The 288,358-nt window shown below is 39.2% G+C and overlaps 1 protein-coding gene across 1 annotated transcript in view; it reads left to right on the top strand.

The window, feature by feature from the left end:
- The first annotated feature begins 266,614 nt into the window (after positions 1–266,614).
- Positions 266,615–288,358, top strand: part of TOX (thymocyte selection associated high mobility group box) — a 234,374-nt gene continuing 212,630 nt past the window's right edge. The window contains exon 1 of the mRNA XM_068396986.1: positions 266,615–266,746. Within this exon, the coding sequence (XP_068253087.1) occupies positions 266,645–266,746 (102 nt within the window). The 5' untranslated portion in view covers positions 266,615–266,644. The remainder of the gene's footprint in view (positions 266,747–288,358) is intronic.

The following is a 288,358-nucleotide window of genomic DNA, read 5'->3' as shown; positions in this document are numbered from 1 at the left end:
TGGGCGGGTGAGCATCTTTTGGATTTAAAGGTAAGAAAAACATCCTTCTAAAGAATAACTTTAACTTTTGAATCCTAAAATTGGGATGTATCCATGACAGTCAGCTGGCCAAATATAAATTAAATCAGCAGCTGGATTCCTACAAGGACATTTGTTACGGGCACTGAGGAGAGTAGAAAAGTGAATGTGAAAATTGAATTTTGACACAGCTAGAACAACCAATGAGGTAATGTTTTGTCATTTATATTTAGCCATGGTATTGCTGACATTGTTCCAAATTTTCCTTTTTTTTTCATATTTCCATCACTTAAGACAGCAAGTTTATTGTTTTTAGCTTTACTTGGTGAATATTTTTTTTTATTTTTAATTTAAAGAAAATATTTTCTTGGTGTTTTTTTTTTCTTTCTTCTGTTTGTACTCTTATGTTCTATTGTGCTATTTGTTTGTATTATTATAAAATCACCTGAGATATGTTCTTGAAGTTTAACAGTGTAAGACTACTTGCCTCAGATGACAATCACAGATAAAACTAGGATGGTAACTGCCAGAAGCTTGGCTTGGTGTTTTGACTCTTCATCAAAAATTCAAAACAAAGTTAGGAGTCCTTGCTTCATTTTTATGTATAAAAGAGGAGAGTTATGAATTTCTGGTTTTCAGACAAAAGGAAGTTACATTTTAAATGAAGGCAGACACTTTCCAAGAAAAAAAAGATTCTGTTTAATCAAAAATGTATCTTTCTGTCAAAGAAAATGTGGAGTAGAAAATTTTCAGCCAGCTCACTTCTGTTTCCCTATACATTCTCATGGGATTAAACTTCTTATTTCAAATAGAAGAAAGAGAGCTAAAATCCCCAAATCATACATTTCAACTTCCGATAATATGTCAGTCAATTTTTCCTTCAGTTTTCTTTACTGCAGTTGGCTTATATGTTTCTATTTAGACAATCAAGAATAAGAAATAGCCAGAAATTCATCATCAATCTTTATTCTGGTGGCAAAATAATTTTGAATAGTCTGTAATTCCTCACAGAGACCTCTGTTTTTTGTCAGTACTTCAGGATATCCTAAAAAGCAACCCCCCCAATATGATACCTTCTGATTTCAGTATTTTTTTTTCAGTAAAAAGCCCAAACATCCCAAAAAATGAAATGCAATCTCTTTCCAAGGGAAGGAAAAACATTTTCACATTCTTTCTCCCAGCAATATTCTCTTATATAACTTTTTTCTTAAACTCAACAGAAATGGTGAAAAGGCAATCATATTGATTATATATTCTCAGTCAATGGTCACCACAGAACACCATGATATTTGACTGTAGCTTTTGAATTACTGTCTTTGTTTTTGTATGTAGTTCTGCTAGGGTTTAATAACTAAAGGGAATAGTGGTCATGCACAAACAGATCTTTATTTTTCCAGTTCACCTTATAGTTCATCTGATCCTCTTCCTGTCTTTACTCTGCTTTTAATACGTGCAATTTCATTTTGTCGACATTATAAGAATGTTTATACTTAAAGAATTTGCCTATTTCTTTTCTCATAGCTGTAGGTACCAATTTTTATCTCGTGGACCAGAACATTGTGGAGTAAAACTTCTTGTCTATTGTGGTTGTAGCATAGTGGTATTCTGTATTTTATTAATTCAGAAGTTCAATACTTAAAGAGCTTTCATGATACTGCAACACCATGAAAAGTTTGTTAGCAAAATGGATGCAACTGAGGATTTAACTTTTTGCTACCATTGACAAAGATGTAGCCTGTAACACCATGCACTCACAATCCCCCTTTAAAGATATCAGCTGCTTCAGAAAACAATTTTCTCTAACCAAATGTCTCCTGGACTGGCTATTATTTTGCAGCCCACAGCCTCTGTCTGAATTATTAACTGTAACTGCTGAATGTGAGACCTCTGAATTAATTCCAGGAGTCTGTTTCACCCAAAGAAAGACCCAGCACCACAACCAACATAACCCCAGCATCACGAAGCCCTGTGGTAAGTTCTCTAGTGGCTGACGGATGTACAAGAAGAAAACAGCCCCAAAGTAGTTATCTGACATAAGAGCATGAGGACAGAGTAACCTTACAGCTCTGTAATTTTAAAACAAATATTTCTATGAAGCTGCATTTCCCTTACAGTCATGTTGTACTGGGTTGCTAGCATCTAAGAAGCATCAAGTTCACACCATAACCTTCCCCTCCATGGGGAGGTTCTCCCTCCTCTAGCTGACTGTTTTCACAAAATGAGTAGGAAATTACCATGTGTCAGCTGACCTCTCCCAGCTGAAATCTGTTCAGCTGAGACTGGCCAACAGGTTCAAAAGTTAGTAGGGTGAGCTCACTAAAAGTTCAACAGGGACAGGTGGCAAAGTGCTACATTTAGGAAAGAATAATCAGCTGTCCAAAGACAAGCTGATGAACTAGCTAAATAGGTAGCAAAGAAGAGCTATAGATTATCGTCGATCACAATTTATAAACAATGCCTTATTATAAGAAAAACAAATAGTACATTAGAGTGAATAAATAGGAATACTGCTTCTAAGACAGCCTGAAATACTTTCTCCACCTTATGATAATTAGGGAACATTTGAAGAAAACCCAGAGAAGAGGAAAAAGAAGGATCAGAGTCTTTACAACACAACCTTTAAGGAAAGACTCAACAGGCAGTGGTATCTGAATAAAGAAGGCAGCCTGGAGGACAGATATGATGTTTGGTGTCAAAAGGGTAAAAAGCAAAGAGGAACAGAAAAATTTTTATGTCAGATCTCAGTTAGGCAGGACAGAAAGCAATAGGCTGAAACTGCAGCAAGGAAGGTTCTAATTAGGTATTACGAAATCTTTTTTAATACTACATAAAATGGAGCACTGCAATAGATTGCTTAGAAAAATTATCATCACAGAAAGTCTTTAAGACAGAGCTAAATTCAGGTGAATGAGAAATGTTTAAGGAGAGCTGATCATGCCTTGGAAAAGTAGAATAGTCTACATGAGCTCTCGGGCTCTTTTGGCACCCACATTTTTTATTAGCTTGTTAATCTGTTACTGATGCATAGACTTGCAAACTGCAGCTGTTGAGTCTTATCTTGTTAGAGAACTGGGCTAGAAATAAAAGCTGAAGATTCGAAGAGTGTGTCATCTTCCCTCTATACTGCTCAGATCTGCTCTTGTTTACAGTCTGATGTTAGGCAAATGATTAAAATCAGATGTTAGGGAGTTTGGTATTGAACTATGGATGGCTTTTATCCAGAAACATGAATGAAACAGTAAATACGCTGGTAAACAATACAAAAAGTGATTCTGTATATCTTTATGCTTTAATGTAAGGAATTTTGTTTTGTAGTTATTAAGAGAATTGTTATTTGCTCCTAAAGGTTAAAATTCTCAGTCATGTTGTTCCAGAACATATACTAGTTCAAACCCAAATAATTTCTAATCTGATTTTTTTCTTTTTTTTTTTTTTGGTGGGATTGCATTGTTTTTAGTGTCCAATTATTATTCATTTTCTTGCCAGACATCTAGTTAGGAAGCAGGAATCATGCACTGTAGTTCATAAGACTTTGACACATGCCATGAACAAGAGCTAGCGAACAGCAAATAGCTGAAGCAATTGTTTGAATGAATCCTCTAGACTGAAATGTGTACATTACATTTGAAAATAATTAATGGCAACTACAAACACAGGAATAAGTTTACAAGTCATTCACAAACACAAAACCTATATGTCTTTTAAGTTAATTTATGTCCAATTAATCAGTGATCCAATCCTAATCATGACCAAATTGCTCAAAAAGTCTTTTGCTGAGACAGCACATGAACTCTTAAGTCTGCTTTTTGCATGTTCTATCAGCACAGTGGAACAAGATGGAGCACAGGCAGCGTTAAAGGTGTAGTAGAGGAAGGAAGATAATGTCTTCACCTATCCTGATTTGAATGTGACTGCTGCTTTGGTTTTCATCCTCCAATTATCAGAAGTGATCACACAGAAACTGAGAGCTGATGGAACATCTTTAAGCCAGGTGCTACCACTTATTCAGCTCTAGCATCTACTTTTTGCTCCCACACTAATGAAAAATGATTTCAAAGAAATGAAGATCCTGTTTCAATAAGAATGGGGAAAAGATGTAACCTAAAAGCTGTCTACAGTCTCCGGAATAAGTGAAATGTTTTGACAGGGAAAAATATGTGTTGGCAACATTGCTCGACTCAAATTTCAAAAGTAAAATTGAAACCATACTTCTACAGGGTACAGACGCTGACAACTGGAAGCCTGTTCTGCAATATATAGTAGTTCAGAATATGCCAGCCAGCTCCCTCCTCTCCCCACATTCTTTCATGTACAGGACAAATACATTTCAGGGAAAAGAACAGTCTGATTTGGTAAACTCTTGAAAACAAACAAAATCCAAATACCACTCTCATCTGACTGCAAAGGGTTCAGCGAATACACAGAGCAACTGTAACTATACAAAACTGCGAGGAAGACGATATTCTTCAGACTTCTGTGGTCAGTCCAGGCTAAACCTGGGCTGAGCCCATGTCTGTGAGTGGTGTCAGCATATGTGAGGTGCAAAACTGGACCCATGAAAGAATCACATATGAAGAATCCAAACTTCAATTTTAAGAAGGGTGTCTTCAAGCAAGGTTGTGAAGATAGGTTTTGTCAGTTCATTAGATTAGTTTGAGTAACAGCTATGGAATGTGAAGTTCCCAAATTTATATGGCCAGGGAAGTACCAACACTTAAGACTAATAAAGAAGCCCAGAAAACAAGCATTTCAAATGATAGTGTGTTGTGTTCTTAATTTCTTGGTCATGTTCACTGCAAGACAGCCATGCACTGCTTGTCATTTGTGCAATCAGTAAAATAGTTTTGTATCAGAAACTGTGAAGGACAAAGACAGTCAAGTGCTTCACTGGACCATTCAAAAATAAAATCTAAAAGAAAGGCAAATAATTCTCAATCTCTTTCTTCTGTGTTCTCATGAGGAGACCTAGGGATAAACAAAGATTCCCTTTCTTGAAACCTGTTTCAAGTAAAAACGTTAAATAAATCTAGAATATTGATTTTTCTCTTTCCTTTTGGACAGATATTAGTCGTTTCAGTGTCTTTCCCTTGATTTTTTTCATTTCCTCCTGCAACATTATACAAGCTCATATAAGGTCAAACTCCTTAAGGAATTTGTTCTACAACCTTCCTCTAAGGTTTCCAACTCTATATATAAACTTTCTGCTGACATCTGAAGCTTTGTTTCTCAGGGCACTTAGCAGAGGAGGGAGCATATGTCTGAATCATTTTCAAAGAATCCATTCTGCAGATTCTGTTCTCGAAGAAGTGTATTTATAAGAGATACTTCAGCACTTCTTGATTTGGTTTGCAACACAGATACTGTTATAATATATCTCCTGTCTACATTTTTTGGTGCTGCAGTGCACAGGGAGTTTGTATATATATATGGTTCTTCCCAAAGTATGAACTTGACATGAGAATTGAAATGATGTAGGTCCACTCGCAGGTCTGGTTAGAGACAGGCTCCCTCAGTAATGCTTGGGTGATGCTCCTCTCTATCTCACATGAAGACAGGGCGGTGCAGAGCACCCTCCTGTCTGCTCCAGTTGTGTCCAGACAGGCTTTGTCCTAGAGGAGCAGGCACGCAGGTGCTCCAACTCTGCCTCCAGCAAAGGGGGGCAAAAAGGGCTTCCTGGGAGGCCTCAATTATTCCACAGCACCTTCCTCTTCATGTGAGCCATCACAACATCAAGGAAACCCTTTAGTGTGACCCCACAGACAAAGCGGTGTTGTAGAGGCAGCACCCTGAAATGCTGAGAGATCAGTTTGTGGGTGCAGTGATGGATGTGCTTAAGATATGCACTAATGTGAAACCGCAGCCTAGGGGTGACTGTGCTGACATATTTCCCACACTCTTTCTCTTGCTTTAATTTCTCTCATAGCTTTGTGGAGTTGAGATAGGTACAGAGCATCTCACCTTCATTCTTACTCTCTGCATTCAAATTAGGTTAAGAAAGTGGATTTCAAGTGCATTATAAGTCTTATGATCATTAACCACCAAAAATGTAAATGAAAATTGTAGGGGAACTGGCAGAAAAGAAGAGAAGGATGGAAAAGTAAGAAGAAGAAAAAGAGAAAAGTCAGAGCAAATGGAAAGCAGGGAAGAGTCAGAAATGAATGAGTATTTTCTTCTCATTTAAAGGTCATTTCTTCCCTCTGGCTGGCTTCTGTAACAATAGTAATACACACACCAACACACCAACACTTCATGGGTTATTTTTTAACCTGTTGAAACCTGATGGGAACATTTTTGGTTGAAAATATTAAAACATTTCAGGTAAAAAGAAACCCACTGAAAATCATCTATCATCATGCTCTTTGCAACAGGCTCTCTCTTTCACTTTCTCACACCAAACATTCAAGACTTCTGTGGCTGAATAGGTCCCTGGATAATAAGTAGGGATGTGTGGGGGATGGTTAAGAAAACTAAAAGTAGGGATAACAGGGGAAAAAAATATGAAGGAAGGCAAGGAAGAGGGATGGAAAGGTCTGAAAGAGAGAAAGTGAATAGAGATAAAAAAGAATAAGTTGATAAATGGGAAAGAACCTGTCTTTCACTTGCCCTGACTCCTTTGTACAAACCTGACAGTGAAAAGTTGTTCTTATTCTTTTTTACCTCTATTCCAATAAATCTAAATTGCAGATAGACCTTTCTGATTCAGACCTACAAGGAAAGAGAAGGAAGAAAAAAATGGTGTTATAAAAAAGGAAGCAGAAGAAAAAGATAAATAGGGCTAAAATAAGGAAAAAATGTCTGGAAAGTTCTTATGAACTTCAGGCTTTTCCTTTTCAGTTGTTACTTACAGCTTTAATAGTTTCCAGATTTCCAAGTAATTCAATGAACATTTTGAAAATTTTCCTCCAAACTGAGCTATTGAAGAATTTCACTTATGTTTCCTAGCTTTCAGTCATTTCTACCTTAAATATAAAACAAAAATATAATGAAGGGGAGGGAGTAAGATTTAAATAAGTATCAAGCTTTAGAAGACAGAAGAGGAAAGAGAATAGTGAAGATCAAATTACATTGTTACATTGGAAAGGCTCTAACTAATAGTAATAATAACAATATTATTACTAGTACTAGCAAAGACAACCAATCATTGAATTCAACATTTCAAAAAGAGGATGGCAGCTTATGACAAAATCAAAAGCTTACAGTTCACTAGGGGAAAAATCATATGAGGGCTTTTTATAGGAAGTATGAGAAATGGTGCAGAAAAGAAGTTTAAAAGTGATGTTACAGTGAAAGCTATGAAAATAACTGCGTATTTTTCAGTTCTCTTGCTGAAATTAAGACAATATTTTGGATCCAAGTAAATATTTTGTTTGAACCCGAATGAAAAGGTTTATTTCACTTTGATGTCCTTCGTTTACTTGCAAAATAGTTCTAATGTAAGTTTAGAACAATTTTTAAGCAGAATAACATTTTTAAAAATTTTTTAAAAGTCAAAATAAGCCACTTAGAGTGTTTTGCAACTCTTTTCAAGGGTTATTTTTTCCTCATGTTGAATCAGCTCCATAAATTTGACAGTATTTACAAATAGTTACAGATGCTCTCGTTTTGCATTTCCTGGCTTGTAAAACAGACGACCTTTTCTGACAGACACTGGATACAAAGTCAGAGATTTCTTTTAGATTTCATTTCGAAGCCTTTTATTTCATTTATTTTTCATCTTCTTTATTCATCAATCTACTGGAAACATCTGGAAGCCCAAAGGTTTCCAGATTTGACCTTTTCATTCAAGAGGCCTCCCAAACCCCAGCACTTTCTCTTCTGAGCAGCCCAGCATAGGCTGGGTGCAGCAGCATGTCCTGATCTTTGGGGAGGGCACCCTCTCACCCTCTGGTCCAAGGATGTCCGCATGGTCTTCAGCCCTATCTGTTTGTTAGCTGGATCTGAAGTGGCTCTGACAAAGGTTTGTTTGATCTGGCTGAGGGCAGTACTAACCTTTGTTTCTCAGATTCGCTTTTGGAAGTAGCCAGACCACATCTGCTCCGTGCAGCGCCAAAGATAGCATGCAGCTGTCTACGGAGGATCAGGTGAACATACTTTCTTAACCCCTCCTCTGGTGAATGAGGGTGAGGGAGCAGGTACCGTTAGTAAGCTAGATTTTATTCTTCGTCTTAGAGAAAAAAAGTCCTCTGAACAGGCATAAAGAGCAGATGTGGTAATTGTGGGTGTCTTGGGTTCCAGATAGATATTCTGCCTTACTAGAGGCCTGTGCTTCCCTGGGAGCTGGCTCTGATCCTTTTGTTGTATCCCTGTCCAACTGATATAACTGATAAACAGTATTGATATAATTCCCTCTGCTCTTTGTCAGTAGATATCAAAGCTGTTAATGGTATCAATATCCTCATTTTAAGTTCATGGCGACAGAGCCTCCAAGAGGTAAAGTGACTTGTTGATACTATTTTTGCAGAACTGGAAACTGAGCTTGTGAGTCCCCTTATGGTAGCTTACCATCAGTTAGCCTGTTTAGCTCTGCCACAGACTACTGTGGTGTTATTATTGTCACACTCATTTATGGTCTTATAAAGACTATTTTGTGACCTAATGAATGGTTTGAATGCGTCTATCAGTTTTCAGGTTTCAGGGCAATGGCTGCTTTAAAATGAAGAACGTATTTCAGGTTTTTAGGCAGGATAGGCTCAAGTTTGATTTCCTACTAGTTTTATGCCAACTTGCATTGACTTTTTTAAAGCAACTCATGATTTACTATGGAGAGAATGGGAACAGTATCAAATGTACTGGGTGAATGGTTTTTAAGTTGCTTGTTTTTCTTTCCTTGTCTTTCAGTTCCTATTTTGTTAACCTCATGTTTTAAAGTAACTGTAAGTTATATTTTCTGAAATCCACTATGGGATATATTCTACTCTGAATCTATACACTTAGCTTTTCCTAATACTAGTGGAAGTCATGAGCATGTACTGAATAATATAATACAGTGTGCTTAAATCCTACGGGGAATCCAAGTCCTGACTATATGGAAAAGAAATCACAGTATTTCAAAATGCCAGTTGTAACATTGCAATGAGTTCCAGGCACATGTTTGCCAATAATGAATGGAGAGGTGCAGATACAATATTGGAACTGTCTCCTGCAGAGTGGTATCATATATAATCATACATACTGTCAGCTTGCTTGATTATGTTCAGGATTGCAACCAGCTCACTCACAAACAGAAGAGAATTTCTTATGCTCCCCAAATTTAATTTTCATGAGAGATGTATGGAAGAATTTATGTAAGCAGTGATTACAGCAAGGGAACAAAAGCTCCTGTATCTATATTTGCATATTAAACACACCTCTGTGAATTCCTTTTAGAAAGATAATCACACATTCAGATATATTCACTTCTTAACTTAGAACAAAACATTGACAGTGTTAAATCTTTATTCTATCATTTTAATTTATTGCCACAGTGTTTCATTTAATGTACAGAAGCAGCCCACATTACTAATTATCTTAATTTTGTAAAATCCATGATCATAATTCAATCATTAATCAATATATCAGAACCTCACTCCATTAGTTGTTGTTTGTAACAGGGCATCTCAATTGATTAGTCTGTAGATTTTTTGTGGGTCTTGTTTTATAAATTGAACCTAGTCAAGTAAACATAACATTTGGTAATAGTCTTCATAGCAACTGTCAAAATGACTTATAGTTTTTCCAGTCCTGTATTCCTTCAGAATTAATAATACCTTTGTGCCCTTTATAACACTTATTATTAAAGCTATAAAAGTCCTCTATGTTTAGTAAGTGGATGTTTCATTACATGTATGGTTTGCTTGACAGACTGAAAATTTTTCTAATCTGTTTCTCTTTTCCTCTTGATTGAAAGATTGTAAATATGCAATTAGCAGCTGCAGTAGAAGTAAAAGCAGAAAATGTCAACTGTCAAATAGCTCCATTGAAAGACATATGATGCTTCAAGCTAAGACAGAAAGACAAAAGCATCTACCAACAAGGATGAAGTTTGAAAAATCTCTGTTTAAACATTCTGTTAATTTCTTCCGTGAAATAAATACAGTCAATACACCCAGGAGTGAGGAATCCACTATCAAAACTACAGTTTACTTTTGTAATAAAGCTCTGAGTGGTCATGCTGCACTCCATTGCCAGTAGACATTCTGGATCCCATCTCTGTTACAATGCATAACATATAGCCCTTTATGTAACATATGGCTAGCCATATCACAGTAACGTTATCAATTTCCCAGGAATATACATGTGAAAAGAATGTAATGCATCATTGTACTCTAGAATACATTTCCCTTCTAGATCAAAATTTCTAGTTCTGCTTCCAAACAGCAGGTTTCTTTTAAGTCCTCTATATGAAAACCTGGATACTTCTTGGCTCTCGTATGCAATTGCTGACTGTACTTTAGTCCACTATTGTGGGAGAGGAATGCTGAAAGGAAGCAAGAGGGACATATAGAGATATTTGTTTTCATTGACAAGCCACGAAAAACTGCTTGCTGCAACATGTTATATTTTAAAGCCCTATAAAAGCTCTAAATAATTACAGGAGGCTGAATTCTCTAGATGCTCCTGGTTATCCATATCAGTAGGAGAGGTTCATTGTGAAGCATAATGAACAGAATAAGGCTGGTTTTAACCTACAAAATTGAAGACTTTGCCAAGCCAAGCTATGCACAGTTATGAACTCTTGCCTGGACAGCTGCCCTGTTAGACTGTCATATTAGCCTGGGATTAACCTTCATGTGTTTTCTCAGAAAGAGCCGCCATATAGGTCCTCAGGGTTTAATGCTGTGAAACAAATGGTTGTTCAATGTGTGGCTAAATAATAAAAGGTTGTAGAAATAATCTGCCTACCAACAGTTACAGAAGTTTTTGGTGGCTTTTTGGCCAAGAGACTAGTGACTCAATCCCTTTCCTCATCTTCTTCATTTATTTACTTACAACTTTTAAAAAAGCAAAAAAGTGCTTCTATTATCTCACACAGCAGATTTCCACGTTCTACTGGTCATACATATTCGAGTTTATTCCAAGTTTTCACAGTTCTTCGCATTTTAGTTTTGCCTGTCATATGCTAGCTAACATGTCTGTTATGCTTTAGGTGTATGATCTAAAAATGGCATGTATATCCTATCGTCTGATAGGATGACACCTAGAGAAATATCTCAGAAAACATCTGTACAACGTTAGACAGCTCTGATACTGATCAAAACAGAAACGGGTCCAGTGATGATGTCCCCATTATCTTAAAAATAAAATTTATTCCTGGAAATCCCACTGATGATTCTTTGGTGATTCAGCTGTTTCACACAGGTAGGACAGATGAAACTGCTAGGCAGTCTCATGTGCCACAGTCTCCCATGGGATAGGGCTCCAGCCTTCCTGAGGCATGTCTGCATGAAGCAGAAGCACACTGCGCAGGTCTGTGCGCCAGCTCTGCTCTGCTCCCAGGGTGATTCACTAGCTTGATCACAGCTTCTGACAGAGCTCCATGGTAATAGATGTGTTTTGGCTTACAGTCTGCTTCTTTTGGAACATATTATAGCTGACACAACATAGAATGGACTTTGCAAAAGGATTTTTTAAAAAAGCAAAACTCACAGCAATTAAAAGTTTCTTAACCTATGTAAAATTCAAAATACCTGTCAGAAAGTGTCTTACCTTTCTCAGTACTTATTTCCCTCATATTATTCAACCTTGAGTAGCAGGGAAGTGATCGTCCCTCCATACTCGGCACTGGTGGGGCCGCACCTTGAATACTGTGTTCAGTTCTGGGCCCCGCACTTCAAGAAAGATGTTGAGGTGTTGGAGCGAGTCCAGAGGAGGGCGACCAAGCTGGTGAAGGGTATGGAGGGTCTGACCTACGAGGAAGGGCTGAGGGAGCTGGGGTTGTTTAGCCTGGAGAAGAGGAGGCTCCGAGGTGACCTTATTGCAGTCTACAACTACCTGAAGGGAGGTTGTAGTGGAGTGGGAGTCAGCCTCTTCTCCCAGGCAACTAGCGATAGGACAAGAGGACATAGCCTCAAGCTTCGCCAGGGGAGGTTCAGGTTGGACATTAGGAAGAATTTCTTCTCAGAAGGGGTTACTAGACATTGGAATGGGCTGCCCAGGGAAGTGGTGGAGTCACCGTCTCTGGATGTGTTTAAGAAAAGACTGGACGTGGCACTTAGTGCCATGGTCTAGTTGACAGGGTGGTGTCAGGGCAACGGTTGGACTCGATGATCCCAGAGGTCTCTTCCAACCTGGCTGATTCTGTGATTCTGTGTGAATCTGGTTTGGTGTACTAGTTGCCACTAATCAAAACACAGTCTTACGGTTAATTATATGACACACTGTAAAGAAATAAAATGGGACAGAATTGTAATCTGGTTGGGTTGAAATTATCCAGGGAAGAACATTAAAAGAGAATTAAGCAGGAACACCTTGTCAGGGGTGGCGAGGGACGACCAGGAGCAGGAGCCAGGCGCTGGCAACCGAGTACCATGACAAGGCTGGCCGAGGCAGTGGCCTCACCAACAGGGACACTGTCCCACTGCCCTGAGTGGGACAGGTCTGGAGACAGCAGCCAGGGTCCCCTCAGCAGAGACAAGAGGTCAAAGCTAGGGCCCGGGCAATCCTGCTTCCTTCACCAGGTGGCCATTGAACCAGAAAGAGGAAAGACTGCTGGCTCCACACCTTGCATGAGCTAACCAGAAGTTAACCTGGTTTATATTAAACAGATGAATGAACGAAGACAGGCCTACAAGGGCAGTTCTAGGTGTCAGCAGGGAAAACTTTTGTGAATTAGTTAATGAAGTCTGCGGGACTGAGGAGTCCAGGCATGTGCATGCAGAGAGAGACTGGTATTTCTTGAGGACAAGGTGCTAAATTATTAGGCTGTGCTGGTTTTTGTTGGGATAGAGTTAATTTTCTTCATAGTAGCTGGTATGGGCTATGTTTTGGATTTGTGCTGGAAACAGTGTTGATAATATAGGGATGTTTTCATTATTGCTGAGCAGTGCTTACACAGAGTCAAGGCCTTTTCTGCTTCTCACACCACCCCACCAGCGAGTGCACAAGAAGTTGGGAGGTGACACAGCTGGGACAGCTGACCCCAGCTGACCAGAGGGATATTCTACACCATATGATGTCATGCTCAGCATATAAAGCTGGGGGAAGAAGAAGGAAGCGGGGGACATTCGGAGTGATGGCATTTGTCTTCCCAAGTAACTGTTACACGTGATGGAACCCTGCTTTCCTGGAGATGACTGAACACCTGCCTGCCAATGGGAAGCAGTGAGGGAGTTCCTTGTTTTGTTCTGCTTGCGTGTGTGGCTTTTGCTTTACCTCTAAAATTGTCTTTATCTCAAACCATGAATTGTCTCATTTTTACTCTACCAATTCTCTCCTCCATCCCACTGTGGGGGAGTGAGTGAGCAGCTGTGTGGGGCTTAGTTTCTGTCTGGGGTTAAACCATGACATAGGGTTTGTACCCAAGTGATGGAGGAAACAGGAGGGATTACTGAGCTGATTTGGTAAATGATCACCTGGGAAGGTTATTAGTAATAAAGAGAAATCATGCAAGAAATGAAAAAGGCCTGAAACAAAGGTCAAATCAGAGGTCAAAAAATATAGGCTTTTAGTGAGAAATCATAGAATCATAGAATCATAGAATTGTTTGGGTTGGAAGGGACCTTAAAGATCATCTAGTTTCAAGCCCCCTGCCATTGGTAGGGACACCTTCCACTAGATCAGGTTGCTCAAAGCCCTGTGCAACCTGGCCTTGAACACTTCCAGGGAGGAAGTTCCAGGTTCCACAGCTTCTCTGGGCAACCTGTTCCAGTGTCTCACCACTCTCACAGTAAAGAATTTCTTTCTAATATCTAATCTAAACATACCCTCTTTCAGTTTAAAACCATTCCCCCACGTCCTATCTCTACATGCCCTTCTAAAAAGTCCCTCTCCAGATTTTCTGTAGGCCCCCTTCAGGTACTGGAAGGCTGCTAGAAGGTCTCCCTGGAGCCTTCTCTTCTCCATGCTGAACAGCCCCCACTCGCTCAGACTGTCTTCATTGGACCAATGCTCCAGCCCTCTGATGAACTTCATGGCCCACAAATTAAGCTGACTTATTTTCCAAAGAAATAGAAAAGTTCTGTATATGTACAGATAAAACTCCCAAAGAAAACAGACAAAGGACCACTACTTTGCAAGAGTGGGCTAAAGATTAAAGAACATCTAACTATACCCTGAAAACTAACTGAATAGCTCAAACTGGTCCTCAGTAAGAATGATGCCATTTCCATTTACCATAAGGATATAGGTACCAATAGCCAACACTAGAGGCAATGTAGGCCCACTGATGAATGAGGTGGGGGCCCTGGAGACGGAGGATAAAAAGAAGGCGGAGTTACTGAATGCCTTCTTTGCCTCTGTCTATACTGTTGGAGGCTGTCCTGAGGAGCCCCGGACCCCTGAGGCCCAGAAGAAGTCAGGATAGAGGAGGAATCTGTCTTGGTTGATGAGGGCTGGGTCAGGGACCAATTAAGCAATCTGGACATCCATAAATCCATGGGCCCTGATGGGATGCACCCACGGGTGCTGAGGGAGCTGGCGGAAGTCATTGCTAGGCCACTCTCCATCATCTTTGCTAAGTGGTGGGCAACGGGAGAGGTGCCTGAGGACTGGAGGAAAGCAAATGTCACTCCAGTCTTCAAAAAGGGCAAGAAGGAGGACCCGGGGAACTATAGACCAGTCAGCCTCACCTCCATCCCCGGAAAGGTGATGGAGCAACTTGTCCTTGGTGCTGTCTCTAGGCACATCAAGGATAGGGGGATCATTAGGGGCACTCAGCATGGCTTCACCAAGGGGAAGTCATGCTTAACCAACTTGATAGCCTTTTATGAGGACATAACCTGGTGGATAGATGATGGTAAAGCTGTGGATGTGGTCTATCTTGATTTCAGTAAAGCGTTTGACACGGTCTCCCACAGCATCCTCGCAGCTAAACTGAGGAAGTGTGGTCTGGATGATCGGGTAGTGAGGTGGATTGTGAACTGGCTGAAGGAAAGAAGCCAGAGAGTGGTGGTCAATGGGACAGAGTCCAGTTGGAGGTCTGTGTCTAGCGGAGTCCCTCAAGGGTCGGTACTGGGACCAGTTCTATTCAATATATTCATTAATGACTTGGATGAGGGAATAGAGTGCACTGTCTGCAAGTTTGCTGATGACACAAAACTGGGAGGAGTGGCTGACACAACGGAAGGCTGCGCAGCCATTCAGAGAGACCTGGACAGGCTGGAGAGTTGGGCGGGGAGAAATTTAATGAAATATAACAAGGGCAAGTGTAGAGTCCTGCATCTGGGCAAGAACAACCCCATGTACCAGTACAAGTTGGGGGCAGAGCTGTTGGAGAGCAGCGTAGGGGAAAGGGACCTGGGGGTCCTAGTGGACAACAGGATGACCATGAGCCAGCAGTGTGCCCTTGTGGCCAAGAAGGCCAATGGCATCCTGGGGTGTATTAGAAGGGGTGTGGTTAGTAGGTCAAGAGAGGTTCTCCTCCCCCTCTACTCTGCCCTGGTGAGGCCGCATCTGGAGTATTGTGTCCAGTTCTGGTCCCCTCAGTTCAAGAAGGACAGGGAACTGCTAGAGAGAGTCCAGCGCAGAGCCACGAAGATGATTAAGGGAGTGGAACATCTCCCTTATGAGGAGAGGCTGAGGGAGCTGGGTCTCTTTAGCTTAGAGAAGAGGAGACTGAGGGGTGACCTCATTAATGTTTATAAATATGGAAAGGGCAAGTGTCAAGAGGATGGAGCCAGGCTCTTCTCAGTGACATCCCTTGACAGGACAAGGGGCAATGGGTGCAAGCTGGAACACAGGAGGTTCCACTTAAATATGAGGAAAAACTTCTTTACGGTGAGGGTGACCGAACACTGGAACAGGCTGCCCAGAGAGGTTGTGGAGTCTCCTTCTCTGGAGACATTCAAAACGCGCCTGGACGCGTTCCTGTGTGATATGGTCTAGGCAATCCTGCTGCGGCAGGGGGATTGGACTAGATGATCTTTCGAGGTCCCTTCCAATCCCTAACATTCTGTGATTCTGTGATTCTGTGATAATAAGTATCTCCCAAGCTGTCACAGTTTCAAATCTGGAAGTGACACTAATTTCTGTGCTTCAAGGTGTAAGTCTATTGTTAGTTATTAAGGGTTAGTAGGAAATCCAGTGCTGATAGGTAGACTACTCCCCATTTGCTTCTTGCTTTTGCTGCTTGTTGCAAAATGTCAGACACTGGCCCTTCTCAAAGTCAAACCCAGATATGTTTCACATTAGTGCATCAAATCCTACATATCATTTAATTACTTTGTTTAGTGTTATTTAAATACACCTTTTAAGCACTTAAGGAAAAACTATCCTGTCTGAGAAGCAATAGCAAATTTGACATACTCTATAGACAGATTGGATGCTGTTTGTGTGTAGAGTTATTATCTTTGTGGTCCAGGGCTTTTATTTTTAAAGAAAGATTTTTGTTCCTGAATGGAAGACTGGATTGGAAAGTTCTCCGCTTTGCACAGTTCATATTGTCTTTTCCCTTAAAGAAAAGAGAAAAGTCTGCAGAGGAATCCAAGTTTCACCAAATCCTCTGAAGACTGTATTCTCCATCAATCCGTCTCTTGCATATGACACATGACTTTGATAACCTATTTTGGGATTTTTTCTAGAATCTCATTTTAAAACACCAAGTGAACAAATAGGAAAGTGGGCCAAAAAGAATGAGAAATGGTCTAAAATTATACCAGATAGGATAATACTTTTCCTTTCAATGTCGTTTTTCTTCTCAGGATCCCAGGGAAGGGGCATCGTCAGCTGCACGTCTGAGCAGATGTCAGAGGCCTAGCTTTGCCTGTGACTGCCACGCTGGGGATCAGCAGGCTGGGCAGTGGATCACTCTCTTCTCCAGAGCACCATCTCCTCCAACCCTGCTCCCTCTGTGCTACTGTCCTGGTTTGGACTAGGATGAACTTTTCAGTTAAGTTTCTTTTAAGTTTCTTTTAAGTGACTCCACTTTCTGAAGTTGACTGCATGGCCTGTTGCTGTGGAAACCAGGGTCCCTGTTGGGTTTCTTTGTCCCACAGAGAAAGGGACTGTAACGTGTGGCACCTGCGGGGAGGGGCGGACAGGACAGGTGACCTGAACCTGACCAACAGGGTATTCCCTCCCACCCACGTGATATACTCAGTTAAAAGCTGAGGGACCACAAGGGTCGTGCTCTCTGCTTTTATGGCCGACACCCTGGGAGGACTCTGCCCATGCTCCTGCCGTCGCTCCTGGACCCGGTTCCCTCCTGCTGCCGCATGTGCTCCAGGACTGCCTAGTGCCTGCCCTGCAGCGTCAGCGGTGATGAGGTCATCATCGGGGGGAGCTCAGAAGCAGTTTTGGTTTTAGTTCATTATTTATTATACTCTTTTTCATTGTTATTGTTTATTAAAACTGTTTTAACTTTCCAACCTGTAAGTCTCTCTCCCTTTTCTCTTTTCCTTCTCCCCTCTGGGGAAGGAGAAAGTTAACAGAGAGTGTCTGCCATCCATTTAACGCCCGTCCAGCCTTAAATGGTAACAGCTATTCAGACATTTGCACCATGTCTCTCCTTCTCCCCTTTTGCCAGGATACAGACAAGCAGGGAAGAACTGGTAAGGAAAGGGGTTCAGAAGAAGAGATATCACTTCCATTCCACAGAGAATTCGTTCAAGAATTGAAGGATTTTGAGGTCAGATTTCAAAATTCTGGAGTCATTCTCCAGAAGAAGAGATATTGAATTTGGCCAAAAGATTAGATTTTTTTTTTTTAAAAAAACACCCATTTTTTTTCAATCTACTGAATTTGCACCACTTTATCAGCACAATGTAGGGATAGAAGATAATCCTCGTCTCCACTTCAGATAAAACATTTGTGCAAAAATTCCTTCTAGACAGCTTTCCTCTCCATCTTTTTTTCCTTTTCATCTTCATTCCTTTTCTCTTTTTTTCCCCCAGAAGATGGAGCCAGTTTTGCCCACCTAATCAATCACATTTGAATGAGTAATTTTAACTGCATTTAATTTAAAACTCTGTTAGATAATCTTCCTTAAACCAGGTGAAACAAATGTACAGGACTGGAAGAAAGACCTACTTGAAACTAGAAAAGGAAAACACTGTGGTTATAGGATTCCAAAATGCCTGACTACTAAAGATATGAACGTGAAACAAAATGTCCTTTGTTTGACTCTCCATTGAGTGTTACCGCCAACATTGCCAGAACCTCCATTATTATTCATAAACAGAATTCTCCAGAACACCATATAACTGTCATACAAGCAATACAGATTGTATTGTGTCACAAGTAATTTTATTTTTTTCTATAACAGCTTGGCATAATGTTTCTTTATCCCTGGCACTGATGCTCATTTTCCTACAAATATATGTGGAGAAAAAAAAAAAGCCAACACCTGTAGCCACTCATATGCTGAGCTTTCACAGCTGCAATACCCACATGCCAACCTCCAGAAAAGGTCTTTCCCAGGAGTGGCTGTGAGTTTGGGACTGACTGGTTCCCAACTGCCTCCTTTGTTTTTGGTTAATCCAGTGCTCATGAGACACCACCATCAAAGGCAAATGTTACTTATGTATTGATAACCTTAATACTCAATTATCCAAACTCTTCAAGCTGCGTACTTTGTAAAGGGGAGAGAGGAAAGCCATTATTTAACTATTTAAAAATGATTGAAATAAATTCCTGCCCACCTTTCTGAAAAGACTTCAAAAGCTTTAGGAAATGAATGACAGTTAGTGACAAGACCAAAACCATATGAATCTTCTGTCTGACAGTTACTGAAGTGTTGACAGCCCAAGCCAGATGAAGTTGTATTATATTTAATGCAGATGTGTCTTTCACTTTAAAAGAAACAGCTGCTTTTAATTTAAATTTAATTTACAATGGAGTCAGAGATTATCAAATGCCATTCCCCATTCACATCCAGCCCCCATAGGAAGCAGTGTTAGATAAAATCTATGCAAGGTGGTATTTTTTGCTAATGCTGGCTACACATGGTGGAACGTCAGGAAAAGCGAGAATGGTAGACAAGGAATCAGGACACAGTGAGAACAGGCAATATTTGAAGCTAAACTTTCATAAGATGATAATCAAAGACTATACAAGCTCATAGAGCATAAGATCAGAGATCTATCTAGCCTAGTATCATGTCTCTAGTGGAGGGACTGATCCTGCAAAATGACTGTGAAAACCAGAGTTTGTGGGGAGGGATCATTCACCTTCCAAGTTTGCAACACTTATGATTTATGGTTTTCTTGAGCCAAAGAACCATCCAGGCCAGTGTGTTTAATCCTGTCATTAACTGATGGTAGAAATACTATCGGATTTGTTATATGAGTAGATCTGTGATAAAGCACTCAGACCTATGGTCTACAATTTTAAGCTTCCTTTAAATCTCGAGGTTTTTCCCTGTGACCTGCAACTCTAGGCCCTTCCACAAAGAGCTGTTAAAAATAATGCAATAAGAACAACAGCTACAAGTCATTACTCTGTATATTACCCTACAAAAGTGGCTGAATGTTACTCTGTCATATTCTTGTCTTCTTTTCCCTGAGTATTTTTTACTGAGATTACAAATGCTTAGCACCAAAGCCATTTTATTTTCTGTTATGTCCCTAACCTACTTCTGTTAATATAAATAAAATAATAACTGAAAAGCATAAGGAGCCCAAATTCCACTCCAGTTCTTTGTTCAAAGACTAAAAAGAGATCAGTTAAAAACCATGACTGATCTCTCTGATATACCAAAGCAGACATATCTAGATCCAGAGTTTAAATTCTAAATAACTTCATCTGCTTTCTTTTTTTCATGTTTCAGGATGCAGCCTCATTCTGACTTATATTTACACACTGGAAAATAATAATTAAATGCTTGTTGAAGTAACACTTGATATTTACAGAGCATGTTTTATCAAGACAGTCTTAAAAATATGCCACAAATTTTTTTTAATTGATGATGTATGCTAAATAAATAAAACTCTGCTCATCTGAGTAAATAAAGGAGAAATACTAAATTTTTTGAAATAGTGGGTGTTGTGAGTGAAAATATATGTAGTCAATCAAAAAGGAAAACAAAACCATTTGGTTTGGCATTAATAGAATGCAGACGTAGTAAAACAAGTGAAACAATAAATTCACTCACTGCTTCTTACTGATGAACACTGAACAAAAATGAACATAAAGTTACACAAATAGTCTAATCGTAAACACTTTGCTTTATGACAGAATTCCGTTAATATAGGAAAAATATTTTGATTTTAACCTTTGTTGTTCCTGTGTCCACCTTATGTGGTAAAACTGATGATAAAAGGAGCAGTATTACTGAGAGTATGGAAAAATATTTTCAGTTCACTGCTAGCAAGAGTGAAAGTAGAATTGTCAATAAAGACTAGAAGCTTTAAGCTTAAAGATTTCAGAGAAGCCTGATAGTCTTTGGCCTATGCAACTAATTTCTGTTGAATTTCAGTGGAAGCTGTGCATTATTTAAAAAGTCACTCACTGTTTTGCATTGACAAAATATTTTATTTTTTTGCTGATAGGATCTTATTCTACTGTTAAAATATTGATGCTTCTGAATGCAAATTTTTGAGTAGAGAAGTTAGCTTTTACATTTGCCTCAAAACCTGTGTTTTCTCGGAGAAATTATTACATTTTATCTTGGAACAAACCTAGAAAATACATGCCAAAAACATTAGAAACTGTATATAAATATTTGCAGAGTAAAAAGAAGTTATTGTCATAGTAACTTGGGCCCCAAATTTGCAGACCTACTTATACTGATATAAGCCAGAGACACACTGTTCTCTGCCAGGTAATCCTTGACATTGGTGAAATGCGAGATCAGAATTTAGCCCAGGGACCTCAAATTAATTTTTAATCGTGAATCAACCTTTAAAAATCTCATGCAGAGGAGGAGTATAGCTCAACAGAAGTTACATTTTACATTTCATACAAACTTGCTTTAAAAAAATCAGAATGAGTAATGTGTCTGTTGAATAAGTTATTTTAAATTTTGGTACATCTTAAGACAGACTAATATGCAGGGGAGAAGTTTTGGCACTTTGGTGAAAGCTTATTCAATATATAAGATGAGCAGCATTCAAGTGCAGAATACACTATTCATCTATTGTACTCCCAAACCCAGGAAGTAGCTGCTGATAATGATTTTAGATGAGGTTTTATCAGCCTCATTTTATAACAGTTCTTCATTCATAAACAACAACCACAGACTGAACAACAGTGAAAGCTGGGAGAAAAGAAAATATTGCTGAATCCTCAAATTCTCTAATAGTTGGAAGGGGAAAAAAATTGAAAAAGTGGTTCTGCCTTGACAGCACTAGAATAATTTCTTTTGAAAAGAGCAAAACCCTTCAGAAATAATAAAAACAAACCCACAAACAAAGCACAGGTTCTTTGTGACCTGATTATGAAACAGCCCTGTACTTGCACTCCAGCTTTCACAGAGATAAGAGTTTCAGCCTTCATGGACTGACAAAGACTGATGGTCCAGAAAGGAGCCTGAACAAGTTGTATATAGAATCTGGAATGCAGCAAGTTTAACATTAATAAAATGAAATTCTTTTCACTGAATATACAATTTACCCTTTGAACTCATTGTTGCATATTTTTTAGCAAGGCTTGCTAACACCTACATAAGGCTGAGCGTGTAACAACCTTATAGGAGTACTCAGCTACCAAAGCCAAGATTTTAAAAGATAAAGTTATCCAAACCCTTAATCATTCGTTGAAGATTAGTTAAGAACCTCTCCTTGCTACCTAATTATTTCCCAACAATTTAGTTCAGGATTTCATGTGTTTATCTAAGAATCAGCTGAAGGATCTAATCTGGTTACTGCTGGAAATAGAAAATTGGATAGATGGGTTAGTGATATGTTTCTGTGTGGCAGTCCCTGTATTTCTGGGTTCTTATTTCACATCTGAGCAGCTTTCACAATGCAGTTAATGCAGGCTCTTCACTTGGGTGTTTTGAATGATCATCTGGAGCCGCTGTAGATTCAAATCAGATGTCTAGAGCTGGGCATTCCACTCTACACTCATGTTAAAAATTTCTGTATTTCATGCTGCAAAAGGGCAATGGGCATACATTTTTCCCCCCTCCTTAAGCATTTCATTTCTGAAATGAAAATAAAGAAGGCAAAGCTGACTAGTTTCCTGCCTTGCTTTCTGGTGAGAAAATTTTGGATCAGGCTGAAAGTGAGACATGAATTTTAAATTAGACACAGAGACACCAGAGCTAGAAAAATCCAGTAACTACAGTCATCATTTGACTTGATATAATGTGTTTTCAAGTTTACAGCCATGGGATTTCCACTTCAAAATAATGAGAAAGGAAGTGGATGCAAAAAAATTTGACTGTAGAAAGCTGCCAGAAGAGCTACAGTTTGATGGTGTTTTCCCCAGAGAGAGTGTTCATATCATAGTGAAAATATAGAGCAGCAGTCCTGTAAATGTCAGCAAAGCCAGATAGCATTAGAGATTTATACTGAGAGACAAAGCCGTTTTCCATTTAATTCGGAATTGAATTTAAAAGCAGCCAATTTAGATCTTTGATTTGAAGTGTTCTTGAAATGTGAAATGCCATTAGAAAATTAGGACCTGATTCTCATTTGTATGAGAATATAAATGAAAATGTACATTTGCAAAGGAGAAACTATATCTGTGACAACGTTAAGGTTTGGGATTCTGTTTTCTTTACTGTTCTAGAGAAATCTGAACTGGACTTCACAGAGATGAGAATCATACCCCTGAAAAGCCTGAAAACTTCAGGAGCAGGAGCATAGATATATGCTATGGAGTTAAAGCAAACTGAGCAGAGAGATAATGTTGTTACCTCAGGCTGTACTAGAAACAAGTACTAGATATAAACATGCATCCATGTCTTACACTTTCTAGTAAGAAAACTCACAGAATCACAGAATCAATCAGGTTGGAAGAGACCTCTGGGATCATCGAGTCCAACCGTTGCCCTGACACCGCCCTGTCAACTAGACCATGGCACTAAGTGCCATGTCCAGTCTTTGCTTAAACACATCCAGAGATGGTGACTCCACCACTTCCCTGGGCAGCCCATTCCAATGTCTAATAACCCTTTCTGAAAAGAAATTCTTCCTAATGTCCAACCTGAACCTCCCCTGGCGAAGCTTGAGGCTATGTCCTCTTGTCCTATCGCTAGTTGCCTGGGAGAAGAGGCTGACTCCCACTCCACTACAACCTCCCTTCAGGTACTTGTAGACTGCAATAAGGTCACCTCTGAGCCTCCTCTTCTCCAGGCTAAACAACCCCAGCTCCCTCAGCCCTTCCTCGTAGGTCAGACCCTCCATACCCTTCACCAGCTTGGTCACCCTCCTCTGGACTCGCTCCAACACCTCAACATCTTTCTTGAAGTGCGGGGCCCAGAACTGGACACAGTATTGAAGATCTCCAGTAGAAACCATAAGAGACATAATTTTGTGAAGAACCTCAGCTATATTCCTACAAAATGTATGGATATGAACTTGGACTGGAGATGGGGTCAAAACTATATAGGAAAAAAAAGTATTCTTTTTTGTTCAGTGATAAAATGTGGACAGCTGTGATTTGGCCTAATATAATGGCATCCAGGCTTGAAGAAACCTTTTGAAGCTAGTACACACAATAGCATGCTTTCTCCACACTAAATGTAACTATCAGACCTGTAAAGTTTCTCAGTGGTACAAAAAACAGGAATCATCAACCTGAACAGGCCACATGCAAACTGGCCAAGGGACTGACCCCTGTTTGAAAGAATTTTCCCATTTTACTATGAAGAAGGTGGGGGGGGGGGTGAGGGCCAGGATTTAAAATAGAAGAGCAGAAACACTGCAGAAGAATACAGAGCAATCAACAGGAAGCCTCACAGACACTTATAGCAGAAACCGGAGGAACAGCTAAGAGTGAAAGAGCTTCTGGGCAGAGACTTCTTCAATAGAGGCTTGGAATGAGGAAGGAATAAATTGGCTTCCCTTGCTTCATCCCTGCCATCTGCAGAGAACTTGAACCTGAATGAGCAGGTGGCACCATAGAAATGCAAGTCCTAATCTGAACTGGAAACAAATTGCAAACCACTTACTTCCCTTCCCAGCTCCAGTGGCTACCCTTGGGTCAAAAGGGATACCAGTGATGAAAACAGATGAAGGGAAATTCAACTGTATGAAAAATTTATGTTCTGCTTGTGTTGTATTAATTGTTTTGGGTGGCATTTATCCCTCTTTGAAAGGGATAAATCTCCCACTACAATTATGTTGCACATACACATGAAGTAAAGCAGCTGGGAAATGCAAAAAGTATACTGTCTCTGGTAGCTGGTACTGTGTGTATAATTATTTACAATGAGTAAGCAATTTCCTTCAGGTTAGACATGCAGAAAGCTTCTTAAATTTGTGAAGATAAAGGCAGTGATCTTTGTTACTAGTATGAGTAGCAGCTTCTTTTACCTAGAGTAAAAAATAACAGCAGCAGTGGAGAACTAAACAGAATTAAATAAAGGAATACATTCTGTATTAATATTTTTCTAGGGTTTTTAGAGGTGAGAAATGCAACCTTTTTATTTATGTGTGGTTTCTTTTGTCTCTGCTTATGCACTCAGTGAATAGAGTTTCAGAACTCATCTTTTCATAGGAAATACCATTTAGTGATTAGGCTAAAACTACTTTGTCAGAACCAGGAGATCCATGATGGGGTACCTCTGCAGAACTGGGCTTTGTGATTTGCTTCTTGTCTATAGCAGGCCAAACTGTAATCATGAATCTGAGACCTCCCAAACTCCTAGAAAACTGTTCTGAAGATTGAAGTCACTATCAGAGAAAGCTGTCTGTAACTAACAGCCAAATTCATCCCAGTTGTAACTTGGTTGGAGTCATTCAGTCACAGCCGATTGTTTACATGAAGCAGATGGTGTAGCTGAATGAGATTTAAGGGCATAGAGAACAGCTGGAGAAGCTGAATAGAAGCTGTTTTTTTCTGGATGATAGCTTCTCCTCAAGCAAAAAAAAAAAGTAGTAGTATTATACTATATACCCAAGTCAATACTGTCTAGTATTTTAGTTCATTTCAACACAAAATAAAAGTTATTAGCTAAAAGGTATTACAAAGCAAACTGATATTATGTGCGTCTGATGCTGCCCCAGCCTTCTCACTTCTTATGCCTCCATCTATATTTGTAGAGCTGTTAGAGTTCATAGTCATCAAAAGAACATGATGAAAGGTGGTAGATGAACTGTTTTGCAGGGTTATAACAAAACTGGCTTATTAGGAGCTATTATTTTCTATACTGAAAACAAACCCCAATGTTTTTCAGTCCTCAGAGGATCTAATTGATGTCTTCATAAATTGTGTTGCAACCATAGTAAGTTGCAGGGGGAAATTGTGACCTCACTGAGGCCTAGCGGAAACTCTGAAGAATTCGATGGGGTCATGATTTAATGCGTTGTGGCTATCCTAAGGCTGTCTGCACTATACAAAGCTAGGCCATTAATGTAAGACTGCCTCAGACTTTGTAAGTTCTTGTGCCTCACTTTGCTAACAGATCCATACAGAAACAATCATGCTATTGTAAAGAGTACCTTGTGTGTTTACCATAGAAGGACACTATTTGCTTATTCACTGATGTCCGTGAGTGTGAACAGGACCTCAAATCAGATGATGACTGTGTGAAGTCAGCCAACACAGAAAGAATAATAATATATATCTGTTATCAGTCGTAGCAGATGTTTTATGCTTATAACTTTTTTAAGTGTGCCAAGCAAACTCCCCTATAGCAATGCGTTACTATATGGCTGCTACTCCTCAACGATGTTCTGCTTTGAAGGATCTGTCCTTTGAATAAGGACAGAAGTCAAGAAGAGGTGAAATTGCAGGCAGAGGAAAATAATTTACACCGGTATGAAGCAGTATTCCATTTTGCCACAGCAAGTACTATGCACTTCATGCTAACAGGAAGTATGTTAAGAGAAAGACAAACAATAAAAATGCTTCTAATGCATTTATTATTGTAAACATACATGTATTATATTCAAACACTCAGTGTAACTTACTTACTGCCATAGGCCAATTAGATCATCTCCAATCACATGTGGAAAGAGCTCAAGCTAATCTAATTTGCCCAAGAATGCTCCGTTTATTTCTGGGTTTCTGGTGTTTTTATACCATTACAAAATGATCACTAAACATGCCCTCCAGTACGGAGCCTCTGTGCACTCAGAAATGCAAGTTCAGAGGACCAACCTTCTAGCAAAACGGTGATAACTGACTGTACTTCTAAATTATGTTGCTTAATGGTCAATAGACATCTGATACTAAATAGGGAACGCTTGGCTCTACATCTGCAAAGACTGCTACTAACATTCAATCACAAGTAGTCAACTGCTTACTGTTTATCAGAGGAAGAAAAAAAACCACAACAGCCGTAATTTTCTTAGTTCTGTGGCTTTTCACCTGTGGCAGTGTTAATCATCTTTGTAGTGGATTGGATGACTCAGGAATTTTAGTTCTCAGGATCTTTTAGTTCTAATTTATTTGTTATGCACTCAAACTCCAAACTGTATGACAAATAATCAGAAGCTATAGTACTGTAAAACTTTGCATGAAAAAAAAAGAGAAAACCAGAAAAGAGTGCACGAAAAAAAAAAGAGAAAAATCAGAAAACAGTGCATGAAAAAAACTCTGCAGTGATATTTGGTGTCTTTGCTTATTTTGTTATAAGAAGGGTTGGCTCCATAGTGAAAATGGCAATGGAGAAGACATTGATGCCATGTTACTATACTGTCCTTAAACGCACGGATATTTTATAGTTGAAAATTTTGTTATACTTTAGGAAAAATCTGGAGAGTGCTCACAATTTGACAGACACTTCTAACTCATAGGCAAGGGGTGCACATCACTGTGTAACAAGTTGAAGGCTTGGGTCTTACGACAGGAAACATTTTGTTTCTTCATGTTTCAGATGGGTTACATTATCTCATTGTTTCTGTCTAGTGACATCACAGTTTATCACATGGATCAAGTTAGCCCTAATAGTCTGTTTTCCTTGTCATCTTCACTAGAAGCATTCAATCAGTATACTTGCACAGTCTGAACCACTAAGTTATATTTGGATTCTGTTTTTTTCTTTCCATCGCATTTCTCTTAATGCATGTAATACATTGTATTTCACTGTCGTTGGGGAGTGTCATAAACATCTAGAAGACTCCTACACAAGTTTGTCTAAATATTTTCTCCATAAAACCAAGACTGGGACTGTATCCATCAAAACCCAGCAATATTCACTGCCATGTGGGCCTCATTCAGGCAGTGTTCTGCAGCTGTAGTTGTAACTGCATTAAATGTCTTCAATAAAACTGTACTTTTCCCTGGAGTGACTGAAGTAAAACATAATATTTTAGTTATACACTGTATCTTACACAAAATGTAATGATCTGAACTTACAGTATTTTAAAACCCTTCGTCACAGCACAAATTGAACAGTAGGCAAGGTCTAGTGTATGTTACAGGACATTAAAATGAGCATTCAACCAAAAGAGAATCATAAGCTGACTTTGCCATAAATCTTGTGCACCCCTGGTGGCTATTAAAATTCCAACAAAATTCACATGCTAATGATGTGATTCCAATCAATCCAATTTATCAACCTTACGGGCTGATTAAAGCTATCACACCATTATGATTAACTCATTGCTGCTGGAAGTAGGGTTTTGCAAAGTGCAACACAAAGCGGAAGCTTTGGCTTGCTTAACACTGAGAAATTAATAGGAAACTATAAACTTTAAGAAAAACGTTAGGCCAGTTCATAAAAATCTCTGTGTTCAGTAAGGACTGATCCCTCTTCTTCTACATTTTTAAGTATTCGGCTGCTCAAACAGCCAAATAATTTACACTGTAACCATTTTCAAACACCATTCATATATACTGTTTAAAGCTATGAGTTTCTTATCCATTCCACTCCCACTTCTTCTGCTTTGGACTGCAGTCTCCTCTTTGACAAAGCAGGGAGGTGTCCATTTACAGACAGGGGGAAATAGCTCCATTAATCACAGAAAAGGATTCTTTATGTAGAATAAAAGCATGCTCCACACTTTTTCCACATAAAGACGTGATATTCATGTGGAAATGGCCTGAATTAGTTTTTATGAATAGGGCCCTTGGTGACTAATTCTTTTCTGAGGAGGGTAACAGGCAAATGTTATCCAGATGCATTCCTCTGGAATTATTCCCAGTTTCTGGAAGTGAAAACTACTGTACCTGTAGTACAATACAGGGCAGTCAGTGAAACTTGATATCAGCATAAATAGTGCAACAGTGTTCCCCTCACTTCTCGCCATTGCTATAAAAATCTGAGCTGTTTTAAACATCTACCAAATGACCTTCCAGTAATTCAGTAATACCTGTACCTATTCACACACAGATCTGTGTATGGGAGGGGAAAGTAACTCTGGGAGATTGTAATCCACCTCCACAACCGAGTCAAAGAAAGCTCTTCCAGCTTTGAAAAATTTCTGATTCTGACCAACAAAGGGAAAGATGAGAAAATGAATGTTTACTTATTCTATATAAAGTGTTTTTTAGGATGGAATTACTATACTCATCCTCCTTAGGTAAGGTGAGTGCAGTAATTTAGGAATCCAACTCTACAAATAATAACAATGATACTAACAAAAATGCTCCTGCAACACCCTTTTTATAGTTTATTCACTGTGTACTACCTTTCAGACATAAAGGTCAAAATACTTTATAGAAACAGTAACCACTGTTATGTTCAAGGCACGGACATGGGGCAAGAGGATGTGAAATGACTTGCACAAGCCATTCAGCAAACATCTCCAGTGGCAGCGTCAAGGATTAACAAAGTTAAGCATTAGTAAATCCTTAACAAAGAGTTCTAAGCAAAGGCCAGCCTCTCAGTTTGTCTCCAGTGCAGAGATAAGTGGCTTCTTGTGACTGCTGGAATAGTTTGAGAATACTCCTTCAGAAGTGAGAACAAACACTGTGGTCGTAATGCAGTGTCCATCTGTTTGCCAAATGAAATAAGAAAAAAATCACATTCCTGGTATAACAAAGCCTATTTTTAACCCTACAAGTTTTATTTGTTCATATATATTTTGATACTTCTTTGTAACTACAAAGCAAGAGGAGACACTCTGTATGTATTTTATATCCTATCAGTCCAACGGAGACTATGCTTCAATAGTATGTTTTATGGTCTACATGATATACACTACAATATTATATAAGATACAAAGATGAAGGAAAAGTGGATTCAGTGTGAGTTACTGATAAAGATGGTAAGATTTTTGCATCAGTTGTTTTCTGAAGCATAATCAAGGCTAGAAACCAACTATGAACGTTTCAGTGTCCAGCTGGGAAGATGGCCTGATTTGGATCCCTCATGGGTCATTTCTGACTATTGTGATATTAAGTATTTCTAGACATTTGGAAAAGAGTGTTGACTAGCTACCCAATATCTCTAGATTGAAAAAGGTTGCTGCTTAACCTTGAAATATAGCTTAAAATAGTGTTGACCGATTCAAAACACTAAATGAGTGAAGACACCTGTGCCAACATTCTTTCCTGTGGATTTCTGCAATAAATGATTGGGAAAGTGGACAAAGCAAAAGGAGGTATTACCAATGCAAGGGTAATGGCAGTACTTGAGTACCCATACATTATATTCCTTCTATTTTTTTAACAGAAGGCAGCACACACTGAGAACAGTCCCATTACAGATGATCTGCACTCCTACTGACAAATATGATCATACTTCCCTATTTTTGCACTATCTTAAAATTAAGAGGCCATCTGTAGACTACGGTATTTTGGTGTCATCTATCATCTCCATTTCTATCACTATCACGTAGGTATCCACACGACTATTTGAAAGCATCTAGCTGCATTTATTACTACCTCCAGGCATCCCCTCATGCCTCCACTACACACACTGATCACTCCCTGGAAGAACTAATACTTTTGTCTTTCAATATTATCCAAACTGCAAAGCAGCTTTTAAACATTCATTGTCGTGTATATATGCTTTCACCAGAGAGCTGTCTTCTTGTCTTACTGCAAAGTGTAGGTTTTCCTTCACAAATTATAATTAAGTTAAGGCCCATCATTAGTAATATTAAGCCTCTTCTTTCTGTCATATTTAAGACCCCACATTCCAGCCACTATTATCAGGTACCTTTAGAAAGCCAGTGCCTGTACTTTTTTAACAGCTTATAATTGGTTCTAGTAATTCCTGAGATACTGGATGGCAATTTCTACACGTGAGTAGTTATTAGGGTTAAGAAACTCTTTTAGTCACTTTTTAGAAGTTTTTAAAATGTATCAGTGGCTCTCCTAATTGTAGCCATTAAAAATTCTTGTCTACCTCCATAACTAGCAGAGAGGTATAGGGATTTCCAGGGGCTGTTTCACTGCATTTGTGACAGGTATCTAAGATAAATCCTTTTTTTTTGAGATACTGAGCTTTCTCCACTGCCCATGGAAAGAAAATAGGCAACTATATTATAGTGGAGGCTTACCTTTTAGACTGCTGCAGTTAGGGGAAACCTGCCATTAGGGTCCACCTTGCTCTCTCTCAGACTTCTTGGTGAGTCATATAGAGGGGGAGACACATTTAACTGACTCACGGTCAGAAAATAAGGCATTCATACACATTTTAAAACTCCAGGATACAAGTCAATAGTTCAAGAGGAAGCCCCAACACGACATTTTCATTAGGAAATTGTGTGAGAAGTGCTGTATTTGTGGTTGCACAATGAGATACAGAGTTTATTGGCACTACTGTGAGAAAAGATATGCAATCCTGACTCCTCATTGCACCAGCACTCAACAGCATGTAACCATCAGATCTTTGCAGGAGATCACCATTCTCTGAACGTTGCATATTCCAAAGCGAATCAGCAAACCTCAACTGCCATGGAGTATGCACTCTGATTTGCAAAGATTCTCTACCCTCTCTGTGGATAGGCATCTACTCTGACTATGTAATTTAGATGATAAATATGTAAATATTTGTGATGTGAAAAATAAATCACAGCAAACTTACCTTTTCTTCTTCTCTGCCAGGTACTCTTTGACTAGAAATTACCTTCAGATGTTAATAATTTTGATGTTCTTCTCTATTACAAGAATACTTGTTTCTTAAACAAAGAACAGTCCAGGATAGTGGTCAGAGCTCCTGTGCTATAATGTGAAAGGATGATTTAAAAGCTTCTCATTATATCAGCTTCTCTGGAAGCTAATTGATCTAATGAATTTAACCATAAAGCAATTTATTATGCAGGTTCCAAAAGCTTCCTTCTTTAACAAGCCAAAGAGTTGGTCCTCTGTTAATACACAAACTGAAGATGTTTAACAGCCCATATGAGAAATAGTTCTTGTATTCAGGCACTGTTAAATGGACATTTTTTTTTTTTTGGTGCAATATAAAAAGTGGGGATTGATCTGCATATCATATTTTCATTCACCACAGCAAATAGATGTTCTATATTTTGCAGGGAAAGTAAGTATAAAGCACCATGGTGAAAATAGTGTATGTACAAAGATGGCTAATCCTGCAAAACACTTAAATAGAGGTGTGGTTTTACTCAAGAAATTCCTGTTTATCATGTGCCTAAGTATTTGCAAAAGTTAGATCTTCAGATAGCAAAGGTTAGATTTTCAGTACTTAACAAATGTGGGAACTCACGCTTGTATGTTTTTTGAAATCTGTAGCCCAGTTCCCACAAATATTGTCTCCTACTATTGGAACAAGGCACTAAGGCAGGACGTTTTCCCAAATGTTCTTATTTGCTGGAGTACTGAAGAAAGTCCCAATGCTAAATGCCACACTGGACATCTTGAAGGATGTCATAACTTTTGTAATACCAACAGAAAAAGATCGTAATACCTTGGGATGACTGGAGGAAAAGCTTTCTGCTGATGTTTTCTTCAGTTCTCTCTCTTTTGCTTTGTTCGTTTGTTTTATTTATTCTGTTTTAAATAACTAGAAACCAATGGACTGATTTCCCTGATAAGGTGATGCTCCTGCAACCATAGTCATCTGGGCTGGAGAAAATCAGCTGTTATATATGCTGTGAAATGAAGCAAGGGTTTAAAAATGCCTTATAAATGGATCCACTCCTCACTAACGTTGAAATGGATTCACAGAATCACAGAATCACAGAATCACAGAATGTTAGGGATTGGAAGGGACCTCGAAAGATCATCTAGTCCAATCCCCCTGCCGCAGCAGGATTGCCTAGACCATATCACACAGGAACGCGTCCAGGCGCGTTTTGAATGTCTCCAGAGAAGGAGACTCCACAACCTCTCTGGGCAGCCTGTTCCAGTGTTCGGTCACCCTCACCGTAAAGAAGTTTTTCCTCATATTTAAGTGGAACCTCCTGTGTTCCAGCTTGCACCCATTGCCCCTTGTCCTGTCAAGGGATGTCACTGAGAAGAGCCTGGCTCCATCCTCATGACACTTGCCCTTTCCATATTTATAAACATTAATGAGGTCACCCCTCAGTCTCCTCTTCTCCAAGCTACAGAGACCCAGCTCCCTCAGCCTCTCCTCATAAGGGAGATGTTCCACTCCCTTAATCATCTTCGTGGCTCTGTGCTGGACTCTCTCTAGCAGTTCCCTGTCCTTCTTGAACTGAGGGGCCCAGAACTGGACACAATACTCCAGATGCGGCCTCACCAGGGCAGAGTAGAGGGGGAGGAGAACCTCTCTCGACCTGCTGACCACACCCCTTCTAATACACCCCAGGATGCCATTGGCCTTCTTGGCCACAAAGGCACACTGCTGGCTCATGGTCATCCTGTTGTCCACTAGGACCCCCAGGTCCCTTTCCCCTACGCTGCTCTCCAACAGCTCTGCCCCCAACTTGTACTGGTACATGGGGTTGTTCTTGCCCAGATGCAGGACTCTACACTTGCCCTTGTTATATTTCATTAAATTTCTCCCCGCCCAACTCTCCAGCCTGTCCAGGTCTCTCTGAATGGCTGCGCAGCCTTCCGGCGCATCAGCCACTCCTCCCAGTTTTGTGTCATCATCGAACTTGCTGACAGCGCACTCTATTCCCTCATCCAAGTCATTAATGAATATATTGAATAGAACTGGTCCCAGAACCGACCCTTGCGGGACTCCGCTAGACACAGGCCTCCAACTGGACTCTGTCCCATTGACCACTACTCTCTGGCTTCTTTCCTTCAGCCAGTTCACAATCCACCTCACTACCCGATCATCCAGACCACACTTCCTCAGTTTAGCTGCGAGGATGCTGTGGGAGACCGTGTCAAACGCTTTACTGAAATCGAGATAGACCACATCCACAGCTTTACCATCATCTATCCACCGGGTAACATCCTCATAAAAGGCTATCAAGTTGGTTAAGCATGACTTCCCCTTGGTGAAGCCATGCTGAGTGCCCCTAATGATCCCCCTATCCTTGATGTGCCTAGAGACAGCACCAAGGACAAGTTGCTCCATCACCTTTCCGGGGATGGAGGTGAGGCTGACCGGTCTATAGTTACCCGGGTCCTCCTTCTTGCCCTTTTTGAAGACTGGAGTGACATTCGCTTTCCTCCAGTCCTCAGGCACCTCTCCCGTTGCCCACCACTTAGCAAAGATGATGGAGAGTGGCCTAGCAATGACTTCCGCCAGCTCCCTCAGCACCCGCGGGTGCATCCCATCAGGGCCCATGGATTTATGGACGTCCAGGTTGCTTAATTGGTCCCTGACCCAGCCCTCATCAACCAAGACAGATTCCTCCTCTATCCTGACTTCTTCTGAGGCCTCAGGGGTCCGGGGCTCCTCAGGACAGCCTCCAACAGTATAGACAGAGGCAAAGAAGGCATTCAGTAACTCCGCCTTCTTTTTATCCTCTGTCTCCAGGACCCCCACCTCATTCATCAGTGGGCCTACATTGCCTCTAGTGTTGGCTTTACCTGCAATGTATTTGAAGAAGCCCTTTCTGTTGTCCTTGACCTCTCTTGCATTTCTTGATTTCTCCCCTTCTCTGACTTAATATAACCTGAGTTTGACCTGCAGGGTGCATTGCAAGGCTCATCTTTTTTCACTCTATTTGAAAATGGGGTTATAAAATAGTATTGTAGAAGCAGGGCATTGATCGAGCAGGGAGGGAGGATCAGTGTGTGAAGAGATGCTTCTTAAATTGCTGTATCAGGAGATATTTTCAGATTACGTAAATGGCATTTAGGCCATATGGAGAAGTTACTTTTTCACATTTGCAGAAATCTAAATAAATAAATAATCCTGTTGCATGAGCTACAAGCTATGAGCTATGAGTATTATTTTTTCATGCTGCCTGTTACTAGCCTCTACAATCTTCCTGCTACAGCTGAGATTTCTGGGGTCAGGCAGTGATCCTGGCAGGGAGGGTAAAATGCTCAGTTTGCCAAGGAATATAAAGAGGACTAATTTACCAGTTTACTGTTCTTACTTACAACTAAACCTTACAACTAAACCTATTTCTCGTTTTTCTTTCTGAGCTGTCAGAGAGCATATCCGTCTACAACAGTGAGTTTCTCTACACTGTGTGTTGCACACATCTTATGAGTGCTATTTGCATGGCTCTGCCTGTTAGGTGCATCAGGCAAGGCTCTCACTGTCCACCCTGGAACTGGCAGTGGCATCCCAGCACCATCCTAATGATGCTAAGTTGTAGCATCACCCCTGTTGTTTTATTCTTGCGAAACAATCACGATAAGCTGCTAATTAATGAGGGGTTGATGCTGATCGCATAGTCAGCTTCAGAGTGCCATGCACAAGGTTTAATAATGCCTGGGCCATAAGTCACTATGGCATATCCCACGAACAAATCTGGCAGCCCTTTCCCCTCAAAAATCAAGATGTTCCATCATTTGCATTGAACTGAAGTATGAATGCTCAGGTGCTGCATGTGCCAGCAATAGTACTAATCATTCTCATTTCAATGTTGGTATTAAAGATTCTATTCATGCCCAAAGGACTGTTATGCAGCTGCTCAGTGCTTTCTTTTAGAACATGCATGCGGGAGGTAGGTTGCATAATGAGACACAGCCCTATATTATGTCCTCATCTGTATGTGGGAGGGTTTGAGCAAGCAGAAGCACATCTCAGTTTAAAAAAGGGTTTTGAAGAAACACCTCTTTTGGATCGTAGAACAGATCACATGATCATTTCAAGATGTTTCTACAGCACCTCCAGAATAGCAACCCCCTTGATTTTCTTTCTGACAAAATGGAAGAAAGTTGCTGCCTGGAATTCTGTGCCACTGAAGCAGAGATCTTACTGGCAACACACATTGCTGCTGTTTATTGGTAGCCATTTGTCATCTGGGCTTCTGCTGATAATTTACCAATGATTTTGGTGAGATCAGTACATCTAAGGAAAAAACTGGGCCTAGTGTCTGTAAGAGTGTATCTGCTGGCTCCAAATTGTAGAGCTAATAAGATATCAGTGGGCATCAGAACTGAATTTTTGAATAGAAATAAATTCTTATGGTGGACCAAATGCACAAAAGCTGCTCTTTCATTCCTTGCAGAGTGCCTTTTTGAGTGTCTTGTTCCTAGCCACCTCTTAGGCAATGTCCTTGCCTGAATCCTGCAGTTTCAGTGCATTTGCTCTGTTTCTCAGATTCTTTTTTTTTCAGTTTGTCAGATCTTTTTCCCTTTGGACTCAGAAATCAAACAGCTCTATTCGTTATGCTAAGAACCAAGCACCATGCTTAAAGCAGCTCTTGCAGGGTGATCACCTTGAAAGTCCAGGATCAGTATGGAGCTGTACTCACCATCTTTTTGCTCACCATCACTATTGTGCTAGCTCCTGCCTAGTTCTCAAAAATAGCCAGCAAAATTTTATAAAAACCTGAGAGAATTTTTAGAAGCATTTCAAGAAACTTTTACTCACTCTTCCTCATAGTACTTCTATTCTTATTATCTCAGTCCAGGTATCTTTGTGGGACATACACCTGACATATTAAGTATGTTAAAAGAGGATTTTTGAAAGTGTTAAAGATTAAGTTTATGAACACTGAGACTACCAAATAGCTTAATTTAAAAAAATTTATGGGGGTTTTTCACTAACATTAGGAGAAGAAATAAGCCAAAACCATTTCTGATTTTGATAAACATACTTCCACTGAGTTTAATATGGTGTATTCTATTTAATTTGGGACCAGATTTGTATCTCATAGTTTCTGAGAGTTTTCCACAGCAATGGTAGGGGCTTTATGCAGTGAAAAGTGAAGTTTCAGAAAAATTAAAGTTTCTGAATGTGAATTTTTGTTTCTCTGACAATTACTATTTTCACCTTTGAAAAAATCAATCTTTTTCACCTTCTGAATCTGATGGGCTTTATGACCAAAGTCAAAAAACATGAACTGATCTTGTTAAAAATGTTTAGGTTCAGTATTATGAAGACATGTTTGTTGTTACCTTGCCCCAAGAAGTTTGGAATTCCAGAAAAAGGTGCTTCTCAGAAAGAGGAAGAAAGGGAGAAACTGATGATTTTTGTGAGGTTTCAATGCCTTCTTTATTCGTCTCCGAGGCTGTACTAAGCACAGGATTTGGACACACCTTCATGATTTTGGGTGATAATTTTTGATACTCCCTCTCATTAGTTTCCTTGAGACCATCATGCTGTCCCAAGAAATGCCTTTCCATATGGACTGAACATCTACACCTTCCCTCACACAAAGCATGCTGCTACGTGCCCATCACCTTGGCAGTGGGCATAAAGATATGCCGTGCTTCAAGGTCCCCTGATGAAGGACGATTCATGTCTACAAAATACGGCATCCAGGGCAGAGCCGTGGCGGCAACACCACACACCGGTGTGCAATTTCAGAGCCAAAGTCTGTGACTGAGGCTTCTGGCTACTGTCTGGTAAGTAGATAAAAAACACTCAGTGGATATATAGCTCTATTATCTGTTTTTATAATATTTTGAGTCAATTTCTGAATTAGTAAAAATGTCATCAGTATTTATATATTTTCCATGCTGATAGTTTTACATATAGTTGGCATAGACTGACTAGATAATTTTAATTATCACAGAATCACAGAATCACAGAATCACAGAATGTTAGGGATTGGAAGGGACCTCGAAAGATCATCTAGTCCAATCCCCCTGCCGCAGCAGGATTGCCTAGACCATATCACACAGGAACGCGTCCAGGCGCGTTTTGAATGTCTCCAGAGAAGGAGACTCCACAACCTCTCTGGGCAGCCTGTTCCAGTGTTCGGTCACCCTCACCGTAAAGAAGTTTTTCCTCAAATTTAAGTGGAACCTCCTGTGTTCCAGCTTGCACCCATTGCCCCTTGTCCTGTCAAGGGATGTCACTGAGAAGAGCCTGGCTCCATCCTCTTGACACTTGCCCTTTCCATATTTATAAACATTAATGAGGTCACCCCTCAGTCTCCTCTTCTCCAAGCTAAAGAGACCCAGCTCCCTCAGCCTCTCCTCATAAGGGAGATGTTCCACTCCCTTAATCATCTTCGTGGCTCTGTGCTGGACTCTCTCTAGCAGTTCCCTGTCCTTCTTGAACTGAGGGGCCCAGAACTGGACACAATACTCCAGATGCGGCCTCACCAGGGCAGAGTAGAGGGGGAGGAGAACCTCTCTCGACCTGCTGACCACACCCCTTCTAATACACCCCAGGATGCCATTGGCCTTCTTGGCCACAAGGGCACACTGCTGGCTCATGGTCATCCTGTTGTCCACTAGGACCCCCAGGTCCCTTTCCCCTACGCTGCTCTCCAACAGCTCTGCCCCCAACTTGTACTGGTACATGGGGTTGTTCTTGCCCAGATGCAGGACTCTACACTTGCCCTTGTTATATTTCATTAAATTTCTCCCCGCCCAACTCTCCAGCCTGTCCAGGTCTCTCTGAATGGCTGCGCAGCCTTCCGTTGTGTCAGCCACTCCTCCCAGTTTTGTGTCATCAGCGAACTTGCTGACAGCGCACTCTATTCCCTCATCCAAGTCATTAATGAATATATTGAATAGAACTGGTTCCAGTACTGACCCTTGCGGGACTCCGCTAGACACAGACCTCCAACTGGACTCTGTCCCATTGACCACCACTCTCTGGCTTCTTTCCTTCAGCCAGTTCACAATCCACCTCACTACCTGATCATCCAGACCACACTTCCTCAGTTTAGCTGCGAGGATGCTGTGGGAGACCGTGTCAAACGCTTTACTGAAATCGAGACAGACCACATCCACAGTTTTACCATCATCTATCCACCAGGTTATGTCCTCATAAAAGGCTATCAAGTTGGTTAAGCATGACTTCCCCTTGGTGAAGCCATGCTGAGTGCCCCTAATGATCCCCCTATCCTTGATGTGCCTAGAGACAGCACCAAGGACAAGTTGCTCCATCACCTTTCCAGGGATGGAGGTGAGGCTGACTGGTCTATAGTTACCCGGGTCCTCCTTCTTGCCCTTTTTGAAGACTGGAGTGACATTCGCTTTCCTCCAGTCCTCAGGCACCTCTCCCGTTGCCCACCACTTAGCAAAGATGATGGAGAGTGGCCTAGCAATGACTTCCGCCAGCTCCCTCAGCACCTGCGGGTGCATCCCATCAGGGCCCATGGATTTATGGACGTCCAGGTTGCTTAATTGGTCCCTGACCCAGCCCTCATCAACCAAGACAGATTCCTCCTCTATCCTGACTTCTTCTGAGGCCTCAGGGGTCCGGGGCTCCTCAGGACAGCCTCCAACAGTATAGACAGAGGCAAAGAAGGCATTCAGTAACTCCGCCTTCTTTTTATCCTCTGTCTCCAGGACCCCCACCTCATTCATCAGTGGGCCTACATTGCCTCTAGTGTTGGCTTTACCTGCAACGTATTTGAAGAAGCCCTTTCTGTTGTCCTTGACCTCTCTTGCAAGGTTTAATTCCAAGGAGGCCTTAGCTTTCCTAGTTGCCTCCCTACATCCTCTGACAACAGACTTATATTCCTCCCAAGTGGCCAGCCCCTCCTTCCACGATCTGTACACCCTCTTCTTCCACTTGAGTTTGCCCAGCAGTTCCTTGTTCAACCATGCAGGTCTCCTGGTACCCTTCCTTGACTTCCTACCTGTTGGGATGTTCTGATCTTGAGCTCGGAAGAAGCAGTCCTTGAACGCTAACCAACTATCTTGGGCCCCCTTACCTTCTAGTACCCTGTCCCATGGGATTTCCCCTAGCAATTGCTTGAAAAGGCCAAAGTTGGCCCTCCTGAAGTTCAGGGTTGCGATTCTGCTAGCTATTCTGTTCCTGCCACATGAGATCCTGAACTCTACCATCTCATGGTCACTACAACCAAGGTTGCCCTCAACCTTCACCTCTTCAACCAGACCCTCCTTGTTAGTGAGGATAAGATCCAGCAGCGCTCCTCTCCTAGTTGGCTCATCCACCATTTGCATCAGAAAGTTATCATCAATGCACTGGAGGAACCTCCTGGACTGAGGATGGCTGGCTGAGTAGGCCTCCCAGCAAATATCAGGATAGTTGAAATCCCCCACAACAACCAGGCCCTGTAATTGCGAGACTGCTCTCAGCTGCCTGTAGAAGGCCTCATCACCGTCCTCATCCTGATCAGGTGGCCTGTAATAGACACCCACAACAGTATCACCACTGCCAGCCTGCCCCTTAATTCGCACCCACAAACTCTATTATTGCTATTTAATTTCTAACAAGGCTATTTTTCCAATATACATATGCCATTAGTATAAGCTTATTTAAATATCATTGTCTGGTTTCGCAGGCATTCGTAAAATTGGAAGATGATCTACACTGAAGAGCACAACCTCTAGGCTGTCACATTATCAATACATCGAGTTCTTTATGAATAATTTTCTATTTATCTCTTCTAGAAGTAATCAGAAAGGAGCCACTTTAAATAAATTTCTCTTCACAGATGATTGATTGATTATAGAAAATGTAATTTCCTATCCTTTCCAAAGATCTAGTTTCATATATAAATAAACACTTAACTATATTGGAAACAAGTTGATTTTACTTTTGTCATGACAGAAAGGTTAAATCAATGACTTATAGCTGAACGTTGAATCCTCTCTTCAGGTAGCATTCCCTTTTGAAGGACTGAATAGAAAAGAAACCATCTGAATACAGGGCAATTTCAGTCAGAAGTATTTGAATGGAGAAAGCGTGCAAGTATGTGCATGTATGTGTCTCTACATACAAGGATTTGTCATGACTTTTCTAGCCCAAAGCTATAAAATGTTGCATAACAATAAAATATGCTTATATTGGACATAACACGCTCTCAGCTACCCTGGTGCAATCCATGGAAAACAGTGAGGCAGTACGTAAACAAATAAGCAAAGCATAGCCCATTGCTGCTTGCTCCTCTGAAAGAAAATGTAGGGGTATTCAGCAGTTTTCAACTTGTGAAACAGGGGAAAGGCACAGAGACCTGCCTGAGCTGAACGGGCTGACGAGAGGGGTGAAGCTGGCAGCTCCTCCTTGTCCCTGCCCCCGAACCGTCCCCAAAGCAGGACGTGTGGGCCTGGGGATGCCAGCCATGGACACCCTGCAGATGGTGGGCTGGGCAGCCACTGCAGCTATGGGGACAGCACATCTTATCCGGGCTTGTCTGGCCTTGTGGTTTTCCTGCTGGGACAGCAAAGACCCTACCCTGCATCCCTTTCACTGACCCACATACAGTGGTTCCTTCTGCTTTTTAAATATTTTTTGGCTTGCTGGGTACTTAAGCAATTTACAAATATTATGGTCATATCTAGATCATTGTCAAATGTGCTGAGGCATAACTTCATCTCACAGCCTAAAATGGTTACGACTGAAGGTTTCTATCCACAGAAGTTTTCCTGCCAAACCTGAGTAGATTGTAGCTTGGGTCTTTAGAGAAGGGGAAGGATAAGCCACGCCATGTGATGAAATAACCTTTCTTTGTCAAACATACTTGGTTTCAGTTATGACTCAATATGAAAAGACAGGTTCCTAAAGAAAGTTTCCACATTTTAGTGCCATTCATAAATATTTTAACTTGCTTTTACTTAATGCACTAATGAAAAAACCATAAAGAGGATTTGACCTTAAACCCTTAATTGACAAAGACTAGGCTAAATTCTCTGAAATAGCCGACTAATGCAGTACCATTATGAATCATAAGGAATCTTAGCATGATGCATTCCCATTGTCACTGAACTAGTTAAAGCCAGTGAAGCATGACTAAATTGTTGTGACATTTTCCCAGCCCTACTATTACCTGTCAGATGGGAAAAAATCAAGGCGTCAGAACAAGCTTCCATATTGATGTGCTTGCTGTTGATATTAATTGATGTAAATGGATAAACTTGTCCATCAACAGTAACAAGCACATCTGCTCATTGTAAAAAAAAGTCTTCTTAACCTTCTGTTCTTTTCAGACTCCTTTGATTTGAAAAAATACTCAGTTCTATACTCAGCAAATATGATGTCTATTGTGTTTGGTTTTATATTTTTTTCTAATTTGCTGACAAAATGAAATATGAACTATCCTGGTATTTCATGTTTTTGTTCACAACGGATTGAGTTATCTAAAGTAGAACATGGACAAATTACAAAAGCCAGAACAAGCAGGGTACCTAATCGTCTTATATAACTGCAAATAGTCTGCATCTGCTTTAATCCATCATCTTCCTTACTGCTTTTTGAAAAAAAAATTTTCTTTCTTTCTTTTTTCTTTCTTTTTCTTTATATTTTTTTCTCTTTTTTCTTTCTTTCTTACTTTCTTTTTCTTTCTTTCTTTTTTTCTCTTTCTTTCTTTCTCTTTCTCCCTTCCTTTCTTCCTCCCTTTCTTCTTTCCTTCTTTCTCTTTATTCATTTTAAGTACTAAGAAGTTTTCCATAGACTAGAAGAGCAAAACTTTTCCTGAGATGTACTACAAAGATCTACAGCAAAGAATCCTTTGGATTCTTTCCTGGGTGAATTTACTAATTCCTGAGGAGTACTACATGATGTGCTACAAACAGAGCTCTCCTGAAGATCTTATTGTCAGTATAGTACTTGTGACAACAACGCCTGCTCATAGAGAGAATACATTTTTTTCAAATGTCATCCTCTGCCCTATGACTATTTTTCCTTCTGCCTGGTAAAAGAAAAGTAATAACAATTAAAAGTACAATAGAAATAATCATGCTGAATTCCATGTATTTTCATTCAGTTATGATCTGAGTTTAATTAGAAATGTGATGTCTCTTAGCAGAAATAAAATATGCACTGAGCATCGTGTTTGTTGTTTTGAAATCGTATTAATGAAGGCAGCTACTGCTGCAGACTATATTTAGCATTTCTGTTGATAGAAACAGAGAACTCTCTTCATGTTGGCAAAATATTTACTGGAAAATAAACCCAAACATACTGAGAGAAAGGTAACTGGAGGTGTAATCAAGGTAAACAGAAATATTTTCAACACAGTACATAAGAAAACGGAGATGTCTTGAAGAGAAGAAAACTTAGATGGCTTTGAATATCTAAATATTGCCTTCATCTGATAAAAACCTTTTATTTATTTTCTTATGTTTTACCTAACATAGCTATACTATGAAGTTTGACTAATCTGAAAGTAATGCTGATGTCTGAAACAGGCCTGAACACCGATGAAGGGTAAAAAGATGCCGAATTAAACCTCAACTCATATCCTGTTTGTTATAAACTATTTTGTCATATGTTTTTTTCCAGAAAAGTCTTCCAGTCCTTCTGAGGCTGTGGCTACAAATCCAGACTGTATACACCTTCTGGGAATAGTTTAAACAAAGAGAACCAGTTAGGCTATTGTGTAAATTATCTTGGTTTGTCTTTGCACCTCTGCGTGAACACTACTCCCACACCATTCCCCAGCAAATGAAATCTTGCTCTGAAGTCTGAAAGTTCCAGTTAGTCACTATTTATAACATTCACACTCAAGGGAAAATGTAGAGGATTCAGTACTGTCCAGATTACAGCCTGGCAAGCTATTGTCTTCCAAACACAGCTGATACAAGCAAGTTACTGGAAGGCTCTTTTCAGTTGTTTAAGAGTTATTTAAAATAGCCAAGAAAATGTCAGCTAACACAAACACATCACAATGCTCAATGTGATACTTATCTTCATTTGAATCATTCTTCCATTTCAGAACAGAAAAACAAAAACGTGTTGAAAATTCATATCAGTGCAATACGTCTTTTGACCGCTCATTGCGCCTGAGTCCTATGGGAGTATTTATTTGTGAGGCCAAAATTTTCTGCAGATGTAAACAAATGAAAGAACATTGAGGAACTTCATTGAGGTTTAGCCATTTACCAGAGCAGAGATTACTGCCCAGAGCCTTTTTAAGGCAGAAAGTTCATTTTCTACTATTAAACTCTTACATTTTAAACAATTATGATTGAAATAAAAACTACACATCAAACCCAAAGAGACATAACATTCACTACAGAGCTATAATTCACTTTGAAGATAAATAAATAATGTAGTATTAGTTCTACTGGTTCTAAAGGACAAAAAGTTTTCCTTATAATTTAAAACTACGTTGGTCATTAACCCTTCCCACCATTTGATCTAAAATCAAGTTTGGAAATAGTGAAAATAAATATTGATAGGAAAAAGTGGAAAAAAATGTATAACAGGAAAGGATTAAAAAGAATAAATACTTTTTATGACCAAAAGAGGAGATAACACTTTATATTATCTGTGTTTACATTTTGTACAGAGACAAAGCAAGGTATTTTGTTACGACTCATCTGTAGGATGTTAACTACCACTTCGACAAATTTCAAGAATTAGCAGCAATTGCATTAAATCCCCCACAGATACTAAATAACAGATATGATCTAATCAGAAATTATTCCTCTCAGGGTTTGTTTTTACTTAAATATAAATCAGATAAATTAAGAAATATAGGAGGAAATAGCAGGTTCAAACTCAGTAATTATTTTCAGTAATTACCTATCTCAATTGTATTGTAAGTTAAAACCTAAAATTGAATGCTACCTCATTTCCCTAGCTGTCCAAACAACTCTTTGAAAACAGGAATAACATTATGACAGTATTTAATTTCTGTCATGGAAGATATGTCATACAATACAGTACAGACAAATTGCAATAATCATTGCAGTAATTATGCAGATGTTGTCGAGCACCCAATAGGTCATGCTGAGATTTATCACAGCTTTCTCAATAACTACCAGCACAGTGGTCTAAACCCTTCATCGTTTTGGTTCTGAAGTAACTCAATTTAATGTAGAATAATTATTCAGTTCTAAACTATTGTAACTCAGAGCAGAAATTGTCCTGCTCTCAGTGTGTGTTTCCATGTATGTCTGTATGTAAGTGTCTGTGAATGTAAGTATTACTTTTTAGTGAAGTCAGATCTACTCTCAACACAACCATATGGTTCAAGTCTTTGAGATTTATGATAGCTATATATGTTAAATGTCAAACAAATTAAAAGACAAAAACTGGGGAAAAAGCCTTGGTTACTTAGACCAGAGACATGAGAAAAAAACCATGAAGGGAGCTGTAACTTTCTTTTAACTAAAATGAATATTTCAGATGATGAAAAAAATCACAAATTCATGTATAATTTATCATTTTTCAGTTAGAACATTTTAAAAAGTCAAAACACTTCACTCTGACATTTTCAAGTGGAATGTTTTGATTTTTTTTCATTTCAAAACAACTTTTCATTTAGAAAAATTTACCACTTTTTAAGATGATCCCCTGAACACTTAACATTTCATCAATCTGAAAATAAAGTCTTAGATCTTGTTTCTTTGGGAATATTAAAAATGTTCAAATTATTTTTTCCAATTGATTATTTTTGATCCACTTGATAAAAAATTCAGTTATTCACACAGCTCTCCTCTAGCACTCCTGTAAGACTACTATGATAGGCTCAATAGCCATTTCAGCTCATTAAATGCACCTGAGTGAAGTGTTTAAGCTTCCATCACTAGTGTTACTGCTCTGTAAATGTTAATGCAGCTTTGGCCAAGAAAAGGTGTCCTGTCTGAGGAGGAATGCTACATCAGCAGTAGTAGTAGGTGGAAGACTGTCTATTTGGTTCCACATTCCCAAGAAGAGATCAGCTTTGTATTTTAAGAGTGATATGTAAGCGGAGCTGAATTTGCTCAAGGAACAACCAAGTTGATACTTTCATGGGGATTCATCAGAAGGACTTAGACTTAAAGCTTATTCAAGTGTGAATTTAATATCTGCTGGTGGACAGGTAGCAGCACTGAAACTGTGGAAGTTGGTACCCTGAGATTTAATTCTTACTTTTTTTAGAGTGCATGCTGAAAGAAATTGGCAAAGCAGATCCCACAAATTTCAGCTAGCTGTGACTGCAAGTCATTGAACTAGATAAATCTGTTGTCATTCTCCAAGTCGTCGAAAGAGTCAACACCAAAGAAACAAAGAGCCTTGCTCTTGTTGTAATTGAGCCTGAAGCACCGCGTACATCATGGTGTGAACTAGATGGTTCTCCACTCTGAAATAACTCTGCAGAGAAAGACTGCTCTCCTGGACTTGGGCCTGTGGTCAAAAAGTTTAGAAGCAGCCTTGTGTGCCAGCAATATGCCTGCATCCTAAATGGTCTCCAGATTCCCCACTTTGGTTTTCTGGTAAAACTGCTGAAACTATCATAAAGTATAAAAAGCAGTAGGCAGAAACGTTTGTAGAGGGGAGATCTGCAAGAGACAATGGGTTAAATCTTGACCAAGTGAATCAAATGTATGGGGAATCATCCACCCACACAAGCTAGAAATAAGATCATTTCAAAGCTTATAAGTGAACTGGATGCTGTCCTTTAATGTGCCACTAAACAATTCATAAAGTTCATGGTTGGAGTTGACCCCTGTTACTGTGCTCCTTCTTGGCAGTGTTTCCAGGAAAAAGCTATTGCACAGCTGCAGGAAGCTCAGCACAGGAAAATGGAAGTTTATTTGAAACAAACCAAAGATCATCATGATCAGATCCCTACAGACATACTGACTGTGAGCCCAAAAATATATTACATATCAAACTGTACAGACCAGGATCTTTTAGACTGGGGGATCTTCAGACTTCTATATTGCCTATAATCAGATTCTTTACATGATTATTTTTTTAGTTTGTTATGTAAAAAAGTTTTAAAATTACTTGAAATTATACTCATTGTAGCAATCGTAAAAATGGGTTTGTCTGTAATTTGTCCTAGTGTTTTGAAACCAGATTTCTTTCATGCCAGGGAGCATATTGCTATAATACATGTGCTAGAGCAGTTAGGAGTTACCAGATTTAGTGATCAATCTGCCTTTTAATGTTCTTTATGCAGATCCCACTTGCTTATCAATCAAAGTTTGATTACTGGGGTGTTTGCAGTTGTTAAGGAAAACAGATAAGACACTTTTTCATGGTGCCCAGAATACTCGAAGCTGCAACATATAACAGCTCCCAAAGTACCATCAGATGCCTAAGCATACTGAAAAACACAAAATCAGTCAGGAGAAGGCTCTCTCTCTTACAGTGATTGAAGTACTTATGCTATGCTAATGAATAAACATGAGCAATTTCAATGGCCATTCCTGAACTTAATGGTTCAAATGATGCAGATATTTGTTTTGTACACTTAGCCAGGGCAGTATCCACCAATACAAAAACTGAAATCAGGTTTGAAATCAAAGAAGTAGCATGCCTATATGTAGCAAAAACTTTGCTCCTAACCTGCTCCTCTGGTCCGGGAGGCTGTTTGGAAGGGTCAAATAGTCTGAATAATCAATGGTCCTTTGTCAAAGTTTGCTTTTAAGACTGCTTAGCTTTAGGCATTGAACTGATGTGATTCTTCAAAATAAGAAGCTAAACATTCTAGTCTCTCTTTAGAGCGGCTGGAAGAGGTAGGTTTCTAAGAGGAGTGATTAATCTAAAAAACTCGGGACTCTAGAGTCAGGTAAAGTTAGTCAGTGGGAATATGTGCCCAAGGAACTGCGCTGATAGTAAGGATAATTAGATCTTTAAGACAATATTTTCTTAGATGTGACAAACATCCTGTTTTCGTCTGCACTTTGAAACACGCACACATATTCACATCCTTTCTTTTAAAGACTTTTCTTACCTTATAAAGTAGAATCCTTTCATAATAAATTATAAGATCAAACAACAAACAGCAACAAACATCACTAAGATCACCATGAGGACCAACAAAAATAGTAAAATGCAAACTAACAATTTCTGAATGCGAAGAGCACATAGTATCTGGAAATTTTCTCATCACTTGTGTGAGACAGGATTATCTGTTTTAAATTAACTTGTCTCTATGATCATGAAAATGCATTTCTGTTTTGTCATATAGACACAACAAGGTCTTCAAGATAGGAATAACTAAAGTTACCAGGGGCCATTAGGTACATATAATGTTCCTTTTTCAGTATAATCATATGTAGTAGTGCACTGTACCCATGGTGCTTGGCAGTATCGTGGGATTCAGTGGTGTTATTGTAAGCAGAATTGCCCAGTGAAGTCCAGCGTGGAATGATCTGTTGGAGAAAAAAACAATTCCAGAAGCTTTCCTAAGATATATTTCAACTCATGCCATTTACTTGATGAAGAACAGAACCCACTGTAATATCAATAAGAGCAGGTAAAACTGAATTTGTTGTGCCAGCAGCTCACTTTCTGACCTACCCTGCAGCAAGCAGTTGCAGTTGGATGAATGTATGGCACATGTCTGCTGGAAATTCTGTATCACAGGGCCAGGTCTGGACTGCAAATGCAACTGCAGCTCCAGCCACACCAGTCTCTCCCGGCACAGTTAGCATTACTTCAGAGCCAGTTGAAGGCAAAAATATCTATAGTGCCGTTAAAAGGAATGCTACTCTTTCTCTTCTTCCTGCTAGTTGATTGTTTTTTTCTTATTATTTTCTTCTTTTTATTGCCTTTGTTCGTACGGAAGGAGTAGCATAGTAGCAATATCAATAGTGATGCTGCTGCTATGACCAAATATACTGTAAATCTGTGAACTTTTAGATTGACTTCAAATGTTTGATCTGTTCTTTTTTGGATATGAGAATACTTGGGCAGAACCTCGTCCACTTAATTTTAGGCACTACTTAGCTGTCAGCCCCCTATAAGTTCAATAGGAAAAATAAGCACCTCCAAGAAGTCATTTAGATTTTAGGTGGCTGAATCGTTCTCTATGTGAGCTTGTCTCTTCTTACTGAGTACTGAAGAAGCCTAGGAGAGGTACTCTCTCAGCTTAGTTGCCTTGAGTAGATTGGATTAATTGAGGATTATGGGACAAATATAAGTGCTCAGCTGAGAGCAAATTACCCAGTACATAATCTCCACTGAATGTATGGCAATAATACAGAATAGCAAACCACTTGGGTGATAGAATATCACTGTCACATTTAGTTTAAACATCATAATATTTGCATATATTTGTTTATTTTTATATAATTAGTGGTATAATTCACCATCTTGTAGGGAAGTAACAAGTCATGGGCAACTAGTAAAGGTCTGTACCCTAAACTACAAAGATACTGTAAGAGGTGATAATAAAGGTGACTGAATTTGAAATGTAATGCAAATAGTGAGAATGTGGTCATATACATCACCTGTTTTCTGTCCTCTCACATCAAAAGCATTTTGGTACTAGACATTTCAGCTGCTAACTGATCTTTTTTGTTTTCCAAGAGATGGAGTTTCAGACTAGGTATAGTATTATTTAGCTAAAGCTTTTTCTGATGTCTAGACTAAAGAGAATTGTAACTCCAGCTGTCAGCTTCCAGCAGCCAATAACAAACCTATTTACATGGAAATTTTGCCAATTTTAATTAACTATTATGTATACTAGTATGTGCAAGTGCTGCACTTAACTAGTGCTATGTCTGGATATGTGTTCTTTACCTTAAAACACTGGTTCAGTCCTATGCTTTTATAATAGAAGACAGAAAATAAAGCTATTTATGTTTTTTTTCCTCCCAGTTTTCCAAGAGATCAAGATTTGTTTACTTACTTGCTTTTTCCCAAACATACATCTACTCAGGAAGATATCTAATTGAGTCTGAAAAAGCTTTTTGCAAACCTACCTGCAACGTTAATCTACTATTGTTACTTTATGTTTTTGTGTATGTGAGTTTACATACATACACATATGGCTGAACATATGCCTAGGACAATTAAAAGGCAGTATCAAGCAAAAACAAAAATCAAGATACTTCCCCCTTTTGGTTTATTTTAACATGTACCTTTGATTTGAGAAGGAGTATTTTAGGGGCATTTTGCAGGTAGGATAACCAAGTAACTTTCTAGCGAGGCAGTGTTCTTTGTCATGCCATTTTGTTTACCCATGTCAGTTCATTTGGGACATGGTTAACACTTAAAAATCCATAAAGGTCAAAGAGTGTAAGTTTATAAAAGCTTGAACATTTTGCATTTAGAGCCATCTCAGGTTAGTATTTCTACTTTGTCATTGCCTATTCTTTTTTTTTTACAGCTACAGCCGGTAAGCTGGCAGTAGGCAACTTCTATAAGTATGTCTTAACCCTGACCTATGTGAAACATATCAGAACAACGGTGGGTATTTCTAATCACACTATAGGAAACAGCTCTCTGAAAGTGGCTGTCACAGCATGTCACTTTGTCGTATTTACAGGCACACAGGTATTTGAAACACCTCAAGGTATCTGTAAGTAATTGGCATGATGATTCCAATCCATTGCTAGTTATGACTTAAATATCTAAACAGTTTTGGTTAACAAACTAATTATCCTAGTGGAAAATTGTATCTTTAGTTTACTCAGTGAGCTGGAAATAGAACAGAGGCTAGACATTGCTGTTCCTAGAGTAAACTATGATTTTTGACGTGAAAGAAGGCAAACAAGATATCTCTTACTGATGTACATCGTAGATGGTTTAAGACCTCTCACCTAATTCGAGTCTGTCAAAAGAATCTATGCATTCAATAAGTAGTTTGTAGCCAGAGGGGAGTAGTACTGAATAAAGAGGACGGTAAGAAGAGTCTGACACTTGGAAGGTCTTTGACAGCCTGTGGCCGACTGCTGATAGTGTTTATAATAGACTTATTATCAGCCCTGGCGTATCTTACCAAAACGAACAAGGTTGGTTGAAAATTAAGCAATATGAAAAAAAAAAGTCTCACACTCAGTATTTGTAATCCTTTTGCACTAAAATACACATTTCCAAAAATAAAAAGAAACCCTAACCTTTCTTCTAGTGTAATTTTTAAAATCATTTTCTGTGTAGAACAGGCACAATCAAACCACAGCATTATTTAAGTGCATTTTTATAGTACTATTTAAGCTTATACATATAAAACCAGAATAAATATTTTTATTTAAAATAAGGAGTTTTGTAAATGGAAAGAAAAATACAAACATCTTTTTTAACCTCCTTTTGTTTGTTCCTTTGTTAATATCTTGCTCTGCTAGGTTTACAAATCCTAAATAAATAGAAATTAGTGCTCCTTACTTTGCAGTCCATTTGCTTTAGATGTTTGCCTTGAGGGACATTTGTGTATTCTACTAATGGCTGTAGCAGAGTGCTGTCTCATTTTCATTCTGGCAAAAAAAGGCCGTTTCCATGGTTACAGTTTCATTTGCTAGAGAGAAACTGATGGCTGTTAGTGATCCCATCATAAGCAACTTCTGTCAGATTTCTTATCAAGTAGACATATTTTGACAAAGTGAAAGATAACACCATAATAAGAGAACTAAGTTGCTACTCTATGTAATGAACCATTTAGCATTAAATGAAATGTGAAACCACATTCTTAAGACTGAAGGTGGAGAGGAAAATGTAATATTTATAATTTACGAAAATAAAAATATTCAGTGGTGGAATAATGGTAGCCTGCTTGCTTTCTGTTTTTGAGGTAAATCTGGTAGCATAATATTGATTTATATTTTAGGGTCAGGTACAAACCTTCGCAATCATCTATTTCACAGAAAGGCTTCATGGACATATAATAACTTTCAGGTTTTCTTGTGTTAGCCCATTTGGCTATGTATGGCCCAAGGCTGAGTTAAGGGTTAAATGCATGGCTGTTAGGTCAACCCCCATCCCTGCCCCAGCTCAGCATATAAGACTCTAGCATTTTGCCCGACAAAATGCATGCCATCTCTATTCAAAAGAAATACTGCAGACTTAGAAACCTGGAAGAAACTAACCCAACCCTTTGTTCATGTGAGCTGGGGCAGGACGCTAGACCACAGACAAGATTTGCCCCAGAATATTCTGTTGTGGCAAAAGTTTGGAGCCGTACGTAACCTGAGGACTGAAGTTAAATATGGTTATTGAAGGGAAGAGAAGATAGTATACTGCTGAAATTTACAGGGTTGCCTTGTGTTTTGAGTCTTAAAGGTATCGTACGGAGACTACATCACCAGGTCTCCAGGCTTTCTTGGTTCATTATCTTAGGAAAGTCTAAAAAAATCTCCAAAACTGCCCAACAGAAGAGAAGAAGAATAGAAAGAGACAAATAAAACACATTGAAATATTATGATAAAACAAAATACCATGAAAAATACAGACCAAGACGTTGTGGAAGAGGACTAAAATAACAAAGAGAGGAATTGTCAGGTAAAATTAAATACTAATACACTGTACATAAGGTGGATACCTTGTAGTTAAGTTGAAGATTTGTAGAGAATACTTTTATTAATGCATATCAAGCTTTTTCTTCTTAGACTCCTCTATAAATCTCCATCTATATACAGATATTTGTTTAAAATTTAATCTCACTTGAAGCAGAGTATCAGTTCATTATTGCCCTTCACTTTGTGTAGTCATTCAACTTTACAAGTGATATGAAATGCTATCAGACTAAAATGATAGTGCCTGATTCTTATCTAAATTAAAATTTTTTAATATTTCTCCAGCACATTTGGAAATGGGATGTAACTCTTCAATCAGTTTTAAGTAATTCTTTATTACCTTGCTTTGGAAAGGCACTTTAAAATAGCTAAGAAAGAGGCCAGTATTGGTGTAGATCTACTTTGCACTCAAGATGCACTCTGGGCTCAGGGCTGTATGTGAATTTGAATTACCTCCAAAAAGCCTACAATCCCCCAAAGGCTTTTCTGAGGTACAAAACCAGTTGACGTCCTGTAGATTCATCTTTAATTCTTTGTTATTTTAAATGCTGTATACTCCATGGAGGTTTGAAATTGTTCACTTGCCTGCCCTGACTTGTGTTGTGCTTTAGCAGAATCTTAGCTTTAAGGTGCCCATTCAGCACTTTTTGTGGCAAAGCAGAGCTGCAGTACAAACATAGATATTAACATTCCCACAGCTTTAGAAATTTAGGTTGCTTTTGCCATTTCAAATATTACTTGCAACCACAGTGTGTAATACTGTCTGGAAACACAGGCATTAGAACTTAAAATGAATGGCACTAAGCTCATTCTTACACCCTTCAGAACTGGATCTTGCAGCAGGACTCACATGCTCCTGGAAACTGGATTGAGGAACCTATGTCAACATGTCTGGATGCATGGCTGAAGCCAAAGTCATTCTCTGAAGTCCTGTTGCTGAGCTCCTGTTTCTTTCACAAGAGCCAGCCATTACTTTCTTTCACACCCAAAAATCCCATTGACTTGAATCTAAAATGAGCCCCTCTGTAATCTTTCTTTCAATAATCATAAAGGACTGGATCTTCTACAGCAGCTGCTACTGCCCTACTTCAGGTTCCACTGAAGTTAATGACAAAACTCTTCGGTTTGAACTTGAGCAGAGTTAGGTCCATGGCACATGCTTTTGAACTCCATATGGTTTCTAAAGAGTTAGTGATGAACAAAAGGCACTAAAGTGATCTGTACCTTTCAGATGGGATTTCTAACATACATATAATAACATCAGTGACACAGGAATTGAATGTGTGGCACTCTATTAAATTCCATGAGCTGTAATACCATATTTCTAAAGCTGTGGGAATGTTAATATCTAAGTTTGAACTGCAGCTGTGCTTTGCCACAACCTTGGGATTCTATCTGTTTATGAATTAGAGTTAGACAGAGGCAGGGTGAGTGTATCCATAACATGAATAGGGGCTGAGTGAGAAATGATGTGGGATCTGCATAAGCCAAGAGCTGTAACTTCAACAGGCAGTGCTCCTTGAAAGAGATATAGTTTATTTAATGCCTCTAATAAATCTAAATTGGACTGACAGAGAGAAAACAGATAAGTTAGCATAGTAACTCCAGAAAGGCCTCCTCAGAACACCAAGTTATGGAAATTCTTTCTTCCTTTATCTTTTTCTGTAAACACAAACTTCAGATGATCGTGCTTCTGCATTTATTGAAGCTGCTGTTGTGAGGAGCCCAGATGGATTTTTCATCCTATACATGATAGTTACCACAATCCACACAAGGACTGAGATAGTCCTTTTTCTGAAAGATGACTTAACTGCGTAGCTAAGATTACCAGAAATGCAAATTTAAGATGAGCCTCTTTGGTAACATGATCAAAATACCTAAGTGACTGGGGGTCAGAGCTGCCACTGCAGTTCAGTCCTTCCTTGAGTACCTAAATAAGTGATCTAATTTTCAGCAATGCTTCACTCTTACACAGTTTCTAATTTGAACAACAGTTATGTTGTCAAGTCCCAGGAACAAGCAGTCCTAACATTTAAGTGCCTAAGAGTTTGACTTTCAGTGGGATTTGAGCACTTCATTCTCATAAGTCCCTCTAAAAATCACAGATGAGGAACTGAGCTATTACTCATTCTTTTAAAAGAAGAAAAATTCTTGTGTAGATATATTTATTTGTTAGTGCCTCAGTGAAAGATGCCATGTCACTTCTGGTGCCAAGGATCTGCTTGGGCAAACTGACAGCTGTGAGCAACAACTAGAACTGACAACTTCATAACCTTGCCAAGCATTAGGAAAAAATGGCTGTTCATTCTGCCCATGGTTCATAAAGGACTTTTCATGCCACATTGTCCAGGATGCTGCTCTGTGGGAAGAGGAAAGGTCCTGACTCAGGTTGTTTCCTCTTCAAATAAGAAATAGTAAAAGCAAACCTTGTAGCATCAGCAGTATCTTAACAAATCCTGGGTCTGACACATGTGAGTCACGAAAACAGAAGCAGAGAAGCTCCTTCAAGCTTATATGGTAAATTCCAAGGTGCAATTTGAATGTTTTCATTGGTGGCAGGGTATACCACAGACAGGTATCTCTTAAGAGGCAGGTCTCATCCTACATAAAAGAAAGAAACAAATTTTATGAAATCCATGTTTAAGTCAGTCTAGGTGTATTGATATAATGTATTTCTAAAACAATTTACCATTCAGCAAAGGCAGTGACATCAGTTTTCACAGGATATATCTCAGCATTCATATAACAAATGGAAGGGAAGAGCAAGTGTAACAAAATTCACCATTTACAATAAAGCTAAGCTCAGATAGATACTATGTAAGGTATTCTACTGAAAGGGTACTCTGCCTTTCATGATACCACCTGAATTTTCAAGGTATAAATTCCATTTTTCCATTCCAAACTGATCCCAGAACTGACATCTTCAGAAATGTTAATGGATAACTTAAAAAAATAGACAGACAAATAGACAGATATCAGTGCATACTGTTTTAATAATGTTAAGATTAAAGGCAACACATATTTTGTCCAGAAGGATGCACAGAAGATCTGTGCATGCTACATATACCACAAGTTGCAAATGTTTCCCAGCAGTAGAGAGCAGATTAGGCCAGAAGCCAGGAGTATGAAAGATTTCAAAAGGTTCTTGCAAAAGTAAGATGTGTTTCCTTTTTATTTAGCATACAGAAACCAAACTTCTGAAGCAAAAAGACTTTCCAAAATATTTTTTATTGAAAAGACCATATGTAACTTTTCCACATTGTACAAAAAAAACACTTTTTTTTTTTTTTTCTATTTAGAACCTTCAGCAAAACTGACTCTTTCCTTCAAGTAAACTGCAAGCTTCGAATTTTCCAAGGAGAAAATGAAATTTCCCAGGCAGCTTTCATGGTTTTTTTTTCCTTCTACTCAATCACTCCTGGAGTGGAAAGAAACCATTTAGCAATGTAAAGCAATACTACACAATAGTTCAGTGACAGGAAGTGAAAAATAATGTATCTTGTGGGGAAATTACACAGTTATCTAATTAGACAGGATATTGTGACATATAATTAGTTTATGTTTGCTGAGTACCTAAAAAAATGCAAAGCTCTTTATAAATGCTAACCATTAATATTTAACCTAGGCATATATAATTAACAAAAGCCTGTTCTAGGCAAAGCATTAGAGCTAATTAACAACCCTACTTTCATAAGAAGTGTTATCATATTCTACATTTTCCTAAGATGCTAGGACCTTGCTTTTAAGACTGAAATACAGAACCTCTACAGTGCTCTTAAATATTAAAATAGGAATTCAAGTTGTTATTGGGTTTGTTTGTTTGTTTGTTTGGGGTTTTTTTGATAAAACCCCAAAGATAATAATATTTTTTTGATAATAACCCCACAGAATATCATACAGTTTCTCTTTTCCTAAGCACTTGTGGGGTTGTTTTTAGAAGGATTCCACCTAACCAAGTCTTATTTGAGTTCTGGAAATTAATGAGATTACATTACAGGAAAGTTTGGCAGCAGACTGAGCAGCCATCGTTCCCATGTCACTGTCACAGATAAAAGTTGGAAGTAATTCCACAGTGTCAGCATGGTCACATCAGCATGAACAATGGCAAATGAGAATTGAATCAGACCCATCATATCCAATGGTAAGGTGAAAATTGGGATCTGAATTAGGTAGAGAAATGTGGTGGGAGTTACTAACAATCTTTGCTGATTGTGGGGAAAGTCCATTTTTTTTGCAATCAAACAACTAGAGTTCAATTCAAAAGGCAGGAAGAAACTAAATCGTGAATTGCAAAAATGAAGTAGCAAAGGTTTGATACATAGGGGCCCTACATTTAAGCCAAAACAAACTTTTATGACATATGGTGTTTATACAAAGAATAATGACTTCTGCTTTTTCCATCCAGCTACTTTATGTAGCTTTGTACCACTGTAAATTTTGCTTGTTACATGAACTTTAGCACCACACTTTAACAATAAAAATGTTGTGCACTGACATTTTTATTCTGCTTCAATTCTTCAAGCAAAGTTTAAAATTTTTGTTTTTTGTGAAGGAAATAGAATCTGATGTTCAAATACAAAACACTAGTCATAACCAAACTTTAATTTTGTGGTCTGTATGGTATGAATCTTCCACAAATGAAAAGGTATTACTGTGCTGGCCAAAATTCCCTTAGTCCACATAAGATGAGCAATACCTGCATATTTATTAAATACTGAACTGATGAAAAAACAAGCTAGAAAAGTCTTCCTAATCAGTAGGATTAAAATAGACACAGTCTCCAAGGATTTACTAGCATGTTATTTTACTGAGAGATTACACAAAACACACTTGAAGTGGGACAAAAATAGAAGGAAAAACATAAGGTGAGTAGCAAAAAAATCCAGCCATGACACATATTAGTGCAATGTGAGAAAATATAAAAGGAATAAACAAAAATAGATATTGAATGAAATCAGTGCCTGGAAAGCTAAGGGAACAAAATGTGCCTAATGACTGTCCTGAAAACCTTTACTTAGGCAAATGTTCTGTGCTCGCGCAAACAGCTCTATTTTTGTTAGCTGGACTGTCCATATAAGGATAAAATTTTGCAGCTGAGTTCCTAAAAGACTTAAGTACACTTATTTGCTTGCTCATATCTCATTAATACAACATAATCTGCTCTCTTCAGTTCCTCATCCTGGGAGACTCAAGTAAATCTTAACATTAATTTCTAAGATCCATCAGCAAAATATATTTACTATATATACACTGAGACAGAATCCTCAGCTTGTTTTGAATAAGCACTTAACCAGTGGTCTTTTTTTTCCCCCAAAGCTAGTAATTGAGGACATGACCCTTTAAATTTGTATCCATTGAGTCTAAAATTCAGAGCAATATTATAAATCGTTTCACAAAAAGAATCCAGCTAATATCAAAGAAACCCCCAATATATTCAAAGTTCCAGCTTGATCTTTACAATTTTTCTACCCCGAGCCCTGAGGATTACATACCAATGTTATTTTCAAACTACTGTTTCAGTTTTCTGGACTCACAGTAACTTTAGATAGATGCATACTTTCATTCCAGCTGATACATGATCTTCTTTTAGTCTGAAGCTGAATTATAAACTATAGAAATATGCAGAAAATGGAGACACAAACAAAGTGGTCTTAACAGATGTGATCTCCTCAGGGTTCCATTTGTTAAAGGAAATCATTGAATATTAACTAAAAGTTAATGAGACCTAATTGCCAATTAGAAAGAAAAAGTAATTTGAAACTATCCACTGCCAGTGTCTTATTACTACCTTTAAGAAGCCTAAATCTTGAAGAGGGTCCTTAAGTATGTTGCCTGTCCATATATCAGTTGTAGTATGCTAAGTCCATTGCTAAATTCTGGTTCATTAAAGGAAGTCTCACAGACCTCAAAAGATGCACAGGAAAAGACAACCAACTTGTCTTGAAATACTGGAAATACTGAAGGACTCACTAACTTGCTCTTTTTAGAAAAATGTACACTTTTCTTTTAGTTTTGTTTTCCAAAGTTCTTAATTTTCAAAAATAGGGGAAGGGACACCAAACTACTTTGGGGTGCAGAGATTATGCTGAAAGTGAAGGGACTTGCATCTGTCCAAATGACATACACTTGGTGAGAAGAGAGTGGATCACGAAGTGTAAGCGTAACACTTCCATCAGCCTTTGCATCCTAGACCGTTAGCTGTACAGTCAAGATGACTTTTACGCATCACTAGAAAACCCATGGGAATTCAGTGTACTTTGTCTAGTGAGTATCCTAGTGAAATAAAGGCCTGGAGAGACAAGAACTAGAGCTTTCCACAGATCATACTCTTTGAATATATGCAGGAAAATAAAAGAATACTATGACAGCCACTGTAGCTGAGAAAGAAGGTAAGGACAGATGGATGACAAGAATGCAAGTAAAAGCCATGAGGTGGTGAGGTCAATCAGTGACTATCATCTTCAGCATTGAGCTGTTCTGATCCCTCTTTGAAAATTAATGTGGGCAGTGGTGTGAGAGAATTACAGAAGTATTTCCACGTATTTCCTCAACATCTCTTCTCCCCATCTTAAAGGGAGCTCATGATATGATGTAGTTGGCACAGTCAGTCACAAGCAAAATAGTGCAAAATATCAGATTTAGAAACTTATTTCAGGCCTGTTTTTTTAACATCTCGACCCTTAATTTTTCAAATAAAATATTATCTCTATGAGAAGTAACTCTATACATAGCACAAGAAACTGCAACTTAGCTTTGAACTCAGCTCATAAAAAAACAGCACCTGTGCCTACCTAATCCTTCAAATTCTCAGAGGGCCATCATTATTGTTAATTAACTAGGTTGCTTCAGCTGGCCTCTAAAATGCCAGCAAGAAGAGAGAGGCAGCGTATCCAACCAATTCAAGCACTTAGGAGGATAATGCTGCAATAAAGGCAGGGAGAGTGGAACTAGATGATCTTTAAGGTCCATTCCAATCCAAGCCATTCTATGATTCTAAGCATTCGTGGTGTAGCCTTCTTCAAGAAGGTTCCCCGTCACACCAAAAAAATCACATAATAATGCCAGTCTTGCTCCTTGACACCAAAAAAGCGCCCAACACATTAACAATTTGAGCCTTTCGGCTTGAGATTTACAGGTACTATAAAGTGGGATCAGTACAAGTTGTCCTGGAGTTTCTCGATTTGCAGGGATCTGCTGTGAGTTAATATGAACTGCGCTTTATTTTGCAATTAAAATTTATATGCCAACTTCTACCTGCGAGTTGCCATATGTAGCCACTCAGCAGAGTCTACTGACACCTTTCACTGCAAAATCCACATGATCAACTGGATGCTCTTTTCCAAAACCAGTCCCAACACAACACATATGTCAACACTTCAGTGAAACATCAGTTGTTATCCCAACACACTGTGCTGATTTTGAAGATCTTTAAACAAGATAATATTACATTGTCTGAGGTAAGAATTGAAGGATGTTTCCAGGCATCTTTCACTAAGTTTATGTTCTGGATTCACATTCCAGAGTGCACTTTTATTAAAAGAATTATTAGACCCAGCCTTAAGGCTGCTATGGGAAAGTTTTGAAAGAAGGAACAGAAATTTGCATCTCAGTTCTTATTATGAAATGAAAGACCTACTGAGACAAAGGTGGCATGTAAGGTCTTTTCCATACTTCTACACATTAATAGTATTTCTGCCTTAAGGATTTGGGGAAATATTTAATATTGATTCTTAGGATCACAAAGAATTTTTTTTTTGAGCTCTCTTCTTAAGCTGACTGTCTGTAATCTGGACCTTTTCCAGTCCCACAATAAGCTTTTTGTAGCATAATGTTTATTCTTACAGACAATTATTGTCAGAGGCCTGTGCAATTCCTTAGTAACCACAAAGACATTCTGTGTCAAAGAATCTAGCCACTTCTGTATTTGTTTATAACTTCTGAGCATAAATACAAATAAAACAGCAAAGAATCAGTAAGAATGAAAGCAACAGCAGAAATAATATTTAGTGAAATTGCAGGAGAGAAGTAGGGGCAGCAAAAATTCATCTATCAATACATTGCAGGGATTGCCTTACTGAATCTGTCTGGTTCCATAAATACCAGAAATACAGAGACGTATTTGGTTTCTTCTTTTCTACTTTTGTTTCATGCTCTATGCCCTCATTCAGCACAGAATCACAGAATCACAGAATCACAGAATGTTAGGGATTGGAAGGGACCTCGAAAGATCATCTAGTCCAGTCCCCCTGCCAGAGCAGGATTGCCTAGACCATATCACACAGGAACGCGTCCAGGCGCATTTTGAATGTCTCCAGAGAAGGAGACTCCACAACCTCTCTGGGCAGCCTGTTCCAGTGTTCGGTCACCCTCACCGTAAAGAAGTTTTACGTATTTACTTATCTTAGGTTGAACAGTTATATTGCTCTGTTGATCAAAAATATCTCAAGAAATCATAAAGCATATTCTAATAAAACCTATTCATATTAGGAACATATCTTCCAATTTAATTATTTTTAATTTTTTTTTCAAATGACACATACATTCACTAAAAAGTGGTATGGAAAATGAGAAGCCAGGGTACATCTGCTTTATAACAGCAATTTTCATTGCAGAAGAAAAACTTACCTCTTTGCCTCTTGCCTTCAGGAAAGTAAGTGACAAATTTTATTGCTTAACAGATTTACACAGAGGGTGCTATTTAGAGCACAGAAAGTATACCTGAGTATTTATAATAGTAATTCTAACAGATAGCTAGCAAAGTCACCTACTAAATATCCTTATGTGGAACTCTGTAGCTTGTCTATACTAGCATTATTAAATTTTTGTTTGTATTGTGTATGTTAAACTTCACATATATTTTCCAATCTCAAAATCTTTAAGGAAATTCTTAACCTGCTGAAATTTCACAAATGCTGTTTTGTCACACTTGATGGGAAAAACTGACCTTTTTATTGTCACGGTACAAACCTCTCCCTTGTCAGCAAACAAAAATCCATTATCTGTTAGTAATATAGGGCCAATGGCACAGACACGTAACTACTACTAACCCTTCTGTCTTGGTCCTGCATCCAGCCCAAGTCAAGCTTAAAATGCAACTGTTAAATTCTTCTGCACAAAGACTACATCTTTTTTTTTTGTGTAAATAGTCATGGCAAGTTGGTTAGGACAAATCATACATAGTAGTAGAGGAGACAAGAGAAGGCAGATATGAAATATTAATTAATCAATTAATTATTTTTATTCCTTCTGGCTAAATTTCTGTTAGAAACAATTGCGTGCTCACCTGGCATTTGTTATATTGTTTAGCAGTGGAAGTTAGAAGGTTCCCACACCATCACTGTCTCACACAAAGCAGAGCAAAGGCTTAAGAAATGCCCCCCTCATCAGTTATTTTGTTTCTCAGGCTGTTGTTAATTCATAAATTAAAATTATAATGTTTGCCTTCCTTACGCTGGGGTTTCCAGTCTGTGAGGCCAAAACTGATTTTAAGTCATACGTACGTGTACCAGCAGGAGAGAGGAATGGGAGTTCTTGGGTTTGCAGAACACTGACAGCCATCGTGAGAAGCAAGAGACCACAGCTAGGCTGTGGTGCGGGTGGGGAAACTACACGCTGCATGTCACTAATGAAAGATGTGGCAGTTTCAGACAGTGGTAACCTCAATGGAGGCTCCACCTGAAGGCGCAGCTACTGAGATGAGCAGTTAAAAGGGACCAAAGGGCACCAGGCAGAGTTGTTAGTGTCTAAGGTGCAGGCAGTAGCACCCTGAATGAACATCTAGTTAAACAAAATTTAGAGCAAAGGCAGCGTTTTATGGCCTGATGCAAAGCCCATTAAAGACAATGAAAAGATGCCTGTCTGGAAGCATTTGAAAACCCTAGATGACATAAGAAATGTGAAGGCTCCAGGGTTCCTAAAAATGAAAGAGCAACATTCGTAACTTAATGGACCTTACTGTTGGCAATAAGCATGAAGAGGTTCCACTGAGAAAGTTGACGTAGAAATTAATACGGGATAAATGACAGAACCTTATCCAAGTCTGGGATGGAAATCTGAGGACAGTCACCAGAAAAAAGACATTTCACTTGAAGATCATTATGCATTTTTCCCTCTTACTTTGTCCCAATGACTCATAAGACAGTAAGTTCAACTGGGGAAGAAATTCAGTACAGGGTGAATGCTGAGCTATATTTTAGTGCTTTGGGATGTGACCCATTTTTACTGTTTCACTGACTAAATAGCCAGTGGCTTTTGTGCTTTAAAGCCTGATATTTGCATTTGGTGGACAATTTCAAATTTCTACAGTTATTTGTACAGTGGGTAAGTTTCTCTTTTGTTTTGTGGCTAGTTTTCCATTGGATTTTTGTTTGGTTTCTTTTTCCTATGGTAATGGGGCTTGACAGCATGGTTCCCTCTTGGGGAAATTGGACATATGTAGCTTTTAATTTCTTCCAGAGAAAGGAGCAGCTAAATTAAAAGTAGCAGGATGTTTCTCACAAAAGGACAAATTTTCTACCCAGCTTGAGTTGTGGCTCAACTTGAGTAATTTTGTGGGAGAAATCATGCTCCCTACTGGGGAATAATTGCCAGTGGCTCAGTACACTCCCGCTGGGCATGTCATTTTAGCGCAGTTTCCCTAAACCTTAATTCCACACTTAGTAGAGTCATCATGGAGTTGCAAGAAGATTCACATAGGATGGAAGGTCCCAGTCATTCCAATGACAATGTTGTTTGGGCGAACAGTTCACGAGTTGGCCTTCAATTTCAGGTAAGACCTCAATGAAAATCTCGGTTTGATTGCAGGATATCTCATAACCTCTTGTGTGGCCATGAATCAGGCTCCTTATTTCAGCAATAGTTCCATCTCTCATGGAAGTGTTCTGAAATGTTCATTAATATTTGTGAAGTATTTAAATGAAGCACTTACTGAAGTAGAAGTAATTCAGGGCTGGGCACCTGGGTGCACACTATTATTCCTAGAACAAAACAAAACAAAACAAATTCCTAATTGATTTGGAGTGTTGAGGAAATGTTCTTCCATGTTCCCCAGATGGCAAAAAATCCCAATGTACACAAAATATCAATAGGACAAGCAATCGTGCTTGAAGCAGAAACTTTGACACTGTGCCTCAACCTAACTAGAACCATCTGCTCGTGCATGAACAGTAGTAAAAGACTTGAAAAACCACAAAGCGGAGCACACACGCAAACCCAGGTGATACGTAAGTATCAGTAGAGTTCACTTCATTGCAAAGCAATGAGAACAAGTTTATCAGACATACTCAAGAACAGTCAAACAGGTCCAACTAAAAAAAAATCCTCAGCAAGTCTGACCTTGCAATTAATCATGATAGCTTACTGAAGTAACAATTAACTGCAGCTTAAATGGTAGTCTGAAGAGCAAGCAGCTTTCTGAGAGACAAAAGGTGTGATCTGGGAAACGAGACTTATGAATTTGATCATTTGTACCTGCAATTGGTACCTTGTAAGATAATGTTCCCAATGTATTGCAGAACCAACATGGCTGGACTGAGATCCCTTTGAAAATTTGATTTACAGTCAGTTTGAAAAGATGCACAATGCATTATGTGAGGGAAAAGCAAAAGATTTGAATTTTAATGTAATGCTCAAAATTTTGATGTGTTTATTACTATTTTCCTTTAGATTCTCTTCAGTGTTTTAAATATTCAGCCTTGAATTTACAAAAAAAAATAGTATATGTGGAGGTGAGGGAGCAGCCAATGAATATAACAAAAAAAGTCTTTTAAGTTTTAGGTGGATACTCCTGAGATGTAAGTGGCAAGCGGATTCGAATGAAATGAATACAGAATGTGAATCACATACAATTTACCTCAAGATTCTAGCAATACTGTCAATGTTCTCTAGTACATTTCATTTCAAGTAATACGTTTTATATTTCGTTATTCTATCACATTAGAACAGTTACTCTACAATTAATAAGAACTGATTACTTTCTCTAATGAGTCATTGTTTACCATCGTAGACTATTAGTTCAGCTTAGGGTCTTGAGCCTAAAAGCACAATTTTTTGCAAAACACTTAAGGCAACCGTAAGTCCATAAAAGGCTTCTGTATAACCTATTTTACTGACAAACAATTACATTTTAGATTGAAGAGGTGAAATGATTAAGAATATTTGACTTAGTTGCCATGACAGCATGCATTTTTCATCAGGCAGAGTGTAATTACTACAATTTCAATGATGTAAAATCAAGAAAGATGATAACAAACAGCAGAACCATGGAGATATTGCCATTGCAACCAGGTTGCCTTGGCAACAGTGATAATAATCTCAGTGATAGATGTTTTCTCTTGCTCTTTCCATTTTGTACGGTTATAACATTCAGAGCCAGTTTTTACCACAGCTTTTTATAGTTTATTAGACTGTCAAAATAGTTTATGAGATGTTGTTGCAAAGGAAATGACTGAGTTCCGCAGCCTAATAAAAATGCCAAATACTCTGTTTACATACTGCTCCAGCATTTAACAAACATTAAAAAATTGTATGAAAAATGATTTGATATTGTATCTGTATTAATCAATTTGCAAGGCATAAGCTCTGTCACTGAAGGTCAAATGAATACCTTCCAAGCATTACTTTGAGAGCGCCCTTTTAAAGTTTATTCTTGACACCATGCTGATAACTCCTTTTACCTGAACTGTGGCAAAACATACAGCTCACAGGAAATACTTCATAAAACTAGTAGAGAGTTAGTTAGAAAAATCGTGTTAATGATTTAAATAACATAGGAACATTTAATAACTTAACATATAAGAAGTGGTCAATGCAGATTAAAGAATACTTTATTTACTGAAAGTCTACCATAGACATGAGATAGCACAAAAAATCTAAGATAATATGTGCATGTTTTTAATATATAAGTATACATATACACAAACTATTGTATGCATATGCTGTTTTCTGCAGTATGTTTGTAGTGTATATATGAAGACAGAGAATAAATAATGTCTTCACAATATTACCTCCTGTGCTATAAGGGTATCAGAAGGTATTGATTGGTAGAGGAAGCATTGAGGTTTACCTCTGAAGCAGAAATAAAACCCTTTTTTTATATTTTTAAAGACTGACTTTCTAAATCTGAAACAATAACTCTTTAGGGAGCAATGTAATTTTAAAGTGAATTTTTAGAATAGTTTGAAACGAAATATTTAAATATCCTTTTCTATTTTTCCCTATCTTTTCCTCCCTAAGCTTAGCAACAATCACCATCCATATTAAAAAAATTTATAGATATACCCTGAGAAACAAACATATCTAAAATCTGAATATTGAAGATAAAAATTATTGTTCTTCATTGAAGTTACCCCAAATTTACTTACATAACTGAAAGAATTGCTAGAACTGCAGCTTTTCCTGCTGTTGAGTTTGGCCAGCTGCTTTATTTTGCTCATCACTGAGACTTTCAGCAGAAAACAAAACCCAGAGAGAGAAACGGAGGGACTCCTGAAATGTTGTGGTTAAACAGGTGGGTAATGGGGCAGGAAGATTCAGAAAAATCATGAATGATTATGTACTGTTTTGAAGTGTTAACGTGGATTTTAGGACCAACATGGGAGACTATTACCATAATACCAAGAAACTAGTGACTGATGGCATCAGTTTCAACTGCTCCCCAAAACAGTTGTGTCAAGGAGCACAGCTCCTTCATCATGTGGACCTGACTCTGCTCATCCCATAACACATAGAGACCAACGTACATACTGTAATTCCTCCATGAAAGTGAATAAATTTCCAGTTTAGAGAACTGTTAACAGGTCCTAAAGTTTTTTCTTAAGTGTTGTAGACAACTGTAACCCAGTTACCAGTCACTATTCAATCTAAGTTGTCTTTCTTGAAAATAAAATAAAATAAAGTGAAAGTACTGAAAAAAGCCAAACATTTAGTTTGTTAATAGAATACTGCTAAGTGTTACTGACATATTATTCCTTTGGTGTTTATACTTTTGATAAACTAGAGGTTTTTAAATTTTAACTCATGCTTGGGGGAAAATAAATTATTAGATATCTATCTATTCCAAATCAAATAAGAATTTAAAGGTATATGCCTCATTACAGTTAATGGATAACATATGTTTACATTGTCTATGTTGCTTGGAAAACTTTTCTTTGTTGTATAGTTAAATGTGTATACAGTATGTATGTGGGTGGGTGAGAGAGAGGAAGAGAAGGAAGTCTGGTCTCTGAGAAGATCCACTGTAAAAGTTGTCAAATGATACGCAGCAGCTGAGATTACATAACCATAGACAAACTCAGAGATGTTTTATGACCTAATAACTTTGTTGACACTACAGAACTGATCCTAACAGTACATTTGGTAAAATTTCTTTAATGTTATCAGATTCTGAGAGTGGAGCACTTATTCTTTTTATATCAAAATGGCTTGTGCTGTGAGAATGGGGTCCTGCTATTCAAACGTAATTTCCTTCTCTCAGTTTCACTCCATTACTCTTAATTATGCTTCCTTGCAACTAAATAGTTTGGTATAAAGTCTTTTTGTTAAAGATCAAATATGTGTAGTTCCATCTTCACTTTTATTTACAGTTTAACTAAACTATATGTACTAAGATACACTGTCAGTTTAATAGAAACGTGCTTTTCCCTGAATGTCCTTTTGCTTTGTATTTTTATTCATACCTCATATAAATTCTACAAAAAACATAATTGAAAGAAATACAAAGAAAAAAAAGAATTTGAGTGGCAGGGGGAGTCAAAGGAAAGAGTAAGAGTACTTTAAGTCTTTATTTGAAACTAAGCAGTTTTCAGGATGGTGGCATCTCTTTAAATAAGCTTTTCTTCCCAAGGGTATCCATCCCTCCAGCCAACTCACAATTTCTGTTGCTGTTCTTTAAAACTCTTTCCAGATTCGCAGTATCTTTTTTTGATAATGTGTAGCCAAAAAAACCCCCACCATGCAATAGACTAACTGGGATGACATAGGAGTCGTAGAGGTACTGTTACTTGCCTCCTCCACCATATGACGTTTTTGTACATGCAGCCTAAAATTGCACTGCCCTTTTTCTGGCAGCTGTTACACACTGCAAATTGATGAATACTTTGCTGTCCACAGTTAATCCCATGTGTTTCTTGCACCATTATTACTTCCCAGGTTTGTCTCCTTCATCAAATGAACATCCTTGCGTTATGTCTACCAAATATTATTATACATTATGCCAAATTTAATTTTTCTTTTTTGTTTATACAGTTACAGAACACAGTCCTTTTCATCTATTTCTCCTTGGCCTCTGAGGTGTTTAAACTTTTTCCAGTCTTTGAATTTCACTAATAGACCTGACTACTAATGACTTAACAAAAATTATAAATAACTTCCACCGACCATCAATCCTGCCTGCGCCTTGCTAGTCTTTCTCCAACTCAGTGAGTTTCATTTATCATTACTTTGTGTTTATTGTTTTTTTGGTCACTTTTCAGATCTCAGATCAGTCTTTCTTTTCCAGCTTAACTACATTCTCAATTCTTATTTGTATCAAATGCTAGGTACAAATGCTAGCTATCACTCATCCACCAATTTTGCAATTTGAAGGAAAGAGGGAAAGAACGAAAGCACAAAAAAAAAAGAAAAAAAAAGAAAAAGAAGTCATTCATCTGGAAAGCCATATGCTTAAGACTTACCTGTTTTTTAAAGTCCATTTTCTTATGCATTGATATTATGTTGGAGATTCTCATATCTTTTGTTTAGAATACACATAAAATTTCCACTAATTGCAATGAACATTAATTATGGCCTTTAAGGGTCCATCCCTGCTTTCTGACACAGCATTCAGTGCATACTGCCTATCATTCTACAGACAGTCTCTTGTAAGGGATGTACTTGGAGATTTTAAATAGTGAAGGGGGGCCCTTTGCTGGTTTTCCAGATGACACATGAATTGCATGTGAATAAGCAGAAGGAAATTTAAATACAAAATCAAATTACTGCTTTGCAACTTTATTTTATGCACTAATTTGAAAATCCAGAGACGTTCTGTAAGGTCTAAGAGTTTCTGAGTGCACAGATGATAGTAAATTGGATTGATAGCCTACAAAAGAAGCTGCAAGAGATTTACCAAGAATGACCTGCCTGCCAGGGAATGGGCTAACCCTCTTCCCCACCCCTCAGTTTTCGGTGTTGATTGTCAGTTTTGGAGTAGAGCTGAAACAATTCCTTTTGCTGGGTGTCTAAGCACATGTTGCTTTCAAATGGAATTATATTATATAGTATGGGATTATAAGTCCCAACTTTCCTTGAGAATGGGGGGAAGAGGAAGTGCTGAGTCTCAAGAAGCATTTCCCTTCTTCAAACCCAGAAAATTCAGGTGCCTGAAAAAACAGCATAAACCACTGAAAAAGAAGTGTATCCACACCAACGTGGTGATACAAACTGTCAAGTCTGCACTCTTCTCTGAGCTGCTGATATCCTGGGAGACTACGTCCTTGCCTGTGATAGCCCTTCAGAAATGCTGATGTCGTTTTGCAGAATATCTCCTTCCCATATAACACTGTGAAAGAGAGATGCTGTTTTGTCCAGGGCAGTAAGTGATCCCCTGGACTTGGTCCCATGCTGACAACTGATACACCTTGAGGCATTTTAATCTGCTGGCTGGGTGCCAACACTTTCCTCTATCTAAATGCAGGACACATCTGCTTATGGGTGGGTATGTGACAAAAACCTGAGTCACAGTAATTGAGTAAGATAGTGTTGCTAAAGAGCTTATAATGGAATTTCTTTTTAGAGAGAATTTAATCAATAATTAAAGTTCCCACCTGTTCACTGTCCCTTCTTTTAATTATACCTGATGTCTCTTGTCCCGCGAAACCCTGATATATGGAACCACTGCTTGTCCCTTAATTTCAAGATTAACTAACTGTTGCCATTGTGTGCAATCTCATTAGGAGCAACGTAGAGAAATATTCATAACTAAGTATGGATAGGAATTCTAAAACATTATATGCGAAGTTCTCAGCTGATGTTAAGCACAGCATTATTCAGCAACGCATGATGTCACCTACTACAACAGCAGTAATTACTTTTTAACAATATGCAGACCAAGTATATTCAGAAACAAGGATCCAGTGTGTTGTAATGTGTTCAAAGCCTGAGCAGATGCTTTGGTGTTGTTTTCCTAGATGAAATTCTTCTTCACACCTGTCTTTTCCTGCACCACTTAAAACATATGAAGGGTAGATGTTGGCATGAATGATAGAAAGACCTTGTGATGACCCTCTGCACCTGAGAGAATTTTCCTCCAAACAATATTTGGATGATTTTTAAAACAGATGTGCAAGCCTTAAAACCCTCATCCTAATTTCCTGAGATAGAGAAGAAAAACAAATTAAAATATAGATTGAAAATGTCTTTTGATATTAAAAATCATCTTCTGAGGAACATTTTAGAGCAATTTTCTGTCTTATGTATTTTATCTTGCCACTTTTTCCCTTGACTATTATTTCCCTTGCTTTCATGTGGATATACCCTGAATAACATTCTTGAGGATACTAAGCCATGCAACAGTAAGAAAGAGCTCAAGGAAACTATTGCAGCTTAGTCTGCCTCTCATTCTACTTTAGATTTGCACGGCCATAGTATTTAATTTTAAAATTTCTTCCTCCAACTTACACAAACTTCCTGTGCTTTCCATCCAGTAACCTCTGCAAAATCATGCATACCACTGCTAGTTGCCAGCATTTCTTTCCAGACACTCTGTCTTTACTTGTTAATGTTTCTGGATTTTTTTTCTTGCCCTTTGCCTTTCTACCAGAGAAAAGGAAATGCATTCAATGATACAGCCAACATAAAGTCCTCTGCTTTAGGATGAAATGCAGTCTGTTCCCTTTAGTGATCCTAAAACCCCTGAATGCTTGATCAGATCTTTCAGTTATGCAATATGTATATTTTTTGTAATGTTAAAAATCCAAATCCTAAATTCAAACAGACCTCAGTTGAACTGTTCTTTTAAAAGACTCCAAATTATTAAAACTGCTTGCTGTGAATTTTTAATGGGAAGGTTTTAAATTTTCCATTACTGCTTTTGCAAATGATACATCTTCTAAAACTCTATAATGTAGCATGATAGCTTTGGTATGATTTGATGTGCTTTTCACTATCACAGGTTACCTAGGAGAACACACATATTGCAAAGTCTAAATTACTTTTATTTCAAATGATGTAAAACAATAAAGAAAGAACAAATGGATATCATACAGGACAGAGCAATCAGCCTTTTAGCAGCACTGCATGACGTCACATTTGCATTCATTTCAATGGCTGTTTTTCCTTTTGCTGCTATACGTAACATTTAGAGATTACTTGTGCTGTGTGACCATGGACATAAGTATGCCAAGGACATCTAGGGAGTAATTTTCAGTGATCATATACCCTTTGCTTTATCTCAACAATCTAGAATTTCTATGACATCTTGTATTCTCATCCTGGATGCTTCTGTGGCAAAAAGTGAACACTTCTGTACTTCCTAACTAGGATCCACAGCTGACTGGGAAGTCATCTCTGCCCAGTTCCTACAGCAAGCTTCAGAGCAGGTACACTGAGGGAAAGGACAAAGTGAATAGCAAATAAGAAGAAAGGGAGATGAGAGGAAAGAGAAGAAAAAAATGGGCATGTGTCTCTCTGATAGAATCATTTTCAATATAGCACACACTACAGCAATACTATAGTATTAACCAGTTGGCCATGCAACCTCTGAATTGTAGGGATGCAAATTGCTGTGGCTATTACTGATCCCTGGCTTTTTTGGGGAAAAAAAAAACATTTCTAAAGTGATTCTGAACATTTCTTCTGCCTCTGAGACACTCAAAAGTCTGTACTTATGCAACTGAATTGCATACACTGAAGCACTCAAATCAGGATTTTCCTACCTTTAGGCTGTCACTAGAGAAAATGGAGTGAGATGGGTACATCCAGGAAGCAATTCAGCTCACCTCAGAATTAAACTGACATTTTAAAGGCCTTGATCTTTCTTTAGATTGGAGGTTGGACGAAACCATACCAGGTTGTTTGGTTGGTTGGGTTTTGGTTGGTTGAGGGTTTGAGTTAGGTGGTTTTTTTTTTTTTGGCTGTCTGCAGTCTGGATAAGCACTGTTACTGAAGAAACACTTTGGTACACATTTGTTTCCAGATTTTTTCGTAATTTAAAGTCTCAGACACTCTGTAGACACAAAGAAGTTAAAATATCACTGCCTAAAGAGCAAACCATTGCAATGTAATGGAGAAAGGCTAAAAAGGGGCTGTTCATAAAACGGACTTCTATTAGCATCAAACCTTGCAAAAAAATACTCTATGCAAACATTTTGCCTTGCAGTCGTATCTCCTTACCCAAGCATGATGGATAAGAAACCATCATTCCTTATCATGGTCACGGCACCTGTCTCTTCTCACAACCTGTTCCTTTGTCATTCACACTAGCTAGTGTAAGCTGTCTCTTAAATTGTGCTTAAGACTTTGCCCACAATGATCCTAAATCATTTGACCCAGAAAAGTATCAGCTGTCTTGAAAACTGCTAATGATTTTGTAAACACTGTTATGTTATTTGCTTGAAGGTGGAACTATCTGACTTCAGCTTGAAAGCCATTTACTCCTGATAAATTAAAATAATGCACATAAAGGGCCTCTTCATTAAAGCGCTGGAGAGTAAAAGCTCCATTTAAGTGACATGTTTGACTCTCCTTCTTTTTTAAAGCTTCTATTTGTTGCTGACCTCTTCCCAACTTGCACTGTTTATGCTACAAAATATGGTATAGAGATAAAACTGTATTCCACTCCATAGGTTTTTCTAAGATTTCCATATGCAGCAGGAGGTAAACAGAAGAGTCAGATAAAAAGAATTACAGTAGGGTGTTATTTATGCATTAGAGTATGTGGAAGAACAGGGGAACAACAAGAATACACTTAAATGAAAATTGAGCTTGACAAAACATACATGATTCTTTAAATACTTTTGCCAATCTAAATGTTGGAGATAAGCTCTTCTTTCAAAGAAAAACGATACTTAGAAATATTTTTCTTTCACAATAAAAGAAAATAACCTGTATGAGGTGAAAAGTTATTGTGGAAAAGCAGAACTCATAGTTTGTGAGACACTATCCCACTCAGGCAAGGAAGAAGAAAGGGATTTTATCAGACACTAGAAGCTTCATCACAAAAATATCACAGAATCATAGAATGATTTGTGTTGGAAGGAATCTTTAAAGGTCATCTAGTCCAAATATTGCAGTTTCCATAATGATCTTCCACAGCTTTCAGGATTTCATGCAAAATGCTTCTGTCCTCTTCCCAAGGTGCTATATCTCCACATTATGCCCTTACAGTCTAGTTTGCCGACCTAAGGCACTAGAAGTTATAAAACAGGATATTCAAAAGTGAAAAGCAGGAAACAGGGTCTTTATTTTATATGCTCTTGCTTTTATTTTGCTTTATTCGTTTCTAATCCCTCAGATTTTCCCAGTTAGCCAAATCCGCTCCATGGGTTCAAGGAGGGCCTTTTGCTGCCTCCCCAAGTTGCTTATAATTGTTTTCATCTTTTCTAAGCCACTCGGTACCAAGATGAAAACCACTCAGTGTTGTCTTTTTTTTTTTTTAAAAAAATGCGTTCAAAAAGTCTTATACAAAGCACAGTTTATTGGCAAAAGAACAGTTTCTGAAAATTCTACTTTGCAGAATTTTTCTAAATTTTATCAATTGTTCCATTTACAGAAAGAAAGTGCTCAGATCCTGTAAAACCCACAGTCTGACAAAAACAGAACTGTTTTTCCAACAGAACAAAATAAGATTGTTTTTCTTCTTGGATGGATTATAGAGGTTTCTGTTGGGCTTGCTAACATTCAGAATATGTTGAAGCACACATATGCTTGTTTGGAATTCAAGCTTATCTGCCTGTGTTTTTTCCACTTGCCTTTACCTACTTCATCTCTCTTTGTGGAGTTGTTGCTCTCTTTTCTCCAAGGCTGCTCAGGACTCTTCCTTGAAGAGTCCTGGTGCCACTTGCAGATTTCCTAAGAAGCTACAGAGAGCCAGGCATAGCCACGCACTTGCTTTGGGATCTTCCTGGGATCCTACAGTTCAGGTAGGGGTATGCACAGCTAGAAAAGCTTTAAGAAAAAGATCCACCTATTTGAATCTTTAAATGAGTTTGAAAACCTGATTGCACATCATAGGAGAAAAAAGGCTTGGTCTCAGATGGCATGACTCCTTCTCCAGTATCCTACTCACTGGAATAGAGCTCTTCTGATCTCAGTAACATCTCTGAGGAGATCTTAAATCTTAAGGTCTTAAATCTAGTACAGCTTTATTCTGGTTACGTATTGTTACATATTATTTTGTGCTGTTGTTATTCCTGCAAAATGGCTTTGGCACTCTGTTGACCTGACTTCAAGGATTCCTGCTGTTCATTGGAGTAGAGAAGCCAGTAGCTGTACATCTTTGTCTTGCTTGATCCATAAGAGTATGCATCATAATACCACATTAGAAGAAGAGAGGTCATAATATTTTGATAAGAGGGTAACCAAGTGAGTTTCTTCAATAAGTAATGGCTTGTGTTGTTTCCCCATTTTGCTACCCATAGTATGGGTGTTCTCTGTCATAGAAAGTGACATCTAAAAATTAGAAGTGCACGTAAATAACCAGTTATTAAGGGAGAAGCTGCTGCCCGAGCATTCAAGGAGTCACACAAACATGATCCAAGACTTTAACTGCTAGGACCAGAGTCCCTTCACAGCCGGCGACTCCAGTGAGCCGACGGGTGCCCCTTTCAACTCCTTGCTCACACACACCCTCTCACTCTCAGGCTCTTCCTTTTCCTTCAGGCTCAACCCTAGGTTTCCCATAGCAGAGTGTCAGGTATCGAATCTTATATAAAAAAATAATTTATTCAGATAGTACAGCGCAAAAACAGCTCACGCTGGAAGCCTCTGGAGAGGGACCCTGAACAAAGAAATCCCTGGGCAATTATACCCTTACAATCTGTGCACCCGCCCCTCACGCGCTCTTCACACGCCTTTCATGTGTCTTTTGGTCCAATGGTGATTTCTGGCCTGGGATCTTATAACACCTTATTGGATTCCTTCTCTGTCTCCAGGCAGGCCAGTAACTGTTCTTATCTTGTCGAGTTGCAGCTTCTTGCTGACGGTTGTAGCTTCCTTATCTGCTGGTTTGCGCTTCTTGTGCACCAGCTTGCTGGCAGAGCATGGGAAACTGAAAAGTCCTAGACTTAGGATAAATACTACTTAGCAACAACTAAAACATCAGTGTGTTATCAACATTGCTCTCATTTTAAATCCAAAACACAGCGCAGTACCAGCTACTTGGAAGAAAGTTAACTCTATCCCAGCTGAAAGCATATCTAGTTGAAAGATCACAACTTGCGGCCAAAGGCTTGAATTTAGTAGCAAATTTAGCTACTAATGCTAAGCAAGGCTATTAATACTAACAATTCTTTAACATGGTGTTATTTATCTGCCTGGAACTGCAGTTATGAGGCAGCACATAGGACTAGCACAGTTACTGAGAGAATGTGGGGCAATTAATGTCCAAGTAATCTACTGAAATTAGTTATCACACAATTTAAAAAAAAAAATTATGTGTTGATCCACTTTATGTATGAGTTGAAACGTCTTCAGAGTAAAGATGAGCTTTATAATTAAAATTCAGACACATTAAGAATCAGAGTTTCTTGTTTTATGGAACTTCTAGAGAATCCGTTTTTTTAGAACATAAGGCTGCTCTGCTTCCTCCTCTTTTTTTTTTTTCTCCTTTATTTAGCAGAGATGAGAATTTTCAAAGTCAGACATATATCTGATTTTGATACCTTCATGTCTTTCTTTAATCTAAAATTCTGGTGTGGGAATCCTGGTGTCTGTGAAGCCAATGGGGAAAAATGTCTTCATTTTCCCTGGGGTTCAGATTTCATGTGATTTCTTCTGCCTTGATGCAGCTTTTTAATATAAACAAGTAAATGCCTTGTTAAGTAAATGAAGGAGAAGTTAACCAATTATAAAAACTTGATTGCCAGCATTAACAATTTTTAAAATTTTATTTCAGTATTAGATTACATATGAGAAGCTTATTAAAAGAACATTACATTTGCAAAGTCAATTTCTGCAAAGTTGCTCAGTGCCAGGATGAGGGCTGCATAAACAGATTCAGTCATAAGTAATAATACATTTTAATACTGCTTTAACTGAGAAATGTTTATAACTGTTGGAATTCCAAGTCCAATACAAACTTGTTTTATGCAGGCCTATTTCTCTATAGAGGTAACTTTAAAATCTCAAGAATTTTTCAAGTACTTACTGTTTCTAGTCTGAATTTAAATACTTTCCTAGAGTGATGGCTATGCCTCAGTTCCTTGACAAAAAAAAATCATAATACCATTTTTTACCATAATTTTCCTTTCTCTTGTGCATAGTTTATTGAAATTGCAAACTGTGTGGCAAGGACTATATTTTATTGGGAACGTGCAGACTGTCCAGTAAAGTGGTACCGCAGTTTGGGAGACACTTCTAGGTGCTGCTATAATATAGATGAATGAATGAATAAAGAGTAACTTGTTATAGCAACACAATTTTTCAAGATAAGACAAATATGTCTTGGACCTCAAGAACTATACTCCAATTCATACAGTCATGTGGCACGTATTTAAGGATCTTATGACTTTTTAATGACTTTCCTAGAAGTCACTAGGTACACAACAAACCTGAAGGTCTATTTACTGCATTAATGGACAAGGGTGCCATTTGCTGTTAACAGTATTATAAAGTCTACTTCTGTGTGAAATCTCATAAACCAGAGATTTAATCAAAGCAAGTGTACTATGCAACTATTCATTATTTTAATTTAGTTGGAAATATCTCAAAAGCCAATAATGATCGACTACATGCCTTTTTATGCTAAAATAAATTGTTGGAAATTTTGCTGTATTTCTCTGCATTTACTTTTGATAAAAATATGATTTTCATGCAAAAGTTAGTTAAAAAAAAATTAAAATCCAGGACAGATTCAGTAAGCAATTTAATTATCAATGTTCTGTTCAACTAATTGTCTCATGGAGACAGCATTCTTGGTAAGTGGAGACTGCAAACAAATGAGTACACAAATAGAAGTGTAAATACATTCTACTAGGTCAGTGCCTTGCCCAGATTTTTGGCAATTAACTCAGATTTTGCTCAGAGTGGATCCCTTTGAAAAAATCTGAGAATTGAGAATTAAGCCTGAAACACGTCTGAAAATTCAGAAAGGGAAATATTTGTGTTTAATGGATATTTTTGAAGTGTTTGTAACACTGATTTTTCTAGAACAGTCCAGATAATGATCTGAGAGCTTGCCTAGAAATAGGGTCTTTCAAGTTCAGTTCTCTTTGCACGGTGTCTGAACGAAGATGTGAAGCACCTTAATGGGTCATGTCCCTGGTCCTTTCTGGGCACATGCCTGCAGACCCAGCTCCTGGCTGGTTTGAGCAGATAAACAAGCAAGCAAGGAGTGTGCTCAAGAGTTATGGTATCTTTCCTGAACCACTCTGAGTCTGACAGAACACAGAGTTTGACAAAACCTGTTCGAGGGCATTAGCAGATCGGAGCCTATAAGCCATCACTGGAACTGTTTGACCTAATTCTGCCACCAGAGGAAAAAAACAAAACAAAAGAACAAACTTCTTCTGAGACTGCTCCATTGGAAGAACCAGAGACATATGACAGATACACTTCTCAGGGAGAACGGGAGGCCTGATAAGGATAGGAGGACCTGTGCAACAGAGAAGGAATCATTCTACGTTTTTACAACATGAGAAGTGTTGATTTCTTAAGAGTAGTATCTCCTGAGAAAGGCTTGTCAGTAGCCAATTTTCTGCCTGGTAAAAAAAGAACAGGAAAAGTTTGAAATTGTCAAAATATTCCATCTGAATTATTTATAAAGTTGGTTTTTTTTTGTTAAAAAGCAAGCTTTAATTCACACTTCAGACAACTGAAACAAGAAAGAAAATATATAAAAATCAGAATGATTTTTTTTAAGTATACAGGAAAACACTTTCACTGATATGACCCAGTAGGGTGGGGTTTCTTTTGTTTTCATTCCCCAGAAATACTGAGTATTCTACACTCTTTTGTCCCTAATGAGCTTGGAAAAACATTTGGCCTCATGATATCTCACAGGATCAGAAAATTCCTTGTCCTAGAAACCTGCAGATTAGAAGACGGGCTCTCCTCTGTGAGAGGAGGCAGTGATATTTTTCAGTGTCAGAGTTTATTTGCAACAAGGCAGTAGATATGATAACAGTTGTATTTATTGGGCTTTCAGGCAGAGAGATAGATGTAGATAGATACAGGTAGTTATCACATTATTTCCAACTTTTACAAAAATTGGATATATTTTATAGAGCTTACTTTACAAATAGCATAGAGAAAATATGGTTCATACCCTGAAGAATTGGAACATTCATTTCAAAACACACTGAACAGGAAATTTTACATAAAGTAGCTTCGAGAGTTCAATCTCAAAGCAGCCTTGAGTGTTTTTGTTTGCTTGTTTGCACGTATTATTGGTAGGAAAGTTTTCATCATCATCTTTTTTTCTTAGGCTGGCAGTCACTGACAAAGCCTCATGGAAGGGTTTGTTAAGGGGGATTTGCCTAACAGGGGTGCATGCTGGTAAGAAAACAAGGGAATGAGTACAAACAGTGTTGCACAGCCCTAACCCCTCAATCCTAAAACTAAAAAAAAAAAAAGACTGAAACAAGTTATTTTTCTAGGAAGGGGAGAGGAGAGAAGAAGGCAGGACATGGGGGACACTGCATGGATGCTAAAGGGAGATGTTATTTAGGAGCCAGAAATCTATTTTTATTCTTCTGCTCCTCCCCCTCTCTTTACTGGAGCAGCTTTTTGTACAACTGTTTCCTTGAACTACAAAATCCCATATTCTTCTTATCCCCAAGAACATTATTTAATCAACTCTTTACAGCAACAAACGCATACATTCCTTCAGTATAATTCAAACAGACATTTTGTAATCCAAAACACACCAGAAATAACACTGCCTGTTCCCTTCCATTCAGGAGTCATCTTTTGCGTAATTATGAAGAAAAACTGCTAGAAACAAATCAAAAAATGTAATAACCAGTTTGCTGCCCATGATTTACATGAGGAGTACCCTGACAGCACAACAGCGTTACTAATGATGATGATCCAAATCAAATTCCCTTTGAGGCTGGTCTCCATCTCACTGCACCCAACTGTAAGAGAGATATCTAAGAAAATCACCTATTACTTGTCACTTCAGAGCAACTGCAGCCAGCATCCTACATTGGGCTAGTGGTATCTTTCTGACAACCTCCCAGACTACACAAATTGTTGGTGAGCACCGCGTTTATTCAGCCTGTCATCAGCTCTCCATTCTACCACTGTAATTCAAAAAGATGGAGTACCTGTGATCTCTTACAGGAAAACACTACTCTGGGAAAACATCTCTCCAGGCAGATGTTACAAACTACCATGCAGTCTCCCTTCTAGATCTGCCATAATTGACAGGTGCTGCAGAGAGCATGTGGGACCCCTCCCGACTCCAGTAAAATTGAGCCACTGTACCAACGCACACACCTGAAACGGGGCAGCAAAGCTTGCGCTGACACGGGGAAGCAACTCAAAACCTCATCAGGCCTGTTGTCAAGGCAGGGAGAGCAGTGACTGTACACTTCAGGTCCCACCTCTGACATTACCTCTCAAGACTATATGCTCCTCAGATTTCTTACTCCAGCTCATCCTCTCTGGAGTGCTGCAGAACACATTCTTTATCCATTGTCCCTCAACATACGCAATTTAGGCTCAATTCTCAGGCTTTTATTTAGAAATACTATTAATAGAATAATTTATTTTTAAAGAATAAAGGTTGCAAGATTGGGCCCAGGATGTTTGTTTCTGATCTAGGGGATTGCTAAGCACACACAACACTGCAAATACCTTTGCCAGCAGACAAATCATGGACCCAGGGTATGCTCATGCCAAAGAAGTGGCACAAAATTACCATTCTTCTAGACAAAGATATGTTTCCCAGCTTATTTCTTATCCATACATTTGTTCATATCTATGCAATGCAAAGTAACAGGATGACTAGCATTTGTGAAAAAATTCACTATTTTCAGACCAGATACCAGCTGTCAAGTTAGATAGAGAATACTGCATCAGAAATTTTACAGCCCAGTTCACAAAAATTTTACGTGTCTGTAATTCATGTTTTTGTGTGAAATAGTTGTTTGAATATGCCATACACAGCGTGCCCAATAAGTACATGCGTAAAGACCAGTCAAGGATTGTCTTGGGTCAGAGAATGGTCAAATGCATTCTAAAAAGAAGAAACACATGATGGTAAAATGCCCGTTATTGCACTCATGAAAATCTTTATGCAAGGTCTTAAATGAAATTTAACTGGATTTCTCTTATTTATTAAAAAACAAGAGGTGCACACACACATAAACGTGCTTTTTTTTTTTCGTTAAGTTCCCAAGAGAGAAGTGAAATCAATTTTAAGACTCTCAGAACTGAGGACCAGATCTTTTGTTTCTCCTGTGCTGTCTCTGGGACTCTCCAGGTCAAAGACCCTCACCTAACGAGCTTCTCTGTTAAGCCCCAAACACAGTCTAAAATCTGTGGCAAATTTTAGCAAGCTGTTGTTTAAGGTAGTGCATAGTTATTTCTTAGTCAAACTGATAAAGCAGCAGCTGGCACACACCCAAAGATGCTAACCTCAGAAAACCTCAGTCACTTTCCATTTTTTTTTGGTGAAAAGACATTCACAATATAACATACAAGTATGCAACAGGCTCTGATCCAGGAAATTATATATTACTTCCACTGACCTCCAAGGTTAGATGAGTCCTTGAATTCACATCACAAATAGGTTGAACTTAATATCACAAAGACATTTTGAATGCGATGGACAGGAAGTAAATTAATATAGAGTTTTTATGCTGAATGTGATCTTTTTACTATAACCGTAGCATACACTCAGAGCTACAATAAAAATGCTGTACCAACCTATTTTTTTCATTTGCAACTGAATAATATTAATCTCATCTGAAAAGTAATGGTTCTAACAAAACTGACTGTAGTGCAAGGAGTCAGCATTTTCAAGTCTAGCAGTTCCCAGAAGCACTGTATTTTGGAGGCAGTCTTTGTAGAATAAGATCAAAATTGCAGAGATATCTTCCGAGTACTGATAAAGGTAGGGCTAACAGATTTTGTGGGTGTTGATCACCTACCAGCTCAGCTTCACCGAAGATAAAACTATAAACTTGTATTCAAGCAAACTTGAAACTGGCATCTCAAAAAGCCAGTCAACTTCTTAGGCATCAATACGTCTATGTGCCTTTTAATTTCACTCCTTCCCACAAGCAAATATGGGTTTGCTAGGCTTGTTTAAGTCTCTGTGTCACTGCCATGGGCCAGCCTTTGTCCTCCAGTACGTTGGTTTTGGCTGGGATAGAGTTAATTTTCTTCACAGTAGCTAGTATGGGTCTATGGTTGGATTTGTGCTGAAAACAGTGTTGATAATGCAGGGATGTTTTCATTATTGCTGAGAAGTGCTTACACAGAGCCAAGGCGTTTTCTGCGTCCCACACCACCCCACCAACGAGTAGGCTGGGGGTGCACAAGGAGTTGGGAGGGGACACAGCTGGGACAGCTGACCCCAACTGACAAAGGGATATTCCACACCATATGGTATCACACTCAGCCTGTAAAGCTGGGGGAAGAAGAAAGAATGGGGGACATTCAGAGTGGTGACATTTGTCTTCCCAAGTAACGGTTACACGTGATGGAGCCCTGCTTTCCTGGAGATGGCTGAACACCTGCCTGCCAATGGGAAGTGGTGAATGAATTCCTTGTTTTGCTTTGCTTGCATGTGCGGCTCTTGCTTTACTTCATAAACTGTCTTTATCTCAACCCACGAGTTTTCTCACTTTTACTCTTTCGATTCTCTCTCCCATCCCACTGTGGGGGAGCAAGCGAGTGGCTGTGTGGAGCTTAGTTTCCAGCTGGGGTTAAACCACGACACCCGTGAACCTTGCTTTTGGCCCAATACCCTTGAATTTTCAGTCAGCTTCTCAGAAAAATCAACCTGTCATTCAGCCCTCAGTTATGCAATTAAGAAACACCAGCATAATTAGAGAATATTGTATGAAAGACTAAAGCAAACATTTTTGGGAAATATATGCTCTTTATTGTAATGCTAAGGTTGCATATCGATAGTGATTTTTTTTGCTTTTTAAAAGTTTATCTTTAATTGAGTGGCTGAACAAGACAAAGTGAGAGACCTGGCAATTTATTAACTTATTCTTGATAGAGGTAACTCAGCTCACACAGACACAACGTGTAAATGGAGGCAGCCACTCAAACCTGCTGAGCACTAAGAATTAGCAAAACACATCGTTTTACACCAGAAGAGGAGGTCTACTGACTACTGTGAGAACATGTATGTGTTTAAAGTGCTTTCCTGGAAAGCAGTCACAGTGCTTAGCATCCTACAGGAATAGCATGCTCTTCTCTTCAGGAAGAGAATGACAGAAAAAAGCTTCTTAATATGAATCTTAATATTAGCTGGTGTCAAGTCGGAGTAGCCCCACTGATATGAACAGAGTTCTCCTGATTTTTTTTTTTACCAGCTGAGGGACTAGCTCATTGCATCAGCCCACTTGATGCTAAAAATCGACCCATCTCAAAGCTCAGTTAATTGAATGCAGAATACTCCATGAATTTTCTCTCTCCTTTTTCCTTTCTTCTTTCTTTTTTTTTTTTTCTTTTTTGGCAAAGTGCCCTTATTATTTTCTATCTTAGAGCATTAGAGGCTAATAAAGAGAGCAAATGGAGAAAGAGATGGAAAAGGAGTTTGTTTGTACTTCACTCTCCATTGGCCCATTATGTTTAAATCCATTATGTAGTTTACCTGATGCTGTGTTCAGAGCAACTGAATGCTGTAGTTCTTTGTAATACTGACATTTTCTTAACACAATTTAAATTTAAACCCTTTATTAGTCCAGAGAAGGCTGAGCACGAAACAATAGTAGCTCTGGGAGAGTAATTATTTCTGTTCCATTGTCTGGGATGTTAGAGCTTTTGATTAGTTACACTATACAGTACTTAACAGCTAACCATCCTCACCATGGTTAACAATACATAAGATTTTCCCTGTCCCAGCAGCACTCCAAGTACTCCTGAAATGTTGGCTCTGTCTTTAATCTTGTTATTCACAAATACCTCTAATTTTCTGGGGTGTGTGTGAAAACTACTGTACTGCCAGCAGCATAGAACACCATGCGGCAGGCTCTGTTGGGAAGGGATTTCTGTAAAATGGATGCATGAAGCTGTGGGTTGTAAGCCATTAAGCTTTCTCAGTAAGCTTCTAATGAGCTTATGATAGCCTCACAAAATGACTGTTTTTACTGCAGCCTAGTAAATTACAGTATGTACAAACTAAATCAGTGGGACCCAATGCAAGCTGTTCCTCATCAGGTTCAACACTTCTTTTAAGTGAAAAATTATGACATACTAGAACAGCTATATATTTCAATCATGTCATATGCTGGAAGTGTAGTGTACTTAGCTAATTTCTACAATTATCTGTATAACACTTCTCATTGTGTCCTGCAGAAACCAAGTACTTCCTTGTGCTGTTCCTTCATGTTTCAAAATTGGTGTTGTAATGCATGTGAATAATAAATTTGTCTCAGCTGTTAAAATTTAAATCCCAACAAAATAGCTCTCTGAGGCCTTGATCCTTCTCCCATGGAGGCCAGTGGCAAAATCCCAACTGTTTTTTTTTTTTGATAATTTGTAGCCTTCTGCATTACATTAAAACCACTTTTCATATATTACCTCCTTGGCAGTCACAGGGCACCATTAAAAATGCTCATAGATGTTATTTCTACATCTTCACATATTGCCTCAATTCTTTCTTCCATCAGTTCTATTTTGGTGTGACCTGAGTGGATTAGCTCCTGGTGTTCATCTCTCCAAGTGACACCATTATGAAAGAAACCTTTTGGGGAACTGCTGTATAAAAAATGTGAAAACATGTCTCTATTTTTTTCTCTGGCTTTCTCTCTACTTCTCTTTTAATCCTATGGCATCTGAACAATATTAATTACAGTTTGCTAAACAGTCTGAACTGTTTTAGAATTACTACTTAAGCACCACTGGAACTGGAATTGACTTGGCCCTGCTGAACCCAGCAGAATCATGCCAATTTACCTCACCTGAAGACAGCTTTGTGTATATTTTTAACGCAGCAGTTCATGGCGTCAAGACATAAATTCCTCAGAAAGTGTCTTAAGGTAAGTGGTGACATTAATACTCTATAAACATGATATACAGTTGTTAAGACTGTGCAGAAAGCATTCTGCAAGATGACTTTTACTATAGGGGCTTGAGGCTGGGCGATAACCAGCAGCTGCCCTGCAGGAGGTGGTACAGTGCAGACAAGCTGGTGATTCAGAAAGGTTTTCCAAAAGGTGGCCCTCAGAAGCCTTTCCCTGGCCCTAGATCTGTGTCTGTGCTTCAGGTCTGTCGCAGTGTACCCAGGGAGGCAGACTGGCTGCACGTCTTCTCACTGCTCCCCACTTCAACACCATACTCTTGTTTCAGAGTCGTCTTCCATCTGATCACTCCTTGGCACTCCCAGCTCTGCTGCAGTTTAGCTGGATGGCAGCATATGGACAGGGCAGAGGGAAACAAGCTGAATTTCTAGCAGAATCCTCATCCTCAGGAAGTCCTGTGTATGTGCCTGGATTCCTACTGAAGATTACAAAAATCAGCAAATATCCCCAAAGCAAAAAGTTTTATGGATATTGATGACCATTTTTAATGAAAGCATGAGGTGATGAGGTTGTGGAACAAGGGCAGCATTAGCAACTTCAAGCATCTGGTGGGCAGTACCAGATCCCTTTACCTACCTGAAGTAATGAAATTTCAACACTCATAAAGAGAATAATGCTTTTTGCCTTCCAATTTTCAAGTCTTCTGTTTCCCATTTTCAAGCTTTCCCTAAAATCTCCAGAGTTAGAACTCGCCTTTAAAAAGCTGACGTATTCACAGTCTTCCTATTCAAGCAGCAAGAAAAACACCAAACATCACAAGTTACACAAATTATCCTTAAACCTGTCTGAAATGAAAATCAAAATAAGTTGGAAAGAGAGAGCAACTAGACTGTGAATGCTTGATTAAAGCAATACTGACTGCAATGAAAGGGAAAGATAAAATGAAAATGGTTACTGCATTGCCATGTCCTTGCAACACTCAAAATTAAAACATGCGTGCCAAGCTGGAAACCTGTTAAGAAAACCATTTAATTCCGTAAATAAAAACCCCCAAACTAATTCTAATAATATATAAAAGCTGAATTAACTAGTGAAATGAAGATGAACTTCAAGTGATTTTTATGAGCACTTAGGAAAACTTGACACAGTATGACTTCCCCCTCCTATTGGAATGACAACACTTTTGAGTAACTGTATTGCAGATGACAGCAGTATTTGGAGCAGCCTTCTAACATTCACAGTAATAAGCCAGTAGGATACATTAGGTTTGTTCATTTTTGATTTATGTATTGATCTGAATACAAGTAACAATATTGGCATATCGACTACTGCATGATTATTTTATGTATTTATGTAAATACTCATAGATATGCACTTATATGCAGAAATTAAGGTAGTTTCTTTCCTCATTTTGGTCATATATATGTCTATCTCTCCACTGCTGGGCTGTGTCTGCCGTTAATTGACCTCTGAGAGATCCTGTCCACCACTACATATAATAGGATGTTATGTAGTTATAAACAGATAATTCAGCCTGCCTGCCTGCCTTCCTGCCTTTTCCTTCCTTTTTTTCTTCTTACCTTCTTTCCTTTCCTCCTTCCTTCCTTCTTTCCTTCCTCAGTTATGTTTTAAAACCTGGCATCATATACCATGCATATGTGAAACATCAGAGATGATTAGTACAGACAGCAGATCGGAAAACCATGAAGCACTTTTGAAACCCTGATAGGAAGTGACTCTTCCTGGTTGTTGATTTATTGATGCTGACAACATTAGTTTTCTTCTCATTTTTTTAAAAAAACTGAAAGTACCTTGGTACTTGGAAAATACTGAAGCAAAGTAAATAATGGAAAATAAAAAACCTCTGTAGGATTGAATGTCCCTGCTCCTGAAAGAACCTGCATGTGCAGCTTAAAAAAAAAAAAAAAAGAAAAACAGAAAAAAGAAAAGGTTAAAAATGAAAGGCTTTCAGAGATGCTTCTTTACAAGCATCCAATATAATTTTCAGATGCTTACAAAGATCCAGCCCAGAAGCTATTTTGTTTCTTTAGAACCAGAGCCAGTATTATTCAACCTCTGTCAAGTCAAGGTCCAGGAATAACACCACCTTTTCAAAAGCTGTCTTCCAATAGCCATACACCAATAAACTGCTTAATGAGGGCATTTGACTTTAAAGTGTCCGGAGAAGGCTGAACACATGAAGTAGTAATTTTAAAGGTGAAAGTTTCTTAGATATTTTCTTTTAAAGGGCATAAGATAATTGCCTTTTTTTACTAGCCCTTTAAAAATCACTTGCAGACCTGTTTTAAGTCCACTTAACACACAAAAAGATGTAACTAATGTGTCAGTGGATTGTGAAAGCCATCAAGAAACCAAAAGATTTCCACACCCTCAGTTTACTTTGGGAACCAAGTGCATTCATGATAACAACAAAGACAGAAAAATGATGTTATTTTAGCCTATAAAAAAGACTAAGAATAAATGTTGTGCATTAAAAGATTAAAGAAAAAAAATCAAATAAAATGGACAACCTAAGCTTTCACAGTATTTAAGCCAAGCATATGTTTTTTGAGCACTTAAACTAGTTCACAGACAGAAAAGCTCAGAAGTACGCATGTTTTCAAAGGGACTTGCTCTGGCTTCATGTTGGTGACCACATATGCCTTCCCCCAACTTCACCTCTGGTGGGCTTGGAGCCTCAGGCTCTGACTAGATCAGCAGCTTAAGGAGTTCCTGAGCACTGGAGTGCAGTGAATATTGCTCAGTTTTCAGAGTCCTGGCACAGTTTTGGCCCTGGTCAACTGAGCAGTCCCCCAAACACTTCTCAGGCACCTCCTGGGAGTTAGCATGTTCAGGGCAGCTTGTGTGCACCCTGCCCTGGATAGCAAGAGATTTGCACAGTGTGGAGGTGAGCCTTTGAATAGGCAGGCCTTTGAACAGTACAGAGGCAGCCAGCTGGCCTCCTTAAGAAAAAATATTTGATTTAGTAGCACAGGCAGACACTGAATAGCTGCCATACACTCAGTCTTGAATGCAGCACCAGTTCACCAGCTCTTTGGACCTCATGTGTCTTCTTGGTAGATGAACAGTAGAGACATCATAGCAAACTATATTGTCTGTCCAGGTTTCCATGATACTCTCCATAAGGCATTTCTAATGATAATAACCACTTCACCTTTTTGTGTTCAGGTGTTTGATGAACATGTCCAGATATTTAGCATAGCCGAGGGAGTCAGCTAAGGCCATGTTTACTCAAGCACGTATATATTCTTCAAGCAGTTATTGTACTATAGCCTGATTCCGTGGACAGCTACAGCAGCAAAGCTCTACAGCTCTCCTGATTCTTCCAAAATATTTTCCCTAAAGGTGAAAGCCAAGAGAAATTCCTGGTGTGTTTTCTACCTTGCTGCTAAAGAATCCAGAAAAAATTCCACTGAAATCAGTGGCTGAATTCCAGTTGTCTCCACCGGGTTGATGATTTTGCACACGCAGCCAAAGCCACTGAGAGCCAGATTCTCGGCTGGTGTCCATCGACTTTCATGGAGACAGGCCAGGTCACATCAGCTGGGGATTTTGCCAGAGATGTTGACGAAAAGGCGCAGATGAAAAGAGTCAGTTATGCAAGGCTTATAGTTAACTTGGCACATCTAAAGGCAGCTGAAGCACCACTACAAGGGATACGTTTATTGCAAGTACAACAGGGAAAGAAAGTATGTTCAGAAGATGAATGTTTCTAACCCTCTTAGAAACCATAATGATATATCAGACCAAGATTTTGCCACGTGGAAGCCATGGTGAGATGACATAGTTGTGTCCTAAAGGCTGTCTTTAAATTGCCCCCTTTCTTACTGCTCTAAGATTAAAAACGATAGCAGCCAAATCAAGCAAATCACATGCTGTTTGAGACAAACCACACTCTCAACAGCACAGTAGACCACTTCAGTGATAAGAACTTCATGTCCCAGACTATGGCTTATGACCTCTTGTTGGCTGCTGGGGAGCAGGCCAGGGCCCTGGGGCTCCCTGCCTGCCTTTGCGTTGAGAGCTCCAGCTGCAGAGCTCCCGTGTACATGATTTCTCTGTGTTCAGGCTAACAAAAGAAGCCTTGAAATGAAGCAAGACAAAACCCATGGATGAAGTAGGTAATAGGTGGCCAGGTGAACATGCAGGTGAACAGCTCCTGTAGGACTGAATCAACTGCATTCATCCTAACTCTGATTCCTCACTGTTTTTTCTGGTGGCATGGGTAGTGGCGCTATCATGAGACCTAATCCTTCAGATCTTTTGTATCAGCTACTTACTCTTTTCCCTCTAAATTGACTGCTATACAAAACACATGAATGAATAGCGGAAAAGATCTGATAGTCTGTAATGAATTATGTCCAGGGAAAAAAATCCTATATTTTTTGAGAGAAAAAAAAATTTTACATAAGGTGACAAATTGGGTAAAAAGTGCACTAAGATTTTATATTGAATATACATATGAACCTGACTACGGTATAAACTTTCCCAAGCCAGAAGCATGCATATATCTTCTGATTTTTCATTGATCTTTTTCAAATGAAGACAAACTGAAAATTGCACAGGATAAAACCAGGCTATAGAGCATATGACAGCCTATATGTTGGGAGTAGGAAGGGAGTTTCTCTGAAAGTAAAAACTGACTGTGGCATAATTTCTGGAAGTTTCTAGTGAGATAGCTGATACTGACAACTGTTAGAAACACAGTACTGGAGAGAATGGATATTGGTCTCATCTGATGTATGCACCTTGGTCTTGAGAAGCTTAATGTAAAGAAAAAATATACGGTTGCACTGCTTTGTCTTTTGTCAGTGAAATGGTGGTTTTTAATAATTTAACCATTTAATATACTGCTCTATTTATTACTGCATATTTAATGAAGCATAAATCATTAAAATTATCCTTCAGTGCAAACAGAGAGGAGGGAAATGTCATGCCATGTGATCCATGGGACTGAGCTGAGGCATTTATTCCCCTCTCCTTTTCCACTCATTACGTATCTGATGCTGCTCATGGATAAAGTGGAGTTCCTGCTATAAACAAAAAGTAGCTGTATATAAAGGTTATTGTGCCTCTGCTACAAATTACAGTTGGAGATAGGCTAGTCATGTTAAAAGTATAAGTAGTGCTTTATCGTGTTGAACCTTCAACACCCTCAAAGAGCTAATAAACAGAATACTAGTACTAAGTCTATTTAAACTCCTTCTCCCTTCATGCCCTATGCACTATGATGTGCTACTTAGGCTTTAACGCCGGTCTTTCACAGACATTTTCCCCTTTGTGTCTACTCTTCCCAAACTTGCATTAAAGCTGTGTCATTATCATAGAATCATAGAATGGTTTTGGTTGGAAGGGACCTTAAAGATCATCTAGTTCCAACCCCCCTGCCACAGGCAGGGACACCTTTCCACTAGACCAGGTTGATCAAAGTCCCATCCAACCTGGCCTTGAACGCATCCAGGGAGGGGGCATTCACAACTTCTCTGGGCAACCTGTTCCAGTGTCTCACCACCCTCACAGTAAAGAATTTCTTCCTAATATCTAATCTAAATCTACCCGAACTATATGACAGTTCATGATACATAAAATCCATTTGCTGCTTCTCCCCACCAGACAGCCAAGAAGGAATCAGGAGCCACAAGCATGTATTTGAAGTGTACCCTTGGATAATGGTTAGGGATCATTCTTGAATTCAGCACCATGTAAATATTCAACACTTCTGAAAGTCAGTGTTCATCATTTTAGGCAGCCAAAATATAGACTCATGTGCTCGGTTTAAGGACATGTGTTTTGTTCAAGGTCACATCAGCAATTGGTTGTAGAATGTATCAGAAGTCAAAAAAGCAGTGAACTTGACTTTGTAGATTTTAATATGGGCTATATAGATTTTTTTTTGTGTTTGCTCTCCCAAGGTACTTGCATAAATCTCCACAGTGGTTTGTACAGATGAAATATTCTCTGTGTATAATATTTTCCATGGATTCACTCCCCCACCTAGCTCAGCTTGACTTTAGTTATAACCTTTCTCCATTATGTTGTTGTCTTAATTTGAAATTAATTTTTTAAAAAGTGAATATCAAAGCTCACTAGAAGAGAATGTCACTCCCCCAAAAAAATTGGTTCCACTACTGTCAAATGCCTTTGGCAAACAAAAGACTAAACAGAAATTTCGATCCTTCCAAACCTTTCTCTCTGATCTTCTTTTTTTTTTTAATTATTATAGTGAGAGGGCAAGGGGTAATGGTTTTAAAATAAAAGAAGGTAGATTTAGACTAGATATAAGGACGAAATTTTTTACAATGAGGGTGGTGAAACACTGAAACAGGTTGCCCAGAGAGGTGGTATATGCCCCATCCCTGGAAACATTCAGGGTCAGGTTGGACGGGGCTCTGAGCAACCTGATCTAGTTGAAGATGCCCCTGCTCACTGCAGGGGGGTTGGACTAGATGACCTTTAAAGGTCCCTTCCATCCCAAACTATTCTATGGTTCTATTATTACTCATGAAGAATTTAACCTATAGTTTAAATACACTGTGAAATAACCAAGCCCCCATAGTCCATGATACACATATTGCTTGTGAGTATTCTTAGTAATGCTTTATACTTTCTGAGAAATATGTAAGTAAACATACGGGCTGATGTGAACTACTGAGATCATAAAATTATTGCAGAACAACAATCCCTCTCAGCTGCAATTAAATGCCATGCTACCAATCTTAACTTCAAGACAACGCTTTGTAATGGTCAAAGTATTAGGCTAAGAAGCAAGAATCACTAATTTTTCTGCATAGCTTTGAAGCTAACTCTTTCCTTTAGGAAAGCACTTAGCCTCTTTATAACATTTTCCCCATATCTGACAACAATTTCATGTTGATTTCCCAGCAGTGTAATTCCATTCACTCCAGTAGAAGGCTTCATGATTTACGCCAGCATAAATGAAAATACAATCAGGTTCCTCATTTTAAAGATGGAAATCATAGTTATCTTTCTGCCTTTGAATAATGCAAGGATTAATTAGTATTAGTCCATGCTCATGAAATGTTTTTAAAAAATATAGTGGTAACTATGATAAATATTATTCCTTTTGTGCTGAAAGTTCATGCTGACTCGCCAAAATGTTTCTAAGTTACGTCAATGTAGGAGAAATCTGAGAAGGTGAAGGTCTAACTTCTTGATAAAGGAGATTTACAACCTTGGGATATTTTCAAACCTTGAATAATATTAATTATAATAATTTAGTTTTTATATCATACTCATTCCTTCTTCCACTTTAAGGAGTTAATAATAAATCTATTTTAAACACTTGAAATACATCTGAATGAGAAATAACCATATACTTTAATGTAACCTCCTCTTCCTGAATTCAAATGCAGTTTTTATTCCATTCTGGCAAAGTGAAGAGGCCTGAAATTGTGAATTATTAATGCCTGTATCAATTTTACAGTTTCTTCAGAAAAGAGATCAAAGAGGCCTTGTTGTAAATGACCATTAGATCTACCATCTATGTAAGATCATAACATCATCAAGTAGTAGTAATCTTATAGAGGAAAAAGAAAGCAATTAACAATTTTGGAAGGAAATAGTTAAAATAGACAGAGATGTTATAAATGAATTTGCTAAGTTCCTTTAAAGAAAGAATTGTCTGTGTACATAACTTGGATCTGGGGTGAGTTGTGAATATGAAAACCTATCAGGATGGCACACAAAATACTGAAAATAAGGGCTTTTACTGTGATGGCCCTTTATAAGCATTTTAAACCTGACTATCCCAATTTAATATAAAAGTTCCATACCGCAAGTGAATATTAGGAGTCATGAAGGACAAGACACAACAGACTTGATGGTGCTCAAACAAGTTTGCAAATAAGCCATAAACACCTGCAGATTATCTGCTCAAAATGAAACTCAACCCGGTACACAACATTCATCTGCCTACTTTAATTAACTTTTTCCTAAGCTAAACCAATCAGAGAAGCAATATGCAACTGTACATGAGGAATATACTAGAAACAATGAATATTTTAATGTAAAGCCTTGTAGGAGTCAGACAAACAGAAACGACATTTTTGCTTAAAGACACTGGAAACCATAGAACATGCTCGTAAAAAATCCAGTCCTGATATGCTGCTTTTTGTCAGCTTATGCCCTGTTATGTCCCGTGCATTTATGAAAGCCACCCCTTTCTTGAATAACCAAAATACACATCTGAAACAAATAAACTGAACTTTGATATTGTTTGGACCAATACAGAAAGTTTGTATTCAATTGTCTGGCTTTTGACCAGCAAAGTGTCAACTGATGATCAGATGGGTGCTACTTTTTTAAGTCTGCCCTCATGAAATGGGAACCTCACATAACACCGCAGCTTTATGTTAGTAAGGATTTTGCGTATGTCTCGTGAAGATTTGCATCCACAAATGGATCTCAAGCCAGGAGTCGTGCTCTGGGCTACATCCTGCAAAGTTCGCAAGTTATGAGCCAGTAATTGCCTGTCAGTGGAGAGCTATAAAGGCAATGCTGAATCCCTTCCTAGTTTCTGCCAGGTTGGATGAGGCTTTGAGCAACCTGGTCTAGTGGAAAGGTGTCCCTGCCTGTGGCAGGAGGGTTGGAACTAGATGATCTTTAAGGTCCCTTCCAACCCAAACCATTCTATGATTCTATGATTCTATGATCCTGTGTCACTGAAAGAAGCTACAGAACACATGTATAGTTTTGCTTGTTTCTCAGCTGAATGAAGCTAGAAAGCTGGACCTTGATTTTATAGTATTTAAACTGGTTTACATATCAATTATCTCATTCAGGCTAAGTTGACATTTTTGCAACATTTTTTAGTTTAAAAGGTCCTGCAGTTTTTTATATGCTTCATTATCTAAGATATATTTTAGACAAATCTGTTTTAAATTTTGCAGATGTGCCTACAAAATATGATATTGATTCAAAAACACACTCCATATATAAAGGAAATCAGTTCTCTAAAGCAACATGTATATATCTGTCGTGAGTGGGATTGAAGTTGGATTGTGATAGATTTCTTTCACATACACTGATAAGCTTGGGCACTAATGCAGCCTGAACATTTAATGGAGTGCACAGACAATGAAAATATGTGCAAAACCAGTTACTATGTGATGTCTGAACCTTGATCCAGTTCATACAAGAAACTCCTCCTCTGCATCCTGCCAATAAGAAACAAATAACTCCGCTAATATGGTACTGCATCATGAAGAAATCAAACATCATTCCCCGCACTGTGGGAACAGATCTATAGAAGACAGGCTCATGAAAGAAAGAATAAAAATTCTACCAACGCTCAGAAAAGTGAATGTAGTTGATGACCCCACTGAGGATAGGCACAGGTTTTGCATTTTTTATGCCAATTTCACAGAGTACGTCTGTTACAAAACTGATTTTTTCCTCTCCAAATTTAAAAATAAACATATATGACAGAAATAAACCACTGATATGTCTACATTTTATTATCTACACATTTTTCCCTAGAAAATGTTCAGCTGAAAAAACGTTTTTATTACAAAATATTATCATAGAGCCTCATGAGGAAGTTAATTCACAAGTTGAACGCTCTTGTTTTCTTCCATGGCCAAGTTCATCACCTGGACTATATGTCCCATGAGCCACTTTTTAGGGTTGTGAATGGAATAATGTAGGCATCAGCGCTTGTGACTACAAGTTATCCACAGCCACTAAAATCAAGCACCTGAGACACTGCAGTAGAGAGAAATCTTAAATCCTAGTGTCTCAGAGATACAACTGTACGTCAGCAGGGAGTTTTTACTGTTAGAATCTAGGTCTGTATACTTGTAATAGCAAACCACATGGATATTTCGGAAGCTATTGACAGACCCTGCGCTGTTCACAGAATCACAGAATCACAGAATGTTAGGGATTGGAAGGGACCTCGAAAGATCATCTAGTCCAATCCCCCTGCCGGAGCAGGATTACCTAGACCATATCACACAGGAACACGTCCAGGCGGGTTTTGAATGTCTCCAGAGAAGGAGACTCCACAACCTCTCTGGGCAGCCTGTTCCAGTGTTCGGTCACCCTCACCGTAAAGAAGTTTTTCCTCATATTTATGTGGAACCTCCTGTGTTCCAGCTTGCACCCATTGCCCCTTGTCCTGTCAAGGGATGTCACTGAGAAGAGCCTGGCTCCATCCTCTTGACACTTGCCCTTTCCATATTTATAAACATTAATGAGGTCACCCCTCAGTCTCCTCTTCTCCAAGCTAAAGAGACCCAGCTCCCTCAGCCTCTCCTCATAAGGGAGATGTTCCACTCCCTTAATCATCTTCGTGGCTCTGCGCTGGACTCTCTCTAGCAGTTCCCTGTCCTTCTTGAACTGAGGGGACCAGAACTGGACACAATACTCCAGATGCGGCCTCACCAGGGCAGAGTAGAGGGGGAGGAGAACCTCTCTTGACCTACTAACCACACCCCTTCTAATACACCCCAGGATGCCATTGGCCTTCTTGGCCACAAGGGCACACTGCTGGCTCATGGTCATCCTGTTGTCCACTAGGACCCCCAGGCCCCTTTCCCCTACGCTGCTCTCCAACAGCTCTGCCCCCAACTTGTACTGGTACATGGGGTTGTTCTTGCCCAGATGCAGGACTCTACACTTGCCCTTGTTATATTTCATTAAATTTCTCCCCGCCCAACTCTCCAGCCTGTCCAGGTCTCTCTGAATGGCTGCGCAGCCTTCCGTTGTGTCAGCCACTCCTCCCAGTTTTGTGTCATCAGCGAACTTGCTGACAGTGCACTCTATTCCCTCATCCAAGTCATTAATGAATATATTGAATAGAACTGGTCCCAGTACCGACCCTTGAGGGACTCCGCTAGACACAGGCCTCCAACTGGACTCTGTCCCATTGACCACCACTCTCTGGCTTCTTTCCTTCAGCCAGTTCACAATCCACCTCACTACCTGATCATCCAGACCACACTTCCTCAGTTTAGCTGCGAGGATGCTGTGGGAGACCGTGTCAAACGCTTTACTGAAATCGAGATAGACCACATCCACAGTTTTACCATCATCTATCCACCGGGTAACATCCTCATAAAAGGCTATCAAGTTGGTTAAGCATGACTTCCCCTTGGTGAAGACATGCTGAGTGCCCCTAATGATCCTCCTATCCTTGATGTGCCTAGAGACAGCACCAAGAACAAGTTGTTCCATCACCTTTCCGGGGATGGAGGTGAGGCTGACCGGTCTATAGTTACCCGGGTCCTCCTTCTTGCCCTTTTTGAAGACTGGAGTGACATTCGCTTTCCTCCAGTCCTCAGGCACCTCTCCCGTTGCCCACCACTTAGCAAAGATGATGGAGAGTGGCCTAGCAATGACTTCCGCCAGCTCCCTCAGCACCCGCGGGTGCATCCCATCAGGGCCCATGGATTTATGGGTGTCCAGATTGCTTAATTGGTCCCTGACCCAGCCCTCATCAACCAAGACAGACTCCTCCTGTTCTGTACTGTACTGTACTGTTGCCAGGGCTCTGCTTGTTGCTGGAAAGGCACTTACGTGATTAGGTAACTGCATGTTTTTCTTTCAGGGTTGTCGCATATGGATTTCATTGTGTGAGAGAGCAAATTGACCACCAACAATGGCTGATAGGAAAGGTAAGGCAGAAGACAAGCAAGAGAGAATGGCAGATCTATGAAATAAGAAAACTTCAATTGAACATTGTGCTAAATCATTTAAAAAAGTATCCTTTGGCCATAAACCTCTTCTGGGTCACTGAAGGCATTTATTCATTATTGTTGTTATTATTATCACTTAACCTGCCCTTAAGATGATAAAATTTTATTAAATAAAAACTTTATTAGTAGGTACTTAATTAGACGAATAGATTTATTGCACACATTTTTATTAATTGACCTGTGTCAGGTAGCTATAAGAAAAGGAAGATCTAACATACAATTCCTTAGCTTTTAAATGTCAGCAATAGAATGATACAGCATTACAACATTTAGCGATTTGCTTATTAAATTCTATACTGAACTCTACCCTAGCCCATAAATAAAACAGGAGTTACCTTTAACACATAAGAGAATTGAGTCGAACAGTATTATCAAAATAAGTAAGGATAAAAACTAAGAATAAGGAAAGAAAAAGAAAAAAAAGCAAACAAATTAAAATAGCATGATACACTGATTTATATGACATGTTAATCATCTATTATTTATCCTAAGTGTTTTTGGAGTTCTCGTCTAATTTCACTATAGCATCATAGATAGACTGTAGTCACCTTTTCCTGAATGTTAATAATTGATAAGCAACATTTAGCTTGCAAATAGGAAGCTGATGCGTACGCTTTGGAAAGCCATGCATTGTGACGACTTCTCCCCTTGGGTGAAATCTGCTCTATCTGCATAAAATCATTCTATAAAGCACTGGGGGCTTTGGGAAGCAGAATCCACTCCTTCCAACCAATATCTACAGTCCTCACAGCTGATCCTTACATTTTGTTCCTGGCTTACCTTCTTGTTACGGGAAGAGTCTTTTATTTCTGCACGCTTTGCTGTTTTGGCTCATCCTTTTTGCTTCCAAGGCCCTAGACAGGCACTGAACACTGCAAAGGAGCGTGTGCTGGATGTTTACACTAAGATAAATTTCACTACAAGTGCCTGTAAAAAAGGATGCCCATAGCACTGTCTACTATTCCAGGAATCACACTGGAAATTTTTTATGAGGATTCTGGATTATCTAATGAGGAGAACTTGGAGTCAGCAAAGTGCTATGCAGATTTACATCAGCTGAGAATGCACCTGGGGAGATTAGGGAATGCAGGGTGAATATTCACACTGTGTAGATGTGAGCAGTATATTTTATGCTTACATTTGTCTTTACAAACTCACAGTTCCTTGATTGAGCAGAAGGATGCAGTACATTATAACTTCTGTGTGTCTCACGAGACAAATTTTCACACTTTTAACAAACGAAATTTCAATAATTTTCACCTTTCCACTCAGAGTTGTTTTTGTTTTCTTTGCTGTCATATTATGGGCATCAAGGAGAGTATAATTGCAAATTCTTTATAATAATTTATCATGGTTATTTGCTGCTAAAGTTCTAGACAATTTTATGACTACTTCTGTCCTGGCTATATTTCAACAACTATATGGACAAAAATCAACCCCAGGAATAAAATTTGTAATGCACCAAAACTTTCTGACTTCCCAGCTGAGCTATAATGATTTATGCTACAGAATCCCATTTGTGGTACATGTATATTAGTAACTTTTTTTGCTTGAATTCCATTTGCCATATATGACAACAACTACTTAGCGTTACACTTTTGCTCTCTTCTTCTAAGTCTTTCAGTTCATCTGACTTGGCAAAAATGTATAAAGGTTTTGTTTATAACTCTCAGTGAAAAACAAACTCTTGATTATAAATCCTTCTTTTCACTGTGTGTGGATTTGTCTTTAGAACTTTCCGTGTTGCCTGAGTTTTACTTGAGTTATACATTTACTGATATTTACTGTCATACTGGCAATACACAGATTAGCTGGCAAATATATTAATACTATATATTTTTTTGCAAAGAGAGGGAATGGTTCCCTAATTCTGAAGCAGTTACTTCATTCTGGGAAGCTTATTTTGATATTTTACTGGCACCCTTAGGATGCTTATCAATTAGTCTTTCATCACAGTTGCTCCTACTAAATAGTCAGTTAGCATATTTAGTAGTCATGTGTCCAAAGCATTTGATTCAAAATGTTCATTGTTGCCTCCAAATATGAAAATAACGTAATTTCCCACCACTGAAATTGTTATCATAATGGACCAAAACCAGCTTCATTTAGTTGTATAAATATTCCCATTCAAATAATTCTATCAGTAACGGCTGCAAATGAACCATGAAATTTAGCTGTTTTCTAGTCAAGTATAATCTAGTGGAATATCTCATGTAGCTTTAGATCTTGATATAGAATTTTCTGATACTGTTTGTTATGTTGATTCAGAATGTACATGCCAACCTCACAAAAGGACTTGGAATTGTTTCCTATTAATACAGATTAAAATTAGGACAGGAAATGTCACCCAGCTCTGTGGGGACTCAGGATGGTTGCCAGAGGTCTTAAATGCTTTCCTGTTTCCACAGAGACTCTTAAAAAGTTTGAGTTTTATAAAATAATTAATTTAGAAAGTTGAAAGGTAATGGTGAGAAATAATACAGTATTCAAGGCCACATAAAAATTCTAATGACTGTTTCTGAGCAAACAGTTAATAAAAGTTATTTGTTCTTCCTTTAAACTTTACGGAGCTTAGTAAGGATGTAATTAATTGATCATGTATTTTTGGTCTCATTTATGCATCAAAATGCAATATCTGCTGTTTACAACTTTATATACACCAGCAATTACTACACATAATAACAACCAAAATATCATAATATGTACAATTTGATTATACAAATTTGATTAATTCTCATAAACAGATGGATGGTAGAGTGAGGGAAGCCAGAACTTGTCACTGTCAAAATGAGAATACAGCTTGAATCAATTTCTTCAAGAGGTATTAACTTCAATTGTGATATTAAAAGAAGTTACTTTAACGTTATTTTTATGGTCTACCATGGGATGCTTTTTCACTAGTGTCATCATGGATTATTAGCAGAACAATTCTGCATGAGGAAAACCAGCCCTCTTCATGCCATTTATACATTTCTGATATTTTACACAAAATCTATGCTAAAACAACTTTACCAAGGCTTTAAGTCGTGCCTCTTTACATTAGGAAATGCCACAGTTACAGTGGCCTGGACAGCCTCAGTTCAGTTCTCGGCATTATTAGTTGTCTTCATTAACATATCCCATATTTCATTCCATGACCAACCACTAACTGAACTTTCCATGACACCCTTGCCCCCTCCTGTACATGCGCTGGACAGTGCTCACTTAATGAGTAGGCATTCAGTATTTGTTTATTTGTCTGTTTGTTTCTTACTTTTCACTGTATGGCCCTAGGATATATATACATACTGAACAAACCAAGCACTAAGAAATAATTATAATTCCCTGGGGACCATTACTGTAGTAATCCTTCCCGTACTATTGAAATACCTTACAAATATGAATCCATTTATCTGCACAAAAGCCCTGTTCAGAAGAGAGCAGTTATGCAACAAGCAGTTTACAGATGCGAATTTGAAGCACACGAGGTTAAAGTTAACAGTTTGACTTAAATTTTGACTAATTTTTAAATGACCTGTTTTTCATAATGTGTAACAATGTATAGAACCGTACACAGCTGGTCACAGCTTCTGTCAACTTCGTTCACGGGTGTGAGTATAACTTAGATCTTGAAGCAAATATTTGCATTGTAGAGGTCAGATTTCTGACATTCACATGCAACTCCTTAGATCTCAGAAAGACTGGTCTGAAAGGGAGGTTCATACAAGGGGCAGACGATTCTCACTTCTTGGGATGGTGGCTGAGCAAAAGAAAGAGGCATAACTCTAGTGGAAGGTTTCCAAACAGCAGGGAGAGTTCAGCTCACCAAGACAGCGATCAACATGAAGATTGCCATGACAGGGTGAAGAACAGGGTAATGTCAATGAAAGCTAGCAAGGGAATGGAGGCAAACTGACAACAAATGGCTCAGCACACATATCCCTAAAAAACAGACAAAAAGTATGAGATGTGGGAGAAACAGAACTGCAGTCCTAATGCTACAGCTACTCAAGATGGAAAAGGAATAAACACGCATGTGTGTGTATGAGAGCTTTACAGCAAGGAGGAGAAAGTTTACCATATGACTTTAGGTGATCCAGACTCTCAAGACAGAAATTTCAGAAGAGTACCAGGCAATTACGTTAATTCAATTTAATTTAAACATTTTATATTGCAACAGATGGGTAGAGCTGTCTCATTTATGTATTTGTATTATATTGTGCTAAAAAGGTCATGCAGGGGATCAGGAAAGTTTTATGTTTACGTTGTCTTAGCTATTACACTTTGTGAAATGCTATTTTCTCCTAGAAAGCAGGAGAAAGAGAAAGATTACTCCCACAGTAGCCCAAATGCACATAATTCGTTCTGGAAAATTTTCTGGAGTGTAGAGTGGAGCAGGTAGTGGCAGCAAGAAAATGGGATACTCCAAAAAAGCGTCCTGTCCAGTAAGGGAAGCTGTCTCAAATTAGGTCTTAGGAGTGTCAGATGAGAGACTTTCCTGAAAAGTCTTAAGGAAAGTCTGTAGAGAGAGAGATTGGAGTTTTCCTTGAACTAAAATATGCTGAAGGTTAGACTTACAACACAGTATGGAAAAAAGGTATAAATACCGCAAAGGCACAGTGGTTAGGAAGCGTATTTCTTTCCAAACATCTTGTTTAATCTGTCTCACCCAGTGCTTCTGAGGTTTCCCCTATTTAGTGAGTTATCTTGCTGTAGTTTGGTTGTTTTTGTTGTTCTTTAAATAAAATATTAGCTGTAGAGAATGGATGTCATTACTGTCTTTTGTTATGCTCACATCAAAAATGAGAAGAGGAGAAAGTGGTTTCACTTGGCCAAAAATGTCCCCTAGGAGCCAGCTGCAATATGATCCTCCCCAGACTGATATGAGAAACAGTAGGCTGGAAAACTGCTGAAGTGCACAGTGAAGCTGTGGCAAATGCACCTTTCAAATAGATAAGCCACAAAACAACAGATAGTTCAGTTCACCATTCATGTGCGTACTGGGAATTTATTTTTTGTTGAATGTCATATTCTAGTAGAGTATTCTAAGAGAGTTTAATGTCATATAAGGAGATAGGCTAAGGAAAGGTAGAAAGGGTTTATCTTTTAATGGAGTTTATTAGGCACAATATGGATTCCCACACATCAAGCCAGTAATTGGTTAGGGTCTTGCAGTATAAGAGGGAGAAACAAAGGAGAAGACAAAATTGTGATGAATCCTTGGTATCAGTAGGATGGCAAACAAGCTAACACTAAAGAGGATAGGTGTTGGTCCATTGGGTATTTGAGATCTTTAGATGGGCTACAGCAAGACACAGAGAAATTGAGAACCAGTAAGGAAATATCAAGACCAAGAAGGAGTCTAGTAATTGTTAGTAGAGGCTGACTATCTCAGCAAATGTGCATGCCTATTACAAACTTACAAACACCAAATGACGAGGCATGGGGAAAGAGGGAACTCTAAGAATGGGCTTTGGAAAAGGAGAGAGAATCATAAGCAAGACAACAATCCTGAAGTCTTAAGACTGGGCAGAACCAACCACCGCTATGTTGCAGTAGATCAAAGTGGACACTGACTGATGTAGGCATTGAGGAGACTGTATTCAGATGGGTTGTATTGAGCGTGTAAGTGGATTTGAAAGGTTGTCCTTCACTGCTCCAAGCCTGCGTGCATAATTTGTCTGCACGTCATCATAAGCCATTGCTCTGTAAGCTAACAAATACTCCCCCAACAATAAATGAAATCATCTTTATTACAGTCAAAGCCTTTATTTGACTCTTCTACCACCTGAGTAGTTGTCAGTGCTGGGATCATGCAGAGCGGCTTCCCACTAGAGGAGAAATCCGAACTGCAGAGACTAGTATTTGCTTTATACACCTTGTTTTCTTTTAGTTATATGAAAAAGTCATTAAACAAAGTACAACACCAGTACGACACAAAAAAAGTGCTGCTACCATTTCACAGCCCAATGCCAGATGTCTAGAAAGCAACTTTGTTTCAAGAACAGGCTCTGTTTAGAGAACTGTCCGAGAAAATATTCTTATTTTTTTCCAAAAGCCCTTCTCAGAAATTACCTCAAACCCCATGCCCCCCCCCACAGCCAACCCTCAAAACCCTGAGCAATGCAGCATTTCCTCAAAGTTAATATGCTATTCACACAGAAAAAGAGTTAAGTGACTATGTATAATGATGCCATCCAGTAACGCTTGCTTTAAAAACGTATTTCCAGCAGAGACACAACTCAAAAAAAGAGACAATTTAATCACATCTCTCAGACTGAATATGCAATTTTTTCCTTACACACTGTCTTTTATTTCAAGCTTTGGTTTGAAGGTAGCAAACTGATTTAATCTGAAAGTGATTAATTTTTTGTAGAATTTCACAAATCTTGAGAAAAATCGGAAGAGGTTCTCTGGTGTTTGAATAGCTTATTACCTCACTGCAAGCTCCAGTCTCCTTCTTACCAACAAACCTCTGAAAGAGTTCCAGTCTTTCTGTATTTATAGTATTTTAGTACTCAGGTTTGGATATGGAGCACTTGCTTATCTTGATTGCCAGGCTTTTGTAACTCTTGCCCCATGTCAGCATTACCTGATTTGACTAACATAATCTTTAACTTGGAATCTCAACACTATTGTCAGGTCTCAGATGAACTCAGATTTGATCCTTTGGACTATGCGATGAGGCTTTTTTATTATGCTCAAAAATCTAATTGAACAAGTTTTGAACAAAGAGCTTCACATTGTCCAATTCTACACCTTCTATTCCAGCAAGAGTACAATGGCTTCTGTTTTCTAATTTTCCTGCTTTGTTCAACATAAAAAACCAACACTCTTTCTCAGTTCATAGATCTCTTTGTTTCAGCTTCCTTTTCTTCGGTGTTGCTTATTCCTTCCTCTGTTGCATGCACACGTTTGGTTAATTTATCCAATTTAGCATCCATTGCGTCTCCCTTTCATTTAAGCCTCTCCCATGCTGTGAAGAATGACTGTCTATGTCCATTTGATTTCTCTAAATATTGCTGCAATATCTGCAGGAGCCTCTTTTTCCCTAAAGGGCACTAAGACAAATGCTGTGTTTTCTATAACGCCTGTGAATTCTCTTGAGCAGCCTTCACTGGGCTTCTGCGGACTATATGACACTCCTAAACTGTTGTTGCTCTTAATGATCTGTTGCTCTACAGTGATCTTTTGCTCATCTTTCTCCAACGCTGGCAAAAAGTTAAGACGCAGAGAGAAAGGACTAAAAATTTGATTACTTGACCAGTTTGCAATTGGCCTAAAGCAATGGGGGACAGGCTTATGAAAGTATTTTCGCATCTCTCTCCAATGCAATTCACAACCAAGCCTACAGGGGTAGCGTATAGAGTTTGGTGGGCACCTAGACCTTTAAAGGACATTAAAAATGAGACACATTCACATTCACTCACCTTCACAGAGGTAAGGTGAATCCGTTACTTTTTTGTCAAGTCTCACTGAGCAGAAAGCAGTTGCCTACTCATGCCTTTTGCCAGGCAGCCAAGCACTGTATGCTGTATTTACAGCTGACTGGATGAGGGAGCAGGGGGATATCTCCTGAATTCCTTTGGAGACGCAGGCTAGGACAGTGGCGAAATCCAGATCAAATTTACTAGTAGTGCATGTCTGGATTGGAATTTGCCATTTTAGTAGCCTTCCATTAAAGCACACATAGTGTGTCCCTATACCTAATATTGATACTAACGGAACAGATAAAGATAGCTTATTTTATTTTAAGTTGGTAAAACCCAAACCAGAAGGAATTGAGAATTTTTGTAATCGGGAACTTTTTCCATCAGCAGCTTAAATTAAAAATACTTTAGAAGTATTTATCCCAGGCAATGGTAGTGGTTGAATATTTTTGTCACTTTGTCTTTGAGAAGTCCAACTCCCAGTGGGTCAGCTTCTACTTCAAATGTGATGCCTTTGCTGCAATTGCAAAAGAAAGTCAGAAGATGATTAAATATGTAGAGCTGCAGATAGTAATGGTCAAAGCTGAGTCTGCAAAGAGAGGAAAATGTGAAATAGTAATACTTGTCCTCACTCTGTTTTTATTACTGATTATTTGGGATTTTAGGGCATTTATCTACCACTTTTCAAGTACCAAATTTGCTTCAGGAAACATATATTATTTACTTTCTATACTCTTTTTTCTTAAAATATTCCACTGCTTATTTCTTGGACTTACGGCTTGACCTTGAACTGAGACTTCAGCAAAATAAGTAGATTATTATCAGGATTAAAAAACAAATGTTATGCTATGGTGGCCGTACAGATTTCAGGATGCCCTTTCTAAGACTTCTGAAAGAGGCTTTGAATATACTAAATATTTATCCTGTGAAATGAGGTCAGTTTTTAGCATCTTTCAAAAATGGAAACATGCAAGACCATTGGACACTGTTGTAAAGTTTGGCCATATGTGCATGTGTGTATTTATCTGCATGTATGAGTATGTTATTGTAAAAGTTTTAATTTTCTCTAACTTCCCTGAATAATTTGCTAGAAAGTCTTCCCTTGTCACATAGAGTAATGTGGACTTACCAGGTAATTAAACATAGGGTGACATATTTAGTTATACAAAATATTGTTTGTCAAACAACATATCCACTGAGTTTCAATAAATGTTTACTATATGCCTAGGTATCTAATTAAATAGGTGATAAAGTTTATTAGAGAGATTCTTGAAACAATTTGTTTTTTTCTAAAACCTGGTCACTTTTAACACTTTTAAATTAAATCCTTATTTCAGTGACTATATTTAAAGTGTGACTTGAATTCCCAGTAGTTCACCTCAGAGGTTTTTTATTTTTACTCCTGGCTAATAAACTAAGAAGCATACCAGTCATAGCAGTAAAACCCCAAGCAAGCTGCCCTGTATCATACTTCACTCTTCATTAAGATTCTTCTCTGTGTAGCAATACTATTCATAGGGTTTTATATTTGTTTGTTTTGTTTCTATGGTTATTTTTCCACTTACCTTAGGAAGTGTGATTGGTTTTTCTCAGCTTCCAATCTCCACTAGAACATTTTGAGTTGTCCAGAAAATCACTTAAAGCTCTTACTGGTCAAATAGAGCAGAGTGAACAGACACGTGATTTATCTACTTTGGCCTGACACGGGGAGAAAAATACAGAAATGTTTCACCTCCTAAAACTTTTTTTAAAATGACTTGGTTATTTCCTTTATAAATGGCATACACCTAGCATTGTAGGCACCACAACTGTCCTTAAAAATATATCATCTTGCATAATTTTCTAGAAAATAACTACATAGAAAATCTCAAATTTAACAAGTAACTTATTCTTTCTCAGCCATCCCATGTCCCAATTCAAGTTATACTTTGTTAGGAAAAAACTACAAAGCCAGAGGGGTCTCGCAGCAGTGTAAGACTGACAAATAAGCAGCAAATTGGGTTCCAAAAGCATGAACTCAGCATAATGGTTGAGAAAATGCCTTTACAGCTGTGTCTCTTTCATAGATTCACAGAGATACTGGAAACTTGAATAATTCCAATCACCACAGCATAATCTCTGTCACACAAGGATCATTACAGTTACTCAAATAACAAGGATGCATTAAGGATGAGAAGGACAAAACAACTGGATCTTGCCTCATTAAATTCTAATGAGGAATTCATGTGCCTCACAGGTAAGTTGGGATTTTCTTCAGTGTACAACCAAATAAGGCCTATATCCATAGACAGAACATGGTGAAGTCTGTTCAGTCTCAGTGAAGTAGTGGACACTGTTTCAACCACCATCTCACAGTTTTCCCAGGTGTTTAATCATTAGCATACCTCCTGGCGTGCTTTTGGACTGTGCCAACTCCTACTTCCCAAGAGAGTGTTTTGTGCAATGCCACAGGTCTGTGCTCTACCTTGGCATCTGTGCAGTCTCTTCAGATGAGGCTGCCCAGTTTGGGAAGAAAGACAACTAAGCTTGAGGGAGGATGCACTGCCACACCATGTGGCTGCAGAACAAGGGAGCAGTCATCACCTATACTACTGAGCAACAGCTATGAAGTCATGCGTACCAATATTTTCTCTTGGTTTTGCCAAGAGTCACTTCTTTTCTCAGACGTTTATTTTGTCCATTCCTGAATCGATAAAGTGTCAAATCCTTATTAAAAAATCAATTAAAATCTTCCTGCCACGTAGAGATGAAATATACTTTGAGACTGCCACCACATGGACAAACAGAAAGATACAGAGAAGTTAACGTGCTCCTCAGGAAGCAAAGAGGATGCAGATGGAGAAGATTCTTCAAATCATGGGAGAGAGATGTCCTCTGGTTTCACTACCTACTAGCTTATCAAGCCCATCTTAGGCATGAATAAAATATGTTTCAGGTAGCTCACCTAAATCCACCCTTTTCACTCAGGGTGAAAATAAATCTAGCTGTAGCACCCAGGAGATCTGAGGAAATGGTGGTAGAGGTGGTTCCATTCACAGATCTGAGAGCTGGAGTCATCTCTCTGCCTCCTCTAGTGGCCTCCTCTATATCCTGACATGTAAACAACAGCTGCAGGATGTTAAGAGCCACTAAAAGCTCAGTCTTGTGTTTCAGGTATTAAATTACTCAAACCTATGGAGACTTATTCTTGTTCTGATTTTAGACATGTTGACTAAGTAAATCTCATGTTGACAAGAATGAGACCAAATTGGAAGCTAATTTGTTGCTGCCTGATGTCAGGAACAATATAACTTGCCCACTGTTGCCACACAAAGAACTTTATTCCTAAATAAAGCACTTTGATAAAAAGCCATCCTCCTCATGTAATTAGGAAATACAAAGGGCAAAGCAAGAATTTGAATTTTAATAGTGAAATATATATAAATCCTGTTTACAACCCTCATGACAAAAAGCTTACTATAACACAAAAGAGATGGAGAATTCAGTTTCAGAAGTATTTTGAAAGCATGTCATCTCATAGCTATAAATAATGAATTGTTTCTATACACTAAAGAAGTAAAAAAATGACAACATAGTTTGGCAATTTCAAACAATGTTCAAGCCTTTATCCTTCACTGAAAATGCATAATTAATAATACCACAAAACATGATCTACTACCAGAATATATTCCAACTACAGAAAATCCCAGACTGGTGTCTTTAAAGAAAAGAACTTTATTTCTTGGGTTAAAATCTTTAAACAGGTGATAGGCTGCCCTTGGCCTCAGCACAGGGAAGCACTTACATTTCTACCTGTCTGTAAGTGTGGAAGTCACACTTTTTCTGAAAAGCTGAATTACAGTTGACACTACGGCCTATACATAATATCTTAAGGGATATTAGGACAGGTATGAGATCAGGTATTAATTGTGGAAAATTTCAATTACCCAAATACTGATTGGATCAATGCCTCATTAGGATGAGATGTAGAGATAACATTTTTGAATGTAGCAAGTGGCTACTCTCAAGAAATAGAAGTCTTAGAATCCAAGAAAAGATGCTGTTCTGAATTTGGTCATCAGTAGTGCACAGAATATAGCTCAAAAAGTACTAGTGGGATAGCCTGTAATAGCAACCACATACAATTAGCTTTAACATTGTAGGGTAGAGAGCAGGCTAAATAAATGCAGCATGTGTCTATGGAATTTCAAGAAAGACGATTATGTAAAAAAAGAGAAAATTAGTAAAAAAAACAAACACCCACCCCCCCACCACCCCCCAATTAAAAACACCCAGCAAAACCCAAAAATCCAAAAAGGAGCATTCCAAAAAGCAAGAAGCTTAGACCAGCCTGGAGTCTGCTAAAAATACTGTGGTGGAAAAGGGGTCAAATGCATGCCACCACCCAAAAAGAAACAAAACCAGCCCAAAAAACTTCCATGGGAGCAATGGAAAAGCTTAGGAGGCTATCACAGGGAAAAGCTTAGCATTTAGAAAATGGAAATCTTGCCAAAATGAGAACCCCATAAGAAAATGATAGGTTATACATAAGCAGGTGTGGGGTTCCCACGGGACAATGGTGGGAACGAGGTACTGAACGAGCTATGTCCAGGCATGTCCAGGGGGTGGTAATGGGGTGGTAATGAATTAGCCAATCATAATACAGAACAAGGGCCTTAGCTATGAGACCAACCAGATATGGGGGAAGTTGAGGACCTTGGCTATGAGAAAAATAAGATATGGGGAAGCTGAAAAATAAGAAAGAATGCTGCACCTGCAAGATATAACTTTTTAGCATAAGCCAATCAGAACTAATATAGAGGTGTGTGAACAAAGCATACTAACCAATCATAATAGAAATGACATGTACACAGAGTGTGTACAAAAATAGAATAGTATAAATGTACCCTCAATAGAATAGTATAAATGTACCCTCAGATACGTAAATAAACGAGATCTGCTTAACGATCATATTGGTCTGCGTGCGGTGTCTCCGTGCCCTCTCGCGAACACTGACAAGTGGCGCCCGGGACAGGGACTCTTCGGCCCAGAGACTGCGGAGAAGCAGCGGACAGCGGACCGAAAGGGAGATGAGAGGAAGCCAGCTGCAGAGTGCTGCCCCGGCACTGGATTTTCGCACCGGCAGGAACGGATGCGGTAAGCCCGAGTGTTGCTAGCAAAGGAAAACCTGGGTAGGGCTTCCCAGGCAGCTGGGGGAGGAATGGGGTCTACCCTGACCAAGACAGAAGTGGCAGTGGTGAAACTCCTCCAACATATACTCTCTGAGAGAGGAATTAAATATGACGAAGCTGCGTTAAAGCAGTTACTCCTTTGGGCAAAAGACAAAGGACATTTTACAACCTTTAATGATGTCTTTGAAGTGCCTTTATGGGAGAAGGTTGGTGACTTTCTCTGGAATGCGGTGTCAAGTGGTGATAAGGAAGCCTTTAAATTGTCTGCTACATGGAAGCTGGTTAGCGAAGTGTTAAAAGGAATAAAAGCAGAGAGAGAAGTTACGCATTCAGCTTTTATGGCTTTAGGACCGCAGACGTCTACTACCCCCTCACTGTTTGCGGGACCAACACCTCCCACGGCCCCGGTGGCTGTACCGGTGGCAGCTCCTTTATTGCCGTCGGTACGGACGGCTCCGAAAAAAGCTGAGGAGTGAGGAGCGAGTAAAATAGATACAGATCCATCAGGACTGATAGTGCGCCCTAAAACACGAGCTCGATTTGGACTAATTGATTCAGACGCTGAACAGGAGACTTGGCAGAAACCCCCTCCGAAACCCCCTCCCTCTCATTGATCTCTCTACGGATGAGGCTGAGCAGGAGGACAAGAAGGAGGGTAAACCTGTTTCGTATCCACCTTTACCGGATTCACCGTTTCCTGAGTCTGTTGAACAAAGTTTACATTCCGGCGCTAAACGACCACCGTTAAAGTCTCCAGTTACGGAGTCAGCAGTACCGGAGTCACAAGGACTTAAAGGACCGTTACCATCACGAAATGGACATGAAATTGACATGACAGAGCTTGGTAGACGACTGGAAGAATTAAAGACGGAACTGCAGCAGCATCGTACAGCCAACGCCTCGGGACACGTGACTATGTCTCCCCAAAACCCCCCTCTGTGTTCGGGACAAATATTAGGGCCACCTCAACCTCCTTTACAATTCCCTACTCCACCTTTAGATCAGGGCTGGGGGGGAGGTCTGCGTCCATCTGGTAATGTGGGAGGTGAGGGAGAGAATCAGCGTCCGCCCGCGTATATGGGGGAAGGGGGGGGAGGAGTAAAATGGAAAGGGGTCATTCGAGATGTGTTATTAGGAGTTATAATTCCACAAGCATATCCGGTGATTGTGGGTACGGGTCCTGAGGGAAGAAATATTTGGCAACCGTTAGATTGGAAAATTGTAAAAGAAGCATTGTTACTATAGTTGGCGAGGGACAACACAGGTGAGGACTGCAGAGGGGTTGCTGCGGGGATGGCAAATCGTAACCCCACCTTAACTGAGCTAATGGATGCTTGTGAGAAAGTAGGAACCACCACATTTCAGATGGAGCATTTAGCAAAAACTTTTGCGGCGGCAATTAAGGTAGTTCATCGTTGTTATACATGCGAACAGGAAGGTCACTTTAAGAAAAACTGCCTTAAGAAGTTGAAGCTGAGTGGGAGAGATAACTCTGTTTTGATGTGTCATTGCTGTGGGAAGTTAGGGCATTTTGTGAAGCTGTGCAGGTCTCAGTATAATGCTCAAGGTCAGCTGATAACAACCAGCTGCAGAATGAAGGGAAACTGGAGAAAGAACGCGGGGGGGTGGGAATCATATGCTGACACAAATGAATCGTCCCAACCAGTTCCAGGCCTATGCAGTTAACTCGCAGCCCAAACCGCAGGGAGCGCAGGACTGGTGTTTCCACACGGGGTTAACCTGTGCGGCTGCCAAGCCTTGGACCTGTGGCAAACAGGGATAATGCTAATGCTGATTGTCAAAAGATCATTGAAGCTTTACCTGGAAAAACAGATTTGAATGCTATGATAAAGGCATGTGCAAAAGTGGGTACTGTGGAACATAAGGCTCAAGTTATGGCTGCGGCCGTACTTGGGGCTTACGTTGTCACAATTGCAGCCTATATTCCAATTGTTAGCAGGGGACACAACTTTAATAGCACCACGACACACTACTTCAGAGGTACAGCAACTGATTACAGAAATAGAAAGCAGGCTACATTCCAAATTTGTACATCGTATTGATTTGAATCAGGAAATACAAATTATCAGTTTGTTTGATAGGCAAATTCCGTATGCAATAATTGGTCAATGGAATTCAGAATGATCAAATTCGTTACATGTATTGGAATGGTTGTTTCTACCTTTAAGAACAAAGAAAACTGTTCCCCTGATTGCAGAGCTATTGGCACAGATTATCATCAAAGGTCGGATGCGATGTCGGGAGCTGGTGGCCAGAGATCCCTGCATCACTAACCGTTCCTATTGCAGCTCAATATTTTGAGTGGTGTATGGCTAATAGCTTTGCTTTGCAAACAGCTATGGAGAATTTCTCGGGACAGGTTGTTTACCACTTGCCCTCCCATCCTGTTATAAAATTGAGTGCGGAACTTCCAATTGCCACAGGAGTGTGGTGCGCAGACACTCCTGTGGATGGAATTACCATTTTTACGGATGGATCTAGAACACAGGCAAGGCGGGCCTTGTCTGGTATTCTGACGGCAAGTGGGAATCTATGGTAGAACAACAAAAGGGTTCACCTCAGGTGATAGAATTACAAGCTGTATTAGAAGTATTTCAAAATTTTCCCATTCCCTTTAATTTGGTTACTGATTCAGCATATGTAGCTGGCATTGTAAAACAATTGGATAGATCTGTTATAGACAATATATGTAATCGGTGTGTTTTTGAATTGCTGCGAGCTCTGTGGCAAGAAATTCAAATCCGAACTGCATTGTTTTATGTTTTACATGTAAGAAATCATACTAATTTGCCTGGGTTTATTGCAGAAGGCAATGCTCGAGTGGACTCTTTGGTTTTTCATCCTAAAACAACAATTTGTACCAGAGTGGAAGCAATAGCACAATTGCTTATCAAAATACATAAAAGGATTACAGACATTACCGGACTAGACTCAGATGCTATCTATTTACCTATCAGAAAGGAACATCTACAGTGGTTAACAAATCAGTCAACTCTTTTTCAAATGGCCTTACAGGACTTTACTGGACAATTGGTAACATATTTGCCAAGAGATAAAAATCTACAGTTTATTTGCAAACAGGATTGGGAAGAAAAACCTATCAGATCAGAGATACCTGTGACTGGACTAACTGTTTTTACTGATGCAGGAAAGCGATCACATTCAGCAGTTATTACCTGACAAAAGGATGGACAATGGAAACATTGTAAATTCTCAGGAATTTACTGAGGACTCATTGCAGACACTTGAATTTTTTGCAATATATCAGGTTTTTGTAAAATGGAAGGATTTACCTGTCAATATTGTAACAGACTCTCTTTATGCAGCAGGCATTGTAAATCGAATTGAAAAAGCTTTTATACGACCAATAAGAAATATGTGACTTTACACCATTTTGCTACAGTTGCATCAAGCAATAAACCTCAGAGAGATACCTTGTTTTGTCACCCACATTCATAATCATCAATTTGATCAAGGTTTGAGCATTGGAAACAATAAAGCAGACACATTTGTGTTCTATACGCAAATATCACCAAATTTATTTGAACAAGTACACCTATCCCATCAATTCTTTCATCAATCAGCGAAAATGTTAGCGAAACAATTTCACCTCACCATGGCACAAGCATGTGAATTAGTTAGTGTTTGTCCTAATTGTCAGAAAATTGGCATGGGAATTGGGATAGGGGTAAATCCTCGAGGGTTGTGTGCGTTGCAACTGTGGCAAATGGATGTTACTCACATTACAGAATCTGGAAGACTCAAATATGTTCATGTATCTGTTAATACGTTTTCACATGTAATATGGGCAACAACACAAACTGGGGAAACAGGTCGTCATGTCAAATGACATTTACTTGCTTGCTTTGCAAGTCTTGGGGTTCCACAACAACTTAGGACTAATAATGGACCAGCATATTGTTCACAGATTTTTCATCAATTTTGTCAACTATGGGGTATTACACATGTCACTGGGATTCCTCATTCGCCTACAGGTCAGGCGATTGTGGAACGTGCTCATAGTACATTGAAACAGCTTCTGCAAAAACAAAAAGGGGGAGAGGTGACTGAACCTTCTGAGAGACTTGCAAAAGCTGTTTATGTACTTAACCATTTAACTTTAGCAGGAGATAAGGAGCGACCCCCAGTTGTAATACATTGGGAGGCAGTTCGACAGGGAGCAAGCTATGTGAAAAACAAAGGCAAAGTGTGGTATAGGGAACCAGGTACTAACGAGTGGTTAGGACCAGGGGAACTATTACTAATGGGTCGAGGTTATGCTTCTGTCTCTACAGGCACAGGAGTATGGTGGTTTCCGATCAAGTGTATTAAACCATATGTGGAGGTGGAATCTAGATCCGGAGATCCGACAGAGAGTAGCAGAAGACGGCAGGGCAATTAGGGATGCAGCAGAAAATAGTTGGCTCAACAAAACATGGGTTGTGTTAAGACAATCATTGAGAATAGTATATGGAAGTAGTGAGATAATAAATCTAACTACTTCCAAAGGGGGAAATTGATACTGGATAGTTTAGCAACGGTTTAGCAAGAGTAGGCCTCAGAGTAGGCTCTAAAAGGCCTGATCTGTGCTACCTTTAAACAGAATCAGCTTTCCTGTCAGTAATTTTCCTTTCAGCTAGAATAATAAAGAATAACAGTATGTTCTGAAGTAAACTACATGTTTTGTAGATAGAGTTTACTTACGGGAATGTTTATAATAAGCATTATCCTACTTGTGTTACCCTGTTTGTTTGCATGTTTGCAGAGAACTGTACAACGAATGGTCAATACAGCCTTTTTGGCACAACAACAGAGAGCAGGATTTATGGGTAACCAAGGCTGGGATTCTCTGACCGGGCTCTGCGAGACACAGGGAACCAGGTTTACATTAGAAACGAAGACAAAAAGGACGAGACAGGACATGGCTCGTTCAAAAACAAAAAGGGGGATTTGTGGGGTTCCCATGGGACAATGGTGGGAACGAGGTACTGAACGAGCTATGTCCAGGCATGTCCAGGGGGTGGTAATGGGGTGGTAATGAATTAGCCAATCATAATACAGAACAAGGGCCTTAGCTATGAGACCAACAAGATATGGGGGAAGTTGAGGACCTTGGCTATGAGAAAAATAAGATATGGGGAAGCTGAAAAATAAGAAAGAATGCTGCACCTGCAAGATATAACTTTTTAGCATAAGCCAATCAGAACTAATATAGAGGTGTGTGAACAAAGCATACTAACCAATCATAATAGAAATGACATGTACACAGAGTGTGTACAAAAATAGAATAGTATAAATGTACCCTCAATAGAATAGTATAAATGTACCCTCAGATACGTAAATAAACGAGATCTGCTTAACGATCATATTGGTCTGCGTGCAGTGTCTCCGTGCCCTCTCGCGAACACTGACAAGCAGGAAATTGAGAGGTCTAAAAATAATTTGAAGTATACCCTGCAAAGGATTTTCAAACTGATAACAAAAAGTTCTTTAAATACTTCAGATGCTGTGGAATTGGTGGGAATATTGATGAAAAGTGTGTAAAACCAGCACTCAGGGCTGACAAAAGCCACAGCAGAAAAGCTCAGTGAATTCGTTGATGAAGACAACCCCACATTGGAAATACTTTTTGCAGCAGATGAGTCAGAGAAGGTAGAACCATTGGAAATAAATATAACTCAAGTACAAGACCAAACGGATAAACTGCAAGTCAGCAAGATACCCAGTCCAGGTAGCATTCACTGAAGGCTGACCTCCATGTGAAACTGCGGAAGTGCCACCACACCAGTTGTGTGACCATAGGGTTACAAACAACCCCTGTGCTAGATGGTAGGTGGACTACCAATGTAAGTTCCTTATAGAATGAGGGCCCAGGAAGGGATCTTGGAAACTAGAAACTGCAGTGGTATCCACCCTAGAGAAGACGGTAGAGTATATATTAAAAATGGGATTGATGGAGTCTATATTAAAGAATAGAATCACCGAGTAGGCCAGACATGGTCAGCTGGGCAAAAATCAGTGTGGCTTCTGTGAAGGGAAATTCTGTCTCTCTGACCTGCCAGAGATCCATAAGGATGACAATAAGCACACGGATAAAGGACACCCAGGGGGAGTAATGTGCCTGGAGTTTCAAAAAAACTTTGAAAAAGTTAGTCTCCAAAGGTTATTTAAGAAAGAAGGCTACAAGAGAAAACAAAAAAAACCTTGAGACTGAAGGACAGGAAGCAAAGTGTAGGACTTACTGTCACTTTCCAGGACGTAGAATAGTCAAGTGGAGTACATTAATGATTAGTGCCACCACAGTTTTTATCTTTTAGCATTTTCCCCAAGGCACTTAAAGGTAAAGGGTTTTTGAACATGAAATCTCTTAAGCTTCCAGATGAGTTTAAGCTCTTCTGGGAAGTCAGGTGTTGTGACAATACCAAGGAAGTCCAGAAGGACTTCATAAAACTGAGTGAGCAAAAACATGTCAGATGAGCTTCAATGTAGATAAAAACACTTAGGGAAAATAATCCAAACTCAGAACTGCAAATTGGGAAAGAGATCTCATAGTCACCACTAACAGGTCCATGAAATCATTGGTTTAATGTGCAGGAGTGGCCAAAGGAGGCAACAAAGTGTTTAGCATCATCCAGAAGCATCTTGAGAAGACAGAACAAAAATTTGATGAGCTCATACCTTGAGTTCGATGTCCACTTCTGGTTCTTGCATCTCAGGAAGGAAGCAGACTTTAAGAAGGTAGAGAAGGTGGCAAATTAAAATGACTAAGGGTGCAGAGCACATCCACTTGCAAGCAGATGCCAGGGCTCTTCAGTCTGAAGACAAAATGGAGGTATATGAATGAGGTTTACAAAATCATGAAAGCAGTGGATAAGCTGAATGTGGAACTGTTCTTGAAGTCCTGCAATAGCAGATCAAGAGAACATGATTAAACTAGCAGATCTATTTAAAGCAGTTTATAAAAGAGCTTCCTTACACAGGGGGTGTGGAATTTACTGCTGGAGAACGCCGTGGAAACAGAAAATGTCAGCAGGATCAAAAGTGGATTAGGAAAAGTAATAGACAACAGCTTCAGGACTTGTTGGAGTATGCTGTGGCATGAGGACAGGGAGGAGGGAGCAATGCTGTGCACCTGTATTTCATTCCTACATGAAATCAAAATACCATCAAAGTCCACAATCACATGTATATATGCACACCTGGGAACAAGAAAATGCTCCCAGCTTCCCTTTCCCACAAGGAGCTTAAGTAACTTTCTCTTAGATATTCAAGAGCCTTGCAGCAGATTTAATCAAAAAATCTCCTGTATGTGAACACACGAAGGCTTGCTTAAATCAGTTACATTGGGCCACTCCTACATTTTCTCTGTCTTGAGAAAGGAACAAAGTTCATTTTGAAAGAAACTCTTTACCACAGTCATTTCTATACAAGTGACAGGCAGTATAATGTTAAATATAAATATTATTGCATAGAGTATGTTTCCATTACTCTTGAGCAGTACTTTTACTGATCATTATTCATTCATTGACTAATAGTATTTCCAACATGCCAGCCATTGCATCAAGAGGACATTTTTAATAAACTTTCCATTCTTTCCCTATAAACAAATTTTAAAACTTGTAATAAACCAAGAATTATGGCTACTTTGGTGTTTATAATGTGAAGCTCAGAATTTCCATAGATCTTTGATGGTGCCCAAAATAAAACCAAATTATAATGCCCACAGGGGAGTCAGACATCGAACAGTCTGTGACTCTGACAACTCTATGCCGTGTACCTATTTCATGTACCAAATTCCTTTCAAGTTCCTCTAACACAAGCTTTTTATGAAACCATCCCTAACTCTGCCTTATTGCTAGCTTCATACAAAATGGGAAACTGCCTCTATACCCATGATTATTGTCAAGACTTATTCAGCCAAAAAGCAAGTGTTTTGCTAGAGGTAAAATAAAGTAGAAAATAAAGCACCACAGAGAAGACCTGTGAGGCTTATGTTCACTTTGAGCTTGTACATAATTAGCACTGTGGACTCTTTCCAGTGGAAGACTTTGGAATGAAGGGACAGAGCATGAACTTTGGGGAAGGATTTTTGTATATTCAACCTCATCAAAAGCCTTCTTGTTGCACAGTTATTGGGTTGGGTTTTTTTTGCCTTAAGTGTTTATGTTCTTAGATAGAATGATGAATTTCATACACTCTTTATGGTGATAGAGATAATTATTATTGTCTAACCAACCCAGAGAGGACTGAGGGCTCCAGTGCACTCGATGTGCAAACACAGTATAGTCCATGCCTTGAAGAATTAGGTCATGTAGAACAGGTGGATAAAATAATTTATGCTACACAAAATTACCTAAAAGAAAGAAAGAAAATGGATAAGCACATGCTGTATAATTCAGTGTTTCCTACATATAATTACACCAATTGACAGAACAGAGTGGGCTAGTAGAGGCTTCAGAATTTCCTTGACAGCAATTTACCATTCATGGATTTGTCGGTGGACATTCATGGATATGCAAGAGGAGCTCGCCTAGAATTTCCTGCATTGGAAAACTATGATATAAGAAGTTACATCAAAATAAAGGCAGTCCACAACTGTCCTCTGTTTGCTGCTTACTCCAGGCTGCTATAGGTCTGCTGTAAATCATTCCAGTTTCAACAAAGCATCTGTTGGTGTTATGATAATGTGGAGTGGCAAAGAATGCCAACTCCACCATGTCTCACCTTCCAGAGAGCAGCATATTTGGTGGAGGGCATTTTCCATGTTGGTTGACTGACCTGGACTGAACTGTGTTGCAACAGTGGCACATGTGTAAAGGAAGTTATATGCTGACAAAGACTGAAGCAAAAAGTAACTTTTGCTATTCAGAGAGTGAACATATGGCAAGGAACTACAAGAAACGCAACAGAAGACCCTGGTAGATCTACTTTTGCTTCCTTTACAGTGCTAAACTGAGAAAAGATTTTTCATGTTTTTTTAGCCAAGCATACCAACAAATTCAGTGCCTACTCACAGGGCATTAACAGTGGGCAATGTTGAGAGCTAAGCTAGAGAGAAGTGTACTCATGCCCTAAGCATACGTCAGCAGGGATAACACATTGCCTGTTTTGTTAAGCTTTGTTAAGTTCCACCTCCCTGCCAAGTTCCTTGTGTTTCAGTGAGACAGGGAGTACTACAGCAAAATGTTTAGCCCCCCAAATTGCGCTGCTGCTTCTTCACCTGCATGTTCACAAATGTTTGCTGCCTGGGAGAAAGGTCACTCTTTAAGGAATAATGAAGAAACATCTCTCAATACACTGTAGCTGACAACATTGTTATGCTCTGTCATTATATGCTTCCATTATAACTTCACTTTCTGTAGAATTGTAGAATCATAGAATCATTTAGGTTGGAAAAGACCCTTAAGATCATTGAGTCCAACTGTAAATCTAACACTGCCAAGTCCACCACTAAACCATGTCCCTATGCACCACAACTACACGACTTTTAAATACCTTCAGGGATGGTGACTCAACCACTTCCCTGGGCAGCCTGTTCCACTGCTTGATAACTCTTTCCGTGAAAAAATTTTTCCCAGTATCCAATCTAAACCTCCCCTGGCACAACTTGAGGCCACTTCATCTTGTCCTATCACTTGTTACTTGGGAGAAGAAACTGACACCCACCCAGCTACAACCTCCTTTCAAGTAGTTGTTGAGAGCGATAAGGTCACAGAATCACAGAATCACAGAATCAACCAGGTTGGAAGAGACCTCAGGGATCATCGAGTCCAACCATTGCCCTGACACCACCCTGTCAACTAGACCATGGCACTAAGTGCCATGTTCAGTCTTTTCTTAAACACAGCCAGAGATGGTGACTCCACCACCTCCCTGGGCAGCCCATTCCAATGTCTTCAAGGTCTCCCCTGAGCCTCCTTTTCTCCAGGCTAAACAACCCCAGTTCCCTCAGCCGCTCCTCGTAAGACTTGTGCTCTAGACCCTTCACTAGCTTTGTTGCCCTTCTTTGGACTCTCTCCAGCACCTCGATGTCTTTCTTGTAGTGAGGGGCCCAAAACTGAACACAGTATTCAAGGTGCAGCCTCACCAGTGCCGAGTACAGGGGGACAATCACTTACTTGGTCCTGCTGGCTACACTATTTCTGATACAATCTAATCTATTTAGAAACAGAACCCTGCCTGAGAAAGAGGAATTTCCCTGTTGATTATGATCTTACACATCATATGTCAGCCATGTTCTGAGCCAGAAAACATGGCAGCTAGGTAAGCCTAGAAACTTCGTGCAAGTCAACTCTGTTTGTTCACTTGGGATGATTTAATTCACATATGGTATCAACAGCCATATGTGGCCTTTTGTCAGAAGATGTCGATACATTTGATGGCCAAAACTAGGCCAATACAGTGATGAGAAAAAAACTGGTTTGGTTTGATGTAGTTTAAAGGCCAGATGTTTCTGCAGCATGCTGTTTGCTTTAGAGCTATGGACAACAATGAACATGGAATATAACCAGCAATATTAGCAATGTTCTAGAATAACTGATATTTCATAGTTACACTGGTTTTTTTTGTCTTCAGAAAAACTTTTTGTTCACATATGATTGTCCACTGGAACATTAGAAATGCCAGCCAAGAAAAATACTTTTCTGAAACTAATTTGTTTTGCATATACAGTAGCGCAAGCAGACTGAAAAATACTTTCCTTCCTGGTGAACATTCATATTACAGCCTTGAGCAAACAGGGATAGTTTCCTTTTCAACTTCATTTTTGGCACAATGATGTCCTCACTTAACCAAACTGCGCTAGACTTGCAGGCTTATAAATCTTGACTACCTCTCTTAACTACACACAAGCTTATTGTACATGTATTTCAGAGACTGTGACTAGTGCACTTCAAGAAGCTCATAATTAGAGTAATTTTTCTGAGATCTCTTCTACTACTTTAGATAAATGAAAGATTGGATATTTTGCACATTCCTGGGGAACAAACTTTTTACTTTGAACTTAAAATCTTTAGAAAGTTGAGGAACAATGAAGAAAAAATAATAACAGCTAACCAAGATGAGGGAAAATAATTGAAATGCTAAACATCTGGTTCTGTCAGAAAATAGATATGTTATAACTAGAAGCAACTTCAGATATCTTATGATAATTACTATAAAAATCTGAACAGAAAAAGTCAGTGGAGTCAACTTTTCTGGCAACTTCAAACACACTTTGAAGAAAGTCTGTTTTCAGCCTTGATCTGAGCCAGAGGAAAATCTAGTAATTGAGTTTAAGATTAGAAATGAGCATCATATTTTAAAATGTTTAAATGTGTAAATTGTCTCTGGGTGATTAAACTTGTTTGGTAATACAAAATGAGATTTTTTTTTGTTAATATGGTATCTTCCTTCAACCTTGCCCATAATGATTACCGGTCAGTGTGCCCACGAGGAATTGTTATATCATCATTCATGGTTTAGCAAAAATAAAAATCAAGTTAAAATAATGCCAGATTTTTTTTCTTTTTTTTTTGTCCTGAAAGGCAAGCAATAACATTTGTAGTTGATCAGAGCGCCTTCCGTCCCCCAGTTCTGTTTCTCTTCTTTTTCCAGCATGAAGCATGTAAGCTGTAGCCATTTTAACCACTTCAAGAAGTATCTCTCCAACTCACACAAAGGGGCTTCCTCATCATTCATCCTCCAATAGCATAAGCTGTATTTTCTTTTTCCCTGAGAATTACAGATGTAAAATCTTCTCTTTTGCTGACATATAAAATTCCAGAATATGGAACTAACTTGTTGATATAAAACTGCTGATTGAGATAAAGTTTTGAACTAAAACTAGGATGAATTTTCCATCTTACCAAATATATATATATATCCTGGCAAGAACAACTGTACATCAGCAACATGTGGAAGCAAATAGAATTAATGCATAGGTAGTACACCACTAACATTATGAAAAAAAAAAAAAAGCAGAAACAAAAACAGAGAGAGAAAAATTGAGAAGAAACATCCAACAAGATCCCACGACCCCATTAACAAGGAGAGCACCTGGGCAGTGATTTGTTTGATTTGGGAGTGTCACCAGGAAATTCAGTGGGGCGGGGTGGCTTCAAGAATGCACCTGCACCACCCAGGGACACATAACTGAAAATGTATTTACTTAGCAGAACAAGTATAGCAGATACATGGCAATTTTTATTCTACAACACATACTACATGCCCACAAAAACCAGGGCTTCAGCCCCTCTGCCCAGTTTAGACCAGCACAGCAAGGACCCATGGAAGCCCTCTCCCCAGCTGGTCAACACACCAGGTCCATGGCCTACTGTTTGGCTTGTACATGTGCTAATGTCTTCTTGTCTCTAGTTTCCATATGGCCTTGGATATCAGTGTATGGCATTCCCCCAACAAGAGATATTTTTTTAAATGTTTTTCTCCTTCTAAATTAGAATGTTGTCATCGGCCACCAATGGCCTTGCTAATCATGTAGCCTTGCACCAATCCCTTTGTATTTCTCCATACCTAAGGCCAAGCAGCAGTTGCTACTGTCTTTTCTCTCACCCTCTGGCCTCCTGCCCCAAATATGATGCAAAAGCTGTGAACTCAGCAATAGTTGCCAAGTCAAATTTTGTCTACTGCTACTGTATTTCCAACTCACCTAAATCTAATCCAGTCGACTGGAGCTGGGCAGAAGTAGTCAAGGTCATGTATCTGGGGGCACCATTTTCAGGGTAGGCTTCACCCCATGACAGGATGATCCAGTGAGCAGGTGCAGTAGTGTAAGGTCTTAACCCACTTAAAGCCACCTATGCTTGCTATATCTACGTACTAAATACACATTTAGAAAAGACTCTCAGTGTCCTTGCCTCCAACCTCCACAGTCATCTTGAGCTCTCATAATAAAATGATTTCTGTTGCAATTGGAATTAGCTCTACAGTGTGGGAGAACCTCTTGTACTGGAGGGAAACTCTTCTTAAGGTGGTTTGGATCTATGGGAATTGCATATCGGCCATTTATTTGCTCAGTCCTTCAAAACGTTAGTCATAATGTACAAAGAGAGAAATGACACAGCAGGAACTAACAACAACTACTGACTCAGTTCAAAGTTGGGGTTTTTTTTAGTATATTGCATTGAATTAACAACATTCTGCTAATGTTAGCATACTTTCTAATTCTGCCAGATACCTTCTGCATAGCGCTATCTTAATCCTAAAAAAAGGAGAAGGATATGGCCATAGCAAGATGCAAATTTACCACATTACAGATACTTTTTTTCCCATCTACCTGCAATATAGAAAACTAGAGAAATTTAGAAAGCCTGAAGACTTCTCAGAGATTTGCAGAGAATGAAGAAGACTGAGGATAATCTCTGGTTTTACAACTAATAGTCTGTTATGCTTCTTTCTCCTTTCTTCTCCTCTGTTCTCTTTAGATTGCCGATATGGCAGATATTTAGAAAAAATCCTTTCTGACTAGCTATGTATATTACAAATATTTCTACATACTTTTTTGTCCACAAACACTTCTATGTCTATGTTCTCCTCATATATCCTGACTCATTCCCCTAGAGCCTTTTCTTGCTTTACATCTCATTAATTTTGATGCAGTAAGAAAAGTAAAAGGAACAGTGTTTCTGTGGTCTATAAAACTAGTGGGTTGCTGGAGATCAGAAGATGGTCTAAATACACATGGGACTGGCCAGAGCAGATCAGGTCAAAAGTCGATTCAGTCCTGCATCCTGTTTCCAATTTAGGAAAGAGAGTAAGAGTGGTGTAGGCAGTTATGATTCACTAACACACTTCAACCTTCTTAAACTTAGGGCTTTCAGAGCTCAGTGCTATTTACAACATATACCTAATAACCCTAAATTAATCCATTCCCTTCTTGAAGCCATGTAAGCTTTTAAATCAAATCAACTGAGAGAATATTTTTTTAAATGTGCTTAGACATCCTTGCATACAAAGAAGCAAGCAACCAAGTGGGAAAAATAACACTATAAATGAATATTCAAAGTTTTATTTATAAAATGAATACAACTTTCAACAATATACAAGATAAGTCATAACATTTTTTATAAAATGAGTTTACAAGATATTGATAAACTGTACCAGTGAGTTTCCTTATGTTTTATACAATATTCTTTTGGCTCTGGTACTTCCAAAGAAACTGTCCCATAATCTGAAATTAACACCGAGTGGTACTTAGAAGTAATAAACAAAACCCTAAACATTCCTTCTCCTAGCACTTTCAGAGATTTATATCTTAGAAAAATGTACATATCTAGCATATAGCATTAATGTAATAGGCAGCATTACTTTAGAAATAATTGCAAGCAGGACCCCTCCAGAGCTGATGGTGCACAGAGCTGGCACTAATGAGAAACAAGGTAAGAGCTGGTGCCTGCTCTACACGAGTAGGATGTTAGGGATTAGATGATGCCACACATAACATAAGAAAATATTTGATAATAAGAGTGCCAATTAACAACTTCTGCTAATATCTTAAAGGGTCTATTCACACATGAACTGAAAATCTCAGCTCCTTACAAACACTTGTTTCTCTCCAGTTTATAAAACTTTTGAACTTGAATGTCTCACAGCTGTCACAGGCATTTTGTTTGATTAACGTATCCTCCTTTGGGACAGCATATAAAAACATTGCAAACACAGCACAGTGTTCAGGAACACAAGGAGCTCTTCACACAGACAAAATTTACCGTACCTTCTTATTGTCTTCATGAAGTGGCAGTGTCTCTTACTGCCCATGCTGTTGTATGCAGTATACTAGCACCTAGAAAATAATTTTATGTACTTATATGCTAGTACAAATGATAGTTTTTGTTGTTGTTTTTGCAAATTACCACAGCCTGGTACCACTGGGACTCAAACTTTTCCACATGACTTTATAAATCACAATAAAGGCCCTACTACTTTATGCTGGTGACTTTCCACAAGATCTAAAAGCAAGTAGCATTAACCCTTCAGTTTAAAAACAAAACCCCTCATCTAAGGATAAAAACACTGCATGAGTGAGCTGACTAGAAATCCCAGTAGTAGCCAAAAATATCTGAATGTGATGTTAAGAAAAAGAGAACTCCATTTAGCACCTGCTAGTCATCAAGTCACTGGCAATAATAAACCACTGGTCCCATAAACTGAAGGTGTACTGTAAGAAATAAAGTAAAAATATCAGTTTAAATTTCTTTCATCTCTTTAAAGAATTGTTCTTGGTATAAAAAGTGTAAAAAAATTGCTAGATTGCAATAAATTTTATCTCAGTACAGCTGACTAGTTGTCCTGGTTTGGCCCAAACCAGGCCAATTACTCTTAGAGAAACCAAGGTCACTGCTAAATTCCTCACTGCTTATGAGTGAAGAGCCGAAGGGGACTCGCACCTGCAGGGAGGAGCAGACAGGGCAGGTGACCCAAGATTGACCAACGAGGTATTCCATCCCATACATGTCATTCTCACTTTCCTATTTATCACTAACCCACTGCCTCCTGGAGGTGGGGCCCAGGAGGGAGGGGCCCTCCTGTCTCCTACTGATTGGTACCAGCTTTGCCAATTCTCCAGTTAAAAGCCTGCAGGTGTGAGGGCAGGAGAGCTACTGCATTTTCCCCTCTGCCTGTGCTGGGGGGAGCAACTCTGCCTGAGGAGGATTTCCAAGCTCTCAATCTTGGTTTTGTATATATTTGTATATATTTGTTTATTTCTATTATTCTTATTATACTCTTTTTCATTACTATAGTTTATTAAAACTGTTTTAACTTTCCAGCCCATAAGTCTCTCTCCCTTTTCCCTTTCCCTTAGGGTGGGGGGGGAGGGTTAACAGAGAGTGTCTGCCACAGGTTTAATAGCCATCCCAGCTTTAATGGTGACAGATTTATTAGGGCGCAACGTGGGGCTCGAGAGAAACTCCAACAGGTTGCTCTGATAAGTTGAATCCTGGCTCTGGTGGGAGGAGACCCGGAAGAGCTCAGCTGAGAGAGTATCAGATTTCTTCCTTTGAGATTTACGAGGGGTTGGAAATTAAAACAGATAGTGAAGATGGTGATGTCATTTTTGAATGCTGTGTTATCTCGTCTTTTTATAGAGTTTCTTTCACAATTGAGTATTGCAATGATGCCTTACCTGTCGTGGGCACTGTGTTATTGCTTGCTTCTTATGAATGTTTACATGCAGTTTAGCAGTGGGCGCTGGTTGAAATGTATTGTTTTGGTATGGGCTTTGATACTGATTTATGCTGTGATAAACTGGGCAGTTGATATTCCGATCTTTTATCTCTATGACACAATGATGGGCAGCTTTAATCGCGAATCAGTAGCAGCAACTTCATCTGCACGCTCCAGGCGTCCTTTAGCTGATTCTGTTAATGATTACACTTCCAGTTTTAATTCGGGAAATAGTACCTACTCCTTTTCTGCCAAGCTGATTCCACTAGATTTTGTGAAATTAAGATGGTGCTGTCTAGGTGGCATGTTTTTATTTTTGGTTGTCCTGAATGTGTTTCTGATGTGGGATAAGATCAAATATCAGTGCAGGGACAGTTGTAGGTGTTATGCAGCCACCTCAGACCCTACAGCGTGTGCTGCCACTACAGCCACTAAATCCACTGAAACCTCAGCAGCCTGTACCACAGCTGCTACACCCCCCAAGATGGCCACTGCAGCTACTCAGACTCTCAGCACTCCCACGACAGCCACTGCATCTACTCAGACCCCAGCATCTATCGAATCTGTACCAATTGCTCCTGTAACCAGGAAGAAATACCAAAAGAAATCAGCTCGTGAAGAGAAGGATGATGACTCAGAGCCTTCTAAGGCAGAGCCATCATATGACCCAGGTGAGGGCCCTTCTCAGGCAGAGTTAGGGCCTGACACAGATGGGGGTTTCCTCGATCGTCCTTCTAAAGCAGACCCATCACAGAAGAAAGGTCCTTCTAAAGCAGAACTATCACAAGAGGAGGACTCGGACGTAGAGATAACCTACCACTCCTTATCCCTGAAGGACCTGAGAAATATAAGGAAAGACTTCAGCCGTTATGACCGTGAACCTATTATTACCTGGTTGCTCCGATGCTGGGATAATGGGGCAGATAGCATGCAATTAGATGGCAGAGAAGCCAGACAGTTGGGATCCCTCTCCAGAGATGGTGGTATTGATAAGGCGCTCGCAAGAAAGTCAAACACTGTCAGTCTCTGGAGGCGACTCTTGTCAGCTGTAAAGAGCAGGTAGCCCTATAAAGATGATGTTATGAGTCACCTAAGCAAATGGACCACTATAGAAAAAGGTATTAACTACCTTAGAGAACTGGCTGTGCAAGAGATCACTTATAGACACCCACGGGACATTGTAGATCCTGTAGATCCTGATGAAGTGGAATGCAACCGATCCATGTTCCGGAAGGTTGTGAAGAATGCTCCACCGACATATACCCATACATTGTCAATATTAGTATGGGGAGAAGATGCTATGGCACGTTCTACTGTGGGCGAAATGGCTAACTGTATGCGACAGTATGAAGATAGTATTTCTTCCCCACTGCAGGCACGCATCTCGGCTGTGGAAAAACTGACTAAGGAAAACAAGGACTCATTTAAACAACTGTCGGACAAACTGTCCAGGATCGAGAATAAACTTGACTCTCTACCTACACAGGTGCGCGTTGCAGCTGTTAGGAGAAAACACTCTCCTACAGGACCAGCTCAAAGGAAACGGAACACATCACGAGGTATCCTGTGGTTTGCCCTGCGTGGTTATGGGGAGGACATGAGCAGATGGCATGGACAACCTACCAGTACCCTACAGGCACGAGTATGTGAGTTGCAAGCTAAAAGAAATACCAGAGAGAATTTTTCTAGGAGGATGGCTGCTCCAGTTACCAGTGAGCAGGACCCTAGTCAGGGTAGATGGGCCTCAAATTCCTTTTTCCCAAGTGTGAATAGGAGAAATGAAGGTCCAGTCCCTGTGAGCAGCACGAATCCATTTCTTAATTAGGGGGGCCCTGCCTCCAGCCAGGTGGAGGAGAGGGACAACCGAGTTTATTGGACTGTGTGGATTCGATGGCCTGGCACATCAAAACCACAAAGGTATCGAGCCTTGGTAGACACTGGTGCACAGTGCACCCTAATGCCATTGGATCATAAAGGGGCAGAATCTATCAGTATTTCAGGAGTAACAGGAGGATCTCAAGTGTTATCTGTATTGGAAGCCGAAGTGAGCCTAGCTAAAAATGAATGGAAAAAGCACCCCATTGTGACTGGCCCAGATGCTCCGTGCATCCTTGGCATAGACTACCTTAAGAGAGGGTATTTTAAGGACCCAAAAGGGTATAGATGGGCCTTTGGTATAGCAGCTGTAGAGACTGAGGACATTAAACAGCTGTCTACCTTGCCTGGCCTCTCAGAAGATCCTTCTGTTGTGGGGTTGCTGAAGGTTGAAGAACAACAGGTGCCAATTGCTACTACCACGGTGCACCGACGACAATATCGCACCAATCGAGACTCCCTGATCCCCATTCATAAGCTGATTAGACAATTAGAAAATCAAGGAGTGATTGGCAAGACTCGCTCACCCTTTAATAGTCCTATATGGCCAGTGCGAAAGTCTGATGGAGAATGGAGATTAACTGTGGACTATCGTGGCCTAAATGAAGTTACGCCACCGCTGAGTGCTGCTGTGCCAGACATGCTAGGACTTCAATATGAACTGGAGTCAAAAGCAGCCAAGTGGTATGCCACCATAGACATAGCTAATGCATTTTTCTCTATTCCTTTGGCACCAAAGTGCAGGCCACAGTTTGCTTTTACCTGGAGAGGTATCCAGTACACCTGGAATCGACTGCCCCAGGGGTGGAAACACAGTCCTACTATTTGCCACGGACTGATCCAGACTGCACTAGAAAAGGGTGGAGCTCCAGAACATTTGCAATACATTGATGACATCATGGTGTGGGGTGATACAGCAGCAGAAGTTTTTGTCAAAGGGAAGAAAATAATCCAAATTCTTCTGAAAGCTGGTTTTGCCATAAAAAGAGGCAAGGTCAAGGGTTCCGAGGCCAATTACACCCCAACTGAAAAAGAGATACTGGCAGCATATGAAGGAGTTAGAGCTGCTTCAGAGGTAATTGGTACTGAAGCACAACTTCTCCTAGCACCTCGATTACCAGTACTAGGCTGGATGTTCAAGGGTAAGGTTCCCACTACCCATCATGCAACTGATGCTACATGGAGTAAATGGATTGCATTAATTACACAGAGGGCTCGAATAGGAAACCCTAATCGCCCAGGAATCTTAGAAGTGATCATGGACTGGCCAGAAGGCAAAGACTTCGGAATACCACCAGAAAAGGAGGTGACATGTGCTGAAGAATCCCCACCATATAATGAACTACCAGAGGATGAGAAGCAGTATGCCCTGTTCACCGATGGATCCTGCCGTCTTGTAGGAAAGCATCGGAAGTGGAAAGCTGCTGTATGGAGTCCCATACGACGAGTCACAGAAGGACAAGGTGAATCAAGTCAATTTGCAGAGGTAAAAAGCCATCCAGCTGGCTTTAGACATTGCTGAACAAGAAAAGTGGCCAAGGCTGTATCTTTATACTGACTCATGGATGGTAGCAAATGCCTTGTGGGGGTGGTTAAAGCAGTGGAAGCGAAGCAACTGGCGGCGCAAAGGTAAACCTATTTGGGCTGCTGAATTGTGGCAAGATATTGCTGCTTGGCTAGAGAAACTAGTTGTGAAGGTACGTCATGTAGATGCTCACGTACCTAAAAGTCGGGCAACTGAGGAACATCGAAACCACCAACAAGCGGATTAAACTGCTAAAGTGTTCCAAATAGATTTGGACTGGGAACATAAAGGTGAACTATTTTTAGCTCGGTGGGCTCATGACACTTCAGGTCATCAAGGGAGAGATGCAACATACAGATGGGCTCGTGACCGAGGGGTGGACTTAACCATGGACTCTATTGCACAGGTTATCTATGATTGTGAAACATGCGCCGCAATTAAGCAAGCCAAACGGTTAAAACCTTTGTGGTATGGGGGGAGGTTGTTGAAATATAAATATGGGGAGGCCTGGCAAATTGACTATATCACACTCCCTCAAACCCGCCAGGGTAAACGCTATGTGCTTACCATGGTGGAGGCGACCACCGGATGGTTGGAAACATACTCTGTGCCCTATGCCACTGCCCGGAACACTATTCTGGGCCTTGAAAAGCAAATCTTGTGGCGACACGGCACGCCAGAGAGAATTGAGTCGGACAATGGGACTCATTTCAAAAACAGTCTCATAGACAACTGGGCCAAAGAGCATGGCATCGAATGGGTATATCACATCCCCTATCATGCACCAGCCTCTGGGAAAATTGAATGGTATAATGGGCTGTTAAAAACAGGAGATAAAGAAGCAAAGTTCTGTGTATGGGCATTCAGCGTCCCATTCCTCCCCTGGTCCATTCACGCTGCTGTGTCAGCCAAGTTTTGAAGTGCTTCACATGTGCAAAACTTATTCAGGATGAGATTGCAGCACAGTCTGATCTCTTTCTCAGTATTATCCCTTGATCTCAGCCCCTGCATTGTCTCCAATTTCAGAGCAGCGTAACTTTTCTGCTGACATTTTCTTATAATTTTCGGAGAATTTTAGAACACGCATGTTCATTGCCCAAACACAAAAAGGAGAATGTTGGCCTTGCAATGCGGAAAAAGGGAAAAAGGCAAGCTATTTGTGAATTTGTCAGGGTTTTCTGGTCAGGATGGTGTGTCTTGGCTGAACAACCCTCTGTAAACTTTGTGCTCAGAAGTTGGAAGATGAGGCACTTGCAAACAGAGAGGATTTGGAGTTTTTATAAATATAAAAAATGCAGGATTTTTACTATTTGGTTGGGTACTATTTTCAAAGGCTTAGTTCTGTTGATAAGAAATGAAATCTCTCATGCAAATTTTCATGCATAAGTAAGATTATTATAGGGTGCTGAATATATTAGGACTCTGTGGAAGACAGTATTGATTTATGTTGTGTGGGCTAAACATACATTAGAAAAATGCAGTAAAGTTATGTGAGATTGTGTTGTGAAATTGTCTCATGCACACGTACAGTAAAGGTATCTTAAATGGAAGTTCGCTACAAATCATTTATGGTCAAAAACAAAAGAAGTAAATAAGGTAATATATTTGTCATATTATGCAAAATGAAGTAAAAACAAATTCAGTTTCTATCTTTTGGCTCAGTACTTTGCCATGTGTTTTCTGAAACCTGTTGAGATTTGAGATTTCATCTCTACAAGTCATATGAAGAGAACATGAATTCACCAGAGATACTGACAAGAGAGTTTGGCCCTGCATTGCTGATCTACAGTATCTGTCCCTCCCAAACTCTCCCTGAAACTATGGGTGCTCCAAAATATTACCTTAGGAAAGAGTGAACTCATCGACTTCAGTGAATTCACCTTCTTCTACTAAAAAGAAGCATAAAACACTTGTGTTAAATGTGCACTACCTATTGGAAAATCCTGCCTTTATTCATTGTGAACACAAAAAAGAGATTTTACTATGGACATGCATCAGCATTTTATGCTATATGATTGTTCAAGATACAAAGTATTCAGAATAACATCTCATCTAGCTTTTTCATTCAGTAACCTAAAGATATAATACACTTCTATTTTTAACAAATTCATAAAGCTAGGCTAGTATAAAACATTTGAAGTCCAGTGTACAGAAGCAATACGCTGTAACACAAAACCTATAATGTTCATAAATGTTTGAAGGAATCAAGAAGTCCAGAATATATGGACTGGCTGAAGCCTGTCCTCTTAGCTTTAACCGGTCTTTATTTCTCAGTAGCAATTACTCAACGTGTCTTTCTATACTGAATGAATTCCAATCAATTACAAGTGATTGCACACCACTCTGCATCAATCAGAGGATAATTCTTAATTCAATGAGATGCAATGGATGATGTCAATTACATTTTGTTGATGCTCTTTGATTGCATATTCTTTTGCAAATAATATAGCACCTGAATTGCACCACACTGACTAACCTGGCTATTCTACATTTCACAGGTTATCTCTAAAGTCATGAACATGAACAGAAATGGTAAAATATAGCCTGTAGAGTGCATAAACATTGATTAGCAATAATATCAGTGCATAGTATGACAGATTGCATTGTGACATAGAGGGATGAAAGGATCCACTGGAATATAGTCTGGGGAAAAAGGAAGGAGGTATTGTTTCGGCATTTTTTTTTCTTTTTTTCTCTTTCTTTAAACTTGAGCTATAAGTCAGTTTCTTGGCTTCTTTTTTGGTGTCATCTTGTTGCATAGCCATGCACAGGCATTAAGTTTGTACAAGCCTCTCCTAAAGGTGTGTGTGTGGTTCATTGAAGCCTCATACGTACACTTCATATCTACATCTAATACACTTAATCCTGTGATGTTCATCAGATGATCTTGTGCCAATGGAGAGTACGCTCAAGCTATGCCAGTCTTATGGGAACAGCCCAAGCATATTAGCCACAGCTCCTGACAAGGCAAGCCCTAAGTGAAGGAGGTGCTACAGTCTTCTGTAACTCAGCAACAGACTGAAGGGTGCTTGAGCTAAGCAAAGGCTACTTATCAGGCCAAGGAGTAGTACTACGATGTGGTACTTGCATAGATGTTTTTTCTTTATTTATTTTCTTCCCTGAATTCTATGTATTTTGCGAACAAGGATTAACAAGCTTAAACTAGAGAATTCCTTTGGGCTTGCCCTAAGTAGCTTCCTTTGCCTGGATGAAAAGGAACCACAGACATCACACCTTGTTATGGGTTTACTGGTTTAGTATGAATTGTGAGCAACAGAACTGCAATCCAGAAGCACAGTCAAAGAAAAGAGCGATTATTTACATTCATTCAGAGGGAAGTAAAGATAATCTGTGTGCTTGAATAGCAGTCATAGCAACCTAAATTACTATTGTCTTTCTCATCATAACTGAAGGGTAGAAGTAATGCATAGAACCCAGTGAGATCTACTTCAGTGCTTATTCAAAGAAAAAACAGCCTTGAATTGATGTTGTACACTGAGAGAGCGCTCTTATAACCAAACTGTATGGCTACCACCAAGTAATGCTCAAATGAATATAATTTCCTTCTCATAGCAGGATTTATTCAGAAATTCTTCTTTTTTTGCTGGGTTAAATTTGTGGGGTTTTTCCCATTTGAGAAAAAATAGTCACTATACAGAGAAAAGCCAAATAAAGTAGATTTTTAACTGAGGGAGAAGGAGAGGCATATAGAAAAGACTGACATATCAGATTCTGGCATAAAAATCTGTGCCTTTATATAGATTAAACATTCTATAAAGCAACGGTAAATTTAAAATGAAACAGGAGATGAGGATGATCAGCAGATGTAAAGGCTTAAGTCCAGGGTGTTCCTAGAAACACAAAACTGACACTTTCCTGCCAGCACAGTTAGTACAGTTTGTACTTCTGTCATTCTAGGACAGGGGAACATCACCATAGGCCTTTCCAGATGACTGAAACACAAACAAATTATATAACTTAATGATATAATATTAACATGATGTAAAGGTTAATACAAGCAAAGAGAAGACCTCTTCAGATGACTCTGGTTTCCAAAAAATAATCTCTTGCTGAACAATGAGAGACGACTCTAGTAGTCAGACTGATGTTCTTACTCTTGTTTCAATTGTGGAGGGATCCAATGAACCTTCAGTACCAAGGAGAAAATTTGAGACAGGTCCCACAGAACCTATGTGCACAAAATATTCCCAGCTACCAGGAGACACCTCAGTATTTAAGTCTCTAACCAATACCCTCTATGATGCACAAAAAGTCAGAAATCAAAATAGTGAAAACATCCTGAAATTTCTGACACAAGAAGCTCTGACTCAGCTTCTACAACTGTGCCTAATTGACCCCGAAGGCCTGGAATAAGCCAGACTGGGAGACCCACTGTAGCACAGCCAAGTGTAGAGTGAGTTAAGTGAAAGCAAACCAGGCCTCTTCTTAGCTATATTTTTGGAACTGCCATTTTTGGCATCTACAACTGTTAATTTATTTCTGCCAGAAATCATCCATTCAACAGATTAAAATCTCTTTGTGGGAACAGAGTCAGAACTGAGTGAGGAAAAGTTTTTGAGGGTCAGTGTGGAACCTGTACTGAAAGCAGGAGAATTAAGCACACAAAAGTAGCCAACTATCTGTTGAACCAGTGATAACCTGCAATGTCTGAGAGCTCTTAACTAAATTCTTGTCACTCTCTCAATCTATTGCTCTTTCCACTGCTGAATTATACAACATCAAAAAGTAAGAGGAAAAACAGAGACCTGCAAACAGTGAAAGAACTCTTTTGTGCCTGTGGACAATGAGTCTCAAGCTTTTTATGTGGATCAGGCAGTTCTTGTCCTGTATGTCTCATAAGTTATACAATAGTTTGATGTGGCTTGGTCTCCTTTCTCTTCATTTGGCATTTTGGTAAATATCTTCATTGTTTTTTCCTCATTTCAAGCCTTATGATAGATCTTTGACCAGGAAACACCTATGAAAGACGATTGTACAACCTTCTAAATACCACCATGTAACCTGTTTGGCCATGGAGTATGTCTGTAGACTATGCTGACTATGGTCTCTGCAAAAGGTCTAAGGAGTACTATCTGGGAAAATGCAATTAGTCCTTCTGTTCTCTAGCACAGTTTTTATCAGATCTGAATCACTTGCTATTTTGGCATTGAAGGGATGGAGAGTCCCTAGATAGAAGTGAAAGTTATTGTTATAAAATGAATTTGAAAAATCTAGCAACCACTTGGTTCATCTCCATATTTTTAAGAGACTAAAAGAGCAGGGCAGGAAAGTTTTCCTCACTTGCCAGTAGCCAAACTGTGGCCAATTTGGATTCTCTTCTTCTCTGATGGAATCTCTGCAGCCACATTTCAGGCTTAAAAATCACTTAATTTTTGTTTTGAAAATGCTTATTTGTGCCTTAAATGTGCCAAATGAAGCATTTTAAAACTAAAGAGAAGATTTACAAGCCTTAGAGATGATCACAATGACTGGTGCCTTGCCCAGGAGAGCTGGCAATTTAAAAGAGTTATTGAAACATCAGTTATTGAACGTGACCAAAGAGAGCATAGCAGACGGAGTGATTCCAAATCCTGTTGCATAATGGAAAATTTTGTACAGCAAATTCCAGCTGTGAAAAGGGTAAAAGAAGAAGTCAGACTAGGCTCACAGGCATGTTAAAACCAACCTGCTTACTTTGAGTTTTGTGTTTCAGAAATGAAATACTGACTTGTTGACTATAATAACAACTAGAGGGTAAAAATCACTGTGTTCCTTTGAAAATACTTTGAAAATAGCTCAGACTTTTTATGTGTATTTGATCTAGGGTGAAACTCTATGTTTGCATAAAGGCATGAGTACCATTTTGTCTGGAAAACAGAGAGCAAGTTCAAAACAGATTTTCTCCAGAAGAAAATGTCTCACATTTAAAAGCCAAAGTAGGATTTCCAACTCATGATGCCTGTCATTCATATAAAAACTAACTAAATCAAAATCATTAACAAAACATGACAAATTTTGCGTTTTTAAGGCAATATGATTTTCCACAGAACTCTTAGTAGTATATTAAATGTGTCATTTGTCCCTACCAGCCTCATATGCTAGAAGATGTAGTAACTGGTTCAAGCATCTGGAACATTTTGCATTTAGAGTACGAGCAGCATATAATTAAACAAGTGCCTATGTCAGCAGGGAAATCTCCATTGAAGTGAGGATCTGATCACACTAGCAGTTAATTTTGCAACTGTTTTCATGAATAGAAATGCTTCTGGTTATGCAAGCCTCAAAGCTGCTTCTATTCAAGTCGCTGGGACTATTGGAATCATTGAGACTTCAACAGAAATAGAATCTAAGTCATTATTATCTGAGCCACCAGCAATTCTTGAAATGCTAGTGACTTTTCCCTTTCTGTAAAATGAAATTTTTGGAAGAGTGGAAAGTGAGTCATTTGGACACACAAATTGGACAAAGTCTTTTGTAATACAAGGAGCTGTCCTAATGGGATTTCATGCCCTTGCTGACCCACAGAGATATAGCAGACAGTATGTTTATTTGTTCAAAAAGAACGTTGATTTTAAGAAGGCAGTACATGATATTTTACCAAACATTCACATCGGAGATTATCTTTACTTTATAAGGATCAGTTGTCCTGAGTTTATAATGCCAACTGTAAACGTTGATCTCAAATGGAAAACAACAATACTTTAAATGGCTGAGGTAGATAGTTTTTGATGCGGCACCAATGAGTTGAAAAAGCAGACTAATAATGCCCCCCCCACACTTCATCCTAAGCAAGAGAGCTAAATTTAGCCAATAAGCTGGATACAAGGTTCTCCATGCTAGTCAAAATACGATGGCAATTAAACTGGCATCTATTGCGTACCTCATTTTTTAAGGAATATATTTTTCAAGGCTTTGACAGTTAAAAACTATTTAGATTATTTATGACATTTCTGATGAGTTAGTAACTTTTTTTTATTGCTTTGCATTTTGCATAATATAATTTGTCACTACTTCTTTATTAAGCTTGTTTTATATTCATAGTTGTCCCACAACACTATATTTTCCTCTTTGTCAGCTCAGAACTTCATTATGAAGGATGAGGTTTTATCGTTTCCTAGTGATGCAAATGTCTACAGTGAATAAGTGTCATTATGCAGGAACAGGGATTTAGTTTTCCTCCATTAAGCAGCCAGGCTAATGACTCAAAAAGTTTATAGCCCACCACAAAATTTGATAGCTTGGTGTGAGTTAAACAAATTATGGTTACATATTTATATGAAAATGAAAGTGGCTTTTTGGGACTGGATGTTGTACTTCTCTCATTTAAAGCCTAGACTTCCACTTTTAATTTAAAGAAGGGACATTCTCATTTATACCTTATAACGAGCATGCCTTCTATTTCTATATGAGTGGCATGACTCCTGTATGACACCACCATCACAGGGAAACAAAAATATATATATTTCATGGTCAACTTTCAAATCCTATTGACACCCATGGCAACATCCTCATTTAATGGTTTTGAATTCTCACTATTTTTCATTATATGCAGAAAAAAGGCTATTCATAACAAGCATTAGATCCAGCTGAAGTTGATATATGCTAGGTTCTCAGCAACGGAGCTTTTCCATCTGGGTATGAAAACCACTCAACACCGTTTCAGGGACAGTGGACAACTATATAGGCAAAAACACTGCCAAGCTCTTTCTTTTCTTCATACATTCAGTTTTAAGTAATTAAAAGAATGTGTGAAAAAGACCTATTTGTCTAATTCATCTCCCCTCCAGTACAAATTTGTCCCCATGGTATATTTTGTCCCCATGGTATAATTTGTCCCCATGGTATAATTTGTCCCCATGCTAAATATTCAGGAGCAGGCTGTCCCAGTCTGTAGGAAGACAAGCCGTCGGGGAAAAAGACCGGCCTGGAACTTAAGGAAAAAAAAGAGAACCTACTTGCTCTGGAAGAAGGGTCGGGTAACTTGGGAGGTCTATAGGGACGTGGCCAGGTCGTGTAGGGAGAAGATTAGAAGGGCCAAAGCTCAATTAGAGCTTGATTTGGCTGCTACGGTCAAAGATAACAAAAAAAGCTTTTACAAATACATCAACAGCAAAAGGAGGGTCAAGGAGAGCCTCCACCACTTGCTGAATGAGGAGGGTAGTGTAGTGTCAGGGGATGAGGAAAAGGCAGAGGTGCTCAATGCCTTCTTTGCCTTCTTGTCCTCAGGAGACTCGGCCCCCAGAGCCTGAAGTTAGGGACGGGGGGCTGTGTGAACCTCCCATAATCCAGGAGGAGACGGTTAGTGACCTGCTGTGCCAGCTGGACACCCACAAGGCTATGGGCCCGGATGGGATTCACCCCAGAGTAATGAAGGAACTGGCAAATGAACTTGCCAAACCACTCTCGATTATCTACCGGCAGTCCTGGTTAACTGGAGAAGTTCCAGCTGACTGGAAATTAGCAAATGTAACGCCCATCTACAAGAAGGGTCGGAAGGACGATCCAGGGAACTATAGGCCTGTCAGCCTGACCTCGGTGCCAGGCAAGGTGATGGAACAAATCATCCTGAGTGCCTTCACACGGCACATGCAGGACAATTGGGGCATCGGGGCCAGCCAACATGGATTCATGAAAGGCAGGTCCTGCTCGACCAACCTGGTCTCTTTCTATGACCAAGTGACACGCTTAGTAGATGAGGGCAGGGCTGTGGATGTAGTCTATCTAGACTTCAGTAAGGCATTCGACACTGTCTCCCACAGCATCCTCCTAGACAAACTGGCTGCCTGGGGCTTGGATGGGTGGACTCTTCGATGGGTTAAAAACTGGCTGGATGGCCAAGCCCAGAGAGTGGTGGTGAATGGGGCAAAGTCCAACTGGCGGCCGGTCACTAGTGGTGTTCCCCAGGGCTCAGTTCTGGGGTCGGTGCTGTTCAATATCTTTATAGATGATCTAGACGTAGGGATTGAGTGCACTCTCAGTAAATTTGCAGATGACACCAAGCTGGGTGGGAGTGTCGATCTGCTGGAGGGTAGGAAGGCCCTACAGAGGGATTTGGACAGGTTAGATAGATGGGCCGAGACCAACGGCATGAGGTTCAACAAGAACAAGTGCCTGGTCTTATACTTCGGCCACAACAACCCCATGCAGCTCTACAGGCTGGGGGAAGAGTGGTTAGAAAGAGGCCCGGCAGAAAGAGACCTGGGGGTGCTGATCGACAGCCAGCTAAACATGAGCCCAGCAGTGTGCCCAGGTGGCCAAGAAGGCCAATGGCATCCTGGCCTCTATTAGGAATAGTGTAGCCAGCCGGTCTAGGGAAGTGATCGTCCCTCTGTACTCGGCACTGGTGGGGCCGCATCTTGAGTACTGTGTTCAGTTCTGGGCCCCGCACTTCAAGAAAGATGTTGAGGTGTTGGAGTGAGTCCAGAGGAGGGCGACCAAGCTGGTGAAGGGTCTGGAGGGTCTGACCTATGAGGAACGGCTGAGGGAGCTGGGGTTGTTTAGCCTGGAGAAGAGGAGGCTCAGAGGTGACCTTATTGCAGTCTACAACTACCTGAAGGGAGGTTGTAGTGAAGTGGGAGTTGGCCTCTTCTCCCGGGCAACTAGCGATAGGACAAGAGGACATAGCCTCAAGCTTCGCCAGGGGAGGTTCAGGTTGGACATTAGGAAGAATTTCTTCTCAGAAGGGGTTACTAGACATTGGAATGGGCTGCCCAGGGAGGTGGTGGAGTCACCATCTCTGGATGTGTTTAAGAAAAGACTGGACATGGCACTTAGTGCCATGGTCTAGTTGACAGGGTGGTGTCAGGGCAACGGTTGGACTCGATGATCCCTGAGGTCTCTTCCAACCTTGTTGATTCTGTGATTCTGTGATTTTTTCAAATGCTTTGCCTAATCTAATTCCAAATATGTCCAGGCTTAAAGCTTTCAGCATTTCCCTTGAGAGACTGTTTCTAAATTTAAGGGATCATGCTGTCAGGATTCTTGTTCAGATATTTACCTAAAGTTTAAATTTTTTTTCCTTAATTTAAGCTGTTTCTCCTGGGGACAGATTCCTGGCTGTCATAAACTGCCAGATCCTCCCTAATTTCCTTTAGGTTTGGACAGTGAACATCAGCTGAGAATCTAGTGAGGGTTTTCCCTTCCTACTATGCTAACAATTCTTCTCTCCTCTGATACATTGTACTATTAATCATTATGCTCACACTTAGTCGTTGCATTCTGTATTTAATAACGCTTTCAAATCCTGCTTCCTAATACCATATTGCTTGCTGTGTCAATCATTCCATCCCATAATTCACTTATTAATCCATACTTCACGTAGAGATTAAAATCAGCTCCTGAACCAGACAAAAATTCTCCATAGTGATGGCAGAACAGCTGCCATGATCATAAAAAAGGAATACTGAATGAAGTAAGCAATGAAGTAAGATCCTACTGTTGATAAATTTTGTATTTGGTATTTCTATTTTCAGAAAGCAAACAGAACAAATATTGTTATATGTTTTTGTTGAGAAGTTTTTTTAAAAAGGACAAAAACTCCTCTGCTTTACATGTCATTATTTGTAAAGGAAAGCAGGCTGTTTCAGAACAACTCCATACTTCCACTGGTGCTTCCTACCTATAATCTGCTGTGTGCCCCCAACACAGGCTCATATTACTTGCTGATATAAAATTACCACTTCTCCACTAGCTTGTAAATCCACTTGCTCCACAATTGATGGATATTTTTAAAATAGCAGGTGAATATATTGGCGCAAACAGGCTTCATGACTGAACTGTCCCTGGCTCATCACTCACATTTTCTTCTTTTGTGGGTACTTTTGTTAATTTCTGGACTAGCCTATAACTGCAGTAAGCTCCAGAAGACAAAACAAAACAAAACAAAGCAAAGCAAAACAAAACAATCATTTCCATTGGCAGAGTTCCCTGGTAATGAGTTTATGTTTAAGAGATATTTTAAAAGTAGACAATGTTTTAAATGAAATCCCAGCTCTCCTGTGCTTTTAGACATAATAAATTGAGCTCCCTGAAACCAACAGTTCTTGGGATTTCCAAATCCAATCAAAACAGTAACTAGACTTTAATCAGCTAAATTTTGCTCCACCAGTTCGCAGCTCATTTGGACCAGTAAATAAAGGCTTTTTATTTCTTTCCTTTCCAACATTTCTTAGAAAGTGACAAAACAAGAAAGCTTTCGAGTATTGTTGAGTGCATATTTACTTTTGGCAGTTTCTTGTTCAAGTCACTTAATGTTCTGCCATGGCCCAGGCCTGCTTGATCTATTATTGCTCATGAAATCTTTCTTGTTTTATAGTGGGGACATAAGAAGATGACACCTATTTATGTAGGAATGTCTATGAGGCTATCTTATCGAAGACCTCCTACTATGTTGCTAAGTGTCCACTGTCAAGTTGTGATTCATACAAGAGTCTTGAGCCCAGCACTTAGCCACTAGTAATCTGCTGAAGCCTGGCAAAGTGGGATCGCTGTTGCGATGTGATCAAACTCTTTTGAAAGTCAGAGATAGATGCACTTTTTGAACAAAGTACTGCTGCATCACAGAACAACCTGTGATGAAATTTTTTGTATGTGGTAAGTAAGGTTATCACTAGCAGAAGCTTGGTGGCTACTTATTAGAAATACTGCAAAAGCAATGTCTGTAAATGATAACACACTACAATTCAGTGGTGCTTGAATGGCCTGACCTTGCTTATCTCCAACCTAATACTTACAGAGGTTCATCTATAACAGAAGTTACTGTGACATTACCAAGGCAGTACACATTTTTGAGCTATGTTCACAGTGAGAGCACATAGAAGTTTCTCTTTGGTTCTGTGAACATCTTCAGCCACGTACCATTAGTGCTGGGATCCCAAACAGTATTTCAAGGGTTTGAACAATGTGCCCTTAATGCACACTCATGGCACTGAGAAGTACATTAGATAAAATTTCAAACTATTGCTTCACTAGCTTCTTGTGAGCAGTAGAACATTTGATCATGTTCCAGACTGTAGGCTTAGATTGGTGGCTTTCTTTTTGCTACAGTAGAAATAAATCTCACAGGTAAAACGTATAATGTTAGTTTTTATAGAAAGAGAAAAAAAGCATGAACTATTTCACAAGTTGGTTTTCAGTTAGTTCTACATATTAGCAGTCAGAGGCTTGTGGCCTCAGGCACTGAATTCAATCACTTCTGTTTTCCAAGTAGCAACCCTGTTTTTGCTTCCTTACAGGCACCCACTCACAGTGCAATCATGTTGAATTCTCAGTTCAAATATGAATGGTTAGCTAAGCTTTTCTCTCAACAAACCACATTACAGAAAATTTAGGGAAAATCAGGAAGTTATAGAAAAATCACAAAAGCTAGATTTTGGTAATGTGATAGCTCTAGGGTTTGAAATAAGAAAATCAAACAGCTGATCAAGACTAATCCATAATACAGAAGTCACGCTTGATTCCATCTTCTAATAGATGTTACAGACACTATATGAAGTGAGACAATGGTCCCAGCTCTATAGCTAAAGGTTGGGGTCCAAATAAGGAAGCTGCAAATGCAAGTAGACTTTTTTTATAGGTTTTAGCAGACAGACGATGCATATGCTAGAACTGATGATCTGGAGAAGGTACCTCCAACTCAGGTTGAAATATTAGTGAAACATTCCCACTGATGATACTGTCCTGGGCTGGCAAAGATTTCAGTGTCTTTTTAGAAGAGCTGGATTTTGTTTTCATAAGAATAAAGGCCACATATGTTATTTTGTATCACAGAGAATTATCATCTACCACTGATGCAAAATAGAAAATAAACAGTACTGTCATGTTGTGTGTCAAACAAGTAGGTAGGGACAGCATGTTCTGAGCCCCCTAAAAAACTCCTGCAAGAACCAAAAAGGTATCTTCAGCAGCTTTTCAGCCTGGGCCAGATTCACTTGAACTGTAATGTAATTCTTTTTATTTTCTAGTATTTCATTTAACCATAGTATATTGTAAGCTAAGAATAATTGTAAAACAAATCCTTGGTGTAATAATGTGAAAACAAATTATAACAGAATCACAGAATCACAGAATCACAGAGCGGTTAGGGTTGGAAGGCACCTCTAGAGATCATCTAGTCCAACTCTCTGCTAAAGCAGGTTCACCTAGAGCACATTGCACAGGGTTGTGTCCAGGTGGGTTTTGAGTATCTCCAGAGAAGAAGACTCCACAACCTCCCTGGGCAGCATGTTCCAGTGCTCTGTCACCCTCAAAGTAAAGAAGTTTTTCCTCATATTTAGATGGAACTTCCCATATTTCAGTTTGTACCTGTTGCCCCTTGTCCTGTCACTGGGTACCACTGAGAAGAGTCTGGCCCCATCCTCTTGACACCTGTCCCTAAGGTATTTGTAAGCATTGATAAGATCCCACCTCAGTCTTCTCTTCTCCAGGCTAAACAGACCCAGCTCTCTCATCCTTTCCTCAGAAGAGAGATGCTTCAGTCCTCTAATCATCTTTGTAGCCCTCTGCTGGACTCTCTCCAGTAGTTCCTTTTCTTTCTTGAACTGGGGAGCACAGAACTGGACACAGTACTCCAGGTGTGGTCTCACTAGGGCAGTGTAGAGGTGGAGGATAACCTCCCTTGACCTGCTGGCCGCGCTCTTCCTAACGGACCCCAGGATACCATTGGCGTTCTTGGCCACAAGGGCACATTGCTGGCTCATGGTGAACTTGTCCACCAGAACTCCCAGGTCTTTCTCCACGGAGCTGCTTTCCAGCAGGTCAACCCCCAACCTGTACTGGTACATGGGGTTATTCCTCCCTAGGTGCAGGACCCTACACTTGCCGTTGTTGAATTTCATGAGGTTCCTCTCTGCCTAGCTCTCTAGCTTGTCCAGGTCTCACTGAATGGCAGCACAGCCTGCTGGTGTATGGGCCACTCCTCCCAGTTTTGTATCATCAGCAAACTTGCTGAGGGTACACTCTGTCCCTTGGTCCAGGTCATTGATGAATAAGTTGAACAGGACTGGACCCAGTACTGACCCCTGGGGAACACCGCTAGCTAGACTCAGCACCACTGATCACAACCCTCTGAGCTCTGCCATTCAGCCAGTTCTCTATCCACCTCACTGTCCACTCATCTAACACACACTCTCTAAGCTTTTCTATGAGGTTGTTATGGGAGACAGTGTCAAAAGCCTTGCTGAAGTCAAGGTAGATAACATCCACTGCTCTCCCCTCATCTACCCAGCTGGTCATATCCTCATAAGAGGCCATCAGATTGGTCAGGCATGATTTCCCCTTGGTGAATCCATGTTGACTACTCCTGATAACCTTCTTTTCCTCCACATGCTTAGGGATGGCATCTAGAATGAGCTGTCCCATCACCTTTCCAGGGATGGAGGTGAGGCTGACCAGCCTGTAGTTGCCTGGGTCCTCCTTGCCCTTTTTGAAGACTGGAGTGACATTGGCCTTCCTCCAGTCCTCAGGCACCTCTCCCGTTCTCCATGACCTTTCAAAGATGATGGAGAGTGGCTTGGTAATAACATCTGCCAGCTCCCTCAGCACTCATGGGTGCATCCCATTGAAGCCCATAGATTTGTGGGTGTCCAGTTTGCCTAAATGATCCCTAATCTGATCCTGCATGACCAAGGGAAATTCTTCCTTTCCCCCAACTTTCTCTCCTACCTACAGGGCCTGGGTTTCCTGAGGGCCAGACTTAGCACTAAAGACTGAAGAAAAGAAGGCATTCAGTAGCTCCGCCTTCTCTGTATCCTCCATCACCAGGGCACCCTCCTCATTCAGCAATGGGCCCACATTTTCCCTAGTCTTCCTTTTACTGCTGATGTACTTGAAGAAGCCCTTCTTGTTGTCTTTGATGTCCCTTGCCAGATTTAATTCCAAGTGGGCCTTATCCTTCCTTGTTGCATCCCTGCGTACTCTGACAGCCTTCCCATATTCCTCCCAAGTGGCCTGTTCCTTTTTCCACACTCCATAAACTTCCTTCTTCCATTTGAGTTTTGTCAGAAGCTCCTTGCTCATCCATGCAGGTCGCCTGCCCCCTTTACTTGATTTCTTACTCATAGGGATGCACCAACCTTGAGCTTGGAGGAAGTGATGCTTGAACATTAACCAGCTCTCTTGAACCCCTCCTACCTTCTAGGGCCCTAACCCATGGAATACCCCCAAAGTAGGTCCTTGAAGAGGCCAAAGTCAGCTCTCCTGAACTCCAGGGTTGTAACCTACTTATTGCCCTGCTTCCTCCATGTAGGAACCTGAACTCCACCATCTCATAGTCACTGCAGCCAAGACTGCCTCCAACTTCACATCTCCAACCAGTCTTTCGTTATTTGTTAGCACAAGGTCTAGCGGCACACCTCCCCACGTTGGCTCTTCCACCATCTGTGTCAAAAAGTTATCATCAATGATCTGCAAGAACCTTCTGGACTGTGGGTGCCCAGCTGTGTCATCTTTCCAGCAGATATTAGGGTGACTGAAGTCCCCCATGAGAACCAGGGCCTGTGATTGTGAGGCTACTTTCAGCTGTCTGTAGAAGGCTTCATCTACTTCCTCTTTCTGATCAGGTGGCCTATAGCACAGCCCTACAACACTGTCAACCATATTAGTGATTAATTCTTACCACTTCTTACCCATAAGCTCTCGACTCCTTAATAACACATTCTGTATGTGTTATTACTTAACTTCAGTGATTTTTTTGTGTTACAGAATTATTGTTTCTGTTTTACTGATTGAGAAATCAAGGCCCAGAAAGACTATGTGATATTTTTCAGACATGCAGAGCTTCCCCATCCGAACGAATTGTTGTTGGTCCTGTTCCCATAGGTCAAGTGTTCAGCTCATTAAAATGTTCTAACATCACAATTCAGTGACCTTGTGGGCAATCTTTGAAGAGGCTAATGACTTGTTTAACCTTGGCATTGATCTGCCAGGTATGATTTCTTTGAGTTAGACGATCTATAAATACAGCTTAATCATTCAAAGGGCTTAATTAGCTCCTGCGTTACTGCAGTTTTATGTTGATGTAATGTTATTGGGTTTATATGAGATTACTGAAGAATCACACCGTGATTTAGTATTTACTAGCTAGTCTTTCAAGCACCTCAGGCTCATTAGACCCTGTTTTCAGAGGTGCTGCTATCTAGTGCCCATGGGCTGCATGAACGTTAGCTTGGGCTGGCGGCTAGTCAGAATTTCTGTATCTTGGCATGCTGTTGTGAAGACTGCATGCAAAACATGTCTAGACTAGCATATATGTACATAGATATTAACGTGCAAAAATAAATCCACACAAAAAACTTGGTATTTGCACACTCACATATCTGGAAAACTGACCTACAAAGACAACTTTTTCTTCTCAAAATCTTTAGTCAACAGTAAGTATATTAGGCACATTGCTGTTCTTTTCGTTGAAGACTGCTGTCTCCTGTGTGAATAGCCAGAAAAATGTTCTCCCATTTACCTTTGGCAAAACTAAAAATATGTGATTGCATTCATAATCCTTATACTTCAATTATATTTCATGGTAATATTTGCTACTTAAATATTATGCAAGCTGTTCCTAGTTTAATGACTATTTGCTCCTGTTCACAAAATTTCAAGGTTAACACAAGGTCAAGCTGCACTTTGCTGAAGAAGCCAGTTATAAATTTCACTGATGTATTTCTTCATGTGATGTTTTTCTGGTCATACCGTTGATTGTTTTTGTCTGAAATGTCACTCTTCCCCATGGAAGTGCCAAGCCAAAAGAAGAATAGAAGTGCAAAGTGCAGTATGCTGTCATGCCTGCATCTTGCAAAGCTAATTGTGAACTAATGGTTGCTCATACCCTCACATGGACATGATGAGGACAGAACAGAGAGAGGCAGCCAAGATGAGAGGCAGACATTCTGTGAGTGATGGATGATGGAGAGACTGACTTTTCTGCTAGATTCTCCTATTGCCCTAGATTTCAGGGAGCCCAGTCCCTAAGAGAAACAGGAAACATTAATTCACTGCGTGGCCCTTCAGCTTAGCAGTTTTCCATCCCTGATTGTTTTATAATGGTTCAGGACCAAATTGATTATTTTGGACAAATGGTTACTTTATATGCATGGTAAAATACCTTAAAACATTCTGCAGGCATTTTTGGATGCTAACGGTCTTGCATTTTGCCACTAGCAATGCTGATTCAACTGACCATAGTGATAATAAAAAGCCAAAATAGTTGACTGAGTTAATAATACACAGGTTGAAGTATTTCTAAGTAGTATTCACAAAATAATCAATGTCACATTATGACCTGTCTGGTCAATTGTCCATGAATTATGAAGAATCAAAATAAGCCTTGACAGAGTAGGCTGTACACACCAACACAGGCAGAAATGTGGCAATTGGTTTTATGATGATATCCATAGCACAAGAAACAAGTCAAGTGTGAGTGGAAGTGTCCGAAGCTTTTCTTTATATTCCTTTCTTTTAAATATTTACCTGAAATGCTGCCACCATTTTCACAAAAGGATTTGCAGGACCCTTGCATTTATAATTTGTATCAGATGTTCCAGCAGTAGGAAGAAAAAGTTGACTGAACTTGTTTAGGAAGAAGAAAGGAGCATGTAAAGTTTAAAAAAGTGGCAGTGCCTTCCAAGAAGACACATGGTAGAAGCTGCCAGGTATGAGGCCAGATTAGTGATCCCAGAGAAGAGATGCTGGAATAGCAGCATATGCCAACATACTCGCTGCCACAGCGCTATGCAGCAGGTGCCTATTTATATAATAAAAGTTCTAAACCCAATGTTCACTGGAAGAGCTCTTTGAATTTTTTTCCCCAGTCACATGCAATGTATGCTCATGATCAAATGGCATACAGTTGGCCTTGCGCCTGTGAGTGCCTGTGAACCAGTGGAGTCACGTTGTGAGAAGGTCCCCTTAGAACATTTCACTGACAAGAGCTTGCACTGCCTAAAGCAGAAAATCATTTGCCTAACTACTGGCTTTCTGTCACCATTGCTAAGCAAACCCTGAGAGAGCATTTTAGGTTTGTGTTTAAGGAAAAAAGATGTTAGCGTTGATGTGAAATGTTGAGCTGTGTTCCCTAAAACAGGGAGTAATCTTGATCTACTGGAAAAAAAATCTCAAGGTCGTAAATTCAATAGATTACAATTAGATATTGTAATCTAAGTAACTTCATCTGGAAATCACTATACATAAGAACAGAAGTACCTGAAGTATTGCTTATAGGCAGGTTGTAATCTATGCTAGTTCCTTTCCTTCATCTCTGAAAGAATATTAATCATCATTAATGGGTTGGATTCCAGGCTTCTGCCATCATTGCATTTCTGATTATTGAGGACTCAGATAAGATATATGTACTGTGAATAATGAACCTAACTAGTTTTCAGCCAAAGTTACAAAGATCTGAAGTTGTAGACTTGGGTGGTCTGCACAAGTCTCATTTATCTGAGATTTGAACGGATTATTTAAATTTTTGATATTTTTAAATTAATTGACAACAGAAATCACTACACAGTAAAATACATTTAAAAATGTATGTATGTTATGGATTGTATATATATATTTATTAACTAGTCGTTAAGACTTCAGTGTGGTTTTTTATTTTGCAGTCCAAGGCCTTCTGCAAGTGGACAGCTAGAAGCAGAGACCACAAGTTGTATTTCTATGATGTGTATCAAGATAACTTTAGCTAAATAAATAGTAATTTGTACCGAGATTTTGTTTAACCAATTCCATGGAGGATTCAGTTGTGAACCTTAGATTAGGCTTCAAAGCAAACTTTAATTCATCTCCAGGCAGAGTAATTTCCTCTAGTGCTCTAGGCTACATCTATATGCAGTTAGAAGTATACAATAACTATTGCATTTCTTATCCATGTAAACATCGCCTTTTTTTTACAGAAAACAAGAGAAGCTGATGGGCATTGACTGTTCATATTTTCTTTCCTATTACCTGAGAACTGCAAGTATTTAGTGACTTTTAAAACTAGGTTGTTAAATTTCTCTTAAGTCTAAAATAAATAAGAATTTACTATCTTCGGTATATGCGTTTTAAAGAATCAATGAGGATTTAATAAATTAATTGCATGTCATTCGCATAAAAATATACTATATATTACACATAGCTATGTTAAAAAACACTTTTTCAAAGTAATGTAGTTAAAGCTGTAAGTTAGCTGAATACAAAGCTTTAACTTAGCTCCCCTGTGTATATGACATAATATTTAATTACAAGATCACCTGTGATATTTTGCATAGAATAGATGATGCTGTCTGACTAAGGACCTATTCAGCTCTGTTTGCCTTTTTTCAGTGTGTGGCTCTGTTGCAATCCCCAGCAACATCCCAATCTCTCAGTTGCCAGAGAAAGCCTTGACAGCAGTGAAAAGCAATGTCTTTTCCCCAGTCACAGCTTCAGAAATGGAACAGTTGTTTTGGCTGTAGTTTAAGAAAAAAACATAAGAGGCTGATACCTGTCATGGAGAATATTAACCAGAATGCATAAAAGTTGGCAAATAAATAAGCAACAAGGTCTTATGACTGCATCAAATACTTTAACAACAAATAGGACTATGAGTTCTGACTGCAGTCTAGGTACACAATTTTTTGGCTCAGAACTAGAAGGGCCTGCAGCGAGGATGTGGTTTTCTGTCTTCAGAGCAGGAAGCCAGGTCATGGCTGAGATAATAAAGGGAAGATCCTGAGTGAGGTAGTAGGCCAAGTTAAAGGACAGGGGTCTTTACCTCACTCTAGTACAAGTATTTTTTCAGGTAGAGAAAAAGACTGAACCCTAAGTTTTGCCACAGAACATGCACTGGTCAATGTTTAAATGAGATCGAGAGCATTAAGCAGCCTGCACCTTTGAAAGCCAGTTGGAAATTGCAGCTGCCTGTGAACTACGGAAGGAACATCATCTACCAGGGGAATTTTCTCTGTTTGCCTTCAAGGGTATCACTGCTCAAGTGGAATGAAAATTGTGCAGAGCAAAATGCTTGGCAAATGAAGGACCTTAGTGTTGTAGCTCAGTCAATCAGAAATGCTGTTTTCTGGAGAAGAAACAGGTTTTCTTCTGATAAAGCATTCTTAGAAAGGCACTAGAACCTATGTTGATATCATAAAGACTGGGAAGCTATAAATAGAAAAAGAAGTCTTGTGTCAAAGATGCATCTACATCTAAGAAAGACAGAAATAAAAGTATCTTTTACCTCCCAAATACAACACAAATGGGCAAGCTGCTGTGTTCTAGTTGAAGAAGTGAGACCGGATCTTAGGTGATATTTGTCAGCACGGCAACATCATCTTCACATGGAGGAACATATGAACCATGTATTTCTCAATCAAAAAGCAAGAAGATTGTCTTTCTTTTGGATTTTTGGAAAAAAAAGAAAAATAGAAATGGGAAAAGTAATCAGGCAATCACTAAGAGCTATAGACGGAATCAAGAGGGAAGTTAGGCCAGCACTGCTGGGTATTACCAGCAAATCAGTCAGTAGGCCACTTGGCTTTTTAAAATGACAAATGGGGGTCATAAGCCATGGGAACAGCAGTTTGCAAGCACTGCACAAGGAGCATATGCTGATGTCTCCCAGCCCCAGCTTCAGGGTGCACACATAGATGCAGTGTTTGTACTCTGTACATATACAGGTAGGCCAAGACATGTTCAAATGTTCCACAGGCAGAAGCAAGCTCAGGTCAGATGAAATGTCCCAACAGACTTGAACCTAGTCCAGAGGCCAAAATATCCAAATTAGGCAGTTAAAAGGTAAAATTCTTGGAAAAACATGATGGGGGAAAAAATAAATAGTGGAACAAGGATGCAAAAAGTACTTACAATTCTAATTAAAAAAAAAAAAAAAAGGTAGAGGTTAAACCTTGTTTTGGTCTATATTTCTAAGCACTTTAACTTTCCCATGGTGGCAGAGCAACTCATGTATTTTCACTGTTGTATATGCATAGAATACTCTTCCCTTCCCTTCCCTTCCCTTCCCTTCCCTTCCCTTCCCTTCCCTTCCCTTCCCTTCCCTTCCCTTCCCTTCCCTTCCCTTCCCTCCCCTTCCCTTCCCTTCCCTTCCCTTCCCTGTCTACATTCTTGTTCCCCACTAACAAAAACTACTAAAAGTGATTTCTTTCCTGTGCCGGTCCTCCCTTTTTCTCTTTTCTTTCTGACAATCTTTTGTAGATTTTACAGGCTGTGGCTATATTTGTCTATATTTGTCATCTGTCTCAAAGCTTCAACACTACAGATCCTAAGTTCATCTCATAATACCAGATTCAGTCATGCTGCTTTTCAGCAAGAGAGAACTCTAATGATCCCATATGCCTTTGTGCTCTACTATCATCATCAATGAGAGCTTTTTTGGTCTTCATGCCTGTCTGTTTGAGCAAAGGAAATACCCAGGCCCTATATTTGATCTTTTACGTAACTCTTTATAACAGTCTTGACAAAAAATATTTTATTAGACAGCATTAGGATAATGCAATCTGTCCTGAGCTAACTTGCAAGTATAAGAGCTTTTGATGATCTTGAATTTGCTGAGTGATTGTTCAGGTGATGCAGCTGCGGCTGTCAATATATGAAAAAAATATTAATATCTGTATAAACTATCTTTCAAAATCCCATACAGTCTAATTACCCCCACAAAACTGTTGCATTTAATTTCCAGTTCACATATCAACTTTTGCAGACTTTCCACTTCTGCATCATCAGTTTTTCTTGAATTATTCAGTTCCTTCAGTTAATGGCTACCAGTGTGCCATACATGCAAGAGAGTATGTGTTATAGCTTCATTTACTTCATGCCATGTCTTAGTCATTTTTAAATTTAGATTTTTCTAAATGCTTTTCTAAATTTGTGTTGATGCCTGGTAAACAAGCTGTGAAGGATCAGTCACCATTAACACAATCTGTCTATCCTGCATCAGAGAGCCCTTGAAGGGAATTTCCAGAATGATGCTGCAGGGTGTCTTTGCTTTTTGGAATGCTACAAAGCAAATTGTAAACAACCTTCACTATGCCAGCACAAGCAACAGCTTTGGTACCTCTTTCTGCTGAATCTGCTTCACAAAGATTCAGTGAATGACAGTGCTTCAGGAATAGTAGGAACTGTTTACCTTCTAGCTTTAACACACTGTAGTCTTCCCCAAAACTTATATACCATATTAGCTGTGTTAATCACATTATTCTGTTTTACAACCTTATGATAAGAATCATTCAAAAAATTAAGTCTGTTTTAACTCTTGTCTTTCCATTCCAACTTCAATAGTTCAGAGAATGCTCCTAAGCAGCATACCTTTTCTAGGTACAAATGATTCATCATCACCCTCAAAGGCAACAAGCTTTATGTCTGATCCGCTTTCATTCGAATATGGTATACCATATTTCTGGTGAATTCTTTCTTGGCACATTTTCTGTTCAGAGCTGGCACTGATGACTCATCCTCACAGTCACTTCTTGGCTTCACAGATAATTATCTTAACCACCTTCAAGGAAACTGTGAACATCTGCATATCTGCTTTTCTGTTGTTCTCCATCACTGCATGTGGTATGTCTGTTGTAATGACTCTCAAGGATCAGGTGAGTCATGTTTCTGAAGACAGATTTTTCTCTAGATGCTTTCATCAGCCTTCGGACTGGTGGGAAGTTCCTAATTAAAATTGACATAGTCATAAGAGGGCCATACACCCCAAGGAAGAGGATTGTTTTCTTGGCATACATTTCGTATGGGACAACATGGGACTGTGACCATCCTGTTCCTTCATTTCATCACCATCTGAAAAGGATGATTCAATAACTGAAATCTGTTCTTCTTCACATGCCATGTTTGAACACATAATGGCTATGTCTCAGCTGCAGGACCCAGAACTGCTTTCCATGTTTTGGGTCTATGCATAAGTGAGCCTCAGCTCCACTCCTGCTCCATCTTGTGATGGAGACCTAGACATTCACCACCCTTTCCCTGAGCTTTGATTTTGTGCGGAGGGAAGCTTGGTGTTCAAGCAGCAGAAGTGTCTTGACACAATCCAATCAACCTCTCAGTCTAGATGATTGAGATGTTTAAGGTGCATATCCGGCCACCCATCTTCTGCACAGCTTAAACAGAGGCCATATGCCCTCCTCTTTTGTAGTACTAGAATATGTCACAATTCAGATGTTAAAGCTGAAGTGGCAAGTATTATTCTGCAACATGAGCACTCTTACCTTTCACAGTATTTGTTTCCTGCCGAGTTGCCAAAACAAGTTCAATACTTAACAAACAACTCCAGGATTCATTCTGTCCTTTTTTTTTACACTTGGATCTCTGTCTAGTATATTTGGCACCAAAAATCAATGTCACTTACAGGTTGTAGCAAACTTTTGTTGATTTAGAGAAGACGAGGATACTCGGGGCGGCGAGGGGGGAGGGTTTACATGAATAATTTAATCTGAATTCATCATTCTCTTAATGAGAGAATGCCTTCTCTAAGTATTTGGTAATCTAATTTATTTTATTGTCTATTATCACATGGACATTACAAATGTGTTAATCAATCTCTTAATGCCATCATATTTAGGAATTATTAATTGCTCTTTGCCTTCAGACTTCTTCAGACTTTAGAGTTTCAGCTTCCACAGAGTGATGGTGGTTTGAAATTTCCAGCTGGTACCTAGTTTTCTAAAGAACCAACTTAAACCCTTAATTCTAGCCACAGCTATTATGTACAAAATCCAGAAATGATACATTGTTCCTTTGTTGGAGAGAAAGGGAATGTCTGAAAATATTGTACAGGGTTTCCTCAGACTGTGGCTCAGTGCCACAGTTTCCATTTCATTGAGAAAATTTTTGACAAAGAATAAGAACAGGATTCCAGCAACCCACCCCGAGCCAAAGCAAAATTTTCATTCTTCATGCTCTTCAAAAGTTCAGAGTTGGAACCCAGTTTTACAGCTTTTGTTTGATGTTGCAGACAGGGATAACACCTGAACACCATGAATTTTAGGAACAGTTCTCTCTTCACCTTGGCTCCTACTCCTTTCCCTCATCTTAGCTTCAGAACACAAAGCTTTTAACACAGCCCTGAAAATATTTTGTTGTCTGTTTTCAGATAGTCAGTAAAGCACACATTAGTATTTGTCAACTTATCATCTTTCATCTAAAAACTCAAAGCAATTAAGAAAATTTATAATATTAAACATACAGAAGGAATTAATTGCTGAGAATTATTTGCATCTTTTTAATGGATAAATCGAGACACAGGTACCTTCAGTAAGCCAATGGCAAAGTTAAGCCTGGACCATTCTGCCCTCCATCCTCTGTTCTAACTGTGCAATATACATAAACTATGACATCATGAAGTATGAGAATCTTCAGACAATGAGGAGAATGCTTTTTGGGAAGAGTGAACTTCTTTCATTCTAGTATGCATGTGTTTGGCTAACAATAATTTTAAGTATAGAACAGTGAACACTAAACTTAAGCTCATATTATATTGCTTGCATTGCAATTGCATAGGTTTTTATGGTCCTATTATTCAATAGTTAGCCTAATATAAGTTTCAGATGCATAGCTTACCTGTAATTTTGCTCTAAATTAAATATAGGCATCCAATATTTGTTTCTAGATTCTCATTTTTCTTTAAATGCACGCAATTCTTTAAAATTTAATACTGTGAGCTTTTTGTAACCATTTGAGAAACTGGGTTATGCAGTTAAAACACTGTGCAAATAATTCATATGATCAGACTAATATAATTTTAGTGTTATGGTCACTTTTAAAATTTTGAGATTGTAATTCAGCTACCAGGAACCCATAACCAATTGTCTTCACATGGTCCTGGGTGACTATTCCTTATATAATGAATGACTCCAGAAACCTCTTGTTCTGGGAATACTTTATAGTATATAAAATAAAGTAAGTTGCAGTTTTACCTGACAATTTTCTTACTACGGTGTCTGTTGGAATGTGGGTTCTAGGTTACGTTTGTATTACTGCATGTGTTGTTTACACTGCAGAGAGAGGACTCAATGGCTCAGTTATGTGTGAAACATCTTCCTGAGAGATACCACTATGTGAAATTTACCTCACTGATACAGGAGTTACCTCATCACTCATTAGCAGAGCTGCCCCCAATGGGTAATGGGACCATGTTATCAAGTGAAGATTTACCCTGAGGCCAATATCCTGCCATTATTTTCAGGCGCCATTTATTGACTCCAGAGGATATTTTGTGTAATATGTTATCTTAGTCTTATACAGTCCCTACTTTAACGTACAATTGGCAATTTAGTGGTATTGTACAAAATAGTTTTCCTGTGAAAAAAATAAGTACAGTCCATTCAGTAAAGTTTTGGCTATTATCTTTCATAGGAAATTGTACCTTATACTGTGTAGTTAAAATACTCTCATATTGTTTTATGCATATATATGTTATAAACAGATAAACACAGAAGGCACCCATGGGACAACTCTGCTTTTTAAGTACTTACATAAATACATATATACACATGCAGTTGTCACCACATGTGCTTTGATGACCTGCTCATCCTAATTGAGTAGGTAATACTAAGGAACAGGAAAGAGAAAAAGAGAAGGGAAAAAAGAAGGGTGGGTTGGGATGTGGGTGTGAATAGGAAGGAAGCATCATGGTCTGACCACATAACCCTCACTGCTTTCCCAGTGAGTAAGGACATCTCTGAAGAGCCACTAGGAACCAGAAAGTCCTTTGATAAAAAGGCAGCCACATCACTGTGACAGTGTGCGGTATCATGCAACCAAGCACAATAAGATCAGAACTCCCATGACAGGTCTGCAGGTCAATTGCCCAAAATTTCCAGTGATTAGTGAGTATTGGATGGCTTAGGCTTTGAGTACAGATTTTAAGCCCTATCCTTCAAAAAAAAGTCCATTGCAGGGTGAGTTAACACCCAGATACAGTGATAATTGATGCTTTTGCTCACCCTTGAAAATCTTTGCCATAACATCTCTGCCTCATTTCCTTCTGTAAAACAGACAACAGTTATTTTGTGGGGTTACTCTGAAGATTGCCTAATTCCTTGGAGGTGCTAAAACCCTTATAAATGAGAAGTAACCCCACTTGACAACCAGTGATAGGTGGTGTGCCCACATTTTTATCTGTAACTTACTGTTGACAAGTCTGATGATCATGGGATTTTCTGAAATGCTTCCTGTTGTGGGTTAACCCTGGTAGGCAGCTAAACACCACACAGCTGCTCCCTCTCTCCCTCTGCAGTGGGACGGGAAAGAGAATTGGAAGGGCAAAAGTGAGAAAACTCATGGGTTGAGTTAAAGATCTTTTAATAAGTAAAAGAGGAAAAGAAAAAACAAAACAAAACAGAAACAGAAACAGATACAAATTATGCAAAAATCAGTTACTCACCACCAGTAGACCAACCACCAGACAGTCCCTGAGCAACAGCAACCCTGGCAAAACTCCCCCTCACCCACCACAGGAGCTACTATGAAGAAAATGAAATCTATCTCAGCCAAAACCAGTAAGCTTGTCCAAACAGAATTACAAAACACATGCCTGTATAATAACCTGAGTACAAATCCATGCAGTATTTGCAAATAAAAATAATGCATTTTCAGTTAAAGTAGACCATATGGATTATTTTATTATTAAGTTATTATTTTTTAAAAAAAAAATATTTACCTATTAAAGCATAGACTTCTGGGCATTAATTAGGTTTTTAAGGAAATCAGCCGTTAGGTAATCAGGCAAATCTTGCTTTGGCTAAAGGATATAAACCCAAAATTTAGGATAAATATTCAATTTGGAACATTTGAAATACATTTCTAAGTGAATAAGGAAAAAGAAAGGCAGAGAAAAAGATGGGGTCATGGTCCCCAAATAAACACAGAAAACTTCAGAAAAATATACTAATGTTAGGGCAGCAGGTATTAACTCATGCTAATTTTGAGAAATGCAAAATTATGTTTAGTGGAAGGAATTGTTTACCTTATTTGTACTCACTGATGGGTTCTAAAAATATCCTAAAAAAAGATGGTGAAGCTTAATGACAATCTCTTACACTTGAAAAGGAATAAAGGCTTAAGAAATGGGATGGAAGATATGTTATAATGCCAATAGCAAATAGTGTCTTCTTACTTGTCCCACTGGATGAAATCTGGCCTTAAAGATGGTATCAAGAACATATGTTGAGTTTAATGGTACCAGTATCTTGCTCATTGCATTATGTTTCTGGAGGAAATAAAAAGTATTCAAAGACAAGTGATGAAAATGGTTACAGACTACAAGCGATTTCTAAGTGGCTGAAAAAAATCGAGATGATTTGGGCTGCTTAATTTAAAAAAAAGAAGACAAATAGACACATCAGAGGGAATATATTTGATTCAGATAAAACAACAGAAGTTGCTGAGAAGGTCAATAAGGAACTCCTGTTTACCCTCTAAGAATACAAGAATAAAAACATTTGATGAAATAGGAAAGCAATATACTTTTACAGAGTTTGTAATTAACCTGTGGAACCGGCAATATCAGTGCGCTCAAGAGTTTAAGAGCTGTGAAAAAGAGATGACATTTTATCTGAGTAATTACAGCATCCACAGTTAATTTAGTAAAAAAATAATATTTTGGACAGGATGCAAACTTTCATACTTCGGGATACTAGCCTATTTCCATTCAAATGATTGAAAGAATTTTGGCTGGAAAGATCTTTTAAAAATTCTCTGTGCATTTCAGTTAATTCTGCAGTTCCCACAGCCAGACAGAGACTGTGACCACAATTTTGCACTGTTGCATAGTGACTAGAGGGTCCACTGGCAGTGTCTTGGACTCATTGTATCCAGAGATATAAGATTCCCATGCTGTGTAAGATTATACTCTTTTATATTACTGTAAAGCACACAGATTCCTTCTGGAAGACTTTCCAGGCTCTAATTTACTATTGGTTTTACATTTCTATTATTTTCTGGATTTCAGAATTTAATTAGACTTTTAAATGGTAAAATTAGTCTCCAAGAGCTGGAAGGCTCTATTCCAGAGTCTTAATACATACAAGATTTTGGTCTCAGTCTTGCTTGCTGCTTACTACAAGGAAAATAATATTTTACCTTTTCTTATCAATACAATTCACTATTTTACCTATCGTGTCTCTTACATTTTTTGATGTGACTTTCTCCTGTGACTATTCTTACTCTAAACTTTTTGTTACTGACCACAATGGAAGCTTTATTCAGTCCACTGTCTCTTTCCATGGTGTTTCATTGTCTGGTTGTTTTGTAAAGAATTGTAAATGCAAGAAACTATTCATTAAAATAATCCTTTCAGTTCCTACAGCCTTCAGTTTTACAGATACACATGCACACACAGAGTCATGCGTGGTACCTGCAGTTATCAAGCTGGAAAATAAACTTTCAGAAGTCTGCTGTATCCTTACATAGAGATGTTCAGCTTCTTGCATTTTTTTTTCTTATTAAAAACTAAGGGTAGGCAGGAGAGGTGACGAAGCGAAAAAAAAATTACTACAAAATTGCAATATTTTTCCTTGTTGAGCAGAAGGGAGAGGGTTTCAAAAGTCACTTCGGAAGGTGGAAGGCTTGAATAACCAGCCAAAATTACTGACATCCCACTGCTTTTCCTTGCTGAAACCAAAGGCTTCGCCTTCATTTCCCAAGCAACTGACTTAACTCCAACCTATTGAACTGTTCTGGAACTGGTTGTCTAACAATTTAATCCAGTAAAATAATTTGAATAACTAGGAACTGGGCACAGAATGGGACTGACCCCATAAGGGCATTTACGATACTTGCCTGTTGCACAGGATGACTGGAGGCTTCTGACTATGCCTCCAACTTTGCCTTTTTCTCTGGTTTGTTCATTATTCTGTTCTTGGGAATGAGATGCTGAGGTCTTCAAAGCACATATGCTAAGCTGTTTCTCTGACTTACCCTTTTAAAAAGTCCATCTCTAATGACATTTTATGGAGACCAGACTCCTAAGACTAAATGACTATCATCTTTGTTGTTGTTTCTTAACATCACATTTATTCTGAATGTAAATGAGAGTATCTGAGTATTTGATGAAATTATCATTGAAACAACATGTTCTGTAACCACATTAAATCTGCATTTTCAGATAAGAATATTCTGTTGGAAAATTCCCAAATGGCTTTTATAGTCAATACATCCTGTTTTCTTGTTTTCTCTTAGAACACCTAAAATAACAACAAATTGTGCTCTGTGTTTTATAGACTCAAGAACTCTATCCCAGCGTTCATAAGCCCATATATTCATGTCCTTCTCCTATTTGTAGTATACGCATTTTGGTTATTATTATACAGAATAACCTTCAAACATAGCATCCAGATAGAAAATACTGCAGTCAGATTCTGCAAGAAATTTTAGTGCATTGATGGTGTTAACACAATTAAGATGCAATGAGTTGGTTAAAAAAGCTGAATATGTGTTCATGGAAGTGATTGCTGAGGACCCAAACTCTTAACACGTCCAGGCAAATACTGTGTTAATGTGGAAGCTAGACAGTTACAGAAAGGTGTGAGCTGTCTGTGGCATAACACCTCCCCCGCACGGGATGTTCTCAACATTCAGTTACACTTTGGACAGTAAGGGAGGTACATTAATATAGGGTGATGGCAGAAATACCTCTTTCAGCAAGAGCTAGCTTTCTATTTTGCAGTCTTTTGGCTAACTGTTATCTCACTAAACACAAAATTCCACTGGTTTGCAGGAGTTTAACTCAGTACTACTGAAGGAGTTTAACTTCACTACTACCGAACATAAATAAAGTGATAAGGTTGTGTCTGCTATGAATTTTGAAAAAAAAAATAGATGTTTTGTTCTGGGCTCTGCCATTTCTTTTGGAATAAAACCGAGTTTTCATGATCATCTGTAGAACTAAGACCATGTAATTGGTCAAAAGCATCCTTCTTCAGCTTATCATCAAACCACCTATTATGTAAGCCCAACTGGGTATGGGGAGATGGACAGAGATTCTCCCCATCCCTGCTGCTGCCTCTATGGGAAGTCCATTTAGAACAAACTTCCTGGGGATGCTCCATTATCTTAAAACATATTGTATAGCTTTTATTTTGTTGTTGTTGGTTTTATTTTGTTTTCCAGCCAAAAATCTTCAAAAGCTTTTAAACAACAATGGGGCCAGGAAAGATTGTTGTCTGAATTTAAAAAGCAGAAAAATCAGCAGTCTCATGTACACATTATTTCTTTCATTCTCTATTTCTTGCATTAAGCCAATTACTTAATGGACAGAAAGTTATTTTAAAATCCTTCAGAGTGTGAGGCAGATTACAGAAAAATCTCCCTAAGCAATGGAAAACAATGTATAAATAATAAGAACCTAATCATTCCCCTTAATGAAAAACTGCTCACGAGGGAGGAAAGATATGCATGCATATGCACTAAAATTAAGTCATCCTACTTACATGCTCATGTCCCCATGAAGCATGCTCTTCAAACACCATTCTGAAGCTTAAATGCTGCTACGCTTCATGATCCAAGACATATGTAGGGAGAAGACAGTGCTGTACTTGTGTCAGCTCATTTTTGGCAGCTCTCCTGCCTACAGAAAACAAGAAGAAACCATCATGCTATTTCTGTTTTGACAAATTCTACAGAAACAAGACATTTCTCCCCACGTCACTCCCCCCTCCAAAAAAAACCCCAAACCCAAACAATCCCAAACACAAAGAAGACCCAAACCAGCTGAGGAAGCCTGATAGTCACATACTTTGGTATAGGTGTAGAGAAGGCTAAAAGAGTTTAAGTCTTCTCCATTAGCCTGAATTTGGGTCCTTTGGTATGCAGCCCTCTGTACCATTTAAGGCAGACACAGGTTCTGGCTACTCATCTTAGGTATGAAAAGTCCAGCTATAAAGCCTCTTCATATCAGATGGAGTAGATTCAAACTTTCAGCAGCTTTTCTTCATGCAGTATTAATAACCAGTTTCTGGCTGTAGGGAGACAGAAACCAAGAGAAAACACAGACTCTTTATATGCTTACCAAATGACACTTCCATCTCTCTCTCTGCGCCCCCCCGCCCCCACCACGGCATAGCGATACTTTCTACTGTTATGAAAAATCATTTAATGAAAAAAATAATCCAACACTGGCAACCAGAAGTGACAAAAACCTGGGATGGACCTGACAAATGCTAGCTGCCTATCTTCTAGCCAGAAAGTCTGGTTGCCTGTTTCAGAAGTCATTTTGTCGTTTGAAGTATTTGCTAGAAGAGTATGAGGGGGCAAAAAGTTACCTTTATGGCAAAACACTCATGTAGACCTCCACAAATATTCAGAAAGTAATGCTCAACCTCCTCGCCTCCCCATCCCTTTAAATGATCTTTTTTTATTCACATGCGATTTATAATGAATTTCAGAATATTTCAGTCAATTCTATTTCATCAACAGCTCTTGTCATTCTGCTTATGCTTTCTTGGTGTCCAACAGCAGCAGCTGTTTTCTTGGCAGAGTCATAGGTTATTCCCTAACACTTCGTTGAGCTGCAGTTCCTTCCTGCAGCAGGTACTTTCCAAAACAACTTTATGCAGATTGGTTAAATTCTGTCCATGTCTTCATTGATGAGGTGAATGCTTGACAGAAATACATTCTCAGTTACCACATTTTGAACCATTGTAACCTCTTCCAGGAACTGCATTAGTGGGTTCGCCTTAACAGTAGAAAAAGCATGACTAGTGAGACATGGAGTGCAACTAGGGCAGAATGTTTCGCTTTTAAGAGGTTTAAACCCTTTACAGAAAATATTGGCTTAAACACTTGGTCTTTTTACTACAAAAAAGTGAGGATTGTAGGAGGGGCAGAGGGACTTGAGTAGGCAAAACTGGCATCTGTAGGATGAAAGAAGAAGGTGGAAGGTAATGTTCTTGAAAAGCACGTTGTCCATGAAGCAGTGGAGGTGTGTGGGAGCTGAAGTTCATACTTCAAAAATGTTGATTAAGTGTCTACTTGAGTACTTTCAAGCAAATAGGGGAGCTCCCACTGACATCGGTAAGCTTTTACCCCACCTTCCTTCTGTATTTCTAAAATGCATAACTATTTAGTGCTGAAGATGTAAGGCAAGTAATATTTGACTCGAAACTGTTTTCAATAGTATATTTTGGGGCTATAAAATTAGTGTTTGGGTGGAAAAGGAGTTTCTGTTTCCTACCATCATACCTAGTTATGCAGTGAACTGATTTCTATGTTCAAAATACCTGTTGAACACACCAGTCCTGTCTTTATTTTGCACAGAATGTCTGGAGGTGTTTTGTTTTTCTGTCACTTAATCTGTTTGTGCTATGTAAGTATATTGCATCCTCTACCACCTTCTTTATAAGAATGTGAATACAGCACTTCATTTAGGTTTGCAACTCTCAGAAATTGTTCTTTGTGGAAGAAAGGAGAAACACTCCCAACTAATTAACTAACGTGTTATTTTGTTCCCTAAATTCTCCTTTAATAGTTAGTGTGCATAGATGAAAAGGAGTCAAAACTGCCATAAGTTTTAGTACATTTCACTTGTACACCCTCTGTGAATTTATCACATGAGAAAGAAAACTTTTCCAGTCTGAACACAGCTGTTACCATTCCCTCAGTTATAGTTGCCCAAAACACTGTTTAGCCTAAGTTTCCCCTACAATTAGAGTGGTTACTCGTTATATTCTCCTGTCTCTCTGTTTCACTAGCAAGCATCCCACTGTTGGAACCATATTCCCTGTTTGCTCATTTGATCATGTAGAGTGTGTATAACATACTGTATTTGGTTAAGGGAACTTTTTTTTTATTAGAAAAAACACAATTTATCATATCATCCTCTGCCAGACGTATTGACTACACAGTCATCTAAACCTATGTTTGCAATATATATATAATGAACATTTATGGAGCCTAGATAAGAAAACCACTACTGCATCTACTTTACAAAATAATATTAAGCGAAAAAATAAATCAAAGACAGTGCTGACATAATTCTAATTGTTATTTGATTCTCTTGGAGCATTCCCATATAAGCTGAATTTAGAAGATTTCTTCACAGCCCTTCTCAGATAGCTCTAAAAGACAGTTAAGCAGATGTTTGTACTGAAGTAAGGCAAATGCAATGTTACTCAGGAATTTATATGCTCTGTGAAGAGGGGCTTTTCCCGAGCACTGCTTTGGGTACAAGAACAGTGGTGGAGAGACAGAGAAAGCCAGAGAAGAAAGTCTTTTTCCAGGGTCATTTCTATCTGCATCAACACCAGCTTAGCAGATTCTGGTTCACTCCCCTCTTTCAGCTGCTCATTTCTGCCCCCACATGCCTCCTCAGTTGTGTCAGAACAACTATTTTTGGGGCTCTGCAGTGAACCAGACCGGAGAACTGGTACCTGTTAAAATTAACAGGGTATTTTTAACCTGTTTCAGTTTCTTGACTGGCTCACCACATGGCCTCCCAGCTATGGTCCCCGAACGGAGGGGACAGTGCAGGGACAGAAGATGAGAGGCAGGGGGACAAGCTGGGGAGGTCTAACCGGGGAGGTCCCAGGGGACTGGAAATTAGCGAATGTGACACCCATCTACAAGAAAGGCCGGAAGGAGGATCCAGGGAACTATAGGCCTGTCAGTCTGACCTCGGTGCCAGGGAAGATTACGGGGCAGATCATCTTGAGTGCCATCATGGGGCGCATACAGGACAACCAGGCGATCAGGCCCAGTCAACATGGGTTTATGAAAGGCAGGTCCTGCTTGACTAACCTGATCTCCTTCTATGACAAGATAACCCACTTACTGGATGAGGGAAAGGCTGTGGATATTGTCTACCTGGACTTTAGTAAAGCCTTTGACACAGTCTCCCACAGCATTCTCCTGGAGAAACTGGCTGCTCATGGCTTGGATGGGTGTACAATTCGGCGGGTAAAACACTGGCTGGATGGCCAGGCCCAAAGAGTTGTGGTGAATGGAGTTAAATCCAGCTGGTGGCCAGTCACAAGTGATGTTCCCCAGGGCTCAGTGTTGGGGTCAGTTCTCTAACATCTTTATCAATGATCTGGACGAGGGGATCAAGTGCACCCTCAGTAAGTTTGCAGATGAGACTAAGTTGGGTGGGAGTGTTGATCTGCTTGAGGGTAGGAAGGGTCTGCAGAGGGACCTCGGCAGGTTGGATCGATGGGCTGAGGCCAAGTGTATGAGATTCAACAAGGCTAAATGTCGGGTCCTGCACTTGGGGCACAACCACCCCATGCACCGCTACAGGCTTGTGGAAGAGTGGCTAGAAAGCTGCCTGGTGGAAAAGGACCTGGGGGTGTTGATCAATGGTCAGCTGAATATGAGCCAGCAGTGTGCCCAGGTGGCCAAGGCGGCCAACAGCATTCTGGCTTGTATCAGGAATAGTGTGGCCAGAAGGTCTAGGGAAGTGATTGTCCCCCCGTACTCGGCACTGGTGAGGCCGCACCTTGAATACCGTGTTCAGTTTTGGGCCCCTCACTACAAGAAAGACATTGAGGTGCTGGAGAGAGTCCAAAGAAGGGCAACAAAGCTGGTGCAGGGTCTAGAGAACAAGTCTTATGAGGAGCGGCTGAGGGAACAGGGGTTGTTTAGCCTGGAGAAAAGGAGGCTCAGGGAGACCTTATCGCTCTCTACAACTACCTGAAAGGAGGTTGTAGCGAGGTGGGTGTCGGTCTCCTCTTGCAGGTAACAAGCAACAGGACAAGAGGAAATGGTCTCAAGTTGCGCTAGGGAAGGTTTAGATTGGATATTAGGAAAAATTTCTTCACGGAAAGGGTTATCAAGCGTTGGAACAGGCTGCCCAGGGAAGTGGTAGAGTCACCATCCCTGGAGGTATTTAAGACAAGTAGATGTTGTTCTTAGGGATATTGTTTAGGGATAACGTTTAGTGGTTGACTTGGTAGCGTTAGGTTAATGGTTGGACACGATGATCTTAAAGGTCCTTTCCAACCAAGGAAATTCTGTGAATTCTGTGAAAGAGTGGGCCCAAACTGCTTAAGCCGGTGCTGCTGCTGAAGTCTGTGGAAGCTTGGCCTAAGCCAGCCCCAATGAAGATGCTGTAATAACCCTGAGCTTACAAGAAAAAGGGGCTATTGGCCAGAAGAGGCTTGGATCCTGAATACAAAAACTGAAACAGGACTTCTACTTTGGCAAAAGGTTCCCATCTTTGATCATTTTTGTAAAGGAGCAGAGCTGCATCAAATACATTTCTATCTGGTATAAATTTCTGCTCATTTTAATAAGTGCAAAACTAGATTGGTGAAAAATGGCTGAAAAAGAGTTCAAATAAGCACAAAGGTGAAAAGCCTGAAACATCGCTTTGTCCACCTGTACACTTTCCCTCATAAAGTAATGTGAATGAGAAAATCAGCTCAGCAAATTATGTAATTGCAAACAGTCCTCCCTACCCATCTTTTTTGGTAGGCCAGGCCACCATCGTACTTGCTGATGTGAAATCTTCCAGTAGATTCATTTAATTATACAACATATTTGGCAGTTATATTGGCCAGTCTTTCAATATTAAATTGTCCAGTTGTCGAATCCATGTAATAGGTGGCATTGATAGTAGCAAGAGTATGTTTATGGAGCTAAGCTACATGCATTTGTAGGTAGTTTCTGCTTTGTGAACTTTAGATTTTCTTCCAAAATCAAAATCAAGAGCTTTATTTCAGGTATCAGACAAAGACATAACTGCAGCTTAACACAGGGCTGTGCAGCAGATGAGTGTTGGCAATTGTTTGTTCATTTTCAACAAAAAAGCAAACGCAAAGTGGTGTAACATATTTTTGCACTATTTAATTACCTGCAAAATAACAAATCATCTGACATTTTTCATGCCCTGCCAACAACCTGATCCTGACTTCACTGGGAATCTGAGACCTCTGTATTGATCTGTTCTTTACTCCTGCCTAGTAACTCCTTCCTTTTCGGTCAAAATATTGCTTGGTTGTTCTTCTTCTTTTACACAGCTGTTACATCTATTACACAGCTTAAACAAAGGCATGTTCTGGTTCTACAAAGAGGGATGCACATGCTTAACTTTAAGTTTGCAACTAGGCCATGGAAGTCAAAGTGGTTTCAGTTTAAGGATCCACATAACTATTGAAAAGATTGTGTCCATAGCCATATAAAGATAAATATCAGAAACACAAATGAAAATACTTGAGCATATGCACAGCTTACTGTGGCATTACTAAGTCATTAGGGGTGATTGCTTGTGCCAGCAACCTAATATAAACATTAGATGATTTTGCATCTCCCTGATTGATCATACATTTGTTAGAGATGATGAGATGAATTTCATATTTCCATACAGCCTGAAAAAACTAATAAAATTGAATAGGATGGTATAAAACAGAGAAGACCTTCTTCGGAATCTTGAAGGTCATTTCTTCATGAATACAGAAATATACCATCTCTTGGTAAAATTGTACAAATATATTCTGTAACATAATGCTCTGTATTTATATTTTAAACATTTTAATGAAATATTAAACAGATTCAGTTTGAGATCCTGTTATTAAGCTATAGGAAAGGTCATGACAGTAGTGAGGCTGAAACAGCTACTCTGAACAAAGTAGCTTGTTATTCAGTAACAACATGAAGTTTTAACCTGGAGCTGAGATGCAATAACTAAAAATTATAAAACCATAACATTCTTGTTTCTTATATTTTGTAAGTAATCTTTTTCTCCAGGAGAGGTGTGTTGTTTCTTTAAACTGTATGTTCTCAGACTCAGCACTTTCTTATCCTTTCCTTTATTCTTCCTTTCTAGCCGCTGTTTTTTCCTCTGCATTCTCCCCTCCCCCCAATTCTCTTCAATTTGATCTAAATCCATATGGTCTTAGACAAATTGGCTGCAAAAGATCTGGGTAAGGTGAGCAGATGTCCTGTGAAAAAAAGTCATCAGGGTGTCCATTTTTTTCCCCATTTCTTCATATTACACTACTCAGTTGCACAGTAGGGGAAAAATAATAGGCAATTTACATAGAGGAATCCTTGGATAAACCTGTGTTAAAACACTGGAAAAGAAACTTTTGTAATAGTTTGTCAAAATTAAAAAAGAAAAACAAAAAACATTGTTCATTCTTTGCAGTTATGCCAGCAGGTTGTCTAAAACATCTGCTCTGGTAATATGTCACGAGAAATAGCCTGTGCAGGTTAGGCCAGTACATAATAGAAGGAAATGTATTTTTAAATGCCAGGTTTTAAAAGAAGACAGATCTCCTTGGTATCTCATTATAAAGGAAATGGCTTTTCATGTCACCCCATCAGTAGCTGTGCAGCTTTGGGGAAAGTTTCAAAGGTTACGATCTATACCTTTTAACTCTTAACTAGCTTACAATTTTTCCCATGAAGAAACACTGGATGGTTTTAATTCTCAAATAATAAAATTGACTCTTTTTTTTTGTCTTTAAAAAATGAAAGGGAATTTGCCTCATATCTGCATATGGCAAATATTCTTCCTATTTCTGGACAGGAAAACTCCTTAGGAACATCATGTGGGGTTCCTACTGTAGATGTTTGCTTCTCTGCATGTTCATGTGCATATAACTACATGAATCTCAAAAATCTTTTGGGGCTGATTTTGACTTAATGGCAGCATAACAATGAAGCAAACCCACTGATTTCCCTAGTAGTGCTTAGTCACATCAGTGAAGCATAAATTCAACTTTCTCTGACGACAGCAGAATAGACCTGTCTTCAGTCAAAAATCCTTGCATAAATCTGCATGTTTTGGACTCAGATTCAATAAGTCACTAAAATGTGCACTGAATTTAAGTATGCTTGCACATATTTGCACAATTTGACCAAAAGAGAGATATTTAAGCATGCATTTGCATAATTTGCTAAATCATGGATTATCCAGGGAAGCACAAAAACCTTTTAGGTGATACAAGGCTCCTGAGTGAATTCAGCATTTAAATACGTGATTCCCTTGGAACTACTTATGAACTTGCAGTTATGCAAATACTTAAAGATTTTGGTGAACAATACCTATATCATTAAGTATACAACACCATAGGCATTAATTTCCTTTTGCTTACACTGGTTGTAAGCATATAAAAAATAAAATTAAAATTACACTGACTCAAATAAGAAGGCAATATCTTTCTGGATGCACTATGATTATCTCTGAAGTCAAAGTGTTATTAAGACAAACAGTTGCTCATCAGAAAACACACAGATACATACTGGTTTTCTCTAAATATTCACTGGGAAATCAAGTATATATATTTCCGGTTAAAAGCTTAGAGAAAGCATGGCCAGAATAGAAGTAACCTTCACAATTTTTCATTTACTACAGAAAAGTCTTTGCTCTGTCCATTTTGGAGAAAGGTTTTAAAGATATCCCAGTGCATTCTTACTGACTGTTCCGGAGTGGCTCCAACTCTAGTTTTTCACAGGCAAAAATCCTATATTGTGAAAGCTTTTGAGTCTATCCCTTGTGGATATGCACAAAATGGTAAAACACAAAATACTTTTTTAGAATAAGATGGCTATTTCTTCCTTGCTTGAATTATGTTTTGTTTGAAACTGAAGAGAAAAAGCTTCCACATCTTTCCTTTGTATAGGCTAATCCCTTATATCTCATCTTTTTCTAAAAAAATAAAATACTATTTCCTACGTTGAAAAGTTGAACATATTTAAAAACCACAATTAAGAAGTGTGAGAAATAAGGAAAATGAATGATAAAGTATGAAAATGTGTCAGAAAAAAAGTACCTGATTATCTGGGGAGGGTTCTGCTTTGCATTGATATTACATAATAGTACTCTGGTCTGAACTGCTCTCAATTTCTTAACCAAATTATCCTTTAAATTACCAAGCAAGGGCCATATGCTTCCCTCATTTATGCTGCGCATATCTCAGATTTTCACTTAATTTAAACAAGAGAGACATGATAAGTGTCTCTTTAGTTTAAAGGAAACCTATGTGCACTTCTTCTGGTGCAATTTTCTGAAAGTAACCATGGTGAGAAATGCTTTTTCACAGAGTCCTCCTGATCTCTGACTCAGTCTAGAAGTTCTTCCTTTTTAACTTCTTTAAACCATCATCTTTCTGGTTAAGAACTAGTCAAGACTCTTCTTCGATGCTTCACAATGCTACTTCATTTTCCTAAGGAGAGTTATGGTCGGAGGAATAGCATTTGAGACAAGAAAAAGACTAAGATTTAGAAATGAACTTAAATTTGCTCCTATATTTAAATTCATTCATAACTCAGCAAGACCACAAAGATTAATAACGTGCCTCTAATTATGTATAATGTTTAGGTAACTCACTAAATCTGGGTTTATTTTCTTGGAAATAGAGTAACTAGACAGGTGCTAGAATGCACGAGTTAAGATATACTTATGTTCATATACCCATAATTTGATTAACTGATTTTTTTCTTGGTGGACTTGTACGCGCCTTGTGGTACTGAAGCATTTGCTCCACTGTTTCATATGGTGCTGATTTTGTTTTTCTAGTGGTGCTGTGGTGTATGATAGAACCAAAATGTGTCTAGCAGGAACCGAGGTTAGACAGTTGCATAAATAATATTAAAGTGTTGGGCAACATTAGGCTTGTTAGGCTCTGTTTTTTGCCTTCACAATATCATTTCCTACTCGCATTTCCTTAAAAGGTTAATAGATGTAGTGTAAAAGGAGCATGAATAGGCTGAATTAGGATTTAGCTGCAATGGTTTGTGGACACCTAGAAGTTGGTGGTGACTCAGTAGACTTCTTGATGAAATAATTACTGTGGATGTGGGAAGACGGAAACAACAGCATCTACTCCTTGACTTACAAAATTTATCATAGACCAATATATGAAACTTATTAAATCTTCCAAAATGGTGACAAGCAGTTCACCTATTTCCATGCCTGTAACTCCCTTATACTAGGTCAGAGACAACAGAAGGCCATTAAATCTTGATGATTTCCAGTTGAATGTGAGTGTGGGATGGTCATGTTGTAGGCGAGACCAAATTCTCCCTCTTTCTGCAGGGAGCTGACTCGTGGAAAATGGAAACTCTCTTATCAGGAGTAGTGGATCAATGCATACTAATTAATGCAGACTTTATAAGACACAAACTGTCTACAAATACATCAAGAGCAAGTCCTCACATTTTCCCTTCTAGTATGCAGATCCATCGTTCATTTGTAGCACTATACCAGATATCTCTCTTGCTCTATAACACGACATGCAACTGTGCCCTAGGGTCTGCCAACCAGCTGGACCTAGTGTCTTGGTGTAATGGTTTCACTGCTAGGATACGCTCCCTGGTAGAAACTCACACTTCAAAGGATTCCTGCCACCCAGCCAAGCACAGCAGTCTCCTCCATGGGCAGTGCTGACATGCCCATTTAGTAATGAGGAGATACAACTCTTGGCTTCTCACACACTGGGAAGGAGAATATTGCACTCAGACAGTGAGACGAGAGAGAGATGGAGAAAGATGCTTTTTGAGTTCAGTGGCTCTTTTTAATTTCACAGAATCACAGAATTGTTTAGTTGGAAAGGACCTTTAAGATCATCGAGTCCAACCATTAACCTAACACTACTAAGTCAACCACTAAACAATATCCCTAAGCACCACATCTACTTGTCTTTTAAATACCTCCAGGGAAGGTGGCTCAACCACTTCCCTGGGCAGCCTGTTCCAATGCTTGATAACCCTTTCCATGAAGAAATTTTTCCTAATATCCAATCTAAACCTCCCCTGGCACAACTTGAGGCCTTTTCCTCTCATCCTATCACTTGTTACCTGGGAAAAGAGACTAACACCCTCCTCACTACAACCTCCTCTCAGGTACTTGTAGACAGCAATAAGGTTTCCCCTGAGCCTCCTTTTCTCCAGGCTAAACAACCTCAGTTCCCTCAGCCGCTCCTCATAAGACTTGCTCTCCAGACCCTTCACCAGCTTCATTGCCCTTCTTTGGACTCTCTCCAGCACCTTGATGTCTTTCTTGTAGTAAGGGGCCCAAAACTGAACACAGTAGTCAAGGTGCTCCTCAAGAAGACCAGCTCAACAAAAAGGAAACTGTAAAATCAAGAAAGAGACACTGAGATTTGGAGGAGAAGAAGGGATTCATGTTGGTTGGCTTTGCAGGTTTCTTTTTTCTAGGTCAATGTAATTTTTCAGTTAGCTAAAGCAGAAGGATACTTTTCGATGACATTTTTAGAGCTTCTGTGTCCCTGAGTTTTAGCTATCCTTGAGAAACAGAGTGTAACTATATGGGATTGACAATAAGCCTGATGTCATGAGCAACGGTTTCAGGCTTGTGGGGTTTTGTTTCTGGGCTGGGGCAGGGGTGAGAGTGGGGGGGGTTGTGTGTGTTTTTAGGCTCTGGGCTATTAGCACTGCTTTTTGGGCCTGAAGCAGCTGGGTCCCTCATCTTATAACAGACTTCAGGAAGACAGTCTGTGCTCATGAATGTATGGCAAAGGTCAAGGGATACCAGTGTTGCATCCTGCTCAGCAAGAGCCTAAGTAAATTTTAAGAGAGCATACAGCATTTTGTTGGCACCCAAACTCAATCCATGTGAGGAAGGAGATAAGAGACTGTGGCATATCTGTGTGATGAGCAACTTAAATTCTATTAAAGCTATGGCTAGAGAGGCAAAGCAGCAGCAGAAGCTGAATTTCAATAGATTGAACAACAGTTTTTTACACACAATTTTTCTCTGCCACTTTTGTGAATTACCTGTCATTTACTATTTTTCTATTCATTCACAGTATACAGTTGCAGGAATCAATGCTTTGTGCCCACTGTGGAAATCTGATGGCAAAATGGCCAGTTCAGTGAAGCACCATAAAAATACCAGTAACAATAACTTAGTATTTTATCTTAATTTTTTTCCTTGCCCTAATTTACCAGTTTCAGTCACCTTGACACTTTGGTAGACAGCAGAGATCTCCATTACAAACCTAGAGAGATAATCAGATTGCCATTCTCATTTTTATCCTGAGCTTGCCTTCAACCTTCCTCTTTCATGATCTGTGTTCTCTGTGTATATTGATAACACTGTTTGTGGCAGTTTTTGTGTAGTGATATGCAGGTGTCTATGCTCTTCATATGACATCTGTTAAACATGGCTGCCATAGTTATCTCTACCCAATGCAGAAAAATTAGTTTAGTTGTGAACTTTGAGTTTCATGGGCTACTGGGGGACAATGGCACTGGAAGGGTTCAAAAAGTGTGAAAGGCAGTTAAAAAGGATTTATACATTTTATGTGGTTTAATTTACTAGTTGCTACACTTAGCAGGTTCATTCAGTGTGGACCTGTGGTACTGCTGCAGCTCTTCTTCAAATCACTTGGTCTGTCTTTGGGGCTTTTCACTTTATTTTCTACCATGACACAACAGTCTCCCCCTTCTGCACAGCAGGCCCCATGTTATAGTTTTGCATGTGGTCAAAAGGAGAAAAACTCCTTTCACTCTTTGTGCAAATCAATATTATGGCAGGTAAGATGTTGTTTTGTGGCTATGCTGTATTCTGTATAATATTTCTATAGTCATTCTTTTGCTGTCTTACGACTGTTTCAAGTATAGTATGGCATATATATGAACCACAGGATGGGGATCTGTGAATCTCCATCACATGCATGTCACACACACCTAGACGACAGGATTATCATCCTCTGATGGCAGAATTAATTTTGTTAACCTTATCTGTAGCGGAAGTGGAAAATATGCAGGTGGTGAATAAATAGTATGAAGAGATAATAGAATTACTCAGCCTCATTAAATGGCTACACATTGTGCTATTTAGTAATGCACTCAATAGCCAGGTGTCTTGAAGAGCAGGTACAATAGATTATTAACTGTAGGGGGACTGCACACACAAAGACATAACTGTTAAGGGGATTCAATGCATCCTACTCAGCACCATATGCATAGAGACATAAAACAGTTATTATTATGACATTATCTCAGCTTGTCTAACACAGCTATCCTATCCTTTCACTCAGTTCTCTTTTCTCTGCTGTCCTCCCTTTTCTTTTTGCAGACTCTAAATCTATAAAGGAACATAACAAAATCTTTCAAATTGAAATCTCACACCTCTCCATCCTCCTAAAGAAAGGAACGCATGCTATCAACAATACACATTAATCAGCTATAAATGAAAGTACTAATAATCTGCCATGCTCTTCTGTCTATTATCATAAGTAGCATGAAATGATAATTTAATAGTATGCAGTACTTCATCAATAAAAGTATCCAAGCAGCAAGCACAAACACTACAAGTGTGCAGAACAGTCAATTCTCATCGCATCCCCAGGACCTGATTAATTTTTCATCAGCTGTAATGCCAGCTTGGCAAGCCACAGAAGGGAAGAATGAAAGCTGCTACTTCAGCCTCACTAATGTGTGAGAGGGAAGAGGGCTGCCACTCCCTCAGCACCGCCTGCCTGAAAAGCTGTGATGATCCCGTGGTGTCGCCAGCCGGGACCCTACTATCATCTTCTGCTGCTACTGTTGGGTTTTTTTTCCAGTCCTATACAGCTGCTGAGAACAGCTGGCTCTTCCTTTTCTCATCATCTTATCTCACCTGATATGAAGAAATTGTCTCACGTTTGCCTCTTAATCTTCATGAAGAAATGAAGATTATCTCACGTTTGGCTCTTAAAATGGAAGGTACCATGGCTGCATAGTGGTGTGGTGTGCCATAGTCAGCGTCTGGCTGACACACAAGCAATGCTTTGCTGGGACCCCATTTGCAGCTTGGCTGTCTCTTTGCCAGGTTATTACCATGGTTCCCACTCACGCAGGCCTTCGTCCTTACACACTGGGTCACGAGGTGAAAACTTTCATCCTGACAAAGCTGGTTGGAAATTCTCCATCAAAATGTTCTATGGAAAATGCAGTTTCCACAACATAAATGTTCACCATGGGAAAAAATCTATTTTGTCCAAAATGAAACAAAATGGAAGTGTTTTCTCACAGGGAAGTTGTGACTTGTATCTCATCCACCTGTTTCCTCAGGGAACACTCTGTCCATCGAGGATTATTGCTGTCTTTCCTCATCCTTGACTGACAGTGCCCTTATTTGAAGTATAGCCCAGCTCATAAAGCCACAAAGGTGAAGGCAGCGCTTGGCATACAGCTTCTGTGTGGCATCCTGGCAGCTTCATTAACACTACATCAGGTGAAAATGTAAATTGCAAATGATTTTTCAGCATATTTTCATTTTTAAGGGTTGTCAATATACTTGAAACAATAATATAGGAAGACAAAAAACTTGATGTCGGAGTCCTGTCTTTATTTTACCTTTGATGAATAAAACCATGCTAACATGTCTGCTCCTGTAGCGGTTCACAAGTATGCCTATACAACACATACAGTTCCTACACATACAGTAACATTGTGGTAACCAGCTCAGAAAAGTACTGGTGTTTATTTAAGTGTCGGGATTTTGGCATATAACCTTTTTCAAATAAGGCTACACACCACCTGAGAGTGAGTTCATGTCTGCCCTGACATTTACATGTGTCTGTAATTGAGCCATCTAGGAACTTCCAGGTAGATATCTTTCTTGTAGTCCTACAAAAGGATTGCATGCCAGATGCAATAATAAAAGTAAGAAAAGTTAGGAAGACACACCCAACACCCAACAAAAGTTACAGGAAAGTGGATGAAAAAAATAAATAAAATTTCCTTCAGAAGTTCAAGGTTTGTCCTTCCCACAGAACTATAACAGGCCCATGTTAGCCATCAATCCTATTGTTAACTAAAATTTATGTTGCAGTCGTTAGAAGATGCTTTTTTCTTGCCAGCTTTTAGTGACCAAAAAATGGAAAAATTAATACAATTAAAAAAATTGAAAGCTCAAAAAGCTAAACTTTGTCCATCAGTAAAATCACAAAATTTCTCATTGGACGTAGATAATGGTATTAGTTCAGATCTGTTAGACTGAAAAATAATGTCCTCTAGACAAGTACTAACGACATTATATGTTCTCAAGTCATATTAGTCAGACAAGCTAAAGTTCCTTATGTATTTGGTTAAAAGTTGTCATGTAGAAAATTAGACACAGTTTATGCTATGTTCATATCTGATTGCACTGAGTTGTTCCATGCTTGGTTTTCGGTTCTGATGCTCAGTACAGATTTGCAACACCTAGGGCTCAATGACACTTTTTCAAAAACTCTGTTATCCTCTTCCTGCACTACTACTAATAGCTGCTAAGTGTCAAATCACCACGCTACCTAGACATTCAGCCAGTAAGTAGAGCTTATTTTGTATTTGCTGCTTGAAAGGAAATTCCCAGAGGATTTTAGTCTGTGAAAGGCTGGGCAACAGTGCTCAAAAATATAAGAATTGGTTTAATATGCTGGGAAAAGGGCAGATGTGACTATTTTACTCCAGTACACATGGAGGAAAACTAAGGCGTAAAGATATAAACTGACTTCATAAACCCAGACATGAGTACTGTGAACATTTCACTTCTGTTTGTTTATCACTCTAACCACCTGGTAATCCCAGCAGCTAACCCAAACTTTTGGCTAGATGAGGAAAAAGTATTTCTTCTGGAAAGCCATCCTTGCATTACATGCTCAATATGTAACCAAATGGTTGTGTCAGGTGGAAAAGAGCAATTGTATGACAACATTTTCTGTCTCATAGTGCTCCAAACTTTATTATATGTAATGATATATTATTGAAACACCAAACTGCTTTCAGTAGTCACTACAGTTCCTATTTTATTTCCCATCTCCATCATATGACTCTGATTTTAAAATGAGAATTTATAACAGACACTTCCTTTTTTTCATGATGTCAGTCCTACCTTGGTGACTTCAACATGAAGGAATCTTAGCTAATTATATTACCATAATCATAGCTAATAGTGGCATTGTTTCATGTTATTTTTAGGTTTCTTTACAAAGAAATTGGTTCAAACTAAAATACTTACTAGTTGCCAGATTCCACTGGGAAGAACGATTCAGCATTTAGTGCTGATTTAACACTTGGGTTCTGGATAAATCCCATCTGTGGTTTACCGAAGAAGTACCTTGCCAATAACACTGTTATCAGAGTATTATAGGAAATTACACACCAATGTGCCAACTCTACTTGATGTTGTTCTGTGACACAGTTACTACAAATAATTCCTCTAAAGCTGTCTCTTGTCCTGTTAATAACTCAGTGATTAGCCTTAGCTGTTCACCTCAAGGAAATTTTCTGCCCAAGTTAAAGCAATTCTTTTTCAAACAGATTTCAGTGCAGAAATCTACCAGTGCTATTGAACCCAATATATAACATTGAGAATTTTCTACTCGCATTGTATGCATAGATAGAGCTAATTTCTGGAGATTTTGACACCAACTGAAGAAGTTGCACAGAAACATAAGTCTGAACTAGCATGTCCATGACACATAGAAAATTAAATCTAATGATGTGTTAGTATTCAGCTGGAATCCACTCATTTTGTGTGGAATATGCTGCTGATGATAAAAATGGCACCTTAACATCGCTTTCCCTTTCCAATATGTTAAAAGAAAGCACGCATACGGTGCAAAATCTGCTAAGGAAATCTCTGCAAATTGAATTGTAACAGAGGTATTGTTATGTTTATCCAGGTTCTTGCTTTTATGAGCATTGCAATGTGCCTGTGTGTGTTATAATGTACACAAAGAAGTTGCTATGCACTCTAACAAAAGGAAAAACTACAGCACACCTCCTTTACTTTATCTTGCTATTGCCATTCTCATAAGCTAGAAGAATCATGTAAAATAGTAGTGGGTGAATTCCCTGTATTGAGATCAATGGGCAAAAAGATTGTGTAAGTCAGTTTATACAGGTCTAAGAATTTATATAGTATCTGTGTGGCTTCCAGCAGTCTTTCTGGATGAATAAGAGTGACTGATGAATCTCTCTCTGAGAATAAGCCAAGGCATATGAGCATGTACAAGTGACTGTATCTGTTCAGGTTAGATGGTGTTTGCACTAACCAAAGCTCTGCTGTTCTGCTTCCACTTCACCATCTTGCTTTGCTCTGAATGTTTGCCTTCTTCCAAGACAATCAGTTGTTTGCCCATGAAGACCCATTTGAAAAGTCTATATGCTCATGTATACCAGTTGCCTGATGCTTAAACAAAAGCATTATTTAACGCACATATACCCAGGACAGCTACTGCAAGCCATGTAGCTATTTAGTTTTTTGGGTGTTTTTAATTCATTTGTAGTCTTGCTAGCTCTTCAGAGTGGAAGGTACCCACACAGAATCACAGAATCACAGAATCAACCAGGTTGGAAGAGACCTCAGGGATCATCGAGTCCAACCGTTGCCCTGACACCACCATGTCAACTAGACCATGGCACTAAGTGCCATGTCCAGTCTTTTCTTAAACACATCCAGAGATGGTGACTCCACCACCTCCCTGGGCAGCCCATTCCAATATCTAATAACCCTTTCTGAAAAGAAATTCTTCCTGATGTCCAACGTGAACCTCCCCTGGCGAAGCTTGAGGCTATGTCCTCTTGTCCTATTGCCAGTTGCCTGGGAGAAGAGGCCGACTCCCACTTCACTACAACCTCCCTTCAGGTAGTTGTAGACTGCAATAAGGTCACCTCTGAGCCTCCTCTTCTCCAGGCTAAACAACCCTTCATGGGTTGCAATCACAGGAGTAAGTTAATACAAGTACTGAAGCAAGTGGAGTTGCCCACCATTAAATACAAAATGGGATGTTTTGGCTTCTCACTTGTGTTCCTTATGGCACATAATGCTGGCTGCTTTGCTAAGCTTTCAGTTTCAGTTTTTTAATGCTGCCCTGAAAAACATCCCATCATTTTCAGCTGGACAACAGTTTTCAGCAGAAAGGATCCCTCTGTGTCTTTCTGGGTTACTTAGACTACTTTGATTTTCTGCTTCTTTCCTTGTTTTCCTGGAGTACTATCAGGAGATGGCAGTAATAAATGTAAAGCCTGGTTCTTTCATGACTTTAACACCATTAAAAATAAGTTATTATGAACAATTCATTGCTTTCTCCCAGGGAGCCAAGTAAGTTGTGCCACAATACAGATTCTCTCAGCTCGTAAAACAATGATTTTCAGACTCTGTGCAGAACATAGAACCAATAGAAAAAGAAATCAGCAACAAAATAAAGACTTAAGCGAAATGTTGGGGGCAACAGGGACTCTCATTTGCGACTATTCTGGCATTGTAATGGGGCTTTGTTCCAAAGAAAAAAACAGGTCTATAAGTAAATGGAGAGGAGTCTTCTATAGAGTAATGCCTTTTTTTACCACTCCCAGCTGTCCTTGTTGCACCAAAAAATAAAGATAAAAATCTCCAAAGAATGAAAGCTTTACCAAGTTTGGACAGACAGCAAAAGTAGGTTCAGTGATAAGGTCACAGCTTCTGCCCTGCACTATTCTAACTGACAGAGCAGCAATAGAAAAAATAGCCACCTCTATGCTAGACTAATGGGAAGACTGATTGTGTTAAAAATCTGAGCCCAAGTGTGAGAAGAAAAATAGCTGTTAGTTTTATAAAATAAAGTCAGTGTTTTATTATTTTTTCCATAGGTCTTGCTTTTGACAGAACTACTGTCAATAAAACACTGTGAGCACTCTGAACAAAAGCTATTTCTTGAAGAATGCTGGTCAAACTTTTTTATTAAAAGGAAAATATTATATCTCCAAAGAATAAAATAAACTGTTTAAGTAATGTGATGACAGGCTGGCAAACAGTGCAAGGTTCATCATTCCCAAACAAGCTCTGTGCTATTGCTTTTTAGCTTTGAAGTCACATTTCTGCTTCTTTCTTACAAGGACTCTTTTCTATCACATGTGGACATACTGAATAGTAGGGCGGTATAAAGATGTTCAAAACGGTTTTCACCAAGGGCTAGTTCTGCCTTTCATTTTTAAATCTCACATTGAAAGCTAGTTACAGACCACCTGGCTAGCCCAAGTCATCAGCACCTTTTCTAAGAAACTTTGTCTCCAAAACAGTTCAATCTGCATTGCTGTGCACTCCTTTTTACATTTACTTATACATGTATGTCTGGGGACGTGGTTCTCAGCTCCTTACACAGAGATGCTCAAGAATTTCTAATCAATAAATTCACTGCTGCAAAGCTGCTCCCCTACCATGAGAAACACAGAAAAACTTTTGGGAGACTACCAGCACACAAGTATTTTATTCACTGTGAGGGTCATCACAGTCAGGATTAGAATGTAGTTCAGCCATGTGAGAATAAAAGCATGCTTGAAACAACTCTAAACACCTGTAGCAGTTCCTCTTTACATTTACATGGAAGTTCTTATTCACATGTATTACTAAAGATTTGTACTATAAAAATTTTTCTGCAAATTCAGATTAAAGAAAAAAATCTGCATCTGCTAGTGCAGCAGTTAGTTTTGAACCTGTGACTTTGATGGTTTATTTCAGTGATTCTCAAACTCTTTGAACTACGAATGTTTGCCATCATACTTTTAATTCAAAATTATACAAAGGTGGTATTGTTCTGCAACCCACTGAAGACCATTTGTGGCTACAGATCACAATTTGGGAACTGCTGGTTTATTCTCCTGAAAATAACTTTTTTGTACTAACATAGTCTGCTGGAATATGGAATTGGTGGCTTCGTTAATGGCTGTTGCCAGATGTTTATTCTCTGGATTTTCATACATTTTGCTTTGGACATAATTACCTATGAGATAGTTCAGTTTTACAAGACTGCTGACAACCAACAATGAAGAGCGTGCAAATGATGGTATGGCAAAAGATGCTATGCTGATTGGAGCTCAAGACCAGGCTTTTAATGACCTGGAGCACCTGGACTCTTGGAGCACCAGCCCAACACAACTGCTCATTTCCAGAAGCACTCCTCTTCAGTTCAACATAAGCTAATCCTCAAAAGTTAGATTTCTAATGAAATTCATAGTCTGTTCTAGAAAATATTTCTTCTGGAGAGAAATAGCAGAACAATTATTGAGCAAGCACTAGGAAACGTGCTTTTCGTTGTTCGTGCATTTTGTACTTGGAAACCTGAGTTTTGGTTAGGACGAGAAGGAAATGAACTCTCTTATTCATTGCCTAACCATTTAAAATGAAATGTACAGACAGTTGCACCTTTGATGTGCAACTTACTCTTTTATTTATTCTATGTTTTAAAACATTCCAAAATAAAGGACTACACATTAATTTCTTTCATCTTCATTATTTATTTTTCTAAGCTGCTAAAGCTGTGCTTTATTTATTGCAAGTCATCCATACGTAATTCTCTGTAGTTTAGAAAACTGCATCTAACATTTTCACCCCAACTTTATAAATTGCATTGATTTATTTCTGTCTCTGAGGCCTACAACCATTTATTACAACAACAAAACATCCTCCAATTCTGGTGATCAAGGAACAAAGTCTACTCATTTACCGTGTAGTGAGAATTGACAGATGGCCAAATGGGGTGATAGATTTGATTTTAATGTGTCTTAAGAGAGTAAATGAACCAAAGGCAATCTTCATCTCATGTGAAAAGTTGGATTTTTGTGTGGCTTTTCTGCAACAGTGAGGTGCAATTCTCACAGCATTTCATTGATTTTCCAATCAACCATGACCACTCAGATGGCGAAAAGCAGGGTCAAAGAATTTTTATAAAGGATTTTTTTTTTACTGTTTGGCTAGAACTGCACAAACAAGCCTGGATGTACATAACAAAAAATACTCTTCAGTGTTTTGTGGTATTTTTTCCTCTTGTAAAATCTTCACAGGTTTCACAGGTTATTAATTTTTAAGTTTGCATCAAATGAAAAGGTTTTGTCAAAAGAATCATTTACATCATAAAGATAATGAGGATAAAATTTCCTCACATCTCCCCACCTGTCATTTTAGCATATATCATTGATAACAAAGCACTTTGCATTTCTTACTTTAAACTTTGAGTAGGGATAGATTCCCTATTTCAGGGCATGAAATAAGACATGGAGCAATGTAATAAAGCCAAAATGCAGAAGATTACAGTAGATTTTCCATGCACTAGTCTCAAACAGCAATATATTTATAGGTCCTTATGCATCATTAGAGACACAAAAAGTAATTGCACAGTGTGTGTCAAATAGTGTTAGTGTGCTAGACCTCAGTGCTTTTGGGGACTGCTGAAGAGTCTCTAAGGCAGGCTTGAAAGTTATCATATGGGAGCATAAACACTTCCAGCCACAGGCAGCAATATCTCAGAACCAGTGGATATAACACCAATTCAGAATTTGAGTGTTTAGGAGAAGGGAAAATATTCACAAACTGCTCTTGAACTAATTGGTGGTTTTGTAACGTCATTGCAGGTTCAGCGAAATAGGTAAGCAAGAAGTATTGCTTTTCAGTCAGGTGACATGTCACACTCCTTGGGTGGATAATGCCACCCAAAATGGTGAATTATGAGTAGGTGGGCATGTGCCTACCCTACACTCTGTCTGAAAACTGAAACCTTCTCTTTTTTGTGTTTTGTACACAGAGTACTTCAAAGTGTCTTCATATCATGCCTTAGAGTGTGTCATACACATTCACTGCTTATGTAGTAATGGTTAGTATTTTGCTTGTGTTTACTATAATCCAGTATTTTGGCACAGCTTGAGCATCTAACATAAAATCCTCCCCTTTTGAGTGAGAAATCATGATCCTTTCACTAACTGGAGAAGTGGGCTAAGTACTTTTCTCTCAGTCTGTGGAAGGAACTTGGACATATTCTCACATTTCATATATGCAAAACTTGATTTTTAAAATTATTTCACATTTCAAAATCAAGGGCTGCAATTTGAACTTTGGAGATGAGAACTGATATTCAGAAATAAATTTGGCTCTAATTATCCACCTGCAAATCAGGTTAAGACACTTGAAGGACAGTCCATAATATTTTCTAATTACCAGTCACAAGACTATAGCTGTCAAAGTGTACTATTGGTGAATTAAAATTACTGTACCTTATTTCTTTTGATCCTCATTTTTCTCCTCACCTCTATATAATAATATGCGTTTAATTCTTCCGGATTTTTAAATGAAATTATGTGTGCAAAAAAAAAAAATTCTCTTTGCATTGAACTTCTTAGAAAAATAAACTTCAGAAGAGCTTTGGATCAGGTTCTAAGTAGTCCCAGTGAGAGACTGAAAGAAAGCATGAAAAGTTTGAGATTAAAATCCTAAGGAATGTATTATCATGGAAAATAACAGAAAGGAAGTTTGTTCTTTTCCTTAAATACAGTTTCACTATTGCAAAAGTTATAATCTCTCCAAAAATAAATATTGCTAAAATCTATTAAGTACTGTTCTTCCTAAAACAAAACTTAAATATTCCAAACCTGTCATACAACTAAAATATTTCTTATATGGATACCCTGAACACAAAGAAATGAAAGCTGGTTGAACAGGGAGCTTCTCTGTCTTCCTTTCATGTACCTTTGATGGCACAGATGATGTATTAGACATAAGTGTGTTCTTGGTTTTTTTGCAAATACCATATGAATTAGACATGGAATAGACATTTTACATGGAATGTTTATTTTATTTTATTGTACTCTAAAACTATTTAAAAAGAGAATTAAGTTTTTTTTAAAAAATGAAATACTTTATTTTTTTGAGGGGAATTTTGAGGGGAATTCACATAAGTGCAGTTCATGGGATCAGAATTCTTGCCGTGACTGCAGAGGGATCATGATCCTCACTAAGAGGTGGTACCACATGCAATTTGAGTTGAGAAAAAGGACATGGTAATTTTTTTATGATTTTGTGATAATACCTCAAATGTGCTATCAATGAAGGCCAATAGTCAAAAAAGCTGTACTTCCTGAATATGACTGATTCTCATGTCATTCAAATGCACCATATCTGTTGGTAAAAGCTCCTGAGTTACAATAGAGACATTTACTCTAACATATTGGTTCCTTGAGGACACTGTAAATAAAATCTGATGTTTTTTTCCTGAAATACCCTTCTTCCCCACTGGAAACAAAATTAAAAGTCATAAAGGAAGCAAGGAAGAAAGGCAAGCAGGGTAGAAGGCAGGAAGGCAGGAAGGTAGGGAGGAAGGGATTATGCAGCATTTGAACTAACTGAAGCTTGTGAATGACAATACTTACATTCCCAGATTCACAGAACTTGTGGTAAGTCTGGAGGCTATGAGTGCAGGACCCACTATGACCAACTTTCAATCTTAAAAGGCACAGAAAATAATGTTTCTGAGATTTCAAAGCTACAGAGTGTAGATATTGCATGTCTAGTTCCCTAAATTGTTGTCACTTTGGTCCACAGCAGAATCTAAAATCCCAGAACATGTACACTGGATCCTCATATATTCTAAAAAAAAAGGAGTACACTACCTAAACCAGTGATACGAAGTTCTCAGCTACTCATGAGCATCAATGCTTCTGCCCAAAATTTTTTTTTCTAAAATCTAGTGCCTACATCAGCCCCTTCAGGTATGGAAGCAGAGTAGCTGAGATTACCTACCAGCCCATGCTTAGAGTTCTCATTCAGGATGTAAGAGATCTGCAATCAGTTTCCTGCTCTATCTCAGGGGATTTGAGCCCACATGGCCCACAGAAAGGTTGTAGCCAGAGGCTGTTAAAGTATTAAATACTAGTAAAAGTAATCAAAGGTGGGGTTTCTCCATACGTCCTACTGAAAATTCTATTTTGTGTAGAATAAAGATCACTGAGCCAACTGAGTGCGAAAAGTGACATCATAGCCCAGTTTTTCCCACTTCTGCATTCAACTTTCTGTACTTATGAGTAATGAATAACAGACAAAAATTAATGGGAGCAGAAGCCAGAATCCAGAGCTCCATTTTCTCAAGCAAACCCTTTATTTCATCCCTAGGAAAAACTGCTTTGAGTATGCCCACCAGATCAGTCTCCCTAAGCAAGTCGGGGCCAGCAAATAGGGCAAGTTTATACAGAATTTGGGTTAGTGTTGGCATGTCAACAATATTAGATGAATAGAAATAAACCATTATAGGAATCAGGAAGAAGGTGTAGAAGGTTCTAGTCTTCAAGGATCACATGGCAACTCCTCCTGCCCCACTTGTGCCTGTTTTGTCACTGGTAAATCAGAGCAAGCAGCTCTTTGAAAGGAAAAATTGCATAAAGCTGGGTGAATTAGATGAAATAATAATGTCTCAACAAGTAAGCTGGATCATGAGAAAAGATAGTGAGGACTGGATTTAGCTGACCAAACATAGACATAATCATAGACATGGACAGTGTAGATACCTTCAGACGTTTTAGTCTTCTAGACTCCTTTTATCAACAATGGAGAAAAACAGGCTCCTCTACAAAGCAGTTTATTTCATCTTCAACTCAGTGTTTCATATAGATGAAACTAATCATGCCCTAAACCAACTTGTCTCTCTCCTACCTATGAAGATAGTTTGGGTTCACAAGCTTATGTGTGACATTAGTGGGTTGCCAAGATGGAAATCTGATCTAATCCAGTGGGGACTTCTGGGTTATAGGGCCTCAGGTAATTAATTGCACTTACTATATCTGTCTAAAGTCAGTTTTGCTTAGATTGTAAATTTTTATGGTAATTAAACAGGGATTCAATGTCTAGGCTCAGGTCAAGTCTTACTGTGCTCTACACACATCGAGACGCATAAATTTAGATATCATGCAACCTATGAAATGTCAGTATTTTTGCTATATCTACTTAGCTATGCCAGATCCATCTCCCAGTTTAAAGACTATGCTGTAATCACAGTTTGTTATCATTTTGTGAGATTGCCTTGGAGGAGGGATGATCTAGAATCATGGAGGAAATGTTTTCATTCTGCCTAACTTGTATCCACAATCATGATACTTTTCTTGAAGGTCTTTTATTTTACTATTATTACTGGCATGAAAATATGCACCAGGTTTTCAGTTAAGGTATGCAAAGTTCTCTTTCTCTCCTTGAAAAATTTCTGAGAACGTACTCATTCTTGAGGCACTGCCACAGTGAAGGTAACATGCTGTTTTGCTCTGTAGCGTACGGTATAGTTACCTGCTCTCGCCTTTCAATTTGTCTTGGAGCAAGGTTTTGTTATTCGTTTCGCACAATTCACATATTGTTTGGAACGATGCACACTAATGCCATGACATTCAGACTAAACAAATGGCAATAATTTTCAACCTCACTAGTTATTTGGATATATCCAATTATTTGCATGGGCAAATGTGTCTGCGTGTATGTGTAATAGTGACTAATAATCCCTATCCTGTTATTGACCCATCATCTACACTCTAATTGAACTCAATAGGAAATGTTTGTGCAGAATAATTGTGAAATCAGAGTAAGCATATAATTAAAAGGCAATCTGTAAAAATTAGAAATTTAAATACAGCAACACATGCACAAGTTATATTTCCTGAAATTTCTGTGCTGTTGACAGGAAGAGGAATGTTGGTTCCAGGTTCTTCATTTTGAAAACTCTCATATGTGCCCATCTTCCTCAGTTCTGTTGCTGCTTAGTGCCTTGAATCATATAAAAATAATTTTCAGATCATATTGTAAGCAATACTGTTCTTTCTAAGAACACAGTTTTTGCCACAATGCATTTGTATCCCAGATAAACTTTCCCTAAATATTATTTTGGAGACATTGACATGGTTGTTGTTAATGTTTATTTACTCAACAATAATCTTTACAAATCCTTAACAAGTTGGATGTTACCTGTATGTAATTTCTCATTTGTTAGTTAATCATCCTGATAAAATGCCCAGCCAAGAGAAGCTCCAATAAATCAGTTATTATCCACAGTAAATACTGGCTTTGAAGGAAACATCCTGATAATAAATGGAAAATAATACCATGCTATTAAACTGTAAACAACAAAATTATTCTTATTTTATAAAAAGGGAAAGGAAAAAAAGGAGCAGCCTCATGGATCTGTGATGTCTGTGTGTTGCATTCAGCAATTCTCCTGGTACAGGTTTCAAGAGAGAAGAGCCTACAAGGGGGAAACTAAACCAGAGTCACAAAATCATTTTAGACTAGTGGGATGCTACTATTCCTCTGATGGTTGATTACAGCCCATACATTCATATAAAAGGTTTTGGTTTTGCTCAACCCACATCTTCACTTTCTCTTCAAAGACAAAAAGCTATTGAAGAGTTTGCTGCTCCCAGTGCTGGAGGATTTTGATGAGCCTTACTTAGAAAAGCGAAAATTCAAGAGGTAGAGCATAACAGGCCTTAAATGACAATGAGATAATATTATGAACAAAGGAAACAGAATACTCAAATAAGAGCCAAAGGACTGACAGTAGGGAAGAAAAATATTGAATAGGAATTGAGAAAATGTTCTGATGATAAAGTCAGGAATGGGGCACATGTGCTGAAGGATTGCAACGCTGTTTAGGTAAGTCATTAGTGGCCTTACCATAATGAGCCAGTCCTGCAGAATGCAGAGGAGGAATCAGTCACATACATGCAAAATGTATTTTTTTTCCTCTTTAAGCTGATAACAATAATTCCCTGATATTTTACAGAAAAAGGAACAGCAAATATTAGTGTAAATGCTACTCCATCTACTTTTGTAAAATGGCAGTTACCAAGGCTTTCCAGCATGAGCCAATATAAATGAAGTCTACCCACCCAAAAATTACCTGGGATGCATAAACTGATGAGAGAACCACAATAAATACTGGACTCGTTATTATACCTTTGCATGAGAAGGTGATGTTATACATTTCTTAAACTGCAAGTGTTTGGAAAATTGAATTAAGTATAAGTCATAAACTAACTCTCTATGTACTTCTTTTATTCATAATATTAACTTTGCTGGAATACATAAATATATCTAGAAGGAAATAGGGTGTTTTTAGTAGTTAAATCATCTGAAAAAGCATCTGAAAAATATAGCAATGCATCAGGAACAGAGCAGCTTTTCGTTAATCTTTCTCACAAACACAAATGTATGATATAGTATGCATAAATTTGTAAGAGGACAATTTTAAATTTGCATGTTATTTATTCTACATAACCACTCCTTTGGAAACATTAAGATTTCTCTTGTATGTAAGTATTTACATTATTTTTAAAATGTGTATTATTTACCCAATAGACCATAAAGGCTACATGCAGAGCAGTTAAAAAGATCCAGAACATAACAACATCTTAGATAAATTTAGTTTGGAGTCATCTGAGTGCACTAGATGATTAAAAAATTATGTACACACGTGCATTGGTTTGGTTTTTAAATAGTAATAGGGGAAACATTTTCCTCACCCTTCATAGCTACCCCAAAAATAGCAGAACAGATTTTGTGCTATATTATCCCACCATGTGATTACAGGAGTTCTACATGCAGTGAGGCAAAAATGTTATTCTTCATTTACACTGTAGATTTATGCTCTGAAAATTAAAGACCATTTCAGTTACAGCGGCAATAAGCCTCTAGAACTCTTATCTTTCTTTTGGCCCCTGTTATTGCTCACTAGCCCTAAGTATGAATTTCTGCATAGTACGCAGTGACTGCTGAAGACTTGATGATTCACTAGGTACTGTTCAAAAGTTCCATGAGATGCAGGGCTATCTGTTCGTGACTCACTTGGGGTGAAATGTTGCTGCAGGTGACTGTTAAAGAGAGCTGAATTTCAGCTATTAAATATTCACAACAAAATACTCTCTGATAATTAAAAGAAGTAGGAATTGTCTGCAGAAATTTGGTAAATAATACACAGTTAAATTACAGTTGGTTCATGTTTTATCACAAACGAAGAATGAAATAAGAGAAAAAAAATACAAATCCAAATATGCAAATAAACCGTCAAGATTAATTTTGTCAATTCTGATTAAAGTCACTGAGGTACAAAAAAGCTCATCAATAACTGTACCCAATGCATGTTATCTTAAATGCAGAAAACTACTAAATGCATTGTATTCCCACAAACTGATGTCTTCCACCCAGTTCCCATATGATGAATTCATATGATGACTTCATGTTGTTTTTGGCAGGATGTTTTTAAGGTCTTGTGTTCTTAAGGCATGAGGTTCAAACAAACTTTTTATTTTAATATTTTGTTAGTTGTTATCCCAGAAAGGTTCGTTCTTACCACTGCAAAATACCAACGTTAGCAACACAGTGATGTGAGAGCAATTTACTTCTTTCACAGTAAGAAAGAACAGTTCAGAGCATCTTTATTAAAACACAGCTGAGATATGGGTACCTTGTTCAGTAATTTCTGTCACAGCACATGCAAGTCTACATTCAGAAAATGAATGATGATCTTATGTTCACTGGTAGAAAGACCTTCTCAGCAAATCAGAACAGACCCCATTGTGCCTCTTAAAAAAAAAAAAAAAAAAACCACCACAAAAAACAGGAAAACATCAGAAGCATAGTCTTTTAGCAGCATAGGAAGAGAAATGGGATATTGGCCCTTAAGGGAATTCTTATTCTCAAGTGGATGTAAATGTATTCATCAATGCAAAGAAATGCATAGTATATTATACACACAATACATTAATAAATAGCCATGCATTAAAAAATAATGAGATTTTCTAAGACACATCCTGTGGTGTTTAGGGTCATAAAAAAAGACAGTAAAGGAAGGTGGGGGGGGAAGATTATGTGGAAAATCTGATTAAAATACTGAAACTCCATCCTATATGTAAGATACAATAAATATTTAATTGGCTAACTGTAAACAAAAGAACAATGCAGTAAAATGTAATTAAAAATGTAAAAGTGTGGAGAGTGATTTATTTTACCACAGTGATATTAATATTAGAAACAGTATGTAAATAGGTATCAACGTTCTGCTGCAGAAAAAGTGGAAACTGGCTGTTCATTTTCTATAATGAGCTTTCATCTTTTTGACTTTCACTTTAAGTACTTCCAATGATTTATGAATAATGATGCTCTTAGCCGTTGGAAAGCTCTAGGAAAGCTTCAAATTCTGGTACTTCCTAACAGATATTACTTACATTTTTTATGATTCCTTTTAAGCCTGGTCAATAGGTTTAACACAGAGTATTTTGGCAGAAATATAGATTGTTTCACATTTCTGGCTTGTCATGTAAAGAGTATGAGGCTTTCTCATGGTTTGTGAGCCACAGGCCGCAATATGAGAAGACAGAGAGGTGTTCTGGCTCAGCAGCAGCTCGCACTCCACAGGTACAACAACTTTTAATGTGCGAAGCATGCTGCCACCACATGCACAGCTTTTCTACTTTCATTTCATCATGCTTAGGTCTATCGAACAATTTCCTAGCGAAGAATTCTCTCCATGTAGCCTTTACCTTTGAAACACATGGCACTACTAGCGAGACTGAGCTCCGTTTTTGCGCCTGGGCTGGCATTGTTGCTGCTACAAAGTACCCTGGGCCTTTCCTGACAATTAACGACAAGCTGGCTTAATGAGTCAGAGAATATCATAGGAAATTGTGGCTCACGGTAAAATAATTCCATTTCTGCCAGCCCAGGTGTCAGGCTGTAAGTTCCACTTATCCACAGCTTTGGGGTTAGATAATGCTGCAGAAATTCAGTGCTTGAGCCTTGGTTTTTGAGATGGTGCAACACAGATCCAGCAGATGGGACATGGTGGCAACGAACAAGTGCTACCTGTTTGTTTAGACATCATAGTTAGACATTACAGTTATACAAATACTGGAAAGGATTGATAATTCCTACAACTCTGCACACTAGATTTAAGTTAAAAACATATCACAAATAAAGCCTTAAGTATAGAAACGCAATTTCAGTATAACCACCACTGCTGATAACACAGGCAATTTAATAGATCAAATTCCTTCTTCTTCCAATAAGTTCTTATCCTTTCAGTTCCAACTCATTTTCAAACACCCAAGGGAAAAAAAGACTACACAGCATGACCTGGAAGGCTACAAATCTGGGCTATTTTAGAACAAAGTAAGGCGACAGCAACAGTACGTTTTCTATGAAAATGTAGTTTCATTGAAATCAAAGTGCTGGAAGGGAGAAATGTCAATGGGAAACAGCTGAACTAAATAATTTAAGCTTTCTCACTTTGTTATCTAACTCTTTGACATTACTGAAATAAAACGACCTAACATGACAAATATGCATTCTATTGATTCCTAATTGAACTGTTTTAAATTTTGTATTCCATAAGAGGGAACATATTAATTTTCTTCAAAATCATCTTATTTTGCTGTTCTAAATCTCTTCTTCCAGCTACTCCTTCCTTCTTTCAAAACATTTGTGAATTTTCTGCTCTACCTTTTTTCTTGATTCCATGTCCTAGTCAGTTGTATATTGCAGTTACCTCCTCAATCCCAAGATAAGCAGAGCCAGCCATGATCGTATCATTCTCCTAGCTGTTGTTAGGAAGGAATACAGAGTCTGACCCTCACACTTCAACACATTTACTAGAACTCCCTGGAACTCAAATGCAGAGACTTTTCAAGTTTAATAAGGCTGTACATGAAGGTCATTGGGTCACACTAACAGGTCACATATTGGGACCAGAGCTCTGAGAGGCCTAATAAAAGTGTATTCTGTTCCAGTTGAGTAAGAAAAGACTGAAATTTCAAACTCTTCAAAAGACTCTGATTACCAGAAGTCACTTTAACATTTTCTCTAAAGAACTGGGAACAGCTAATTGGTTTAAATAACTTTACAGGCTTCATAGCAGAAGTTGGTAGAGAAGCAAATTTCTATTAAAAAGACATCTTTTCGTGGTTTTGGTACTTTTAGTATGAAACATAGTAGTTACGCTGAAGTTTTAAAAATCAAGGAAAAAGAGCAAGAGCAAGAGAGAAGGAAGGAAGGAAGGAAGGAAGGAAGGAAGGAAGGAAGGAAGGAAGGAAGGAAGGAAGGAAGGAAGGAAGGAAGGTCGGACGTCGGACAGCTTGGATAACTGATAACTGCTCTGGACAGTTTGCAAAAACATTATAGATACTGTGCAAAATCTGATACTACAAATTGTTTTATCAGAACACATTTCATTGCTGAAAGCAGAAGACACCAGAATATTTTTCAAGAACAAAATACATTTCTTAGAATGAGCTCAATGCCCAGTGAAGTTTACTAGCTTGTTTCAGTTGTACCATCTAAGGTACTGATCAACCAAATGATTTATCCAATGAAAAACTCAGTGAAATCACTTTCTTCAATTGTGTTTTAATATTACAGTGCTTTATTACTTTCCAGAAGGTGCATTCCAGGGCACTGAGCTCAGTACTGTCTGCGAGGGTCATTCTCCCTCTCGTTCTCTTGCCATGACAAAATAATGCATTCAGTGTGGTATTTTGATTTGGTAAGATTCTTGTTCTTATTTTGCTTTCAATATGTACTTACTGCTATATATTTATATTAGAAAAAGTAAGACCTAACACAAGGTCCTGGCACTTATTGAGACTGATGATAATACTCAGCCTTGTGGACTTCAAATTCAATGTCAAGGGTCAGCCCCCAAGAGAGTTCTAAGGTGTCAGCCATTGTATTCCTCCTAGGCTCTAGGTCACTTTTTTCAGATTTGTAAGGCTGAGGCAACTGAATGTCTTTGAAGAAAAAAGCACAATCTCAAATGTAACTAAAATTTTTTTTAAAAAAAAGTTAGAAGCAATGAAAGTTTGGTTCCAGGATTTGGACTTAATAGTATTGAGGAGAGATGTTCAAAAGCACAAAAGATAACATTCGTAAATATGACTATTTAACTCCCCTTCAATTCTTTTCATTCTACCCTCCCACAACACCATCTTCCCAGAATTTCAAACAATTTAGATGTTTTCCCAAAACCTACTTACATGCAGAAAAGAGAATCTTATTCTAAATATATAGATTGACATGTAGGCTAGCTGAGGGAAGACTTTTTATGAGGAAAGATTATGCTTAGTTATTTCAATGAAATTGCAAAAATAAATGGACAGTAGTTAAAATAGTAAATTTACAATTGCATTTTGAATTTTTTATTGCTTCATCTCGCTCACACCACTACTAAGGCAAATCTGTTGGATGTCACCAATGATACTATATTTTTGTGCTAATATGAAAAGAATTGGTTAGTACCTTAAGATTGTACCAAATAACAAATATCTCCCTAGAGCAGAAAGTAAACATTAAAAATGTTATAGTGTAAACCAGATGTTTTGATATTATATTTCAGAGAAAGTGTTTTGGGGCAAAGAAAGAAAGGTCGTTCATGATATATTTACATTAAACTAGACAGAAAGGAAAAACAAATGGAGAAACTCCCTGCCAAAGAAGAAGAAGTCTTCCAAGTGTTATTCGTTCAGTCTTCTTACTTATCGGATGTGTGTTTTGACTTAGTACATCGTATAGCAATGTATTTCAGACTCTTTCCCAGCCATGTTGTGGTGCTTTTGCCCAATCTGCAGTATCTTCAGAATCTAATCTGAGCTACTGTTCTGTTTCTTAAGAGATTTTATATATTTACAGTATTTAAAAAGATATTCCCATTTGTAGAGATTAATATGGCAGAAAGAAATTGATAACTCTCCATTGAAGAACAAATACAATTATAAAGAATAGAGACACTGAATGTTTGATCTTTCACATATTCCTGGAATGACCCTTTTTATGCTTGAAATGCTTACGCATGTGTACAACTTTGTCCTCATAGAGTATGAACTCAGATTTACTTGCAAGGCTGCAGTAATGAGAAGCCATAAGTATTTACAGTGTCAGAGTTTAGTCATAAGGGGCTGAATTGCTAAAAAATGTCATTTTATTGTCTTTAAAGAGTGCTTCTAGTTCACTCTACCAGAAACTTTCCATTTTTTTCAAAGGAGACATAGAGTTTTCTTCCCTGAGAACTCATCAAACAAGGCATTCCTCAGCTACCACCCTCCATCAGGATGGAAAAAAGGCAAATTCTGAAGTTACTCCATCCTGATGGAGCCTCTAGACAGTTCCATTTCTTAAAAGGGAGAAGAGGTGAAATAAGTAATTATTTCTGTACTTAAGTCAGTTGTAAATCAAATTTCATATATGGACGCATTTTATAATTTCTAGCACATCCTGTTTGACAATGGACTAAGATATTTGTCCTAGCTGGGGCTTCCCAAGTGCCCGAATTGTGTACTTCTTATGAATGAAAAGATATCTGAAAGCAGCAGTGCCCTGCTAGCCATTCTCCTTGTAATTTCTCATAATTTCTACTTCAATATTCTGCAATGCTGCAATTCCTTGTAATTTCTACTGCAATAAGCAGTAAGCAACTGAGGTCATTGCTTCTGCACAGCTTTTTATTTAGAATCATAGAATCACAGAATCATAGAATTGTTTTGGTTCGAAAGGACCTTTAAGATCATCGAGTCCAACCATTAACCTAACACTACTAAGTCAACCACTAAACAATATCCCTAAGCACCACATCTACTTGTCTTTTAAATACCTCCAGGGAAGGTGGCTCAACCACTTCCCTGGGTAGCCTGTTTCAATGCTTGATAACCCTTTCCGTGAAGAAATTTTTCCTAACATCCAATCTAAACCTCTCCTGGCACAACTTGAGGCCTTTTCCTCTCATCCTATCACTTGTTACCTGGGAAAAGAGACTAACACCCTCCTCACTACAACCTCCTCTCAGGTACTTGTAGACAGCAATAAGGTTTCCCCTGAGCCTCCTTTTCTCCAGGCTAAACAACCCCAGTTCCCTCAGCTGTTCCTCATAAGACTTGTTCTCCAGACCCTATTTGGAGTATATTCTGGAATTATTATGCTATTAAGTATGTAATGTCATGAATTATAAAGCCAAAAAAACCCCAAGATGGTGGCCAAGATACCAAATCACCTTGAACTGAATTCAACAGGCAAAATTTGAGCAAAGTAGATAAGTCACAGAAGAACAGAGTTCAAAACTGTTAAATCTGGACCAGTGTCATGGATGCAGTGCAAGACTTGGAAATTGAAAGACACGGAAATTAAGTTTGCTTAGTTCGAAATCTTGGGAGTACAGAAAACAAGACATTCATGAAGCTGGCAATATTAAAAAAAAAAAGAAATTGTGAATCCTGTAGAAATAATATTTTGATAGCTTTGCTGGACAGGTTCTGCCCTGAAATATGGCATGAAAGAAGCATCACCAAGCTTATTTTATTAAAAGTAGACAATTTAAAGAGGTGCCTGAGGCTTATGATAATTTTCACTATTATCATAATTGATCTAATATCCTCATGTCCCAATACGCTTTTAGCTCTGCAACCTTTGCCTCAGTAGGCTGGAAATGTGAAAAGTCCCATACTTGCAGCAAAAGACTGCAATACATTTCACTACCTTTGCCCTTTACTGTGCTTTGTCATTTGATTATCTGGCATTCTTTGACTCTCCTGTACAGATCCAACAACTCTGAGGAAGGAGGAGGAATGCCTACCGGAATGCCTTGTCAGTCACAGTACTGAGTATGTAAAAGGTTAAAGAAGAACAACATTCAGTTGTCTTCCATGAGCAAGGGTAGCTATTCAAACTTTCATGTTTTGCTCTGTGACAGAGTCTGCAAGGAGAACATAAAATGCCACAACATGACTACATTCTCATGACAGCAACTGTAGCAAAAATAGGAAATAACAAACCAACCCATTCTAGACGGGCAATTTTTAGATGGTAATCACTTCACTGTTTTGGGATTCTGCAGTCAAGAGCTGTCTGACCTGTTCTCTTGAAAAAAAAGAATTCATGCCCTATCCTTAAAACAAAACAATCACAAGTTAAGACTGTTCTCTCAGCTTATGTGGTTTCATCAAATATGGTCTATAAAAGGTGACTGTCTTCTAAGAGAAAAAGGTACAATGCAAGTCTGTTAATTTACATTTCTCTTGGCCTACCCTGCAGATAACTAAAATAACAGTAGTTGTCCAAAAAAGGAAAGAACAAAATTTAAAATTCATGTTATCAGTTACTATTACTTATTGAGTCAGTATTGTTATGGAGAAGACTAGGAATTACTGATTTTTCAAGTGCTGCTATCCAGTAGAGTATACAGTATATAATAAAACAATACTTTTAATGGCAAAGGAAAACATTTAAAATAAAAAAAAAATGCAATGCTCAGTCAAGCCACTGAGCTTATTCTGTGCCTTTGAGATCTTTTAAGATAGACCTTCAGTCTGTATGCTAAAGATTCACCCATCTTTAGCTCTGGACATGTCTCTTACTCTTAAATCAATCATCAGTAATGGTATCCATACATTCCCAGTAGTGCATTAAGCAATGTGCCTAACACTTGTGAAAGTGAATTCATCTATCTCTCTCTTGTATTATTCTGTGTAACAGAATGTTTTACAGGTGGGTTTTAAAGATCATGTTTTAGCAAGAGACAGGGACTTTATTAGTCTGTTGTTAGTAATACTCAAATTTTCAGAAGTTCATTTTCAGGTTTGAAAGCAAAACAGAGAATTTAACTTAATCTCCATATTCAAAAAGTCTATCTTCATAAATCCATTGCCTAACATCCAAAGATATAAAATGTTACCAAATCAGTCTTATTCTGTATTATAAAGACAGTGATGTCTGCGCTTACTTTGTGGGGGATAACTGATTGTACAAAGTGCAAAGCAATGTGCAGCTACACCATAGGCAACCTAGTTACAGGGGTATACTAACATAGGGAGCAGCACTTAGGAGGCAAGGAAAAGCATACTCTCAAGGCTTCTTGAACATCCGTTAGGGTGACATCATAAAGAAAGAAGGAAAAAAAAACAAAACAGAACTGAAATGGAACTGAGTGATGTCTAGATCAGATAAATTAGTGTAATATTTATCAGGTTTGGTTGGATAACATTAATAAGATGTAGCCTTGAGAAAAGAACTCTTCAAGTTGCAGTAAACAAAAGGACTGTAAATGAAGGAACTTATGGCCCAAAGTAATATTCTTAGTATTATTTACAAGTCATTATTTGTCTTAATAGACCTAAATTTTTGTCTGTGTATGAATTCAAGCAGGTAAATACAATCACATACTCTCTCATATTAGTATAAAAGGAAGAAAGGGAAAGCAGTCGGAGATATCAAATCAGCAAGTATTTTTGAGATTAATGTTATGCATAGAAGCCTGACTCATTTGCCTGTAAGACATAAAGCAGTTACATTATGGATACATCGAGGGACAGTGTTTGACCTCTTTGACAGTATATACCATGCTTTTTGAGACCCACTGATGACACAAAAAATCTATTTGTAAAGCCTGTACCACAGAATTTGTACCCTTCCTGCTTCAGTATTGCTGGGGAAAAACTTTTCTTTGATTGGCGATATTTATTTCACTCTCTGGTATATTTGAAATGAGTCTTACTTCATGGCTTTATGCAGAGTTCAGTGAAGGAAATAAGTCTGTCCAATAAGACAACTGCACACAGAGTATACCCAGGATCACCTGCCTTCAGAGCAGCTATATATTTATAAACATTAAGTTCAGTGTTTTTCTCAAACTAGGTTGTTCTGTTGAAATACCGAGCTTTAAAATGTAGCTCAAGAAATGTGTAGAGTACTTTTGAAGTTATGGCTTTTATTAATTTGCAACATTCAAAATGAAAGTTTTGTAATTCATTAGTTTTTAAAAATTAACCTGATTTGGATAGTACTTTTATTCAAAATATGCTTTATTTATGAAAGAAAAAAGAATCTATAGAAAGGCATATATCACAGAATCACCGAATCACAGAATCAACCAGGTTGGAAGAGACCTCAGGGATCATCGAGTCCAACCATTGCCCTGACACCACCATGTCAACTAGACCATGGCACTAAGTGCCATGTCCAGTCTTTTCTTAAACACAGCCAGAGATGGTGACTCCACCACCTCCCTGGGCAGCCCATTCCAATGTCTAATAACCCTTTCTGAAAAGAAATTCTTCCTAATGTCCAACCTGAACCTCCCCTGGCAAAGCTTGAGGCTATGTCCTCTTGTCCTATCGCTAGTTGCCTGGGAGAAGAGGCCAACTCCCACTTCACTACAACCTCCCTTCAGGTAGTTGTAGACTGCAATAAGGTCACCTCTGAGCCTCCTCTTCTCCAGGCTAAACAACCCCAGCTCCCTCAGCCGTTCCTCATAAGTCAGACCCTCCAGACCCTTCACCAGCTTGGTCGCCCTCCTCTGGACTCACGCCAACACCTCAACATCTTTCTTGAAGTGCGGGGCCCAGAACTGGACACAGTACTCAAGATGCGGCCTCACCAGTGCCGAGTACAGAGGGATGATCACTTCCCTAGACCAGCTGGCTATATCACTGTGTTCTCACTGATACAAGAACATCTTTTCAGAAACTAGTGCAACATGTGGGAAGAGAGGAAATCATTATGACACAAAATGTTGGCAAATGTACAAAATAAGCAAAGACGTATTGCTAATTTATTTATGGATACACATACTTTAAGGCCAGAAGGTCAATTGTACCAGTAGCTTGACCTCATATGTAACATGAGCAATCAAATTTCATACTTACACCAAAGTGAACTCAAAAGCTTGTGTTTTCTAAAGCATTTCTTGCAGAAAGACATCTAGTTTTGATTTATAAAGACTTCAGAAGTGGAGGAACTTAAAATTTTCCTTGGTAGTTTGTTCCAATATTTAGTTATCCTTGCTGTTAAAAATGAGTACTGAATATTTTATTTGAATTTGAGTATCTTTAAGAAGTACCAATTGCTTCTTGTTATGCTGGTTCTTTTCTGTGCCAGGTTGAAGAGCCTTTAGTACCAGTTATTTTTTCTCATGTAGGTACTTATACACCATAATCAAATCACTTCTTGATCTTCTTTCTGATAATCCAAGCAAGTTGAACTTCATAAATATTATATTGCAACACATTATTTTCAACTCGCAATCATTTTAGAACATCCTTTTGGCAGTTATAGGAACCTTATGTATCATTGGGTAAAAATTTCTGAGCTATTTTACTTCAAATAGGAGAAATAGGATTTGGACAATTCAATCTGTTGACTTAGGATGATTTCAACTATGCAATCTAAAATAGGATAAGAAGGTGTCGTGTTGAATACATTCACCCAGAATTACATGCCTATTCTGAAAAATACTCTGCATGTATGCTGTTACAATGTTAAAATTCACAAGTCAAACAGGTAAATCAGAAAATGAAATTACAGCCAGACCTTTAAAGAGAATAAAATTCAGAGTGTGACAAAGGAAGAGATAATAGCTGACTGCACAAGTTAACAGGTAACCAATAAATGCTAGCTGTTTCACGTTATCTAATTCCATGATGAATTTTCAGATAATGCAATAGGTCCAAACAGATCTAATTCAGGATCATTTCGATATAGTCTGTTCCAGGATAGTGAATCAGGCATTTTATTGTGCATTCTCATCAGATACAGATTTTTTGGTGAGCTATTGGGAACAAATGGTTATCAGGAAAGTATAGTAACTTGAAATGGCTTAGCAAACTCCAAGATTGATGCTTGATTAATAAAACCATTGTCCTCACTGGTTGATGGCTACTGTGCTTCCTTACTGAATCTCACACAAGTGAGTCAGAGGTCTCTGACGGCAGGGCACTACAGCTGTAAATTGGCAAAGCACAACAAAACTGTCTCTTTTTGTTTTCTCTCTATTATTATTCTTCTCCTTAAGAGTTTCTTCTTCATTAATGATAGAGATTGGAATTTTTCCCATCAGTCATGGGCATGCCAGAGTAAAATGCCTCCCTGCCTATTGAGCTAAAAGAACACTAACTAAAAAAGTTTTGCTGATGATGTAATTCTGATTCAAGAAGAATCACAATAGATCAAGAAAGACTTTATTTTTTAAAGCAGGAGGAGGTGTGCCAATAAACTTGTGAATCCCCTAAATAATGTAGCACCTGTAATTCCATTACAGATGTGTAAGAGTTTTGAAGAAGGAAAATTTCCAAACAAAGTGGAGGAGAAAAATTACAAATTAATTGTCCACCATCTATTCACTAGAAGCAAATTATTTCAATTAACAAATGCAAGCCATGTCTTTCAATGGTTAATCTACATTCTTGATTCTTTGCTCCTATTTTCTCTCACAGGATTACTGAACCATAAGCTATTCTTGATACTGAGTTTATAACAGTTTAAGAACTCGATGATTTTCCGAGTGTGTAAGAACATGGACTGGGATGACGAAAGATGAGGATCACTCAGTCATATACCCAGAAATTATATCCAGCCATATCATTTTCTCTTAAAATGTAGTTGCTTGCACCAAAACTGATTTCTCTGACAGACTTTCAATTGATTTTGAAACGATATTAATTCTTGAGTAATTTTGTGTTTATTCTTATGTCTGAACTATCCCTTAGTTAAAATACTTCTTCCCATATTGAAAAAAACTTACAGAATCACAGAACTGCAGAATCATTCAGGTTGGAAAAGACCTCTGGGATCATCGAGTCCAACCGTTGCCCTGACTTAACCTTTCTGTAGGGCATCATAAAGTTAAAATTATTGTGTTAACACCTTTGTGCATCTCTGGACAATGACTGTTGGATTTCTCTTTTGGATTGTTTTAAGAGAAATTTGCTAATAAGATATTGTAATTTTAATTTCTGCTAGAACAGCACATACAGTACTCAAAGCCTCACAGTTCTAACCAGGCAGTACACACAAATTAAAAAACAACTTTTATTAAAATGTTTTAACCATTGCTCCAGCAATTTTACAAGGACTGTGTAAAAGTTGATGCAATTGTAGCAGAGTTAAAGATCCTCTAGCTTCTACAATGTATATTTTCTAGAAACTGTCTCATACTATATATTATTTTTCTTATACCACTAAATGTACAGTTGCACCATTTTTTACCTTTAATGGTACTTGAATAGCCTGTATATATAATGTAGCATATTGGTAATTTATAATAATATAGGATACCTTGGCTCTGGCACAAAATATATATTAGAGTGTTTAAAATTAATCCAGTACATATTTCTATATGCTTGGGATATATATCTGCTTCTACACAGCTAAGGCATCTGAGTTTCCCTTCCCCTGCCAGGAGATGAAACATAACCACCAAATTCAAGCCAGAGAGTGGTGGTCAATGGGACAGAGTCCAGTTGGAGGACTGTGTCTAGCGGAGTCCCTCAAGGGTCAGTACTGGGACCAGTTCTATTCAATATATTCATTAATGACTTGGATGAGGGAATAGAGTGCACTGTCAGCAAGTTCGCTGATGACACAAAACTGGGAGGAGTGGCTGACACACCGTAAGGCTGTGCTGCCATTCAGAGAGACCTGGACAGGCTGGAGAGTTGGGCAGGGAGAAATTTAATGAAATATAATAAGGGCAAGTGTAGAGTCCTGCATCTGGGCAAGAACAACCCCATGTATGAGTACAAGTTGGGGACAGACCTGTTGGAGACCAGCGTAGGGGAAAGGGACCTGGGGGTCCTAGTGGACAGCAGGATGTCCATGAGCCAGCAGTGTGCCCTTGTGGCCAAGAAGGCCAATGGCATCCTGGGGTGTATTAGAAGGGGTGTGGTTAGTAGGTCAAGAGAGGTTCTCCTCCCCCTCTACTCTGCCCTGGTGAGGCTGCATCTGGAATATTGTGTCCAGTTCTGGGCCCCTCAGTTCAAGAAGGACAGGGAACTGCTAGAGACAGTCCAGCGCAGAGCCACGAAGATGATTAAGGGAGTGGAACATCTCCCTTATGAGGAGAGGCTGAGGGAGCTGGGTCTCTTTAGCTTAGAGAAGAGGAGACTGAGGGGTGACCTCATTAATGTTTATAAATATGGAAAGGGCAAGTGTCATGAGGATGGAGCCAGGCTCTTCTCAGTGACATCCCTTGACAGGACAAGGGGCAATGGGTGCAAGCTGGAACACAGGAGGTTCTGCATAAATATGAGGAAAAACTTCTTTACGGTGAGGGTGACAAAACACTGGAACAGGCTGCCCAGAGAGGTTGTGGAGTCTCCTTCTCTGGAGACATTCAAAACCCGCCTGGACGCGTTCCTGTGTGATATGGTCTAGGCAATCCTGCTCCGGCAGGGGGATTGGACTAGATGATCTTTCGAGGTCCCTTCCAATCCCTAACATTCTGTGATTCTGTGATACTGTGAAATTCTGCTCTGAGTTATATCTGTGAAAATCAATTTGTTTCAATGGACATGCCTATGTCAGAGCAGAACTTAACCTAATAGGCTACCTTTTACTCACACTTACTGTCATTTTCCCAACTTTTAAAAAATGAACAAAGTCAATAAAAGCCAGAGTTAACAACATGGATTTGGGAGATAATACCCATTTCCTCAACACAAACAATAAACATTTTAACAGTGTTCATTATCTTCAAGAGGAAAGTACCCTACGCTACACATCCTAACCCAAAGGAAGAAAAAAATAATAATAAAAAAAGACTGCTATGCCATGACCAAAGAAGGCAGATATTGCAACAGCACAGGTAAGAGGTGCTTTTCTCCTCTCACACTAAGCACAATCAACAGCAGGGGATTCTGGATAATTTCTTGGTTTTAGAAAAATAGATTCTTAGTCCATTAATCTGCTGTCATCATTATCAGCAGAAAATTATTTCAGTCTCTACTTGAGAGGAAGAGGGAGAGATTACCAAGAAAATACCTCTGCATACAAGTCTTTTTCTTCTTTTTCTTAAACTGGTGATATTATGACATTTGAAATAAATAACTTGTGTGCCTTTTAGCTGAAAGGTAACATTTAATGAGTGATACTGATACTTTAGGTTCTTTAGCTCTAAATATTAGTAGTTTGGTACCTGGTGGTATTTACAAAGGGTCCCCCTTCTCATTAAAGTATTTTGCCTGGCTTTTTTTAGAAGCAGTTGCACTTGATTAAGAGTTATCAGGGTGAGCAGATCTGAAGTATTAGGTGGAAACTTGATTTCTTTTATAAGAAAAACATGGGCAACAATGGTGGTTATAGAGTTGCAAGGGTAATTACTAGAAAGATAATCTACCTGGACAGAAAAGTGCCCCAAACACATATTAAGCATAATATTCCAGTTCCTCTATTATCTGTTTCACAAATGAGTCACTGGAGCACACCCGATGTGGTTGACACCGAGGAGACTGAAGAACTCAGCAGGGGTAAGTCAGGTTTCATAAGATATCTTTTTAGACCACATAGAGGGGGAAAGAGTAAATAGCTCAGAGAGGAAAAATACAAGTAGAATTGTACATGCACAAGGTGTACATGGAGGTGTTGAAGAGAGTCCAGAGGAGGGCGACCAAGCTGGTGAAGGGTCTGGAGGGTCTGACTTATGAGGAACGGCTGAGGGAGCTGGGGTTGTTTAGCCTGGAGAAGAGGAGGCTCAGAGGTGACCTTATTGCAGTCTACAACTACCTGAAGGGAGGTTGTAGTGAAGTGGGAGTCAGCCTCTTCTCCCAGGCAACTAGCGATAGGACAAGAGGACATAGCCTCAAGCTTCGCCAGGGGAGGTTCAGGTTGGACATTAGGAAGAATTTCTTTTCAGAAAGGGTTATTAGACATTGGAATGGGCTGCCCAGGGAGGTGGTGGAGTCACCATCTCTGGATATGTTTAAGAAAAGACTGGACATGGCACTTAGTGCCATGGTCTAGTTGACATGGTGGTGTCAGGGCAATGGTTGGACTCGATGATCCCTGAGGTCTCTTCCAGCCTGACTGATTCTGTGATTCTGTGATTCAGTGAACTAGAGTTCCTGAAGGCACTTAAAAGTCTGTCACCACCAGGTCTTTTTTTCTGGCTAACATTGCAGTATATTATAACTTGTTAGTGGTATGACTTGCAATGTGTATTCTTCACAATAAACATTTTATCCTGAGGTGGCACCCTAGACTCCAAGAAGCTAGTTGAACACCAGAAAAAATACAACAGAGTGGTGAACTCAGTCAATGCAAAGAGTATTTGCTATTGTATTTAATGATGTCAAAATATTTCAGGACACAGTACTGCTTTCATCCAGTTAGTCTATAAGTGAGAAAAAAACTTCCAAATATCAATAAACTTATTAAATGAAATGGGAGTTTCTTATATTTGTATGAAGCATTTGAGGATTTACTAAGCATGTCCTCAATACATATACATAACACACACATATATATAAAAATATATATGTACTCATATATAGTATATAGTTTACTTCATGTATTGATAAATAAGTGATAGTCTAACACTTTTGTTAGATCCCTATGAATCTCATAGAGTTATTAGTATTATTTTCCTAGAAAGGTATAATAGCCAAGAAAACCAGAACTATCCAGCAGATATATTTTAATACATTTTCTCACAGAAGAAAGTAAAAAGTCTAAATAAGTCTTAGCATTAGTATCTCTCAAAAAAGAGAACTACAAATCAAACTACAAGCTGGAAGAGGGTATGTGGAAGATGAACTGCTTTTCTCAGCACTGACCTTTACATTTAGGTCATAGTTACAGCTACGATTTTGACAGGATACTTTCAAAGAATTTCATGGCAGAGGTCATAATTCTTCACCATTAACACCCAAGGCTACCAGTTCATGTAGCTTTGACTTCAACCAACAAAGAGGAGATCCTAGTAGCAAAACATACATTAGTAATGGCATCAGTACTAACAGGTATAATTAAAATAGCTGTGGAAAAGCTCTAAATTTATTTAGCAGGATTTATTTATTTAGTTTGCACATGCACTTTGGTCTGAAATTAAACTCTACTGAGGTTGTCTTTCTTGATCCTTTGGCATGTCATTCTGAAAGACATCCTTGTAAAAAAAAAATGATTACAGTGCTACTAGGCACCAATAGACTTCTCAAAGCAATAATAGTCAGCACTGGAAAACAATCTCAGTGTTTAAGTATGCCACTGGAAATCGCATTGGACCTCATCCTTATGAATAAATTGTCTTTAAAATGGGAATCACGTTCAAAAATTAATTGATGCAAAACATATTTGGCTTGGCCGTGTTCAAAGTAGTCAACATAACCTGAGTAAGTTAGCACTGGAACAACATAACATGCAGCTCATGCACAAAGGGCTTCAATTTCAGAAGGGGTTTCTCATAGCTACATACCACCCCCCACCACCCCGTCCATTTGATATTTTCTGAAAAAGCAAAACCTTCTAGAAGAGATTTAAGAGCTAGAGTCCTTTGCCAAATCTATAATTCTTTTTTCCTACCCGACTAAGATGGTGCCGTTAGGAAAGGTGTTGATGAACACAGAGGTATCAGCACTTGTGCATCAGTCTACAATACACAAAACCCATGACAGTCCCTCAAGAGTTCTTTCAAGTAATTTATGTCACAAATATCAGCAGATGTTCCCCAAAATGACTGGGGGAAAAAAAAAACTAGAAAATGCACTTATATATTTTCTGTACACATAACCACATGAAAACAAAGTACGTAATACAAGAAGTAGCATTCTAAGTTTAACTTAATTTTTATTTGATTGTACATGAGAAATCCTGGGAGAAATAGATTATCCATGTGTGGTTTTTTTTCCAAAAACGGCAAGCGGTCTTTGAACAGAAACAGTGCAGAAAGAGTTTCACGTTACTTTCAAGAAGCTTTGATAAGTATTTTTTTCCCAGCTGATCTAAACAAAGTATGGCACCAGCATAAGGTATGTTTTTCCCAAGAAGCTTTCAAGTAGCTTTTCATAGCAGGGCTGTGCAGAACATGAAATGAAACATTAGCAGTGCAAAAAGCCTCTGTTAAGTCAGTAAACTTCTATTCTATGATGTATTTGTTCTACTCACAGAAAATGGTTCATTCACCATTTTTTGTACTTTAGTTGTGTTTCCTACTGTAGATTCAACTGCTTGCAGCCTCCACTTCTGTGAATATCTCTTACAATGTTTGTCAGAGCTTGCTTTTTGTTTGAAATCAATAGTATCATTACTGCTGTACAAAATAAACAAACAAAAATAAAAAGTAACATCACTTCCATGAAATGTCCCCTCTGGATACTTTCCACTTCTCTGCTTAGCATTTGTAGATGTCACTTTGCTCACATCTGCTGAAGTAATTTTTTACCTTTTTTCCAGCTCAACAGCATTTTCCCACCTTCCCTCCTTCAAACATCATTGGCTGATTTGCCTTCCACACATGCAAGCTTCCAACAGCTCAACTCCTATGTTACCAGCTGAGAAACCTGCTGATTTGATTTGTCATGAGCACATGGCACACATTCATCTGTATTGAATGTAAATGAAATATATTCTTACACACACTGGCAAGATTTCAGTTTTAATTCAAAAGCACTGTTACTATCAGGGTAAGCCTGTAGCTTTAGTTATAAACATGTCTCTATAAAATACATTGGATTTATCCTTAACTCCTCAAGTAATGTATTAACAATTATCAATTATCCAATTAAGTGTACTGATATCTTTACCCAAACATGTCTTTTCTTTTAAGTATTCCCAATTCAGACTTCCAAATGTCAATTTTTTTTATTGACACAATTTTTAAAAATTCCAAATAGGAGGGAAAAAAAATCAACGGGTATCAACAGTGTTACACTTTATGCTATCTAGTAACCTTGACTTCATAAATTACAACTTCCCAACCTTCCTGAGCTTCATCCAGTATCAGAACTGCTTTAGGAGGTGGGTTCACGGCTCTTTTGTACATCTTACTATGAAGCAGTGACTAGCAGTCACTTCATCTCATGTTGTAAACTACAGCAGCCCTATGTTCCTCCATAGCTGCTCCAAAACATTCACTCAACTAATAAATTATCTTGCCAAGATTGCACCTCAGAGTGAGCTTCTAGGGACTTTGTAGAGGTAACCCGTCTAATCAGTTGTACTTTGTCCATGAAAGCTCGTTTTAGAAACAAATGGGAACCTTTGCAGTGTTTACATAGGCTTTTTATACTGTTAGGTATGAATATTGTACTTTTTATTTTTTGGACTGAAGAGATAAGTGTTAACATTCGTGAAAAGAGGAGGCTACTACCATGTAGGACAGTACCTCTACTTCCATGTCACTAAAATATGAAGAAGTGTAAACCTGGTATTGGTGTGCATCAGATTTGTTTCTTTTTCAGTATGATAGAAAGCCCAATTTGATTTTATGGGGATCAAAGGACGGTGTAAGAAAAAAATCAGCAAGTCTGTTTACCCCCTTTGTGAAGACATTTATACCACAAGTCTTCAAATATTCCCTGATCCTTCTGAAAAGCTTTGTGGAAAATCAGCTTGATGCAGTCACTTTATTATATCATCTGCTATAGTCTAGCTCAAAATGTCTCTTTCTAAATATTTAGAATCATAGAATCATAGAATCATAGAATCATAGAATCATAGAATGGTTTGGGTTGGAAGGGACCTTAAAGATCATCTAGTTCCAACCCCCTTGCCACAGGCAGGGACACCTTTCCTCTAGACCACGTTGCTCAAAGCCTCATCCAACCTGGCCTTAAACACTGCCAGGGAGGGGACAGCCACAGCTTCTCTGGGCAATCTGGTTCAGTGTCTCACCACCCTCATAGGAAAGAATTTCTTCCTAATATCTAATCTAAATCTACCCGCTTTCAGTTTAAAACCATTCCCCCTCGTTCTGTCACTACCTGTCCTTGTAAAAAGCCCCCCTCCAGCTTTCCTGTAGGGCCCCTTCAGATATTGGAAGGCTGCTAGAAGGTCTGCCAGGAGCCTTCTCTTCTCCAGGCTGAACAGCCCTGACTCTCTCAACCTGTCTTCATAGGAGAGGTGCTCCAGCCCTCTGATCATCTTCGTGGCCCTCCTCCGGCCTCGCTCCAAGAGCTCCATATCCTTCTTATGTTGGGAGCCCCAGAGCTGAACACAGTACTCCAGGTGGGGTCTCACGAGAGTGGAGTAAAGGGGCAGAACCACCTCCCTTCACCTGCTGGCCACGCTTCTTTTGATGCAGCCCACGATACGGTTGGCCTTCTGGGCTGCAAGCACGCACTGTCGGCTCATGTTGAGCTTCTTGTCAACCATCACCCCCAAGTCCTTCTCCTCAGGGCTGCTCTCAATCCATTCTCCACCCAGCCTGTATTTGTGCTTGGGATTGCCCCGACCCACGTGCAGGACCTTGCACTTGGCCTTGTTGAACTTCATGCGGTTTGCAAAGGCCCAGCTCTCAAGCCTGTCAAGGTCCCTCTGGATGGCATCCCTTTCCTCCAGCGTGTCGACCACACCGCATAGCTTGGTGTCGTCGGCAAACTTGCTGAGGGTGTACTCAGTCCCACTGTCCATGTCGCCGACAAAGATGTTAAACAGGACCGGTCCCAATATTGACCCCTGAGGAACGCCACTCGTCACTGGTGTCCACTTGGACATCGAGCCGTTGACCGTAACTCTTTGAGTGCAACCATCCTGCCAATTCTTTATCCACCGAGTGGTCCATCCGTCAAATCCATGTCTCTCCAATTTAGAGACAAGGATGTCATGTGGGACAGTGTCAAATGCTTTGCACAAGTCCAGGTAGATGACATCAGTTGCTCTTCCCCTATCCACCAGTTCTGTAACCCCGTCGTAGAAGGCCACCAAATTTGTCAGACATGATTTGCCCTTGGTGAAACCACGTTGGCTGTCGTCAATCACCTCCTTGATTTCCGTGTGCCTCAGTATAGTTTCCAAGCGGATCTGCTCCATGATCTTGCCAGGCACAGAGGTGAGACTGACTGGCCTGTAGTTCCCTGGGTCTTCCTTTTTCCCCTTTTTGAAGATGGGGGTTATGTTTCCCCTTTTCCAGTCAGTGGGAACTTCACCAGACTGCCATGACTTCTCAAAAATGATGGATAGTGGCTTAGCAACTTGATCCGCCAGTTCCCTCAGGACCCGTGGATGCACCTCATCAGGTCCCATGGACTTGGGCACCTTCAGGTTCCTTAGATGGTCTTGAACCTGATCTTCTCCTACAGTGGGTGGTTCTTCATCCTTCCAGTCCCTGCCTCTGCCTTCTGTGACTTGGATGGTGAGGCTAGAGCTCTTCCTGGTGTAGACTGAGGCAAAAAAGTTGTTGAGTACCTCAGCCTTCTCCATATCTTGGGTAACCAGGTCTCCTGTTTCCTTCCAGAGAGGGCCCGCATTTTCCCTAGTCTTCCTTTTATCACCGACATACCTATAGAAGCATTTCTTGTTGTCCTTGACATCCCTGGCCAGATTTAATTCTACCAGGGCTTTAGCTTTCCTAACCTGGTCCCTGGCTGCTCGGACAATTTCCCTGTATTCCTCCCAGGCTACCTGCCCTTGCTTCCACCCTCTGTAGGCTTCATTCTTGTGCCTGAGTTCATCCAGAAGCTCCTTGTTCATCCATGCAGGCCTCCTAGCATTTTTGCCTGCCTTCCTCTTTGTCGGGATGCATCACTCCTGAGCCTGGAGGAGGTGGTCCTTGAATACTAACCAGCTTTCTTGAGCCCCTCTTCCCTCCAGGGCTTTATCCCAAGGGACTTTCCCAAGCAGGTCCCTGAAGAGGCCAAAGTCTGCTCTCCTGAAGTCCAGGGTGGTGAGCTGGCTGCGCGCCCTCCTTGCTGCCCTATGGATCTTGAACTCCACCATTTCATGGTTGCTGCAGCCAAGGCTACCCTTGAGCTTCACGTCCCCCACCAGCCCCTCCTTGTTGGTGAGAACAAGGTCCAGCATGGCACCTCTCCTCGTCGGCTCCTCTATCACTTGGAGAAGGAAGCTGTCATCCACGCATTCCAGGAACCTCCTGGATTGCTTGTGCCCAGCTGTGTTGTCCTTCCAACAGATGTCAGGGTGGTTGAAGTCCCCCATGAGGACCAGGGCCTGTGAACGTGAGGCTACATCTATCTGTCTGTGGAGGGCCTCATTCGCTTGGCCATCCTGGTCAGGTGGCCTGTAGCAGATGCCCACTATAATGTCTCCCGTCCCTGCCCGCCCTTTAATCCTGACCCATAAGCTCTCCGTCAGGTCCTCCTCCAACCCCGGATTGAGCTCCATGCACTTTAACTGATCATTGCCATAGAGCGCAACACCCCCTCCTTGTCTCCCCTGCCTGTCCTTCTTAAAAAGCCTGTATCCCTCCATTCCAACACTCCAGTTGTCAGAGTCATCTCACCATGTCTCTGTGATGCCAATAAGGTCGTAGCCTTGGAGGTATGCGCATGTCTCTAGCTCCTCTTGTTTGTTCCCCATGCTCCGTGCATTTACATAGACGCATTTCAGTTGGGCCCCCGACAAAGCTGCCTTGCGGCCTGAAATTCCCATCCGTGGCTCTTCTGGCGCTCTCCTGCCAACCTGCCATCCTTCTCCAGTCTCTGGGCACCTATTACTGGCCCTGGCATAGGACTGGCTGAATTGGGATGGACTGACGACCCCCTCCCCCGGCAAATCTAGTTTAAAGCCCTCTTTACCAGCTTGGCTAATTTAGTGGGACACTTGACGTGGAAATCTTAATACAAACCAGACCATGTACACATTACAGTGTCACACATAGCAGAAGGACTAAGAATTACTATTGTCCTCTTTAAAAAGAAAAGAATAGTGAGAATTCAGTGTACATCTTCACAGTTGCACACAGCTTTGCAGTGCTTTGTTTCACTTTCATTGGTTAAGAAGGTTGAATTATTTTTATTTCTTGAGGCTTTCCTACTTTGTACATAGGCTAGAATTTACTGCTGTTTCTCATTAGACGTGTTAGACTGCTTCTTCTAAAGTGGAAGTTTTCTTTGAAAAAACAGGTCTGAGCCTTCTGCCTAGGTCGTCATTTGTGTTATCACACTTGCTAAAACCCATTACCATAGAATCACTTCTTTATCTTTCTTCCTGGGAGTTCTTTATTGGCAACTCACAACAAACTGTAAAATTGGCTACATTTACCATGAACAGTTTGTGAAACATGTCAACTTTCTCTATAATTTTCACAGGGCTTTAATTACGAATCAATGTGGTGTTATGAATAGGGGTATTCATAACTAATGCTTTCAACATGCAGTAAGCAATATTTCTATTACTTAAACATTGCTCATATCCACAGGCACTTCATTCTGGATTACTTCTTTTGTGAATACCCAGGCATATGCATTTTACTCAATCTAATGGTCAAGTTAAAAAGGAAATGATGCATTTTCCATGGAATTTTACATTGCAAATAAGGATTTTCTAACTGCAGAGTTGCAATTCTCCTGGGACTGTTTGTGACTGACACTATATTTTATCTGCACATTGAAACAACACACTTATCAAATGGAAAAGAAGAAGAAAAATTACAAGAGATTTGATCTTCTTTACAGTAAAATACACTCTATGATTAATGAACCTGTCAGCTGTAATGGGAAGAATGTGTAACAAGTAACTGTGCATTACTTGTTTGCGATTTTTATCTTTTATAAATGCAACCATGTGTAGGATGATAAGATTAACTCTTTGTGCTTTTAAGTGAACACTATATGCAAGAATAATACAATGTCCGCTGTTTCTTGTCTTTCTGTTAGTTCTCAGTCTTAAGAATTGGAGTTTTCCCTAATTCCAAAATAACTATATTATTATTTCATTTGGCATATCTACACATGTACTGCTGGATAAACTATTCACAGGGATAAAAAACAAAAAAGCCCACATAGCTCACCTGTCTTTTTCCATTTGGTTCCTTATGCTTTGTACCATCCATCTTTCTGTGTCAAACAAAAGGGTTTTTATAATTTCTTCAGGATTTTTATAGACCCTACCAGAGGAGAGCCCATGGCACATACTGGAATCTTCCTGGAATTGAGGCAGCATGGTATGAGGGATATATGTCCTACAGATCTTTGAGAGGACCTCTACGTCATTTTGTATCCTTATGTCCTATACTCTAGGAATAACATTGGGAAAAGCATCTTTCATGTCCCACTGACTCAAAACTTAAGGAATCTTAGTGTTTAAACTTCATTGCAGAGGTAGGGCCCTGGCTTAGGAGCCAAACCAGGGATTTCTGGCAGTTTTCACACCAGCTATTGGGAGTGAATAGGAAGGGCAGAGTTTTTGCATCTAAAACTCAGAAACTTCGTCATATGATGGTAGCCAGGTATCTCTAAGGAGAATATAAAATGTAAATGCTTTGTTGGGGCCCCCAACATAAGAAGGACATGGACCTGTTGGAGCGAGTCCAGAGGAGGGCCACGAAGATGATCAGAGGGCTGGAGCACCTCTCCTATGAAGGCAGGCTAAGAGAGTTGGGGTTGTTCAGCCTCAAGAAGAGAACGATCAGGGGAGACCTTCTGGCAGCCTTCCAGTACCTGAAGGGGGCCTACAGGAAAGCTGGAGAAGGACTTTTTACAAGGGCGTGTAAGGACAAGGGGGAATGGTTTTAAACTGAAAGAGGGTAGATTTAGATTAGATATTAGGAAGAAATTCTATACTGCGAGGGTGGTGAGACACTGGAACAGGCCAGGTTGTGTTCAAGTGTTCAAGGCCAGGTTGGATGGGGCTTCGAGCAACCTGGTCTAGTGGAAGGTGTCCCTGCTCATGGCAGGAGGGTTGGAACTAGATGATCTTTAAGGTCCCTTCCAACCCCAAACAATTCTACGATTCTATGATTCTGTTAAATGCTTATGAAATTTCTCTGTCCTCAGAAAAATGTCCAGTGGCATTAAAATCAGATGAAATGATTTGTTGCCCTGAATTCTGTATTTATTTCTTGACATTCAACTAGCTCATTGCCTTTAATTGCCTTGGGTAACTTGTGCCACTGAAAGTATGTCCTGGTTTGGCCCAAACCAGGCCAATTAGTCTTAGAGAAACCAAGGTCACTGCTAAATTCCTCACTGCTTACAGGTGGGGAGCCGGGGGGGGGGGGGGGGGTAATACCTGCAGGGAGGAGCAGACGGGGCAGATGACCCAGGATTGACCAACGAGGTATTCCATCCCATACATGTCATTCTCACTTTCCTATTTATCACTAACCCACTGCCTCCTGGAGGTGGGGCCCAGGAGGGAGGGGCCCTCCTGTCTCCCACTGATTGGTACCAGCTTTGCCAATTCTCCAGTTAAAAGCCTGCAGGTGTGATGGCAGAGGAGTTACTGCATTTTCCCTTCTGCCTGTGCTGGGGGGAGCAACTCTGCCTGAGGAGGATTTCCAAGCTCTCAATCTTGGTTTTGTATATATTTGTATATATTTGATTATTTCTATTATTCTTATTATACTCTTTTTCATTATTATAGTTTATTAAAACTGTTTTAACTTTCTAACCCGTAAGTCTCTCTCCCTTTTCCCTTTCCCTTAGGGTGGGGGGGAGAGGGTTAACAGAGAGCATCTGCCACCAGGTTAATAGCTGGCCCAGCTTTAAACTGTGACAGATTTATTGGTGCCCAATGTGGGGCTCAAAAGAAGCTCCAACAGGTTGCTCTGATAAGTTGAATCCTGGCTCTGGTGGGAGGAGACCCGGAAGAGCTCAGCTGAGAGAGTATCAGATTTCTTCCTTTGAGATTTACGAGGGGTTGGAAATTAAAACAGATAGTGAAGATGGTGATGTCATTTTTGAATGCTGTGTTATCTCATCTTTTTATAGAGTTTCTTTCACAATTGAGTATTGCAATGATGCCTTACCTGCCGTGGGCACTGTGTTATTGCTTGCTTCTTATGAGTGTTTACATGCAGTTTAGCAGTGGGCGCTGGTCGAAATGTATTGTTTTGGTATGGGGTTTGATACTGATTTATGCTGTGATAAACTGGGCAGTTACTATTCCGATCTCTTATCTCTGTGACACAATGATGGGCAGCTTTAATCGCGAATCAGTAGCAGCGACTTCATCTGCACGCTCCAGGCGTCCTTTAGCTGATTCTGTTAATGATTACACTTCCAGTTTTAATTTGGGAAATAGTACCTTCTCCTTTTCTGCCAAGCTGATTCCACTAGATTTTGTGAAATTAAGATGGTGCTGTCTAGGTGGCATGTTTTTATTTTTGGTTGTCCTGAATGTGTTTGTGATGTGGGATAAGATTAAATATCGGTGCAGGGACAGTTGTAGGTGTTATGCAGCCACCTCAGATCCTACAGTGTGTACCGCCGCTACAGCCACTAAACCCACTGAAACCTTGGCAGCCTGCACCACAGCTGCTACACCCCCCAAGATGGCCACTGCATCTACTCAGACCCCAGCATCTATCGAATCTGTACCAATTGCTCCTGTAACCAGGAAGAAATACCAAAAGAAATCAGCTCGTGAAGAGAAGGATGATGACTCAGAGCCTTCTAAGGCAGAGCCATCATATGACCCAGGTGAGGGCCCTTCTCAGGCAGAGTTAAGGCCTGACACAGATGGGGGTTTCCTCGATCGTCCTTCTAAAGCAGACCCATCACAGAAGAAAGGTCCTTCTAAAGCAGAACTATCACAAGAGGAGGACTCGGACGTAGAGATAACCTACCACTCCTTATCCCTGAAGGACCTGAGAAATATAAGGAAAGACTTCAGCCGTTATGACCGTGAACCTATTATTACCTGGTTGCTCCGATGCTGGGATAATGGGGCAGATAGCATGCAATTAGATGGCAGAGAAGCCAGACAGTTGGGATCCCTCTCCAGAGATGGTGGTACTGATAAGGCGCTCGCAAGAAAGTCAAACACTATCAGTCTCTGGAGGCGACTCTTGTCAGCTGTAAAGAGCAGGTATCCCTATAAAGATGATGTTATGAGTCACCTAAGCAAATGGACCACTATAGAAAAAGGTATTAACTACCTTAGAGAACTGTCTGCGCAAGAGATCATTTATAGACACCCACGGGACATTGTAGATCCTGATGAAGTGGAATGCAACCGATCCATGTTCCGGAAGGTCGTAAAGAATGCTCCACCGACATATACCCATACATTGTCAATATTAGTCTGGGGAGAAGATGCTATGGCACGATCTAGTGTGGGTGAAATGGCTAACTGTATGAGACAGTATGAAGATAGTATTTCTTCCCCACTGCAGGCCTGCATCTCGGCTGTGGAAAAACTGACTAAGGAAAACAAGGACTCATTTAAACAACTGTCAGACAAACTGTCCAGGATCGAGAATAAACTTGACTCTCTACCTACACAGGCGCGCGTTGCAGCTGTTAGGAGAAAACGCTCTCCTACAGGACCAGCTCAAAGGAAACGGAACACATCACGAGGTATCCTGTGGTTTGCCCTGCGTGGTTATGGGGAGGACATGAGCAGATGGCATGGACAACCTACCAGTACCCTACAGGCATGAGTATGTGAGTTGCAAGCTAAAAGAAATACCAGAGAGAATTTTTCTAGGAGGATGGCTGCTCCAGTTACCAGTGAGCAGGACCCCAGTCAGGGTAGATGGGCCTCAAATTCCTTTTTCCCAAGTGTGAATAGGAGAAATGAAGGTCCAGTCCCTGTGAGCAGCATGAATCCATTTCTTAATTAGGAGGGCCCTGCCTCCAGCCAGGTGGAGGAGAGGGACAACTGAGTTTATTGGACTGTGTGGATTTGATGGCCTGGCACATCAAAACCACAAAGGTATCGAGCCTTGGTAGACACTGGTGCACAGTGCACCCTAATGCCATTGGATCATAAAGGGGCAGAATCTATCAGTATTTCAGGAGTAACAGGAGGATCTCAAGTGTTATCTGTATTGGAGGCCGAAGTGAGCCTAGCTAAAAATGAATGGAAAAAGCACCCCATTGTGACTGGCCCAGATGCTCTGTGCATCCTTGGCATAGACTACCTCAAGAGAGGGTATTTTAAGGACCCAAAAGGGTATAGATGGGCCTTTGGTATAGCAGCTGTAGAGACTGAGGACATTAGACAGCTGTTTACCTTGCCTGGCCTCTCAGAAGGTCCTTCTGTTGTGGGGTTGCTGAAGGTTGAAGAACAACAGGTGCCAATTGCTACTACCACGGTGCACTGACGACAATATCACACCAATCGAGACTCCCTGATCCCCATTCATAAGCTGATTAGACCATTAGAAAATCAAGGAGTGATTACCAAGACTCGCTCACCCTTTAATAGTCCTATATGGCCAGTGCAAAAGTCCGATGGAGAATGGAGATTAACTGTGGACTATCGTGGCCTAAATGAAGTTACGCCACCGCTGAGTGCTGCTGTGCCAGACATGCTAGGACTTCAATACAAACTGGAGTCAAAGGCAGCCAAGTGGTACGCCACCATAGACATTGCTAATGCATTTTTCTCTATTCCTTTGGCACCAAAGTGCAGGCCACAGTTTGCTTTTACCTGGAGAGGTATCCAGTACACCTGGAATCGACTGCCCCAGGGGTGGAAACACAGTCCTACTATTTGCCATGGACTGATCCAGACTGCATTAAAAAAGGGTGGAGCTCCAGAACATTTGCAATATATTGATGACATCATTGTATGGGGTGATACAGCAGCAGAAGTTTTTGTCAAAGGGGAGAAAATAATCCAAATTCTTCTGAAAGCTGGTTTTGCCATAAAAAGAGGCAAGGTCAAGGGACCTGCCCGGGAGATCCAGTTTTTAGGGATTAAATGGCAAGATGGGGGTCGCCAGATCCCGATAGAGGTGATCAACAAAATAACAGCTATGTCCGCACCAACTAACAAAAAGGAAACACAAGCCTTCTTAGGCATTGTGGGTTTCTGGAGAATGCATATTCCAGATTACAGCCAGATTGTACACCCTCTTTATCAAGTGACCAGAAAGAAGAATGATTTTCAGTGGGGCCCTGAACAACGACAGGCTTTTGAACAGATTAAACAAGAGATTGTGCATGCAGTAGCCCTTGGACCAGTCCGTATGGGACAAGATGTTAAAAATGTGCTCTACACCTCAGCTGGGGACAATGGTCCTACCTGGAGCCTCTGGCAGAAAGTACCAGGGGAGACTCGAGGTCGACCCCTAGGATTTTGGAGTCGAGGATACAAGGGCTCCGAGGCCAATTACACCCCAACTGAAAAAGAGATACTGGCAGCATATGAAGGAGTTAGAGCTGCTTCAGAGGTAATTGGTACTGAAGCACAACTTCTCCTAGCACCTCGATTACCAGTACTAGGCTGGATGTTCAAGGGTAAGGTTCCCACTACCCATCATGCAACTGATGCTACATGGAGTAAATGGATTGCATTAATTACACAGAGGGCTCGAAAAGGAAATCCAAATCGCCCAGGAATCTTAGAAGTGATCATGGACTGGCCAGAAGGCAAAGACTTCGGAATGCCACCAGAAAAGGAGGTGACACGTGCTGAAGAAGCCCCACCATATAATGAACTACCAGAGGATGAGAAGCAGTATGCCCTGTTCACCGATGGATCCTGCCGTCTTGTAGGAAAGCATCGGAAGTGGAAAGCTGCTGTATGGAGTCCCATACGACAAGTCACAGAAGCCACAGAAGGACAAGGTGAATCAAGTCAATTTGCAGAGGTAAAAGCCATCCAGCTGGCTTTAGACATTGCTGAACGAGAAAAGTGGCCAAGGCTGTATCTTTATACTGACTCATGAATGGTAGCAAATGCCTTGTGGGGGTGGTTAAAGCAGTGGAAGCGAAGCAACTGGCAGCGCAAAGGTAAACCTATTTGGGCTGCTGAACTGTGGCAAGATATTGCTGCTCGGCTAGAGAAACTAGTCGTGAAGGTACGTCATGTAGATGCTCACGTACCTAAAAGTCGGGCAACTGAGGAACATCGAAACCACCAACAAGCGGATCAAGCTGCTAAAGTGTTCCAAATAGATTTGGACTGGGAACATAAAGGTGAACTATTTTTAGCTCGGTGGGCTCATGACACTTCAGGTCATCAAGGGAGAGATGCAACACACAGATGGGCTTGTGACCGAGGGGTGGACTTAACCATGGACTCTATTGCACAGGTTATCCATGATTGTGAAACATGCGCCGCAATTAAGCAAGCCAAACGGTTAAAACCTTTGTGGTATGGGGGGAGGTTGTTGAAATATAAATATGGGGAGGCCTGGCAAATTGACTATATCACACTCCCTCAAACCTGCCAGGGTAAACACTATGTGCTTACCATGGTGGAGGCGACCACCGGATGGTTGGAAACATACTCTGTGCCCCATGCCACTGCCCGGAACACTATTCTGGGCCTTGAAAAGCAAATCTTGTGGCGACACGGCACGCCAGAGAGAATTGAGTCTGACAATGGGACTCATTTCAAAAACAGTCTCATAGACAACTGGGCCAAAGAGCATGGCATTGAATGGGTATATCACATCCCCTATCATGCACCAGCCTCTGGGAAAATTGAATGGTATAATGGGCTGTTAAAAACTACCCTGAAAGCAATGGGGGGTGGAACCTTTAAAAACTGGGATAAGCATCTGGCACAAGCTACCTGGTTAGTTAACACCAGGGGATCTATCAACTGAGCTGGCCCTGCTCAGTCAGACCTTTTACATACAGTAGAAGGAGATAAAGTCCCGGTGGTGCATGAAAGGAATCTGTTGGGAAAAACTGTCTGGATTCTTCCTGCAACGGGCAAAGGTAAACCCATTCGTGGGATTGCTTTTGCTCAGGGACCCGGATGTACTTGGTGGGTGATGTTGCAAGATGGTGAAGTCCGATGTGTCCCTGAAGGTGATCTGATTCTGGGTGAGACTACTTAATTCTGAACTGTATGTTGTTGCTGCATAATACTAACAGTGTTCGTAAGTGTCTTTAAAGGTTAAGACAGTGGTGATGAGACCAGAGCTAGCTGCAAGTGGCGTCCAGTAACCTCCTCGAGACTGACATTTTGAACCTGCAACCTGTGGGCATGCACTGTGACAAAACTCATACCATCTCTCCTGCCCTGAGAGACTGCTAGCCAGATGGAAACCCACAATCCTGAACTAAATGAACTTGATGAACTTTTTGCATAAAGATGAATCATAAACTAGTGATATGTGTATATATATTTGAAAATGAAAAGGTAGTGGTGATCTGAGTATGATGTGAATGGTATGGAATAAGGGGTGGAATGTCCTGGTTTGGCCCAAACCAGGCCAATTAGTCTTAGAGAAACCAAGGTCACTGCTAAATTCCTCACTGCTTACAGGTGGGGAGCCGGGGGGGTGGGGGGGGTCATACCTGCAGGGAGGAGCAGACGGGGCAGATGACCCAGGATTGACCAACGAGGTATTCCATCCCGTACATGTCATTCTCACTTTCCTATTTATCACTAACCCACTGCCTCCTGGAGGTGGGGCCCAGGAGGGAGGGGCCCTCCTGTCTCCCACTGATTGGTACCAGCTTTGCCAGTTCTCCAGTTAAAAGCCTGCAGGTGTGATGGCAGAGGAGCTACTGCATTTTCCCTTCTGCCTGTGCTGGGGGGAGCAACTCTGCCTGAGGAGGATTTCCAAGCTCTCAATCTTGGTTTTGTATATGTTTGTATATATTTGATTATTTCTATTATTCTTATTATAGTCTTTTTCATTACTATAGTTTATTAAAACTGTTTTAACTTTCCAACCCGTAAGTCTCTCTCCCTTTTCCCTTTCCCTTAGGGTGGGGGGGAGAGGGTTAACAGAGAGCGTCTGCCACCAGGTTAATAGCTGGCCCAGCTTTAAACCGTGACAAAGTAATACACACATGTTCCACGTGTACAGAAATTCTGAATTAGCAGTTTGGGAAGTGTTTGCAATTGGAATCAAATCTCTGTCTGTCACTTTCTTATTCACAAAGCAAAATTTTCTAATTATCTGATCAGAAAGAAACAATTTAAGGCTTTAATGTACTTGAAAATGGGCACACATATGAAAACAGTCCATTTCCCTTTAGCATTTGAGAACTTGAAGTTTTAAGTTTTAAAACAAAGTTCTAAACTAATGTACATGGTGAAGTCAGATATGGGGATGGGGGGAAGCATTTCATGTTGTATGGAAATTGGAAAAATTACCTGTGATTAAATTGTATGTTATTATGAAAATAAATATGTCACAATGTACACTATTTGTTGCAGTGTGTTATTTATTGTAACGTCACTTCATCAAGTTAGCCTATTAACATTAACAGTGCAGGCTATGACATCTATATTAACTATTTAAAACATTACTTAAAATCAGTCCTTATTGTTCACTGTCTTTACATTTTATTGGGGAAAAGTCTTATAATTACATATTCAAGATACAATAATACTTACACAGAGAAAAGGTGAAATTTGTCTACTTCATCAGTACCATGATACCTCCATGACAGGTCTTTTGAAAAACTTCAGCAGTGCAAGCTAATCGTGCTATTTTCTGTACAACTATCCCACATATCTTGAATTCAGGCAAAATGTTAAACAGAAGAGAATCATCAAATATGATTTCTAATGGCTCTACTTACAATATTGCCTATCCAATAAGATTTTACAGTCCTTTAGAAGTCAAAAAAAAACCACAGGCAAATTAGGTCCATTACTTAATAGAAAATTAACCATATGATGCAGTGCAGACTCAACTATCCAATGCCATTTTGCCCAAACGAGGTTAAATACTAAAAGATGCTTAACACAGTTAGTGTCAACAAAAGACTAGCTAACAGAACAGAAAAGGAAACTAGTAGATTATAAAAAGACAAGTTTATATTAAATAAATGCAGTGAAATTCTATACCTAGAATACTAAAGAATTACAAGAAAAAAATTTTAACTATTTGAGATGCAGAGAGAATGCACAGGGGAGGAACTGTGGACAGTAAATAAAGTACTCATCTTGAGAAGGGAATAAAAGCAGTTTTAGTGTGTTGCACATGAAATAAGCTAATGTCTATAGTCATTAGAACATACTACAACCTTTGTTGCTGTCATTATTCTTAAACAATCTATCTTTAAGTGTTGAAAGGATAAGTTGACAAGAAACAATCAACACAGATTTCGAGGATATAACATGTCAAGCCTGTATAATTTTCTACTGTGAGAGAAAAATTGTTCTTTTGATTGGTGGAAAGTAATAGATCTAAATTAGTTTGACATTAGTAAATCTTTTAAACCTGTCTAAACAATATATTAATAAATGAACTAGAGAAAAGATAGTCCAAATGAAAAGACTACAAGACAGAAAGTAAAAAAAATTGGACTCAACAAATTAAACTGGGACGACAGACCAAAGATAATTCAGCAATCACATCACGCTTTTAGAAAAGAAAATTAGTAAAACATGAACACAGCAACTAAGAATTACAAGAGATTTAGAAAGCATACTGTAAAGAAAAGCTGAAAAAGGTTGCTTAGCCTGGAAAGTGACTTTTCTTGTAATACATATGAAAAAGACAATGATCAATATTCTCTGTATCCAATGAGGATAGGAGAGGAAGTAATTATCTTAATTGCAACAGGAGACATTTATGCTAGATATTAGGAAAAAATAATCCAACTAGTGTTAAAATAGTTTCCCAGTCTTTAGCAGTGAAACACAGTGATTTTAAGAGACCCCTCATTCAAAGTTTTTTTAAAAACAATATAAATAAACATCTGTCAGGGATGGTCTAGGTTTGAGTCCTCAACCTGGCAGCAGGAGAAGGAGCTACATGTTCTCTTCAAGGCAATTTCCAAGCACAGTTTTTTTACATTCTCTGTTTAAGTTCAGATTTCTCTTCTAAGGCTAGCTTTTAACAGGCTTTACATAGCTTCAAAGAAAAGGAAAGTGATCAGAGAGACTGTGAGTCCATGTACCAAAAGAGAGCATATGCCCTCTCTTGATGTTGTCTCTTATGAAGCAGCAGACGGAGGATTAGAAGAGTCTTGGACAACCTTGAACAATGACTACCCTGTGGTATGGGTACACCAAAGAAGGCAAAGTAGCATAATTCTTCCCAGAACAAAGACGAGTAATGGAAAATTGTAACTGACCTTTGCCAGTCTACTCTTATGTTCAATTCTTAATTAAAAACAGTCAAGTGCTCATCTAGCCCATAGTTTTTGTTGCAGAGTTACATTTATATACCATTCCATGCTGACACCGTGACCTCTTACATGGTACCAATTGTAGTCTGCAGTAAAGCTATTATGTACACCAGTACCACTAAAAGCAGATCCCATAGCCTAACATAAGATATGAAAAACTGTATCTGTGCCCCATGGTCTAGGTCAATAAGCAGCAGCTCCACAGGCTGCCCTTACAGCCATCCTCTGCTTTCAGCAGAACATACTGATGCCGGTTGCCGTCACAGGATGTTAAACTTGACATCAATGACATGATTTGTCTGCTGTAAATGTCCCGTAGCCAAACTGTCCTCTTCTATGTAAATACTTACTGAAAGAAATGTCTTAAACTCTAGACTAAGTGTTGATGTAGCACTTCAAAGGCTGGAGAAATCAGACATTTACTAAGTTGTCTGAGTTGGTAATAGCAGTTTATTTTTAGTGCCTTCAGAATTGGCGTGAAATGCCTTCCCTGGCTAGCATTTCTGCTCTGACTATACGAGCAGTCAGTTAATATGTTAACATATTATACTTGCCAAAATAAAACTCCTAAACCGCACCCACTGACATTAATGATAGACTGTGGAAAGGTTATTAATAATCTGAGTTCAAGTTTTGCTACCAACTGTCAAATAAAGTGATATGCTACTGAATTCATAATACAACACTGGAGTGAGGGAATTATCTGCATTTAAAAGATTTATTGACATAACTATATTAGTTTTCCATTGTGTATTTTATGTCAAACAGCATAAAGTTCTATTCTCACTTTTACCATTATTTGCTGTTCTGTCTATTATCCTTAGAGGGAAAAAAAAGGACTATGAACAACATCTAGTTATTCTTTCCACATTTACACTTCAATATGTAAAGAAATTTTTTTCCAAGGTCCTCAAATTACATGACCGTTTTTCAAGCAGTAGCATGTATAGAGCTGATGGGTTTTTTTCTGTTCTTCTTCATAATAAAATTTACCCTTCTATTCCCAAGTAAAGCTGGCTGAGATTTTTTTAATGACTGTTGTTTAGCTAGAAAATGCAATTTTATAAAAAAATGAAGAACTGGTGCAGAAATGCACCAGTTACAAAATATTTAGTCAGGAAATTCTGCAGTGGAATGCTTGACTTTTAGCTTGGTCACTGAGAGATGAATCTGAATTGTCCATGTGCACCACCAGTCCTCAGACACTAGCTTGTTCTGAAGTTGATAATTCATTCTTCTCCAACTCTCCTCTCCTTCACTTTAGAGACCAATGACCAAAGTGTTCGTCATTATAATTCAGGGGTCCCTATAGCACTGAAAATTGGTCTTCATAGTTTGGTTTCCTATGCACCAACTCTTCCATCTTTGGGACTAAGCATACAACCACTACTCTGTTGGGAACTGGTTATCCTTTTGACCACCTGACAGTGTCAGTAAATGGGTTTATTTCTAGCTAGCAAAAGGCTTCAGCATTCCTGTGATGACTTGCTATATTCCTCTCGGAATAAAGCACGATGTTTAAAGAAATAGCAAGCCATTTTGCAAGTTAGAGGAAGGTTACAACAAATATTTTAAGACTCTTGGATTCTATTGGTTCATTCTTCTGTTGCATCAAAAACTTTGTCACTGTGTGTTTGTTGTTTTATAGAAGATGTAGGCTAACTAATTAAGTAAAGGCATCCTTTTCATTTTTTTCTGCAATTTACAGCTTGCATCTCTGAGAAACTCCTTTGAGGAAGTGACAGTAGACCTTTGTTGCAATTCTAGTCACTGTGGCTATTCCAACTCTTTTTTCTCATAAACACTCTTGGAAAATCTACCACTGCCTGTTACAGACCTGAAGTGCACCAGTTCCAACAATGTCTTGGGTTTGTTTCTTACATGAAACAAAACTGAGCAGCCTATCTCATCTCCACAGTACCTGGGGACCTGCCAGCTAAAAGAAATCTGTGAAGGCACTTGTAAACCATAACAAAATTAGTAGAACATTAGCTAGAACAATGAGGATTCAAAATACTGTAATGTTGCAAAATTTTCACTACTAAATCACTTTCAGTAGTGCAGGCCAGATGAAATAGGTGAAGGAGAAACCACTGCAGGGAAATGCCAAGCTTGCTAGTTTAGAACAAACCACTATTGCAGAAGATAATCATCATTTAAAAGTCTGCCACAGCCTTCTTCACCTACTCCACTACAGACATTGTTAGTGCTTGTGGATACTGGCAATTGTTACATGCAATTACTCATATTACTCTATAAAGTGTTCTGTAACTGCACTCTAGTGATCCTGACAGTGTTTCTGTGTCCCTTGGCTGTTTGAGTGTCTCATTGTATAACCCCATGGTGTTGTTTTTGGAGTAAAGCTGTAAAGCTGCAAAATGCACCAGAAATGTTCATATACTTAAGATGATTCTGATGAGTTTGTTTAACTTTCAACATATCACTCTGAATGCAAAACTCAGGTCCCAGCCCTGAATACTTATCCACAGATGTTATAAATTAATTTATGCCCCCGATGATGGTCAAGGCTACAAATAAAAGTATCAGAAAAACAAGTTATTTAATCATTTTCTTAGGCTACTTTTCACCCCTCATTTGTACTTTTATTTTCATATTTATAAAAACATGGGATAGAGTGGATGCAACTTTATCATGGACCCATTCAAGAGCAGAACATTGACATTCAAAGGCCAAAATCATACCACTGGAAAGGAATAAACATATTGTTAATATAGAACAAGTGTTGCTTTCACACCTTCGAAGTGATAAAAACATAAAACATGAATTTGAACAAATGGGCAATAAAACACTTGTGAAAAAAATGTGTGTATAAGCTATATATTGCATATGATGAAGAGATGAGAGCATTCTGGTGGATGAAAATCTCCAGGTGTTTCCTAATTCTCTAAGTGGGCATTTTTGGAGCTTAAGAATTTCACACTTGACAGATGAAACTTGCTGAACCTTCTGGTAACACTGTAGATACATTAGGGAACCCCAAGAGGCAACACTGGCTTTCGTTTTTCTTCTTTGCACTTCATGCAGGGTCTTTCAGGTCAGCTGCCTGCTAAGTGCCTCCTCCAGACAGCCTACCAGGTCCAACATTGTGTACATACAAAATACAAAAATTATCTGGGGGTGCAAAACACTGTAAAATTGTAAAGTATCAGCAGAGTTTTGTAGACACCAACTTTGAGTGGCAGGTTTTTGGTACAAAATACTGATTAGTTTTATGGCAGTGACTTCTGACAATTGCTACCTAATTAAAACAGTATTACTATAATTTTTTTCCCTGTGATGAAGATGAACTTTTCTGGAGATTTGATGTTCCAAGAATGGGTCTCTTTGTAAGCATTATTGAGTAAAAATAAGGATCGTCACTGATTTGCAGCCCACCTAGTAGAAGCTCCTGAAAGCATCAAGCTCTTCTTTATTCCACCAATGCTGTTACTCTTTCCTGCTAATGTAAATAGATCATTTGCAGAAGAAAAAGCTGTAATTTTTTGGACTTCAGTTTTGCTGGTACAGCAAAAAGACTTACAGGTTTACATCTAAATCAGGGTTTATTTTCATCCCAAATTTGCCCCTCAGTGGCATAGACATCAGGAGATCAACAGGAGAGTAAGTTTTCCATACTTTTCAGCTGAGAGAATATATGTTCCCTACTAAAACATGAACAGAGCCCCTACTCTGCTACTATTGCTTTCTGCCTTCGAGGCCAAGATGATCACGCATTCCAGATTTGTCCCTTAAGCACATTCCTTCACCTTTTTTTTCCCAATTTTATCACCTTTTCCTTTGCTTGTATGGATCCATTTCCTCTCTTCTAGTCACTTGTTCCAGTTCTTAGCGGGGGGTTGGGGATGAGAATTAATTTTGTTTTCGGCTTAGTAAACATAGCAGTCTAGGAATTGAGCAGCAAAAAGCATTGAGTTCAGTCATAATTGAACCAAAGTCATAAAAATGTGATCTTTCCAAAACTGCGCTTGGGAATATTGAAAATGCTCACACTCTATAGTAGCTATAGCAAACACAGGGCAGCAGTTTCATGACTGTCATCCTCATAGCTTTTGACAGAATTGCATTCTAGCAATAGGCCAAACCCAGAAAACTGCTGCTTAAGTACATTGAAAATACAAATCCCTCACTCTAGTGCATAAACTTTTAATAACAAATAGAAACAGTGGCTGAATAATAAAACTTTGCACCACACCCTGTTCATTTCTGAAAGTCTTACTCATGGTAGCTGCATTAGGGAAGCAGCGAGTGTGCAGTAAGAACTACTCTTTGTAATGTAAATGTCTTTTTAAAGAGGGTGTGACTATATTCTGAATAGGTCAGCCTATTCAGAATATAATCTGTGCCTGGCATTTCTTCTCTCTTTCCTATGACCTTTTACTAAGTAAGTGGGGTTTTTGCACTCTTTTTGGAACTGTCCATCCATTCAAGGCAGTGAATATAAGAGGCACAGTTTGACCATATCAGAATTATTGTGCTGGGTTATTGCAAGGGCAGTAACCACCTACTGTGGGTGGAACTGTTTCTTCCTTATCAGCATGTCTCCAATTCAGGTTTAACTTTGCTTTGTCTTCTGTTTGTTCATCCACATTTCTAAAGATTTAAATAAATGTGCAGTCACATTTGTTCATGGAAAGTAACAAATGAATAAAACTGCACTGGACAGATTTGAGTTTCACAATGTATGCCGAAACAGATGTCTTCTTTTGAATGGCTCTGTAAAGAATTATTAATATGGACCTTCCTTGGTTATGAAAGAGACAATTAGGAGCTTTAATCCAATATCTAATATTTCAAAAATGTTATTTTTTATTAGATTTCAGCAGCAAAGAATACCATTAGATAGATCACCAGAGTAATAAGCAACATGATGCTGGGTTCCACCCCATCTGTGATATTTTAAAAATACAGTCTACCAGTGCCAACCTTCAGATTTCCCATGGGAACATTTATAAGAATACAAAGCTCAGTAGGCAGCACTGATGCTGTATTAAGGATTTGTGTCATTTTCACTACAAAATAAACATGCACTATAAAGTGGCATGTAGGATTTTATTAATAGAGAACTCAAGTTTGGCTTATATGAAGGATTTGGTTCTGTTCAACACAGCACAGAGCTATCACATTTTCAGAACTTTTTCTGCTGTACTGAGGTAGAGGAGTGGCAAACATTTAAATCTTTTGTTAATGAACCAGCTTTCAACCCATGGAGAAATAGCTTTAAATATGGTTTATAATCTGTTCAATGAATTTGATAGCTTTAGTTTGGTCCCTACTGGACACTTCTCCATATTTCAAAAACTATTCTGCTTCCCAAATTTGGCACAGATAACAATTTTTGGTGATATAAAGCCAAGAACTGAAATTATAGGGTGTTGGAGATTGGGTTTACGGACTATTGGAGAAGCTGTGAAGAGGAGAATATACAAGGTCTGTCACAGCCATCTGTCCCCACCCAAACAATTTAAGGAACAGAAATGCTAAGTGATTTGCTCAAAAGGAGCAGGCCTATGCAGGTTGCCATACAGGGATGCTAGAACTAATCCTGATCTGAGAACGAGCACTCGGATAATTCACTGTAGGACCATACTATAGCTGAAGATAATCCCATATAAACAAGATTATGCATTCTCTCATCAATAGGTCCAAATGCTTTACAGTTACTTCTTTGTGGACATATGTCATATAGCTACAGTCAAGCCTAAGGTTAGGGGCTGATAATTCAAGAGTTATATTGAAGTCTTACTCCTCAAAGCCATAGATCTAACTTCCAGCATAGTAAAACACTTCATGACATTTCTGTGGCTCCTTTGAATCATTAAGTATTAGAAAATGCTATAGCTCAGTCTGTGGTGAATACAGTGCCAAATACAATGTGGTGTGTGGACAAATCCTGAGAAATCTCAGTGCTAGGATGAGTGCTGCTCCTGATGGGAAATGTCACTTGAGAAGTTCTCTGGCAGAAGCATCTCACTCGTGGGGCTAGGATGGAATGAGGATAAGGGTTTGAGAGAGCAGAGATTACAGTCACTTTAATTACTTCCACTGTTACTTTTTAATGGTTGCATTGCAGTTACAAACATGGGCCTTAACTAAATTCTAGCAACTCTTAACAGCCCTGGCTGCAGCTCTCATCCTAGTCTCTTGACTCATGAATACATGGAGATAAATCTCTTAAATCTCTTATTTTCCTGAAAGCTAAATCTAGTACAGCTATCGACAATGACCCATACGTATCACTTATTTGAACACAGGTCCTGAGCAACGGCCACTACCAGTCAGTTTTCATGTTCAGAACACCAGACATGAAAGACTTTCATTTACTGATGGATGAATGGTCTGGGACTGGGGTTGTGGTTAGTTTTCAGGATGCCAGGGACTAAAGATCTGGGATTACCGTTATGTCTTTAAAAGACTAAAAGCTTGAATGCAGACTAGAATCACCAGACAAAATGGCTTATTGATGAGTGCTTTGACAGGTGTGGGTAACTCTAGCTTGTTAAGTAGTTAAATTAGGTGAGGGTTTGTGGCAAGATGGACTGACGAACTGAGTTTGTAGCTGGATTCTTTCAACAGAGCTACAAATATTTCTGATGAGGACTGAGGAAAATCTATTAATACAATATCTGCAGCAGGGAGGATTTTCTAAATCAAGGTAGGATTTGATTAGGATGCAAAAAGTAAAGTTGACAACCTTGGTTTTCTAGGGCTGTTGTGGGCCAGGAAGAGGGCTGAGCTTAGAAAGGCTGAATAGCTCATCTAGGATAGAGCAAGTATCATACAATATAACACTGGGATTAGGCTGGGGTTCAGGCAAGTGCCAAATAGCTCTGAAATGCATCACTGTATCTTGAAAATACACTACATTTAAGAGGATCATTCTTACTATCAAACGAAGATCATTAATTCTAAGAGGCATATAGATCACAGGGCTACACTTCTATTTAGGACAAAGTTGATATCAGGGTGAGTGTTCGGGACACCATGTGAGAAGAACTATATTTATTGATAGAAATTGATGTGAACTATGTAGAAATTCATTTGGAAGGGAATGCTTACAAAGAGGTATGAAATATTGTTTTCTTATATCACTGATTAGATCTAACTACCAAATTTGGCATCACAAGTGGCCTGGACTTATCCCAGCTGGTCAGAACTGCCCCTTTACTCCTTTTATTGTAGTATTATTATTATTATTATTATTATACTCCCAGCTTCTTGTGCACCCCCAGCCTACTCACTAGCAGGGTGGTGTGAGAAGCAGAAAAGGCCTTTGTGTCAGCACTGCTCAGCGATAACGAACACACCTCTGCATTGTCAACACTGTTTTCAGCACAAATCCAAAACATAGCTACTATGAAGAAAATTAACACTATCCCAGCCAAAACCAGTACAGCAGATATAATAAAAGACAAAATCACTTCTCACAGCTATCTGGCATGCTAATTATCCTTGAATACGTTTATTAGGCATGTTTCCATTTTGAAATCCAATTCTGTATTTGCAAGCTTCTCTCCCAATGCACAACAGAAAATTGGCTGTGTGTGCTGGGCTCATAAGGTAATTTTCTGTGTACTTAGGACAACTGTATTTTAAGTCTGCCTGCCTGTTGCTTCTCTTCTTGCTTCTATTTAGTCTACAGCCAGATTTACTGGTTGTCTTCATATGCAAGTTACAGTGCTTTCTGCACACTGCTGAATGTGTAACATCCTGCAGGGTGGCTGCCAGAATGAAGGCATTTCCCTTGAACATGTGTGGTGAAACCAGCCGGGAGCATTTGTAACAGGGAAGGGTCTAAAGACCATGGTCAGGATCAGGCTTCTGGTGGGCTTGGTCCTCTGCAAACTTGCCCTGTATCCCATTCTGCACACAAATGGAGCTAAATTCTCTTTCCTAAAGCTTGTGTAAGGATTTGTGCAAAATATTACAGACTCAGAAGAACTACCAGAGTTGAGAGGCCTCCAAAATACGAATTTCTGCCAGGACTGATCTATGGCAAAGATTATTAACTGCTCTGACCTCACCAGCCACCTCCCAAAGCTCACAAATGGACCGGAGCCATATCATGTATTTAAAACATCTCAAAAGTCAAGAGAAGAGAGGGAACTCCAGATGTAGTGAACTGCCATAAAAAGACAATTACAGCAGTTCCCTAAGGAGTTCAGGGCTCCTCTCAAAGTGCCAGTCAGATGTAGATACAGCAATAGTACCACTACCAGCCTCGGCCTCCCTTGTGCAGGGGGAATTTGTGTTATACGCTAATTTAAACACAGCTAGATGTGCATCATATACACATGATACAGCCCCGGTTTGGAAACTGTACTCGGTCTGGGCCACATGCACTTTGTGAAAAGTAGCTGCGTCTATCAGAGCAGAGCAGTATACATCAGTGCGTGCTAGAAAACAGAAAACTGGAGGACAGAGCGAAACCATTCCTCTTTCGAATCTCAGTCTAACAAGGAAACACTGTCCCTGAGCATGGGGAATTACGTGTGACCATGTGCATAGCTGCACAAAACACACAGTGAGGAACACAGGAACACACAGAAGCCACTTGTAATCCAGTCAAAAAAACAGGATTTTACTACACCAAGAAGGACTTCGACTCTTGGTCACAGTATCAAGCAGGAAAGTGGATGCAAGGACTGAGCTGTGGTTTGAAGCTAGAAGCATGCTGTTGCTTAAAGGGAAGAAGCTTCCTACATCCAAAGTGAAACTTGGCAGGTCTCAATTAAAACTAAATACATTCAATGAATCAATAACATTAGATGGAGATTTTGCTCTGTTCTCTATTTTAAACCATATACACAGTTAGTATATGGTTTAGATATAGGGAGTATAGGTAGTTTCTGGTCTCTATTTTGCTGTTATTAAATGGTTCTAAGAAGGACATTGATTTATACTAGTATGATAGATGCTACTCCTGATGAGATTTATACATATGATCCACTAGTGAAGTATATATTTTAGCCTACTCAGATTTATACCTGAAAGTTTCTCCTGAAGAGTGCATTATACTCATCACTCTACAGCAAAGTCATAGTTCAGAAGATGAAACCTTCGATGTGGAGTAAGTATTCAAAAGTAAAGTAAGCTTTAAGAACATCTTTTCAACAGTTGCAAGTAGTTTCTTGAAAATTTCCAGAATATGTATCTATGTTTACTCCTAATCTTCATTTTCCCTTGCCTGACGCTTCACTCAGAAGGGACTTGTGGGCTTTTGGTGTTCCAGGAAAGAGCAACTGACAGGCTCTTGACTTCTGTAGCAAGAAAACAAAATCGAATGAACTATTTTGAAACACTTCCATGATTATAAAGTGTCAATCTGTACAAAAAAAGCCCCCATATGTTACAGAATGTGTGTTGTGTTTCAATACTATGCACACATTTTAGATTACCTTAATAATCTACCAGTGATTTAAGTTCTCAAGAGTGACTCTCTTTTTCAGAGTCAGGCTACTCAAACTTTTCACATCAGATCCAGTAAAGCAAACAAAGCAGAAAAGGTATGAAAGGATATCCTTAGCTTGAAACTTATGTTGAAGTGCTTTCCTGAATAGAATGAACCTAAAGACATACTTGAGGTCTTTCTTGAAATAAGACTTATATCATGCCATGAAATCATAGAATCATGGTAAAAGGGTAGAGATACACAAAAAGAGGCAGATAAATTTCTACATTATTTAAATTAAAGTAATAACCATATCAGTGCTTTAGAAGCATTGAACATTTCACCATGTTTCAGACTTTCAGTCCGTGACTTTCATTTCTAAGTATACAATTGCGTCTCTTTTCTTCATGCCCATCATCTTATAAAGATTCCATGTCTTTATGAATTGAAAAAAGAAAGTAATGCACTGAAAGGAAGAAGAAGTGTGATACATTGTGATGGTTTTGGCTGAGGTAGAGTTAATTTTCTTCATAGTAGCTAGTATGGAACTGTGTTTTGGATTTGTGGTAGCAACAGCGTTGATAATACAGGGATGTTTTGGTTATTGCTGAGCAGTGCCGACACATATTTGAAGCCTTTTCTGCTTCTCATACCGCCCCACCAGTGTGCAGGCTGGAGGTGCACAAGAAGCTGGGAGGGGACACAGCTGGGACAGCTGACCCCAACTGACCAAAGGGATATTCCATACCATATGAAGTCATGCTCAGCAATAAAGCTAGGGGGAAGGTTGGTGGTGGGGCCGCTGCTCAGGGACTAGCTGGGCATTGGTGGGTTGGTGGTGAGCGATTGTTTTCATTTGCATCACTTGTCCTTCTTGGGTTTTATTTCTCTCTCTTTGCTATTTTCCTTTTCATTACAATTTTTAAAATTGTTATTATCATTACTATTTATTATTATTATTATTATTATTATATTTCCATTATTAAACTGTTCTTATCTCAACCCATGAGTTTTCTCACTTTTACCCTTGCAATTCTCTTCCCCCATCCTGCTGGGAGTTGGAGTGAGCAAGTGGCTGTGTGGGGCTTAGTTGCCGGCTGGGGTTAAATCACAACATACATTCCACACAGAATCTCATGTGTTTCCTACTATAAAACAAGTAAAAACTTTATGGTAAACTGAAAGGAAGAGAAAGTGAGGGTATAGTGGAGAACCTACAGTTGTGCCCAATGAGAAGACTGGAGCAGGGCCAGTGATGATGACTGGGATCAGGAGATCACTAGATAGATCCACGGTGATGAGGCCAGGAAGTCATGTCAGCAATTAGGGGCTGGGGTCAGATGTCCCTGGCCAGGCACAGACATGGCCACAGCACAGCTCAGGTGAGTACCATGGTCCAGGGCCTGAGTTTAAATGCAGTTAAATGCAGTTCCTGGGCCAAGTAAGGAAGGGCCACGAGGAGGTTTCTGAGGGCTGGTTCCCTGCAGACTGACGCAGGTCACAGAGCCCGGGAGTGGGAGCTGGTCCTCCCACGGGCAGCCAGACTCCTGTCTGCAGGAGAGGCTGCTGAGCCTGCGGGGCACTCAAGTTCCTTGTTGGATGGATAAGGATGGTTTGGTGCCAAGGGATGGGACTCACCTAACTACACCAGATGCCACATCTAATCTAAAGGACTCGATGAGCAACTCTGAAATCTTGCAGAGTAGGCATCTCTCTCTGCAGCTCTGAATCAAGACTGCTGTATAAAATTGGGACTCTCAGCCAGCCCGTCTTCTTTTCCTGGAAGGACCAACTTATGTTACTTTATAGCATGGTGGCAGTGGTGCAATCTATCTCATATCAAATTCTGCCTCACATCCTAATATTTCTTATTTCATCTGCTTAAAATGTAGGCTATATCCCAATGATGCCTTTATTGCTGGTTTAGCAGCACATTCTCTCTGCAGGCTAATTCTGGATTCTTGGACCTTGCAGTTTTGGCAGAAACTCTTCAATTTTGGCTGAAGGTCTTACATTTGGACTGAAGAGAGATGGTAGACTATGCTTTCACCTCTACTGCCTTTCTGATGGCCCAGGAGATAGAAATACAAGGTTTGAACTCCAGCACGACAACCTTCCCAGTGAGGAGCAAGGATAAATGAACACCAACACGTCCCCTTCTAAAGCAAGGGCTAAAACCACAAAGCAACTGTATAAAAGGTGATCACCACCATCACGAGTTGTGTTTGAAAAAATAAAGAGCAAGAAAATTTGCCTTGTCAAAAGAGAGAGTTCAGTGACAGGGGTTGGTAAATCAAAAGGAACAAAGGCACCTAACTCTGAGCCGCAGGAAATGATGATTTCCAGTTGCCAATTTAGCTGCTCTCCTTACTGAAAAAGTCCAGGAAAACAAAATCAGATGGGTGAATTCCTCAGTGACTTAAAACTTGTGCAGTGTCCCTGACCTAGTGGCTTCCCTTCAAGCATAAATCTTTCACACAACTTTTAGATTATATGTCATTATAAGAACAGTGAAAAAGAAACATCTTTATGTTACAAACAAACTGCTAGGAAAAAAGCCACAGACAAATGTTTGGCAATTAATGATTCATGATGAAGCTGATCTAATGAATGTATGAGTATACAGAGAATGAACAGGGACACTAGCAGAAAGGCTTTGGTAGGCCACTTGAAACAAAAGACCACATGCTCCCAAATGCAGGGGCTCACTGGAGAACATCCAAGATGGGCAAAACTACTGCTATCAGAAGAACAGAATGAAAGGAGTCAGGCACAGCTGGCGGAAATACACAGTAAAATTTCTCGAGGATGATTTTTAATTATATTATGATGGCCACAAGAGAGAGGCTGAACTCATGTCCTGATGGAAATTGATTACCCTCCACAAGGTGTACCTAGGAGAGCCTCCAAACTGAGCCAATGTTTCCAAAAGACAGTCTGGCTTCTAGTCATAGCAGGTTAGCAATGTCCTGTCCTTCTAGGAGTGTAAAAGCCAGTCTAATCAGGTGTGAAGCATTTGATGTATGGAAAAATTAACCAGCATCTAGAGACAAAACCTGGCACAAGATGAAGAAACCTGGCAGCTGAGACAATAGACCTGGCAAAATTTACAGGAGTTTCAGTCCAGATTTGTTGAAGGTAATTCTTTTCTGCTTTCTATTCAACATAGCTTTTCTTCTATTTTCATTCCAGGCTGTAAATTCAAATACGTAAGCAAGCTAGTCTACTGTGTGCCATGACACCAATCTGCAGGAAAGCACAAAAAGAACTTTCCATTTATTTCTCTCTAAACTCTTTGTTTTAAAACATTCTCCTAAAACTAACTTTACAAGCACCTTTTTTATAGAACACAAATCATATGAGTTAAAATATCCGATAGTATATGAATTACAGAGTAAAGGCAAAGTAAAGTCTTACTATAATCAGTAAGTGATCTCACAAACTAATGGAAAATAGTATTATTTTTTAATAAAGCACTTAGCTAAAATCAGTGCCTTGCAGATTGGAGGCAAATTGCTGATGGAGTCTGGCAGCTCTTTCATAGAATTATTTGTCTAGACAAAGAATGTATGCAATGTTTTGTTTCAAAACAAAAACAAAAACGAGTATCCACACTTAAGCTTTATCTACCACAGTGTTTCACCCAAAGACACTCTCTCTTAGCTCTTTCTGAAGATCACCCTTTTCTATCTGTTCTTGGATTTCTTCTGCCTTCTTACTTGAAATGTCTGTTGCTTTTTTTTTTTTTTCCTGTGTGCACACAACTCCCTCAGGAAAAAGGAAAAGAAATTACACCCATCTCTCTCTCTCATTCCAGACTCTTCTCATACATTTCACATTCCTGCATGTGGCCAGAGTTTTGGGAAAGGGTTCCTATTGTTTTAGCTACTTTCCCCCAAAAAATGTAATTATATTTTTCCTGACTGACTCGTTGCTGTACCGTAGCTCAGCCTTACTGATATTTTCATATAACTCCTAGAATAACAAAACACTTTTAGAAAAATTTACCGTTTCTTCATTGCAAAGCTTACCTAGACCAAGGCACTCAGTGATGAGCAGTTCAGTTTTCCAAACACACACCTGAATATCCACATTGTAGACCAGCTTGATTTGTATCCATGTGTTTTCCTCCTAGAACACTGTAGTAACCCGCACTAGTAATTAACATCTTTAGCAGCATGGTTAGAGCTTCACTAGCATCGTTTTTCACACTCTTGCCCTAGAAAAAACTGATGTCCTTTCTACAAAAGCAATAATATCAACTCCAAACTTAATTTACTCAGGTACTGTTATCACAGAAAGAGAATTGTGTTGTACTATATTGACCCTACACTGGCAGTAATTAGAGCAGCTGCCTCTACACGTGGTAGATGTGTGTCCACATGTGCACATCATCAACTTCTACTACAGAGGAAATGTGGTGGCATATTTACTTATATATATTGAAGTTGTTCAGTAATTTGAAGTAGCTTGCTTGTCACTGGGGATATATGTATGCCACTATCACTGGACACTTCTAGTATAAGAATGCCAAGGCATGGACCCAGCATGGGGCAAAAGTGCAGAGAAGCAGATAAATACGTGGTAGACAAAAGATGTGGGACAGATGGGAGGATATTCCAGTAGAGACCCTCTACAAGGAGCGTGGCTCTTATACAAACTGAGTGCTGAGAAAGCTGAGTATATTGCAATCTCTGCACTTTCTCAGTTCATAAGCTGGGAAGAAGTTGAAGCAGGACGACTAACAGTGTGATGGTATCACAACATCATTTTGACTAATAAGTAGTAATACGAAACACTTCCAAAACTGCTGTGAGACAATTTTAATGAAGTTGTGTGAACGGCTGGCTCTGATTCTCTAGCATACTGGCACATGAATACACAGGATATGTGCACCTATTCACAAGCTGGGGTCTACTGACATGTGGAAGCAAACTCTTCCAAACCACTACAAGTCAGCAGCTAACAAATTCTACACTGACGAGCAAACTGTCAATATTGAGGCAATAGAGGTTTGAAGACAATTGTTGATGTGATTTAATTATGAATGCTGAATTTAGCTCACTTTCCACAAATTAAAAAACAAATTAGCAAACATCTAGCTGGGGCTAGGTTCAAAGGCAGGAAATAAGAACTATGTACATTTCCTTTACTGAACTATACAGTCATGGGCATGGAGATGTATGATGTGTAATGTTCTGATGGGGCAAAATGATGCTGTGCTCTGTAGGCATTGTCATAAGACTACGTGCTTGCAATGATTTGGAGAAGAAGCTCTTTTACAATTTATACATTTTCACTGATGTCATGGAATCCTTCTTCTTCTTCTTTTTCCACTTCTCCTGATTCTGATAAATAGATCTGTGGTCTGAACTTCATCCAAACCACAGAATATTTTTGTGAATCTTCTATTCCTTTCTTCCTGGACCACTATTCCCTTATATTATTGTCTGAGACAGAATGTCCTACCAAAGGTATAGTCATTTCTCCCACAGAAGAAAGAAAATTACATCCTTAAGCTCTTCATCTTGACAAAGCCAGACATTGATACTTTTTTTCCTTTGGTGTGCCTCTATTTCATCCTTGTACAGCAACCTTCTCGGATATTATCCTACAAAGAAGTCTGGTAGATGCAATTCATTTAAAAGAGACCGGGACCTGCTGCATTTCGGAGGGCTGGGTGTCAGGACAATGAGTCTGAGTCTGTTACACTGGTTACATTGATTTGAGTTATTTCAGGCTTGGGATGCTTTGTGAAGTGTTAAACAAGCTGGAGAACCCTGATCAGGTCAGGCAGCAATTTCCAAGGCCTTTAATAAAAAACTATACAGCCACACTGTCAATGAATGACTGAGAAAGACAGCTATAGGAACAGCAGTAGGAAGTCTGCAAGAATCTCAGAAATCTTGAATTTAACCTGTAGGAAAATCCTGAGATATGACAGCCAGGAGAAAAGATATTTTGTGGTGAAAAGAAACAGGGTATCGAACCAGAATATGGGGCTTGTGGATAATAATGCCTTCTCTTGCTTGTGCTCTGTATCCTGGACAATGCCATGAAATACAGTTATTGTGTTACCAACAGAAAGTGCCAAGAGGCCCTGAAGGGACTTTTTCACTTGATACTGCCACTGGGATTTATAAGTCAACCCCTTATCCCACCTGCACAAGCAAACCCAAATTCCAAGCACACTTAAGCACAATTTTAAGGAGCTTGTGCCTGACAGGTACAATCCAAGGAAGATTCCAAGAGAAGCATGAAAGGAATTCATAATTGAACCTTCCTTTCTTTCAAATTTCAACTCTGAATACATTTCTTTAACCTATATTTTCCTTGCTTATGAGTTTCTTTGCCTGCATCATCCTTTCTAATCCTTTCTGTCCTAAGACTAGGTGGGAATCTGTAGCACACCTCAACAAAAGACAATAAAACTACATCATACATAAGGTTGGTGCGAAACTGTTTTAAAACTCTATGCACATCTACAACAGTACTTAATTAACATAAATTATACTTTATTACTGACTATAATGTCTGTCCTAAATTTAATAACAATAACATATTTTCACAACTGCATTCATGCGAAGATCATTGTGTGTTCAGCACATGAAGCTCAACAAAAGGGAGGGAGGCAAGTGTCAGTAAATACCTTTCATGAAATAGGTCAAAAGAATCAAATGCAAAGGTGTAGGGTTGGTTTTGGTTTTGTTCTGTTTTGTTTAAATTTTTTGGGGAGTCGGTTTCTTGGTGGAAACTCCTGGCATTTGTAACCTCACTTTCAGAGTATTGGAAATGTGGTTGAGGTAAAATGGAATTGTAGCTCTGTGAAGGCCTAAACATGTCTCTGTGTGTAAAGTAAAGCTGAGTATTGCTACAGCCTTGATGGAGAGGACTGCTGAATAGCACAACCACTCCCCATTGCTAGGATGGGTGTTGTGTACAGCTACGTGGGCAGGACATGGAGAGAAGAAGGTGGTGCTGGTCCCCTTGTTAATTTTTCCCCTGGATTGTTTGGATCTGAAGGTGTCCTCTGTGCATATTACATGTTTGATCTTTTTGTCAGACAGCCGCAGATCGTTGAGACACTTGCAGAGCCCCAGAAGAGACAGGGAGCATCTCAGAGCTCCCATCTTCGCCACACTCCTGCAACAAGAGTACACCAGGGTGGGCCAAACAGGGGCACACAGCCCCATAGAGCTGAGGAATTATGTGTAAGGAAGCGTGGGCTTACACTGGGTTTATGCTCTCCAGTCTCCTGCTGCGTGAGCTCAAGAGCGATTTTTAAGGGCTGCTTATGGGAATTGTGTTGTCATGGCTGGAGTCAAGGTATGCAGCACTCATCTGTTCGAAGAAACAAAAGGGGAGAAACCTCTAGTAGATGAAGCCCTTGAGACAGTTTCTTTTGACTCTTCCTAGTTTTTTTAGAACTGAGAAATCAAGCTTAATTGAAATTTAAAGACATTATATGGTAGGAATGACTGATGACACTTGATAGTTGAACCTGAATCAAAAGGACAAAACAAGTCATTTACAGTAAATATTTCAAAACAGGCCATTTAAAAATCTTTAAATATGTTCTGTAAAATCCCTTGGCTCTTTAGATCATTAGTCAGAATTCATAAATAATAGTGTAATGTCCATTTAAAAGATACGACAAAAAGTCCTTTTCCATGAAGCTGCAAAAGCCAATGCACTTTTACATTCTTAATCAAATGTTGCAAAATACACTTTAGTTTAATTGTATGTACTAACATACAGACAAAAATAGAAAACAATTGAGTTTATTCGTTATCATTTTCTTCATTATCTTCATCATGGCACCTGTGGGCAAAAAGCTCATATGAGGCTAAAGGGAGCCTGACTTCCTTGATCCTTACTAATTTCTCTTCCCATGTATAAACTATCTTTTAAACTATAAACAAGTAACTTAATAACAATACTTTATTTATTTATTTATTTTAAGCCAGCTAGGCAATTTCTGGCAAGTAGTCTAAACACAGAAAACTCTTCTGTAAACTCAGAAATAGCCACACTAATAAAGTACAGTCATGGTCTACAACTTACATCAGACTTCAGCTGACAAAACTCACTTTCAAAAGGCTTAAACAATCATTACAACCTCGATGAGGCACTGACAAAAAGGTAAATAAAAAGTGGATTATTTCATAAATTCTCTCAGTCCACTATGTATTGTATGTTCTTCACAGGTTATGACTGATCCATGACAGTCCTGAGACAGGCCATTGCAGTTGCAGTATTATGGCTTTAAATGTAACATCGGACATCACCATGAGAAAAGAATACCCCCAGGAGTCGAGGACAGAAGGTAATACAGTGGCTCTTTCAGTGGTGTGGGAGACATGGCAAACTGCTGCATAGCTGAACAGTTCCTCTTTGTTCTCTGTTCAGCTATGGATCTGATTTCTCTGAATTGGGCTTATTACAATAAATACAGATGCACAACATGATTATTTATGGGAAGAAAACAGACAAAAGAGGTTGAGTTGCTGGTACCTAAAACCTCATTTTCTGAGCTTCTCCCCTTGAGGCCCTTTTCATTTGTTGCACCACTGTATTCTCATTGTTGCTCAATGATACAAGCCTAAGCTGTTCATCAATTTACCCCGTCCTCCAATCTCTTTCTCTCTCATGTACACCTCCTCTCTCTTCCCATGTTAATAGTTCCCCTGAAATCCTATCACTTTGCTGGAGGATTGATGTAAGTCTCCAGCAATTAACATAATTACAAGCCTGATTATCTTCTAATTGCATTATGAGTATTTGGTTATTCACAACACAAATTAGAGAAAATTAAAGAGGAGCAAGATCCTGTGGTGTGGGCGGTATGCTTTCTAAACTGTTATGAGCATCTGAATGCTGTGCGATAACAAGAAGGTGAAGACGTTTTATATTCCTATTAGCTCACAGCTGTTCTTGTCATTGTATAATTTTTTTTCTTCTTTCAACGGTGTTTCATGTCACTGAAAGATGCGGTACTGTTTCCTTTGTTTGTGCAAGCTGACTGACAACATACAGTAAACTAAAGTAAATGTCATATTTTTCTATATAGATTTGGTAGAGTAAAATGATAGTTAGAAATTTGAACATAAGGCACCTAGAGGATAGGCTTCCGTACTACTGAGAAACATCAATAATTCAAATACATAATTAAGGGATACTGTTTGTGGTGACAGGGGAATGTAACAGTAAACAAACATCAAGAATTACAAGTCCTTGCCTGTCTCTTTCTAGCATTTTTGATGTTACTGCATTATTAGTTAAATAAGCAGGGATAAGTTTAAATAGCGCGTAATTACCAGAGGGCAGTTTTAAACCTGAATAGCACTTTGATGAGGCATAACCAATACAGGACAGGAGTCACTTTTCTGGCAGCAATGCCAGCAATGAAAAGCAGTGCTTGAAATGTACAGAATGGATATTCATGGAAAGAAAATCAAGTAACTAGATACATTTGAAAATTATATTTTTAAAAGGAAATATATGGAGTTTGCCCAAAATATGGAGAGAAAAACTTATGACAGGGAAAGGGAGAAAAGACTTACAGAAAGGTTGTAGTTTCTGCTGTTGTTGGGGTTGAAGACTACGACTGCTGCTGAAAAAACAGCCATCTCATGCCTCATGCAGGACTAACCACCCTGCTACATACACTAGACAGCCAGTGAGGTATGAGATGGGAAGGTCTGTTCAAAGCAAACCAGCTGAACTCCCTGAGCAGCACTGTGAGTACCCTTTGCTGACTTCCACCCTAAGTAACTGATGACTCTTCTTGCACTTTAGGATAACTCAGTACCTGTCTTGTTATGAACTAAATCCTGCTAATGTTCTTCATGGGAGCCTTTTTCATCTTATAGACATGTTTTTAATAGAAGTTAACCCGCCAACACTCGAAACTGGTGCCCCTGAATGGATTTACAGTATACAGCAAGAGTCTAATATCAGTGAACATAACTTTGGCTTCTGTACCAAGGGACTTCTAGTCCCCTCCTGATCTCAAGATTTCCAGTTAGTGCTGCTGGCACCCAGAATAAATTGATGACATTTGCTTATTTCAAAAAGGTCAGCAAACAGCCGTTGGTCAGGAATTTTGCCTTCTGACCTAGGAACTGGATAGTGTGGAATTCAAATGTGTGACTTAAGGCTTTGCAGCTGTAAAACATCCTCTATGGAAAACCATTTCCATTCACATTATTTCCTTGTACCTGCCTGGTATACTCAGCTGCATTCCCTTCCAGGTTTGTTTGGAGACTTAGGAGCTAATGAACATAACTCTCAAGCAAGCAAAATGTATACTGCAAAACTCACTGCGATTTGTATGTGTAGCTGTGATCTCTTCCCTGTATCTCCTTACATATCACCATATGATTTGCTGTCCAGAATATTCCCAAGGCCTTCCATCAAAAATAACACGCCCTGTCTCCAAATAACTCCTATTGCTTGAGCCAGTAGTTGTAAAAGTAGAAGTGTGGATCCTAAATAGGGCCACAATCCTGCAAGTAGGTCTCACCTAAATAGGCTTACTTTTGGTGGGTGAGGTATCCACTCTAAATGTCCCAAGGGCACCCATGAGAACAGGCTCTAGACTCAAACTGAAGTGATGATACCAAAATATAGTAATTTTCTTTTCTGCTCTTTTCAGTATTGCATCTATTATTTAGCGCTCTGGTCCTAATTGTAAAGGGGGTTGCAACATCTCAAAGAGTTTCCAATTCACCTCATAGCTTAGAGCAAAGTGAATTTCAAGCTGTGGATATAACTTCTATTGAGTTCTCTAACCTAGTCTCCTATTCAATACTGTAATTCACAACTGAAGAAACATGCTACTTCTCATTATAAAGGACCAAACGGATTACCATTATTTTACACAAAGAAGACAACAGCACACAGTTTGAAACAATGGCAGCAAATCTCCTGGAATTTTCAGGCAGTAGGGCCCACTCCAGGCCTCCTGCTGGACAAGATAAAACTGCTGCAAACTAAAGCAAGACAACGTTCAGTCAAGTATCAGCGTCTCCTATGCAGAATTCAATCATCGGCCTTGTTACTACATACATGTCCCAAACTTTCTCTCAAAACAAAATGAGATCTGTCTTATCTGAACTTCTCTATTCATACCTCCTTAGGATGAGCAGGAAAGGAATGCTAGTTTTCCATATCCTCTAGGACATAAAAGTATGTCTTGCTCAGTAGAGCTCTCAAGGTCCATGACTCCTGGGCATTTACTGATGAAGGAAGTTGGCCACTATTAAAAAATCAATTCAATACACATTTAAAGGGGAAAGGTGAGAACAATCTTAATTATGTATGATTCTAGCACAGCCACAAAAAAATTCCTCATCAACAGAAGAATTTTCTTAAACACAAATGAACCATGTATACATATTTTAATTTGCTGCTGCCAAGTGGGTGTATAAAACTATCTGTGAACCCATCACCATGTGCTTCAACTGACCCATCTAGACAGAAAACAGAGAGAAGCCATACACTATATGACTCCGTAACAGATAATTTAAAAGTATTTTTCAAGAGGTTTTAAAATAGATTCAACATGAAATGGAATTTTTGCAAGTAGGTAAAATTTCATGTAACTTTTTAAAGTTGTATAACTTTAATAGCTGTAGACAGTGGGCCAAATACAGCTGTAATGTAAAACACACTAAATTTAATAAAAGCTTCATTGAATTTACTGGCAATTTGCCCAGTTGCCATAGGATTCAGTTTTGCGCAGTCTTTCACTTTCCTTCCACTGATTCTCAAAGCTGTCAGATGTGTGTATTATAGAAGTTTTCAGAAGTCCTGGACTGGTAGTGCAAGTGGATTTAATAGTCTAATATCGAAGAGCCTGTGGAGAAAAGCCACCCTGCAATTCTGTCAGGGGAAGTAAACAACAGATCACCATTTTCACTGCTGTGTTTGTAAAAGGACATTTTTTAAGTTTACAAATACTTTGTTCTGAATGGCACCCCTGAAGTTTAAACTGAAGCCTGGACTCTCAGGTGAAAGAATGAATTAGAAGCAAATAAGTGTGGATTTTTTTTCTTTTGCACTAGCACTTCATAGTCCCACTTTCCAAGAAGGTAAAAATTATGAGCACCTGATTATTGACAGAAGACACATACTTTGAAAAAATCCGGTGTAGTACATAGATAAAATTTACACAACACAGTGACTCTGAGACCCAAGCAAGTTGCCCATGTGTGTTCTTTACAAGTAATGTTAACAATTTCTAGGAGGCAATATTCATGGTAATATAGTCTAGAGCCATCTCAGATTGTTTTAAAACAGAAAGCAGTACATAACTTAGCAGGCAGGACATAATACCGTGCCACAGCTATCCTTAAATTTGAAGTGTTAACTTCCTTTTTGATGTGAACCTCCTCCACCACAGTGAAAAGCAAACAAAACATTATTTCCCTGCTTCATTACTTTAGTAAGAAGGATTGATGACATGCTTAGCTGGCAGGAAAAAATAATTTATTTTACTGTCACCTTATTTGTTCACCTGCTGCAAGGTAAATAGAAGCTAAGTCACTTTTTATTTATTTAGCTTTTGCAAGACACCCATACTGACATAGGTAACATTATCTGTTATATACAAGCACTCTATTATACTGATCACAGAAAACAAAAATAGTGTGAGACCATCTATAACCACATTCATTCTTAACAGTTAATACCTGTTGAAAACAACACTTCACATTTCTGATTTTTGAACACAATGATGAAATTTTTTTTCCCTCATCACTTTTTTTCATTTAAAAATTTGTTTTAAAAATAACAGTAATTTAACTTATGTTCAAAATCTACTAGGAAAGTAAACGGTCCACATGTAGGAGTTTTCAGTGTCTGGGTTTTATCCGTTATCAAAGATCTATTACTATTATTAGTAAAATCTCTTTGTCATAACAGTACAAAAAAATTAACCGATAAAAATATTTGAAAATGCAGTTAAGAGCCCATTCCCATGTTAATTTCTCAGAGAAATTTCCCACTAGGGCATGGCTGAAAGCAGAGAAAGTGAGTCGGGATTGTACAGAGATTACTATGTATTAGCGTAAAGCGTATCTTTTCCTGTGAAGTGAAGAAGGGTATAAGCACCACACTCAAAACGAGAGTATAAATTTGACTCAACAAAGCAGCCTGCCTGCAGGAGCTTGCTCCACTCTCTCATTTCATAGCACAAATAAAATGCTTTTTTATCCTGCCTTTGCAAATAGAGTCAAACATTCTAAGTAAAGTAAAAATCTTATATCAAGGGGACAAGCAAAGAATTTATGTTTCAGGAGATTGCCTGATAGTGAAATGAGATGAAGGGTAAGGCAGTATTAAGACAAGCAGATATAAGGTCACAGAAGTGGATGTGCTGAGGGTTTGGCTTATTTTTTTTTCATGTTGGCTTCAGCACATGCAGGACTGCGCTCTTCGTTGTCGCTTTGGTGGACTAGCAACTGGCTCTGACAGCTGGCCTCTGCAAGGGCGGACCTGCTGCAGCCTTGTCCCCACCTGCAGCTGGTTTAGTGGGGTGTGCTTTTCCAGACGTCTGTAAAAAGAATTCTTAGCTGTAACAGAAGTTTTCTCTGTCTCCATAGATTACAAATATGGGCAACACTTCTCCCTCTGTCATGTGAATTCTGGTATGCACCATATTTCACTTACAGTAAATAAAGAGGTTGCTTACTGCTGCAGTGTTCACCTGTTGAAATATTACTATTTCAAGAAGACATTAATATCTTTGAAATGTTGTCCTTTTTGTTACTTTCAAATTTGTCAGAACTCTGTTATCTAATGACGATTTTGGAAATATGCAAACGTTTTCTGAGAACATGAACATCTTTTATTCCCCTTGAGTTCTCAGGTTGCTGTGCTACAGCCGGTCTGAGGCTCCATCTTCCAAATGGTCACTTACTCACACGTGTAAACAGACAGGTTCACATGCGGTGGGGGAAACTGAAACTACCATCAAGAAGGAGGGCATTCACCTAAGTGGAAGATCCAGGTTCAAGCCTGTCATGTAAAGCACACGGAAGAACAAACTGACCTTTGTGCTCTCGTAGTTCATACACATCCATTGGCCAGTTGGGTATGCTAGCTTTTATCCAGTTTTAACTAGAAAATCCTTCTTGAAACTGAAGAAGTTTTCTTGAAATTGGTACTTTTCTGGGAAAACACAAAAACCTTCCCATTTCAGCTAACCAACATTTTCACTGAGAGATTCTGACACAGTTCTCATGGTAAATAGATATTTTAAAATTTTTATTATGATTCAGTAGTGCTATATTTATGTAGAGTACATTATGTTCTGTGTTTACTTAATCTCAGAAGATATAACAGTAATATATGGAACACTTATGTACAGTGGGAAGACTGCATGTATATCTTTGATATATTAACCTGCTATTGTTGTATGTTTATGGAACACCAATGAAAAAAATATAAAATATTATAACACTTGATCCTCGATGACATATTATGCTAATACATCATATTTTATGTATTCTGAAGAGACTTTTCCTTTCCACTGTAAGCAATTACCAGCTTTCTGTATTTTTTCAAGACCCAGTTTCAAGACTGTTGTACACTCAACTTGCCAATAGTAGATACTTCATTTTCCTCACAAATCTGGGACCATAAAGGCAAGAGATGTTCTGACATGTACTTCACATCACACTAGGCCATACTTGACGTGTACACTGTGGAGAGATCTCAGCATCCTTAGCTTTTACCAGCTGCATTCATTTGAATGCTGGCCTCTCTATTATTTTGCAGCACCTGACCAGCAGCCATGACTTTGGTCCCTGCTTTCAAGCTAAATCAAAAATGTAAAGAGCTGTCTCCAAAGTTTCTGTTAGATACGTGTACAAGCTTGTTATCAACTTTTTTAAAGACACATTGGATTTTAATATACCACAATTCTGGATTTGCTATGCTCTTTGGGGCTAATAGCAGAGGACAAAAGTAACGAAAGTAAAGAGCTAGTCTAACATATTCTGGCAGGAGGTCCTTGCATGAGACACCAGGGACTTTAAGTGAGAATTTGATGTTTTCCTCACACTCAAATCTTCTTTTCTTGTCAGCAGCTGAAGATCTGGCTAGCAGTCTCCAGAGCGGTTCCCTCAGAGAACACTTACAGTGAGCCACCAATGAGCTAATAACAGCTGGGAAATAATGTCCTGGCACCCATATTTTATCTCAGGATTGCAGCAGGTGGCAGTCACTGTTGTGCCATAATTTTCTCTATTTTAGAGGGTTTCTCCAGCAATCTGGACAGAATTCAACTTTTGAATCAGTAGTACTGAGTTGAAATTTATTTTCTCTGTTCACTGCATGCTGCTATTACCAAGTAATTTCCTATAGACTCAATCATGCATCTTGCATTAATGTAAGTTCTAAACCTCTTCAGGCATCTTATTTTTCCACATTTCCCTCATTTCCAGTATCTGGAAGTGAAAGCCTGGGCAAAGAACTACTGACCCCTTTAAACTGTTTTCTAAATTTATCAATTATTTTAACACAAAAGATAGCTGCAACTTTTTTTGTAAGTTTGGATTTTCTGCCTTTTGTTTGTTTTTCTGCTGCTTACAGCCTCACTTCGGGTACTTCAGTTGATTTTTGTCACCTTAGTTTAGGAAGTTTAGAGCTGCCAAAACCCTGCAGAAAAGGCTTATGTAATCATGGCTGATTCTTTACAGTTTAGTGAAGAAAGCATAAAAAGTTCTCACTTGTGGGATTCTGTTTTCTGTTCCACCACTTCAGTGGACAAACTTTCTTGCTCTGACACACCTGATCTTTAAGATGATTAGATGAAATCATGGAGGTTAGGGTTACCAGAAGCTACTGCTGAGCGTACGTGGGCATATCAAATGAAAGACCATACCATACCTGCACTGTTTGCTATAACCTACTCATACCCTTCATGGGTTATTTTCAGAGATATGAGGAAGTGTGTCCCAGTATAGTAATTCTTACAAACTATATTTAATTTCCAGAAATTTCAGTACTTTGAAATTAACCAGCATACTTTCTGTCTGACTAATTAGGCCAACATTCTCTTAAAGGGCATCAGTTTGCTTCATTTTGAAATTTACTTATGGAGAATTATCTAATGCAACTACTGCAGTACATTTAGTTGCCTGTTCCCTGTCATTTCTTTCAAGTTATTTTGATAAATGGACGTACTGATGTTTGCTAACCACAGAACGCGATTTTAGAGAACATCTTTGAGACATATACCAGGAGTTTTCACATATGCTACAATTAAAGTGAAAAAGACTGTAAAGAATTCATTCACCTTCTGGGGAATATCAGCCTACAGAGTCTCTGGGCTACAAAAATATAATGTTATATGGAAACACAAGTCACCAGCCCACTTTGCACCTGCTCCACTCTGGTAAACCACATCCTTTTAACAAGAACAAAACTTCATGGATTCTGCATTTACTGACAATAGCCAGTGACAGTGATTTCCATGTATTTCTTTTTTTGTCCTCTAAATTTCAAGGCAGTTTAAAAACTGCATTGCTGCTTTCTTCTAGGTACTGTAGGCCTAAGGGAAACTTTGATAATTTAATTGAAAAAAATCAATCAATAAACAGAAAGATGCAATGTACCCTCCTCCATCGCACACTCATTCTTACGCCTTTTCTACTCCTCTCCCCCTTCAAGTCAATCTTGCACAAGACTCACTAAATTCACTGGAGTCCATATTTTACTCAGATGTCTTTAAAGCATCTGTCTCTTCTCTCCTCTCCCAAAAAATTAGGTTTGTCACTAAAACGTTTGTTCATATTTTAAAAATCTATCAGTTTACTTCATTTATCATAGTAATATGACTAATAGTAATCATACTAATATTTTAACACTTATTAATAATAAATTAATTACATTATTTTAGCATCCCTGCTGATCATCCTTTTTAACTTGTCTGTCAAACAACTTCTCTAATGAAATATGTGAACTTAGTGACTAAGAATGAGGCATTATGATACGGTGTAGTCACTAATTTGTCTAGATTAAATGGCATTGCAGGGTATCTTGTGTCTTTCCCATTTCATTTGAGATAACAACAATGGTTTTGTTAACACAGGACATTAGGCTCTTTAAATGGCTGCTGGTCATTTGGAAACATGGCCTAAACAGGGTATGAAATCATATATTCCTTTTTTTTACAGAGACATTCATGAGGGCAAAAAATGAAAGCTGAACTTAACCCTACCCAACAGTTAAATTTAGCAGTAGAGTTTCCATCCTAAATACAGAAAATGCGATCTTAAAGATAAACACTGAAATACGTTGAAGATGCATATTATACATGAAATATTTTATTATTAACCTTGCCTGACACCTAGTACACACTTCAGAAAAGCTCTTTTGGGCTCTACTTCATTGATTTTAATGGAAACCAAAGGCCTATTCTATAAAGTACATATAGAAGGCCATATACCACAATGCAAGTAATTTGGCATACATCCATAAGTCTTGAAAGGAGAGGCACTTAGAAGTGTGAATGTGAATTGCTTTGCAATCTGCAGTGTGGTAATATAGCTGTCAACTATATTTCATGTCGTGCAGGGCTATGGAGAGAAAGCATCTCTGGAAAGACATGCTTTTTAACTAGCGGAGACTGAACCACTGACATCCAAATACCCTTTTTTCTATTGGGGTCTAAAAAGTCCTATTAAGAAGTGCAATTGAGAAGACTACCTTTCATAGAACATGGGAAAGTTACCTAAAATGTGGATGAAAAAAAAATAAAATCCTTCTAGAGAGTGTGCACATAATATTAAAGAGAGAGAGAGAATTCATGTGCTTGCATACAGCCAGAAATGTGAAAGTTGGTGGTTTTGGTTTGGAGGGTCTGTGAATCCTTATAAGGTTTCAATTCCTCCTGAGTTTGCACCCTTGAGTTTTACTTTGGGTTATGGGGTGAAAAAAATAATACTCAAAACAATACCCATCAAGTTACCAAGATGCTCCTTTCTTCAAGATGAAATCATTAAAAACCACAAAGTCTTGGCAGCATTTCTACTTGAAATTATCTGTTTTCTAATATTCTCTGGCTATTTAGCTTCACTGAAAAGTTTATAAATTTTGGCAAACCTCAAACCTGAGTTCTAGTTTTGTAGCAGATCATGAAGATATGAAACTGTGTAATTGCTTCTGCTTTCATTATGAAAGCTTCCCCACCATTTACATGTGGCCACCTAAATCAGACAGTAGTGGCTGAATTCATGCGTTGAGTCATCTGGGATCTAAAAAAGATGAATTTGTCTTCTGTAGCACAATAACATGACTTATGTTAAATCCTTTATTTTCTTGCTCAATTGGGTATCTCACTTTCAACTACTCTTTGATGTGCTATGTGTTCTGAGCAAGCCACCAGATTTCTCTACGGTGCAGTTTCTTCCTATTCTGTAATATCAGGATAATGTTTGCTCAGCTTTCTAAAGGTGCTTAGACAATTTAGGATGAATGACTAAAAAACAATTATTACTATTATGTTCTAACAACTGTATGAGCCATATATAGAAAAAAAGGTGTAGCATTCACAGAGCAGGCTTTTTAAAATGAAACGGGTTTTAAACATTGTGGTTCTGGGGTGAGGGGAGGGTTTGAGTTATATACCCAGTAATATGGCATTCAATGCAATATTGCTGCTTAGATGGAATTAATCTTTTAAAAGGCTGTCCATCTCTAGAATAAGACTTAGAATTTAATAATCAGTTCAAATTGGTCCAATTAGGGGTGTAATCCAAATAACTTTTCTCAAGAAATTATTAAGAATATATCCCTGCATGTTTGGTGTCCTGTAGCCTCTACACACGCAGTACACGTTTCACTTTATTTCAGTATCTCCCTGATTTTCAGAAGCCAACTATAATTAAAAAAAAAAAAAAGTTTAACATTGTTAAGAAGGAAACCAAAGCATTTGATGACAGATAAAACCAGGGTCAGTGTCTGATTCACTGGCATTTTCCCAGGCACGAGACATGTTTTCCCCAGGGGTCATCAGGTCCAGGCAAGCTGCATTCTTTCTGCCAGGCACTTTGTAATGTGCAATGAACAGTGTCATTTATTTTCATTTCCTCATACTTAATTGCATGCTTCTTGCTTCCAATATTAAGCCAGAAGGCAGGTGGTAGAAGCAGTAAACTAAACTACTACTAGCTGTCGGAGTTACGGACCATGCTACTCTCCTCTTGAAACACCCGATTGTTTACAATTCAGCAGAAACTGCTGAACTGGAAAAACGCTTCCTTCCATTGCACATTCAATAGAGATTTTTTCTTTTATTCTGAAGAAAAGAAAACTAAAAACCTGATACTTTGTGTTTAGCAAACACAAACTTCTTAAATTTATCAACCATTTATCACAGTAACAGGAAGCAATATATGAAGTTACTGTTTTGGTAAATGTACCAAAAATATTTTTAAGGTGTAGTGGGATGGCTGCTTTAGCCAAGTAACACATCACTAATGCTACTTCTGGAATTAATGAATTTCAGCTATTTAAAAATCTAATGATCATGCCTGAATATAGAAATAAGACATTTATCAGGTACGCAAAATTTAAGCTTAGCATCTTTGGAATTCAATGATTTCATTCATTGTGGAAGTTAGCATTTATTTCATTGTCCCCTATTATAATAAATAAAATAAAGCTTTATCAAAGAGCCCTTTAAAGAACTTAATTTCATCTTCACGGCACACCCAGCCTTTATTTCTGGTGTATTTTACCAATGAGTATGTCACTTCTACAGACAAATCAGGATTTATTGGCATATTTATATGTAACGCAAAGTTCCTACGCCACTGTTGCATTAATGGATAGCACTTTATAATGTATAAGAATTTTTTTAATAGTAACACTGTTGTGCCACAGATTTGTGTTATTGAAATATCCTGCTGAAATAGATACTGGAAATCATACCATATTGCTGTTAAAAAGCGACAAAGGGGAAAAAATAGAGTAACAGTAAATATACACATGATCATTTAAATAATATCAGTTCTCACTCCAGTGACTTCTAACTCTACTAAAGTGTTTTTTAGACAAAAAGGTCCTAGTTATTCCTGCTGAAATTATCTAACAATGCTAAGTAATAAATACAGGATTTCTACAAATATTATTTGCTTATTTGCATAATAGTACAAGTGTTAGCAACATACCTAGCAAAAAATCACTATATCAGAACACACTTTCCATTTTAGTTCATAAGTTTGCCATGTACATGTTCTAATATGTTAAGTAATAACTAAAATAGTATACAATTTCCTGTGTATCATGAACGTACCACTGTTCACTTTCTGTAATACCCTACTTAAAGATTACCGATGCTGTTATTTCAGGATAAGTAGCATATTTCAACTCTAAGACAGACAAATACACGCAAGTTCAGGCTGAATCCTGTAAATTATTCTACATGGGAGCCTCTACACCTTGGCACTACACCCTCTTGATGTCAGTGGAGCTCTGAGCAAAGCAAGGATGACTTTGCACAATAAAATGGAATGTGGAACTCCATACTATGAGGAATGAGACATCCCATTTAGAAATAGTAGTAACATAAGAGCAGGCATACTTTATTAAACAAAAATCTGGTCCCAGTCTTCTGTGTCTGAAGAAAGAATACAGATTAGGAAAACAATATGAGCAGCTGGGCAAAAATTAAGTTACATTTGTTACCTTTCCCACTTTCAGCAGTAGGTGTTGAGGAATTTCTTAGCTGAATTTGAATCTCTGTTCTTGTAGGTAAATGCTCACCTGCAGCTCTATCATTGATGAATTTATTTTCATAAGTAATTTTATTCTTCATAAAATCCTATGGTGCATGCAAAACATCCTAATTAAGCTAAAGATCCAATTGCCCTAAGAAGTGAGTGGGCAAAGGTTAAACTTTGGAAAGCTACTGAACTGTCTAAAGCATCAAATTTTTATTTTCTTGGACAACTTAGCATTTGATACACTAAAACCTATTTTTTTTTCAGTGGAACTCAGGTTTGCAGAACTAGTTTCCAAAGGTACTCAGGAACCTCACTAGATTTCAAAGTATCCACAGTCCCATTAAAATCAGTGGAAGTTAAATGTCTTTTGGTCCCAATAGGTACTTTTTTCTCCATCCTTCAGCACTAAAATCTCTTAGGAAATATGATTTTTAAGGCTAGAGTTTCAATCTCATTAGAATATCTGGTTCCTAAGTGACAATGTGTTCTGGCTACCCTTATAATCAGTGTGGAAGGACTGAGAAAACTAGAGGTGGTATGGGCAATTTGGAGTTGCCCAACACCTTCCATATTCAACTGGAAGAATTTAGAGTAACTGACTCCTTTTTTGCCCCTCACCTAAGTACCTGAAATTAGGTGAGATGCATCAGACCTTATAGACTAAAAATAGCTCCTTTTGAATGTATTTTCAAAAAATGGAATGCCTTTTCCCCTCACTATGCCCAATGTTGTTTGCTCCAACTCTCAACCTTTCTCTTGTGATCTGTTTTCTTAAGAGAAATTAGGGGCAATTCCAGAAAAATGGAGAATCCCAAATGAATGCAAGGAAGGCTTTTGAATTCTGAAGAAGGAACGGTTTAAGACGTGCTTCTCCCCTCATGGTTCCCTATTGCCAATTTCTTGGTAACAGTACTTTTGAATCATTTTGAGCTACTGAAGTCCACCCACATAATGAAAAATGAGCATAAGGAGCAACTTCAGTCCTTCTCAACTCCAGTAATGTACTGTATAATCACTTTTTGAATTAATATAAAAAAATTTCTTTTTTTTTAGGGGGGCGAGCCCACCACTTAATAGAATTTCTGGCATCCAACTTACATACCAAAATGTCTTAACAAGTCCTGTGGAGAGCTAGGAATGGCACATGAAAAATCAGTGCACTTAGAAGAAATTGGAAATATCAAAGGGAAGGGACTATTCAAAGTCCTTTAATCTATACAGTTACTCCCTGCTAGAATGCACAGGGGGAGATACCTCCTTCTACTCAAGAGTCACAACATACAGTCATCTTCTAAGCACTTTTTTCATGAATCAAAGGGTAATGAGTCTTTCTTCACACACTTTTTCCTCCCAAAGACAGCGAGTTGCAGAAGTATTTTCCTGTTTATTCCCTGCCAAAATTCCCTTTAGGAGAGACAGAGAAAGCAAGATGGTAGCAAAGTGGTTTACAACCTGCAGCAGGAAAGACCCGGGATTTATCGCTTGATTAAACAAACAATAAATTTTTAAAAAAGGAAATACCTAAAGAAGGCCAAAAGACAACTAAGCCTTCCTTTCTGTAGAAAAGCCCCCTAGTTACTAAGCTCTTAGCAGTCTCTTATCCCTGGGTACTCATGAAACCATTAGTTGGGAGTTTTTGAAGTGGGAGTGCTGGAGGGCAAAATCTACACACATATACTTGATAGACCACTAACAGCTACCAGGGTAGGTTATTTAGGTTAGTTAAGGAAAAGAATACCTACTTTGTGAATTCCAGTAGTGCTTGGATATGACGTAAGAGACCATACTGGTCTGCAAGGTTAATGCACGGTTAAGATTGCATTTCTCCTGGCAATATCCAAAAAAGACATGTCTCCCTACTGCAGACATTAGTAACTCAGGATGCAAGTGCTCCTGGCCCTATCCTGTAGCTGATTTGGGGTATTTTGAAATTAGGCAAGATGGGTACTTACAGTACTAAGCATAGAAGTCTATCTGTAGAGTCCAGCCTGAAATGCTTTTGGACATTAAAGGCCTTTCCCATTGGACTCCACTATTCGTATTTTTAAAATCAACCAAAAGCGTTGATTTTTTGCAGACTCGAGACCCAGTCCTCACTGGAAAAATCATACTATTTAGAAAAATGATGATCCCCCAAAAATATCTTCATTGGACTTCAGCCAAGGAGCAACACAGATTGCTATGGGCTCGTAAAACAATAATACCCTCCTAACTGCAAAATACACTTCCTTATCCCTTGGTGGACTCACTCCACGTTTTTTTCTCTTCCATTGTGATGCTGCATTACAGAAGCATCCAGAGGTGTTAGAGAGCTGGCTAGAACTATGAGCATCTCAAACTTAGAGAGACATCTAATATTTATATACTGAAATGCCTTTTATGTTGCCTTTTGAAGCACATTCAGTGAGTAATCTTGCAGATCACTCATTCACAGGTCATGCCTATATATCTATAAATTCCCAAACTGCAATGTTTGTTTTTCATCTATCCAGATGAATACTTCAAAAAATATCACTTACCCTTTGACATGATGTAGGGATTTTATTGCTGAGATGCAATACTCCAGAGAGTCATGCAATAGTGCAATCCAATTAGTGTTTTAGATGGTGCAACATCGTTCAGGGAATGAATGTGTAGAGGTACTTTACAAATAATATTGTCAGGATTGTCTTTTTCCTACCTCTTCCCTAAATCGTCTCCACAGACACGGATGTGCACACATACACTGATATACACTATGCAAATGACTGTCCTGGATAAGATAATTTCTGCTTAGAAAGACCATTGTTTTTTGTTGAATTTCATTTATAAAGGCTTTTAAAATTGTAGACAAAGTCTTTACATAGAGTACATGTTGGTGCGTACATGTAGAAAATGAAGAGAAAAACATTTGTAAGCTGTGTCAGTCCCTGTTCTCCATTTCAATTTCATTTCCATGAAGGCATTTGAAAGCAGTGGAGAATCTAGTTTGAACTTTTATTTTTATTTCAGATTTGTCATATCCAAATTATAAAAGGCAGATCCCAGTTCTTTGGGTACTGCAATTTAATTTACCTCCAAAGATGTTTTTATTTTTTTCTACTTTTTGCTATATAGTTGCTTACAGCTGAAATTGCTCAGTCATAATGAAAACACTTACTGCATTCCAAATGCCTGCATAAGCATGCATTTGGGGGACAGTTTCCTTTTATTTAAAGTTATCTGCAAGGAAAAATATTGGCAAAATATACCATTCTTGAGAGAGTTTTCAGTAGAAGTTAAGCAGGAAAAAAAAAATACCAGGTGCCTATTCCATTGAGCCCTAATTTGAGTAACTCCAGTGTAATTCTGATGTTTAATTTTGGTATCATTTCCGCTCAGGGTTTTCCCCATGCCTCCGTATCGAAGCTTACAAAAGTACCAGGCAGTTTCTTAAGAGGGATGGATATGTTAAGTTATCTTCAAATTTCTTACTCTTGCCCCCAGCAAATGCACTGCAAGTTAGATAAAATAAGTAGTCTTGCCAAACTATGATGCCGAACTCCACTTTTCAAGCCATTCACCCATCAGAAAAGGGTATGACTTCCTGGAGCGGCATTATCAGAGCCATATGTTTTATAAACTACAAAATGGCATTTTCATTCTGTTTGGGGTACTTCATTCTTAAATTTGCTCATTCATTCATGCCTAACAGAAAATATTGGTTATTGCCTCCTCAGTTAAGAGTACCAATTCAAAAATAATAACACTACAGCAGAGCCAAAAAATTCTTAGACTTTGATGCACCTTCCAAAAAGTTAGCATGAAGTTGTCATTTGTCTTGTTCCTTTATCCCCCTCAAAATCTTTTTTCAGTATTGCAAGCATGGAAGCAAGCACTTATTTTTCATCAATACCTTTGCAGCTAAATTAGACCATGGGAAATTGTACTTATTAAAACGTACATATTGAACAAAATTTGGGTGAAGTATTGTTCTGTAACCTTTAAAGTTACATAACTACAAAAGATAATGTCCGTAAATGAAACATATACTGGGCTAATTATTTCACCCAATTAAAACAAGTCACATTATTCTCTTTTCATTCCCATTTAGGCCCCTATTCAAAAAAGCTCTTAAGAATATCCTTCTCTTTAATATGCCTACTGTACTCCTTTAGGCATATGCTCAACAAAATGTTTAAGGATGCACTTAGGCACGTGTTTAAGTGGTCTGCTGAAACCAGATGTTAGTCTAGAAGAGCATGCAAGGCAAAGCATTCATCACCCTTGGGTTGAAGAATCTATTAAAAAATGTTTCTGACACAAAAAGCATAGTAAAACATGGCAAATGTTCATCCCGACTGAAAGGAAAAGCAGAAAATGCTCTCCGAGGCTGATGCAACCTGCTCTTCTATCATCAAGTACAAAGCAGTAAGATAAAAGTAAGGCTTATTCATAGGAGTAAATACAGGAATTCACAGCACTTGCTGCACAGTCCTCTTCAGAGCTTCTTGAAATCAATGGTTAAAATCTGCTTTATAAGCAAAGAGGACAGGAAAGGCTGTTATTACACTAGCCGGTATCACATCTAACCTCTACGTAATTAAAGTGTTTTTTCATAATCACTTTGTTACTTAGAAGACACTGCCTGGTTAGTAAACTCATGATGTAGCTTAGACTGTTTGTTCATAGTTTTGTTTTTTTCACTACCACAACACCATAGCAACCTAAACACCAAATATTTATTTTCTTTCTCAAACACTACAAGTTATTTTATGAAAATTTTTATGCAAATTGGGCAATGTGTTGACTCATTCTGTTTGTCTCTCTTGTATTTATCTCTAAGGCATCAATCACCATGGTGCCTAAATGCTGTTGTATCTTAGTGTTTGCCAGCTCTGTATATCGTAAGAGTGGTATCATCATTCTTGTCCACTTTTACATAGCCTCTCCGTATAAACTGTAAGTTAAGTATTAGCTAGGACAGAACAGTCATGGATTAAATGCAAAGAGATGTTTTTCTATACTAATATACACAAATCAGTAGTAAAATTAAAAGTCCTTACTGTTTCCTTCAGTCTTCATTTACTCTGAAAATATAGCCTCTACTAGCAGAAGGCGCTCTGTTGATGAAGGCTTCTCTGGTTTCAAAAACCCTGGCCTCTACTTAAAATCACGTGCATTCTACCTCCTAACCACCTCGGACACCCACACCTGCACACACAACACAAACTGTCCTAACGACTTTTTGCAGTACTTTGAACCGCAAAACTCCTTAGAACTCATTCGGATTGCATCTTCCCTCCCACCCCCCAACATACTCATGACACCATTTCAGATCCAGAGCAATGTCTTCCCACAAACGAGTTGTGCTGTCGTGAGACCCGGGTTGTGTAAGCAAGCTTGCAGAGCTTCCAAGCTGCTGCAGACGAGGGACAAGTAACAGTGACAGCTATAAAAAATACACCTGCTGCTGATGGTAAAAGTTAAGACCTTTTTTTTCCCTCCTCCTTCTTTAACAACAGTCAAATGGAAAACGCAGGAAACTCTAAGTAAACTTTATATTTGAAAATACTCACTTGGGCCAAAACACTGTGACAGTGTATTTGGCTCACCTTCAAATAGAATGATTTTTCTCCCCAAATATTAAATGGAAAAAGTATAATGAGAAAGAAGTGAAATGGAAAATTGCTAAAGCTGAAGAACATCACACACAGAAAGGCAGTATTTTTTCTAACAGCTCTGAGATGATATGAGAAAGAGAGAAAGGGTGTGGAGGAGGGGGAGAGGGAGGGAGGGGCAAGGCAAGGGAACATGAAGCAGACTGAAAACAGAATGTGAAATAACTGATATTGTTATGGAAAGACTGAAAAAAATTAAGGGGGGGGCAAAATCTACAGGGACACTTTCAATACCATAAATATCATCCTGTAGAGTAGATTTTCCACAGAACGCCTAACTGTAATTGGACTGGTCATCACTTAGAAAGCCAGATTTTTCGTAGTTCCTCTTGCCACGGGGCAGACTGCTTCTATTTTTTTTTTTGCCTATAGCATGTTTTACTCTGTGGGGTTTATCTTACTCCCTGCAACACTACATTGTAGTTAAAATATAACTCTTAGGCAATGTTTCCATTTAAAACCTATTTTTTAAACCATTGATAAGATAGGATTATTATTGGAAGGTAAGCCCTTCCAAACATAGAAAAATGGAAAAATGTCTCACTTTGCAGCTATTACTAAGGATGGCAACAAAGTTTGACAGCTGACATTTGGGGAAGTGAAAGAGCTTAAAATATTACATGAATAAAGCGTATTTTGTCTTTCTTAATGGAACATATATAGTAAAATACTCATCTCTAAATTTAGTACTCAGATTCTTCATTGATCAACATAAAGTTGTAACAACAATGAAATGCAATGCATTTTTAGTACATCCAAAGCCATATAAAAGTGATGATTTCTATATATACAGCACCTTACATCCTCAAAGAGTTTGTAAATAGCAACACCTTCATTCTCATCCTGTTTCACTAATGCAAAAACCAAGACTCCTGACATCAGAAATATATAGAACAAGAGAATTCAGGTTTTTCAACGTTCAACTGATATTAGAGAGATCTAAAATTTCCACTTACTATATGGGAAAATTTGCCTAGATAAAAACTAGGTCCCTGTGAATTTCCACTCTGTGGAGGTGGGCACAGCCATAAAACCTCTTCCTTTGCAGAAAATAAATTAACACCACCATTTCTTTTCAGGATTACAAAATTATTTGTTGACTGAAGTGTTTACAATCTCTGCCTCCCAAGATATCAAATAGTAACACTGATTAGCTATAAAGGAACTAGCCAAATCTGTCCATCTCATGACTGACTCTTTACCTATATTTTAAAGGACTCGAAAATAAATTGGTAGTTGTAATCCTGTATAGCCCATTGTTATGGTAGAGTTTAAAATCCTTCCATGTCATATAGGTTCATATGACTGGGTATGTTATATTTCAACTCGTTTTTGAAGTTACTTAATTTGATGTACCTTCTTGCAGCTGACCTACCGAAGTTCAGGATTGCTAGCATGGCCAGTTGCTATGAGAGTTCAACCCTTTTGTACAAATGACTGGTAACACAGTGACAGGTGTTAAATCCTGGACAGATTAAATGAAGCTCATGCCCCCCAGATCTGAAACCTCTTCAAGTTGCTTTTTTAAAGCCACATAACAAGTCCTTACTCCTTATATTGCTGTTCCACTTTTCATTCACTGTCTTAAAGGAATTTTTGTCCTTCTAGTTCTCATGGGAAAATGTGTTAAAATTCAAGAACCTGACCTTAGGTTGCATTGAATATTCCCATTGACTTCAGGCCATAAAAAAAGGAAAACTGTGGAGAAGAGTTATATTCTGTCAGAAAGAATATGGCTCCAAATGCTGGAATCATCCTGACAGCTCTATTTCAGAAGTTAGCCAAGGAGAAAAAAGGGGCCAGGCATCTTGAAAATTACATACACATACCTCACACACGTGTACACACATACAGAGCATGAAGGAAAATAGAGGAGAGAACCTGGAAAGAAACCCTGCCAATTTATCAAGTGGCAGATGAATTATCCCCAAGAGTTTCATAGAAGCAGCAGTCACCCCATTTTAAGGTGAAATTTTATTTCAAACTCAGCTGTAGCATAATCTAGGATCCATCTGTTTCCCCCATTCTCCCTCCCTTCCCCTCACAGTCCCCCTGCTCCCTTCCCAACTCACATGCCAATATAACTCAGTGGAATCACTTCATCTCCAGTACCACAGGTTTCACGGGCCCTACTGGGTAGGTAAGAATTGCAGGAGGAGGGATGGGATCAATTAAAAAAAAGGGAAGTAACAAATTTGTTTCTATAAGTTTTCATCCCAATCAAAGCTTAGAAACTGTGCATACCTTTTTGATAATTTTTTAGCATGTTTAAGAGTATTTTCAATGTTCTCTCCACCAATAACATTTTAGGGAAAACTCGTGACCAGCGACTACTGACTGGATCTACGTGAGCTGTCTAGCTCTTACCGTTGTTTCCGCTCAATGTCCACTCCTATTTATTTTTCCTGTATAATGGCCCTACTTCAAGTCCTCAGGATACGACACCACACAGAAAGTAAGTCTTTAAAAAATAAACAAAAAAAAAGAGCATTGGAATTTTCCGATGTTTGGTCTTAATACCAGAAGCACGTTTCACCTCTGAGTTTAGCCAGAGGACTCCTAGGTGCAGTTTCATTATTGCCTTAAGCTAACCTAAGTATGGACTGTGCCAAGAGGCAGGCCCACTCTCTCCTCCCTCGCCTACCTCCTTGCCTCAGACCTAGGTAAATACTCTTCTGTTTCATCACCAGTTCTCAGGCTGCCAGAGTCAGCTGAATTAAAAAAAAAAACAAAAGATCCACTTGCGATCTGAGCCACACGCTAATTTTCAGACAGCTCCTGACACAGCTGACCGTGCAGCCATGAGCATCCTCCCCAGGGAGGCAGCAGAAAGATGCAGCTGGAGGAGGGAGGAAAGGAGAGCAGTACCACCATTTTCAGTAGCAGCACAGATTTAGATTTGCTGAAGCTGACTGCAAAACCACACCTTTGTTATACTCAGAACAAAAACTCCCAAATGAATCAAACTGCACAAAAGAAAAAAGCAGACCTGGACACTTGATTTTGAGTGCTCAAGGAAGGCAAAATACACAGAGATTCCACTGAATCAGAAATGCCATATGGCACAGAGGTATATTTGAGTATGTTTCCAAAGCAGAACTAGCAATAAGACTCTACACCTGGATGCTGTGCCCACACTAACTCCTGACTTACAAGCAGTGCTAATAATTTTGGGAGTATATCCTTTAATTTGTGTGTGATAACGTGTGCACATCTACAAATTTCTTCCCATTAGGTTAAGGGAGAATTTGTCTGGCTTTTTTGGGTGTGCATGGAGAGCACTTTGGGAGGCCGGTGGAAGGCACACAGTATTACACATGCACTGTAGACTAACTTTCAGCCATAGTGATCCCATGAGATTGACTGCATTAACATTGCTAGTTCATATCGTCTGATGGCTAGTCAACTCAAGTTTACCATGCTCAAATGTTTGTGTTGGTGTGTTAGGAAACTGCTTCTATTAAAATTTGAATAACCTTTGCAGCACAGTCAAAGCTAAGAGATGCCTTTATACTACCTAAGACAGGCTGGGGAAGCAAGGCAAACACATGCCTACAGGCCCAGCCTGATTTTGTTGCTTTAAATTGTGCCAGTGGGCTAGTTTGCTTCGGGGGCGGGGAGGAAAATAGCTAACTGCCTTGGTGCAATCCCACTCCCCAAGAACATCTTAGTCTGATGCAAAGCTATCCAGAGAATGTGAAATGGTGCAGAAATATTTCTATTTTTAATAGCTGACAACAGCAACATTAAGTATTCGATTTATATTTCTGCTATGATACCTCAGAAGATCTTATCCTGGAACACTTGTGTCTGCTGACTAATTACATAAGTATTGTTCATTTTGTGTCCTTATTACGCTAAGAGTGTGTTCACAAGTTTAGTCCTTTATTTGTGATGCACATCTGAAAAAGAAAAACAAAAAGGCACAGAAGCCTTGATTTGATTAGTTTCTTCCAATATATTTAACTGTTATTACAGCCAGAAATATGTAATACACTAGAATATCATTTTCTTCTTCAAGGGAAAAACTTGGGTTAAACACTAGCGCAAATTCCATGTGATAGCAAGCAGTCTTGGGAGTTTTAAAAAGCAGAAGATGGCAAGCTAGACTTTCACTGGTTATTTGTAGTTCCTTTTATAAATTTTGGGCACAGAATCAAACTTTAACATTCTACATAGAAAGACAGAATCTTTCTGAAAGATCTTTTACAAATCAGCAAGACTGGAAATAATTTGATAGAAGACTTACCGTGTATGCTCTTTCAGCCATTTCACTAGAAACTCATTTTGGCTTTCTCTGAGGTAGAGATAAACCACAGCTAAGAGACAGTTATTAAATCTTCTTTATACATTCTGTATGAAATATATTAAACTACAAAAAAACTATATTCAAATAAGGTTAAGGGTCTGACTTAAACCCACAAAGACATGGAAATTCAGAAATATTGTGTCTCCCTACCCTTTACTCTCTTCAGTGTGGCTAGGCATTGTAGCACAAATGACTTGTGCTCTGATTCCTTAAACCTCTTCTTTATCATACATTTCTCCTTAAAGGTACTTTCTACTTTAAGGTTCTTTCAGTTTGCATTCTCTCCGTGGGTCTAGATTAAATTCTGCCCTGGACAGTTTGAGTTTCTTAAAATTTCATTTTGTAAATGCTTATAGAAACATAAAAGTGAGTCTTGGCAACTGGCTATTTTTATTTTTTAACACATAACTGACAAATCCTGTGTTAATGAAAGACAGGCAGGCAGATGTAGGACATACATGACTCTCAGCAAGTGTAAACACATGCTTCAGCTTCCCTCCCCGCCCCCCCCGCCCCGTACAGTTCTACTTATACATATGTAAATACTCATTATGTACTTTTCCAGTGAACTAAAAAGGAACCTTGGAGTTGACACTGAACTCAGATTTTGTCCCACAGAATGGCATCAGACCTTCCTCCATGATGGACTTTCTCCCCTTTTCCAGAATACAACAGCAACCAGTGGAGGTCACACCTTATTAAAAAAGAAAGACAGACGCTTGCAGACCATCCTTCCGGAATGGCTCTCAGCTTTGAAACCACCTCCTACCCTGTGGTACAGTGGTTTGGACCTGCTGACCTCTTGGGCAAATTGTAAATTGTGTCTCGTCAAGATAACTTCAAATAAGGGAAATTCCACTGCGGGGAGGGGGGAGGGCATCTTAGGAGGACGGGTATTTTTTTCGACATTCTACAACTGTGAACAAGTCTGAGTTTCTCCTTATTCTCTTCTATTTCCAGTTATTCTTTGTTTTTACTTAATTATTGCCAGTGCATTATGGAGTAAGGCAACTGTCTCCATGCAGCTCTTATAAATCTATATGCATTCAACAAATAGAAACTTGATCATTTCAAATGTGGCTTGGGGCTTCCCCTCCACATGCTTCATAGCATCTGATTCACATGCATGTTCAACTCTGCTGTACTTACACATGCTACTGAAGCATCTGTTTGTAAAGATGAACAATCAGTACTGACTACTCATTCCCTTCAACTGCTACTCCTGTAAACTGCTAACAAAACAGAACAAGGGCCATTCCAATAAGAAAACAGTGCTGATTACACTCTGGTAGCCAGAGTAAAGGCAGATCATTTGGAGGACATCCAGAAACACTAGTATTTACAGTTTGACTGTGATAAAAAGTAAAACATACAAAATCCTCAAAAAAATAATCCTCAACAAAACAGTATAAAACTTTCAAATAATATCACTGATGTATTTTTATCTTAAGATATCATAGAACAAGACATAGGATTGCAGGAATTAATAGAAATGAAGATATTCCTTAAATAGATAATATTAAACAAGTTTCTATAATAGACAATCTCTGTCAAAGAATGAGAGAAGCAGAAGGTAGCAGCCTTGATCCAGAAAAGGTATTTCTGCCTGATACAGCATAAAAGATAGACATTCACGAATAGCTCATCCATCAGAAATGGTGATGTCCTATTGCTGCCAAGGTCAGCCAGACCTGTTGTGATATGTTCTGTAAACGCTGACTCTATCACTTACAGTTTTCCAAGGACTTCTTTAACACCTAGAGATTTTTTATTTTTATTGTGGAACAAAGCTATGACATGAAACTGTCAAACTAGAAAGCCCAGAAAAGGATGACAGAGAGTTTTTATTAGGTTTGAGAGTGACAGCTCCATTGAGAAAAGAACCATGTAGTCAGAAGAAAGGTGGTCTGAAGTTCCTGGAGATCCAGCAGGAAAATGCTGAAATCTCAGCAAAGAAGGAAATTTTGCTCTCAGGCCAGCAGTTCAACAACTTATCATACCCTTTAAAAACTGATGGCGGGTGACATGTGGATGGTGTATCTGTATCAGCCTATCAAGTGTGAATGGGACTGGATTTATTTGCTACAACAGGAAGCTCTAATGGAAACTCCCAATAGTTTTGCTATGCCTCAGTCCCTACCTTCTGCACTTCAAATGCCAACTGTGCCCCCTTGTGTGGTACTTTTCTGGTGGTAACCATAAGTCCCTAGGGAAGCAGATTAAATTCAAGCAAGTCATTTTGCTTTCCACTTTCTCTAGTTAAAAAAATAAAATGAAAAAAAAACCCATAAGCTGTAATAGCTTTCTAGCCCTAAAAATAAATTTTTACTCTGTGAACTCTGCTATATTTATATATACTCAGAGAGAATAGAGTTTGGATCTCTCTCTCTCTATTTAGCACCTGTAATTCTGGGCTTGAAATACTAATTAAAAGCACATAAAAGAAGGTACATAGACTACTTTTTTTTACATAATGCGGTGGGAGTCTCCTGTTGAAAGACCCACCTTGCTTGGAGCTTTAAGAAACATCCAAGGTATTGCTTCATAGAGACCTTGTGAATATAAAGGACACTGAAAACTGTTCTCTAGCAAAAGACATCTGAGCCAGATGAGACAGCAGAGCATAGAAAAAAAGGGGTTTTAAGCAAGCCTGTAAAGATCTCCTCATGCCAGGACAGCTCATGCAGGGGTAATTCAGCTCTATTTGGGAGTTTTATCAAAAAGGACAATAATGACATCATTGTTCTGAACAGAGAACTGATTAAACACCTGCTTGGCATCTGTCTTGGCAGATAAGAATTCCCTTGCTATGGAAAAACTAGCCATACAGACTAGTCCTCATGTAGTCACCTGTCTCTGCTTGTGACCAGTCCTCTGTTCTGTCTCCTTTTTCCTGACTATTCAGCTGACACATTCAGCTGGTAATATGTACATTTGTAAAACATCTGCAAATATAGATGGGCATTTTTAATGGTATCAAACATTTGTACAGATTTGTTCTCAAGACATCTATATATGATGCCGTCCCCAGATAACATTTATATAACTTTTATGAATCCTCACTTTTTGAAGGAAAATCAAAATGCCTTTAGACAGGCTTTTTAGATTGCAAAATAAATTGTTGAAAACACAATTTTTGTTCAAAAAAACTAAGTTTCTGAAACCCCCGTACAGTCTTCCAGTACATTTCAGGAAAAAATAGCATGAAACCAAAAATTCCTGATCCCTTACACTTCTAGATGTTTCATGATTGATTTAACAAGATAAGTGGAAGAGTGGAAAATTGGCAACCTTAACACTTGGGTATATCTTACAATTGAGAACTAGCATACACCATACTGTGATGTATTTTTGAGCCTTCCTGCATACCATGTGGACAGTGTATCTATCTCACACAAAATCACTTGATATGATCGGAAATATAGGAAGAGGAAAAAAGGAACTTCATGTCTCCCTTTGTTTTTCTGATCATGAGAAATAATTTGATTCTAAGGCCCAGTGAAACGTTTTCTTTCAAGACTGGCCTACCTTTTGTATGTCTGCAAGGCCACATTAAATTTGGTAACTTGAAATGAACCAGCTGGCAGAGTCTTTGAAGCATATGGGAATGGATCGAAGCTGCAAATATGCAAGGTGAATTTTACATTTTTTTATTTCTCTCATGGTTATTTAAGATCTTGATTCTGTGAGATGTGTGCTCAATTCCTACTGTAGGCAATGTCAGATGAGTGTGTAAGAACCTTTTAGTGAGATGCAAAACACAGTTCAGGTTCAGCCCACATGTCTATTCCTCCTCTATCTGTTAAATTGTCAGCGTATCATTTGTTTGGAACGAGAAGGCACAGCAATATTCAGGTTTTCTCTTTGCTTTGTAACAAAGGGAAGTCAGGGGCCTTCCTTAACTATTTAGAAGTGACCTTTACTTCCTTATAGAGATGAGAACAATTTATTTCCACAGAAGTGTGATAATTTGGGGCCGGTCCTTTTCACCACAAATGAATTAAACAAGACAGCAGCAGTGGTTAAAATAATAAAATAGCTGCCTCTTTCATTACATGTTTGACAACACTTGATTTGACATACTATTAGGTAGCATTGCAAACTGTTTAAATACTCTGAAACATATATCACTACTATTAAGCTTTGATACCATATTGCAAAGGTTTCTGTTTAAATACACTGATTTATGCTCACTTACGAGTGCACACCCAGAATGTCAACAACACTTAAAATGAATCCATTTCTTAAAGGATTTTAGTTCATTCTGATGAAAAGACCAGATTAATTACTTTGTTTTAAATATTCTATAATCTTAATATCATTATCTTTTGCATATTGCCAGATCCAAGTGTCACATCCAGTTTAAGAACATGAAACAGGACATCCACACAAAAGGGATAGACCCTTCATCCTATTATTACTTAATTAACTACTGTCTAGAAATTGATGAGCATTGAGCTTTGTTCTGAAAGGTAAATAGTCCTGTGCATCAGTAAGTAAAGCAAAAATTTCAGCAGGACGTATTTTTTCCGCAAAATCTCATGGCTCCCCTTTTAGCTTATCTGGCCTCCTGGCTCCCAAAGTACAGCACATAAAACAAGAAGCAGAATGATTTTCCAATCCAGCTGTTCTTAATATGTAGGAGAAAATTTTTCTTTAAATAAGAGCCAACCTCATGAAAAGGGTCTTGTGGTGCCTATGTATGATAAATAATAGCCATCTTCACAGTTCCACATGACCTTCTTCCTAGGAAAATCAAGAAATCTTCTCTTTATAATAGATGATCAGACATCTGTGTCTGGAGATCCCAAATAAAACCGGGTATAGACATGTGAGATTATAATAAAAAGATGTTGGGCTAGATTCTTTTTTGAACTAAGATACTTTTACCTCTCTTTGGCTGAGAACATGATTTATGCCCACTGATGGCCCCCAGTATACCAGACGGAGCAGCTAGGTAAGACATTAAGGCAGACAAGAAAACGACCTGTCATCTTGGACATACTTACTTGTTTTTTTTAATTCTGATGGTCTGGCCGTTGTAGAGCCTCCACGAGAACATGAGAATGGCTGGACTGCTTCCAGACCCTCGGGTCTGCCCTGACAGTACTCTGCCTCCAATGATGGCTCTAGGCATGAAAGCCTGAACTGAGGGCAAGAATGTACAATACTTCCCCCACCCCTTCTCCCGTGTCTCTACCTCCAGGTATTTTCAGCTCAAAGGAGTTGCTGATTCATTTATGGTTTGTACATTTAAAGACCTCCTTAGGTCTCCAGTCTGCTATGTAAACTTCTTGCACGTACAACGCTCTTTGGCAAGGAATGTCATATGAGTTCTCCATTGCATGAAGAATATTCATACTACGTAGTCTCACTCCAGCAGACAGCATTTAAAAGAATAACAACTTTTTTAGCATCAGCAGATACAGATCATGTTTCTTAAGGCATTTGTTCCTATTTATATGAGAAAAGCAAAGACACTCTTCTCATATGTTGGTGTAGGGACCTCCTTCAAGACTATTTTGGAGACATTCACTTGAATGTTGAATGGCTTTAAAAACTCAGTGCCCTTCTGAACAAATGTTCCTTCCTTTTAAGCTTCTAAAAACTGATTCATACTCTTTAATCTGTTGTCATTTTTTTTCTCGAAAATGCACGTGCATGAGCTTAAGTGGCCAAGTTTGATATACCAGTGAATTATCCTGGAAAGGGCCTTACTTTCTCAATCCATAGAGGCAAAACCTACAATACCAGTAACGTTTTCAGTTCCAGTCTCCACAAATGCATTATCCTGAAAACCCCAGAGAAAATGTCCCCTACAAAACAAAGGAACACTTAACGGATTAATATATATAGCTTTTTAATTTTTACGAACTGTACAGATAACTGCAACAATTCTCAGGTGTTTTTACCATCTCGATGATTAAATCTTCTCTATAAGTAGCAGCAAAGATTTTATAACCTCTCAGGACCTGCATCATTAAGTACTGAAAATAACTTGAAGTGCTGTGCAAAGCAAATGGTATAGTTATAAACTCCTACAGACTCCTAGGAACTTGAAGCCTTTCTTAAGGCAATAGTCAGTAATATTTCATCTAAATAAAAAGCCAAATCTCTATTTTTTATCATCGGATGTTCTAGTCATTCTGGTATTGACATCTCAGTCTCCGCATTAGCATCGCTGCACCTGCATACACCTGTATGCACCTGCATACACCGGTCTCCTAGAACAACTCTTCTAGATCAGTATATCTCTACCACCTTTCTCCACAACAGGCTGAAAACTAATCCATGGTCCATGAATAACAAGCTTCTCAACAGCAGTTTTCAATACAGAGCTTGCAATCTGTCTCCCGTTCACTTTGTCAAACTATGGTCCACATATCAGCCATTTGCAGCAGAGATATATCTGTCAAGCATCAAGTATATTTCTTGCAAAGGAAAGTCTTTTTTAGGATTTTTTAACTTTCAAAATGTCTAATCCCAAACGTGCAAAATAATGAGTCAGACACCAAAAAATCATGAGATTTTTTAAAAAATTATGTTAATGTCTTTACCTTTGCTTTCTGGAGTTTTTTTCTGGGTCATGTTTTCAAGTTTTCTCCAAGGCCATAATGGTTTCAGACATCATTAAAAAGAAAGCAATTGAGATCCTTTTGCAATTGCGTGTTTAAGGAAAACATTTATTGCCATCAGGCTTAAATTGTGTTGAACTGACAACCAAGAATCTTCAGAGATATTTTTGATCAAATAATCCTGAAAAAAGAATATTGCTTCAAACCTGTTTTCTCTAGAGTTTTGTTTACATTACTTGTGCATTTTTTTTCAGATAATTAAGCTTTACTGAAAGCGTGTTGTTAGACATGGAGGAAAGTAATGACTTAACACTATCTTGAAGGACTCTTTACAATACTAAAACATCTGAAGCGTAGATTATAGATCCTCACAGAAACAGTGATTTCTTCACTTGAAATTTGTGATTTGCTCCCCCCTTAATACTGAGTCCCTTTGAAATCTTTACTCTGGATTCTTTTTTCAGTGATGAGAAGATAGTTTTGTGTGACTGTGCACTACAAATCTTCTTAAAAGTTCTTCAGATTCCAACTGTTTTGTGATGGAAATGCTCATGAGTAGTTGATAAATGTAACCATTCCTGTTACTTGTCATCATCTCAGCTTATTTGTGTGGCACTCACTAATTTGTTTTTATTTAAAGAGGGAAAGGCATTCCTTTCTTTTCATAATACAGTTCCTCTGTAGGGCATTATGTAAGCTGGGCATTATCTAAGCCCTCTGTAGGGCATTATCTATAGTGTCCTTCCTGTACCCTTTCTCTTCCATCCTTTCTGTCTTGATTAAACTACCAAAGATTCATCAGGAAGCCCAGTGGGATTGCTCATGGTGTCTTGAAATCACCCTTTCCTTCATTGTTTTTGCCTCTTAAACCTTGTTTTGCTCGTCAATCGCTCTCCCGCATCCCACTGGATTCCCATCTTTCCTTTGTCAGCACCCTTGTTTGCAGCTAATTGTGCTCCTCTTCGTTTTCCCTGTGCCATTCTCTTCCCCTTCATTCCTCCCCTCTCAGTTTGCCCATCTCCTCAAGTTTCCCTCCTCCATCCCAACGTGAGGAAGGCTGTGCCTGGTGTCAGTACTGCCCACAGCACTGCCAGGCCCAAGCGCTACGCCCTCACTACGCAGACCCCAGCTGATGAGATATTTCATGGGTGGTTCTTTCAACTTGCTTCCTGGTTTCTGAGGCATGCACGTGGATCAGAGTTTATTTCTGCCACCACAAACTCTGGGCGATGGCTTCCACCCTGCTTGCAGCTCGATCCTGGTCAACCTCACAGGACTGCCAGGGGAGCCGGAGCACGGGGCGCCTGACCCGACCTTTGCAGATTGGTTGTGGAGATAGGCCGGGGGCCGTGGAGGTGGGCCAGGGGGCTCTCACAGAGGCACCTCAAGGGACCTGCCCGCGGCCGCAGTGGCAGCCTGTGGCCGACCCATCGCAAAGTCCTGAGCACGGGCCGAACCCCTCACTCTCCTGCCGCCGCTGCCACCCTGCCCTCCCGCCTCCCCCCGCCGCCGGGCCGGGCCGGGCCGGGCCGGGCCGAGGCCGCCGCGACGGCACGCCGCGGAGGAAGGTGCCATAGTAACCGGCGGGGGGCCGGGCGGCACCGGGGGGCCGGGTGGGGAAGCGGGTGGGAGAGGGCGGGGACGGCGGCAGGATGGTGGGCCCGGCAGCGCCCCCTCTCCGCGGCTCCCAGCCCCGTCCCCGGCGGCCGCAAATGGCTTTTCCCTCGCCGGCCCCTTTGTGTGAAGCACACTCCGGGCAGCGACTCCGCCGGCGGAGCGCGCCGAGCCGAGCCGTGCCGAGCCGAGCCGAGCCGAGCCGTGCCGTGCCGAGGCGAGAGAGCCGGGCGGCGCGGAGCGGCCATTCCAGCGCGGGCGGACTGCCTCGCCGCTCCCCCCGGGGGTGCGCGGGGGTCCGCGGCTGCCGCCGCCGCCTCCTCCCCGGCCCCGCTCCTCGCGGTGGAGGGTAACCAAAATACACCGCCACCAAACCCAACCGAATAAATAATAACAATAATAATAATTTAAAAAAAAAACGGGGAAAGAACATAGGGAGAGAGCGAGCGGGAGGGAGGGAGGGAGAAGCGAACCAACTCGGAGACTCCCATAAAGAGGCACACACGGAGCTAGCGCCCCGGTGCCGATGCGTGGGGGAAACAATAAGTACTCGAAGTTACCTGCCCTGCCGTAGAAGAAGGAGGGTTTGTTGATTCTCTCGCAGACATCTGCAGACCGGTGCTTTTTTGGAAGAGATTTCCCCCCCCCCCCCTTCTCTCCTCTCTCTCTCTTTACAAACCACAAACGGATGTGAGGCAGGGAAGGTGTTTCTTTGACTACTGAAGTCAGGCACCTCTTTTTTATTCTTCTCAGTCTTGTTGTGTGTGTGTGTCCCCCTCCCCTCACGCACACACACACACACTCACACACACCCCTTTTTGCACCAACATTAACGACAAAAAGAAAAGGAGTTTGCTTGATGTTTTAGTGAAATGGACATAAGATTTTATTCACCACCTCCTCAGCCTGCAGCCGCTCCTGATACGCCTTGTTTGGGACCTTCCCCCTGCCTGGACCCCTACTATTGCAACAAGGTGACTCGTGTTTTGTGTCGTCCGAGGTGTTTTATCTGTGCTGTCGATTGTGCTGTTATCGCGGCGCGTTGCATGAGCGGGCGCTGCGCTTTGGCGAGCCGCGCACCAAGTTCACCGGCGAGGCAGAGGGGAGCGGCACTTGCCGGGATTTGGGGTTTGGGGAGCGCAGTGCCGCCCGCCGCGGAGAGGTGCCGCCGGGATACACCGGCTCCCCTGCAGGCACCCCAAATTAAAACCCCGGAGTAGTTTGGGGGCGGGCGGCTGGAGCAGGGGGTGGGGGTGGATGGGGGAAGCATTTTCCATAACATCTTCCCTCTCGGAGAAGACAGCGTGGACGGGGACGTTGTTGCGAGGACTTGAATTTGCAGGGCTCCTGTTAATGAGAAAGATCTCATTCTTTCTCTGCCGAAAGAAGCCGGCGGAAACTCTCTGCCCCGCCGCGTACCCTGCACTTCATGTGTCAAAGCGGTACTTGGCGGTGCCGGGAGCACGTTTGTGTGTGTGTATGTATGTGACATGTGTGTGTATATATATATACATACACACACGTGTGTATGTATGTGACGTGTGTGTATATATATATACATACACACACGTGTCTATATGTGCACAATAAGGGTGTGGAAGGGTGATAAGTCGGTTCAGAACATTGGCTCGACTTTGTCCCGGCTGTGCAACTGCCTTACGTATTTCTCTGTAACTTGATTAAACCGCCGCAAATAGGGTCAGTACCTGAGGAGAGCTAAGTTTTAGGCCCCCGCGCCCTGGGGAAGGAGGAACTGCGGAAGAGACTCGCGCTAGCCCAAGTCCGGGGTTTGGTTACGAGAGTTTGGTGCTGCGATCCCGGGGCACTTTGTATTAGTTTTGCTGCCGAGGAAGGGGGCTGGGGTTCCTGCATTGTTACTGCCTCTGTGGCCTGAGCCAGCTGGTGCTTTATGCATGAGCTGCACTTTTCTCGGCTGTTACGGAATGGGTTTTGCACATGAATAAAACTCCGGCCATAGGAAATAATCAGGAAGTGCGAGCTACTCAGAGCACTTCTTGAGCACACCCCCGCCCGGGGAGAAAGCTGCGAGCGAGCGCTTCCCCTCCCCAAAGATGTGTTTAAACCTGTGCGCTGCGGTGTGTGCGTAGAAACCTGCCGTGGAAGCGTGCGGCGGGCGGCGGCAGATGTTTCTCGCAGCGTCAACTCCGCCGTGCGCAGCGTGCGCAGGGCTTGGCCGCTGGTGCGGAGGGTGGCGGCGGGGCGCGGTGGGGCACCCCGCGGGAGGACGAGGCGCCCCCGGCCCGGTTCCGCGCCGGGCTATTGTCATGACGGTCTCACGTGTCAGAGAGCTGTTCAGAGCCGTCCCTTTCATTCCGGGCAGCTGCCCGGATTCGGAGATAAACAGCAAAATAGCGTGTCTGTGCTCGAGCGGGGAGGCTACAGTGCCGGGGTGAAGCCCTCTCAGTTTTCAGGAAAGATTTCCCACATGGTCTCATCTACCAATCACAACAGAAAGGACCAAATTCATCCTGGCTGCATTTCACGTATACTCAATGGAGTTATAGAATTCGGGGATAAATCTGGCCCTTTGTGGTGGATGCGTAAGGATATTTCAGGAGAGATCCCCGAGGTATGACTGTTAGCGGTGTTTTGAGTAACTGTTATTTTGCAGCATCTGGCAAACCTGCCCTATAGATCAGAAGTTTGTGCCAGGAGTGAACTTTGTTCAGCAGAAAAAGTCCAGATGCGTAGCAGCCTGTATGTGTGCATTAATTTTTTGTAAGTGCTCTGAGTAATCATGAGGCTACTGCTACCTTTGATCTGTGGCTTGCCGTTATTTTCTCTATTGTCTGTTTTTGTAAATTGTAACCGTAAAGTGTTGCCAGGTGAGAGGCTTGGGCTGATACCAATGACATAAGCACCAAAGTGTCTGAAGACCCATTTGGCAATGAAACTGGACAAATGTTGTTAAACCTATCAGTGATTTAAAGCTTCAAAAAGAAGGTAATGACTTGAATACACATTTCACTCATCATTCTTGAGATAGTGGACCAGATTTAATTTAAAAGTTAAATGCTTTGGAAAATCAGGAATTACTTTAATATATTAAATCATTTTCCAATTAAGTTCCTTAAATCATTTTTGGTGGGTTGCACTGCAAATCGAATAAATTAATTTAGAAAGTCATTTTCAGAATTTCTTTACTAGCTGGTTAAAGCTTCTTTTAAGTCATGCCATGTATGAGGGAGCAAACTGTTCTTTTTAAATGCAAATGAGACACACATTCTGTAGACAAGTTGCAACTCTTCTATTTCACTTTGCCTGAACTGATAATGTGCTTAAAAGTGCACAGTCATAAGACATATGTTTTATATTTGGAAAAGACTTACTAAGAATGTTTCAATAGAAGATACTGAGTGTAGGACAAATGTCTTTTTCAGATGTCTTTGCCACTGACCGTTGATTACATGAAATGGACAGAGTAGGTTTGCCAGGCCCCTTGGAGGCATACATTTCCTAAACATTTAATTTTTCTCTCCCTTCACTCTCTCCCTTCGCCTGGCATGATTAACATTGCTGTGAAAACTTATCTGACTTGTTCTAAACATGTCATCATGTTACAGTATTGCTCTGTCACTCATTTTCATGCTGTGTGTATTTAGGGAGTTTGAAGGGCGGGAGGTCTGCAGAGTTCTGTGCTCAGTAAGTTTGGTTGAGTGTTTGCCCTTGATCTCTCCCAGGAGAGGAGATGATGGCAGGAGTGTGATGGATCCGTGTCCTGGGTTGGAATGGGGGTCTTGATTAGGTCTTTACCTGCAGAACTTGTTCAGAACTGGATCTTGTTTCTCATAAAGTTAGTTAAAACTTGCTTTGAGCACTTACTAGTGGATTTGGCCCTTGCTTTCATACCTGTGTTTTGTTGGTGTTTTTTTTAGTAAACTTTGATTCTTCACATTTTTAGTCTGCTGGAGCTGCTGGTGACTTAGAACGTATTCCACAAATACTTAAGCTTTCAAGTTTTCTAATTGTTCTGTTAGTTTTTTTCCTGATTAGATGATTGTTCATAGCGTATGAGTGAGTTCCCAGGCACATGCATGGGAGGTATTGACAGTGAATTTTTCTGTAGCCAAAGAAAAATGCAATAATGTAGATTCAAACAGTCGCCTCTTATCTTACAATTTTCAGTTGACAGGCTTTGTTTTAGAGGACTGCTTAGATATTTATTTTATAAACCTAAAATAGCATTCTAAGCATCTTAGTCTAATATTTCTCTATCTGCTGTGAAAGCTCATTATACTCTGCATATATTGTTGTGCAGGCTTTTCCTTGTTTCTCTCGCATTACTCATGGAGAGAGAAAAGTGAAGGAACAATGCAAACAATGTTGGTTATGACAACTGTGTGAGGTATCTCTTATACAAACAGACAGAATGGACGGTATGCTGCGGTATATAGGTCAGCCTTTGAAATAACAGTGGAGCTCTTACGCTGGACAGACAGATTTAGAGTTGGGGTTGTACTGTTCGCCTCTTGAAACTTGAAGCATAATTGCCTTTCAGATGTTTACAGGCTAATATGACAAGTCTGTTTAGTTGAAGTTTAATGTAAGAAACATCACATTCCTTAATTGAGTTGAATGCTAAAAAAGAAATAACTTTGATAATCCAAGTGTCTTAATTTGATAGAAGAATATGGTCAGGGATTTCAAGCTGCTTGAAGAAGTCAGATGATAAGTTTAAATGTTTATGTAGAGAGCAATAAATAACATCTTTGTGGCTTTCTGTATTTAAGTGTCACATCCAATGACTGCTTTGATCAGTACTGTAAGAAGGACTGGTATATTTTCATACTTGCAACTTTACAGTGTTTTCAGATATCTGCTCACATAAAGTGCAGTTATATAATTATAGTTTAACACAGCTAATGACAGGCATGCTGACCCCTGCCAACAGTAGGGAGAAAATAATGGTCTTTACTTCTCCCAGTGGTTAGCCTTGCAGAATTATGCACTAGATTCTTCTGTGATTTGCTACCTGGTTCAAAAATACAGGAGCCTACAACTCATCTTTCTTGTATTCGCTGGTAGTTGTCAGTGCAGTGGAAAAATACAGCCAGACAGCAGAGGTAGAATGATAAGACTGTAGTTGTTTTTAAAAAGAGGAATAAAGAGGAAAAAAGAGGGAGAGGGAAGCAAAACCCTTCAAACTGAAAAAAAGTGGAGTGACATTATGTAGAAGTGGATAAGGAGATATAATACAGTGTTTTGTAAGCAGGTAACAATCCTGCTTGTAATCAGAATTCCACAGAGCAAAAGTGCATATATTTATACACAGCGTTTAGAATAATTTATTGTGTAAACTTAGCCCCACCATAGAGACTACTCTAACTAAAATGTTCCATGGCCGTTTACAAAGTGTACATTATTTCCAGTGGCTTGCTTCTATCCAGTATCTGTCTGAAACTTAAAATTGTGAAAAGCCAGTGCTCCGAAGGACAGCTCTAAAGCTGAAATGCTGTGTTAGTGTTTTGACAGCATTTTAGATTATGCTCATCTAATAGATCACCATTTGTTTATTCTGGGCATATTTTTTCCTTAGATAATTACCTTGTCCCCTACTGCATTAGAATCATACTTGAAATTTGTTACTGCCTCTTAAAGGAAAGATTAAGCAATTGCATTAGTGCTGACTGTTGATTTTTAAGTGTTAAGTGTTTTAGTTAGTGTCAAAAAGATGCCACGTAGGAAGAAGGGGAATGGAGTTTTCTTTCCTGGGTTAGTAGACCTTAGAATGTAGTCTCAGAGTTGCGGGCGAGCCTCAAGTGTGCCTCCTTAAATTCCAGTGCTTCAGAAAAGAAGTGATCCCAATTGTAGTGGAATACAGAAAAAGATATACGTATGTGCTTTTGAGAAATCTTTCTCAAAGATGTCTATAAACCAAAGCATTTGCAGTCATTCTTTTTTTTTTTTCTTTCTGCCAAACATCAGTACCTTGAGAGAAATTATGTTTTAGTCTCTTACCAGAATGATGTGTTTCATCTCTAGGGCATTACCCTCAACCAGCCTATCATGACGTCCTCTGAAAAAAGTGAAAACTCTAAACTGTTAAGAATGCTGAACTTGCTAAACGCTACAGTGCATTCAGTGCCTTTGATGTTTACATTAAATCAAAGAGCAGCTGGAGCTGCATTTAAGGACTTAAGGAGCTGATACTGTGGAGGACTGGGCGGTTGCAACTCCTGTTGAATTCAGTGTGTGTTGGGGATGGTTACACTTTACCAGGAAGAACTGAGTACCCTCCTCTCCTCAGATTCCAATCTTAGCAGGACTTTCTTGTGTCGCTAACACTGTAGAGAAGCATTAGAAAATGGACTATGTTTAAAACATGACTTTATATTAAGCAGAGAAATGTCTTTATCACGGTAGGATTTACATCAAAATTCTTGTATGTTGAAATCCTGTATTGATGGCAGATATAACAAAGCTTAGATGGTGGAAGTAAAAAGCTTCCTGTGACTGCTCTCTCAGCACGGCTCGAGTGACCTGGAAGCACCACTTCTTGTGGTGAGAGGGTTGTCCCTGGATCAATGCAGACCTTGGCTTCTGGAACTGACAGCGGTGGCAGTTAGTGGCAGCTTTGTTTATCTTTTTGAAGGGGATACATGCTCTGTGGATGTCTAGCATGGGCTGCATACACTAAAATATTTATTTTAAATATAGCCTAACCACATTTAAATGTCTTGTTTTTGCAGTTGGACTAGATGTAGGTCCCTTCCAACTTCAATAGTCTATTCTATTCTATTCTATTCTATTCTATTCTATTCTATTCTATTCTATTCTACTGTTTTAGTTATGCAACTAGGTACCGATTTTCTGCCCAAGGAGTGATTTCTCATTAAAAATGCCGAGTTATAAACTGTTCCAAAACATGGTTTATAGCGGAAGTGCCAAATGACTGTTAATTATAGCAGTACTTCCAAAATACTTTCAGACATGAAGTTCACATCAACCTGAATGAGGTTTTCTTGGTCATAACGTTTTTCCTTACAGCATTCAGTTGGAAAATGGAAACATTGCGTTATTCTATGGTTAGGCACAGATTACGTAGCATTAGCAGCAGCAACAAATATCGCCCTTCCACAGCAGCAAGTGCACAGAAGAAAATCTCGTCTCCCTTTCTGCTGGAATATCTGCATGCTATGTTTATCGGTTGTGATCAGTTTTAGGTTAGTAAGTCAGCGCATGGAATAAAACATTTAACTCTTGACTTAGATCTTCAAAATTAAAATTGTTTTTCAGCGGAGATCTTGGTGCAACCAACATTTGTAATGTCTGTGGTTTTCTTTTGCTTCTTATGTTTGCAATAAGTAGTTTATTTTTAGCATTTGAATTTCATATGGCTCTACTAATATTTATATCTTATCTTTCAATTGCACGTATGCTAACACTGTTCCTGAACTGTTCATTTAGTATTTCTCACTGGGCTGCTTTTTGTTTTGCTATAGACCCTTGTAGTATGGTTTCCTCCCAAGAAACACGCTGCTTTCTAAGTTGCAAAACATACTTGAATTACATGAGCATCTGACAAATCCAGGTTAGTGGAAATGTCAGAATGTTTTAGCATTCACATTCTTGACTGTTAAACCACTCTCTACCAATCAAAAGTGGCACGAGTGGCTTTTTTCAAAGGTACTGCTGGCTAAGCATGGAAATTGAGCTGCTGTGGTAGTACTTTTGTCTCCTGCTATTGTTGTTGATGATTATATGGTCTTAAAGGTTAAATGGAAGTTACTGTAGCTGATATGTATTTTTGTTAGATTAAGGAAATCTACAGTGAACTCCAGTTACTTACTCTAGATGCAAGAAGAAATGAGAACTCTGAAATCAGACAGTGATAATCTGTACTTAGGGAAATGGGTCAGTAAGGAAAGTATGAGGTCTGCAATGTGGAGCAAAACATTTATCCAGACAGTTCCTGCCAGAAGAGTGAAAAGATTATGTATACGTATAAATTCCTGTTGTATCAATGCTACTCTATGTGTGTGTATACATACATACCTTTCTGCTTCATTGCATATTGCTTTCTTTGAAGAAAGTGAACTTACTCTGAGAATCTGTCATTTCTATCTTGTATTCTAAGTAGCTGGCTTTGAAGTTATATTCTGGTTGCAGTTGCCAAAAGTGCATAGGTTTGTGTTCATGAATGTGAGAAAACATTTGTTTCTTATACGATCATCGTGTTTGCATCAACCTGAAATAGTAATAAATAGTAAAAGGAAAAATAGTGGTGAAAAGGGACTATAACCTTTCAAAAAAGTATAATATATCATTTGGCAGCCACAGTTGTGAACATTAGTCATAGAAACCTGCAGATAGTAGAGGCTTAATATCAAAGCTAATGATTTATTTTATGTTAATGGCTTTCTGCTAGGGCATAAAAGACTGCTTATAATGGACTCTCAGTGCTGTGTTCAGTTGCGAAGGCTAATGGGATAATCTTTCCCAAAACTAAGCTTTTTGAAGTGAATCATGGTGTTATTTTTTCAAGTTAACTCTTGAAAATGTATCAGCAAACTGACTTTTTTTAAGAACCGCTTGTAATCTTTATAGGAAAATATAAGGCAAGTTTTTTCTTCATTAGCAGTTTTCTTAATTGTGTTGGAAATGTCTGTCTATGTTTTGTTACATTTCTGAAGAATAATATTCATGATGTGGAAGTCATTTACTTCAGTGGTTTTATCATAGTGCAGTAAGTTTTTGTGAGGCACGGTTGTTTTTGCAGATTGAACAAAGGAAAAAAAGAAAAGTTTTTTTAGTGGCCTAGCCAGTAATTCACTAAATGGTAGTAAAACTCTTAGTTTCGCATTTGGTAGTTTTTGAAACCATGTTTACAATTAGTTATAACCAACATTATATTTCAATAAGAGGTAATTTGCCTACTAAAGTTCACATAATGTGCTAATCATGTCTAGTGGTTAATAAAGGCCTCCTATCTCACTCCCCTGATGGCTATAAAAGGCTATTATGTTCATGGCAGCAGTTCAGGTACAGCTGCTGTGTGTTAATAATGCATCATTGTCCCACTAATAAACACAGCAAAGGTCAGCAACCCCAAGCACCTAAAACACCTATTCTCTTTCCAAAATATTTATTAACACCTTAATGGCATATCTATTCATTTTGGTTAGGATTATATCAGTTAATGACCCTCATGGAATCCCCTGTGTTCAGGTTTTGCAACCTACATGCTGTTGTGGGCTGTGGCACTCATCTTTTCTCCTGAACATTTCTCTTTCATCACACCTATCTGTTGTTTCTTTAATGTAAGATTAGCATTTCATGGTCACCTTATGATTAACTTACTTTGTTACTTAGTTTGACAATTTTCATTTTGTTCCTCAGTTTATTTAAGATTATATTTAGAGGCTGAATTTTCTTTTCATTAGTTAAGACACTTTACAGAAATTGTAACTGTGCTAAAAAGCTATGTGATTGTGTAACATGCATTCACACATGCACCCATGCACACACAGAGAAATGCATGTATGCATGTGTGTATATATGAGCACTACTTCCTCTAGGTTCCATACATAATTTTGTACTAGTGACTTACGTTTTCCTTTTTAGCATGGATTGCTGTATTCATAAAGGTTTTTTAAAATGCATTTTCTACAGACAAAGAACATACGCACATGGGATTTCCATTTTGCCAAGGAAACATGCAAATCAATAGGCCAGCACTTAACTGCATTAAAATTAGGTATACTGTAATTTATGGGCGCAGTGATATTGTATTTGTTTTGCATAGCCTCAGATATTCTTTAAGGTCGCCTGGCTATGTGTCCTTAGAGAAAAGCAAAAGTGTTAATTGAACAAAATCTCATTTTCTCATCTTGTAGTGTTGCCTTTTGTTTTCTGTTACTCATTTTGAAAACCTGATGGGTTTTTTGTGCTGTGTGATTTACGAACAAATGTTCAGAGGGCAGAAAAATACCACTACACTTCCATCAAGAGAAATGAAAAAGCTTAACTAGCTGAAGGGTTTCTATTTGGTGTAGCACATAGATTCAATGACACATTTGTCATGCTTTAAATATATAATACATACAAAAAAATATGTACAGGCACAGTTGTGATATATGTAGTGTCTAGCTCCATTGCTATTGTTTGTAGTCTCTACGGTTGTCATACGTTGTTCTTTGCACATCATACCCTTGCAGCAGAATTTGACACAATTTCTAGCTTTCAGTCCTGCACCATTTTCATTGCACAGTATACATGAGTTTGACAGGGTGTGTTGAGGACAACTCTGGCAAGCAATTGATATTTTGAAGTGGCAAGCGTTTCAGCAGCTGCCTGCTTGTGAAAAAGGAATGATAAGATATACTGTATTGTTAGTTTCAGGCAAAGCGTTAAGGTTTAAGCTCTGTAAAAATGTACACATTATTCGTCAGTGGTGAAGCAAGCCTTTTATGTTTTTTAGAGCTTAGCTCTCTGGCTGATGTGAACTAGAATGACATTGGTTTAATGGTCAGTAAATGAATAGGAGTACTTTGAATTTGAACCCCTGCCAATTTTGCACCAACAAAGAGACTGACAAAAGAAAGATTTTATGTGAAAGCAAAGCACAAGCAATGTTTGGGGAGGTGGGGAGAGGAGTAGAGGAACCCAACAGAAATATTCTTCAGTGCAGCCTTGTAATGATACTAAAATTGTTAAAACACATCCATTTTACATGGCTCATCGGCTACAAACCTAAACTGTTTCATCTAATGTTCTTTAAAACCTGTTGTATACACATAGTCTTTTAGAATATATTCATATGGAATTTACAGTGTGTTTTTCTAAATACCACACTGTGCCCTGAAGGCCTGTTGGCAGAACATCAGAGTTGTCCACTGCTGGAGTTCCCAAGCCACTCTCTATCTGGTAGTGGGAAATTGTAGTTTAATCAGTTATGGCACTTTCAGTGTATAACGTTCATTAGTAAGGCAATTTGTCATGACTGTTAATAGTCAGGATGCATCTGCTCTCTCTTCACTTATGGAGCATGATAAGCAAGAGGGCAAATATTTCAATATCTAATACTATTAGCATGTTTGAAAACTGTACTTCAAGATTAGTGCTCAAAACACAAACAGCAGTTTAATAATGACCTATTTATTTTTACTGGTTTTACCTTTACGGATTTGATTTTAAAGTACCCTAATGCTCTTGTGAGCTGTACATTATCTAACTGGCTATTAGAAAGTAAATGAACATCTTCAGTGTTCATCAAAGACTTTCCTCTATTGTCATAAATTCAAAGTTAGGATATTTTCAAAGAGTTGCAAGTACTTATAATTGAGCCACATCATTTTCCATTGTGTCAGTAAGAAATTGTTCACAGTATCATTTTTGGCAGTAGCAGGCCTTTTACAGTGTTAGTTTTGTGGCTGGGAAGCTTATAATGTTATAAAAGATATTCGGTGCCTACCAAATAGACAACATGCAATTAGAAAAATGTTCTCTTCTAGCTAAAAACTGGCTTGTAATCATTGTTCATTGTTCTAAATATGAAAGGTTAAATTGTTTCCTACAGCCAAGAAAGGTTGGAGATTTTTTTCACATCTATCTGATAACCCTCATGTATTACATAATACGATAGCTTCACACAATAGCTTTGTGACACATTTTAATTTTTAATGAAAAGCCCCCCAAATTTTAACGTAATGATTTCTTTAGAAACTGAGCCCAATCTTGGTAAAATCCGTTCTTGCTAGCAACAAAAGCTGTTACTGTTTAAGTTCCTGTTCAGCAGTTAGTTGGTACGCTTCACTGGATGTTGTCAAAAAGGCTTTTTTCTTGATTGACAACCCCGTAGGAACGTGAATGGAGATTTTAATTGCATATCATGTGTGCATATCAGAGTGTGTGAATTCACTGACTCTGCTTAGCTCCATATCTCTACAGGTTAGCCATGGCAAAACACTTATTTTTTTCTAATAAGCAATTGATATATATTCCAAAGAGAGAGAAAAAGGGCATGCAAGTGATGAATAGACTGTAAAGCAAAAGATTCCTGTGAATTTCGGAAGAAGAATGTGTGCAATAAGTTTTCAGAATGTTTTAACACAATTAAGAGGTATTTTGATGGTGTAAATTCATTTCAAGTCTAAGCTGGCCAAAGACTGCTAGAATATATTTTTATTCTGTCATTTACTAGCAGAAGTGTGTTTATCTTTTTACTTATTTTCCAAGAGTTCTTTGAACAAAATCAGCCAAAAAAAAAATAGAGCTAGTGGAAAAATTGATTGAGGCAGGCTGCCCTTGCGTCTTGCACCTTTTAGGAGACATGGGGAAATGGTGGGGATTTCTTCGTACGTGTGGGAGATACTGGGCTTTCTCATTCGTACTGGATTTGATCCACACTCTTGTGCAACACTGTTAACTTTAGGGGGAGATTTACCTAGATAAGGCCTGGCAGACACTTCAGTCTTGAGTCTGATAAGAAAACCGAGTTTTGATATCAACTGTAATGCAACTTAAATATTAGGTTTTTTTTTCTTAAGAACAGTAGATGATACTTCACTGCAAAATGACACTGATAAATAGACCTCAACATTTTCCATAGCCAAGAACATTGCAGGTGAAAATGACAAAGCCAAAGATTCGTTATTATGAATAGTAATCAGGTTTTGATGTCTCAGATTCCGGGTTTCATTTTACATCAGAAACCACAACATTGACTGTATTTTTTTTAAAGCTCATAAAGCATCAGCAACTGAAAGCACAGCTACAACATAGTTGTGGGGAACTTTTAGCTGAATTAGTGTTTTCTGCCTGTCCAGGGACATTGAAATCTAAAAGGGGATGACAGCTGCTTTTTTTCCAGGAGGACCCCTGGGAAGGAATTGTTACTTAGTCAAAAAGTTTCTTTCCTGGTTTATCAGTGCTCTTGGATGAAAAGCAAATTGACTGCCTTTTGCCCTTTTACCCTTTGTGTAGGGCCAACTCACACTTTCAGGTTGCATTTGTGTAAAGTGGGGGAATGGAGGATGCCAACCACTTGATGAATCATAAGGCTACACAGCAAGGCACATCACCTTGTCTGACAACATGTGGTTTAACATTGGCACCTGTACGGAGCCTGTTAACTCCTGTTTTGGACTAACGTGTATCTTGCCCAATTATGTCTTGAACATCAGTAAACCCTTAGGAGTGCTTAAAAACTATGAATACCTTAAGAAGAAAACCAACAAGACTTTGCTTTATTTCTGATGAAGCAAGCCCCTTCTAACTTAACATATGACATCAAGGGCTGGTTGGATCTATTAGGAACTGACACTTCCAGGGATTTTTAGGATTTATGAGCAGAAAATAGAGGAAAATGAGAAATGGCAAAGATAGTATTCTGTACAGTTCCCTCTGTACAGTGCACATTCACTTTCACTTCAGATAAAGCTTTCTTTCTGACAGAATTTCTAAAATTATTTCTGGTTTTGGGAGCTTTCCATCGTAGCTACCAGGTCCACAAGGCTCCCAAAGCCAGGAAAAATTGTAGACTTTGGAAGCTGAAACCTATAAGAAATGAAGAATTTTTAAATGTTTTTTTTCATTGTTGAGGAAAGAAAATACTTAGATTGCACAACATGGTAAAGCTTGTAGCTAAGATTTTGATAGAAATGAGAGCGGACCCTGAAGCTGTAATTTTGGATTAACATTGGGGCCATTTTTGTACATTACCATAGTAGCTCTTGTAATAATGTTGAGAAGATTACAAGATTGCTGTTATGAGGACTTCATTTGTTCAGGACTTTGTTAGGTTATGAAGTCAAACACTTCAAGGGTGGGAATGCCAGATTTAAGGATGTCTTGATTTTGCTCTTTGATGTGTTATCATTGGCAGAAATTGATGGAGTGAAACAGTGGATATGGAATAAGCGATCATGCCATTGCAACTTTATCATTAATGCCATTACAAATGGCACCTGAGTTACGCTTTCAGGCAGCCTTAAATCTTGTCATTTTCCACATTTTGGCCTCTTGACTTTGTAACCCAAATAATATTCTTTCAAAAATATCTTTTTGCATGTGTTACTGATTGGATTGTGTCCATGACATTTGTTGCTATCATCTATCAGGAGCGTTTAAGTTTCTTCAACATTGCACAGATTTTTCTGCTACAGAGTTAACTCTTGTTACCAGCAGGGAGAGTTTTGTCATGGCGAGTGAGGGGAGGGCCAAGTCTTGCTGTGGCTAGGAAAATCTTTGTCTCTCTCTTACCAATCCTTTCTTCAGTGGATACCTAGACACTGTCTGTCATGAGGCATGCTTACGTTCTAAAGATTTGAGATCCAACGTGAGAAGACTTGTATTATTATTTTGTCACGATGCCCACATTTTGGGCTGAGGAGCCTAAGTGTAAGTAAGGCTTTAGTAATTTCAACAAGCACTTTTCTATCTCAATATCTTTTCTTCTGCTGAATTTGGAAGATGTGCTGTAAATAATGGAGCCAGTTAAGTTTCCTTAAGGTTAAAAATACCACTTGAACTCCAAATACAGGTACTGTGACCAAAATTACAGTAATATGTATTATAGTTAAACCTGCAATTGTAAAATAAGAGAAACCCTATTTTATGTATCTTTATTATCATATATAGATACTATGCTAATAGAAATAATTGAAGTAGCATCAGTTAAATGTATGTTTGTATTAAACTTCTTAAATTTGTAGAAATTATTTTAGTTCTAGTAAAACCAGAGGATTTAGTATACAAATCCTTAGGGTTTGTCCTATAATATTTTTCTTTGGAGCTACAAGGGAGTCCATGTATGTAATAAAGAAAGCTCAGAGAAAAAATATTTTTGAAATGGAAAAATATATTATTCAGCTGAATCCATTGTCCTTTTACGAGTGCTGTCATTCCAGAGAACTCTCTCAAACAGAACATTACAGTGGAAATACTAAAGCAGCATTCTCTAACTTGGCTTTTGTTTTATTCAATCTTTTCAGAAATTCAAAATGTAGATATTAATATTTACTGCAGAATAGAATAGGTAAAGTTTTGAATTTAGAAAGTTTTGGTTGAAGGAGAAGACTGTAGTCTTTCTAGGAACAAGTTAATTACAACAGAGACAGCCTTTAACCTGCTGCTTCCTACGTGGTTGCCTGGGTTTCTAGCAATGTTGGAAGCGCTTTGGTTATATTAGACCTGTAAGCATATTCTGAAGCAACAGGGCACAGTGATGTACCAGACCTGGAAGTTAATTTTCTGCCATTCACTCATCGTAATCTTCCCTTATTCTTACTACTGAGCTTGCAATGGACCCGTACAAAGCTGAAAATAACAGTTTTGGAATGCATATTTCCCTGTTTGTTAGGAGTTAAAAATAGAAGAGTATCATAATCATCAGGTCTTGTTATCCTGGGTAACGATGAAACATGGGGTGAGAGAATGTGAGCTTTCCATCCAGTCTGTTAGCTAGGTGTTGTTCAGTCAAGCGTGGGAGAGGAGAACAGGGAAAGGGGGCACCGAGTGTTTAAGGAACTCATCTAAGGAAAAGAGCTGGGGCTGTGGTCTCTCAGCGCTGGTTTGAGTGTGTGTTTGCATTTTAGCATCACTGAACATTAGTCTCCTTTCTGCCAGGAAACTCCTTTCTCCCTTTATGTTTCGAGTATTCTCACCATACAGATGCTGAGCTTTGAAAAGACAGATGAATTGCAACCTTACTCAGAGTACCTTTCTGAGTGATTAGGAATTTGTCCTATAACAGAAGAAAACGTGAAGATATCCTGTAGAAAATAGGTTTTCTGAATGGTCTTGGCCAAAGCTGGTCACCATGTCCACCAGCATGGACACCTAAGCTATCTCCAAGGAAAAACTGCCCAGTTTGCTAGGTGAGAAGGGACACCACTGGAGGGTCCTGAAGTCCCTGTACTGTCAGTGGAGAAGGGGGAGGGGGGGTGCGAGGTGTGTCCCAGGCAGACTGACTTTCACCCTCAGTTTTTCGGGGTGATTCAGAAATCTCTGATTCAAAGACCTAGTGTGGCAACATGCCTGTTTTAAGGAAAACAGCCAAATTCAGGTTTACATGACAGCAGAGCTATTAGGATTAGGACTGATCAACTGAAGTGGTACTGGATAATGTTAGAAATTCCATGAATGTGCATTTACAGAAGTCTTTATGGTGCATTATGTTGGTCTGTCTGTGGACTTGCATGACTCCAGGCAATGTTTGCTGGCTCGCAGAACAAACTCCCCGAGCTGCAGGGGCTTCTCTGAGAAGTGCTTTCTGTCTGCAGTCCATGAAATCTCATGTTAGCTATTCCATCGCGGCCTTCCTCTGCTGCTTTCCTCACTCATGTTTCGTAGAAGTCCTGACGTCCTGCAACTGAGGTTGCTTCTTTAGCAGCTGATTTACCATCTCCTGCCAGGGAGTTCTTTTAAGAAGGCAGAGTGCAAAAATATCCAGAAATCCTTTTGTGGTGAGGTCACCTAAGAGAAATGGGGAAAAGTAGTCTCTCCAAAAATAGATCCTGGTGAGAGAGAGAGCAGTATCCAGCAATGGAGGGAGAGGTCCTTCAACACAAACTTAATTGTGGAGAGGGTGTAGAGAAACACTCTGTGAGATGCTATGGCAACTTGCGTCCCATTCCCTGCCTCCCCTCCCTTCCCCTGTCTGATAAAATCACTCTTCTCCACATCCTAATTTGTTATCTCTTAACTTGGATGAGAACCTTGTTCTTCCTTAGCAGCAGGTCTTACTTCAGCCCTTATCTGGTGGTTCAATAACTTATGCCTGTAGCTCTTCAAAAAAAAAGAAGTCGACAAGTTTGCAGTACAAGGAGTGGACCGCTCAGTTATGTGATTTCTTTTTCCTTTAGAGCCACTCCACAGTACTCTGTAAAGATAATTTTAATATTTGGTTTTTGTTTTTTCCCTTTCTTCTCTGCCTTAACAAAACAGTACTGTTGGCTGCATAGCTGAGAAGCTGGTAAATGAATTCTACTGCACAGAAATAGTTAAAAAAAATTACCTTAAGATTATTAACCACACCAGTGCTGGAGTAATGAAAGGACTTGCTTATACCCACAAAAGCAGGGAAGAAAAAAGGTCAGAATTAGAGCTGGAATTCCATACTTTTAGCTTGAAATTTCTAGTTATGGCAGCATATTTTGTATGTAGGATTATTACTCTTTGGCAAGCCCTGCTGTGTCTAAACACTTTTGGGTGGGCTAAGGATGAAGTTTCAGTTTAACTCGGAATTTTCTTGCTTTGTGGTTTTAAACTTTAGATTATAATAACATTTCATGAGCATCAATTTTTATGGTACAGTTGATTTGTAGAAGACGCTATTTTTAAACAGTCCTAGTGCTAATAGATGTCAGTTGCATTAGATTTTAAAAGGTGAACTTCATGATGTTTTTCCTGACAAAGAAATGTATCATCCAGGATACAGAACTGTGACAAGCTGTTTGTGAAATAATTCAACAAATCTTGTATTTTCTTACCATTTTGTCTCATTATCCTAAAAAGGAATGTAGCCGTGAGCAAAACTTTACCGACTCGGTGCTTTAGTATATGGGCTGAAATACACTCCTGAGTATCTTATTACATTCTGCGTGCACTGCTTTTATAGGACTGCCAATATCTGTCACCAGTCCTGCCTTAATACAGTCTCCTGTTCATAGTATCTTGTGTTTAGACTCAGGGCAGCACAAGTACAAAGCCACTGTCTTTTTAGTGTTGAATTTTTAATAAGTTTCAGCATTTGTAATGATTTCATTACACTGCTGAACAGAACTGAACTTTATTTTTTGCAGATACCACTGTATTTGAAAAAGGAACCATTCTTTCCTCCCTTGAAGAAGCGTGTACAGTACCTTGCGTTCTCTGTTCTGTATATATCTGTGTCTCCAAATTAGTTTGTATCACCTCTGTTATAAAACTCCTTTTCTTCCACCGCTACTCTGAAATTGCCTTTCATACTCAATGTAACCTACGAATTGGTCCTGCGAGTGAGTCATTCCGAGGTGGTTGTTCTTCTCTTATAACTACATTTAATATAAAATACTGTGCTCTCTGGTATGTCCATCTTGTTCAGATGGAACAGTGTCTGCTGAGATGGAAAAGCAGAATGCAATATCAGAATACATTTAAATGTAATAACGTCTCTAGAATCTTTCTTGTTATGGTACAGAAATAACAGCTTTCCTGCCCTTATCACTGCTTTGACTTTTAGAGCCTTGTGGTACCAGAGTATCTTAATCACAGGCTTGGCCTTGCAGCTCTTACCCTAGGAAAAATGCCACTGATGTCCAGAGGAGTTTTGCTTTCTTCAAAGACTGTGATTTGGCCTCAGGTCAGCTACATAACCCTATCTTAGGAACCCCTTTTTCTTACGGAAAGATTTACATAAGCTTTATTGTTCTAGATATCCTGCACATTTCTTGTATTAACAAAATGATACATCTGGGGTTAATTTTCAGGACTATTGCATTTTATACGTACTGGCCCTAAAGAAACCTTACCAAGAACAGTAAATTCATTTTCTGTTGAGTGTTATTTTTCCTGTAAGTACATGTGCATTCCAAGGTCCATGAAACACAAAGATTTTAGAGTATTAAACCAGTATTAGCTATCACAGTTACATCATCACATTTTATCTGTCCCTCCTGCACTTGCAAAACTGTGGCTGAGGTTTGAGTTGCGCTTTCCTCAAAAATTGTCAGTTTTATCTTCCCCTGTGTAGTGGATCAATCCAAAGGGTATTTCATTAGCAAGACAGAGGCACGCACAAGCTGTGAATCTGGGGTAAGAGACAAATAGAATCACAGAATCATAGAATTGTTTTGGTTGGAAAGGACCTTTAAGATCATCGAGTCCAACCGTAATCCTAACACTGCCAAGTCCACCACTAAACCATGTCCCTAAGCACCACATCTACTCATCTTTTAAATACCTCCAGGGATGCTGACTCCACCACTTCCCCAGGCAGCCTGTTCCAAGGCTTCATAACCCTTTCGGTGAAGACATTTTTCCTAATATCCAATCTAAACCTCCCCTGGCACCACTTGAGGCCATTTAAATACACAAACCCTCTGATACCCTGCCTCTCTACAATACTCCCTGCAAGGTTCTCTGCAGGTGTTGTTCCCAGTAAGTAGGATACAGAGTACTGGTAGTTGTAAGGGAACTTCAGTGGCTGAGGGGAACTCATGCTAGGAAACTCGTTTTTGTTGTAAATGTCTTTCCATCCACATGCTCTCACTTGGGGCTTTCAGAAACATGTGACACGTGAAGCTGTGATGCTCTCATGGTGTGATTCAGGCTGCTGCATACATGGGACATCTCCATAGTTCCTTGAGGACCAACTATTACCACTTTAAAAAATTGCCATGTTTCCTTTAAACCGCCATTTCAAATTCAAAATCTTTCCATAAGTGGATGCCTGTAACTAAAGAGTCAGTGTATTTTCCTGATACAGAGATGTTGTCCACTGTTGCCTTTGAGCTGTTTCTTGAGCCAGTTCTATGTTTCAGTTTGGTTGCTGTGATCTACAGCAGGCTGTATGTGTGGTTGAGTGCTGTGGGCCTGGGTGATGTGAATTTATGGCACAGTGGCTGTTGTACAGTAGCATCCCGTGCAGATACTTCCATGGCCACACAACATGCCTTTGTGTAAAGATACTCTGCTTTCAAAGCAGGTGGACGTTATTGCTTCCTAGTTCTTCAGACTAAGTTTTTGTCTCCATCAGTGAGCTGGTCTGGTTTGCTATGTGACTGTAGGAGGGCTACCAAGCAAAGAGGGGACAGGCTTCACCTTTTAGTTACAAATTCTAAATGGGTTTTAGCCATTCTGAAACTGTGCCCTAAAATTATATGGGGATTTTGCGAAACAGTGAATATACTTCAAATTGATGTAGGCGCTAATCTGCCTGTGTATGCAAACCCCTTGTATACATCTACGTTAGGCATATTTGGGAAACAGCCTATAGGTGCACTGTTAGGGTAGGTAATTCAAGAATGAAACATGTCTTAAAACTCACCAGTGGATGTGATTCCAGTGACAAACAGTTCTACTTAAAAAGAGATTGAATATGATTTGGTGTTGGCAGTCCTGGCTAACTGAAGTATATAACAACCATTCTAGTTTCTAGTAGTTTAAAGTCTGTCTATAAAAGTGTTTCAGGAATCATTTTGAAGTAGAAATCTGAGAATATGAGATACACAGAAGGAAATGTTTCTGTCTGTCATGAAAAATCTGTATCTAGCTAGAGGCTGCAGTGATTGTGAAGAAGAATGATAGTATCTCAGCTATGCAGTATGCATTTTTGACTGTGAAAATTTGCATGTATTTAATGCATTGAACTGTTTTAAAAACACTGTTCTTAGGAGACTTGTCAAAATATTTTCTATAATAGGTGAATTTAAATCTAATTAATATATTCATGTTTTAAACTTATGGGCTTTTTTTTTGTCCAAAGAAGTGCATAATTTATATTCATATATAAATATCTGATATATACTATATTCAGATGTAGTATATAGCTCAGGTTTAAATTGAATTTGGATGATGTTCAGTCATAATACCTCATACTCATCAATACAACTTTACATAGTTGTTCATGAATATTCTCTTAAAGGAGTGGATAAATGTTTTATACCTAGAACCTATCTCTTATAGTCAGGGTTTTTTTTAATGATGGAATAACAAAATGGAGATAAAGCTACATTGGATACTTGTTTTGTGCAAAACTTGATCTGTGTGTGTAGTATTTATAAATAAAGGTACAAGAGCAAATAGCCTAGATGTCAGGTAAGACGACATATATATAAGCTCTCTGCTGAGTTCTGAGTAATCTTTTGTTAGCTCCCCCAATAACTCAGTCTAATCAAATACAGGGACGTAAGCGATATCATGTAATAGCTTTTTGGAATCAATATATATGCCATGGTTTTGAATTACTAACGGTGTAGATGTGGCTGATAAGCTCAATTGTTGGAAAACCGATCCCATAAAAGTGAAAAGTGAGATCTTTAAAAAAAAAATCAGATGAAGGCCAAATCTTTTATGAAACAGAAATACCGTGTGTCCAAGTTCTACTTTGCACAAATTTGGACAAATAATTAAAGATATGATAGAAAGAAATATGCAAGTTTAGCAGTGGTATCTTTCAGGATCCAGGTTGTTAACTATGTATAAACCAGAATTGTGAATTAAAGAAATGGGATATCAGTTTTCTCAATCTTCAGAACATCTTCAGATGCCTTGGTATCAGTATGTAAATTAGAAACTTAGGTATGATTGTGACAGAGGTCTATACGGGTTGCTTTCTAAAGCTTAAATACAGGTAAGGCTTTGGGATAGGAATCCTCCATAAAGCTGGCATGGCCAGTTTAGGAATAGAGATAGGTAACAGAGATGATTCCTCAAAGTATCCTTTTCTTTGTTCATCTGGCTTGCCAGTGTGCCTTAGTTTGTGATGCCCAAGCATCTAAAATTAATGTAAGATGTTATTAAAAAGATGGTGAAGCTTATGCATGGTACGCTAAGCTTGTGCATAACCATTGGTACATAAAATCCATGTTGAAGGCATCCGTAAGTAGGAAAGAGTCTTCTAATGTTGAAAAGCAAGAATTGCTAGTATGTGCTACTGGTCTTTCTTGTCTTAGGTTCATCCTGTGAATGTTAGTCATCCCATTCTTCACTGGGTATGGGTTGAACTGTGATTTCTTTGCCCCACTGTTCACTAATGAATTTCAGACTTCTTGACGGACTTTGGTGGCATGGGAGGTCTTGTTCAATTTGCATGGACAAAGTACACTGAATTTCTGTATAAGATATCCAGCATATTTCAGATGGTATGTGGGTTTATTGAGTAAATTTTGTGGTAGCAGGTCTTGCCTGAGATGTTTATGGGATTGTGATATATTCATCTGAGACCCACCTATACAATGGGTGCTGATATTTCTGTGTTGGTGACATTATGTGTGCCAGTGCATGGTGTGGAGGCTGACTGGGAGGGGAGCTGTTGGGATTGAGAGGCTGGTGTGTTGTCAGTGCACTTGTTATGAAGAATGGATAACAATTTGATGCCTCCTCCCCCATAGTATATATTTTAATGGAAACTCTATGGATAGTAGCATTTATAGAGCTGAGATATATGTAATGAAGATAATGTATTTTGTAATCCGGGCTGTTTTGGTTCAGTACTCATCATTTATTTATATGCTGGTAGCATCCATATTTAGTGCTATATAAATTAATAACACTATATTTAGTAAATATGAACTATAATCATTGTGCTATTTAATTTGGGTCTAATAAGTACTTGCCAGACTAATGTGTAGTCATGTAGTTGGGCAGATGTACAAAAATGTCATTAACTTGTTTTGATTTGTGGACAGTGATGTATGTGGCAATGTCTGTGAATACTCCTGCTTTTCTTACACCACAGCTACCTCATTTGCCAAATATGACTATGATCCTTTGTCCATGTTAATTGAGAATGGCATCCTGATTCATCCTGTGCAGGGTTTTTTTCAGCCATTAAAATGCTATCCAAAGACTACTCAACTGAGGAAAACTACAGAATAATACAGAGTGCTTGTTTATCTGTTGTTGTAAGCCTTCTGTTTTAT

The sequence above is a fragment of the Nyctibius grandis genome, chromosome 3, assembly GCF_013368605.1.
Source record: "Nyctibius grandis isolate bNycGra1 chromosome 3, bNycGra1.pri, whole genome shotgun sequence".
Classification (NCBI taxonomy): Eukaryota; Metazoa; Chordata; class Aves; order Nyctibiiformes; family Nyctibiidae; genus Nyctibius; species Nyctibius grandis.
The sequence above is the reverse complement of the archived record's forward strand: the minus strand, read 5'-3'. Positions and strand labels throughout refer to the sequence as shown.